The 283089-nt window shown below is 42.5% G+C and overlaps 4 protein-coding genes and 1 long non-coding RNA gene across 14 annotated transcripts; all 5 read right to left on the minus strand.

Moving 5' to 3' along the window:
- Nucleotides 1-3556: 3556 nt before the first annotated feature.
- On the minus strand, nucleotides 3557-11783 carry LOC144668307 (uncharacterized). Of its 2 annotated transcripts, XR_013573473.1 has the most exons (5): nucleotides 11542-11783; nucleotides 9969-10066; nucleotides 9285-9361; nucleotides 7970-8224; nucleotides 3557-4285 (listed from the first exon to the last, which is right to left on the minus strand). It is a non-coding gene; the product is annotated as an uncharacterized LOC144668307 (long non-coding RNA). The 2 variants fall into 2 exon arrangements; XR_013573472.1 differs by lacking the exon at nucleotides 3557-4285 and having other exon boundaries at nucleotides 7226-8224.
- Nucleotides 11784-14042: 2259 nt separating this feature from the next.
- On the minus strand, nucleotides 14043-154199 carry trpm7 (transient receptor potential cation channel, subfamily M, member 7). Of its 6 annotated transcripts, XM_078530186.1 has the most exons (41): nucleotides 154034-154105; nucleotides 147539-147571; nucleotides 123464-123543; nucleotides 120845-120883; nucleotides 111109-111307; nucleotides 108768-108981; nucleotides 107446-107570; nucleotides 107176-107347; nucleotides 106348-106522; nucleotides 105398-105521; nucleotides 103413-103485; nucleotides 102185-102285; nucleotides 101757-101891; nucleotides 101245-101298; nucleotides 99947-100087; nucleotides 98786-98920; nucleotides 97941-98221; nucleotides 95417-95645; nucleotides 93234-93389; nucleotides 90754-90894; nucleotides 88990-89118; nucleotides 87727-87978; nucleotides 86732-86906; nucleotides 84942-85074; nucleotides 79235-79422; nucleotides 73766-73898; nucleotides 67027-67760; nucleotides 65563-65657; nucleotides 65372-65480; nucleotides 63806-63891; nucleotides 57887-57927; nucleotides 50181-50206; nucleotides 45785-45838; nucleotides 45511-45561; nucleotides 45352-45417; nucleotides 39885-40168; nucleotides 36164-36246; nucleotides 33326-33531; nucleotides 28119-28170; nucleotides 17922-18028; nucleotides 14043-15265 (listed from the first exon to the last, which is right to left on the minus strand). In XM_078530186.1, the coding sequence occupies exons 1-41, from the start codon at nucleotides 154034-154036 to the stop codon at nucleotides 15144-15146; spliced, it is 5736 nt and encodes a 1911-aa protein (XP_078386312.1). In that variant the 5' UTR covers nucleotides 154037-154105; the 3' UTR covers nucleotides 14043-15143. The 6 variants fall into 6 exon arrangements, with proteins under 6 accessions (XP_078386312.1, XP_078386314.1, XP_078386313.1 ...); XM_078530188.1 differs by lacking the exon at nucleotides 147539-147571 and having other exon boundaries at nucleotides 154034-154199; XM_078530187.1 differs by lacking the exons at nucleotides 147539-147571; nucleotides 154034-154105 and adding an exon at nucleotides 128040-128158.
- Nucleotides 154200-165954: 11755 nt separating this feature from the next.
- Nucleotides 165955-206963, minus strand: sppl2a (signal peptide peptidase like 2A). 4 transcript variants are annotated; one of them, XM_078530183.1, is made up of 17 exons: nucleotides 206849-206951; nucleotides 205743-205862; nucleotides 204819-205001; nucleotides 202876-202965; nucleotides 201255-201394; nucleotides 199920-200074; nucleotides 198805-198901; nucleotides 197816-197917; nucleotides 194531-194612; nucleotides 191940-192014; nucleotides 189213-189269; nucleotides 189040-189096; nucleotides 179703-179802; nucleotides 178217-178294; nucleotides 169806-169966; nucleotides 168783-168816; nucleotides 165955-166802 (listed from the first exon to the last, which is right to left on the minus strand). In XM_078530183.1, the coding sequence occupies exons 1-17, from the start codon at nucleotides 206912-206914 to the stop codon at nucleotides 166774-166776; spliced, it is 1626 nt and encodes a 541-aa protein (XP_078386309.1). In that variant the 5' UTR covers nucleotides 206915-206951; the 3' UTR covers nucleotides 165955-166773. The 4 variants fall into 4 exon arrangements, with proteins under 4 accessions (XP_078386309.1, XP_078386311.1, XP_078386308.1 ...); XM_078530185.1 differs by lacking the exon at nucleotides 189040-189096; XM_078530182.1 differs by lacking the exon at nucleotides 168783-168816.
- Nucleotides 206964-224620: 17657 nt separating this feature from the next.
- sqor (sulfide quinone oxidoreductase) lies at nucleotides 224621-256299 on the minus strand. The gene is made up of 10 exons (XM_078530210.1): nucleotides 256166-256299; nucleotides 243903-244133; nucleotides 241692-241862; nucleotides 241540-241593; nucleotides 238257-238451; nucleotides 237499-237708; nucleotides 236805-236988; nucleotides 229915-229982; nucleotides 227622-227800; nucleotides 224621-225308 (listed from the first exon to the last, which is right to left on the minus strand). Exons 2-10 carry the CDS (start codon nucleotides 244113-244115, stop codon nucleotides 225251-225253), a joined length of 1332 nt encoding a protein of 443 aa, XP_078386336.1. The 5' UTR covers nucleotides 244116-244133; nucleotides 256166-256299; the 3' UTR covers nucleotides 224621-225250.
- Nucleotides 256300-265005: 8706 nt separating this feature from the next.
- Nucleotides 265006-279562, minus strand: bloc1s6 (biogenesis of lysosomal organelles complex-1, subunit 6, pallidin). Its single transcript, XM_078530211.1, has 6 exons — nucleotides 279384-279562; nucleotides 278491-278577; nucleotides 276457-276601; nucleotides 270174-270261; nucleotides 267642-267728; nucleotides 265006-265947 (listed from the first exon to the last, which is right to left on the minus strand). Exons 2-6 carry the CDS (start codon nucleotides 278543-278545, stop codon nucleotides 265828-265830), a joined length of 495 nt encoding a protein of 164 aa, XP_078386337.1. The 5' UTR covers nucleotides 278546-278577; nucleotides 279384-279562; the 3' UTR covers nucleotides 265006-265827.
- Between the last annotated feature and the right edge of the window lie 3527 nt (nucleotides 279563-283089).

Consider the following 283089-nt stretch of genomic DNA (forward strand, 5'->3'; position numbering starts at 1 on the left):
GCAGACACATGGGAACACCATCACCTGCAAGTTCCCCTCCAAGCCACTCACCATCCTGACTTGGAAATATATCACTGTTCCTTCACTGTCGCTGGGTCAAAATCCTTGAACTCCCTTCCTAACAGCACTGTGGGCGTACCTACACCACATGGACTGCAGTGGTTCAAGAAGGCAGCTCACCACCACCTTCTCCAGGGCAACTAGGGATGGGCAATAAATGCTGGCTCAGCCAGCGAATCCCATATTCTGTGAACAAATAAATAAAAAAAAAAACAAGCAAGGAATTAAACAGCAGCAGAATTCTATCCTGGGAAACACACTCCAATGATGTGTAGGTTTCAGCCATTTTATTGGCCTACAGTAATTTTGGCTGTTTAACGTTGTTAATGTTACTGCCCAGTAATCATATTGGTTCAATAAGTAAACTCACGTTTAATGATTGTAGTCTGTGGGGTTTTATTCCTTGTGTTGCCTTCTGCACATTGTTCTATCAGCTGTGGTATTCCCTTCACTTCCGGACTGTACATTTTAGCCTGTAACTAATTCTTTGGTGACTATTAATAGATCTCAACATTAACCCAGCAAGAGATTTCGAAGTGTTATTTCATGGAAGTTCCCAAATATCAAGTTGAACAGGTCCCACATTCTGCTTCTGGCTCCTTGGATCATGTGCCTTACACTCAGTTTATTTCCACTGTTGAGATCTTCTTGTAAACGCAATAAAACTTTTAAACGTCTAACCCTGTAAACATTTAAAACTTGTAAGATTTAGAATCTACTGAACATAATAATGTGGGATATGTACACCATACTGCGTAAAATAGACATCACTTAAACCATTAGTCAACTTCTACCAATCCTAGTGGCGAAAAAGACGATCATTCTAAAGGTTAGCGTCACTTTTGAATATCAGCATCAAGTGACAACAACTTTTCCATTAACACTGAGAAACAGAAAGTTTAACTAATAGGGGAGCAATGCCAATGGTGCCATAAAGTTTGCTTAAAATGACTCTTGAAGCTTTAATGGTGAACAGGTTTTTGGTGGCAAATTGAGGTCAAGAGCAAGACTCTCTCACTATTGGTGGGGGAGTTTGTAGGAGGAGAGTAAAGGGCTGGATAACCCAGAATGTGCTAACACACTGAAATTCACAATGATCCTTAGTTATGATCAAACTGCCTCTTAAAACATGGTTAGCTTCCAATTAACCTCTTTCAAAGGCAATAAATAGCAAAGCACTCTGACTAAAACTGATAGTTTATTTACAGATTGAAGCAAATTACTGAAAGCAATGAAGGGTTTACAAACTCATCACTTTGATGTATTCATTCTACAACCTCATAAGTGACAGGAATAAAAGTCTTTGCAGACTTTCACAAAGTGAATTTTCATCCTGCGACAGAACCATTGGAGGGAAAAAACAGTAGAAGCAGATATTCCAAGAAAGGAAATAAAAACAGGGAATGCTGGAAAAACTCAGCAGGTCTGGCAGCATCTGTGGAGAGAGAAACAGAGTTAATGTTTCGAGCCCGTATGACTCTTCAATGAAAAGGCAAACGATAACACCTGAACAAACCACCCAAGGGCACCAGAGAGAGTCAGAATTTTCCAGAAGCCCCAGTGATATATCCATATGGGAAGCACGAGACACAATGGCCAAAAGATTCCCATTTTGAAGATGTGGGCATGATTCCAGACTGTACCCTGCAGCTGGTAGTGAACGGCAGGCAGAAAGCAAATCAAGAAAAAGCAGAATTACAATCAGAGAATGTTCGTCTCAAAGCAGAGGCACTGGCAATAATCTTTCAATGTTCCTTGGATTTGGGGGAGGTGCCAGGGGACTGGAGAATTACAAACATTACACCCTTGTTCAAAAAAGGTTGTAAAGATCTGCCTTGCAATTACAGACCAGTCAGTTTAACTTCGGTGGTGGGGAAACTTCTAGAAATAATTATTGGGGATAGAATTAATAGTCACATGGAAAAATTTGGATTGATTCGGAAGAGTCAGCATGGATTTGTTAAAGGAAAATCATGTCTAAGTAACTTGCTGGAGTTTTTTGAAGAGGTAACAGAGATGGTTGATGAGGGCAAACAAAGCCATTGATGTGGTGTATATGGACTTCCAAAAGGCGTTCAATACAGTGCCACACGACAGACTTGTGAGGAAAGTTATAGGTAATGAAAGCTCTCATTGTTTTAGCACAGCTCTGGCCCAATACACAAACAGCTCCTCTCTGGATGGAGTCAATGAGCAGTGCAAGTCCTGGGTGAATCATTTCAAATTCTCTCCCTCACTTCTGCTCAATAGTAAATTGTCTGACCTCAGTTTGACTCCACTCTTTGATGGTCTATGTAGCAGAGATTTGGAGCTATCATACCACAAAAACCAAGTACATTTATATAGCCCTTCATCATTGTAAAATGTCCCAGTGCACATCACAAGACCATTAACCCAGAGAATTAGACATAGAACCACATAAAGAGTACTATGTCAGGTCACCAAAGGTTTAGTCAGAGAGGTAATATTTAAGGGGCATGTTAGGAGAGGTTTAAACAGGGAATTCCAGATTTTTGGGTCCAGGGAGCTGAAGGCAAAGCCAGTGGTGCCGTGGTGGAAATCAGCTCTAAATCCTCCGAAATCTTTGTGTTTCGCCAACTCTGACCTTTTGCACATCCCCAGTTTTCAGTGCTCTTTGACCAGGCTTTTCAACAACTGTCCCATTGTCTCCTTATGTGACTCGGTGTCAAATTTTGTTTGATGACTCTCCTTGGGGAAAGCGCTTTGGACATTTTACTGTTCGAGAGAAGTTATTTACAGCAGAATGTTACGCAGGTAAATATAGAACCGCAGGAACTGCATCACGTTTTTGTATTGGGGAATGTGCTTCATTTGCATGAAAACCTCATTTTTCAGGGACTTATTGAATGTTGTGATAGGGGTTTATTGTCACACAAGTAATTTAAATTCTTAATAATTTAAATGTTGGTTTTACTTTAAATAAATACATTAATGATTCCTAACAGCAACTCACCATGTTGCAGACTTTGCATATTTTTATGTACTATAATTTTCTCATTGTTCCTTATGTGTGGAATATTTTAAATATTGAAATAACCTACATATTGATCCTTTCACAGTTGACGCGAGGTGAAAGTGACAGAGAGCACATTGTTTCTGGAGCCAGCTCGGAACACAAAGCAAGTTCTATTTGCTAACTCCGAAGAAGAGTCAAATGGACCCAAAAGGTTAACTCTGTTCCTCTTGGCACAGACACAGCCAGGACCTGCCGAGTTTTTCCAGCAATTTCTGTTTTTATTCAGATCTCCAGAATCTGCAGTATTTTGCTTCTATTCATTTAGCATTTTTCTTACACTAAACAAAACAATAAAAGGTGTTTCAGGGGTAAAGGAGGGAGGTGGGCAGTCAACAATCAACCACTGAATATCCATAGCATTGTGTGGAGACTGCCAAATCAACAAATGGGGTGTTAAGGTTTTCACAGGCGGAGTTTATATATTTTATTGTTGTCCATGATCAAAGTGTTTTAATGTGTGAGGTTCTTCCCCTCGGATTGATTTGTCCCAATTTAAATGCTTTCCAGCAGCAAGCTTTTGGGAATTTAAAAATAAAGATTATTTATTAGCACGCACTTGTCCAGAGGTTTGAACTGACATCTTGCACACACTATCAAACACACAAAGATCAGATACAGATGGAGAAAAAGTTAATATGATTACAATCTGGAATTATTTCAGACTCTTCCATAGCAGGCATATAGCTGCTTAGATGAATTGCTACTTTAGCTGGAATGGAGGTCTGGTAAAAGTGGAGGATTTTCAGTAAACTGAGAGGCTTTCTGTAGTTGAATTACCAGGAGAGGTTGGTTCTCAGGTGAGCTTGAAATTGGAACAGGTTGGGAGGGGAAGACCCCTTCTCCCACTTTCAAGATATAGCTGTATGCCTTGGCTGTGTAGTTGTCTTGTAGCTGGTTAGATGGTGTTTCTGATGGGATCTGTCTCAGAACAACTTCTGCTGTTATATTTTTAAAAGCAGGTAACAAACATGGCTGCCTTATTCATGTGACCTGTGACAAGTCCAAATCCTTTTCCAAATTAGTTGGTATGTTAGACCGGTCAACATCATATGTTGTGGCTTTTCACATCCTGAGAGTTTCAGGCAACCTCAAGGCCTTTGTGTTTGGGATGAGGAGCCATAACAACACAATGAAAGGTCGATGAGACCCATTTCATGTTTGTCTGGCACCCATTGAGCTTCAATGTCCCTGGTGAAACATACGAACACATGAATTAGGAGCAGGAGGAGGCCACTTGGCCCCTCGACCCTGCTCCGCCAGTCAATAAGATCATGTAACCTCAACGCCAAATTCCTGCCTACCCCCAATAACCTTTCACCCCCTTGTTAATCAAGAATCTATCCAGCTCTGTCTTAAAAATATTCAAAGACTCTGCTTCCACTGCCTTTTGAGGAAGAGAGTTCCAAAGACTCTCAACCCTCCAAGAAAAAAAATTCTCTTCATCTCTGTCTTAAATGGGCGATCCCTTATTTTTAAACAGTGACCCCCTAGTTCTAGATTCTCTCACAAGAGGAAACATCCTCTCCACATCCACCCTGTCAAGACCCCTCAGGATCTTAAAGGTTAAGTTGCCTTTTACTCTTCTAAACTCTGGTGGATACAAACCTAATCTGTCCAACCTTTCCTCATAAGACAACCCACCCATTCCTGGTATTAGTCTGGTAAACCTTCTCTGAACTGCTTCCAATGCATTTACATCCTTTCTTAAATATGGTGACCAGTACTGTACATTGGTCTCACCAATGCCCTGTACAACTGAAGCATAACCTCTCTACTTTTGTAATCAATTCCCCTCACAATAAACGATAACTTTCTATTAGCTTTCCTAATTACCTGCTGTACCTGCATACTAACCTTTTATGATTCATGCACTAGGATACCCAGATCTCTCTGAATCTCAGAGCTCTGCAATCTCTCACCATTTAGATAATATGCTTTCTATCCTTCCTGCCAAAATGGACAATTTCACATTTTGCCACATTATACTCCATTTGCCAGATCTTTGCCCACTCACTTAACCTATCTATATCTTTTTGTAGCCTCCTTATGTCCTCTTCACAACTTGCTTTCCTACCTATCTTTGTGTTATCAGCAAATTTAGCAACCATTCCTTCAATTCCTTCATCCAAGTCATTTATATAAATTGTAAACAGTTGCGATCCCAGCACTGATCCCTGTGGCACACCACTCGTTACATCTTGCCAACCTGAAAAAGACCCATTTATGCCAACTCTCTGCTTCCTGTTAGCCAACCAATCTTTTATCCATGCCAATATGTTACCCTCTATGCCATGAGCTTTTATTTTCTGCAATAACCTTTGATATGGCATTTTATCAAATGCCTTCTGGAAATCTAAGTACAGTACATCCACCGGTTCCCCTTTATCCACAACACATGTGACTCCTTCAAAGAACTCCAATAAATTGGTTAAACATGATTTCCCTCTTACAAAACCATGTTGACTCTGCCTGATTGCCTTGAATTTTTCTATGTGCCCTGCTATAATGTCTTTAATAGTAGCTTTTAACATTTTCCCTATGACAGTTGCTAAGCTAACTGGCCTGTAGTTTCCTGATTTCTGTCTCCCTCCCTTTTTGAATAAGGGAGTTACTTTAGCTATTTCCAATCTAATGGAACCTTCCCTGAATCTAGGGAATTTTGGAAAATTAAAACCAACACATCAACTATCTCACTAGTCACTTCTTTCAAGACCTTGGGGTGAAGTCCACCTGGACCTGGGGATTTGTCAGCCCACAGCCCCAACAATTTGCTCAATACCACTTCCCTGGCAATTGTAATTTTCCCCGAGTTCCTCCCTCCCTTCCATTTCCTGATTTACAGCTATTCCTGGAATATTTCTTGCGTCCTCTATAGTGAAGACCGAAGCAAAATACCTGTTTAATTCATCTGCCATCTCCCTACTTTCCATTATCAATTCCCCAGACGCACCCTCTATAGGCCCAACATGGAGATGAATTGTCTGCAAAGCCTGTAGGTTTGGCCCATTCTTAACCAATGAGGCATGTGAATCGCAAGTGGCTGAGATATTCCTTCACTCGGGTCCATAGTTAATCAGGTCTTGGCCGCAGACTCTACTGTCTAACAATTCAAATGCCAAAGAAGTCACATGGTATGCTGAGGCCATCTTAAATGTTTGTGTGCATTAAAAAAAAATAGCTTTAAAGTTTGTAATATCTTCATGCCTGTATTGGGCATGACAGGGTCTATAGCCAGGACATGCAATATCACAGAAGGAACTTGTGTTGTACAAGGCCACATCTGTCTGTATTTAGAACACAGTGTCCAGGTTGTGAGGATCTTCAGGCCCCAGAGAAGGGTGACCAAAATAAGCCTACAAGCAGCCTTTGGGCTCCAAAATATTGGGATAGGCTTAAGGAAGTGAGGCTTTGTCCAGGGAAAAACATAGGAGATATGATTTGAGATGTAGAAAATAATTAAGGGAATGGATTCTATTCAGATGAACATGTTATCTGAGCTACATGAGGATTGGAGAATTTGGGGCCAACTATAAAATACAAAAGTGAGGAGCAAACCACCAAAGCTTACAATTCACATTGATTTAACACCGATGGGCTGAAGGGCCTTTTTCTGTGCTGCAGACCTCTTTGACTATGATTTTCTGCTGTCCTTCAAACAGGAATTTGACAGGTCTTTTCACTCCTTTATTTTGTCCCCCAAAAGTGGAATGGGGAATGGGGTACAAGGGGCTACTTTGTCTGATAAGGGAAGGTTTTTGACCATTTATTTGTTCATCTGATCAGTGTCAAAACAACTTGCATTTCTATGGTGGGAGAAATCTGTGGACTGTGCTTCAGGAGCGATCAGTTTTGTTTTTAAACTCATAAAACTCAAATATTTAGTTCTGGAGACAAAGTTTACTTCTTACTGTCCAGCTGTGTGAAAAGCCTCGTCGTGCGTTGTACAGATGTAGAAACAAGGCAGTTCCTGGTATCTGCACCAGCTGAGATCTATATGATAAACCTGGGCTACAGCCCTCAGCTTCAAGACTTTTACCCAGTCAGGAATCCATTTCCATAGTGAGTGGTTGAATATTTGCCACAGTCTATTACATCCTATTTTAAGTTTCCTAATCAGAAAGAACAGTCTTTGAAATGAAAGTAACATTTATTTTGTTTGGAGAAGGTCTAATCCAGGAAGAAAAACAAAATTCATCAGATATAAAAGTACTTCGATTCTGCCCCTCATGCTGGATATTACAGGATGTTTAACAGCATACACCATATCAAGAGTAATGCGAAAGGTGGGCCAGCATTTCGAGCCATTGCTTTGTTGGAAATGCTCGTTCACAGGTACATAAACAGGAACCTGACTTTTGGATGAATACATCTGCTCAGTGGCTCCTCAGACATGACATTTTCACCAGCACAGCTCACACAACGTTTGCCATGAGATGGCTAATGAGCAACATTCGTCCACTCAGCTCTCAATCTCAAAGTGATCACATAGACACCGACAAAAAGGCCACACTCTCCTTTGTACATGAGGACAGCTTAAAAGGGAGGCTTTGCATCACAGGCATAACATGCCGGTAACATCATTGAGCACTTCCCCATTACAGCCTCCTGACATCAGTTTTAAGAGCGAGTGCAATTTGACAGATTCACGTCACCACTGAGCTCGAGGGAGCTACTCGGGACTGAGATGGAGCCTGGAACGTCTGTCTCAATAGGCTGAGTGCAACACCTACAGTTTGTTTCTGGAGCTGAAGTGGGCTGGGCTGCTGACTTGTGATATTTTGTGTGGTACTTAACATGGGAACAGGATGAGAAAGATTAGATAAATCCAATTTAATTGTAACAATATTATACCAGTCATTCTCTACGCAACACCTGAAAAATTTGTAGCAGATTCCAAATCAGGGAAGCACATCTTCTGATGTTTCCTCATGTCTTCACCGATAACTTTTGGGGAAAACAGTCATGAACAGACTAATGCTTCATTGGTTGAAAACTGTCAAATTATATCAGGGTTCTTTGCTCATCGTTTGGTTTCCGCTAAATGATGATACAGGCCTTCTTCTGTTCCTGGTAAGTAACCTTCTTCACAAGACCTTCTTCTTTAGCTGACTTTACTGCTTTAATGATCTGATGGAAATTAACCAAGATTTAAAACACAAGCATGAATAAGTAATAAAAGTGCAGGCACCCTGTACAATGGCAGTATTTCAGCATTACTACAGTCACTGCAAGCTCCCCTCCCTTCCCACAATCCAGCCTATATCCCAGCCCTACCACTCCCAGACTGACCCACAATGTACTTATGTTTGACAAGGTAAAGCAAACTCTTCCAGCTCCACCTGAGATACACTGTCTTGTTAATGTTCACCATGGGGGGGACGTCAATTGAAACTATGCTTCAAGCACTCAGGATCATATTAATTTAATCCAGAAAGAATTCTCCAATAGTTACTGACTTTTGTTCAGTGCTATCAATGCTAAAAAGTGATATTTTATTTCTCTAACTGCTCTGGGAGAGATGTTTTTGCCTTAATGTTTCTGATATGTTATTTACACAAAGGGTCTATTCTTTCAAAACAAAAACTGAATTACCTGGAAAAACTCAGCAGGTCTGGCAGCTGCTGCCAGAGCTGTTGAGTTTTTCCAGGTAATTCTGTTTTTGTTTTGGATTTCCAGCATCCGCAGTTTTTTGTTTTTATCTTTATTCTTTCAATGCTGCAGTTTGAAGTGTAGACAGGATCCATGTTCAGGTTTTCCTGATATATACTGACAAAGGAGGAGTTCATCTGACCAGAAACATCTTACACCACTCGGATTCTGGCACCCAAGTTTTTCTTAAATGATTTCTGGGCTTTCGCTTGTACTACCCACAGCTCAAAAACTGACCAATCTTCCCATTTTACTGTCTTTTAAGTTGTTCAATCATCTCATCTCAACATTGAAAAGTTATGGTTTCTCCTGCCTTCTGTCGTGAATTTGTTCTCTGACACAGGGTATCAAGTCTCACATCCCTCTTCAGGAACCCCCAGCAGCAGTTTTATTGTGTGATAGATAATGGAGTATTCCTCAGAGTGGTGAGTGAGCAAGGCATTGGGTCCAAAGATGCTATTGGTGAATATCATGACTGTCCAATCTTATTCTTCTAGTCTTGGTTCTGAATAAAATACATTTTATAGTGTTGACTCACATCTCTATGATAAGGAAACCCATGTGATTCCAACTTCGAGAAAACCAGCTGGTTGTTAATTGAAACCTCAAAACTTCCTGCGACAGAAAGAAAAATAGGATCAGGCATTATACTAACCCCAGCAATACCTGCCGCACACCAATTCAAATGTATTTCAGGGAGCTGTTTAACAGTCAGCTAGCCCGGGGAAGGATGCCACTCCCATTGCCAAACAGAGCCACAGATGTGGAGTTTGAACATGATGGGAATTGATGGGCCCTTTGGAAAAGCTGCTGTTAGAATGACCTCACCTGTAAACATGGGAAAGAAACAATGTGGCAACAGTACAGGTACCAGTGAGAGAGGGAAGCCTCCACTCGGAGCCTCTCAAGGGCTGCCCACTGGGTTAATGAGACAGGAAATTGTCAGCCAATTTTTTGGTGGAAATGTGATAATCACTAAATTTCACAAGGAAGTTAAGATATTGTAGAATATGCCAAACCACTTTGCTGGTTATGGGGTCGGCTGGTGAGAAAGATACATGAATCAGAGGCAGCCAGGCGGAAAGGTTTGCAAAGGAAACAATAACAGTAAAACATTATCACAAAGTTTTGGCCTGGAAGTTTCTGCATCATCACAGCTGCAATCTTCGGCTGAAGTCTGAACAAGTTCTTGTTAAGATGTTTCACGCACTGACTCACTTACCTGTCTGGCCAATGAAACCCGTAACCTTGACACCAGGAACCTGTTCCGTGATTTCTTCTGCTAGGGTCAGGAAATGGGCCAGGAATCCTCATCCAGAACTGGGGAGAGATTCACAAAGATTGTTAAACTTTCACTGTACAGCGCCTCTCCCTCTGGGAAACTGATTGATCGGCTTTGCAGGCTGGGAATCCGCCTCAAGCATTTTAATACTTTTATGTTGAAAAATTAAACCACAAATCCTGGAAACCCTAAATATCAAGAAGTTTGATGTTTGATCTTTCAGCAGGGAATGTTCTACCAAACGGCTTAATCCTTTTTTCTTTGCATATTCCCAACATTTTGTGTTTGTTTCTATTTATTTCTTTTAAAGTTGCTACTGGTTTAGGGATCCTTCGTTGGTGTTTATCGAACCCGGTTCGATCTCCTATCGATCTGCGCTGATCATCTACTGAAATTCTCCTGTGACCCAAACTCGATTTAAATCTGGGGTTTTGCCCCACCTGAAAACTCAAATTCTTGTCAATTTCAGGATTAAAGAAGTTCAATTTCAGCCAGAAATGCCGGCTCCTCTCGCACTGAAGTTGAGTGAAGATTCAGTCATCGCTGTCAAACTAACACAGAAACTGGCTAAACTAAAATGCAGCTGCTGGTCAGTCTCTGAGACACTGACCTGTCCCCGGCTTTGGGTGGACACCGGGACTGAGCAGCTGCTGGTCAGTCTCTGGGACACTGACCTGTCCCCGGCTTTGGGTGGACACCGGGACTGAGCAGCTGCTGGTCAGTCTCTGGGACACTGACCTGTCCTCAGTTTGGGTGGACACCGGGACTGAGCAGCTGCTGGTCAGTCTCTGGGACACTGACCTGTCCCCGGCTTTGGGTGGACACCGGGACTGAGCAGCTGCTGGTCAGTCTCTGGGACACTGACCTGTCCCGTTTGGGTGGACACCGGGACTGAGCAGCTGCTGGTCAGTCTCTGAGACACTGACCTGTCCCCGGCCTTTGGGTGGACACCGGGACTGAGCAGCTGCTGGTCAGTCTCTGAGACACTGACCTGTCCCCGGCCTTTGGGTGGACACCGGGACTGAGCAGCTGCTGGTCAGTCTCTGGGACACTGACCTGTCCCCGGCTTTGGGTGGACACCGGGACTGAGCAGCTGCTGGTCAGTCTCTGGGACACTGACCTGTCCCCGTCTTTGGGTGGACACCGGGACTGAGCAGCTGCTGGTCAGTCTCTGGGACACTGACCTGTCTCCGGCTTTGGGTGGACACCGGGACTGAGCAGCTGCTGGTCAGTCTCTGGGACACTGACCTGTCCCCGGCTTTGGGTGGACACCGGGACTGAGCAGCTGCTGGTCAGTCTCTGGGACACTGACCTGTCCCCGGCTTTGGGTGGACACCGGGACTGAGCAGCTGCTGGTCAGTCTCTGGGACACTGACCTGTCCCCGGCTTTGGGTGGACACCGGGACTGAGCAGCTGCTGGTCAGTCTCTGGGACACTGACCTGTCCCCGGCTTTGGGTGGACACCGGGACTGAGTTCACCCAGAGGCTTGGGCGCTTTAAACACTTTACTTACCAATATTCGATTGTCACTTCCACCGCCATCGGCAAATCGCCCACAGCGCTGCCGCTTTCCGCTAATTCCTCCGCTAACCTTCGCTCGCTCTCCGACTGGAGCAATTCCGGATCGAAGCCGCAGCCGCAGCCTCCGCAGCGAAGACACCGCCCCGAGCACGTCATTCCCAGGGAGGCGGATACAACCAGGGCCGGAGTCACTCGGCCCCTATCCGGTCACTCAGTCCCTGTCCGGTCTCTCTCTCTCTCCTTTGGCCCGGGCACAAACCGGGGCAGCGTCACCGGGACCTCACTTTGTGATTCATTCAACATGAAACAGGAGGCGGTGACCCGGGGACCAGCCTCCGGCCACTGACCCTTTCCCCCGCCGAGCACACACTGGACAATCTTTCGAATTACACTCGGACCACCATGAAAGTGACATAACCACCATCCAAAAATAGGTCGTTTGGTTAAATGTTTTAAAGATTTGCCTTTAACTAGCACCTTCAGGCTTCCCAAAGCAGCAGCAATCAATTTGCACACAGCAAGATCCCATAAACAGCAATGCCATAATGGCCAGATCATGTGTTTTAGGCCACAGCTGAAGTATAAGCTTTGGTCAGGTGAATTTCTAATAGGATAAATAAAAGCAAAATACTGCAGATCCTAGAGATCTGAAATAGAAACAGAAAGTGCTTAAAAAAAACTCGGCAGCTCTGACATTCACAAGAGGTCAAGAGTCAGAGGAATGGGCAGTTTGAGGGGGAGGTTGTAGGAGCGGAAGAGGTTACTGATAATTAAAGATGGCAAAGACTGAAGCCATTGCTTTCAGTCCTTGCTCCAATCTCCAATCCCTAGCTGCCAACTCCATCTCCCTGTCACTGTCTGAGATTAAGTCAGTCTATTCACAATCTTGGTATTAATGCTTGATCCTGAGATGAGTTTCCAACCATCACTAAGACAACCTATTCCCACCTTCCTAACATCACTCAACTTCATCTGTCTCAACTCATCTGCTGCTGAAACCCTCCTCCATCTCCTCTGCACTTGACTATTCCAGCACATTCCTGGCTGCTCTCCCATTCTACCCACCATAAAACAGATCGTCCAAAACTTTGCTGCTCCTGTCTTAACTCTCAGCAATGCCCATTCCCCTATCGTCCCTGTGCTCACTGACCTGTACTGGCTCCCAGTAAAGCAACGTCTTGATTTTAAAATTCTCTCCAACCCCACAATCTGAGATACCTGCACTCTTGTGCATTCCCAATTATAATTACTCCTTCAATGGTAGTCGTGCCTTCAGTTGCCTAGGCCCCAAGCTCTGGAATTCCCTTTGTTAGGGGAAAATTAAAAATGCTAAAAGAGAACACTAAGAATTTACTGAAGAACACTTAAAATCTCCAGGCAGACATGCACATTAAGAGTTGACAATTACCAGATGAACATTGCACAGCCTTGAGAGTCAGGCTGAAGACACAAGCAGGGCATAAAATAGATTACGTGTACTCCCCTCTCACATAGGGAAGGGGCAGATGGTTTTATCTTAGATATGGGAGGACATACAAAAACAAAGAGGGGGCTTTGATGAAACACACGAGTTGTGAGAATCAACGTCTCTGCGTACGTGTTTTAACTTTGATTGGATAATATAATTATGTATACACCCTTTAGAACAATTGGTTAGCAAAATCACATCTTTACTTACGCAGTAGGATAGTTTTAACATGGTACCTGTGTGTCGGTTACCGATTGGATGTATTCAAATGTACTCAAATGTATTGTGATAAGAAAAAATACAAAAGTAATGAAATGTAATCAATCTGGGAACTGGGTCTTCATTCTTAGGAATGATTGCAGCTCCCTTGCTTATGCTTGAATAAAACCGGTTAAAAGAAGCCTGAGTCTCTGTGGTCGCCGTGTGATTGGGGATTGTAACTTCTCCTCTTCAACTGGCCTATGTGGGAGTTGCTGGATTGGAGGGAGTACCCTCTTCACCTTCTTACACCTCTGCCTCTCTATCTTGCTTGCTTCTTTTAAGATACCCCATAGAATCTGCCCCTCTGACCTCATATCTAATGTTTGTGAATGGCGTCACCAAGAGTTATATAGATGAGGAAAAAAAGGTGGTGGTGGATGGGGGAAAGAAGGGTGCCAAAAGGAGGAAGTCATTGCTAGAGATTTTCTGGTTATAATCTGCTCCTTCCACTTACGAATGTTATCCAGCAACTTCAAGTTTAAGAGATTTTCCATTATTTGTGTGGGTACATAATCTCTCTTCTCTTTGGAACGTGACCTACTAACGTACACCTGCTGGTAATTGCTAGTGACATTAACCCAGTAATTTGGTAAATAGGAAGTCACAGTTGGTATTTATACACCAGGAACCATTGATAATGAATTTCATTGGGCTTTGTTCAAATATCATAGGCTATTATATCTGTCCATCAATCATTTATTTGAATAGCTCTTACAAAAGTCCTTCACATGTGAACTAAAGGCTGGGACATAGAGCACACAACATTTATTTCAAAAATCTTTTATTAGATTAAATGTACAAAATTTATGCAGCATGATCCCATTAACTCTCGTCTTTCAACATCCAGCCTATGTAAAACCGCCATCTTATTTTATTACAAGTTGTATTTCGTGCCTTAGGAACAGTATCTATAAGATACATTAGATTAAAAATTATACAGTTCATATAAACACCCTTTTTAAAAATGACAATAGTACCTCTTTTTGTAACATAGAAAAGATGCCTCAATGCCACCATTTACATAAATATTTAAAGGTAGACACGTGGCTTTATCATGTTGACAATTCAACAGATTACGGTCTCATTTATTTGCATAAAGATAGATTGCAATCTGCCCATTACCATATTTACAAGGATTTCAATACTTTTTCTTTTAAGTTCAATCTGCATGTACCACAAATACTAGCATTACACCAAAGTGTCTACACAATTGAAATTCATTAAAAATCAGGTCACCAGAATATTCTTTTGACAGTGCTGGCTAGACAATGATCAGATATTTAGCATATTTATTATTGATAGGCCTTTTAAAACTTGTCTGATTGTCAGAAAAACATAACATGTTATTGGGTATTTTTCTGCAAGGTAACTCTTGGTTTAAATAAACATAATTTGCACCTCATGCAGTTGAGTTTTACCAGTTTACATGGCTTTACTTAATAAATTGATAAAAAAAAGTTTAAAATGTGTGAAGACTTAAAATTGGACATGTGACTTTGTTTAAAATTTTGACACTGTTCAATTAAGTTTGCTTTGCACATAGATTGCTCCTAAGTGTACCTTTTCTTTTCTGCTGTGCATTGCTACAGGTCATTAACATTGTCAGCATCTGCTGCTCATGTCTTTGCTGCAATTCTCAACAGGTCAAGACAAGTACAAAATAGCCAGTTAACATTTAGGTTGTACTGTCAATGCATTACATAAGACTACAGGTAGGTCACAGCATTCTTTACCCCTTCAACGCGATGCACCATCCAAGGTTAGATTTTCCAAGTCCCATCCACAAAATTCCTTCAGATACAGCAACAGAGGCGACTTCAGGCAATTTCAAGCTAGCTTGAGGGAACTTCCCCCGTACCGTTCTCCTAAATCATCAAGCGTATAGAATTTCTTACATCTTTGGTACCACTGCCAGACTGGATTGCAACTTCTACACCCTCTTGAGAAACCATCACTTTGTCTGGTGTATAATCGTTTCGCTTGATATCTAAATCAAGCACAGAAAATGAGACATTACGTTTTCATTGTGTGCCAAGGCAAGGTAAATTAAATAGATTCTCTCATTGTCTTTTTTTTGCTGGTGTTAAAACAATTGAGAGGGGAGGAGATCTGCTACTGTCTGCTGTCCTAGCCAGCCTTTCCCCTTCCAGTTAATATCCATCGAAAGCAACAGAAACTCGATCATTTCTGTGTTTTGTGTAAAACAGCTTGTGTGTTTGTCATCAGAAGCCACTCAACTGGAAAGTAATTCATTGTTTGTGGAAGCAGCTGGAGATGTTCTGTATTGACCATATCAATTCCATTAAACATCTTAAACACCTCAATTTTCTATAGTCAAAGGAATACAAGCCTCGTCGATGCAAATAGTCCCCAAAATTTAACTCTTTTAGCTCTGGGTAATTCAGGTGTATGTTCTCTTGTGGCCTCCTCTAAAGCCAGTATACCCTTCCAGAGGTGCATGTTTAGAACTGAATGCAGTGTTCCAGATGTGGAAGAACCAGAGCATAATTATAGCATAACTTTCACTTTTTGTATTCCACCCAACTTGAGGTGAAGGCTAACATTTCATTAGCTTAATATATTTTTTCTACCAGTCTGTGATTTCTATACTTGGACCCTTAAATCTCTGTTCCTCCATAGTCCTTAGCTCCTGTCATTTAGAAAATATTCTAACCTATCTTTCTTAGATCCAAAGCAGATGACCTGACTTCCCCATGTTAAACTCTCTCTGCCAGTTTTGTTCGATCTATTAGTCTAATGTTCCTTTGCAACCTTTTATTCCTATCTGTACTATTAGTGTGATTTGCAAACTTAGATAAATGTCATTTATTACTTTCCCCAAGTCATTGATAAATACAGTGAGGAGCTGAGGCCTGGGTACAGATTCCTGGGGAATACCAGTCACATCCTGTCAAGTGGAGTACATACCTATTAGCCCTACTGTTTCCTACCTCATGCCCAATTCTGTATTCATGTCAACAGGTGGCCTCTGATTCATTTGTGCTTCCATATTTCCTACAGCAGGCCAAGGATAGAAATGTGGGCTTGAAAGCCGGATGATGAATTAAACTGACAAGAAACAGGAACGTCAGGGTCATGCTTGTGGACGGAGTGATGGTGCTCTGCAAAGGGGCCAACCAGTCTGCGTTAGTCTCCGCAGTGTAGAGGAGACCACATTGAGAGTGCAAACACAGTGGACTAAAACTGAAAGTAGTGCAAGTAAATTGCTGCTTCACCTGGAAGGAGTGTTTTGGGCCTTGGATGGTGAGGACGGAGGAGGTAAAAGGGCAGGTGTTATGCCTATTGCGATTAAATGGGAAGGTGCTGTGGGAAGGAGATGACATGCTAAGGGTGATAAGAGGAGTGGAGCAGGATGTCACAGAGGGAACAGCCCTTCAGAATGCTGACAGACGAGGGGAGAGGAAGATGCGTTTGGTGCTGGAGTTGGCAGAAATGGCAGAGGATAACCCTTTGAATACGGAAGCTGGTGGCATGGAAAGGGAGAACAAGAGGAACCCCATCATGGTTCTGGGAGGGAGAAGGGTGAGGGTAGAAGTGCAGGAAATGGTTGAGGACACTGTCTAGCACAGTGGGGAGGGGGGTAATCCTTGGCCAATGAAAAAGGAAGACATGCCAGAAGTGCCACTGTGGAAGGGAGCATCATTAGAACAGATGTGATGGAGACAGAGAAACTGGGAGAATGGAATGGTGTCGTTACGGGAAGCAGAGTGTGAGGAGGTGTAGTCAAGGTAGCTGAGAGAGTCGGTGGGCTTGTTCGTGGTTTTGCTTTCAGACAGTGCTGACCATTGATTATAATCTTCCAAAACTCCTTAGATTCTGGAAGAATCCCAGTGGATTGGAAAATAGCAAATGTAACACTTTTGTTCAAGAAGAGGGAGACAAAGCAGGAAGTTTTAGGCCAGTTATCCTAACATCTGCCATAGGGAAACTGCTAGAATCCATTATTATGGAAGTGGATACTTAAGGCACCTTACAGCCTTCTGGACTTAACATTGAGAGTTCAACAACTTCAGACCATGAACTCTCTCCTCCATCCTCACCCCCTTTTTATCCCCTTCTTTCAGTGTTCATTTTCATTTTTTTTTAAAATCCATTTATTTTCACTTTTATCCCCACCTTTTTTCCCATCCCTCCACCCCACTCCCACAAGGGCCATCTGTCATTTGTTCATGTTGTTCTTTCCAGAGTGCTTACCCTTGCCCTGCGATTATCACATTCTGCTTTCTGACCTTAATGCCACCATCAGCACCTCCTCTAACCAGTACCACTATCGTTAACACCCCTTTGTCTTTTTGTCCATGACATCTCTGGCAATCTCTCCTTTGCCTCCACCTATCATTGGCCTTCTATCCAGCTTCACCCGCTCCACCCTCCTCTAAACAGTATAAATTTCATTACATTTTTACTTCTTTTTAGTTCTGAAGAGTAAAATGGACTCGAAACGTTAACTCTTTTTTATTCTCCAAAGTTGCTGTTAGGCCTGAGTTTTTCCAGCATTTTCTGTTCTTGTGTTGAACTACTTCTGCTATTTGGGGAGTGTCGGACTAGGGGGGGCATAGTTTAAAAATTGGAGCCAGACCTTTCAAGAGTGAAATTAGGAAACACTCCTACGTAGATCTTACCAGGAAGTTTGAGTCTCCCACAGCAGGAATTACAACGATGTTTAGTCCGAAAATTTTTAACTGCATCTTCTCCCAAATTGGCAGGTCCGAATACCATGTCATGTGACCTGAAAAAGAAACACTATGAAAAAAATCCAGGCACAGCACTCAACTTTATCACACAATGTAGGTAAGGCAGCTGGGAGCTTCAAGTCCGTCTGCAGACTCAAAGAAATTAATATTATGGCTTTTCCCCAGTGGCAAAATATTGAGTTAGATCATTCAGTAATGAACAAACTGAAGAGGGTTTCCCTTTCAACTGTCTCTTGTTGCAGGCACAAAGCAGCACTTCAAGTGGATAAGGCCATAAATCAGCTAATGTAATACTGAGTTTTCGCGCAGCAGGTATTGACCAGATGTGTCAAGATATAATGGTGAATCTGTGTAAAGCCTTAAGATGATATTGGAACATAACACATACCGTCTACAGTTATGTTTTCTACACAATAAGAGGGATTTTGAGGCAACAGGATGTGGTACAGATTCATGAGAATGTTGCTTAGTATGGGGAAATGCAAATATGAAGAAACACTTGGTAAAAAACTAGGGTGGTTTATATTAGAAAAAGTAGATCATGGAGAAATTTGACTGGTGTTTAAAATTATGAAGGAATAGGGCAGAGTCAGGGTAGCAGGTTCATTTGAGACCTCATGGGGTGGTTGTCTTTGTCCTTTTGTGAAACCCCCTGGCTCAGGTAAAGGTCCCATGCTCAGGACTACAAGCCAAGCTCAACAGCAGAACCAGCAAAATTTCAGCAGTGATAGTGGAATGGACATGGGCTGCTTACGGGCGGAGGATCCTTCAGGAAGAGGACTTGTATTTCCTTTAAGTGCGTGAGGAAGGCAACAGGAAACCAACTTGTATTCTTTTCCCTGGTCATAATGCTCATTGAAATTGAAAATGGGAGGCTCTTAGCAGCAACTGAAGAGGAAAACACAGGACAACGAGGTGTGGAGAGATCAGCAGGGGACCTGCCTTTGGGCAGCTCATTACTACAGGACAGAGTAATGAGGAACTTGCATTTTGTAACACCTTTCACAACCTCAGGCAACTCAGTACTTCACGGCCAATGAAATACTATTGGAATGCAGTCATTGTTATAATGAATGAAAACATGACAAGCCAAGTTTTGCACAGCAGGGTCCCACTAACAGCAGTGAAGTAAATGATTAGGTCATCTATTTCAGTGATGTTTGTTTAGAGATAACTGTTGGCCAGGACATAGAGAACTGGCCCTGCCCTTTTTTTAAAAAAAAGTACATGGAATCTTTTACATCCACCTGAGAGAGCATACAGATCTTTATTAATCTCTCATTTAAAAACCTGCACCTATGACAGTGCAGAACACTCTCAGTGCTGCACTGAACTGTTAGCCTAGATTACACACCCAAGCCTTGAAGTGGGGGACTGGCAGCTGAATGCACACACTCTGACTCAATAGCAAGTGTTACTGAGCCATGGCCCTACCCATGTACACAAAGCTTCTAGTGGTTGAGTGGTCTAGATATGAAATTAAATGCAAGTTATTTAGGAGAAAGTAGCAGAAATATTCTTTTTTTTTAAATGCACAGAGGGTTGAGAGACTGGAATTCACTACCAGGAGTTAAGTGAAGGAAAGTGAAATCATGTTAACTTTTAACAATAGTTTAGACTGGGATTTGTAGGAAGGGAGTGGAATAAAGAAAGGGCTGATAGGACAGGATGGGCACGGAGGGATAAACACCAACACTAAGATAAAAGCAAAAAACTGCGGATGCTGGAAATCAAAAACAAAAGTAAAAATACCTGGAAAAACTCAGCACCAACACTGACTGGTTGGGCTGAGCTGTCCATTTCTGTATTGTCATTATAAGCATTTATACATTGCTTCAATATAGAAAAACATTCCAAGGATTTTCACAGGAGGGTGAGGAAAATGATAGTTAAAGAAGTTTGAGAGGTGAGCAAAAACCCAACTGTTTGATCAAGTTTAAGAGGATAGAGAAGTAGGGGGGGGGGGGGGGGGGGGGGGGGGGTTATGGAGGGAATTCCAATGTGCAATAGCTATCAGTTTGGGCATGGGGTTGGGGGTGCCCTTGGGAGACAGGGTTACAGGAAAGATTGAGGTTTAGAATCAGAAGAGATGATGTTGGGTGAGGGCAGTAGTGAAGGAAGTTCTAAAGCTAAAGGAAGTTAGGGACAGGAGGGAAATCTCAAAAGAATCTAAACACATAGATAAGAACATTAAATTTAAGGTTTTGGGGGAAACCAGGAGACATTAGAACTCAGCATAAACATGGTGATGGGTTAACTAACAAGGCAGGATAGCATCTGGACAACATATCTTGAGGATGCAGGACAGAAGGCAAACCAGGAGGGCATTGGAGTTATTGAATTTGGTGGGGCAAACAAAAAAAGGGACTGGATGAGGGCTTCAGCAAGTGGCGAACTGAGGTAGGAGCAAAAGCAGGTGATGTTACGCGGCTGGAATCTGAACTTGGGGTTAAACAGGATGGCAAGCTTTTGAACAGGCCTGGGTTGGGGGGGGTGAGAGTCAATGGCAAATGTGCACAATGTCTAGGGACTAAAGACAAAGGCTTTGGTCTTCCACATGTTTAGCTGGACAGTGCAATTGTTCATCTAGGACTAGATAGCAAACATGCAGATTGGTAGAAGAGATATTCTGGAAGGGTTAAGACTGGCGGTGGATCGCAGCAGCAACCACCTGCACCTTTGGGAGTTGACTCCAACATTTGTTGGGCAGGGGTGGCAAGGCAAGGTCCTTAGAGAACTAGAGGTGATACTGAGGTGTCAAGCGAAGATACCATCGGATAGGCAAGAACTGAACCAAGTAAGCACACAGTCTCAGGAGGCCGGATAAGGGGGGGCGCTGTGTTAAAGGACGGGGTGTCATCAATCTACTTGAAGGTCCATGCCGAGGAAGATGAGATCAGATTACGCACCATCAACAGAAAATGTTGAGACTAGTTAAGGATGTTTTGCTATGGTGGGAGGGGAGGAAGGATTCAGAGTTAAATAAATGGGCACCTGGGAGGGAACATCAAGATGTCAGGAGAGGAAAGGTGGTTGAATATGGAGAAGTAGCTAATGGGAACTGAGAGATGAAGCTTTATTTTAAAAAAAGGATTGATCATATCAGTTTATGAGAGGAAGGGGGCCAGTGCCCAAGGAGGGGGAACTATTTGCAGTATCAGCCAGCATGGGGCTGAGGAGAAAGGTTGGGTGCTCAATGAAGTAATGGGGCAGAAAGTATTAACGAGCTTGAATAGGGACGTGGTACATGGATCAAGAAACTAGAGAGGTGAACAGAGGCTCCCTCAGGGGAGGACTTATTTTTATTATTCACGGGTTCTGGGCCTTGCTGGCTGGGCCAGCATTTATTGCACATCCCTAGTTGCCCCCGAGGAGGTGATGGTGAGTTGCCTTGAACCGTGGCGGTCCATGTGGTGTAGGTACACCCACAGTGCTGTTAGGAAGGGAGTTCCAGGATTTTGACCCAAGGACAGCGAAGGAACAGCGATATATTTCCAAGTCAGGATGGTGAGTGATTTGGAGGGGAACTTCCAGGTGGTGATGTTCCCATCTATCTGCTGCCCTTGTCCTTCTAGGTGGTAATGGTCATGGGTTTGGAAGGTGCTGTCTAAGGAGCTTTGGTGAATTCCTGCAGTGCATCTTGTAGATGGCACACACTGTCCACCACCATTCATGACTGGATGTGGCAGGACTGCAGAGCTTAGATCTGATCAGTTGGTTGTGAGATTGCTTAGCTGTCTATCACTTGCTGCTTATGCTGTTTGGCACACAAGTAGCCCTGTTTTATAGCTTCACCAGGTTGACACCTCATTTTTAGGTATGCCTGGTGCTGCTCCTGGCATGCCCTCCTGCACTCTTCATTGAACCAGGATTGATCCCTGGCTTGATGGTAATGGTAGAGTGGGGGATATGCCAGGCGATGAGGTTACTGATTGTATTTGAGTACAATTCTGCTGCTGCTGGTCCACAGCGCCTCATGGATGATCAGTCTTGAGTCGCTAGATCTGTTTGAAATCTATCCCATTTAGTACAGTGGTAGTGCCACACAAGATGGAGGGTATCCTCAAAGTGAAGGCAGGACTTTGTCTCCACGACTGCGTGGTGGTCACTCCCACCGATATTGTCATGAACAAATGCAACTAAGGCAGACAAGTCGGTGAGGATGAGGTCAAGTATGTTTTTTGCTCGCCACCTGCCGTAGACCCTGACTAGCAGCTATGTCATTTAGGACCTGGCCAGCTCGGTCAGTAGTGGTGCTACCAAGCCACTCTTGGTGATGGACATTGAAGTTCCCCACCCAGAGTACATTCTGCACCTTGCCACCCTCAGTGCTTCCTCCAAGTGGTGTCCGGTGTGGAGGAGTGCTGATTCATCAGCTGAGGGAGGGGGGTACGTGGTAATCAGCAGGAGGTTTCCTTGCCCATGTTTGACCGGATGCCATGAGACTTCATGGGGTCCGGAGTCGTGTTGAGGAATCCCGGAGCAACTCCCTCCCGACCTGTGCCCCCACCTCTGCTGTGCCTGTCCTGCTGATGGGGGAGGGCATACCCAGGGATGGTGATGGTAGTATCTAGGACATTATCTATAAGATATGATTTCGTGAGGATGTTGCTTGAATAGTCTGTGAGACAGCCTGGCAGGACTGAAACGCTTAACACAGAGCAAGGCTGGAGATCTAGAGATGTCTGAAACCACGTGAGAGCAATACAACTTTAACCATCACAAATAAATAAAGGGTAGTAGGCTGATACTATACAGATAAATAACTTAAATCGGGAATTCAGGAGAAACTTCTTTGTCCAGAGAGTGGTGAGAATGTGGAGCTCTCTACCACATGGTGTAGTTTAGGCAAATAGTGTCAATTCATTTTAGGGGATGCTAGATCAAAACATGCAGGAGGGGGGATTAGGATATGTTGATAGGGTTAGGTGAAGAGTGATTGGAGGCGGTTTGTTGAAACAAACATCAGCATAGGCCAATTGGGCTGAATGGCTTGTGTTTCATAGACTTGAGATCATTTAAATGGTTGAAATTATACATTAAGCAATAGACACACAAAATTTCATGGCTTCGCTGCTTTCAGATTACTTCTGACATTTGGAGAAGCAGTATTGATGTTAAGCAGTGATGAGCCACATAATTTATTGATTGACATTGGTTAACCATTATAAATAATCACAATCTGTACAAGTAGTCACAAATCCAGTTGGAGTCAAGACTTCAAAAGTTGACTATTCATTCTATAAGGCAATGCACTGGACTATTCATTCTATAAAGCAATGCACTGGACTATTCATTCTATAAAGCAATGCACTGGACTATTCATTCTATAAAGCAATGCACTGGACTATTCATTCTATAAAGCAATGCACTGGACTATTCATTCTATAAAGCAATGCACTGGACTATTCATTCTATAAAGCAATGCACTGGACTATTCATTCTATAAAGCAATGCACTGGACTTTACCAAAGGGTTACAGGATTTCTTTCAGAAGCATTAATAAAGAGCACAAGCCACAGGTGCCAACAACGTGCAAGTGACAGCAAGGCTCAAAAGAACTCCCATAAATGCAGTTAGTATGATTTCCATTGTAATATTTCTTGAAATGACCAATGTATTTAAATGTGGACAAAGAATGGACTGTGTTTTATAATTTAATAAGCTAAAGATCCCTGCTTCCAATTTAAGGTACTGTAGATTTATTAAAGCAGTTAAAACACGGAACCTTCAGGTCTGACACTTCAAGTTGATTCTTTGGAAATACAATGGAGCTGGCACTTAGTGGCATTAATACTGCTTCAAATCAAAGTATCGAGTGTCCAGGATGCATCATGTGATTTGAGCAATTATATCCTTGGGCAGTGATAATATTGCAAACCATAATTTAATTAATGTTGTAATTTTCAGAATAAGGAATAGAAGCTAATATAAAGCATTGAGGCTGGCACTGATGCCCCTGTTATATCAGCTGCTTGCTTAACATTCCAATTACAAGCCCAGTATATACAATACGCTTACGCAATATATGCTTACTACATAATCAAGCTCTTTTGCTCAGTGAGATCACTAAAATTCAATAATCTAGTGGCAAAGATGTTAGCTACATAAACACGCTCAACTGACTTCGTTATCATTATAATTTCAGTTGAGCACAGGAGGCATGGATTCAGCCCATCATGCTTGCGCTAGCTCTTTGAAAGAGTTATCCAATTAATCCCACTACCCTGCTCTTTTCCCTTGGCTTGTAATTTTGTTCCCCCTCTTGATCGTTACTATTGAATCTGCTTCTACCAGCCTTTCAGGATGTATCCCAATCATGCCAATTTGCTGTGCAAAAAAAGGTGTTTCATGTCATCTCCGGTTCTTTTACTGATTACCCTGAATCTGTGTCCTTTGACTACTGATCCTTATATCACTGGGAATAATTTCTCCTTCTTTACCCTATCAAAGCCATTCATCACTTTAAACAACTTTCAAAGATGTTCTTAATTTTCGCTGCTGACGACAACCTCAGCTTCTCCAGATAAAGTCCGTCACCCTTGGTACCATTCTAGTATGACATCCTTTCCACAGTGTGGTGCTTAGAATTGAAAACAGTATTCCACCTAGTTCTAACCAGTGTTTCATTGAGGCTTGTTGTGCAAATTGCATTCCAACTAGTCTACTTGTTGTGAAGGATAAGAAAACTAAGTTATGCCCAGTGCTGGCAGGTCATATTCTGACCTTCAAACTCATTTTATTTTTTAAAACTGGACACAAAAAGCCTGGAAAAGATGGCCTCCCAAGGTTACCTGACTGTTGTGCATTAGAGCCACTCCCCTGACTCGAGAGAGAAAAAGAACATTCCCGACTGATTTATGCAAGATGGTTTTCTAGAGCAGTGCGTTGAGGAACCAATTATGGAATGGGCTCTTTTAGATCTAGTATTGTGCAATGAAGGGCTAAATAATAATCTTGTTGTAAAGGAGCCTTTAGAAAAAAAGTGACCATATGATGATAGAAATTTCACATTGTTTGAAACTGATGTAGTTCAATCAGAGATGAGGGTCTTAATCTAAACTAAGGAAACAAAGATGATGAGAGGCAAACTGGCTCTGGTAGACTGGGAAACTATGTGAAAAGGTATGACGATAGACAAGCAATGGCCAACAGTTAAACAACTAATATAGTTTACAACAAAAATACATTCCTTTAGTGCACAAAAACCCAGCAAGGAAAGGCCATAGGACGTAGGAGCAGGCATAGGATGTTTGGCCCGAGTCTGCTCCACCATTCAATGAGATCGTGGCTGATCTGATAATCCTCAACTGCGCTTTCCGCCCTTTTCCCCATAACCCTCAATTCCCTTACTGATTAAAGATCTGTCTATCTCCGTTCCAATCATGGCTAATTTGAAAAAAAGTCAAGGTTTGTATCAGGTCAAAGGAAGAGGCACATAAAGTTGGCAAAAAAAATTGGTAAGCCTGAGAATTGGGAACATTTTAGAATTCTGTAAAGGAGGACCAAGAAAAAGATTAAGAAAGGGAAAACAGAATGAGAGTAAACTAAAGAGAAACAAAAACAGACTGTAAAAGCTTCTATAGCTATGTAAAAGAAAAGATGAGCAAAGACAAATGTGGTTCTATTACAAGGGAAGTCAGGGGAATTTATAATGGGGAATAAGAAAATGGCAGAGAAGCTGAACAAATACTGTGTTGACAGTCTTTACAAAGGAAAATGCTAAAAGCCTCTCAGAAATAATGGCGCATCAAGGGACTTGTTTAGACGACGAACTGCAAGATATTATTAGTTAAAAAAAAGTACTAGAGAAATTGATGGGATTTAAAAGTAGATAAATCCCCTGGACCTGATGATCTACATCCCAGAGTACTAAACGAGGTGGCTGCAGAGATAGTGGATGCGTTGGTGGTCATCTTTCAAAATCCTATAGACTCGGAATGGCCCATGCAGATTGGAAGGTGGCAAATGTAACTACAGATGTGTTAGCCTGACATCAGTAGTAGAGAACATGCCAGAATCTATAATAATGGATGTGATAACAGGACACTTAGAAAATAATGGTAGGATTGGACAGAGTGAACATGAATTTATGAAAGGGAAATTATGTTTAACAAACCTGAGGCTTATCTGAAGGTGTACCTCGCAGAATAGGTAATGGGGATTTTCAGAAAGCTTTTGATAAGAGGTTAGTAAAAAAAATTAGAGCACATGGGATTGGGGGTAATATACTGGAATGGATAAAAAAAACTGGTTAATGGACAGAAAACAGTAGGAATAAATTGATAGGCTGTGGCTAGTGGGGTACCTCAAGGACCAGTGCTTGGGCCCCAGCTACTCACAATTTATATGAATGATTGGATGTGGGGATTAAATGTAATATTTCCAAGTTTGCTGATGACAAAACTAGGTGGAAGTCTGAATTGTGAGGAGGTTGCAAAGAAGCTTCATGGGGATTTGGAGAGGCTGAGTGGGCAAAAATTTGGCAGATGGAATATGGTGTGGAGAAATGAGAGGTTATCCACTTTGGTAGTAAAAACAGAAATATAAAGTATTTCTTAAATGGTGAGGCGCTGGAAAGCATTGAACCTCAAAGGGACTTGGGTGTTGTTGTTCATGAATCACTGAAATCTAACATGCAGGTACATCAAGCAGTTAAGAAATCAACTGGTATGTTGGTCTTTATTACAAGAGGATTTAAGTACAGGAGTTAAAATGTCTTACTGCAATTCTATAGAACCTTGAGTGAGACAGCACCTGGAGTATTGTGTGCAGTTTTGGTTTCCTTACCTAAGGAAAGATACACTTGTCATAGTGTACAAAGGTTTGTTAAATTAATTCCTGGAATGGAAGGATTGTCCTATGAGAAAAGATGAAATAAACTGCCTTAATTCTGAGGAGTTTAGAAGAATGAGAGGTGATCTCATTCAAATATAGAAAATTCTTACAGGGCTCAACAGGGTAGATGCAGGAAGGATGTTTCCCTTGGGTGGGGGATTGGAACCAGTGGACAGGGTCTCAGAATAAGGAGCTGAGATGAGAAGAAATTTCTTGATGCAGAGGGTGGTGAATCTCTGAAATTTTCTGCCCTAGAGGGCTGTGGAGGCTCAATCATTGAGTATGTTCAAGACTGAGATCGATAGATTTCTACATATTAAAAACATCAAGGGATATGGGGGATACTGCAGGAAAGTGGTGTTGAATAGAAGATCAGCCATGATGTCACTGAATGGCGGAGCAGACTTGAAGGGCTCAATGGCCTATTCCTGCGCTATTTATGTTCTTATGAGTCAATGTCCTCCTCTGAAACCAATCAAAAGGATATCACCTGATTTGAATTGGTCATTCTAAAACAAAGACACTGTCTCAAACTCTGAGGTGTTAACCCACACCACAGGATGTGAGAGCAACATGAACGCCGCATCTTATTTGAGGAAACACTTCTGAACTTGAGAAAAGCCACATGGAGGCAGCCATGTTGCCTTTGTCTGTTTGAAAGATCAGCCAGGAGCTGTTTGTAGTTAGTTCCACTGAAGCCATCAAACCTTGAATTCAGCCAGTTTGTGAATCAGACTCAAAGTAAACTGCAAGACATCAGACAGCCAGAGTATGTAACCTTTTCCAGTTAAAGTTCACCTGAGAACCAGCCTCCTAGAAATTAGACTACAAGAAACCTCAACCTGCCTTTGCTTTACAAGATCCTCCCTTCAACTTCAAAGCACCCAAGAAACTACAGGCCTGACACATGGGACACCAGAGTATGTAAACCAGATACTGAGATAACTGTTATCTGTGTGCATGACCATTATCTGTATCAAATCTGTGTGTGAGAGAGAGAATGAGTGTCCATTGCGTTTAATTCAGGATATATGTGTGTGTGTGAATAAATAGCTTTCTTCATTTTTAAACTTAAGCTTGCTGCCGAATTATTTAATTGGAACACACACTCCAAGGGTAAGAAGAGGCACAGCTCTTTCCACACAAAAACTGTTCATGGGCAGTAAGAGAACAAATACATTGTCCATAACAACTAACATAGTCAATGATCTTTGATACAGAGTACTGCACTCTATGCCAACTACTAGTTGAGGAAGGCAGGAAGATCACATGTAGACTAATATTTACCGTTTCTCCTCAGACTTTATTACTGAAGGATCAGTCAAGTTTTCCCCGACACCTACAAAAGGAAATGTACAAAGTTATATTATCTTTGAATTATGAAAGAGAAAAAGTATCTGGACTTCTGCAATCAGACTCCAAAGGCTGCTGCAGTCTCTGTGGCCACGACCTGCACATTTGCGCACTTAAGCATATAAAATATTTGAGTAGATATAAGTTCCCTTTTTTGGAACTAAGACATCAGGTTGTGTGATGATCAGCGGAAGAGGAATGATTCTTCAGTCTAAACATTGCTTACTTTTCAGTGTTTAAAACATCAAGAGGAGAGGCGGGAGTTTCAGTGTTTAAAACATCGAGAGGAGAGCGGACCCACACGAGAAGGGAGCAGTGGCGGGAGATAAAAACCGGCGGCAGAGAGCCCCTTCAACCTGTTTCTACCTGTCAGGGCCAAAGTGTGACGTCAAAGGAAAGCAGGTAGGTGATTGGTGGGTATCTCTTCCAGGTCTCTTTTGATTAGCCAAGTGGTTTAAATAAGGGAGATGTTATTGCAGCTGAAGAGTACGGTTAAGAAATTTACTTTTAAAATATTTAACATCCAAATTAATTAATTAAATAGAATAGAGATGGCTGGGCAGGCGATGTGTTGCAGCTGTAATACGTGGGAGCTGGTGGACGCTGGCGCGATCCATGGTGACATCTGCAGCAAGTGTTGGCTGCTCGAGGAACTTTGGCTCAGAGTTAATGAGCTGGGGTCTGAGATGCAAAAACTGAGACACATCAGGGAGGAGGAGAGTTACCTGGACACTGTTTCAGGAGACAGTCATACCCCTTAATTACATCAGATTTGGACCATGGTCAGGGACAGGAGGGTGTGACTGTGAGTGAGGCTGGTCTGGGGATCAGAATTTAGCTTTGGAAGAGCCTCAGCCAGTGTCCTTGTCCAATAGGTACGAGGTTCTTGTTCCCAGTGTGGGCAAGTGCACAGACTGCAGGGAGAATGAGCGAACTGACCACAACACCGTGGTACAGAGTGCCATTCAAGCGGGGCGGGGTGGGGGTGGGTGAGGGGGGCAGAAAAGAGAAATGTAGTAGTAATAGTGGATAGCATAGTTAGGGGAATAGATACTGTTCTCTGCAGCAAAGATGGAGTCCCGAAGGCTGTGTTGCCTACCTGAAGCCAAAGTTTAAGGACATCTCTTCTGGGCTGGAGAGGAACTTGGAGTGGGAGGGGATGGATCCAGTTGCCGTGGTCCACGTAGGTACCAATGACATAAGTAGGACTAGGAAAGAGGATCTGCCGAGAGACTACGAGCAGCTCGGGGCTAAATTAAAAAGCAGAACCACAAATGTGATAATCACTGGATTACTACTGGAGCCATGTGCAAATTGGCATAGGGTAAATAAGATTAGAGAGGTAAATGCGTGGCTTAAAGATTGGTGTGGGAGAAATGGGTTCCAATTCATGGGGCACTGGCATCAGTACTGGGGAAGGAGAGAGCTTTTTCATTGGGACAGGCTTCATTTGAACCATGCTGGGACCAGTGTCCTGGTGAATCATATAACTAGGGCTGGTGATAGGACTTTAAACTAATTAGTGGGGGGTGGGTTCAATTGAAGGGAAGTTTAAATAATCAAAAAGAAACAAGAACACGAGGGAGCAGAGGTGCAGCATATTGAAGAGGCAAATGAAAATCAAATGTGACAAGAAGGGGCAGAAAATATAAGCAGAAGAGTGCAGCAGAAATTAGAACCAGAATGAGTAATAATGGTAAAGTCAAAGCTTAAGGCTCTTTATCTGAATGCACACAACATTTGTAACAAGATAGATGAGTTGATGGCACAAATGCCTGGATGACTGCAGCTCCTATAACACTTAAGAAGCTTGACACCATCCAGGACAAAGCAGCCCACTTGATTGGCACCACATCCACAAACATTCACTCCCTCCACCACTAATGCACAGTAGCAGCAGTGTGTACCCTCTACAAGATGCACAGCAGGAATTCACCAAGGTTCCTTCTACAGCATCTTCCAAAACCACTACCATCTAGAAGGACAAGGGCAGCAGATAGATGGGAACACCACCACCTGTAAGTCCCCCTCTAAGTCACTCACCATCCTGACTTGGAAATATATCACCGTTCCTTCGCTGTTGCTGGGTCAAAACCTTGGAACCCCCTTCCCAACAGCAAAAGGTTACATACCACATGGACTGCAGCAATTCAAGGTGGCAGCGCACCACCACCTTCAAGGGCAATCAGGGTTGGGCAATAAATGCCAGCCTAGCTAGCAAAGTCCACATCCCATGGATGAATAAAAAAATAGAAATAAATGAATATGACTTGATAGCTACTACAGAGACATGGTTACAGGATGTCCAAGACTGGGAACTCAATATTCAAGGGTGTTCGACGTTATAGAAAAATAGGCAAAATGGAAAAGGAGGTGGGATAGCTTTGTTAATAAAGGAAGGTATCAGTGCGGTGGTGAGTAGTGATATAGGCACAATAGATCGTGATATGGAATAAGTTTGGGTGGAAACAAGGAAAAAGGGGAAGAGATATTGTAGTTAAGGATGCTCTAGGGAGTAGCGATCACAACAAGGTAGAATTTCAAACTCGGGTCTCAAGCCAGTGTCCTCAACTTAAATAAGGGCAATTACAGAGGTATGAAGAAAGAGTTGTCTAAAGCAAACAGAGAAAATAGACTAAGGAGAAGGTCAACGGATGAGCAGTGGCAGACATTAAGATATTTCATGACGCTTAGCAAAAATTTATCCCGGTCAAAAAGGGCTCTATGAGAAGGATAAACCCGTGGTTAACAAATGTAGTCAAGTAGAGTATCCAATCAAAAACTAAGGCATACAAAGCGGCGAAAACTAGTGGTAGGCCAGGGGATTGGGAATTTTTTTTTTAAGGAACCAGCAGTGGATGACTTAAAAGCAAAAAGAGAAAGAGAAAATGGATTATGAAAGCAAATTGGAAAGAAATATAAAAACAAACAGCAAGAGCTTCTACGTGTATATAAAAAGAGACTGTGGCTAAAGTGAGCGTGGGATCCTCGGAGGATGCAACTGGAATTGATAACAGGGAACAGGGAAATGGCAGATAATTTAAACCAATATTTTGCATTGGTCTTAATGGTGGAGGACACTATAAACATCCCAAAGATATCAGGGTAAGCATGGAGCTAATGGGAGGAAAGATTTTGTAACAGTCTCTATCGCGAGGGACAAAGTATTTAACAAATTAATGGGACCAAGGGTCGACAAATCGCCAGGACCTGATGGCCTGCATCCAAGAGTTTTAAAGGAAGTGGCTACAGAGATAGTGGAGGCATTGGTCGAAATATTCCAGAACTCACTGGATTCCGGGAGGGTCCCAGTGGATTGGAAAACCACTAATGTGATGCCCCTGTTCAAGAAGGAAGGGAGACAAAAAGCAGGAAACTATAGGCCAGTCAGCCTAACATCTGTTGTTGGGAAAATGCTAGAATCCATTATTAAAGAAGAAATAGCAGGACATTTAGAAAAGCTTAACGCAATCAAACGGAGTCAACATGGTTTTGTGAAAGGGAAATCATGTTTGACAAATTTGCTAGAGTTCTTTGAGGATATAACAAGCAGAGTTGATAAAGGGGAACCGGTAGATGTAGTGTATTTGGATTCCCAGAAGGCATTTGATAAGGTGCCACATAAAAGGATATTGCACAAGCTAGGAGCTCACGGTATTAGGGATAATGTATTAGCGTGGATTGAGGATTGGTTAACACACAGAAGACAGTCGGGATTAATGGGTCTTTTTCAGGTTGGAAAGACGTAACTAGTGGAGTACCACAAGGATCTGTCCTAGGGCCTCAATTATTTATTATCTCTATTAATGACTTGGAGGAAGGAGCAGAGTTTAATGTATCCAACTTTGCTGATGATACAAAAATAGGTGAGAGGGCACGTTGTGATGAGGGCATAAGGAATCTGCACGGGGATATAGATAGGCTGAGTGAGTGGGCAAAAACATGGCAGATGGAATTTAATGTGGGAAAGGTGAGAGGTCATGCACTTTGGTAGGGAGAATCAAAAGGCAGATTATTTAAATGCAGAGAGACTTCAAAAGTGCAGCACAGAGGGATATGGGCGTTTTTGTGCATGAAACAAAAAGTTAGCATGCAGGTGTAGCAAGTAACTAAAGTGGCAAATGGAATTTTGGCCTGTATTGCTAGGGGGTCGGAGTTTAAAAATAAGGAAGTCTTGTTACAACAGTACAGGGTGTTGGTGAGGCCGCACCTGCAGCACTGTGTACAGTTTTGGTCTCCGTATTTAAGAAAGGATATACTGGCATTGGAGGCAGTTCAAGAGAGATTCACTAGGCTGATTCCTGGGATGAAGGAGTTGACTTATCAAGAATGGCTAAACAGGTTAGGCCTTTATTCATTAGAGTTTAAAAGAATGAGGGGTGATTTTATTGAAATGTGCAAGGTTTTAAGAGGGCTCGATAGGGCAGATGTTGAGAAGATGTTTCCACTAGTGGGGGAATCTCAAACTAGGGGACATAGTTACAGAATAAGAGGACACTCTGTTAAAACTGAGATGTGAAGGAATTTCTCCTATCGGAGGGTAGTGAATGTCTGGAATTCTCTATCCCAGAGAGTTGTGGAGGCTAGATCAAAGTATTTAAAGAGGAGGTAGATAGATTTTTTGAAATATCAGGGAGCTGAGGGCTATGAGGAGCTGGCACGAGAGGAGTTGAGGCCTGGGGCAGGTCAGCCATGATCTTATTGAGTGGCGGGGCAGGCTTGAGGGGTTGAATGGCCTAATCCTGCTCCTATTTCTTATACTCTTATGTGCTCCAGGGATCCAAATTTCTGGACAGGATCTATGCAGTATTCTCTCCATATCTCTTGATTTTCTGCCTTTTCTGTCAATAACCCTATAGGTAAGCATTGTCTTAATTCTAGGTGGTTTTCTCAACTGTGGATGTTGGCAATTTAGTGGAATATTCTAATTTCTACATTTTAACATCCATCCCAGCAAAGCGTTTGAAGTTTGCTGCTCCCACTTGCAATGTACCTAGTGCAATTCCCAAATTCAAAGATTAAGCCTTGAGGAACAAATTTAGAATGTACAGTATTTATTTAAAAACAAACATCAAAAGTACACATCTTGCAATGAATTGATACAAGAATGCCTCACTTTAACGGAGGCTACATGTACTCACCCTGCAGGTCCAGAACCAAAAGTTCACCTCTAGTATACTCATAGGTCCAGTGACTAAAGGCAAGCATGGTCTCCTCCAGCATGTTGTTTGGACGGATCTCATCTCCACTGTTATGATTGAATTTCCGGAACTCTCCAGTCATACACTCCTCAATTGCAAACCATTGGCTTGCTGAGTGGCAGTACAGAAGGAACACTTCCAGAAACCTGAGGTTAAAATGGGTGTTCAGTATACGGGTATAGAAACCAGACAATTTCACAATGATTCATGATTTTGCAGCCAAATTCGAAATAAACCGAATTAGAATTTACTTTTGTATCAAAGGCTGAATTATTTTGTGGCAATTTTCTTTTCCTCCCACAAAAGGTAGACATTACGGTTCAGAAACACAGTCTTCGTCATGTTCAGCATCATGCAGAATGCCATTTATTGCCACCCTTGAGCACCTTGGGATGTTTTATAGCATTAAAGGACTATATGAATACAAGTTGTTTGAAATTCTCTTATTCTAGGTGAGTTTGTCCATTCAGCAGAGGGACATTCTTCTGTCAGGAACAAAGTAATAGAGTACGACTAATGTCATTCTTGCAACTTCAGCAATCTCAGAAGAGAGTGCAGTTACATAGATCTTACTTTGGAAATAATACTGGGATTGCAAATAGCTGATGACTGCATTGGATAAGATGATATTTCTGCTGCTGGAGACACGAGGAATCAAGATCAAAAACCATCCATTTGCACTAGTTGAAGATTCAGTTCCGAAATACCAAAGTTAAGACTTTTCACAGTGTTGGGATATTTTTCTCTGAAGATAATTGCAGCCATATTTTAACCATTGAACATATGATGATTAGTGAAAAGCAGTTTTGGTTAATTCAATGCTGTGGTCCTAGCATTTGCTCTAACGTGTCCAACCTGTGCTTCAATTAATTACATGGAAAATAAAAAGCAAACTTTTTATTGGCATTACGATCACTGAATCTCCTATCAATATCCTGGGGGCTACCATTGACCAGAAATTGAACTGGACTAACCATATAAATACTGTGGGCTACAAGAGCAAAAGTCATGGGATGTGGGAGTCACTGGCTAGGCCAGCATTTGTTGCCCATCACCAATTGCCCTTGAGAAGGTGGTAGTGAGCTGCCTTCTTGAACCACTGCAGTGTAGTGTAGGTACATCCACAGTGCTGTTAGGGAAGGTGTTCCAGGATATTGACCCAGCGATAGTGAAGGAACTGCGATATATTTCCAAGTCAGGATGGTGAGTAGCTTGGAGGGGAACTTCCAGGTCGTGTTGTTCCCATGTGTCTGCTGCCCTTGTTCTTCTAGGTGGTAGCAGTTGTGGGTTTGGAAGGTGCTGTTGAAGGAACCCTGGTGAGTTCCTGCAGTGCATCTTGTAGATGGTACACACTGCTGCTACTGTGCATTGGTGGTGGAGGGAGTGAATGTTTGAGGATGGGGTGCTAATCAAGTGGGCTGCTTTGTCCTTGATGGTGTCAAGTTTCTTGAGTGTTGTCGGAGCTGCACTCATCCTGGCAAGTGGGGAGTATTCCATCACACTCCTGACTTTGTGCCTTGTAGACAGTGGACAGGCTTTGGGGAGTCAGGAGGTGAGTTAGTCACCGCAGGATTCCTAGCCTCTGATCTGCTCTTGTAGCCACAGTATTTATATGGTTAGTCCAGTTCAATTTCTGGTCAATGGTAGCCCCCAGGATATTGATAGGAGATTCAGCGATCATAATTCCAATGAATGTGTGGCATCAATGTTACTTGCCACTTGTCAGCCCAAGCCTGGATATTGTCCAGGTCTTGCTGCATTTGGACATGGATTGCTTCAGTATCTGAGAAGTCGCGAATGGTGCTGAACATTGTGCAAGCATCGGCGAACATCCTCACTTCTGACCTTATGATGGAAGGAAGGTCATTGAGGAAGCAGCTGAAGATAGTAGGGCTGAGGTCACTACCCTGAGGAATTGGAATGGAGATGATTAAAGGAATAATGAAAAAAATTAAAACATGTGTTTTGGGAATCTAGATTAGGCATGTATATTTTTAAATTGATTTGTAACTTCAGCAAGCGTGCAAGTTCACTTTACAGCACTAATTGATTCCTAAGGCACAAAGCTATAGGCAATTGACATCAAATGTCATCTTCAGATGAAACAAGGTTAGAGGTCGGGTGGCAATTGGACCAGAGGGCACAGATATCATCAATTAACCATTTCAATTATAAATTCCTATATCCACACTGATTATGACAACTACCTACGCAAACTTTTTACACAGTAATTATGGTCTTCCAATACTAGTACTGTCGTCCTGGACTAGGAGGTCTTGTGGCGCAGTGGGTAGTGTCCCTGGCTCAGAGCCAGAAGCTCCGGGTTCAAGTCCCACTCTAGGAATTGATGATCAAGGAAGGTGGGTTCATAATGTGGCCAAAAAGGCCGAGTATCAACTTGTAAATCCTTCCAGCGTTGTAAAAGTGCACGTTGCTACAGCCTTGGACTCCTGGGGATGCCAGCTGTCTGGGCAGCTGGTGCGGATCAGATTGATGCCCCAGCATGGGGTTTGATCCCTGTTCTGGCTGGGGTTGGTTAAAGACCCACCTCCTTGCCCTGCCCATGGTGGAGATAGTGGTGCTGCAGATCTGCCTTCAGGAAAAGAACTCAAGTAGTAGCAGTCCCAGGCTAGGGAGAAATTTGGATTTATTTATAGTGGTAATTTATAGTTCCCCTTTTTATAAATTATAAATCTTAGAATGGAAAAAGTAGGCAAGAAGTACATGCAAGAGTTTCATATATATTTTATACACAGTGACTCAATTACTTCTCCCTACCTTGGAGAATATGGAATGGTCTTTGGTTTCATTTCATTGAAGGCAAAAGCAAGCTTCTGTGCTGCCCTCTGCTGCTGTATCTCCTGTGAATGAGACACCAGTTAGAACCATGTCTAGTAACTTCCAAACCACAGAGCATCCACTACAAGTTGAAATATACTGGAGCTTACACTCGAATCAACAGTAGTCATTGCTGAATTTTGATATTTGGGTTGGCTCTAGGAATGTAGAGTCTCATGTATTAATACCCACTTTTAGTCAGACAGATGACCAATAACTGAAGATTCTAAATCTGATAGGTAACAAATCGTAAAGCATTCATGACTACTGGGCAGCTACTTTCGCAGTTCTACAACTGACATTCCAATAAATGGCTTAACTCCCAGCCACAGCTACAAGTTAACGGAAAATTGCATTTTAAGACCAAGCAGTCACTATGCACAATTTAAGCCAAACACCTTTAAATGTACAATCCCACAACTGGACATTGAAATAATTTAAATGAAAAAAATAAAATAATTAAGAAACACAATGCAAGACTTTACCACGTCAACAGTTTTTTTAAAAATAGTATGGCAAGCTCTTAATCTCTCTCAAAGTGTTCTTATTATTGTTGATTATATTGTAGCTTTAATTTGGCAGGTGTTGTGATGCTGCTCTGTATCACATTGTCAACAACTCTTAGGTACTCCCAGGTCTTTGGGAAGGTCGGGGGTGGGGGGGGGGGTACGATAATGGTGGGAGAGATGTGGCAGGGGAACAGGTAGATTTTTTGGGTATTTTCAGCTCACACTGGCACACACCACCATTCCAGTAATAAAGCTAAGCCCAAGAGTTACATTGCTATATTGACCCCATCAAGAAAACAATTTTAAATAAAACATGGCATCAGTTCCATTAGTTAATTCTAATTTTCAAACTGTCCAGGTGGGATTTGAACTCATTCAGTTTCTCTCCACTGGTGCTGCCAGACTGGGTTTTTCCAGCATTTTTTGTTTTTATGGAATCATTTCTGTTCGTCATCCTCTTTTCCCAGCAGAGGTTAGCAGAGTCAAGATTCATTGAAGCTGTGCTTCTGGAGCTAGTAAATAGGATTCTGTTTGAAGCAGAGCAAGGCAGCACGCATGGGAGTGCTTAGTTTGTTGCCTTTTTAGCTCTGGGGGTGTGACTACTTCAACACCAAAAATAAGTCAGCATTTATTATTGTAACTGTGCATTTTGTTATGCTGGTTAGAACTGACTATTCTGTTTATTTAAACAGAAAAAGTGTGAAATCTATTCTCTATGCTTGGTCACATGCACACTATAACACTTTCTACACCAAGGTGTAGAATACTATGCATGCTGGCACATCAACATAAAAAGTTTAGAAGCAGCACTGCATATGAAGTGAAAGGACTTATGGGTCTATCCCAAGACAATTCATAACGAAGTCCTTTGTGACATGTAGTCAATGTTGCTATGTACATGCCACTCAATATATGTGCACAGCAGGGTGTCACAAACAGCAATGAGATAAATTATCAGATAATCTGTTTTGCTGATACTGATTGAAGGACAAATGTTGGCCAGGACACCTAACTCCATTTCAAAGAGTGCCATAGGATCTTTTACATTCAGAGGCAGCCTGGGCCCTGTTTTAATGTCACATCTGAAAGACAGTACCTCAAAGTCCAGCACTCCCTCTGTAGTGCACTGAAGTGTCAGCCGAGAAAGATCCTGGAGTGAAGCTTGAACACAGCCCTCTGACTCCAATGTGAAAGGCTACCTCTGGGCCAAGGGCAACACTTGTAACAGCCTCATTGATGGTAGCCTGGTTGGTCTGCCTCAAACCACATCAATAAGTGACATTGTCATCAGCCACAGCCTAAAATGTCTATTTTGCCTTAGTTGCTGATATAAACTCTGTGCACAGATAGTTACTCGCCTGCCACATCATTAAACATTTCAGAAGCATCCATGTCAACAGCAACTTAACAGTTCCACAGGCTGCCTGACAGCTATAAACACCAATGTTTTAATTTGTTCCAGTGACATGTATTCCTTAACAGGTGATTTTTTTTGGATTCTATGCAGGATACTACACTGAACTCAATACAGCCTTAGCAATTTTCTTTAAAAGGATTCTAAACTAGTTGCTACATTGTTACAAAAACAGAAAATGCTGGAAAACTCAGCAAGTCTGACAGCATCTGTGGAGAGAAAAAGACAGTTAATGTTTGGAGTTCAATTAACTAATGGAAACGATGCCATGTTTTATTTAAAATTGTTTTCTTGATAGGATCAATATGGCGACGTAACTCTTGGGCGAAGCTTTATTACTGGAATGATGGCGTGTGCCAGTGTGAGCTGAAAATACCAAAAAAAATCTACTTCTTTCCGTCAACTTTTTTTCTCTCCACAGATGCTGTTAGACCTGCTGAGTTTTTCCAGGTATTTTTGTTTTTGTTTCAGATTTCCAGCATCCGCAGTATTCTGCTTTTATCTTAGTGCTATATTGTTATTTCCTTTCTAATTATTTGCTTACATTGACATTTATTTGTAATTATTTGCATACACAGTCCACCACCTATGTGGAGTTGAGGCTACAATCAAATCAGTCATGATCTTATTTAATGCCAGAGCACGCCAAGTGGCCTACTCCTGCTCCTAATTTGTATGCTCACCTGTGAGCAGTTGCAGGTGAATTCAGTTGACATTATGGTAATCTTCAACCACAAAGGACAAACACATGATAATATGTAGGTTTTGCCATGTTTGGCAGGATCACATTTTCCCTTGGTTGCTATGTCTAAGATTGTGCGGCCAAGTTTTCAACTAACATCTAAAGAAAGTGCGCTCCAAATTCAAAGCGTAATCAGCATGATCCTTATTTTGAATATACCACACAGTTGATCAGGTTCATGATTTAAAAGTCTTTGCCCTCTTCAAATGATTTTTCTGCAAAACTATGCGATAGAAGTAATAATCAATCTTAGCCCAGTTCCCACTGGACTACACAAAACTGTCCCAAACAGCAGTAACTAGCAATCCCATTCCAAACAGCAACAGGGAAAAGAAAGGATCGCGTGGTGAGAGAGAGGGTAATCTTCCAGAGTTGGGCTGAGTGCAAAGAGCTTTGCTCTGTGGATTATGCCTGACTTGTGAATGCTTGATACAATACTAACGTTGTGCACTTGAAAGGAGAGGTTTGATTTCCCAGCACTGATATCCCTTATCAATATCCAAGACTTGCATGTTGTTAGAACTCATTTTATTCAACCATATTTTCCAGTAACAAAATGGAAACTGAATGAAAAGTTAAAACTACATGTTTTAATATATGTTCATTTCCCACCTAGGTACAGAATATGTCAGAAGGAAGCACTAAACACACAATTCCAGAATTTTTTTTTTTTGGTGCCCTTCTTCCAACAAACATTTTCAAACAAACTGAGGTCTGCAACTGCTCCAAATTCCCCAAATGAAAAATTGCAATGATAAAATATTGATCCAAAAAGGTCATTTTCAATTGGTAAAGGATCAGGCCAGCTATTTTTTCTGTAAACAAACTGTCCCTGGGCATTGTAAATCTTATTTACAGCAAGGGGTATAAAATCAGAAGGAAAAATCAGCAGCACTGTTGATAAATGTTAAGAGCTACAACCAACTCCCTGAAGAATTGAGTATTTCAGTGTGAATAAAACATAAATATATACCTTGAAGAGTGTTGAGCATTTACCTTCAAGCACAGATGTAACACAGTATCTTCCTTGTAGATTCTCTTCCATGTGTTCACGACTTCAGGAAGAAAAGACTTCACAATATACAGCTGACCTGGTTTGAGTATATCGAACTCAGACCACGTGCACTCCACTTTTAAGGCTCGTCGCAATCCCCCTCCCATTTCTTCTTTGCTTAAGAACTCAATCTTGGCACATCGCCCTTGTTGTGACCAGGAAGACATGCTATTGTTCAGACTGATTGGTGAGCTCTCCTCTAGCCTATAAATAGTCACAGGTTCACCTTCAACACAAGAAAAACAAAGTACAAGAAAGTTCAAAATAGGTCCACAATGGAACAAAAGGAAAGCAGGTGATACAGCGGTGAAAAGGTTATCTCCTCTATTTTATGTCATCATTTGCCTGAACTTTCTTTATATGTTCCTTCTAAACTGTAAATATATTACACATCATTACTTCCGTGTTGAAAGCAACAAATTCTCAGTAAAATAAAAGCAAAAAATACGGCAGATGCTGGAAATCTGAAACAAAAACTGGAAGTGCTGGAAAAACTCAGCTGGACTGGCAGCATCTGTGGAGAGAGTAACAGTGTTAACACTTCAAAGTCCAATACGAGTGCTTTGGAAGCAGAAACATATTGGGCTCTGAAGCATTAACTCTGTTACTCTCTTGACAGATGCTGCCAGTCCTGCTGAGTTTTTCCAGCATGTCTAATTTTTATTTAGGAATTCTCAGTCTCCTACTAAAACACGTTTTCCCAAGGATCCCAAATCTGAGCATTCCTTACATTCCTTCCAGCAACTTGCTGGCTTTTAAACTCCAGCTTGGCATCAACTAATCTTTGCTCTCTTTCTCCTATTCTTTCTAGCCTTGATGATATAACAACATAAGGACCAGATGCAGGAGTAGACCATATGGCTCCTTCAGCCTGCCCTGCCATCCAAAAAGAGCATGGCTGATATGCCAACTCCACTTTCACATCCTATCTCCATGATCCTCTATTCCCTTAGTGCCCAAAGATCTAATTCAAGTCGAGTAAAGAGGATAATAGCAGGTTAATGTGTAGCTAGACACATGGTGCAGGAGGGAAGGCTTCAGATTCTTAGGACAGACATTGCAACCTGCTCTCTGGCAGGTGGGATTTACTCAAGATGGGTGGGTTGCATCTGAACAGAGCTGGGGCCAGTATTCTTATAGGCAGGTTAATCAGTCCAATGAGGGAAGATTTAAATTAATTCAGCATGGGGTTGGGCAATAAGATGTAGTGCTAAAATGTAGAACCAAGATGTACAAGAGGACTATTAGAAATAATATAGAATTAACCCACTGGGAATATGATATAGTGGTGATAACGAAGGCCTGGCTTAAAAAAAAAGGGGGCTGGATATATTCCTCAGTACAAGGGATTCGGCAAAGACAGGAAAACCGGGAGTAAGGGTAGCAGTTTTGATTCAAAAAATTATTACAGTGCTAAGACGACAGTGTCCTCAAGGGACCAAAGACAGAATCTCTATGGCTGGAATTAAGAAACAATAAAAGTGCCATAACCCTATGGTGTATTTTATAGACCAAATATTGGGCAGGAGATAGAGGAGCAGATTTGCAAAGACTGGTTGACTGATGGTTTAGGAACTGTACTTCAGACATTCCATCCCACTCTTTCTCCTCATAGGGCAACCGTCTAACCCCAGGAATCAACCTAGTGAACCTCTGTTGCACCCCCTTTTCTATTTTTCCTACTAGAGTCGATAATTTCACATTTCCCCACATTACATTCAATTTGTCATCTACTTGCCCACTCACTTAACCTGACTATATTGCTTTGCAGCCTGTGCCCTTACATCTTACTTTCCCACCTAGATTCACATTACCAGTAAACTTGGATAACATTACACTCTTCCCTTCCTGCTCCCCAATCTAGGTTATTAATGCAGATTGTAAATAGCTGAGGCTGAAACACTGTTTCTAGGGACGCTCTACTAACAACAGCTTGCACTTTATTTGTTCATGGGATGTGGGCCAGCATTTGTTGCCCATCCCCAATTGCCCTTGAACTGAGTGGCTTGCCTCACCATCACAGAGGACAGTTAAGAGTCAACCACATTGCTGTAGATCTGGAGTTACATGTAGGCCAGATCAGGTAAGGACAGCAGGTTTCCTTCCCTAAAAGGACATTCGTGAACCAGATGGGCTTTTACAATAATTGGCAATGGTTTCGTGATCAACATTACTGAGACTAACTTTTCAATTCCGGATTATTACTTGAATTCAAATTCCGCCAGCCTTCATGGTGGGATTTGAACCCTTGTCCCCAGAACTTTAGCCTGGGTTTCTGGATTACTAGTCTCGTGACATTACCACTATCTCTCCGCTAACCTGAAAATTATCTGTTTATTCCTACTGCTGTCTGTCCATTAAATGATTTTCATATACTGCATTTTAGGCCTTTGTTCTTCATCTATATTTTTTTTAAAAAAGGATCTACTTGTTGCAAATTCACTGCCATTTTTCTGTATTTGTATGAAGTGGGATGCATAATTCAAACAGATATTACAGACAAAATGTGACATGCAATTAAATTCCAGTAGATGGTGCTCTAATTTGAGTTTGCACACCACTGCCTGAAGAGGCCAATGTATGAAAATACTTTCTCACACTGCAGACAATCCTCACACACTAATCGTGCTTTCACAATATCTGTTTGGAATTCCTTTGCCTTGTACTTAACTAAAATATTGATTTTCATAACATGAAAATATATATTTCCCCGATTCAGAATGCCTCAGTCGGTTCACCCTATGAGCAACACATATCAACCCCCGTGTGCTTTGGTAGCAAAGAGGCAAAGAAGGCACTTCATAAAGAAATGTTTCCCATAGAAACACCTTAAATTGAATAATTTGCTCCATAATTTAAATACTTCTTCATCTTGGCCTCACCTGCGCATTTTACCAAGAATTTTAAAAAGCTTACAATTGTATAGCAACATGCATGACTTCAGGAAAACTAAAACCAAAACAGAGCTAGCGTAGTATAGTTGAAAAGGCAGAATATTGAAAACAGGCAGACACATGGCAGATGCACTTTAATGTAGAGAAATATGAAATGATGGATTTTAATAAGAATGAGGAAACACAGCATAAACTAAATGGTATAATTTTAAAATGAGTGTGCCCCAGTTGAAGTACTGCATCCAATTCTGGATGCAGAAGGGTTTTACGGGAATACCACTAGGGATGATAGACTTCAGTTACTTGGAGAGACTAGAAAAGTTGTGATTCTAAGGGGAGATTTAATAGAGGTGCTCACATTCAAGAAGGGTTTTGATAGAGTGAGGAAGGAAAATTGTTTTTACTGTCAGTACAGTCAGAGGCACATTTCATGTAACTGGCAAAAGAACCAAGGGTGAGATATTTTCGTGCTCAAATTTAAGGAGTGGGTCTAAAATCCACAATATGCTGACTAAGAAATGGCAATGCTACAACTCAGTCAAGGTTGATGTCTTGTATGCTTCCACAGCCTGTGTTGTACTTAGACAACGAATGCAAAACCAATTGTTGTTCTGTTCAAAAAAGCAAAGGTAACCCCTAGTATTACAATGGATAAAATGTAATTTTTTTGATTAAGGGTGGAGGTTGCCAGGAGGACATTACGTTTTTCTGTTCTGAAACTACACAGACCTGCTGAGTGGGTTGACTGGAATAGTCTTTCGGGAAAAAAATCTCTTATCAGCATAACTAAAGCGAACAATACTGGAATTAACAGTTGTTAAAAATACACCCCACAGCAATATTCTGGAGATCTGGTGTGCTCCACCTTGAACTGTGAAGTTAGGGGATTCATATTTACCATTCCCCACATAATGACTGAAGTTTATCCACATTACTGGGAATGAAATCAAATAAGGTTAAGGTACTTCACACAGGCAGGAAAAAAAGACAAGACAGCAAATTCCCACTATCGGCTCGTGCATGTTCTAGCCTTCGGTTACTGAGCTGCAGTGACACAGGTCGGAAAAGAGGTCATCTGTATGTAACCTCTATATATTACCGTGTACACAAAACCTTACAAATAGACAAAAAATAGACAGCACATTTCCATCTGATAGGTAAGTGAGCAAAGAAATTGAAAATGGATTGAAAATGAGATTTTAAAGAAAATAGTAGTAAACTAAGAACAGATTGTGGGAAATAGTTAAGGATGAATTTAGAATTGAAATTTCTTTGGGTAGAAGTCTGAGATTGCAGATGTTGATAGAAGAGAGAGAGTTGGGGTAAGGGGGGCATTTTCAGGATAGCAACCTGTAACTAGTGCTGTGCCACAGGGATCAGTGCTGGGGCCTCAATTATTTACAATATATATTAATGACTTAGATGAGGGAAGTGAATGTACTATCGCCAAATTTGCAGATGATACAAAAATAGGTGGGAAGGCAAGTGGTGAGGATGACATAAGGAGTCTACAGAGGGATATAGACAGGTTACGTGAGTGGGCAAAAACGTGGCAGATGGAATATATTGTGGGGAAATGTGAGGTTATGCGCTTTGGCAGGAAGAAGAGTGAAGCTGAATATTACTTAAATGGAGAAAGACTGCAGAAGGCTGCAGCACAGAAGGATTTGGGAGCCCTTGTGTATGAATCCCAAAAAGCTAACATACAAGTCCAACAGGTAATAGGGAAGGCAAATGGAATGCTGGCCTTTATTTCAAAGGGAATGGAGTATAAAAATAGGGAAGTCTTGCTAAATCTATACAAGGTACTAGTTAGACCAAACCTAGAATGCTGTGAACAGTTTTTGTCCCCTTATCTAAGAAAAGATATACTTGGCATTGGAGGCAGTCCAGAGAAGGCTCACTAGGTTGATCCCGGGTATGGAGGGATTTTATGGAGAGGCTGGGCCTGTACTCACTGGAGTTTAGAAGAATGAAAGGCGGCCTTCTTGAAACATAAGATTCTTAGGGGGCTTAACAGGGTAGATGCTGAGAGGTTGTTTCCCCTTGTGGGAGAGTCTAGGACCAGAGGGCATAATCTCAGAGTGAGGGGTTGCCCATTGAGGACAGAGATGAAGAGGAATTTCTTCTGAGGGTAGTTAATCTGTGGAATTCTTTACTGCAGAGGGTTGTAGAAGCTGGGTTGTTAAATACATTCAAAGCGAAGATAGATTTTTAATCAGTAAGGGAATCAAGAGTCATGGGGAAACAAGCAGGAAAGTGGAGTTGAGGATTATCAGATCAGCCATGATCTCATTGAACGGCGGAGCAGACTAATGGGCCGAATGGCCTACTTCTACTCCTACGTCTTATGGGCTGCCTGGAAGAGATATTTAAGTTTGTACATACCTAACAGATGATGTTGAATGTAGAACGTCGAACAATAGAATGTGCTAGCTGGAATGAATGACTAAACATACTGCATTCTGGTTAAAAAAGATCAGTTCTGTCCAGTTTTGATACTAATTCTACTCACCTCTGTTTGGGAGAGGAGTAAATGGAATGCTCTGAGAAAGCCTCATCAAGTTATTCTTCTCAACAGCTTTAAAAAGAAAGGTACACATCTCAATTAGTCAATGCATTGAGACATTTATCACGAATTGCGTAGTTTTTATATTTATTTCATAATACGGACCTGAATAGTAATAATTTACATCCAGTACAGGCTTGAAAGGAGATCCAATCACTATGAGGTGGAAGAGGAAAAAATAAGGTTTAAACCTTTCGAAATAAAATTTACCCAATTCTCGCAGAAGAAAGGTTTCTTTAAGCACTAGGAACTAGACTATAGTCTCTGAAGAAAGCAACTCTTCTAAAACTTTGCTTAGTTGCAAAAGAAAAAGGCCAGCACATTTTAGTTCAATATTTGGTACTAAAAGGAGCTGTGAGAAAATATCAGTATATCTCACCTCCCATTTTCTTGGGCCTTCCATGAGATTGATGAGCATTGTAAAAGTGTTGTGCTGAAACAGATGGAAATTAAAAACATTAAAACATACACATATATGGAACTGCTGCACTAGACTGGCAGCAAATATAAGGGCTCAAAACATTTCAGAATCCCAAGACAACACTAAAACCATTTACCTTATTATTTAATGATATACATTATGTTGAATTGTCTACAGATCATTTGGTGTTTCAGTATAGATATTGTAAACAAGTTAACACTGATATCAAAGTAACCTGCAATTTCCTTGGAGCAATGAGGCTGGTGTTAAATATTTGGGGGAGGTGACAGCATAGTGGTATTGTGACTGGACTAGTAATCCAGAGACCCAGGGTAATGCTCTGGGGACCCGGGTGCGAGTCTCTCCACAGCAGATGGTGGAATTTGAATTCAATGAAAATCTGGAATTAAAAGTCTAATGAAGACCGTGAAACTATTGTCAATTGTTATAAAATCCCATCTGGTTCATTAATGTCCTTTAGGGAAGGAAATCTGTCATGACTCCAGACCCACAGCAATGTGGTTGATGCTTAGATGCCCTCTGAAATGGCCTAGCAAGCCACTCATTATAACAAACTGCTACAAAGTCACAAAAAAAGGAATGAAACCAGATGGATCACCCGGTAACAACCTAGCACCGGAAACGGCAACGACAACGGCAAGCTCGGCCCTGTCAACCCTGCGAAGTCCTCCTTACTAACATCTGGGGACTAGTGCCAAAATTGGGAGAGCTGTCTCACAGACGAGGCAAGCAACAGCCTGACATAGTCATCCTCACGGAATCATACCTTACAGATAATGCCCCAGACACCACCATCACAATCCCTGGGTATATGTCCTGTCCCACTGGCAGGACAGACCCAGCAGAGGTGGGGGCACAGCGGTATACAGTAGGGAGGGAGTTGCCCTGGGAGTCCTCAACATCGACTCCAGACCCCATGAAGTCTCATGGCATCAGGTCAAACATGGGCAAGAATACCTCCTGCTGATTACCACGTACTGCCCTCCCTCAGCTGATGAATCAGTGCTCCTCCATGTTGAACATCACTTGGAGGAAGTACTGAGGGTGGCAAGGGCACAGAATGTACTCTGGGTGGGGGACTTCAATATCCATCACCAAGAGTGGCTCGGTAGCACCACTACTGACCAAGCTGGCTGAGTCCTAAATGCATCTGCGGCAGGTGGTGAGGGAACCAACATATGGGAAGAACATACTTGACTTCAACCTCACCAACCAACCTGCCGCAGATGCATCTGCCCATGATTGTGCTGTCAGTCATTGTGGAGACGAAGTCCCGCCTTCACACTGAGGATACCCTCTACCGTGCTAAATGGGATAGATTTCAAACAGATCTAGCAACTCAAGACTGGGCATCCATGAGGTGCTGTGGGCCATTAGCAGCAGCAATGTACTCGAACACATTCTGTAACCTCAAGGCCTAGCACATCCCCCACTCTACCATTGCCATCAAGCCAGGGGATCAACTCTGGTTCAATGAAGAGTGTAGGAAAGCATGCCAGGAGCAGCACCAGGCACACCTAAAAATGAGGTGTCAACCTGGTGAAGCTATAACACAGGGTTACTTGCATGCCAAACAGCATAAGCAGCAAGTGATAGATGGAGCTAAGCAATTCCACAACCAACAGATCAGATCTAAGCCCTGTAGTCATGCCACATCAAGTCACAAATGGTGGTGGACAATTAAACAACTCACTGGAGGAGGTGGCTCCACAAATATCCCCGTCCTCAATGATGAAAGAGCACAGTACAGCAGTGCAAAAGATAAGGCTGAAGCATTCACAACAATCTTCAGCCAGAAGTACTGAGTAGATGATCCATCTCAGCCTCCTGCGGAGGTCCCCAGCATCACCGATGCTAGTCTTCAGCCAATTTGATTCTCTCCACGTCATATCAAGAAACAGCTGAAGGCACTGGATATAGAAAAGGCTATGGGCTCTGACAATATTCCGGCAATAGTACTGAAGACTTGTGCTCCAGAACTTGTCTCGCCCTTAACCAAGCTGTTCCAGTACAGCTACAACACTGGCATCTTACCCGGCTATGTGGAAAATTGCCCAGGTATGTCTTGTACACAAAAAACAGGACAAATCCAACCCGGCCAATTACCGTCCCCTCAGTCTTCTCTCCATCATGAGTAAAGTGATGGAAGGGATCATCAACAATGCTAGCAAGCATCATTTGCTTAGCAATAACCTGCTCACTGATGCCCAGTTTGGGTTCTGCCAGGGCCACTCAGCTCCTGACCTCATAACAGCCTTGGTTCAAACATGGACAAAAGAGGTGAATTCCCGAGGTGAAGTGAGAGTCACTGCCCTTGACATCAAAGCAGCCATTGACCGAGTGTGGCATAAAGGAGGCCTAAGAAAACTAGAGTTAATGAGAATCAGGGGTAAACTCTCTGCTGGTTGGAGTCATACCTAGCACAAATGAAGATGGTTGTGGTTGTTTGAGGTTAGTCATCTCAGCTCCAGGACATCACTGCAGGAGTTCCTCAGGGTAGTGTCATCGGCCCAATCATCTTCAGCTGCTTCATCAATGACCTTCCTTCCATCATAAGGTCAGAAGTGGAAATGTTCGCTGATGATTGCACAATGTTCAGCACCATTCACGACTCCTCAGGTACTGAAGCAGTCCATGTCCAAATGCAGCAAGACCTGGACAATATCCAGGTTTGGGCTGACAAGTAACATTCACGCCACACAAGTGCCAGGCAATGACTATCTCCAACAAGAAAGAATCCAACCATCGCCCCTTGATGTTCAATGGCATTACCATCACTGAATCCCCCACTATCAACATCCTGGGTGATTTCCATTGAACAGGAACTGAACTGGACTAGCCATATAAATACTGTGGCGACAAGAGCAGGTCAGAGGCTAGGAATCGTGCGATGAGTAACTCACCTCCTAAATCCCCAAAGCCTGTCCACCATCTACAAGGCACAAGTCAGGAGTGTGATGGAATACTGCCCACTTTCCTGGATGAGTGCAGCTCCCACAAAACTGAAGAAGCTGGACACCGTGCAGGACAAAGCAGTCCGCTTGATTGGCACCACATCCACAAACATACACTCTCTCCACCACCGATGCACAGTAGCAGCAGTACGTACCATCTACAAGATGTACTGCAGGAATTTACCAAGGCTCCTAAGACAGCACCTTCCAAACAAACTACCACTACCATCTAGAAGGACAAGGGCAGCAGATAGATGGGAACACTGCTGCCTGGAAGTTCCCCTCCAAGTCATTCACCATCCTGACTTGGAAATATATCGCCATTCCTTCACCGTCGCTGGGTCAAAATCCTGGAACTTCCTTCCTAACAGCACTGTGGGTGTACCTATACTACACGGACTGCAGCGATTCAAGGCGGCAGCTCCCAACACCTTCTCAAGAGCAACTAGGGATGGGCAATAAATGCTGGCCCAGCCAGCGAAGCCCACATCCTGCTAATGAATTTAAAAAAATATTCTTGCACCTGTGGCTATAAATAAGAGCTCTGATATGGTCTTTCAGCATGAGTGAAGGAGTCTCAGTAGATTTGTTGTAAAGTTAACTTCTGTTGGTTGACCTGCTGGTCCTGTATAAATACTTCAGGTGTTGCTCAATATCCAAAACAGATTTTAGACACGCTATGCACATAATGAGGACAGAATGATTATTTTCTCAAACAACCTGGATATACAGAATGATCTGTGTGAAATGGGTTGTTGATGCTTTGCCTGTATAGGGCAAGTCAGATATGCAGAAAGAGAGCTGCAATATTCGAACAAAGTAAATGAACGAAAAGGATTAAAGTATTTGTAAAGGACATGTTCCAAAATTCACTCCAAAATGAAAGGAATGCAATTATGCCCTTAAAGCAAGGCACATTCACTTAAGATCGAGCAGAAAACAAACAAGGTGCTTAGTTGGAAAAGGCTTATTGGAATTAGGTCTCAGAGGTTTATGCCAGATTCTGAATATTAACAATACACTGTTTCTCTTATATAAATCAACTTGAACTCTTAGCAACAACCAATTTAGTATTCATTAGAATATAGTGCATGAGTACAAAGCAGCTTGGGTATTAAAACAAGGTGTGCCCTACAGGTTGATGAGTCATATCAAAGCATAAAATTCAAATAGGAGCAAGTCAGAAACCAAGGCTTCTGCAACAAATATTAGAATTGATCATTACAATGGAAAGTGTGAGAGAGTTTTCTTTTTTTAAAAAAAAACACTCCATCTAGATGTTTGAGCATGAGATTAAGATAACCTACATTCTTAAAATGCAACATTTCTTGGAAAACAAGTGACATTACTTGCAGTTCCAGTTTGGATTTAAGACTTACCATTTAAGGCATCTTCACCAGCAGCCCTGAAACAGAGAAATAAACAGCTTGTATCTAGCCAAAAACATTTAAACCAATTTAAATTTAATTGATTCTGTAAACAAGTTGTCCTATACAAGTAGTTTTGCTGAAAATCTAAATTTGTGACACACATGCTACAGTTTTAATAATTTCTAGAGTATGTTTGATGCTACACATTAATTTGAATGACATCATTAGCTACTTTTCACTATAGTAAGCTTATGCACTGAACAGATTAGTCCTTGTGTGCTGTAACAACTGACATTCTACTTTACCCAAAGAGCAGATCCTATCCTATTGAAATAATGTTTTGTTATTGCAGCAACTAAACAATGATGCAGAGCGCTACTTCTATCTGAACTAGCCTTTTGAACAGATGCTCCATCAACGAAATCGTAGCCTTGATCCAAGAATTTTTAAAATTTCAGTTCTCCAAGCAGAGAGAGAAAGCATAACATAGAAACTAGGAGCAGGAGTAGGCCATTTGGCCCTTCGAGCCTGCTCCGCCATTCATTATGATCATGGCTGATCATCCAACTCAATAGTCTGCTCCCACTTTCTCCCCATATCCTTTGATCCCTTTCGCCCCAAGAGCTATATCCAACTCCTTCTTGAAAACATACAATGTTTTGGCCTCAACTACTTTGTAGTAGCGAATTCCATAGGCTCACCATTCTCTGGGTGAAGAAATTTCTCATCTGTCCTGTATCCTCAGACTGTGATTTATGAAAGGGAAATCATGCTTGACAAATCTATTGGAATTTTTCAAGGATGTAACTAGAAGAGTTGATGAGGGGGAGCCAGTGGATGTGGTTTATTTGGACTTTCAGAAGGCTTTCGGCAAAGTCCCACATAAGAGATTAGCATGTAAAATTAAAGTGCATGGGATTGGGGGTAGTGTACTGAGATGGATAGAAAACTGGTTGGCAGACAGGAAACAAAGAGTAGGAATAAATGGGTCTTTTTCCGAATGGCATGCAGTGACTAGTGGGGTACCGCAGGGATTGGTGCTGGGACCCCAGTTATTCACAATATATATTAATGATTTAGATAGGGAAATTAAATGTAATATCTCAAAATTTGCATATGAGACAAAGCTGGGTGGGAGGGTGAGCTGTGAGGAGGATGCAGAGACGCTTCAGTGTGATTTGGACAAGCTGAGTGAGTGGGAAAATGCATGGCAGTTGCAGTATAATGTGGATAAATGCGAGGTTATCCATTTTGGTAGCAAAAACAGGAAGGCAGATTATCTGAGTGGCTATAAATTGAAAGAGGGGAATGTGCAACAAGGGTGTCCTTGTACACCGGTCACTGGTACTTTAAGGAAACAGCGTGATGCAATGCTTGAATGCAGCCATTTACCTACAAACATACCAATTAGGAGTAGGCCACTCTGCCCCTCAAGCCTGCTCTGCCATTCAATAAGTTCATGGCTGATCTGATTGTAACCTCAACACTGCTGCCTACCTCCAATACCCTTTCAATCCCTTACTAATCAAGAATCTATTAACCTCTGCCTTACAAACATTCAAAGACTCTGCTTCCACCGCCTGAGGAAGAAAGTTCCAAAGACTCATGGCCCTCAGAAAAACTCTCCTCTGTGTTTTAAATGAACAACCCCTTATTTTTAAGCAGTGATCCCTAGTTCTAGATTCTCCCACAGGAGGAAACATCCTTTCCACATCCACCCTGTTAAGATCCTTCAGGATCTCATATGTTTCAATCAAGTCACCCCTTAACTCTTCTAAACTCCAGCGGATATAAGCCGAGCCTGTCTGACCTTTCCTTGTAAGGCAACCCGTCCAATCATTTAGCCATCTGGGACTAGGGTATTGAACTGAATCATGTTAATATGGGCCATGCTATTCAACACTGGCAAGCAAGGGACATTGAGTTGAGGGAAAAGCAGTTTGCCTACTTCAGATTTACAGTGTTTTTAATTATGTTATACATTCTCTCTGATTGTGCTTGGAGAACCGAAATTAAAAAAACTTCTCTGATCTGCTTTCAATGCATTTACATCCTTCCTTAAATAAGGAGGCCAATATTGTACACAGTACTTCAGATGTGGTCTCACCAGTGCGCTGTATAACTGAAGCATAACCTCCCTACCTTTGTATTCAATCCCCCTCGCAATAAACAATAATATTCTATCAGCTTTCCTAGTTACTTGCTGTACCTGCATTCTACCCTGTTCGATTCACACATTAAGACATCCAGATCCCTCTTCAGCTCAGAGCATTGCAATCTCTCCCCATTTAGGTAATATGGTTCTTCTTGCCAAAATGGACAATTTCACATTTTCTCACATTATGCTCCATTGTCAGATCTTTGCCCGCTCACTTATCTATATCCCTTTGTAGCCTCCTTATGTCCTCTTCACAACTTACTTCCTAATTTAGCAGCCATATCTTTGGTCACGTCATCCAAGTCATTTATATAAATTGTAAAAAGCTGAGGCCTCAGCACTGATTCCTGTGGCACACCATTCGTTACATCCTGCCAACCAGAAAATGACCCATAAATGCCTGTTTTCTGTTAGCTAGCCAATCTTCTATCCATGCCAATATGTTAACCCCTACACCATGAGCTTCTATTTTCCGCAATCATCCTTTATCAAATGCCTTCTGGAATTCTCAGTACAGTACATCCACTAGTTCCCCTTTAGCCACAGCAGAGTTTACTTGTTCAAAGAACTCTAATAAATTGGGTAAACATGGTTCCCCTTTTACAAAACCATGTTCATTTTGTCTGATTACCAAGAATTTTTCGAACTGCCCTGCCATAATGTCTTTAAAAGTGGCTTCCAACATTTTCCCTATGACAGATGTTAAGCTAACTGGCCTGTAGCTTCCCATTTTCCGATTGCCTCCCTTTTTGAATAAAGGGGCTACGTTTGCTAGTTTCCAATTAAATGGAACCCTCCCTGAATCTAGGGAATTTTGGGCAATTAAATCCATAGCATCAACTATCTCACTAGCCACTTCTTTTAAGACCCTGGGATGAAGTCCATCAGGACCCAGGGGCTTGTCAATCTACAGCTCCAACAATATGGTTAATACCACTGCCCTGGTGATTGTAATTTTCTCAAGTTCCTCCCTCTCTTCCATTTCCTGATTTACAGCTATTTGAGATGTTGCATGTATCCTCTATTGTGAAGACCGATGCAAAATTAACATCTAGGTGCTTATGCCAAAACTGGGATAGATGTCTCACTGACTAGTCAAGTAATGGGCTAACATAGTCATCCTCACTGAATCATACATTACAGATAATGTTCCAGACACCACCACCATCCCTGGGTATGCCCTGTCCCACCAGCAGGACAGCCCATCAGAGATGGCAGCATAGTGGTATACAGTCAGGAGGGAGTTGCCTTGGGAGCCCTCAACATGGACTCTGGAACCCATGAAGCATCCCAACGCTGGCAGCCCAGCACTTCAATGCAGAAGATAAAACTGAAGCATTTGCAACAATCTTCAGCCAGAAGTGCCGAGCAAGTGATCCATCTTGGCTTCCTCTGGAGGCCCTCAGCATCACAGATTCCAGTCTTCAGCCAATTCGATTCACTCCACGTGATAACTAAAGAAAGTTACAGACTTAACAAAAAAGCATATAATTGTGCAAAGATGGGAGGCAGGTCAGAAGGTTGGATAGAATATAAAAAACAGCAAAGGATGACTAGGTGGATTAATAAGGAGGGAAAAATTAGAGTACGAGACAAAGCTAGCTAGAACTATAAAGACAGATAGGAGTTTCCATTGATAATTAGTAAGAATAAAGTTAACCAAGTGAGCATTGGTGTTGTAGATACCAATTGTTGTAGAAGCGAAGTCTGGGGAATTAATAATGGAAAATAAGGAGATGCAGATTAAATGAACAGGCATTTTCCATCGATCTTCAAATCGATCTAAAAGTAACATCCCAGAAATAGCTGTAAATCTGGAACTGAAAGGGAGAGGGGAACTCAAGAAAATGACAATCACCAGGGAAGTGGTACTTAGCAAATGGTTGGAACTGTGGGTTGACAAGTTCCCAGGTCCTGATGGGTTTCATCCTGGGGGCCTAAAAGAAGTGGCCAGCAAGATAGTTGATGCATTGGTTTTAATTTCCTAAAATTCTCTAGATTTGGGGAACGTTCCATTAGATTGGAAATAGCTTAAGTAACTCCTTTATTCAAAAAGGGAGGGAGACAGAAAGCAGGAAACTACAGGCCAGTTAGCATAACATCTGTCATAGGGAAAATGTTAGAAGCTATTATTAAAAACGTTATAACAGGGCACTTAGAAAAATTCAAGGTGACCAGGCAGAGTCAACATGGCTTTGTGAAAGGGAGATTATGTTTAATAAATTTATTGGAATTCTTTGAAGTAGTAACAGGTGCTGTGGATAAAGGGGAACCAGTGGATGTACTATGCTTAGGTTTTCAGAAGGCATTTGAAAAGATGCCTCGTCAAAAGGTTACTGGAAAATAAAAGCTCATGGTGTAGGGGGTAACATATTGGCATCATGAGAAGATTGGCTAGCTAGCAGGAAATAGAATAGGCATAAATGGCTCATTTTCAGGTTGACAGGATGTGACAAGTGGTGTGCTACAGGGATCAGTTGCTGGGGCCTTAACTTTTTACAATTTATTTAAATGACTTGGATGAAGGGATCACTGGTATGGTTGCTAAATTTGCTGACACAAAGATAGGTAGGAAAATAAGTTGTGAAGAGGACAAAAGGAGGCTACAAAGTGATAGAGGTAGGTTAAGTGAGTGGACAAAGATCTGGCAAATAGAGTATCATGTAGGAAAATGTGAGGCTGTCCATTTTGGCAGGAGGATTAAACAAGGCATATTATCTAAACAGAAATTACAGAGCTCTGAGATGCAGTGGGATCTGGGCGTCCTACTGCATGAAACACAAAAGGTTACTAAGAAGGCGCAGCCAATGATTAGCAAAGCTAACAATGTTATTTTTTTATTATGAGGGGAATTGAATACAAGAGCGGGGAGGTTATGCTTCAGTTATACAGGGCACTGGTGAGACCACATCTGGAGTACTATATACAGTATTGGTCTCCTTATTTAAGCAAAGATGTAAATGCATTAGCAGTTCAGAGAAGGTTTACTAGGCTAATACCAGGAATGGGTGGGTTGTCTTATGAGGAATGGCTGGACAGGCTAGGCTTATATGTGCTGGAGTTTAGAAGAGTAAGAGTCAACTTGATTGAAGCTAGAGCTTGGGGGTCAGTGTTTCAAAATAAGGGGTCGCCCTTTTTGGACAGAGATGAGGAAATACTTAGTCGCACAGAGAGCTGAGACGCTTTGGAATTCTCTTCCTCAAAAGGTGTTTGAGGCAGAGTCTTTGAATATCTTAAAGGCAGAGGTAGATAGCTTCTTGATAAGTGAGTGAAAGGTTATCGAGGGTAGGCAGGAATCTGAGGTTAAAATCAGATCAGCCATGATCTTATTGAATGGTGCAGCAGGCTCGAGGGGCCAATTGGCCTACTCCTGTGCCTAATTCGTATGTTCGCACATGCTATCAAGAAACGGCTGAAAGCACTGGATACTGCAAAGGTCATGGGCACTGATCATATTCCGACAATAGTACTGAGGACTTGTGCTCCAGAACTTGCTGTGCCCCTAGCCAAGCTGCTCTAGTACAGCTACAACAGTGGCATCTGCCTGGCAACTATGGAAATTTGCCCAGGTATGTCCTGTACATAAAAATCAAGATAAATACAACCCAGCCGATTACAGCCCCATCAGTCTACTCTTGATCATTATTAAAGTGATGAAAAGGGTCATCAACAATGCTATCAAGCGGCATTTGCTTAGCAATAACCTGCTCACTGACGCTCAGTTTGGGTTCTGCCAGGGTCACAGCTTTTGACCTCATTACAGTCTTGGTTCCAACATAGACAAAGGGCTGAACTCGAGAGGTGGTGTGTGAGTGTGAGTGCGACTGCCCTTGACAAAAAGGCAGCATTTGACTAAGTGTGGCATTGAGGAGCCCTAGCAAAACTGGGAGTCATATGGAAACTGGGGGAAAACTCTCCGCTGATTCAAGTCATACCAAGCGCAAAAGGAAAATGGTCGTGGCTGTTAGAGGTTAGTCATCTCAGTTCCAGGACATAACTGCAGGAGTTCCTCAGGGTAGTGCCCTGGGCCCAACCATCTTCAGCTGCTTCAATGACCTTCCTTCCATCTTAAGGTCAGAAGTAAGGATGTTCGCTGATGATTGCACAATGTTCAGCATCATTCGCGACTCCTCAGATACTGAAGCAGTCCGTGTCCAAATGCAGCAAGACCTGGACAATACCCATGCTTGGGGCTGACAAGTGACGAGTAAAATTCATGCCAGATAGTGCCGGGCAATGACCATCTCCAACAAGAGAAAATCAAACATCACCTCTTGGCTTTCAGTGGCATTACCATTGCTGAATCCACCACTATCAACTTCCTGGGAGTTACCATTGACTAGAAACCAAACTGGTCTACCCATATAAATACTGTGGCTACAAGAGGTCAGAGGCGAGGAATCCTGCAGGGAGTAACTCACCTCCTGACTCCCCAAAGCCTGTCTCCCATCTACAAGGCACCAGTCAGGATTGTGATGAAATATTCCCCACTTGCCTGGATGAGTGCAGCTCCAACAACACTCAAGAAGCTTGACACCATCCAGGACAAAGCAGCCCGCTTGACTGGTACCCCTTCCACAACCGACGCACAGTGGCAGCAGTGTGTACCAACACAAGATGCACTACAGGAACTCACCAATTCTCTTTAGAAAGCACCTCCTAAACCCATGACCACTACCATCTAGAGGGAGAAGGGCAACAGATACATGGGAACACCACCACCTGGAAGTTACCCTCCAAGTCACTCACCATCCTGACTTGGAAACATATCGCTGTTCCTTCACTGTCGCTTGGTCAAAATCCAGGAACTCCCTCCCTAACAGCACTGTGGGTGTACCTACACCACACGGACTTTTAGCGGTTCAAGAAGGCAGCTCACCACCACCTTCTCAAGGGCAACTGGAGATGGGCAATAAGTGCTGCCCCAGCCAGCAATGTCCACATTCCATGAATGAACAAAAATAAAACCTGTTCAATTCTTCTGCCATCTCCTCATTTTCCTTTATTAATTCCCCAGACTCACTTCCTATAGGAACGCTTACTTTGTTAACTTTTTAAAAAAAAAGATCTATAGAAACTGTTACTATGTCTTCATATTTCTAGCTAGCTTTCCCTTGTGCTCTTACATTTCTCCCTCGTTATTAATCGTTTAGTCATTCTTTGCTGCTTTTTATATTCTGTCTAATCTTCTGACCTGCCACCCATCTTTGTGCAGTTACATGGTTTTTCTTTATGTTTCATGCTACCTTTAACTTTTTTGGTTAACCACAGATGTTGGGTCCTCCCTTGGAATTTCTCTCTCTTTGGAATGTATCTATTCTGTGGATTCTGAAATATCCCCTTAAATGTTTGCCATTGCATCCCTATTGACCTATCCCTTAACCTAATTTTACCAGTTTCACTTTAGCTAGGTCGGCTTTCATGCCTTCATAATTGCCCTTAAGTTTAAAAAACTAGTCTTAGACCTACTCTTCTATCTCTCAGACTGAGTGTAAAATTCAATGATCACTGCTACCTAACGGTATTTCCACAAATCATTGTTATTCCATCCACTTACATTTGACAACTGGTTGTAATATGCTTGTCTTCAAGACGGTCCTAAAAAAGAGAAAAAGCATGTTCATAATATATATGAATACATTGGTATGTATACAGCACAATGGCTTCAGAACTTCATTCTTGTGGTGACTGACCCAGTGTTGGGTAAAAATTATGTTTGTAGTGCAAAGTTCAAATTACAAAATCCAAAATCTGAATCTCAAAAACATACTTCAAGCCCAGTATGTTTAACATTAGTTAACATTAACCAATCACATAGCTCTTCCTTTTAATCTTTTCCTGCCTCTACTTGCTTAAAAGCTATTTCAGAGCGACCTTTCATCAGAACTGAAAATGAGCGATCTCTCTCTCTCTCTCTCTACCAATGTTGCTTGACCTGCTGACTGTGTTCAGCATTTCGTTTTTAGTCCCTTTAAGGACTTGCTGTTGAAACTTAACTAGCATTACAAGAATGCAGTGTTTTGGGCGTTTGCTTCCTTGCATCAGAGTATAATTTTTGTAAGGCATTGTTACTCAATAGTGAGTTTCAGAGTACTGAATATATTATGTTTCAATTGTTCTTCCCAATTTTCTTGAGCATATCATGCTCACTTATATATAGTAGTTGAACTCTCACAAATGGAGACATCTTTAAAGGAGTTCATATTTTCAACATTGTCACACCATAGGGAAGAAAAGGAATTTTTACAGCAGCTCATGTCTTCAGAATTTCATAAATGTTCCACAACCAAACCTTGTTTTGGAATTACAACTCTATTTTAGAAAAGGTGACAGCAAAGAGAGTTGAAATGAAGCAAAATACATGTCTAAAAATCTTCATGCGTTCCCCAATGATAGAGGAAGTTAGGAATCCATATATGAAAACTGAAATATATTCAAATAACCTAAGTTCTGTACTACCAAATGACTGTTTGAGTATTGCTGAAAAAAGAGACATGCTGTCTAAGGTTTTCATCTTGCACTCATTAGGACAGACCATAAGACATAGGAGCAGAAATTAGGCCATTCGGCCCATCGAGTCTGCTCCGCCATTCAATCATGGCTGATAAGTTTCTCAACCCCATTCTCCCACCTTCTCCCCGTAACCTTTGATCCCCTTACCAATCAAGAACCTATCTATCTCGGTCTTCAATACACTCAATGACCTGGCCGCCACAGCCTTCTGTGACAATGAATTCCATAGATTCACCACTCTCTGGTTAAAGAAGTTTCTCCTCATCTCTGTTCTAAAAGGTCTTCCCTTTACTCTGAGGCTGTGCCCTCGGGTCCTAGTCTCTCCTACTAATGGAAACATCTTCCCCACGTCCACTCTATCCAGGCCTTTCAGTATTCTGTAAGTTTCAATCAGATCCCCCCCCTCATCCTTCTAAACTCCATCGAGTATAGACCCAGAGTCCTCAAACGTTCCAGATCGCAAGATTGCTGACAGTAAAGGGAACAACAATTTGTACTGCATGAGGAGAGAGTGATTGGTTGGCAAGTGGATTCTGATTGGTAGAGGTGTTGCCATGGAGAATGCAGCAGAGAACAGTTAACTGCCAAGCTTTCATTCAAATTCAGGATGACTCATTGGTCCAGACATCATCTTGGGAAAGGAACCAGGGAATGGTTGTCCAATGGTGTTGCAGAGTTAAAAAATGTACAATGCGTGCCTGCAAAGGACAGGGCCCTGTGTGTGTGAATATATGTGGCATCTAGCATGCATATGCGAGCCACGTTGCAAGCTCAATTGATAACTTTCAGCTGGCTTTCAGTGTAATTCTTAGCACAATCATGATTGTTTACCCAGTGTTGTCCAATCACGGAATCACATCTAATGTTGGACACTGTGCTTTGAGTTTTGCAAACACATGGTTTGGCACGGTCAGTGCTTTGCCTGTTGCCAACAGCCAAAGGTACGTGCTCTTTGATACAATGCACCAGCTGTTGGGATGTATAACCTGCATATGTGGCATCACATTCAATTCCCACGTTACTCATTTGAAAATAGGCAGAATACCTTTTTGGCTTGATGGCAGCATCGTTAGTGGCAAATACCACTTGTGTTGCTACTACATAGTAACAGCGTGAAACGGCTAGCTTCACCTGTTGCTTAAATATTTGAGACACCTTTCCCTCCAGGGTAACGAGAGGCAGACGTTTCAGGACCGAAACTGGCAGCCTTCGGCCCGTACATAAGCTTACTCGATAAACAGTGAGCAATGTTCTGATCAGGGTAACCATTATCCTGCAGGACGGCTTTGATGCACCCTATTCCAGCATCAAGCTTACACAGTGAGCAAATGGTTTGGGCCCTATTTACAGGGATGTCAGTAAGGCCAATCTTACTGTGTGGGAAACTAGGAATCCCAATGTGTACACAGGCCAATGAAGGTAGGAATCCCAATGTGTACACTGGCTTTTGGTGGACAGTAGTACAGACTCCAATGGCAGATTTCTCAAGCACATCAAGAAAGGGAGCTCATTTCACTGCTCCATTTCAAAGGTGAATTTGAGCGAAGGATGGAGTCCATTAAGCACTGACCGTACCCAAACAGCCCATGCTTGCAAAACTCAAAACAATGTCCAACATTAGATGTGATTCTGTGATTGGACAATGCTTGCTAAACAATCCTGATTGTGCTAAGAATTACACTGAAAACCAGTTTAGGATCAGCAGTTGGGCTCACAGTGTGGCTCACTTCTGCGTGTTAGAAGCCGCGTATATTCACACGCAGGGCCCTGACCTTTGCATGCACTGCGCCTTTTTCAACTAAAAAGCTTGGGGACAGCCATTCCTTCATTCATTCCCCATGGCAATGCCTGGACCGATAAGAGTCGACCTGCCCAGTTTGAATTCAAACAAAAGCTTGGCAGTTAACTGTTCCCTGTTGCATTCCCCATGACAACACCTCTACCAGAGTCTGCTTGCCAACTAATCAGCATGTAGTATAAATTGTTGTTCCCTGTACTGTTAGTAATCTTGCGGTCAGTCCTGATGGCTGCAAGATAGAAGGCTTAGACAGCATGTCTCTTTTTTTTTTAAAGCAATACAGAAACATTATAGTGCAGAAAAATAACTGGCTACCTTAATCTTCAAATCATCACAGGGATGAATTATATCAAGGTAGCACATAAAAATTATGAGAGAATTCAGACTTAAATTGAGGTCTAGAAGCATTGCCCAGGCCTAAGACAATGTTGCCTCAAAATGTTTTTCTTAAAAAGTAGCTACTTAGCAAAGAATCAAGAAACAATTTGCTGATTAGCCCAAAGTGGTTACTGTAAAAGTAGCATTTTTCTTTTTTATGCAACTGATTAATACGTTTAATTGCAGTTAACTATTGCTGAGAAGAGTGTCTAATCATGGTTTTGTTTTCAAATGAAACAAATAGCTGCTCAACAATCAATATCTTTGCCAAAAAATACAAACTCTACAGCTAACATAAATGAATGGTGCCTCCAGAGAGGAAGTACGAGGCTATAAAAGTTCTAAAAGTTATAAAAATGATCAACTTCACCAAAGCAAGTTCTGAGGACTATCCTATCTGAATGACAAATATAGGTAGACCAATCGATACTGGATAAAGTTCATTTATTCTGCAGAACAGGAAGGGCGAAAGCTTCTAATGATAGGGATCAAAAAAATTGACAAAAATCAGACAAAACTATAAATTGAGATAGAATTCAGAGATAAACAAGTAAAAGCTCCTTTTTGTAAATCTAAATATCATTTCTTGTTCAAGATTTCTTGCTAAATGGGTTGTGCAATGAGTCGCACAGAGTTTTGGGCCTCTTGAGGCTAACCTGGGGGGGGTCACCATTGACCAGGAACTGAGCTGGGCTAGCCAGTTAGGGACATTTTAAAATGGCATTAACAAACAAGTTAGTTGTATTAAACCATGGGCAATTAGGGATGGCAATAAAATACATGTCTTGCCAGCGAGGTCCACACCCTGTGAATGAATTAAATAAGCACAACATGATTTTTATATCCATGTGAAATACTGGGACGCTCAAGACTTTTTAATACAGTGGCTGAAAGGCTGACAAATCACATCTTTCAACTGAAACAGGTTGAGTGAGTAGGGGATGGCCCTAACACGCTACTAGCTTTCCTTTAATCTGGAGCATAATTAGTGTTTTGGTTCATTCTTAGGTTGGCTTTTGTCATCCATATCATTCACACGAACCAAGACATGTGCTATTCTTGAACTTTGCATATGAATTGGACTCAATGGGAATAACCATTTACATCAAATTCCATGGTTTCAGTCACCCACAATAAGCAGTTTATGAATTTGCATTTTAATGCAACATGGGACACTATAGATACTGGGCACCTACATCCAGAAGAAATGCTCAAGTTGGAATTGTTTCCAACTATTATTCAGGCATTAGTTCAAGAGACTGGCCACAAGGCTCTTATTTCTAGAATATACCTGTAGCAGGATTTACAAGTCTCAATTCAACCAACAGCATCTACATTAATGACAGGTTGACCAAGAGAATTTCAATCAAAACTGTTCAGGAACTGGGAAAATCTTAATAGGCTGTGGTGTGAGAAACAGCCCTTGAAACAGTGCAAAAATGTTGAGAAAAGCTTAAAGTCTACTGGCATCAGCTGGAGTCTTTGGGTTTTTGAACTAGACATTCTCTCAAACTCAGCATTGCCAGTCATTCCCATAAGCAAACCTTGTTTGTCCTTTGATTCAGAATACAATTTTTACACAAAACCTGGTGTCCAAGTGTCACAAGGAAGTTATATCAACAGTGTGAAATGTTCGAGAATGTATATAATTACCCAACTGTTGTTTAATCAAATTGCTAAACTAACCTGCCTAGTTGCAGGCTATTAGCTTATTGTTGGAGGTAAAAATGCTGAATTTAACTTTACAGAAATATGATAAGAAATTCAGCTCCAGCAACAGAAGCAAAATCTAATTCACAGCCATAGACAATTCAAAATAACCAGAAAGCGACACTGACTCTTTCTTGTGGCAACACCTCACTACTGGCAAAAGTAGGGGTGCAACTCCAGACTAATACCTTGCATTCACTAACAGATGCGGCTTGCAGGGCTAGAGGAGATTCTAAACATTCAAAATATTATCTTGTGTTTCATAAGAACTAAAATAAGACAATATAACCCAGCACACTACAAGGTTCAAGAAATAAATTCTCTTTCCTTTTGATCATTTTTCTTTAAAATTCAAAACTAGGAGTCATAAATAAGATAGTCACTACTAAAATCCAATAAAGAATTCAGTAGAAACTTCTTCATCCAAACTGCGGCAAGAATGTGAAACTTGCTGCCACAAGTAGTTGAGGCAAATAGGGAAGCTCGATGAGTATATGGAGAAACTAGGGGGACATACTGATAGGGCGAGATGAAGTACGTTTATGTGGAGCATAAATACTGAAACTGGTTGGGCCAAATGGTTTGTTTCCCTGTAGACTCTAGGCAGGGATATCAGCATTCTATATTTCCTTTAAAATGAATGTTCAAAAAATTTACTATTAGTTAAAAAAACAAATTGTTAATGGGCATGGGTATGGGTAGCAGGGTGGTTATGTTATTGCACTAGTGATCCAGGGGCCTGGACTAGTGATCAATGATAGGCGTTCAAATCCTACCACGGCAGTTGGAGAATGTAAATTCGGCGAATTAAATAAATCTAGAATATGATTCAATGTGACTCCCAGACCCACAGCAATGTGCTTGACTCTTAACTATCCTTCAAAGCAAGGTACTCAGATATATCAAAAAATGAATATGAAAAGCTGTAATTCAGATGAACTGCAGCAGTTCAAGTAGGCAGCTCACCACCAACTAGGGGTGAACAATAAATGCTGGCCTAGCCAGCAACACCCAAATTCTATGAATGAAAAACAGTCACAATAACAACATTATTTGATAACAGAAAATCAGACTGACCAGCAGGGAAGCCTTTGAATCCTCCCGGTGGAATGATACATCTTCAGCCGAGGCCCTGATCCAGTCTTTAACACCTCTACCTTGTACTGAAGTAAACAGAAAAAGATTAAAGTTAACACTAAAAGACTGCTCTTTTTGCAAAGGGCTTCAATACAGTCATGAGGATATCCTGATCTTTAAAAGCTGGAGAAAGGAATGGGAAGACCCTAATGTACAAATATGTTGGCATATCTCCAAGCACTTCACACGCTAATAAGCTTCCTAATGTCAAAGCATTTCAGTGACCTTTCTCAACAAATCAAATAGAATTTGCGAGATGCTGGATAAGGTAAACACTGTACATCCTGCAGATGACAGTAATGGGTGTAGATATGCTAACCAAATATTTTAGCAAGTGTACTCAGCCATTCAGACATATATCCATAGTAAAAGCTCTTGGATTCAAAGCTACTTGTATGCAAATCAAACTTTAACTAATTTTCATAAAGGAGACACTTTTTTCTGGCCCTGCTCATTACAACACTACCTATCTGCTATAGTACATTGTTATTTAATAATTTTCAATTTCAAGTTTAATGTACAAAATGGAATATTTCAGGCAAAGTGGAAGGATATGTTTAATTTGAAGTACTCTTTCTGCTCCAAAAAGAAGAACGCTTGCCTCATTCTGAGCTTTGCTGCTGAAAAGAAATGTCCTTCTGGAGTCTACCACATCAGGAACGGATTTGCATATTCAATGGGTCCACCTCCTATCAGCTAGCAACTAGCACAGAACGAGTTCTATGATCAGGTCAACACTCAGGAACAAGAAAATGCACCAACCAATGTTCAGGCTGAACCAGCAGCAGAGAGTGTGACTGTCCCACAGGGAATGTGTGACCATTTCTGATCAGGTTAGGGTTTGGATTTCTTTTTTGAAGGTGACAATTTTTTCTTAATTTAGGGGTGGAAGTTCAAGTAAGTTGCTGCCTTGAAGAATATGCTCAGTTTGCAGCACTGAAATATTAATGAAACAGATTGGTTCAATTCACATCTTGTGGGGAATGGGGAGATGGGTAACTTTAGGAGACTGGCAATTTGGCCCGACATACTCATACATCAATTAAGCAGACTGTATTTGTGTGTTCTTCTGCTTTAAACCAGCACATCATTTCCTATTAGGGAGACTAGAAAAAGGCCTGTTTTTGGAGTGCTACCAATGCATTCTACAACAACGATATCACAAACGTAATATGGGTCAACTTGGCCTTCAATTTTACCATTGCAAATGGTAGGTGGAGATCAAGGACTGATCATTTAGGGAAATTTGTGTTCCATCGCCCTCATGTAACACCAATTTCCACTGCTACTATTAAACAATCTAGTTTGGATCATAGTTATTTAGCTTTTGGTAGTAAAAACTCTAGGTTTGAGAAAGTTGATCCCAATCAACCATACTTCATAATATTTCCGTCTGTTAAAGATTCAGAGTTAAGAGTGCTTCCAACTGCTTGCTGGAAATGTCCATTACAGGGCACCCCGAAGCAGAAATGTACGGCAGTCCATCCTGGAGAGATGAAAACTTACAAGAAACTGCATGGACAGATGCCCCAGAAGTCAAATGATCGCCATGAAGTTCAGCAAATCCAGCGTAAGAATTCACAGCCCTCAAATGATGGTCACCATGATGAACTCCCTAATAAAGACATGATGTATTAATATACGTTTCAAAGAGGCATAATGAAAAAGGGGAAGAAAAAGCATCTCTCAAAATGTACCAAATCATGAATGACTCCAACAGCTGATTTCTGCTCTTTCAACTTCATTGCTTCACTTGTCCCCGATTTTGGGAGCTCCAAGTTGTCTTTGTGACCTAATGTAGACAGAAATTTAGATTAACAAAAATTTTATGGATGCTAACAAACGGACAATACAAAATGTTAGTAAAGTACATGCAATTTTGAAACGTTTCTGATCTGACCTCACATACCATATCCCAATTACTGGCACAAATAGACCGCAATATAATTGAAGCCGTAAACTTCATTTCACAAATGGCACAAAATATTTTTGGCAGAAAATATTTTTGATAAAGAAATGTATTTTACACCAGTTGGTTTACATGTATAATGTTCTAAATATGTACGTTCCAATCAATAAATCCTTGTTAATTAAACAATCATTTTCAGTTCCCATACACAAACAAAACTGAGTTAAATAGAACTTGGCTGCAACTTCCACTGATTGGCAAAGCTCAACTTTCTTGACACTTTTTAGATGTCAAAGCCAAGCCAGGAAAATTTCTCTTTTAAAAAAGCCACTATAAATCAAACAAGGGTATCTCTTTGCTTTCCCTTCACTGAATTTGGTTAAAAAAAAAACATAGCTGACTACTGAAGATGTGAATTTGGATGTTGTTTAACTTCAGCACAAAACAAGTTTCAAATTTAATTTAGTTAAAAGGTTTTCAGAACTTCATCAAAGCTTCTACCCAGCTAGGTTCAACCTCAGCATTTAGATCAATCTATCATGATTTTAGAAAAGCCAGTCGGACAATGACCAAAGTATAGAAATGCTCAAAATTGCTGAAAACCAAGCACAGGTCTGAGGTAAAATCTGAGACATTTGAATAGATATTGTATAATGTTACTAAGCTGGAGAAACAGAAAACAGCTGTGGTGCCTTGTGGCAACCACAATAAAGGAGAAAGAGAAGGGCAAATTAAACCAAGGAGAGGCCCAAGCAATGCACCAACAGTGAAGTCACCTGCAACCAGCAGAAGTCCCGCAAAGTTACAGTGGTACAGGAGCTCAAACCTCTCAATTGGGTAGTGTTCCACAGGTCATTCAGCAGTCCTGCACAGTTCCCAATATTAATATGTTGACCTCGCAATTCGATAGCCTGTATGAAGTAATCGTCCAAATCTCTCTGCCCTTTTCTGTATTGTTCATGGATTTCTTTATTTGATATGGTGGCTGAAGCAAAGTCTCCTGTGCGCAGAGGTCCTCTCTTTTCAAACTGGTTCTCAAAGTCGTGCAAAGCGCTCAGATTATATTCAGTGCTTCGGTCATTACTGTTGTCAGTGTCTGTGCTACTCTCTGTGTCAATGAATGCGTGGTTGAAATATCCTTCGGTCTTAAAGCAAGCTGTGTTGGTAGCGTGGCAACAGAAGCTGCAAGCAGGATGAGAAGGACAGCAGCAAATTTCTTCACGTAAAGCACAAACAACTTCACTATACTTACCAACAAAGGCCCCAAATTCAACAGAACTGCCATCAGCATCTATACCAGTTTTAACTGAGTCGACTGAATCTGGCACAAGCTCCAGCTGGCTTGTGCCACTTGGTTGAGATGGGGTACTAACAAAAAATTTGGCAGAGGGGGAGGAGAGATTTGGTATGCTGTGGAATGACTTTCCTGGTTTCTGATCACTGGTCAGAGATTGGGTCTTCCCCAACCCCATATGGCTTCTATGTCGAAGTTCAGAGGGAGATGCTGCATTTAATAATAAGGCACAGCCTGAGGAACCAGCCTCTTGAACATTCACTTCATTCATCTGGGAACCTGGAAGAAAATCTTGACCAAATTTCCTGTGTAGCACCTCTCTTTGGGAAGTGTTAATGTAGGCTTGAAGAGAACCATCAGCACAGATAGAATCACCAGTGTCTATCCCTCGCTGAGAAAAAGAGGAGCCAAAATAAGTTCCAATGCTGTGCTTCTTTTTAAGTGAAGTTTTGATTGGGGCATCAGAAAGATTATCTCCCAAATTTCTTGAAATGCTCAGCTCACGAGTAATTTCATTGTGCATCTTCGTGGCCTCCGAAGCTTTCTGAGCGGTCAGTGCTTTCAATGTGTCCACTGTAAGGGCAGAGAGGTCCTGCAGATGCCCAATTTGACCATCCAATGTTTGTAACGAACGCTTTATATAATTTACACGGTCACCTACTTCTTTTAATTGAATGGACATATTTTCAACTCTAAAGAGAAAGAGAAAGTATTAACAAATTACTTCATACTGAACTAAATAATTTTTTTTGTGAATATTGCTAATTTCAAACCTAAATACAACTTAGATTTATAGCAGTTTTAGCATAAAAACCCGAGTCTTAATCAGAAAATGGACATCACACCAGAGACGACGTCGGGGGTGGGAGGTGAGCAAAAACTTGTTCAATGAGGTAGGTTCTAAAAAGGCTCTTGAAGAGGAGTTGTAAAAGCTGAAGTTTAGTCAGAAAATTCCTGAGCTTTGGTCTTGGGTGACTGAACGTACAGCCACCAGTGGGGCAAAGGGAGGGGTTACATACAAAGGCAGAGTTGATGGAACAGAAAGATCAGGAATTGTGCTGGAAGAGCTGCAGGACTGAAGGATTTATGGAGATAAGGATGGATGAGACCATTAAGGGGTTTAAACAATGCTGAAAATTTCAAATGGGAAGCATTGGTGTAGCCAGTGAGAGTCAGCAGGGACAGAAGTAATAGGTAAGCCGGACTTGGTACGAGATAAGATGCATGGGGGAAAAGTTTTCAATGAGTTAAGTTTACAGAGGGATAGTGGAGCATTTGAAGCTTGCCAAGAGTGTATTGGTATAGTCAAGCCTGGAGATGATAAAGGCACGGATAAGGGGGGTTTCAACAGATAGGCGCAGATTAGGAAAAGGCAATGTTACAAAGGTATAAGTAGCAGTTATTTATGATGGACAGGATATAAGCTTAATATGTTGCTTAACAGGACATTATAGTTACAGTCTGATTCAAATTGAGACAGTGGCAGGGAGGCATGGAGCTCATGGCTTTGGTCTTCCCAATGTTTAGCTGGACAGTGCCTTTTTATTCTGCAGCAGGCAGAAATGTACACAGTGCTCCAAATGTGGTTTGACTGGGCCTTTGGCACCATCTTTGAAGATCTGAATTCAACTAAGAACCCTACTGGCTTTAATGCTACTTCACATTAAAAACAAATTGTAATATCCAGACAATCTAACCAATTAAACTCAGCTTTATCCCTGCTGCACATACCATAATGTAATGTAGCAAATACAGTAAAATACACACGAACCATATCTGGAATGCACTGCCTGAGAATGTTGTAGATGCAGATTCAATCATGGCAGGGAGATAGAAGCTATCCACTGGCTAGCAGCTGTAGATAGTTAATTAAGGAAACTAGCCTTAACATTTTTTTGTCTGTACCTGGGCTCAGCTAGTTCCTTTGCTCCAGAACATAAATTCAAACATTCTCAGTGTGACCTCAAGAGTGCTAAGAGTTTGATGACTTGAGGGAGTTCATTGAGATGGGGAAGGGAGGTACTCCTTTGCTTTCTAACTTTTTCATCCTATAGGATGCAGTTCTTGCTGTACTACAGGGGAAGCAGCTAGCAGTTTGGTGAGTATCTAGTGAAAGGTTATGGTCTATTCTATTCCTAAAGTTTAAATTAGTACAGGAATTTGTGGTAAGATTAATAAAATACATAAAAGAAAATCGATTGAATAAAATAAGTAATTAAAACAAAAGGATGGTAGAACAGGTGCTGTGTCAAGGCTGCAGCATGTGGGAGCTCCTGGATGCCAGTGTGATCCAGGGCAAACACGTCTGCATAAGTGTCTGCGGGTTGAGGAGTTTGAGCTAGAGTCACTGAGCTGGAGGCTGAGCTGCATATACTGATACATCAGGAAGGGGGAAAGTTACCTGGACGCTTTGTATCAGGAAGTGGTCACACCCCTTGGGATAGGGTCTTCTGATTTGGAAGGTGGTCAGGGACAGGAGGTTGTGGCTGGAGCTGAGGCAGATAATGAGATCCAGAGGGCAGGAATGTCAGCCTCTGCAATTGTCCAATAGGTTTGAGGTTCTTTCAGCTTGTTTGGATGAGTGTGGGGGCTGCAGGGTGGATGAGCTGACCATGGCACCAGCAAGCCATTCAAGTGGGGGGAGCACAAAGGAATGTAGTGGTAGTATGGGGCAGTATAGTGAGGGGGATTGACATTGTTCTCTGTTGCAAAGAGCGAGAGCTCAGACAGCTATGTTGCCTACCTGGTGCCAGGGTTAAGGAGATTTGCTCAAGGCTGGAGAGGAACTTACAGTGGGAGGGGGAGGATCAAGTTGTTATGGTCCATGTAGGTGCCAACAACATAGGCAGGGCAAGGAAGGAGGTTCTGCAAAGTCAGTATGAGAAGCTAGGCACCAAATTATGAAGTAGAATCTCAAAGGTAATAATCTCTGGATTATTACCTAAGCCAAGTGCAAATTGGCAGATGGCAAATAAGATTAGAGAAATGAATGCATTGCTCAAAGACTGGTGTGGGAGAAGTGGGTTGTGGTTTCTGAGGCAGTTGCACCAGTACTGGGGAAAGTGTGGGCTATATTGTTGGGGTGGTCTACACCTGAACCATGCTGGGCTGGTATTCTGGCGAGCTGCATAACTAGAGAAGTAGAGGGGGTTTTAAACTATATAATAGTAGGGGCAAGGGATCAAATTTTGGAAGATACGGTTAACCAAAGAGAAGGGACAAGGCAAGAGAGAAAGGTACTCATAGGAGAAATGATAAACAGACCGTTACTGGAAGGGATGTCAACGTATCAGCAATTACACTGTCAAGGTCAAAAAATCATCTTGTTGACTGGCAATTACATTGTATAACAATTACATTAAGACAATTGCATTGTTAAAACAGGTGATGGGAATTGGCTCACCCATAAATGGGTACAGCTGTAACACTCCAGGGCCAAAAGGAACTGGGAGTCTGTCACTCTGTTGAGCTTGAAGAATAAACCTGCTTGAGGTAAAAGACTAGCTTCAGACTCATGCTTCCCTTGTATACAATTATTGAAGTTTACCAGGGACAGGGAGTACAAATCAACGAATAAATCAGCAGAAACAGCTAATAACAAAATAAACAAAAATAAAAGGACAAAACTAAAGGCTCTGTATCTGAATGCACAAAACATTCAAAGCAAAACAGGAACTGATAGCAAATAAAAAATATGTACAATCTGATAGCCATTACAGAGACATGGCTACACAATTACATAGATTAGGACCTGAATATTGAAGGGCATGTGACATTTAGGAAACACAGGAAGTTAGGAAAAGGTGGAGGGGTGGCTCTGTTAATTAATGATGGTGTTAGCATATTAGAGAGGGATGATCCAAGTTCAGGAAACCAGGATGTAGAAGTGGTTTGGGTTGAAATGAGAAATGATAGGGGCAAGAAGTCACTTGTGGGAGTGATGTACAGGCCCCCTAATTGGAACTATATGGTAGAACAGAATGGTAAAAGATAATAGGAGCTTGTCAGAGGGGTACATCAATAAATATGGGGGATTTTAATCTACATATAGACTGGAAAAATTAGATAGGCAAATGTAGTATGGATGAGGAAATGTTTTCGGGATAGCTTCTTGGAACAACACGTTCTGGAGTCAGTCAGCAGATTGTATTAGACCTGGTATTGTGCAACGAGATAGAATTAATTGATTAATTGATTACCTCGGAGTGAAGGTGCCCCTAGGTAGCAGCAATCATAATATTACTGAATCTCATATTCAGTTTGAGGGAGAGATGAGTGGTCCAAGACTAGTACTTTAAATTTAAATAAGGGCAATTGAGAGCACGAAAGCAGAGCTAGCTAAAGTGAGCTGGAAAATGAGGTTAAGCGGCAAGTCAAATAGAGATGCAGTGAGACATATAAAGAGCTATTTCAGAGTACACAGAATAGATACATTCTAATGAGAAAGAAAAACTCCAAGGGGTGGACCCACCATCCGTGGTTAACTAAAACAGTTAAGACAGTATCAAACTTAAAGAAAAAGCATATAATTGCACAAAGACAGGTGGCAGATCAGAAGATTGGACAGAATATAAAGAACAGCAAAGAATGACAAAAAGATTAATAGGGAAGGAGAAATTAGAGTACAAGAGAAAGCTAGCTAGACACATACAAACATACGAATTAGAAGTTGGCTACTCAGCACATTGAACCTGCTCCACCATTCAAGATGATCACGGCTAATCTGATTATAATCTCAACTCCACATTCCCACAACCCCCCACAGCCTATCACCCCCTTGCTTATCAAGAATCTATCTAGCTCTGCCTTAAAAATATTCAAAGACTCTGCTTCCACAGCCTTTTCGGGAAGAGAGTTCCAAAGACTCATGATCCTCAGAAAAAATCTCTCTTAAATGGGCGACCCCTTATTTTTAAACAGTGACCCCTAGTTCTGGATCCTCCCACAAGAGGAAACATCCTCTCCACATCAACCCTTTCAAGACCCCTCAGGATCTTATATGCTTCAATCAAGTTGCCTCTTACTCTTCTAAACTCCTGCAGATACAAGCCTAACCTGTCCAACCTTTCCTCATAAGACATCCTGCCCATTCCTGGTGTTAGTCCAGTAAACCTTCTCTAAACTACTTACAAAGTATTTACATCTTTCCTTAAATAAGGAGACCAATACTGTACACAATATTCCAGATGTGCTCTCACCAATGCCCTGTATAACTGAAACATAACCACCCTATTTTTGTATTCAATTCCCCTTGCAATAAACGACAACATTCTATTAGCTTTCCTAATTGCTTGCTGTACCTGCATACCAGCTTTTTGAGATTCATGCACTAGGACACCCAGATCCTTCGGCATCTCAAGAGTTCTGCAATCTCTCACAATTTAGATAATAAGCTTCTTTTTTATTTTTTTCTGGCAAATGGATAATTTCACATTTGCCCACATTACACCCCATTTGTCAGATCCTTGCCCACTCACTTAACCTATCTAAATCTCTTTGTGATCTCCTTGCATCCTCTTCAACTTACTTTCCTACCTATCTTTGTCATCAGCAAATTTAGCAACCATACCTTCGGTCCCTTCATCCAAGTCATTCATATAAATTGCTAAACGTTGAGGCCCCAGCATCCCTGTGGCATACCACTTGTCACATCCTGCCAACCAGAAAAAGACCCATTTATGCTAATTTTGCTTCCTGTTAGCTAATCAATCTTCTATCTATGCTAATATTACCCCCTACACCATGAGCTTTTATTTTCTGCAATAACCTTTGACGAGGCATCTTGTCAAATGCCTTCTGGAAATCTAAGTACAGTACATCCACCTGTTCTCCTTCATCCTCAGTACGTGACTCCTTTGAAGAACTCCAATTAATTGGCTAAACGGGGTTTCACTTTCACAAAACCATGTTGACAGAAGGCATGTTTCAAGCGGAAATTAGATAAGCACCTGAACAGAAAAAAATTGCAGGGCTACCAGGAAAAGGCAGGGGGGCGGGGGTAGTCAAATAACTCTTAAGAGAGCCAGCACGGACTCAATAGGATAAAGGGCCTCCTGGTGTACTGTAACCAATCTATGATTCTATAAATGTATCAGTTATGAAACAGTGTTTACATTATAAGCTCCAACGTTTGCATCTTCAATTTCTTATTGAAAAACAACACCTCGAAGAGGTCGTGAAGGTGTTTCATTATACATATTGGGGATGTACAGTTGATCTCAGCAAGGAAGCCATCAAGATTATGTTACAAGTCAAACTTCAATTAAATGCAAATTTTAATGAAGTTACTATTAAACAAACTTTTCAACAATGTTCCATTTCTGTGTTGGAGATTCTGACCATCAGGTGAAATATTAAATTGGAGCCTTCTTCTGCTAGTTCCAAAGACTATTAAAGATCCCGCACAATTTGAAGAGTAGGAAATTCTTTTTAATCTAGTCAACATCCTGTCCTTAGCCAATAAACATCTCAAAACTCACCTTCCATCTCATTGCTGTTTACATCCCTTGCTGTGCAGAAAATGGCAGTCAAATTTGACTACGCAAGCCATTGCTCTATCAAAATAATTTACTGTACATGGAAATTTCATGAGAGTCTGTCTGATAATTATGCACGTGGTAAACGAGTCAAAACTAGGTTTGGGTTTCCCAATAGGGCTCCAAGTGGTACTACGGTTCTATAAAATTAAAAGCTTCACCTTTCAGAGGTCAGTCGAATTCGTTCCTCACTCCCTGAATGAAACCGATCCTCCTTCTCATGGAAATACTTTTCCACACATTGTTCTTCAAAGTCGTGCAATTTTTTCTGGTCATCCTCACTTACAAACAATTCTGAAAGAAACAGCATAGGCAGATGAGATCTGTAAGGTTTCCATCAAAGCTAGACACAAGTTGCAACAAATAGTAGTAGGCTTATTAAATTAGAAACTTTAAAAACCCAATGGTATTTTAATATGACAACCTGTGGACTAATATTAATCTGCATTCTAAATTCAATGAATGCCCAGAATCAATTTTTAAGCCGTTATTGACAAGGGAAGGGCAAAACAAACATATCACAGGAGAAAACCAAAAGTCATTCCGGCCACTCTCATCCAACTTCTAAAAGCTAAAATAAATAATAAACAAGAATTTCTCTCTTTTTGGGGCAGGAAGGAGAGGGGTGGTCGGTAAGGGGTTCTAATTGGTCTGGCAGGCTTAAAAGTAGATAAATCTCCAGGCTCGGATGACATGTATCCCAGGCTGTTGAGTGAAGCAAGGGAGGAGATAGCAGGGACGCTGGCAATAATTTTCAATACCTCTCTGGCCACAGGAGAGGTGCCAGAGGACTGGAGGACAGCCAATGTGGTACCGTTATTCAAGAAGGGAGGAAGGGATAAACCAGGGAACTGCAGGCCAGTCAGTCTAACCTGTGGTTGGGAAACTATTGGAAGCAATTGAGGGACAGAATTAATCTACACTTGGAGAGGCAGGGATTAATCAAGGACAGTCGGCATGGTTTTGTTAAGGGGAGGTCATGTCTGACCAATATGATTGAATTTTGAGGCGGTGACCAGGTGTATAGATGAGGGCAATGCATTTGACGTAGTTGCTTTGGACTTCAGCAAGGCTTTTGATAAGATCCCGCATGGGAAACTGATAACGAAGGTAAGAGCCCATGGGATCCAAGGCAATTTGGCAAATTGGATCCAGAATTGGCTGAGTGGCAGGAAGCAGAAGGCGATGGTCGAGGGGTGTTTTTGTGTCTGGATGCCTGCGTCCAGTGGGGTTCCACAGGGATCGGTGTTGGGTCCCTTGCTGTTTGTGGTATATATAAATAATTTAGACTTGAATGCAGGAGGGTTGATCAGTAAGGTTGTGGATGACAGGAAAATTGGTGGGGTGGTAAGTAGTGAGGAGGATAGCCTTAGATTACAGGAGGTTATAGACGGGCTGGTCAGATGGGCTGATCAGCGGCAAATGGAATTTAATCCGGATAAGTGTGAGATGATGCACTTGGGCAGGACAAACAAGGCGCGGGAATACACAATGAATGGTAGGACCCTGGGAAGAACCGAGGATCAGAGGGACCTTGGTGTGCATGTCCATTGGTCCCTTAAGGTAGGACAGGTAAATAAGATGGTTAAGGCAGCATATGGGATACTTGTATTCTATGCCTCGGCTAATAAGGGCAAGAGCAAGGAGGTTATGCTGGAACTGTATAAAACACTGGTTAGGCCACAGCTAGAGTATTGCGTGCAGTTCTGGAATCCGTGTTATAGGAAGGATATGATTGCACTATAGAGTGAAGATGAGATTTACCAGAACGTTGCCTGGGCTGGAGAGTATTAGTTAGGAGGAGAGATTGGATAGACTGGGGTTATTTTCCCTGGAGCAGAGGAGATTGAGGGGGGGACATGATTGAGGTATATAAAATTATGAGGGGCATAGATAGGGTAGACAGGAAGGAACCTTTTCCCATGGTGGTGGGATCAATAACCAGAATTAAGGTAAGGGGCAGGAGGTTTAGAGGGGATGTGAGGAAGAATTTTTTCACCCAGACAGTGGTGGGAATCTGGAACTCACTGCCTGAAAAGGGTGGTAGAGGCAGAAACCCTCATAACATTTAAGAAGTATTTCGATGTGCACTTGCGATGCCATGGCATACAAGGCTTTGGGCCTAGTGCTGGAAAATGGGATTAGAATAGTTAGGTACTTGTTTGACTGGCGCAGACTCGATGGGTCGAAGGGCCTTTTTCTGTGCTGTAGACCTCTATGACTATGAGGTGGGGAAAAGAGAAAAACATGAAAAATTCTATGAAAACACAAACTAAAAGAAACTTCTGTCTGAAAGCAGATATTGAATAAAAGAGTGTGACCAACTTGTACTATTACAAGGAAAGGGCAGTGAATTAGGCAAGTTAATATTGAAAATGTGCTAAGATGTTACAAGAGATCAACTGTGGAGACTCATGAATGATTGTCTTCCCAGAACAGCAAACATCGCAACGCCAGATGTTTGCAAGTCTAAACCACAAATGGGGGATTGATGGCCTAGTGATATTATCGCTGGATCAGTAATCCAGAGACCCAAGGTAATACTCTGGGGACCAGGGCTCAAATCCCACCAAGGCGGATGGCGCAATCTGAATTTAAAAAAAGTTAAAAGTTTAATGATGAAACCATCTGGCTCACTAATGTCCTTTGCGGAAAGAAATCTGCTGCCCTTATCTGGTCTGGCCTTCATGTGACTCCAGACACATAGCGATGTGGTTGACTCTTAACTGCCCTCTGAAATGGCCCAGCAAGCCACTCAGTTGTATTAAAACCACTGCAAAGTCTCAAAAAAAGGAATGAAACCGGATGACCTAGGCACCAGAAACGACAATCTCAGCCTTGTCGACCCTGCAAAGTCCTCCTTACTAGCAGCATCTGGAGGCTAGTGCGAAAATTGGGAGAGCTGTCTCAGTCTAGTCAAGTCACACTCATGGAATCATAATGTACAGACAATGTCCCAGATGCCATCGCCACCAGAGGTGGCAGCACAGTGGTACTCAGTCTGAAGGGAGTTGTCTGGGAGTCCTCAACAACTACAGGCCCCATGAAGTCTCATGGCATCAGGTCAAACATGGGCATGAAAAACGCCTGATTACCACGTACCACCCTCCCCTCAGCTGATGAATCAGTGCTCTTCCATGTTCAGCCACTTGGGAGGAAGCACTGAGGGTGGCAAAGGCACAGAATGTATTCTGGGTGGGGGACCTCAATGTCCATCACCAAGAGCAGCTCGATAGCACCACTACTGACCGAGCCCTAAGTAACATAGCTGCGAGACTGTGTCTGTGGCAGGTGATGAGGGAAACAACAAGAGGGAAAAACGTATTGGACCTCATCCTCACCAACCTGCCTGCTACAGATGCATCTGTTCATGAGAGTATTGGTAGGAGTGACCACCGCACAGTCCTTGGAGACAAAGTCCTGCCTTCACAGTGAGGATACCCTCCATATTGTGTGGCACTACCATCATGCTAAATGTGATGGATTTCGAACAGATCTAGCAACTCAAGACTGGGCATCCATGAGGCACTGTGGGCCAACAGCAGAACTGTACTCAGCATATCCACCGCTCTATCATTACCATCCCATCTACCCACCACTCCACCATTACAATCAAGCCAAGGGATCAACTCAGGTTCAATGAAGAGTGCAGGAGGGCATGCCAGGAGCAGCACCAGGCAACCCTAAAAATGAAGTGTCAACTTGGTGAAGCTATAACAGGACGACTTGCGTGCCAAACAGCATAAGTAGCAAGTGATAAACCGAGCTAAGCGATCCCACAACCAACGGATCAGGTCAAAGCTCTGCAGTTGTGAACGGCAGAGGACAATTAAACAACTCACTGGAGGAGGCTGCTCCACAAATATCCCCATCCTCAGTAATGGAGGAGCCCAGCACATCAGTGCAAAGCTCAAGCATTTGCTACAACCTTCAGCCAGAAGTGCTTAGAGAACGATCCATCTCAGCCTCCTCCAGAGGTCCCCAGCAACACAGATGCCAGTCTTCAGCCAATCTGATTCACTCCACGTGATATCAAGAAACGGCAGGAGGCACTGGATACTGCAAAGGCTATGGGCCCTGACAATATTCCGGCAACAGTGCTGAAGACTTGTGTTCCAAAACTTGTTGCACTCCTAGCCAAGCTGTTCCAGTACAGCTACAACACTGGCAGCTACCCAGCTATGTGGAAAATTGCCCAGGTATATCCTGTCCACAAAAAGCAGGACAAATTCAAACCAGCCAATCACCGCCCCATCAGTCTACTCTTGTCATTAAAGTATTGTAAGGGGTCATCAACAGTGCAATCAAGTGGCACTTACTTAGCAATCGCCTGCTCACTGATGCCCAGTTTGGGTTCCACCAGGGCCACTCAGCTCCTGACCTCATTACAGCCTTGGTTCCAACACGGACAAAAGAGCTGGCCTCCTGAGGTGAGGTGAGAGAGATTGCCCTTGAGATCAAGGCAACATTTGACCGAGTGTGGCATCAAGGAGCCCTAGCAAAACTGGAGTCAATGGGCATCAGGGGGGAAACTCTCCGCTGGTTGGAATCATGCCTGGCACATAGGAAGATGGCTGTGGTCGTTGGAGGTTAAACATCTCAGCTCCAGGACAACACTGCAGGAGTTCCTCAGGGTAGTGTCCTAGGCCCAACCATCTTCAGCTGCTTCATCAATGACCTTCCTTCCATCATAAGGTCAGAAGTGGGGATGTTCGCTGATGATTGTGCAATGTGCAGCACCATTCACAACGCCTCAGATACTGAAGCATTCCATGTCCAAATGCAGCAAGAGTTGGATCATATCCAGGCTTGGGCTGACAAGTGGCAAGTAACATTCGTGCCACACAAGTGCCAAGGAATGACCATCTCCAACAAGAGAGAATCTAACCATCACCCCTTGATGTTCAATGGCATTACCATCACTGAATCCCCCACTACCAATATCCTGGGGGTTACCACTGACCAGAAACTGAACTGGATTGGCCATATGAATACTGTGGCTACAAGAGCAGGTCAGAAGCTGGGAGTCCTGCGACGAGTAGCTCACCTCCTGACTCCCCAAAGCTTGCCCACCATCTACAAGGCACAAGTCAGGAGTGTGATGGAATATTCCCCATTTGCTTGGATGGGTGCAGCTCCCAAAACACTCTGGAAGCTTGACACCATCCTGGACAGGATTGGCACCCCATCCACAAACATTCATGCCCTGCACCTGACACAGTAGCAGCAGTGTGTACCATCTACAAGATGCACTGCAGGAATTCACCAAAGCTCCTTTGACAGCACCTTCCAAACCCATGACCACTACCACCTAGAAGGACAAGGGCAGCAGACAGATGTGAACACCACCTGGAAGTCCCCCTCCAAGTCACTCACCATCCTGACTTGAAAATATATTGCCACTCCTTCACTGTCACTGGGTCAAAATCCTGGAGCTCCCTTCCTAACAGTACATACACCACATGGACTGCAGCGGTTCAAGGCGGCAACTTCTCAAGGGCAACTAGGGTTGGGCAATAAATGCTGGCCCAGCCAGCAAAGCCTACATTTCATGAATGAATTTAAAAAAATATTGTGGAAAAATACATTCAGCTGCTATGCACAGTCGGCATTTGGAAAGTTTTCCTTACTTGGCCCTCCTTGACCTCGATCGTGCTTCCTTCCTTGTCGGCAAATGCGCGAGATCAATAAAGCAAAGTGGCTGAGGATGATAAGAGGCGGTGGGAGAACAGGCTTTTCATGATATGCCATGATAAAGTGGTACCGCTGATATTTCCATACAATGTTTGAAATGGCCTTCACTTGGAAATACACATTGCTGAAAGATAGGAATTAAGAAAATTATTTCCATAATTTACTGTAATTTTGGATATTAAAGAAGTTATGGCTATTCAAACAACATTTAAGCAGCTTTAGGACATAATCATAAAGCATTTAGGAAAGCTCAATTGAACAGGATGCCAAAAACAGTTCCTTGTATTTTGAAGGATTAAGTATAAGGTAGTGCTCAAATTTTTATCAAACCATATTGTCTACTTCTTTGGTAGTAGAACTTGAGTATCGCTGAGAAAAGGGACATGCTGTTGAAGCTTTTCATCTTGCCCTCATCAGTAAGTCTGGCATTCTTGCGAATATCCTGTTGAGTGCAAGACTAAAAGCTTTGACATTTTTTAAAATTCATTTACAGGATATGGTGTCACTGGTTTGAACAGCATTTATTACCAATCCCTAGTTGCCCTTAAGATGGTGGTGAGCTGCCTTCTTGAACCACTGTAGTCCATGTGGTATGGGGACACCCACAGTGCTGTTAGGGAGGGAGTTTCAGGATTTTGACCCAGTGACAGTGATATATTTCCAAGCCAGGATGATGAGTGACCTTGAGGGGAGCTTCTAGGTGGTGATGCTCTCATGTATCTGCTGCCCTTGTCCTTCTAGATGGTTGCAGTCCTGGGTTTGGAAGGTTCTGTCTAAGGAGCCTTGGTGAGTTTCTGCAGTGCAACTTGTAGTTGGTACAGTGCTGCCATTGTTCGTCAGTGGATTAGGGAGTGAATGCTAGTGGATGGGGTGCCAGTCAAGCGGGCTGCTTTATCCTGGATGGTGTCAAGTTTCTTGCGTTGTTGGAGCAGCACTCATCCAGACAAGTGGGGAGTATTTCATCACACTCTTGACTTGTGCATTGTTGATGATGGACAGGCTTTGGCAGAGTTAGGTGCGAGTTACTCACTGCAGGACTCCGAGTCTCTGACCTGCTCTTGTAGCCACAGTATTTATATGGCTGGTCCAGTTTAGTCTCTGGTCAATGGTAACCCCCAGGATGTTGGTAGTGGGGGATTCAGCAATGGAAATGCCATTGAATGTCAAGGGCCCATGGATCGATTCTCTCTTGCTGCAGATGGTTAATGCCTGGTATTTGCGTGGCGTGAATATTACTTGCCACTTGTCAGCCCAAGCCTGGATATTTTCCAGGTGTTACTGCACTTGGACATAGACTGCTTCAGCATCAGAGTCATCATAAATGGTTAATATTGTGCAGTGAACATCCCCACTTCTGACCTTATGGATGGCAGGAATGTGACTGATGAAGCAGCTGAAGATGGTTGGGCCTAGGTCACTACTCTGAAGAACTCCTTCAGTGATGCCCTGGAGCTGAGATGATTGACCTCCAACAACCACAACCATCTTCCTTTGTGCTCGGTATGGCTCCAACCAGCAGAATTTTCTCCCCTGGTTTCCCATTGATTCCAGTTTTGCTAGGGCTCCTTGATGCCACACTTGTCAAATGCTGCCTTGATGTCAAGGGCAGTCACTCTTGCCTCACCTTGGGAGTTCAACTCTTTTGTCCATGTTTGAATCGAGGCTGTAATGGAGGTCAGGGGCCGAGTGGTCCTGGCAGAACCCAAACTGGGCGTCAGTGAGCAGGTTATAGCTAAGTAAGTGCCGCTTGATGACCCCTTCCATCACTTTATTACTGATCAAGAGTAGACTGATGGGACAGTAATTGTCTGGGCTGGATGTGTCCTTTGTGTATATAGAACATACCTGGGCAATCTTCCACATTGTCGTCAGGTAGATGCCAGTATTGTAGATGTACTGGAACTGCTTGGCTAAGGGTGCAGCAAGTTCTCGAGAATAAGTCTTCACTACTATTGCCGGAATATTGTCAGGGCCCATAGCCTTTGCACTATCCAGCGCCTTCAGCCGTTTCTTGATGTCACATGGAGTGAATCGAATTGGCTGAAGATTGGCATCTGTGATGCTGAAGACCTCCGGTGGAGGCCGAGATGGATCATCCACTTGGCACTACTGGCTGAAGATTGTTACGAGTACTTCAGCCTTATCTTTTGCACTGATGTGCTGGGCTCCCTCATCATGGAGGATGATGATATTGGTAGAGCCTCCTCCTCCAGTGGGTTGTTTAATTGTCCACCATTCATGACTAGATGTGGCAGGACTGCACTGCAGAGCTTAGACTACGATCCGTTGGTTGTGGGATCGCTTAGCTCTGTCTATCACTTGCTGCTTATGCTATTTGGCACACACGTAGTCCTGTGTTGTAGCTTCACCAGGTTGACACCTCATTTTTAGATATGCCTGGTGCAGCTCCTGGCATGCCCTCCTGCACGGGTTGCAGGGTTGATCCCCTGGCTTGATGGTAATTGTAGAATGGGGGATATGCCGGGCCATGAGGTTACAGATTGTGGTTGAGTACAACTCTGCTGCTGATGGCCCACAGCGCCTTGGATGCCCAATCTCGAAATGCTAGAACTTGGAATCTATTCCATTTAGCATCGTTGTTGTGCCACACAAGACGATGGAGGATATCCTCATGTAAAGATGGCACATTGTCTCCACAAGCACCGCATAGTGGTCACTCCTACCGATATAGTCATGGACAGATGCATCTGCAGCAGGCAGGTTGCTCAGGATGAGGTCAATTATGTTTTTCCCTCTTGTTGGTTCCCTCACCACCTGCCGCAGACTCAGCCAGCTCAGTCTGTTTTGGTGCTACCAAGCCACTCCTGGTGATGGACAGAGTACATTCTGCATCCTTACCACCCACTTGCTTCGTCCGAGTGAGTTTTGATCATCAACTGATTTTTTTTTGTTGGCGGGGGTGGGGGGTGGACATGGTGATTAGCAGGAGGTCCTTGCCCATGTTTGACCTGATGCCATGAGACTTCAGAGTTGATGTTGAGGACTCCCAGGGCAACTCCCTCCTGACTGTATACCACTGTGCCGCCACCTCTGCTGGGCCTGCCCTGCCGGTGGAACAGGACATACCCAGGGGTGGTGATGATGGTGTTTGGGTCAGTATCTTTAAGGTATGACTCAGAGTATAATTATGTCAGGCTGTTGCTTGATATGTCTGTGAGACAGCTCTCCTAATTTTGGCACTAGCTAAGGAGGAATTTGCAGTGTTGACAGGGCTGGATTTGCTGCTCGTTTCCAGTGCCTAGGTCAACGCCGGGTGGTCTGTCCAGATTTTTATTGACTTTTTAGCGGTTTGGTATAACCGAGTGGCTTGCTAGGCCATTTCAGAGGGCATTTAAGAATCAACCACATTGCTATGGGTCTGGACTCACATGTAGGCCAGACTGCGTAAAGACGGCAGATTTCCTTCTCTAAAGGACATTAGTGAACCAGATGGGTTTTTACAGCAATTGACAATGGTTTCATGGTCACCATTAGACGTTTAATTCCAGATTTTCATTGAATTCAAATTCCACCATCTGCTGCGACAGGATTTGAACTCGTGTGCCCAGAGCACTAACCCGGGTCTCTGGATCACCAGTCCAGTGATAATACCACTATGGCACCATACCTCTTATGTCTCTTCTCTCCAACGATACTTATTGTTTAATTAAATGTTAGTTTTTAGATTGATGGCTGCTCAAAAATCAGGTATCGTCTTGTGAATTCCTCTCTTCACATCGGCGGCAGTGCCTTCAGCTCCCGAGCTCCCACCATGTGAAATTCCATCACCTTGCTCTCAAAAATCTTATATGCGAACATACTAATTAGGAGTAGGCCATTCAGACCCTCGAGCCTGCTCCGCCATTCAATATCATAGCTGATCTGATAGTAACCTCAAATTTGCATCTTGCATACCCCCGATAACCTATCACCCTCTTGCTTATCAAGAATCTATCCACCTCTGCCTTAAAAATATTCAAAGACTCTGCTTTTACCACCTTTTCCAAAGGCTCAGTACCTTCAGAGAGAAAAAATTTCTCTTGTCTTAAATGGGTGACCCCTTATTTTTAAACAGTGACCCCCAGTTCTAGATTCTCCTATAAGAGGAAACATCCTCTCCACATCAACCCTTTCAAGACTCCTTAGGGTCTTATATGATTCAATCAAGTCGCCTCTTACTCTTCAAAACTCTAGTGGATACGAGCCTCCTAGCCTGTCCAATCTTTCTTCATAAGACAACCCACCCATTCCAGGTATTAGTCTGGTAAACCTCTGAACTGCTTCCAACACATTTATATCCTTCCTTAAATAAGGTGACCAATACGGTATACAGTATTCCAGATGTGGTCTCACTCATGCTCCGTATAGCTGAAGAATAACCTCCTTACTATTCAATTCCCCTCACAATAAATGATAATATTTAATTAGCTTTCCTTATTGCTATGTCTGCATACTAGCCTTTTGTGATTCATGCACTAAGGCACCCACATCCCTCTGCATCTCGGAGCTCTGCAATCGGTCACCATTTAGATATGCTTCTTTTTATTCTTCCTGCCAAAATAGACAATTTTACATTTTCCCACATTATACTCCATTTCCCAGATCTTTGCCCACTCACTTAATCTATGTCACTTTGTAGCCTCTACATCCTCTTCAGTTTACTTTCCTACCTATCTTTGTCTCATCAGCAAATTTAGAAACCATACCAGCAGTCCTTTCATCCTAGTCATTTATATAAATTGTAAACAGTTGAGACCCCAGCACTGATCCCTGTCACACACCACTCATTACATTTTGCCCACCTGAAAAAGACCCATTTACGCCAACTCTCTGCTTCCTGTTCATCAGCCAATCTTCTATCCATGCTAATATGTTACCCCTTCTGAAACTCATCCGTTTAACCGGGCTTTTGGTCATTCCATCTACTCTCATTTATTGGTTTAACATTAATTTTCACTCATGTCTTGGGTTTTCTAGATTAAAAAATGCTATGTAAAATTATTTGTTTACAAAATATGCAGTACACTCAGTTGCTTTCATATACTATCCAAAGCATTTCAGAGGCACATGAAAATTGGACACTGAAGTAGGAGGGGTAACCAAAAGCTTAGTTAAAGAAGGGAGTTTTGAGGGTATTAAAGGAGAAGTGGAAAGGTGAAGGGATTTAGAAAGGGTGTTACAGAGATTAAGACCATGGCAGGCTGGAGAACATAAGACAAAGGAGCTGGAGTTGGCCATCTGGCTCTTTTGAGGGCTCTGCCATTCAACAAAATTATGGCAGTTCTTGTACCCCAAATCCATCTTGCCACACTGATCGCAGATTCCCTAATATCCTTCGTACCCAAAAAGTCTATTGATCTGCCTTGAATATACTTGATGACTGAGTGTCCACAGTGCTCTGGGATAGAGAATTCCAAAGATTCACAACCCTTTGAGCGAAGGAATTTCCAGAACAAATAGCCACGCGCTGTGCATTGGTTGCAGTGCTTCTGCTGGGAGGAGGTAGTAAATGTGGCAGGGTGACACATTTACATTATAATGGAAGCTACCAAGGGTGGATATTCAAATTCATAGTGGAAAAAAATGATGCAAGTATGCATACAGGTTTTTATGTAGTACAGATAGAAGCAAGAGTGTACTCACTTGAAAAATGCAATGAGAAGATTCACCATGAGGATATACTGTACAAAGAGGTAGACTGCTTGTAAAAATGGCGTTATCCATGATCCAATGACACAACGTTGCCTTGCACCATCTTCAGTGTTATTGGCACAGGCTTTGTGAAAAAAGAGAATGATCCATTAAAGTGTCTTACTATTCAGATTCCTAGGAGATTTAACAAGTGCTTTCTTTAAATAAAACTCTCCTGGCAAAGGCAAATGGCTAAACATCAATACAGTATGTATATGGCCATGCACTCAAAATAAATTACAAGGAATGTAGCTTGCTACCCTCATTACATTCTTAATAATCTTTGGTGATGAGATCAATCACAGCTTTAGGTGACAAAATAATTCACTGAACATAAGTCAGCACTCAGCCCTCTAAACTGCATAATCAATCCGATAAAAATTAATTTTTAATCTCCAAAACTTTCCATAGAATTAGGACCAGATAAGATAGCTTGAGCTCTTAGTTCGAAGACTCTGGACTCATCTTTATGTGATAGATTCCCCCCATATCAGGAGGGGGTACGAAGTGCATCCAGTTAAGTCTAAGACTGCCACCAATCCAGGCTTTCCCGGAGTGGCAGTGGTCACCCATGAGCAATCTATTTTATGGTTTGCCATTGGCTGTTGACGTCAGCCTAGACTGGTGTGAATACAGACACCCATCCTGAAGTTTAGGTCCCCAGAGCTGAAGTAGTTCTCAGATCAGCTGCACGATGGGGATACATGTTCAGTGACAGCCAAATGAGCATTACTTGATCTATTATGCTTACCGCGCACATCTATCTTGTTTGAATATCACAGGAAACAAGGTCCAGCCATTCTTTATATGCACATTTCATTAATTCTGAGAAAACTTGACAAGTCATGGTGTATTGAGCTGTCATGCATTTAACTTAACAACTACACTTAAATTTGTTTTGATGCAAGAGATTTCACGGGTTAGTGCCGAAGGTTGTGTATAAACTTCCCATCTGTGCCACAGCTCCTTGAATGCTAATGCTCTTGTTCATTTTTGTTTATTTTCGCTCACTGCATAGGATTATTTTTCACTGCTACCACACACTTAAAAGAACATTGTTTTTCTTCCACTTATATGTTTACCCTGGAAAAGGCACCGGAACATGATTAAGTTGTGGATATTATTCACCTAGTGTTAACATCTTAATTTGCTGAGAAATTTCCACAACCCAGTCAAGCATTGAGTGATACACTAAGCTACACACCTGGGAAGAGATTGAGATTTTGCACCAACCTTTTGGCAACAAGGAGCAAAGAAACTTTAGCTGTGGAAAAACAAGCAGACTCTATCATCTTGGTCAAAAAACAGAAAATGCTGGAAAAACTCAGCAGGTCTAATAGCATCTGTGGGGGAAAAAAAGTTAACGTTTTGAGTCCGTATGACTCTTCAGAGATAAGAGAGTCATATGGACTCGAAACGTTAACTGTTTTTTTCTCCACAGATGCTGTTAGATCTGCTGAGTTTTGCCAGCATTTTCTTTGTGTTTCAGATTTCCAGCATCTGCAGTATTTTGCTTTTATCTATCATCTTGGTTCCTGCGACTTTATAGGATACAAGAATAGGAGTCTACACTTGGCACTAACTGTCTGCGGTATCAAAATATTTTCCATGTGCCAGCTCAGCACGTGCTCTCCATAGAACCTCTGGAACTAAGTGACACTATGGCTGAGTGGAGAATATGGAATGAAGAATGAAATTATTCCTGAACCTTTCCAAATATTCAGTTCCATAAGGTTACTTACGATCAATTTCATATGCGTATACTTCACCATATATCATCCAGTAAGGCTGAAAGACTATATCTTTTGCTAGTTCCCAGGATGCAGACTCTTCTGGGTAAAGGATTGCTTTCCTTGGAACACCAAAGCTCAGTAAGACCACAGCCATAATAACCACAATGTAAAACATGTTTGCCACCTATAATTCAAGAGGTAAAACAAAATATCTGGGTTAAAAATAAGGTAATTTATGTCAGTGGATTGAAAAAACCCTGAGCGATACCATATGCATTATAAAATTCTTTTTAAAGGAAATGCATTTAATCAATTTAATCCACTCTTTTTTTTAATACAAACTTTTCTTCTCCCCTTTTTGACATCCTTGCAGCAGACTCCCAGGACCTCCTTCAGTGCCATTCTCCAATTAGCAGTCACAGGAATAATTCCACTCCGATTTTTCTCTGTCCATTACCTGGCCCGCGGTCAATACCTTCCTATAATGGAAGAGCTGAGGAGGGCAATTTCAGCTTTGGGAAAGACTCACTAGCGGCACGGGCCCCACTAAATCAGATGAAATCCTTAAGATAAAACAATTCATATTTAACTCAATTTAAAGTTCAAATTTCAGAAAGTATTAATTTAATGCTGAGTTCCCGGTCCTCATTCCCACAGTTCAAGATTGCTAATTATGTAATTCGTCTGTAATACTTGTAACTGGTCAAAAAAATTATTAAAAAGCAACTGATGCAATGCTATTAAATATTGCCAAGATTCTTCAGCATTTGGGAAGCTACATTCCAACACATCATTAACGGAACGAGTGATATCCTACAGCAAAAAAGGGCCGTATCAATACTTTATCTCCATAATTAAACAAATCTGACAATTCTATTAAAACTCAATACCACTTAAAATGAACATCTCCCTTGGATTGTAGGGATTAATCACGACAGGACTCCTGCATTTGGAAGTTTCAAACACAAAAACAAATCACTAAAGGTTCCAAGTGATCCACTTACCATTTTACCTATCATTGTGACATAGGGCCCTGCATGCTGGTTGACTGCCAGGAAATCCAAAAGTCGCACATACCAAAATATAATATTGAGGCAATACATTATCCTCCCAGCATTCATCACTTGCCCAGTTCCAAATCTTAGTCCAAAACCAACAAAAAACAAAACAATTGCGAGTGTGTCAGTGATGTTGAAATAGTCACTGAAATAAACTTTGATCTTCTGATTTATCTTTCCAGCTTCTGACATGAAGATCTAGGCACAAACAAAAATAAAAGAAAACTATATAATCTCTGTTGACAGATCAAAAAAAACGATTACCCTGCCAGTCTATAACATAACTGAAGACTTCGACCAAATGCAAACTACACAGTAACTCCTGCAGAGTTTGAAAGGACCAAATATAGCACTGCTCACACTAGGACACTTTATAGGAAGGAGCAGTGGGTGCCAAGTAGACAATTGAAATTGGTGAAGGAATGGAGGGGAAAAAAGGATCAAAGAAGTGGTACATGAAACAAGTTTTTAAAAGAATATTTTAGAAAGCGTGGAAGGCGATTTTGGAAGTGAGTTTCAGAGGATCAAGGAACAGTGAATATTAGATCAGCTCCTCACAGTGATGGGGCAAAAGCAGTAAGCCAGGGGCACAATGATGTGTGTTGGCTCTACAAAACTTTCCCAAAAAGGATAGGGAGAAGCAACATAGAAAGAAATGAAAATTGATCTGATGGGGAAGTGAGCTACAAAATTTGGGGGAGGATAAGGTGATGAGTGCGTAAGACTTGTGCAGGGGAGAGGTTTCAGGCAAGAGTTCTGGGTTAACTGAGGAGGATAATGAATGGAGGAAGTGGGGGTAGTCAGTATAGGGAAAAAGCAATCCAATAGGGCAGTGGCAACGGTGAAGCAGGGCGGTCTTAGTAACAGTGTTTTTTAAAATTCATTTACAGGGTGTGGGTGTCACTGACTGGGCCAGCATTTATTGCCCATCCCTAGTTGCCCTTGAGAAGGTGCTGGTAAGCTGTCTTCTTGAACTGCTGTAGTGGGGTAGAAACTGCAGCTCAGGGCTGAAAAGAGCACCAAGGTGCTAATGATCTTGCTCAGCCTGACTGAACGATCAGTAAGGCTCAGGGAGCTATTGGGAGGATCTGCAGACAAGTAGTCTCCTTTGCTAAACAGCTTAGCAAAACTGGTACAGAACATTTTGTGGATTGTGCACAATATTAAGCTATGGGAAGTGAAGATTTTAAAAAAGCAAACAATCCCCACCTCTCTAATTTTCTCTATGGCCAAAGTGAAAATGAAGGAAATCACAATCCATTCTTGCACTGATGGCAAATCATCCATTCGCACCAGAACAACATAGGTGTACAGCATGAGAAATCCCAAATAGGCCATCTGGAAAGAAAGGAAAGAGATCAACGACTTAGAAGTTTTGAATAGTGGCAGATTCCTCAAACTAGCACTCCACACTTGAGGCACAGTATTACTGAAGTTGTATTTATACCGTTAAGCAGTCACTTTAATCCTAGAAATAATTTTACTTTTAGTTTCATCTTTCAGAGTTTCTTAGCCTTTCTTTGCAAGACATTGGGTGTAGCTTTCCATTGTTAAAGAGAAGAATGCAATAATTTTGTCATGAGTATTTTCATCCTCAATGTCAATAGAAAATTATGGATGAACATCCTTCTTTATGAAAAGTGACTAATAAATAGTAAAAGCAAAATACTGCAGATGCTGGAAATCTGAAAGAAAAACAGAAAATGCTGGAAAACTCAGGTCTAGTAGCATCTGTGGAAAGAGAAACAGTTAAAATTGAGTTCATATGACTATTCTTCAAATGGTGTTTGGTTACAATCACATGCCTCAGGCTACAGTAATGGTCATCTGCTTCCTGGTCAACTCAATATTTCAGGGAGCTTACTTAAATGGAAGTCAGAGGCTCAAATCTTCTGGTATTTGGAACGTTGGGGATGGGACGTAAGTTGGTAGATGTGCACTGAGACCCTGTTTAAGTCCTGATGCGCACACTTGTGCTGAAATTGCTCTGAGGTTTAAACTTCTGATATGCTGACTTCCACTGCTCGGGGCCCACTGAGCTGAGTATCAGATAGACTGGACTTACCAGGATACTTATCCAGGAAATGTTATGGTGGTTAATATCTGGTCTAACTCATCGCTAGTAACTTGGCTAAGCCCCATCCACCAATCTGACCTGACTACCCTCCCATTCATTTGGGGGAGGCGGTGGTATTGACACTGGGCTAGTGCTCCAGGGACCCAGGGTAATGCTCTGGGATCTGGGTTCAAATCCCACCATGGCAAATAAGGAAATGTGAATTCAATAAAAATGTGGAATTAAAAGTCTGATGACAACCATTGCCGATGGCTGTAAAAACCCATCTGGTTCACCAACGTCCTTTCGGGAAAGAAATCTGCTGTCCTTACCTGGTCTGACCTACATGCAACTCCAGGACCACAGTAATGTGGTTGACTCTTAAATGCCCTCTGAACAGGGGTAATTAGGGATGGGCAAAAAATGCTGGCCTAGCCAGTGACACCCATATCCCGTGAACAGATTTTTTTTAAAAAGCTCGGAATAGTTTTTCACTTTGAATTCAAAGTTTGGAACTGAGTCGGTCACCCAGAATAATTTCACTCAGGACAAATGCAGTTGATGGAGATGACTTGCTTGTTTGTCAGGTCTGGATTCATACCCAGGTTCTAAGGCGATGAAGCACATTTCTTACTCATGGCACCAGCCAGCACCAAGCAGTTTTTTTGTGACCACGTGTTCTCTTAAAGCCATTTTTTTCCATTAACAGCTACTTTTTTTCACCTAATAGTCCTGGATCCCAAAACTGGCAGCTGGTTCAGCTTCCCAAGCTCAAAACAACTGTGTTTATACACCCAGACCATCATATTTTCAGATTAAAAGGTGGCCTTTGAAAACAAATTTAACTTTAATTTCTTCAGTGAACTATGCTAAACACAGGAGAGGCATATGCCTTTTGTTTCACTTCACCCACTTACTGTGTTAAACCAAAACTTTGCAATGGGTGCATGGTAGAAAGAGTAGAATTTTCTAGTGAGAGGCAGCCTCCTTGGTTTAGTCACAGTCATATCTTCATGTTTCACCTCATGGTCACAGATTCCTTCTTCTTTGAAGACCTCCTGCACAATACCAGGGAGAAAATAGTTCCAGAATTATTTTACTGTTACATAAGTTGGTCAAGTGTTTGGAGAACATGACACAAGGCTTAAATCTTAGCAGATGTAGAGGGTATTAGGAAAAGATAAGAGGGATGGCAGGAACTTTATTAAATAAATTTCAGTGCTATAGTTCTTACACTTTGGAGTTTTAAATTCCCTATATTTTAATTCAGCTTTTTTGCTCTGAGTGCGATCATACCTACAAGCATGTTCCATTTCTTGAATGTACAATGGCATACATGAAGTGGGGCTGTTGTTTCAGATTTTTAAAAAAGGCTAAGATAAACTGAACAGCTCAACAAGTTTTTTCATTTATATACATTAAAGTAGTCAGGGATTAACCACATGACAGGGTACCAAGCTAGTTTCACAGAACTCTAAGTAACAACTGCGCTATGCTAAAGGTATGAATTAGGCCATTCAACCCCTCAAGTAGCCCCCAATCAAAAGCAAACCTTATACATTATTAACACCCTTCCCCTTCATCCATCCTTTTGCATCAAAGCACTTGCACCTTAGTATGTGTTGATGGGAGTCTACCTACTTTTTCTTGCAGTAGTGTGCAGCTCACAAGGTCATCAATGCTGCACAGATTTCTGCTATATGACCTACCCTCCAGCAGGAACCAAGTTAGATCAGGTTTCCTTGGAGGAAGGCAGAGCTGCTAGCACCCCCCTGCTATTGATGCAGACTTACTCTTCTCATTCGCCAGAAAAGGTAACAGAAGATGCCATCTTGACTTCAACATCCCAAAACTCAGCCGGAGCTTTTAATGTGCTCTTCATGACAAATGAGCCAAATGCTGTCAAGATTTGTTTTTTTAATTTTGGTTTTTTAAGTGGCAAGGAAAGTAAAGCACCATTAGTTCGCATTAGTTGTCCTGTCAACCGTCCAGACAGAATTAGTTTTGTTATTTTTATAAAAGTTCTCCATAATTGCCCACATTATTACAAACATACAGAATACTTTTCTTCTCTTCCCTCCTCCCTTATCTGAAACATGCGCTTTAAAATCACATTTTCTGTTTTCATTTCCTTGTTCATCCAGGCTTTTAGTGCTCTTTGACATCATTTTTATGCTTCCTCAACCTGTTCCCATTGAACATCTTTTTCATTGTCATCCCTTCATAATACAGACTAACTGCAAACACAGATCTCACCATTTCTGAGTGTCCAGTTCTTTGAATGTAGATGCTGGATGAGACAATGGGTTTTTCAAAAAGTCAGTTCAGTTATTCATGGGAAAACAAATTCGTAACTGCATATCCACAATTGCATAAAGTTTACCAAATATCCACCAGAACATTATTCCGCCTCTACCAGTATAGCTTAGAATTACAGCTATGGATCAAAATGGCCAACTGGGTAAGGAAGTATTCCTGAGAGAGCAGAGTGACAGTACTGATTAGTGTGTGGTGATCTACACACTGTAACAGAAAGGGCAAGAAAGTTGCAATGCTGAGCCCATGGAAAACATAACAGACATAACATAGTGCAAAGACCAGAGTGAAAAAGGTTGGACTCTGGATGGAAGGTTTCAAGAGAAGGATGAAACTTGCAGGAGTGGAAAGCCCCCAATAATGGGCATGTGGCATCAATGCCAGCTTACTTATGATGGTTGGCTGAACTGGATAATGCTGTACATACAATTGATATTAACCTCATCGTTCTAAGACATAGTCGCCTTAAGAATTGAGATTAAAAAATGGAATGGAAGGGAAAGAAAGCAATCAAATAAGTCATTTAAATATGATTAAACGAGAAGGAGATCCCAAGGAGAGTACTAGCAATGTCAAACATCAATCACTTCACTATTCTCCCTGTGAAGTCCTGCCAATTTGATTAGGTTTTATTATTTTTTTCCCCAAAAGTGCTCCCCGAAATGAACACTGCACCAAGAAAGGAGTTCCAATGAAAGACCATCCACCTGAAACGTTAACTGTGTCTCTCTACACAGGTGCTACCAGGTCTGCTGAGCATCTTCAGTATTTTGTGCTTTTATTTATTGCTCCCAGGGACCATTTTAACCAATAGCTCGCAGGTTGCAATGTTTTCCAAGTCATTATTATTCTCATTTAGAATTTTACTTGTTTGTAGCAATTGCAAGTATTGAAATTGAAACAGAACGACTGTGCCATGCTCAAACAGATCACTGTGGGGTTTTAATTCTTAGCTGTACAATGGGCACTAGGACAACTTAAGTTTTTAAAAGCTGATCACAACAGTAATAAAATGGTTCAATCTCAAGTTATATTATCAATTATGATCTAGTCTCATGGATTCTTTTTGAAGCTCTCTTACCATTGATATTTGATCAGTTGGGCTCTGAAAATTGTGTTCACTGTCTTCCATGTTCATCTGATGAGCATCCTCAGTTTGAGGAATATGGGACATTTCAGCCTTGGTTTTAAATTCCAGCATGAGAATAGCAGGTGGGAATAGAATACTTAAAATAACCTGTCCAAAAAATAAATACAATGAGCAGATTTCAACACGTTTGAATCCTCCAAATTATTTTCAGTGACCTCTACTGCTTCTAGCCCTAGTCTATGAATTGGTGTTGATAGAAAAAAGTTCAGTACTTCAACAGTTTCCAGATTTCTGCTCCTAATTGTTTCCTCTTCACCATCCAAATTCTCTACACCTCCATTCCCCCACCAGGACGGGTGCTACTTCTTTAAATGGACACTTAACCGGTCCCTATCTACTATCACTTTCCTCCTCCTGGTTGAACTGGTTCTCAATCTGAACAGCTTCTTCTTCAACTCCACTCACTTCCTCCAAATAAAAAGGTGCTATGTGTACCTGCATGAGTCTAAGCTATGTTTGCCTTTTTGTGGGATATATGCAACATTCTGTGTTCTGCATCCTACTCGGACCCCCTCCCTCATCCCCAGCACATTGATGACTGTATCGGTGCTGCCTCCTACTCGCACCCTGAACGGGAAAATTTCATTGACTTTGCTTCCAATTTCCTTCTCTCACCTTCCCCTGGTCCATCTCCAATTCTTTCCTTCCTTGACTTCTGTGTCTCAATTTCTGGGGACAGGTTATCAACCAATATTTGCTACAAGCCCACTGGCTCCCACAAGCTACTATGATTACATTTCCTCTCACTCTGCTTCCTGTAGGAACTCTATTCCATTCTCTCAGTTTCTCTGTCACATCTGTTCAGACAATGCAACCTTCCAAGGTTTCCCCTTTCCACAGTCGACAGGACCCTCGACCGTGTCCGTTCTAGTTCACTGACTTCTTTTCTGACCTCTTCCGCTCATTCCCCTGGAACCATGGTAGGGTTCCTCCTATCCTCACCTTCCACCCACCAGCCTTATTTAACTGAGCATTCACCACCATATCTGGCAGCTCCAGTGTGATGCCAACACCAAATACATCTTCCCCTTCAGCACTCTGGAGGGACTATTCCCTCCGCAACACCCTAGTCCACTCCTCAGTCACTCCAAAACCCCTCCCTTCCCTCCGATGCCTTTCCATGTGAGCAACGATGATGCAACACCTGCCCTTTTGTCTCCTCCCTTATCATACAAAAGGTCTCAAACACTCCTTCCAGGTGAAACAGTGATTTAACTTGTACTTTCAATTTGGTATGCTGTATTCGTTGCTCACGACGTGATCACCTCTACATTGCGGAGAGCAACGCAAACTTGGTGACCATTTTGATGGACACTTACGTTCAGTCTGCAAGCGTGATCCCAAGCTTCCAATTACCAGTCATCATAATTCTCCACCATGCTGCCACTCTGGCCTTGGCCTGCCAGTGTTCACAAGCTCGAGGAACAGCACCTCTTCTGCCAACTGGGCAAGTTACAGCCTTTTTGGACTCGACGCTCAAGTTCAACAATTTTAGATCATAACCACTGCCTATATTTTGATTTTCTTTGGTTTGGTTTATTACCCCTCATTTCCATTACTTTCGGACCACAGCTATTCAGGATCCTGTCATTCACAGCTCCTCCAGACATATCTTTATTTCTTTACTTATCCCATTACCTCACCCTTTGGCCTTGCACCATGAAACCTTTCATCATTTATTTAATCCTTCCTTCCCTCCACTCGTTTTCATACCCTCCCTTTTTTTCCTTCCCATCCTAAATCCCTTTCACTTGTTCAAAGCCTATTAAATTTTTAATTTCTCCAAGTTCTGATGAAAGGTCACAGACCCAAAACATTAACATGAAAGCAAAATACCATGGAAGCTGAAAATCTGAAATAAAACAGAAAATGTTGGAAAAACTCAGCAGGTCTGGCAACATCTGTGGAGGGAGAAACAGAGTTAATGTTTCAAGTCTGTGACCTTTTATCAGAACTGATCTCTCCACAGATGCTGCCAGACCTGCTGAGCATTTCCAGTATTTTCTGTTTTTATTCTGTTCAGCCTGTGCCAATTTTTTTTTTTTAAATAGTTACCCATTTAGTCACTCATTCCTCTTCTCAACATAAAAGAACACAGCACATGGCAATGTTACCTTGTACCATGAATTTTTTCTCATATTTAGCCTTCCCATCCACATGTCTGACAGCAGCATTTGGGTACACGTGTGCGCTACAAATGGGCGAAGCCTCGAGTGAACAGCTAACTTGAGGCAGGTTGAGTTGCTCCAGTTCTTCAGTTCATAAGTCAGCAATTTCATGGCCATAGTTTCATCTTGTCTGAAGGACTGATCCAGTAAATCAACTGCTAATTGTCCAAATTCACTGAAACAAAAAGCAGCAATAAGTTCATTGACAACTGGAAACATGCAGTCGCTACCTTAAAAAGAGACCAGTGATCTTAAGTGGGATATAATTCAATTGGAGAGACTGAGCACTTGGTTAAAACAAAAGGGTGAAAGGCATATGAAAATGATGCACACTGGTAACAGCTGCTCTAGTGAGGTACCAGGAGCACCAATAGGTTGTTAGTATTTGAATATCTTACTGCTAATACTAAATAAAGCTAATTATTTCTAGTGTAAGGAACATATCTTTTTATTTCTGTTGGGACTAGCGATTAAAATTACAATGGCTGCAGGTTGAAAGACTTGTCCATTGGAACAGGATGAGATATATATACAATGTTGCAGCCCTGGAAAAGTGTGTGCCATGAAAGACTGGATGGTGCCAGAAAGGAATCCTGGGCCAAGGGAGCTGCCTGGCAATAATGTTTTAATTGGCTCCTGACCAGGTTTTGTGTGGGGGCAGTGCAGCTGAATAGCTTCTAGCCTGAAAGGAACAAGGCCTAAAACCTCTTTCTCCTGTGTGTGGAAGATTCCAGTAATTCTACGATAATAGCTAGCTGGCTTTTTCTTCTCCTATCATGCTCTCTCTCGGAAAACCCCTGTCAAGAGGCAGAGGAAAATCACTGTTAGGGACATTGAAAGGCAAGTGCTCAATGAACTAAATACCGAACGTTATGGAAGACCATCTCATGTCATCAAAGAACTGAAAGGAATTTGGGAGACATCGATCAAAATCAACCCATCAAATCCTGTACTCTGGAATTGGTGCTATTGAACTGTTATATCCCACCCTTAAAATCCACGTTTTTGTGTGTCTTGTATATGTGTGTATAGGGATTTAAGAAGGGATAGAGTTTAGGTTATAGGGTTAGGAATCAGCAGTTCATATTTCTTTTGCCACTGGTTAGTGACAGTTTGTTCAAGAACCTGGTGCTCGTATTCTGTTCACTAAACCACCTGTTTAATTTAGGTTAACAATCTGGCAGTTTGAAGAAACTTTTTCACATTTGTCACGGCTCAGGGAACAGTGGGGCTTGATATTACAGTGCATTATCCCCAGTGAGTCGTGACACTAAGGTATATAGTAGTTCATTTGCTTTATAAAAAGTACAGTTCAAATTCAAACATGGACTATTTTTAAAAGAATTCAAAGTAAGGTTGCCACAAATCCTCAGGTTGGAACTATATTGGGTCAAAATCCTGGAACTCCCTCTCCAATAGCACTGTGGGTATACCTACATCACATATGGACTGCAGCTGTTCAAGAAGGCAATTCACCATCATCTTCTCAAGGGCAATTAGGGATGGGTAATAAGTGGTGTAGCTAGTGATACTCAGCCCATGAAAGCAAAATAATAAAAAATATGTTAGCTTGGGAAAGGACCCTGCTGTTTGTCCACCTTTCTTGACACCGGATTTGGAGGACCTTACACACTACGCACCTTTTCTTCCAAAGCTCTGCTGCCCATATCCTATACTGCACCAAATTTCATTCATCCATAATCTGTGCTCGCTAACCTACTTTGGCTCTCAGTCCCACAAATTTAAAATTCTCACCCTTATGCTCGAATCCCTTCATGGCCTCTCCCACACTATTTTCTTTAAACTTTCGCTAGCCTTTCAAGAGTATTGCTTTCCTCTAACTTTGGCCTTTTGTGCATCCAAAATCCTTCGGCCCCACCAATGGCAGCTATGCTTTCAGCAACCTAGGCCTTTGGGATTCCCTCTCTAAATCTCCACTTCTCCGTTAAAACTGTTCCTAAAAACTACCTCTGAACATGGTCAGGCATTCCTCCCATTATCTCTTTTTGCTAGATTACACATCTGTGCAGGGCACTTGGGATGTTAAAATATTGGACATTGTGCATTAGAACAATGATGTGCTCTACAATGTATGTGGCTCCATCAATTTCCATTCTCAGCTAGGTCATCATCAAAAGAGGAGGTGACTCTTCCTGAATTGCAGAGACAGTAAAAAGACAGGTAACAAGCTTATGGTTGTCTCACACCTAAGGCAGCAATTCAAGAGCAACATTGGCAGAATGCTGGGATGAGGACCTTGATGGACCTCTAATCTGGAAGTTAAATGCAACATTGTCCAAAAGGAATATTTGCAAAAAATAGGATCTCAATTTGAAGTGACTCTTTGCATGGTAAATACTACATGATTTCATTAATTTGAGGATGGATTGTTCTGATAGAAACCACTATTTAGCACTGAGCACAAAATCCCTTAGATAATTTTTAAACTGAGCACTTCATAACTACTGACCTGGAAGACTGTTTGAGCTCTTCAGAAGTATCATCAACTACATCACTCTGTTTTGCCTCACATGACATGGATCGATTCAGCTTGCATGCAACCAAAGCCTTGGCCATGGACTCTTCTCCATGTTGCCAGAAAAACATGGCCATTTTCTGCCGCTTCATTAGTACAGCCCACACTAGCAGCTCATTGAAAGGATAGGGAAAACGTTTGGTCTCTGGGTCATCGATGTCCACAATTTCATCTTTGGTTCTCTTTTTCTTCCCCTGATCAACAGAGGATTCAGGCTGAAAAAGTAGAAATAGAATGAGCCATTCTGCTAATTACAGGCTGGAAGAGAATAAGGCAACAGCAGCTTCTTCTGTGATGCAAGGTCAAATTAGTTTCAAATTTATCATGTTACATTTTTAAAAGTAGTCCATGGTTTTATGAGCTCAGTCAAGTTCTTGCAAGGCTTCAAAAGGATCTCTGACCAGGGAGAATATGTCAATTAGGTAAACACCTGATCATTTCATTGCAGGACTGAAAACACAAGTGCACAGATTAGAGAGCAGAACCCTAAACTCTTCAATTTCAATAAAACTAAATGGCTGTGTCTATAAAGTACAAAAGTCTTCTTCAGGAGCCGGCAAAGATCAACTTGAAACAATAAAAATTAAATGTTTACATACATTGCAAATTGTTGCTCCCACCCTAGAAACCTCTGAACACCCAGTGAGCCGAACAGCTCAGCCCGTACTTTGGAGTCCTTTTCAAAGGTCTGTGTTCGAGATCCAATAGCACATACACCCCATAAATTATCTGCCTCACTTGAAAAGCATTTACTCATGCATGGTTCTAGTGACCAGTACCTTGGGTTTATAAGGCTGTGCAGTCTTAATGAAGTGATTATGTCGAGTCTTCTCTTTTTTATCTGCTCGATTAGTCAGTGACTCCTGGTGTTTACGCAGCTGAGGTATACCACTTGATGAATGTCGTCCAGACCTCTAGATTAAAAATGTTTAAAAGGTTGTTAGAGAATGTTCGAGAGTCCTATGCTCGTCAAAATTTTAAAATACCAGTGATGCTGCTGCGTTGCTTGGGCTTAGGAGCTGAAGTACCCTCTCCTGTATTTCTTGTCCAGAGTCACAGACTGGGGAAAAGGCATCAGTGAACAAGTGGAGCTTTTTCCTTATAGCCTAACAATTACATGGTCTTTCAGGGCACAAGTTAAAGATCACCAAAAGAACAAAGGAAGTAGGAGAATATTTTTTAAATACTTAGAAGTACAATGGTACATGAAGTGCTCAAACAGAAACAATGTTGGAAGCAGAACCATAATAATGTTTAAAAGGGAATATTAGATAAATATTTAAAAATGAATTAAAACTGTATAGAGAAAGGGAAGGGGGTGAGATTAAGGTGGTGACCAAATGGTCTGTGAAATTCTATGATTTGCTTATACATAAGCATCTGTTGACAAAGCTTTACTTTAATATTTAATACTTAAATTACTACCACCTACCTAATATAAAAATTAGTAGGTGCCTCTCTGTTGGATTGGTTGCTACACTAAGTTCTGCTTAACTTCTTAGAGATGCAATCTCTAACAACTGTTGCTATGGAGGTGACATTTCAGTCTTTGTTAATGGAAGACACAAGCCTACAGTGGGAGACCACCACCTCAACCCTATATCTACTATTTGCTAGAATTAAGGCAGACAGGAATTTCAACACATGGAAGGTATAAGGGGTAACTTGCTTTGCAATTTTCCAAGTTCACCTCCCTGTGGGGTACCAGTTTTTATTAATTACTTCAGTTCTACTGAGAGCAATAACTTCACAGACAATAACTGTCATCCTACTCTGCTGCAGCATAGAACACATCAACTTTACATTTTGTTTAAAAAAATTCTCAAAGCTTTTAAAATTTTAAACTCTCCACCCACCCACCCTTATTTCTTGACCAGGACCTTATAGGATAGCTCACAAAATTTTTGGCACTTTAGTGAGATATTCCAGAAAGAACATACCCTATTGTTCCCGTGGAGATTATTGTAGATAATTCTGAAACGCTTCCTCGTGTACGTACATCGATAAGTTCCACCCATAAGGTATTCGATGACGAGACCCACATCAATTAAAGTGATTTTATAATCTGAAGGGAGGTTCCCCTACGGAATAAAAACAAATAAAAATGATTTACTCGATCAGCAGCAATGATGTTCCATCCAAGTAAAACTGGTAGTGGGCAGAGACCAACCCATCCTTCTTACAAGTCTCAGAGGCTGGACTCCAGGATGAGTTCTATGTAAAATAACTTTCTTGACAAAGCCCGGCAGTAGCTTAAATGGCCCAAGATGGAAAGAAATATATATATATATATATATATTTTTTAAATGCAGCAACTGTACAGCTCTGCCTAAATAACAGTTCACTTGGTCAAAGTTAATCTTGAAGCGCTACAATTCAGCAGAATGAAGGTTCTTTTCAGGTAACACAAAGCAACCCTCTTAGAGATGGCTATAATTGGTTTGAGGTAAAAGCTGTCTTGGTATTCTATATGCAGTTCTCTCAAAGTGCAGCCACAGTGCACAATTTGCAACGAGTGTTTAAAATGTGAACTTTCACTGGTTTAAGGCAAGGAGAGATGCTGATCTATGCTATACCTTACAGCACCAACTAATGTACAAATAGATAAGCTTTTATTAATTTTGACATGCTCACCAAGTCTTTATCAAGGGAGTCTTCTCAACAAGTTTTATTTATTTTAGTTTTTCATGGGATGTGGGTGTCACTGGCTAGGTCAGCATTTGTTGCCCCTCCCTAATTGCTCTCGAGATGCACTAGTAAGAGTCACTTTGCTTTAGCTGTCTTTTGCATAGGATATTGTTTGTTTAGATGACGCATGCAGATGATCCTATTAAGGAAACTAATTGACAGTTAAATTGTCCCCGTTAAACAAATACGACCGAAATAATTTCGCTCTAAATTAATATTGTACAGATGTTACAAAGTGTCGATTACCATTTAACTCCTTCAATGTGAACAATGGGCAACTCACAAAAGATAGAGAAACATAGTTACTCTAAATGCTCGTGAAAATTGCATAATGTCTTCAGCAATAAACTTTACATAGACTAGGATCCTCCTGCGTTCAAACTTATCTATTTTTACAGAACAGCAAGACCCTACCTCACATGACCTTTACAGATAATTTTGAATTTGTAAACAAAGATCATTGTAAAAATCTACAAGTTTGCAATATTCATATTTATAAACTGCTATAAATATCTGACCACATAGCTTGAAGATAAAAGAGAAATATTACCTGTTTAACATCTCTCACTAGATGAAGTAGTGTTGGATTAGTTAGCCCTTGTTTCTGCAATGAAACAGTAGAAAAATAAAATTGAATGAATCATTTCTAAGGAGGGAAGGACAGGCAAGAAGAAAATGTATTGATATAATGTGATCACGTCTGTAGGATGTCACAAAGTTCTTCACAGCCAACAATTTACTTCTGAAGTGTAGTGACTGGTATATGAAACTAGGAGTGTGTCCCAACTAGGAGTGTGTCCCTAAGTTTTTTAGTAACCCTAGTTTTTGTCACACTAAAAGTATAGGTGAAGATCAAGGTTTAGCTACAAAGTCAAAACAAAATACACTTCATATTAACCAATAATTTAAACAGCCCCTTAAATGTGTATTGTTAATACAACTACCAGTGCTTGTCACTCAATAATCTGTGAAATGTTAACACAAATAACAAATATTATCCTCTATAACTAATTTGTGAACTGCATTTGAGACTTCAAAACATAAACCATTCCTCACACTTACTGTGTTGTACAGCTCTTCTAACCGAGGGATTGTGAGAAACTTGTGCATGCTAACTCCATTTTCAATGAGAAGTTTCACAAATTCCACCCGGTCCATGACAAGAGCATCCAGCATTGCTTGCTCCAGTGATCCAACCTGCAACATTCAATAAAAATCAGCAATGAAAGTCTGACTTGCTCTAACCATTGAGATTAATTAATGCAGCATGAGTTAGGCTAAATAGCCACAATTGTTTTTAAAACAGGGCAGCAACATTAAACATTGGAAGGAAAAAATGAGATTAGAATTTTCCAGATCATAATCAAAATAATTAGATTATCTTTACAATGACAGAAAATAATAAATTCACTTGAAGAAATATTAATTCCACTCCTGTGTTGCATTGAGCCCATCCTTAAAAGTTTCCTAGAATGTCGATGCTTACATACCAGCCACTGCTGCCCATAAACAAATGCATGGTTCTTAGCAATATCCACTCTGTCCCAGGCAAGAGTCAAGATCAATTGATCAAATGCAGATGAATTGGTACCTGAATTTAAAGAGTTAAAGCTTCAGTGAGACACATTAACTGACTATTTGGAACAGTGCATGGAGAAGATGCAACATATTATTGTATGCTATATATGCCACAGCTATTGCCAGAATTAATTCTCAGCTTTCTTATTCTAGGTATAACCATTTAAACTGGTTAACTGTTGACAGTTGCTGAGTTCATTTTCAGGCCAGAGGTAATCAAAAAAAAAACACAGGACAATGCCAATTGCAGGCTCAATTTTACCTTGAATTCAGGAACAGCCTTTCTTACACATCGCACAGAATAATAATCCCAATAAAATAAATTATTCCTACCACAAACTGTTGAAATGGTCTTTTTACTCAAATTACTGGTTCTTAGCCATCACATAGCGTTTGGCTGCATAAAGTTATTTTCCCTTATTTGTGTGTACGTACCTATCCAGTCTCATTCTGAACTTGATTTTCCTATGATTTCCCATTTTAGAATCTGTTGTGTAGTGCTCAACACCACAGCTCAGAAAATAGGATTCCAGTTCCTGGCCATATCACCCAACTCTGTTGTTCTGCTGAGCTACAAAGTTCACCATCAACTTTATCATGGTTTAAAATTTAAGTTAATGTAGTATTAAAGCAGACATATTATTCTGTTGGAGCAGATTTCTAGGTTTGCAATCTATGTGGCTCAAAGTCACTTCTGGTTTACAACCAATTTATATTCATGCACTAATTGCTTTTATTGAAACATATTTGACGTACAACTGGCTTTATTTCATGAACCCAGGATATCTTGTTTCTCACGCACATCCTACTCCTTCCATCCTCATCACTATTCTTGGATTTATTTCACTTGTAGAAAACATTGAGCTAATAGAGATGTATTTTGTTGCACTCACTGACCAAAAACATTAGTGAATAACCACTCAGCATCACACTTTGTATCTACAGCGCATCAACCAAGTTAATAGAACATCCAAAATTAAAAAGATCTGAAATTTGATTCTTAAACATCCTTTTGCAAGAATTATTTAATGAATAAATGCATCTATTCATCAATTTGACTGAGCAAAAATCAGCTTTCATTACAGTAAACTGAAGTTAAGAATGATTACCAAAGAAGTGGTTCAAGCCCAGGATACTTACCCTTTAACAATGCTGTTAGAATGGCTACATCTATGTCTTGATGTTCTTCTGCCCCTATGTGATACACAGTGATCTGAAATCATATGCAACATGATCAAAATCCAGACTCAAAGCTCAACACCCACTCTTATCTCCTTTAAGTCCTTGGGAATGTTTTTCTACATGAAAGAAACTATATAAACCCATTATTTTTATTGTAGTAATGGTTTGTGCAGGCAAACTATTCCAATAGACGGATATGTTTTCATCTAAGCCCAGACCTGCCCTTACTCAATATGAGTGATATCACAAATATTGAGTTTATGCAAAATATCAAAAATACAAATGCAGCACAACATGAATATGTTTCCAAAGTAACCACACAAACCAATTCCTGATGATTTCATGTAAGCATCAATTAATCTGAAATTGTGCTTCAAGTCTTCTTCTGAAGATAGACTACCCCAGACTTCTCCCTAGATAATCCACCACCTCACTCAAGAGTCTGGGATCTGGCAGTATGTCTGTGCCAGTTTCTTTTGGAACCAGAGATAGTGTGCTTTACAGGAAAAGAGCAGATGTAGCTCAGGTTACAATTATCTTCCCAATATGTGGCTGTCAATTGGAATCTGTAAAGTGCCCTCCCTATACCCACTGCAAAAACGTGAATACAAAACTCTTCCATTAGGTGGTGTGAGATGAAGGGAAATAGAAATTAAGCCTACATCATTATTACGGTGTTGAGTCATTTGAGTGTCAGCGTTGGCTTAGAGGTAGTATTCACACCTGAGTCAGGAGGTCATGGGATCAAATCCCAAACCACACTTCCTACATTACAATAGTAACTACATTTCAAAGCTACTTGATTGACTTTAGATTGTCCTGAAGTTGTGAAAAATGCTGTATAAACATTTTTTCATATACTTCACTATAACCTTGAAAACGAAGCCTTGTTTTTCTCCCAATTCACAGAATACATACTTCTATACACTCGTAGATACCTCTGGGCTTTGTGTGCAGCTCTATGATGCACTAAGCTGCGTGCAGTGACCAATGGTGCCAATAAACATGCAATAAATCCAGGGAATGTGGACAAGTCAAGGGTCAAAGGCTGATCAGTAGTGGATGAAGTTTATAAAGTCGTCATAAGAATTGGCAGACAGGGGGCAAGTGAGAATGTGGATTATATCTTAAGTGACAATATGTTTGGAGGGATTACAGGAGAGGTTTTGAAGTTGATCATAAAAACCACTGACTCAGTGTTTATAGGCAGTCAAGAAAATGTTAAAAAGTTGGGTCGCGTAGCTAGGAATGTGATCAATAAACCAAAGGAGGTTTTGCTTAAGGTTCTGCTCTGCCTTGGTAATGCTGCACCTGGAGTAGTGTGTTCAGTTTTGCTCTAATACAGGAAGGATGTAGAATTATTGGAGAAAGTTGCCTAGAGACTCACTCCTGATTTATAAGCAAAGATTATTTATCCAAGAACTTTGCTCCCTGGAGGAGGAGGATGGAGGACAGGATTTTAAGTAGGGGACAGTTTAAAGTTTAAGGCTGCGACAAGCAAGGAAACTATGCACTTCTGTAAAAAGGGAAGAGGGTTCAGTAGAATCATGGAATAGATTACCTGCGGTGGCAGAACAAGAAAAAGCCGTGGCACATTTTAAAGGTCAGGAAAGAAAATACATGGCTATGCATTTCAGGATCAGTGTCATTGGAAAGCGTGGGCTAGTTGATGTTCTTTCAAGGTATCCTGAGCACCCATTACCAACAGTGACAGGTTTTCTCCATCTCCAACACTTGATTTGCTTAAAGCTGGAGTAAATCAGATTTTGCCTTGTGTGGGGAAATGGCAGACCTTCACCCAAACTCATTCAAGATCAGAATGTGGACACATTCCGTCCCATTTGTATGGACTGGATTCAAACCCACATTTGAGAAAAAGATACAGTAAGGCAACGCACTAAACCATCCGGCCCACCACAGTATATTATTGCGACAAAACTTACAAGTTCTCTAGCCTTCATACATTCCATCAGAATCTGGAATAGATGGTGTGCCTCACTTTGGCTGAAGTTGAAAGTCTTTTTGATAGTTGTGAGGATTTCCAATTCCAACCCATCTGGAAGTATTCTAAAGGAGAACCAAACAAATCCAATTAACCACAGAAGTGAGTTAAGCATATTCAATCAGTTGTTGAACCAACAAACATTCTTACAAAAATAATGTTGAAAAGCCAGTCATGCTATAAAGAAAAAAATCAATCTTGCTCCAATCGGCTATATGGCAAATCCATTTCTGTTTGTGTTCAATACTGTTAGTCTGACTGGTCTAGAGTTAACCTGTCTTTTACTTTGCGTTTTTATAAAATCCTTTTCTCACCGTCAATATTTCTCCATACTCGTTAACTTGAGCAATTTGGACTTTTTCACTGTAGCTGAGGTGGTTACAAGATGGTCTTCAAGAATATTATGGATTGTATTAGGGTTTTAAAAAAAAAAGGTTCTGAAGTAGAGTTTATAATCTTATTCATAAAGGCATTAGATAGACACTTGGAAGAGGGGAGTTTTGAAGGCTGTGGCAAGCAAGCAGAAGAGTAGTAAGTGGTTAACCTACAGAAATTGCATACTTAAGACTAATGACCTATTTCCTATACTCCAACATTCCGTGAAGCAGTTAAGGATGACTGTAAAGGGTGACAGTAATTTCAAAGCTTCAATTTTACAGTGAGGCTTATAAAGGGGGCGAAAAGGGTTCTGACAAAAAGGTCATTGATCTGAAACCTTATCTACTTTTCTCTTTACAGATGCTGCCCGACCTGAGTATTCTCAGCATTTCCTGTTTTATTTCAGACATATACTTTAATGCTGAACTGCTCTGCTGATTTAATGTGCAAGTTACACCACATTTCTATTTTCCCTACTGCCCTATGCTATGCTAATGCACAGATGTTTCTTACCCTCCCTCCTCAGTCTGCTTGTGCACATAGGCCAAAAGGTCTGCAGCTCGGCCAGTTCCTTCACATACCACGACAGGCACTGGGGGGCTCTCCAGCAGGTATTCCAACACAGTGGGGATTACGTTAGGTCCACCTTCAAATATCAAAGCAACTACAGGTACACCTTGGCCAATTCCTGTAAATTGGAAAGCAAAAAATAGCAAAGCAATATTGTTTTTACTTATGCTTAGAGGTAATAGGGAAATAAAAGTACTTTCACAACAAAATACTAATTTCTATGAATGCTAACAGGGGTAAAAATCTGATGAGGTCAGTCACAAGTGCAAAGAATAACTTTAGAGAATTATCAGTCTGCATCCAGGAGTTGCTTAAAAAAGTCACTAGCAGTTGATGCTGCTGCGCAATAAGATGCACAAGGCAGCATACTGATTCCATTTTGATATTCAAATAAGTTGTTTGGGCTGGAATGGAAGAAAGGGCAAACAGTTGTTTACATCACCTGAATGGAATTTACATAAACAGAAGCAGGTAGGCTACTTGATACATCTGTCCATAATAAAAATCTCTGAAATTGAGCTAATTTCTAAACTGTTTGCCAGCACATGAATGAGAGGTCACTGAACCTGTTTGTTCCAACATGTTAAACGCAATCTGCACAATTGTAGACTCGTTCCTAATATCAAATTCTGAGTGGCTAAAAATTCTAAGTTAAAAAAGTTTCTTCCCTACTCAAATCACAATTGAACAAAACTTCAGTCTGTTAATCTATAACTATGAAACGTTTCAATATCTGCAATTCCTTGGTTTAGAAAAGTCTGCAGAACTCACTTGCGTGAATCTTCTGAAGATTGATATGTTTTTCTAACTCTCTCCGAAGCTTCACTTCAGCACCATACTTTCCAACTGTTCCATCATCAACCAGAATGAAGTGGGAATGCAAACTGTTTAGGACATTCAGCTTACTCAGAGGGTTCAACAAAGTCTGGTATGGGGCAATAACCTGCAAATCAAGAGAGAGCCCCTGGGTTACATTAAAAAATATCTTAAAGAAACTTAGTTCAACAATGTGGAGCTCGAACTGAAACTTAATTTTCTTACATCTCTTCCAATAAGATCATTCCTATTTTCAATCACACCCCAAGGGGCAATTCCAATTGTGCAAATCTTCCGAGATGAACGTGAAATGTGTTCTTTCAGTGCATCACCAACATGTTTCACAACACCTAGTAAGAAATCATGTTTAAACAATAGCAGAATGAGAAGTTCAATCCCACCTTGCACAAAAGACAGATCAAAATTTAAGTGGCCATTTTAACCACTCTTCAAAATAGTGCTTTAAAGTAAGCAACATTTAAAACTTTTATGAATAAATCCCTGTAAAGGGGAGCTCAGTAATTTCTGACCTCCCAGATTCACACCCTACAATATAATCAATACTAACTGTCTATCAAAAAAAAACATGAGAATTACAGGCAAAGAAACAAGAGCTTCATTTATATAGCGACTTTAATGTAGTAAAACTTTCCAAGGCATCACTTGAAGATAGTGTGTTTAGTTATATTAATATATTGCTATATTTTAGGCATCATTGAACAAGCCTGCTCCAATGTCCAGGATGTTTCATCTTGCTGTGGCTAGGATGAAGATGCACATCCAGAAATCAGGAAGCCAGGTCCTGTCCTTACAATACCATGGGTGAATACAAAGGCCAGATTGGGTGTTGACTTTCAGTGCAACATAAGCAGCAAGTTATTCCCAGGCTGGTCTGGCTCACCTAGTTTACAATTACAGCAAAATCGGACCAGCTCTCAACATATTTAATGGGCGTGTTCTCTTTCTCTCCCTGAAGATCATGGGTTTCTATGTAAAGACTACTGGTTATTCTTGGTACCTCTCTTGCAATGAGGTGCGAATACATTAATGCCATCCGACGACCCTCAGCAAACCAAATACAAGTCCTAGCCACATTCATATGTTTGAGTAAACCATAAATCATATGTAGGACATTCAAATTTGATAGTTCTCATGAGGATAAAAAGTAAATTAAATGAAATTAATAATACAATTTAATATTTTTAAAAAGAGTTCACTGTCAGCTTCAAATGTTTCACAGATGCACATATCTCCATGAATTGATTTCATGGTCCATTTTAACTTTTTCCAATTAATTAAATTATTGGCTTCAAACAAAGCTTTAGATTATCAAGATCAGTGATGCTTATTTAACAGAAGCACTGCAAAATTTGTGAATTTACAAGTAGATCACACTGGTCTGATTCTTCAGTCACCCTTTAATTTATATGCATGGATCAGTAACAGGTACCAGACAAGCAGGGAATCTGGTAGGAAGCTGTTGCTGGTCAATGCCTTAGTTAGGATTTGACCACTGCCCAAAACGCCAGCATTTCTCTTTGCAATACCTGCATTCACTCCTCCAGTTAGAATCCAGGCTCCTGTCGTCACCGCTGCTTTGATTAAGCCTTTTCCAACAACCTGCTTAATGCGCGGATGAAGTTCAAAGTTCTGCATTCCTCCATGTACAGAGATGACGAGTTTAGGTAGTTCCATTTGCCACTCTTTCAGCATAAGTCTTAAAACAGCTTCAGGTTTTGTGTCATAGGAAAGTCGTGCATACTATGCCATTTCAATGAAAAAGAACACAGATATTTGTCAGTTGAACATGGTTTCCAAATGGAGAAAATCATTTCCATTTATTGTCACAAATTTAAACATACCAAACATTAACTCCACAAACCTTGGTTACAGTAGGATCGACACACTGGTTTCCCCACCTGGCCAGCCTTAACCTGTGCGTCAGTCATTGCCTTTCAAAGTAATTCATTGCATGTGCAGACCTTTGAATGGGATGAGGCTCTATAAAAACACGTTTTCTTTTCTTTTCTTTTCCAAACTGCCAAAGGGGAAGACCATCTGCAGAGATGGAACTCTTTTCCAACTAGGGGTCAACTAGAGGTAATTACAACTAGGGGCGATTGTTTAAAAATAAGGAGGAGTTGTCCATTTAAGACAGAGATGAGGAAAATTTTTTTCCTCTAAGGGTCATGAGTCTTTGGAACTCTCTTCCTCAAAATACAGTGGAAGCAGAGTCTTTAAATATTTTTAAGGCAGAGGTAGATAGATTCTTGATAAGCAAGGGGGTGAAAGATTGTCAGGGATAGGCAGGAATGTGGAGTTGAGGATACAACCAGATCAGCGAAGATTTTATTGAATGGCAGAGCAGGCTCAAGGGGCCAACTGGCCTACTCCTGCTCCTAGCTCTCAAAATCTCAGCGCAGAAGAGGCCCTTCGGCCCATGAAGTCTGCACCAACATGTGAGAAACACCTGACCTACCTACCTAATCCCATTTACCAGCACTTGGCCCATAGCCTTGAATGTTATGACGTGCCAAGTGCTCATCCAGGTACTTTTTAAAGGATGTGAGGCAACCCACCTCCACCACCCTCCCAGGAACTGCATTCCAGACCGTCACCACCCTCTGGGTAAAAAAGTTTTTCCTCACATCCCCCCTAAACCTCCTGCCCCTCACCTTGAACTTATGTCCCCTTGTGACTGACCCTTCAACTAAGGGGAACAGCTGCTCCCTATCCACCCTGTCCATGCCCCTCAATCTTGTACACCTCGATCAGGTCGCCCCTCAGTCTTCTCTGCCCCAACGAAAACAACCCAAGTCTATCCAACCTCTCTTCATAACTTAAATGTTTCATCCCAGGCAACATCCCGGTGAATCTCCTCTGCACCCCCTCCAATGCAAACACATCCTTCCTATAATGTGGCGACCAGAACTGCACACAGTACTCCAGCTGTGGCCTCACCAAGGTTCTATACAACTGAAATGTGACCTCCCTACTTTTGTAATCTATGCCTCGATTGATAAAGGCAAGTGTCCCATATGTCTTTTATACCACCCCATTAACATGCCCCTACGCCTTCAGAGATCTATGGACACACGCTCGTATGTTCGTAACAAGGAAGATTCACGGAAACAAAATTAAGTGAGCTGCCTTAGGTTGCAATCAGGCATTTTCAAGCAACTTGCAAAGGCTTCCAACGCATCCAGTCTCACACCCTTCAAGACAAAGTAAAGTGTAGAGGGTGCAAACTCAAAATACAAAATTTAAAGAAAAAAGGTATAAAAGTTCCCATTACTTTTAATCAGAATTTTAGACTTCTGCAACATCAGGTACAGTGGATATTATAGAAAAGAAAACATGCAAACCTGAAATCAATGCTTGCTGCTTCTCTTGAAAAACAAAAATGAACCAGCATGCGTTCTGAGGAAAAACCCTCTGATTCAAGCAGGCTGTTGTCTCTTCAATGGTGAACAATTTTATTAAAAACGTCACAAAACACAATATTACTAAAACTTACTACGTTTCTCCTAGAAATTATTTAAATGATTTTGTCTAAGCATAAGATCAAGCACTATATTAGGGGGCATCTATCAGTCATTCTGCATTGGCTAATTGATCGTGACCTTTTCACAAATCAGAACCAAATTCCTTTTGATTGGGAAATAAAACGTTAAGTAATCTTTTGGGACTTTTTATTTTAAAAGGTCGTGAAGAAATCTTTTCATTTTACACATACAACAATTCAGGAACATTGAAACTGGACAGTACCCAAAGTAACATTTTGACTATAAAACAACACATTAGGTAGCTCATCAATACACCCAAAATTAACTCTTGAATACAGAATTACCTGATGAATTTAACACATCTGCAAGAAACAGAACAAACCTTAGCTCTGTAGGAATGTGACCCGCCCTGAAAATTAATAACTCCATAAGCATCTGTTGGACTCTCGTTAGTGTGTTTCTCCACCGACCATTCCTCTTTTTCCAGATTTTCAGACTCACCCAATTTCACATCGGAGTACTTCATTGCCAGGCTTGCAGTGAAGCCAAGATGCTGCCGGACCAATCGTCCGCAGCAACACCTGTCAGAATGCAGCAGATTAGGAATTATGGCTTTGTAATTGCAGCACATAAGTTTGCACGTGGAATAATACAAATATTTTCTGGAAAAGAAGAGGTTGCATTTTCTTCAAAATCTATTTTAAACAATTTAACATTTTTAAAGTGACCTCCGGTAGCTTCATCATGGGCACAAAAAAAGAATGAAATTCACAGCTTAAAATTAACCTACAATTTCCAGTCCTTACTCATGTCCCAGTTGCAGCATATGCACCTCTGATTTAAATGCAGATATTCTAATCATGGTTAAAGGCAAATTCAACAGGAAGTCTAAAAGGTGATACAATCCTATCTTAATTTATTAGTTACATACCAGGATTTTGCAAAGTTTGTAAGGGCCATTAAAACATAAGCAGTTTAAGCCAAGGCTATATACCAAATTCAGTGCACGTGCACCCATCACCACCCTCTCCCCAGTTTCATTGATGAGCTCAAATTTCAGCCACAATCACTTTGTTCAAAGTTATCTTTCATAGTCAACCAAAGAATTTTAGTCACAAAATGCATTTTGGATATAGTCAAAGTGGAATTTGTCAATGTCATATTAGGGTGCATGACAAGCTGAGAGGAAAAATGGGGATGATCATCGACAGGGTAAAGAGCAGGCAGATAGCAACTGCATTTCAAAGCAAAATGTGAAGATATCGCAGGTAAAGAACGGTGAAGTAAAGCATAATATTAAAGGCTAGATTTTTTTAAAAACAGATTGAAACTGAGATCTTGGGGCACACATGCATACACCTTTGAACTGGTGGAAGTGTAAAGGAAAAAGGTCATAAAAATATATAATAGGATTCTAGAATAAGCAGTGGAGATATTATTTGGGACATAGCTGGAGTGCTGCATGGAATTTTGAGTACTCAATTATTTGACATTATAGTCCTGGAAAATGGCTGGTAAAAATCCTCTAGAATGATGCGTTGGAGCCATATAAAAAGACTCTAAAAGTTGTGATATCTTTCATTGGGTCAGAGCCAAGAGGTTATCAAAATTAAGACTGATACCATAGGGAATTATTTCCAACGGTTGAAAGAACAGTAAAAAGGGAGCATAGGCTCTGGATTTTTAAAAATTCATTCATGGGATGTGGGCGTCACTGGCTAGACCAGCATTTATTGCCCATCCCTAATTGCCATTGAGAAGATGGTGGTGAGCTATCTTCCTGAACCGCTGCAGTCCATGTGGTGTAGGTACACCCACAGTGCTGTTAGAAAGGGAGTTCCAGGATACTGGCCCTGCGACAGTGAAGGAACGGTGATATATTTCCAAGTCAGGATGGTATGTGGCTTGGAGGGGAACTTCCAGGCTGTGGTGTTCCCATGTGTCAACTGACCTTGCCCTTCCAAGTGGTAGTGGTCGTGGGTTTGGAAGGTGCTGTCCAAGGAACTTTGGTGAGTTCTTGCAGTACATCTTGTAGATGGTACACACACTGCTGCCACTGTGCGTCAATAGTGGAGGGAGTGAATGTTTGTGTATGGGGTGCCAGTCAAGCGGGCTGCATTGTCCTGGATGGTGTCAAGCTTCCTGAGTGTTGTTGGAGCTACACTCAGAGGCAAGTGGACAGCATTCCATCACACTCCTGGCTTGTGCCTTCTACATGGTGGACAGGCTTTGGGGAGTCGAGGGGGAAGTTACTCGTCGCAGGATTCCTAGCCCGACTTGCTCTTGTAGCCACAGTATTTATATGGCTAGTCCAGTTCAGTTTCTGGTCAATGGTAACCCCCCCAGGATGTTGATAGTGGGAGATTCAGTAATGGTAATGCCATTGAATGTCATGAAGTGATGGCTGATTTCTCTCTTGTTGGACATTTCTGGCACTTGTGTGACACAAATGTTACTTGCCACTTGCCAGCCCAAGCCTGGATGTTGTCCAGGTCTTGCTGCATTTGGATATGGACAGCTTCAGTATCTGAGGAGCCACAAATGCTGCTGAACATTGCAATCATCAGCAAACATCTCTGCATTCTGACCTTATGATGGAAGGAAGGTTATTGATGAAGTAGCTGAAGATGGTTAAGCCTAAAGCAATCCCTGTGGAACCCCTGAAGTGGTGTCCTGGAACTGAGATGACTGACCAACAACCACAACCATCTTCTTTTATGTTAAGTATGACTTCAATCAGTGGAGAGTTTTCCCCAATTTGCATCGACTCCAGTTTTGCTAGGGTTCCTTGATGCCACACTCAGTCAAATGCTGCCTTGATGTCAAGGGCAGTCACTCTCACCTCACTCAGGAGTTCAGCTCTTTTGTCCATGCTTGAACCAAGGCTATAATGAGGTCAGGAGCTGAGTGACCCTGGACAAATCTGAACTGAGCGTCAGTGAGTAGGTTATTGTTAAGCAAGCCCTGCTTGATAGCACTGTTAATGACCCCTTCCATCACTTTACTGATGATTGAGTGTAGACTGATGGGGTGGTAATTGGCTGGGTTGGATCTGTCCTGCTTTTTGTGTACAGGGCATGCCTGGGCAATTTTCCACATAGCTGGGTAGATGCCAGTGTTGTAGCTGTACTGGAACAACTTGGCTAGGGGTGCAGCTAGTTCTGGAGCATAAATCTTCAGTAGTATTGCTAGAATATTATCAGGGCACACAGCCTTTACACTATCTAGTGCCTTTAGCTGTTGCTTGATATCACGTGGAGTTGATCAGGGTTGATCCCCTGGCTTGGTGGTAATGGTAGAGTGGGGGAATATGCCAGGCCATGAGGTTACAGGTTGTGGTTGAATACAATTCTGCTGCTGACGGTCCACATTGCCTCATGGATGGCTAGTCTCAAGTTGCTAGATCTCTGTTTGAAATCTATCCCATTTACCATGATAGTAATGCCACACAACACGATGGAGGCTATCCTCCCAGCCTAGCAGATATGTTCTTTAGGACTCAGGCAGTTCGGGTCTATAGTGGCACTACCGAGCCACCCTTGGTGTTGGGCAATTGAAGTCCCCCACCCAGAATACATTCTGCACCCTTGTCATCGAGAGAGAGAGAGAGAGAGAGAGAGAGAGCGAGAGAGAGAGAGAGAGAGCGAGAGAGAGAGAGAGCGAGAGAGAGCGAGAGAGAGCGAGAGAGAGCGAGAGAGAGAGAGAGAGAGAGAGAGAGAGAGAGAGAGAAGGCAGGCAGTACGTGGTAATTAGCAGGAGATTTCCTTGCCCATGTTTGACCTGGTGCTGTGAGCCTTCATGGGCTCCAGAATCAATGCTGAGGATTCCCAGTGAAACTCCCTCCCACGTCTATACCACGGTGTTGCCACCTCCGCTGGGTCTGCCCTTCTGGTGGCACAGGGCCTACCCAGGGATGGTGATGGTGGTGTCTGGGGCATCATCTGTAAGCTATGATTCAGTGAGGATGACTATGTCAGGCTGTTGCTTGACTAGTCCATGAGACAGCTCTCCCAATTTTGACACTAGCCCCCAGATGTTAGTAAGGAGGACTTTGCAGGGTCGACAGGGCTGAGTTTGCTGTTGTCGTTTCCAGTGCCTAGGTCAATGCTGGGTGGTCCATCCAGTTTCATTCCTTTTAGATTTTTTAGCAGTTTGAGACAACTGAGTGGTTTTCTAGGCCATTTCAGAGGGCATTTAAGAATCACCAAGGAGTAAGTTAACAACCTAAATAGGAATAGAGTAACTAAAGCTAGTGTTGGTCCTGGTGAATCCATAATGGAAAACAAAAATGGCAGAGGCATTGAACAGGTATTTTGTGTCTGTCTTCATGGTAGAAGACTTAAAAAACCTCCCAAAAATAACTGAAAATCAAGAGGTGAACGGGAGAGAATCACCATCACCAGGGGAAAAAGTGCTGGGTAAACGATTAGACCTAAAGGCTGACAAGTCCCCAGGACCAGATGACTTGTATCCTAGGGTCTTAAAAGAAGTGACAGCACAGTTAATGGATGCATTGGTTAAAATCTTCCAATATTCCTCAGATTCTGGAAGGGTCTCAGCAGATTGGAAAATAGCAAATGTAACACCTTTATTCAAGAAAGGAGGAAACTACAGGCCAGTTAGCTGAACATTTGTCACAGAGAAATTGTTAGAATTCATTATTAAGAAGTTATAGCAGGATTCTTAGAAACTCAGGTAATCATTTAGAGTCAACATTGCTTTGTGAAAGAAAAATTATATTTAACTAATTTATTAGAGTTTTTATGCAAGTATCAAGCAATGTGGATAAAGTGGAACTTATAGATGTAGTGTACTTGAATTTCCAAGAGGCATTTGATAAGATGCCACATCAAAGATTACTACACAAGATAAGAGTACATGGTGTAGGGGATAACATATTAGCATGGATAGAAAATTGGTTAGCTCACAGGAAGCATAGATTAGGGATAAATAGATCTTTTTTGGATTAGCAAGCTATAACTGGTGGAGCACCACAGGAATCAGCACTGGGGCCTCATGTATTTTCATCCAAAACATTGATGTAGATTGTAAGGACCAAATGTATGATAGCTAACTTCACCAATGATATCAAGATATGTAGGAAAATGTGTTGCCAAGAGGAAGCAGAGAGTCTGCAAAGGGATATAGACAGGTTAGGTGAGTGGGCAAAAAATTGGCAGATGACATATAATGTGGGTAAATGTGAACTTGTCCATTTTGGCAGCAAGAATAGAAAAGCAGTATACTATTTAAAAGAGAGGTTGCAGAACTCTGTGGTAGAGGGATCTGGGTGTCCTGATACATGAATCACAAAGTTAGTACGCAGGTTCAGCAAATGGATTAGGGAGGCAAATGGAATGTTGGCAATTTTTTTTAAGGGGAATGGAATATAAAAGTAGAGAAGCTTTACTGCAGCTGTACAAGGCCTTGGTGAGACCACGTCTGGAGTATTGTGTACAGTTTTGGTCTCCTTATTTGCAAAAAGATATAATTGCTTTAGAAGCAGTTCAGAAAAGTGTCAAAAACAAAAAATTGTAATACTTTTCGTAAGACCATAAGACTTAGGAGAAGTAGGCCATTCAGCCAATTATCGAGTCTGCTCCGCCATTCATGGCTGATCTGATAATCCTCAACTCCACTTTCCTGTCTTTTCCCCATAACCCTTGATTCCCTTACTGATTAAAAAAAATCTGTCTATCTCTGCCTTGAATACACTTAACGACCCAGCCTCGACAGCCCTCTGCAGTAAAGAATTCCACAGGTTGACTGCCCTCTGACAGAAGAAATTCCTCCTCATCTTGGTTTTAAATGGGCCCCTTACTCTGAGGTTATGCCCTCTGGTCCTAGACTCTCCCACAAGGGGAAAACACCTCTCAGCATCTATGGTAATATTCATCAGGTAATATCAGTGTCACATTTATGTACTGGAAGACAAGCTGTTGGAGGTGGTAAATATGGTAATTGAAGAGCCAAGAGTGACTGCAAGAGTCTAAAACCAACAGTAAGAAGTGGTTTTGATATGTTAATGAACCAAAAGGAACTTCAGAGTTTTACATAAAGCAATAACAGGGGTAGTTTTGAATTGTTTTAGTTCAAAGGGGGATAGATGCATGTTGTAAAAGATGTAAGTAAGGTAAAGATGGAGTAAGTTTGTTTTTTCACAAATCTAAGAGCTAGGGTAAAGAAAGAAGTTTGATCAATTCTGGGGAGGAAGCATTTCTGAAGAGACTAGTTGAGATAAGAGAGATATCAAAGGAAAGGAATGCATTTAAGGAAATACTGAGGCTGAGATGGAGCTAGCTGCAGAGATCTCCCAGAAGACAGCAGGATAGCTGGTCAGAACTCCCAGAGGATAGTGTGAACGAGGCCAGACCAGGAGAACCAGTTGCTGTCAGCCTCAGGAGACACCCGAAAGGAAAAGGCACTGTGTGGTAAAAATTACTGGAATTTTATACATTTTAAAATCTATAAGGATAGTTGCCGAACAGAAAAGGGGCAGGTTAGCTTGGAGGGTAGTTAAGATCTTGTGGAACTGTTTTAAAGTAGTTTGCTGTGTGAAGCCATTCTTGTGTTTAAGTGTACTTTTGGGGTTTTTTTTGCTTTTTTTTTAAATAAATGTTTACTCTACTGTAAAATCATGTCAAATAGTCTGGGACATTTCCTGATTTCAGAACCTCTCCTCATACTAAACAAATTGCAAAAACCATTTTGGCAGCTGGTTCAAGTTTTCCTTTGGGACTTGGACAGCTTGGCATTCATCATCAGCTGTGCCATAACAGAAGGTTTACTTGACACATTCTGGGATGAAGGGCTTATCTTATGAAGAAAGGTTGGGCAGTTTGGGCCTATACCCATTGGAGTTTAGAATATTTTGAGGGGAGATGATCGGGTGGGTACCAGGAGATGTTTCCTCTTGTGGGGGAAATCTAGAGCTTGGGAGGCAGTTTAAGAATAAGGTGCGAATTTTTTCTCTGAAGGTCATTAGTCTGTGGAATTCTCTTCCCCCACAAGGTAGTGGAGGCCGAGTTAAACAGGCTGTTAGACAAGGGAGTCAAGGGTTTTGGCGGGGCAAACAGGGAAGAGTCGTCGAGACTACGACCAGATCAGCTATGATCTTATTGAATGGCGGAGTGGGTTTGAAGGGCCAAATGGCCTACTCCTGCTCTTAAGTCCTATGTAACTTTTATTTATATATCACCTTTAATATAATAAACTATCCCATAGCATTTCACAGGAGCATTATAAAACAAAATATGACATTGATCCACTTCAGGTGATGAGGACAAATGACCAAAAGTTTGGTCAATTAGGTAGGTTTTAAGAAGTGTCTTAAAGGAGGGGAGATAAAGAGGGGGCAAGATTTAGGTAGGGAATTCCAGAGTTTTAGCAGTCTTAAAGAAGTGGATAAATCTGCAGGCCCAGATCAGATGTATCCCAGGCTGTTGTGGGAGGCAAAGGAAGAGATATCAGGGGCCCTGGCAGTAATTTTCAAATCCTCTCTGGCCCCAGGTGGGGTGCCAGAGGACTGCTAACGCTGTCCCATTATTAAAAAAGGAAGGAAGGGATAGACTAGGAAATTACAGGCCAGTCAGTCTAACCTCTGTAGTGGGGAAGTTACTAGAAAGAATTCTGAGGGACAGAATATATCTACACTCAGAGAGGCACGGAGGTTATGCTGGAACTATAGAAAATGCTAGTTAGACCACAACTGGAGTGCTGCATGCAGTTCTGGTCACCACACTATAGGAAGGATGTGAATGCACTGGAGAGGGTGCAGAGGAGAATTCCCAGGATGCTGCCTGGGCTGGAGGGTCTGAGCTATGAAGAAAGATTGGGTAGGCTGGGGTTGTTTTCCTTCAAGCAATGAAAGTTGACAGGAGACCTGATAGACGTGTATAAGATTATGAGGATCATAGATAGGATGGATAGGAAGGCACTTTTTCCATTAGTAGAGAGGTCAATAACCAGGGGACATAGATTTAAGGTAAGAGATAGAATGCAAGAGGGGAGTTGAGGAGAAATCTTTTCACCCAGAGGGTTGTGGGAGTCTGGAACTCACTGCCTGAAAGGGTGGTTGAGTCAGAAACCCTCGTAACATTTGAACAGTATTTAGATATTCACTTGCGTTGCCTCCAAGGCTATGGGTCAAGCGCTGGAAAATGGGATTAGTGTAGTCAGGTCTTGTTGACCGGTGCAGACATGATGGGGGCAAATGGCCTCTTTCTGTGTTGTAAGTGTCTATGAGTCTATGAGTTCAGGGCCTTGGGAGCAGAAGACACAGCCACCAATGGTGGAGTAATTAAAATCAGAGATGCTCAAGAAGTCAGAATTGGATGAGCGCAGAGATGGGAGAGTTGTGGGCCTCAAGGATATTACAGAGATAGGGACGAGGCCACGGAGGGTATTGAAAACAAAGGTTGACAATTTTAAAATTGAGGTGGTGCTGGATCAGAAACCAATGTAGGTTAGTGAGCACAAGAAAATGGATGAATAAGACACTGGCAGCAGAATTTTTATTGAAAGTAGAAAGTGGGAAACCAGCCAGGAGTGCATTGGAATGGTCAAGTTTAGAGGTAACAGAGGCATGGATGACAATTTTCCACCAAGGGTTATTAGAACATGGAATGCCCTGAATATGGAGGAGAGCCCATCATTTAAAGGATATAAGTATTGAAAAAGGGAAAATTATAAAGCGAAATGAGGGAAATGGGATTGGAATAGATAGCTCTAATCAGAGAGCTAATGCCTGTACAGAATCAATAAACTTCAATAATCACCTATTATATTATAACTTCTATTGACTCTACAATTGCTCAGATAACAAAAAAACTACTTAATTGGCTGTGAAGTCCCAACACCCCGAGGTCATGAAAAGCGCTATATATTTGTATGTCTTTCTTTCTAATCAACAGCTGTTTGTTAAGCAGCAAGTTTGATTTGGAATCTTGCTGATACTTTGTTCTGTTTGGCTAACTGCCAGGACTTCAAGCAGCACTCCAAAGTGCCAGTACAAAAAAACACAAACCATACTAAGATACTTGGCACCTTATTGTTTAATCAGGCTGGAATTACACACTCAGCAGAATACTTCAGCATGAAGCAGCAGTCACTCACTTTGGATAAAAGCATATTCTAACAAATCAGCAGCTTTTAAATACTCATGAATTTACTGTCGTTAAGGTTTATTACAAGACATCAACACTGCCATTGGCATTTAAAACACAGTGGAGAGTCAGATGCTCAAAAAAACTAAGCTGCACATGAATGTTGTCCTTCCAAAAGTACAACTGCACATTTAGGCCTAAACAGAGTGCAGTACAGTTGAGGATGGGATCAGTACCACTATCACTGCATTAAAGCATATTAGTTTAAGCGTATTTTTCCTCTACAGCATTTAGACACCAATATGCCTAACAGGGCTGATGATGATATTTATTCTTCTGGAAAATTAGCTTACACCTTTCTAAATTTTATTGTGTAAGACAGGCCAATATTTCAGCGGGGACACGCAATCATAATTACTCAAAAATTTAATCCCCTGGTGTCCTGGTCTTTGTACCACTATTTCTGAGGAACTCAATTTCTACCATTACATAGCCCCATAATCTATGAGTTTTATCATTTAAGATTAGGGTTGCACTTCCTAAAATGTTGCAGAATTAATCTATAAATTGGGAAGTTAAAAGAAGGGGTTGGAGGAGAAAGACATAGTGCTGTGTATTTTATATATATGTCTAATATATATATTTGTTACAGATATAGAACAATTAGTAAATACTGTTCTTGTACATCTTACAGTAATAGGTTGCAGAAAAACAGAGCAACATTTTTTATTTAACGGGATCAAAACTCTAGAAAAATTGTATAATTAGCCAAAAAGTCTAAAAAATTTAAACAGAAATAAATGAAGTTGGACTGGGAAAATAGGAAATTTCGCAGTTGAAACACAAGTTTTTCACATTTATCACACATTTATCTAGAGGCCAAAAATCTGTAATATTACCAGGGTATGGAATGTCCCTCTAGGTATGTAGCTCGAGCAGTGCTCTAGATTTGTTGAGAATCACAGCCATCTTAAACAGCTCCTGAAACACTAAAAAGTGTCATTGAAAACTCACCTGACCAACTGCTGGCATATCTGACATCCTGGAAGGCATCTAGGACCAAACAAAAGTAATAAAAAAAACTTGTGAAACAATCTTCCATACACACATGGCAAATGATGAGATTTCTAGTCAGTAAAACAGTGGCATATCAGGAGCAAATTGGGATCACTGTCAGAATTCTGGTCTCAGTAGACAATATCTTCATGGTTTGGAGCCTTTGTACACAAGACAGATTTCAGCTGCAAAAATGGCTTTAAATTATTTTTAAAACCAAGAAAATGTCACCACCATAAAAAACTGGAATGTAAAAGTAGAAATTGAAGAGACACCATTTGGTCCATCAAACCTTCTTAAAGGATGAGAGATGGAAAGATTTAGGGAGGGAACTCCAGAGATTAGGATCAAAGGGACAGCTGCCAATGATGGGGTGAGCCGCAGGTAGGATGCACAAGATGCCAGAGTTGGTGGTTTCTGGAGTTGAAGCAGATGAGAGATTTTGTTTGGGGGGGGGGGGGTTGACCTGACTGTGGAGGGGTTTTAACATGAGGATGAGAACTTTAAAAACAAGATGTTGGTGGACAGAGAAAAAACATAGGTCAGAGAGCATGGTTGAAGGTAATGGGTGAGCAAGATTTAGTGCTAGTTAGTATATGGGCAGCAGAATTTAGGTTGAGCTCAAGTTTATAGAGGGAGAAGATGGAGACTGGCTAGGAGAGCATTGGAATAGTAAAGCCTGAAGTTAGCAAAAGCATAGGGGAAAGTATCAAAAGCAGATAAGCTGAGGCAGGAGCAGAACAGGTGATGTTGGAGGTGGAAGTAGGCAGTCAGAGAGGACATAGTGCTGAAAGGTTAGCTCAGAGTTAGATAGGTCAACAAAGTTACAATCAGTCTACTTCAGCATGTGATAGTGGTAAGGGAGGGGAGGTGAAATCATTGGCAAGGGAAGCCAATTTGAAACAGTAAAGACAATGGTTTTGGTCTTCCCAATGCCTGGAAGAAATTTAGGCTCTTCCCGGATGTGATGTTGGATAAGCAGTCTGACAACACAAGCAGAGGGATCAAAAGAAGGGGTGAGGTAGAGCTGGGTGTTGTCAGTGTAGATATGAAACTTAACATTGTATAAGTTAATATTTTCCAGAGACAGCATGTACTGAAGATGTGAAATAGGAGGGGTCCAAAGATTGATTCCAATGAAATTTCAGGGATACATTGTGTGGCTGGCAAGCTATTACAGAATCTCTGGGTTGGAGTGAAACCTAGCAAGGACAGCCCCTCTCAGCTGGACAATGATGGAGAGGTGCTGGAAGAGGATGGTGTATGTGGTCAGCAATGTCAAAGGCTTCAGGCAGGTCAGAAAGGATGAGGAGGGATAATGCAACATGATCACAGAATGTTGAGACACTCTGGAACTCTGATTAAACCTCCAAAGTAAAAAGTTCTGTGATCACCAGAAAAAAATAATGAAACTCAAAGGCATCAATCCAATCTTAAGACTCTCATCATTCAATGTTGACAAATTGTAGTGCACAGAGTACACATACATGACTAGGTCATTGTCAGCTGCTGTTACCTTGATACCCTTCAGTTCTATACTTCAACAAATTTCTCTCATTCATTTTCAAAAGGAATAAACCAGTCTTTAACTGGAGTCTATTCTACATTCCCACTATTTTGGGAAAAGTTCTTCACCTCTTGTCTCATTTCAGGGTTGGTAATTTTGATTGACAACTATTTCATATTAAAAGCCCTTAATGTCCATTAACCAAATCAGACACGGGGACAAAGTTCTCAGGATGCTGCCATCATTCATGTCACTATAATATATTAATGGAACTTCTTTGGACATAGCACTATACAATTAATTATCTGACCAAAATCAGTATCAAGACAATCCAGCCAAATGGTCTTAGAAAGGAATCAAAGTAGTTAACTAGGAAATATTACTGAAAAGTGATATTTGTTAAATAACTAAAGTCAAGTTTGCAAAGTAAACATATCCACCAGAATAATAAATGCAAACTGAATAAGCATTCTCCAAAATGGATGAATTTTGACTGCAATTTTGTAAAATTTCCAGGGGAAAATGACATTTAGTATTTGAATTTGTTAAAACAGAACAAAAAGGACATATGAGGAGGAAGATACGTTAAATAAGCGTTGGACAGATTACCAAACAATTTTTTTCTGAGAGCATAGTTGCAAAAGAGAAGATAAACAAATAAATTATAGAATATTAGTAACCCTATTCAATTTCCGCAGCACATGCATTATCCAAGAGAATTCTGAAGTCAGTGAGAGATGGGGTATTTTGACAGGACACAAGAAAGTAAGATTCCTTAGGCTGCTGAATAAGATCAGGAAGGAAATTTCTGACACACTGGATATTGTTATGGAAGAATCAGTAAGCACAGAAGTTCCACAAAACTGAACACAGGCATATAGCGCTGTGCCCATATTTTAAACTAACCCAGGCATTCCAATACCATTTGCCCTTCATTAAGAACAAGTTAAAATAATGCGTTCCAGTTTTGGTCACTAACCCACACAAAAAAAATTACATTAGGAAAAAGTCACATCCAATTTTCAAAACGAAAATTCAAAACAATCACAGTTAAATACAAATTTCTTTACCTGTGTGGGTCTTTTGAGCTTGGAATTATATATACACATTCCCTCTTGGTAAAAGTATTCTCTATCCAGGATTTCTGGGACTATAAAATAAAACAAGGGTAAATGCTTGTTAGTTTCACCATTGAACTAATTTGCAATAGGTCAGCACTGCATTACAAATCAATGTGCCCTGCTCCTAATCTACCATTTACACAAATTAGTGTATTAAAAAAATAACTGAAAGAAAAATAGATTAAAAAATCTACTAGCTTCAAATTTTCTTACAAATATATTTCCACGGTTTATTTCATTTCCTGCTCATCTTTTTCCTCTCCCCTCAATAAACAAGGAAAACTGCTGACCAAGGAGGTATCCATCCACAAAGTGTAACTTCTATCATCAGCAGATGACAATGACTGTCTACGTACTACGTAATTGGCCTACCTTAGGTTTCCAAACAGTTTGAAAAGATACTGTGAATTTTGGGTGTAAGTGAATAAGCTTTATGCAGGAAAATAAATCCAAACAAAATGAGGAACTGTCTCAATTTCAGAATCAAGTTTACTACAATTCCAGAGATGAAACCTTAAACAAAGTTACTGCACTAGTGGCACTCCATGGCATTACCAATTATTTTAAAAGGCTGCTTTTTTTTGGGAAGTTGCAGCATTTCCAATCTTCAGCCACAGAAATAGCTCAACGCTGAGGGACTGTTGAGGGGTAGATGGCTGGGGAGGATGTGTAGAGAGTACAGTAGGATGTAGTACATTGGTGTAGTATCAATTCGGAAGATGCTGCAGAGATGAGGTGGGGTATAGCTCTGCAGGGATTTGAAGATGGAATTAAAATTCAATATAATAGGAGAAAAGTAACCTGTGCAGATCAGTGAGGACAGGACACTGGGGAAGTAGAACATGCATGTCAATAAATCGACTCTGCAAAAGAGGTTTACAGAAGACATGGAATTCAAATGTAACACATTAGGTGCTAAGGGATTTTAGTGATGTAGGAGGGCAACGTTACAAAGGTAGAAATAAGCAGAACGTGGAGTTTAAAGTTTAGCTCAGGATCAAACAGGATACTCTGCTCACTCTGGTTCTGTCTAAATACCACGTTGAGAGGATGAATGGAATCAGTGGTAGGAAGCAGCATTTACAGTGGGCCTAAAAAGATGGTTTTGGTCTTCATGATGTTGAAGTGAAGAATTAGAGTAACTCATTTATGACAATGTTAGACAACATATAGGTAGTTTTGGGCTTCAGAGAGGCGGCACAAAGTATAGCTGGGCATCACTGTGGGAGGTAGCCCCAAGGCCCAAGGATGATCTTGAGGAAGAGCGCAAGTTCCAGAGTGACCAAAGGTTAGAAACCTTACATGACTGCACAGGCAACAGTGCAAAGGTGGGAAGAGAAGCATTTGCTGGAGAAGCACTAGCAGCACATGGATAGATAGGAGTGGAACCACTCATGCTGTCCATGAAACCGAACTAAACAAGTGAGCACAAGCAGAAATGAAGTACTGAATCTACATCACAGTCAGGTGTTTCGAATCTTTAATTGTTTGCCCTGAACATTTGATTTTCATAATCTAGTCCTTTATCCTTCTCTGATGAGATTTCCTCTCGGGGGATGATAAGTTAGTTAAAATGAACTCCAGTAATGAGTGCAATCAATTCCAGAAATGACACTAGTTGAGCAAATGGTGCCATAAAGTTGTGTTTTCAATATTTTTTTTGAAAATACAGATGCAGTTCCAGGAATTCAATGCATTATGACAGTTCTGAGTGCCTCCTGGTTTTAACTTTCAAAGGGCCATTAATTACCAAAAGGAAAATTGTGTTATCATTGTTTTAAATGTTTAATTACCCCACAACAGAAAAGATGTACTATTACTTTAACAAATGCAGGAATATTCACAAATCTGCTAAGTAATAACAACTTGGGAATGCTCTGGGACCCCTTCAGCGGTCCGAGGTTGAAAACATACCAGGAAAGGATGTAACTGGCCACCTTGAAACAGGAAGCTGCATTTTAAATGCATTTTCTATTTATTGTAAGCATATTCAAGTAAAATTGGATTTCTTGTTAACCTAGATCAGTTTCATCTGCTTTTCCACCAACCTACTCGCACTCTCCCAAACATCCAACCATTTACAGAATATAGCCTTTTGATTGAATTTATATTCATAGTTATTTCTGTACATAGACCATTTTTTATGCATCTTTAATAGAAAAAGTTTTGACTTTCTAGTTATTCCAGTTAAGTTCCTCCACTAATGTTAATTTTAAGTTACTAACTTCTCACCATGTGAAGTGTCAACTGTCTGTGGCTTGTGATCATTAGCTTAGACAAATCGCATTCATCTCCCAGGGATGAATTTGAGCCTTACATAGTTACAATCAAACAATTGCAGGTTATATTCAAGGAGTTTATCCTCTGATCAAGTTATGACCACATCCCACATGTCTAAAATTACGACTGACCGGTAGACTTTTATCCTCCACGTGCCACAAAGCAAGGTATGTATTTATATGATCTGCACCTATTCTGCCTCTAAAAGTGCACAAGATCCATAGAAAGAAAATGCCACACTTGGTGTGGTATTAAGTGTCATGTTAGAAAGTTAACTGCAGCAGATGGCTATTGCAGTCATCTCACTTAAACTTCTGGGAGGGTGAGCAGTGAGGAGGATGCAGAGATGCTTCAGTGTGATTTGGACAAGCTGAGTGAGTGGGCAAATGTATGGCAGATGCAGTATAATGTGGATAAATGTGAGGTTATCCACTTTGGTAACAAAAACAGGAAGGCAGATTATCTGAATGGCTATAAATTGAGGGTGGGGGGGGGGGGGGAATGTGCAATGAGACCTGGGTGTCCTCATACACCAGTTGTTGATGGTAAGCATACAGGTGCAGCAGGCAGTAAAGAAGGCAAATGGTATGTTGGCCTTCATAGCGAGAGGATTCGAGTACTGGAGCAGGGATGTCTTGCTGTAATTATACAGGGCCTTGGTGAGACCACACTTGGAACAGTGTGTGCAGTTTTGGTCTCCTTATCTGAGGAAAGATGTTCTTGCTATAGAGGGAGTGCAGCGAAGGTTTATCAGACTGATTCCTGGGATGGCAGGACTGACATATGAGGAGAGATTGAGTCGGTTAGGATTATATTCGCTGGAGTTCAGAAGAATGAGGGGGATCTCATAGAAACCTACAAAATTCTAACAGGACTAGATAGGGTAGATGCAGGAAGGATGCTCCCGATGGTGGGGGAGTCCAGAACCAAGGGTCACAGTCTGATGATACGGGGTAGACCATTTAGGACTGAGATGAGGAGAAATTTCTTCACCCAGAGTGGTGAGCCATGGAATTCGCCACCACAGAAAGTAGTTGAGGCCAAAAGATTGTATGTTTTCAAGGAGTTAGATATAGCTCTTGGGGCGAAAGGGATCAAAGGATATGAGGAGAAAGCAGGAGCAGGCTATTGAGCTGGATGATCAGCCATGATCATGATGAATGGCGGAGCAGGCTCGAAGGGCCGAATGGTCTACTCCTGCTCCTAGTTTCTATGTTAAGCAAGTTGAGATGATGTACTTTTTTTAAAAAGTGTCAAACCTTGTGCTTTAGATTATTGATCTGTAAATACATACTAGGGGTAGTCCTGCAATGAGGCTCAATGTTATAGAATTTGCTATGCAGTAACTTTATGCCAATAACTGTGTTATTCCATCCCCCAAGAATTAAATTTCCTCACGACTTTCCCCACAAGTTTCTGGAACGCATTTTTCAGACCTACGGATGCACAACAAACCCCATTTAAAAAAATTAAACCAGTTTCATGTTGTCCAATGCATTTGCCAGTTGTCACATGTGGCTGTTTGTTTTTCTGATCAGTAAATTAATTGAGCAACAGGCAGTCATTGGGCCTGAGATCTCAATCTCTTCTCTACAGTATATGCATGTGAACTTTAACATTTTTGTGCATTTGTTGGTAAAATCTTAAGACAAAAAGCAGAGTCTGAGAACATTTAATGATAATTGCGAGTACTTCACTTCCTTGGTTATAGAATGGTGACAAATGCTTATGACTGTATATATACTTGCAATGTGTAAGACTAAGTGTATGCAAGGCAGTTTCTACCAGTGCGTTTGGCCAAAATGTCACTAACATTTATAGCTAACCAACAATTACTAATGAGCAACACTAATATACATATTAGCATAGTTAATTGCAACATTCACCATTTTGACAACTGTTCGGTAGGTAGCACAGCAAGCACCATAGCAAGTCTGCTAAGCGATTAGTAGCCCTTCCAGTTCTGTGCATCTAAAAGCAGAATGTACATAAAAATTACAGCTTTCAGTTTTTGGAACTGTTATGGTTGATCAATAAGAAACTGAAATTAAAGAAAAGATGTCTTGCACCTTTCACAACCTCAAGATGCCTTACTGCCAATGATATACTGTTTAAGTGTAGACACTGCTGTAATATCAGAAACGTGGATGCCAATTTGCACACAAGATCCCAAAAACAATGAGACAAATGGCCAGGTAATCTGGTTCAGTGATACTGATTGGCCAGGGTACGAGGTAGAACTCGCCTGCTCTTCAAACAGCGCCATAGGATCTTTTACGTCCAGCTGAGGGCAGACGGGGCCTCGGTTTAACGTCTCATCCGAAAGACGGCACTTCCGACAGTGCAAGCTCCCTCAGTACTGCACTGAAATTAAAGAACAGACTTGCGTTTATATAGCATCTTTATGTCCTCAGAACATTCTGAAGTGCTCCACAGCCAATAACCAGCCATCCTTGCCACATACTTCATTGCAGGATTATCTAAAATGCCTTCCAAGAATACGTTTGCTCAGAAGTAAATACCAGGTCAGTTATTTCTTAAGGGAAACCTAAACCTCGATAAATCTGCAAATAAACAGATCTCTAATGTCATACAGCCACTGCTCATGCTTAGAGTAAACAAGCTTGAAAAAAAAACTGGAAGATTGGTTCCTTAAACAGCGGTTGCCTGGCAATGACAATGAAGTCAGGGGAAACTGAACATAAACCAGGTTTTTATTATAAGAAACACTGTCTCTTTTCTTCACCTTCCCCGAGTCTGAGCTGAACCAAAGCCAATTTCTATTCTCACTTAGAATCAATAATCTAAACAGATTCAAACAAATAGCACTGTCACGTCAAATAACTGGAAACAAAAGGCTTTCCCAGTTATGAGATTTCCCAAGAGACACCAGAAATTATGAAAACACATAAATGATGAGTGAAGCTTTAACCTACTTGATTTAAGCCCTATCTGGAAACATTGCAGTGACATGAAATGCAGTTCACTCCAAGCATTCAGAGAATGTGGTGTCAATAGACCTTGCTGTGCTGCTGCTTACCCATTCAAGTCTTTTTTATTTGAGTTCAGAGGTAATGGCAGGTTTGGTTAGGGGAGAAGAAAGGTGAGAAGAGAGTAGTTTTGAATGAGTTCATGAGCTCATCAGATAGCAGAATCTAAATCAATAGGTGCATGGCCAAAAACTTAAGAGCGCTTCAACATTGACCAAGTATACTTGTGTAAAAGTGGAACTCTGGAGGCCAATTTTTTAGGCCAAAAGCCATGAGGTTGATTTTGAGAGATTTACATTCGTACTTGATTTGGTCCCCAAAAAGAGACAGCCAGAATAGTAGAGTAAAAATCAACAATGCAAAGGAGTTCGTTAATTCCAATAATAATTCATTATTTAAACATTACAAACTATATTCATTTCATCCAACACAATATAAATATATACCATAACGAATTAACTACAACATTTCACAATGAAATCCTTTGAAATCACTCTGATCACTGAACAATTTATCCCAATGGCCTGGTTATTTAATAATAGCCTGGTCAATGGCCTGCTGGTATATCATATGGATCTTCATCACCATCAGTGGTGTGGCTAACTTGGGAATCATTCCACAAGCATTTGACCTTAGTACTTTTCGAGTGCATTTGATATTCACATTTTAGAAATTATTTTGTGACAATATTGGGATCAAGTTCATCCCACATGTCTATGATCCACTGACACAATGTTGCTGGTCCTCTCACATTTCCACCTTTAGTGAATGTTTTCTCAACTTCCAACATCCAATTGTTCCACATCTTTCAGATACTATCCTTCAGAGGTTTATTTATATATACATCCAAAGGTTGAACGACCTGTGTAAAACCACTGGTGTTAGTTGATCTCATCACAGACTATATCCTTCACAAGGTGGCACTTGAACATGTCCTAGACCTAGATGAATATTTTTTTTTCTTTGCATAATGCTCTTGGTCTCAAAATTCCACAGTTCTTTGATCCAGTTCTTGCAATCACCTTCATCAATCCAGACTCTTTTGTCAATATGGAAGGCAATACCTTTCTGAAATTTCTCAGAAAGCTCTGCGCTTGAATATCAACATCGGCTTCAATTTTGTGTCATGTCATACACGATGGAACCACTGTGAGCCCAGTCTTCTCGCGGATGTTTGCTAGCATGTTGAAGTTCATTAGCGTTTCATCATTTTTCAATGCAGACCAAATCAATATGCATCCTTCTCTCGATGTTGGATGACAAAATGGTGGAATTTGATTATTTTATTGTCGAGTTCAGGTGGCAGGTGCTGTGAGTTATGTTACATAGAATCTGAGGGAGTACTAAATCACACCTTTTCATGAACCTTGTGCACCACCTGGCACTGGCCTGGAATTCTGAGATATCATCTTTCTTCACTTTTGAGAGTGTGGAGTCCGGCAGCGCTCTGGGTAATAATATGACCATTTTGCCAATGCTCATTAATCCATCTGCCATTTTTAGTTTAAATTGAGCTATATACTTACTCTTTCTCGAAGACATCGTTACAGATCATGTGGTACACATTAGTCCTATCGATTGGCTTAGGATATTGCCACTAGAATTGGCTGAGGGGAAATCTAAAGGCTCCCATATGTGCCTTTAAATTAATTAAGTGTAGTAATTACAAGTAATTTTTAAAAAATTCATTCATGGGATGTGGGCAATGCTGGCTAGGCCAGCATTTATTACCCATCCAAGGGCAATTAGGGATGGGCAAAAAATGCTGGCCTAGCCAGCATCACCCACATCCCATGAATGAATAAAAAATAATCACAACACTACTATTCCTGAAAAAGCAGGGTCGACCTTTACACGAGGTATATGAAAAATGATGTTTTTTAGGCCAAAGGTCATGCATAGGGTTGACTTTTACACAAAGGTAAAAGGCATGCAAAAGACCTGAATTATCAGATTCCAGGAACTCTTCCATGATCGTATTCTTGTCAAACTTAGGAAGTCATTACCAAATCGAAATTATCCAGGTTTAACAAGAGAGGGAGTACCTATATACTGCTGAGAATTCTTCATAACTGTTTTAATCTCATGGTAATGCTTAATTAGTTAAAAAGGTGAAAAAAATGTGCTTCAATAACCCCCAAAAACTCAAGTCCCTGCCTCTTCACCGATCCCAAACTTCCTCATCTTTCTTCCCTCATTCTCACTCCCATCTTTCTCCACTGTCCTGTTCCTTGCCCTCCACTAAAGATTGGGAAACAAGAAAACTTCAGCCTCAGTTCACCAAACATCACAGGCTGGAGGGCCAAGGTACAAAACAAAAAATACCAGTCCAATCAGGAACTAGACTTTTCTAGCTCTCCAGGCCCAGAAAGCTTATAGCACTGAATTTCAGCTGTAGTTGAAATCAGCTTTGAGCACATAAGGTGAGAACAACAGACAAGAGTCTCATGATGGGTTAAAAGGAGCTTTCAGACTACATTTTGGCATTTCATAATAGCTGCAGTTTCCTTTCATAGCTTTGGGAAAAACCAGGAACAGTTTGGGCTTTGCAGACTTTTGGTTTACAAGTGGCAGCTTTTCCTACCTGTCTACATTTGAATGAATCATCACATTTAGCTCAACAGAATCTTGCAATTTCAGTTCTCCACATAGGCATGACAGATACAAGTATATTTAAAAGTAATGTGTGCTGTACAGAAAAAAAAAGATTCCAGTTTTTGAAATTTAAAAACCAGATATTTTAATCATTTAAAAAGTCTGAGTACCTCTTTCCACTTCCTTTAATTGGGCCTGTAGCTGTAATGTTCTAATTGTAATGTTTGGTCTTTCAGTTTATGTCATCTGCAGCAGAAAGGAAGGGCTGCACCAAGCCCTGTGAGACTGGGTGCTCTGAACCAGCTATCAGCAGAATGCAGAAACAGCAAAGGAATAACTGGCCTTATGGAGTGATACATTGCCATGGGATGATATCATGTAAGTGTAATCAAACTCTCAAAATAAGGGTTCTGACTCAATGCAGAGTTTTTCAAAGGACAGGCAGGCTGATAATGCAGATGTTGTCAACAAGCGATACAGCAACAGAGCTGGGTGTTGTCAGCACATAGCATAAAGTGACACTATTCCCACAGGGCAACATGCAAATGATTAAAAGGGTGGAATATTGAGGCACCAAGGGAGCTGATTCCAAAGAGAGGAACAAAAGCCATTGGTGGAGATATACTAACTGCATTGGGACATGCATGAATGGTGAAATAGGAAGTCCAGTCGAGGTCAACATAATGTTCAAATGTCAATACAAAATGAAGGAGGAAGATTAGTGCACCAAAGAAACTTGCAACTTTGTTCACTGTTTGCCCCCTTTATCCTTTCTGTAATCAACATGGATCCTTCTGAGATGAGGGCAGCGTGTTGAGGACAGGGTGATAAGTTGTTAGGACTAGGACATGAGAAGGATTTAGCTGTAGTCTCAGTTTTCAAGTTGAATACATTTATATACTCCAGGTACTCAGCTTTAAAGATGGTGATAAAGGGCAGTTTGCCATTGAAAAGGCGAGGCTGATACAGCCCCTGTCCCACAGCAATTTCTTGGAATAGCACTCAAAAGTATGTTAAGCAATTCCTTACTTAAGGAGGGATATACTTGCATTGGAAGCAGTTCAGAGAAGGTTCTTTTTTAAAAATCTTTCATGGGATGGCAAGCATTTATTGCCCATCTCTAATTGCCTGTGAGAAGATGGTAGTGAGCCACCTTCTTGAACCGCTGCAGTCCATGTGGTATAGGTACACCCACAATGCTGTATGGAAGGGATTTCAAGGATTTTGACCCAGTGATAGTGAAGGAACGGTGATATAGTTGCAATTCAGGATGGTGTGTGTTTGGAGGGGAACTTGCAGACGATGGTGTTCCCATGCATCTGCTGCCTCGCCCTTCTGGGTGGTAGAAGTCACGGGTTTGGAAGGTGCTGCCTAAGGAGCCTTGGTGAGTTGCTGCAGTGCATCTTGTAGATGGTACACGCTGCTGCTACTGTGCATTGGTGGTGGATGGGGTGCCAATCAAGCGGGCTGCTTTGTCCTGGATGGTTTTGAGCTTCTTGAGTGTTGTGGGAGCTGCACTCATCCAGGCGAGTGGAGAGTATTCCATCACACTCCTAACTTGTGCCTTGTAGATGGTGGACAGGCTTTGGGGAGTTACTCATCACAGGATTCCCAGCCTTGTAGCCACAGCATTTATACAACTGGGCCAGTTCAGTTTCTGGCCAGTGGTAACACCTAGGATGTTGATAACGGGGGAATTCAATGGTAATAATGTCATTGAATGACCAAGGGGAGATGACTGGATTCTCTCTTGCTGGAGATGGTCATTACCAGGCACTTGTGTAGCATGAATGGTCACTTGGCTAATTCCTGAGATAAAGGAAAAGTTGACCAGGTCAGACCTATCCTCATTCGAGTTTAGAAGAATGAGAGGTGATCTTATTGAAACATAGAAGATTCTGAGGGGATTTGACCTCTCATGGCGGGGGGAGGGGGGGGGATCTAGAACTAGGGGTACAGATGGAGATGAGGAAGTATGTCTTCTCCTAGGGGGTCTTTGGAATTCTCTTCCACAGAGAGCAGGGGAGGCTGGGTCATTGAATATATTTAAGGTGGAGTTACAGATTTTTAATCGACAAGAGAGTCAGGAGTTATTGGGGGCAGGCAGGAGAGTGGGGTTAAGGCTACATCAGATCAGACATGACCTTTTTGAACGGCAGAGCAGGTTCAATGGCTGCATGGCCTACTCCTGCTCCTATTTCAAATGATCTTATGTTAGCTATGAAATTGTACAAAAACTCATACACTAGTTTAATTTAAGCAAAATAGGCACTGCACAAAATGAATGCGAAGATATACATGCACCAAGTCCATAAAATCTTCAGGCATCTTTGTTGCTACCAGGATACAAAAAATTGATGTAGTATCAGATTCTCCATGTACCCCGACCACCAATACTTTCACAAGACACTCAGCCCACTGCTTCAAATTGATATCAGACCAGTACTTGCAAAAATAAAATCTGCATCCTCAGTCATCTGCTCTCTCAGGAGAAATGTGAATAGTTGGCAGAGAAAACAAACAGGTAGAGCCACAGATGATGAGCTGTGGGGAGCTGTTCAGTGCATACCACAGAAACAGTGACTTGCTTTTACTTTTCATTGGCCAAAACTGCTAAATAATTAGCCATAGTCCACAATTTAATTCTAGCAAATCAAATTCTACAATAAGTAAAATGCACTTTCAATATAAATTAAATGAGAAGCTAATCAATGGGGTGGAAAGAGCACAGAAAGGTCTTTAAAGATTAGCTGGAGCAGAGAAAGAAAAATGATCAGAGACCAAGATAAACACAATGATAAGCAGTCCTTAGGTTGAGACTTTTAACAACTCAGTCGAGACTAAAAGATAAGTCGTCCCAAGGAAGTTGGTGGTAACGATTAGATAAGCATTCACTCCCTCCACCAGCGACGCACAGTAGCAGCAGTGTGCACGATCTACAAGATGCACTGCAGGAATTCACCAAGTCTCCTTCAACAGTACCTTCCAAACCCACAACCTCTACCATCTAGAAGGACAAGGGCAGCAGACACAAGGGAACACCACCACCACCTGGAAGTTCCCCCCCAAGCCACACACCATCCTGACTTGGAAATATATCGGCGTTCCTTCACTGTCGCTGGGTCAAAATCCTGAACTCCCTCCCTAGCAGCACTGTGGGTGTACCTACACCATATGGACTGCAGCAGTTCAAGAAGGCAGCTCACCACCACCTTCTCAAGGGCAATTAGGGATGGGCAACAACTGGTGGCTTTGCCAGCGATGCTCTCACACTATTAAAGAATAAAAAAGCTTGCCTTCTATATCCCATGCCTTTCCACTGCTGAACACTTGACAAGTGCAGGGGAAATAAGTGATTCTGAACATTTCTAGCAAGTATTCCTATGAGGTGAAAAATATGTTTGGTACTGGAGTTGGAACTGCAACTGAAGTTAAAGAATAAGTTACTTGTGGTTTATCATTTCTTGGAATTACTTAGCACCCACCCATAACTTGGATTATGCAGCGCTACAAGAGCTGCTTAAAAAAATAACTACTCCATGTACCCTGACCACTAATACTGCAACACATTCCAAATTGAAATTGGGAAACCTAGGGTGGCAAGAGATATGTTTAAGAGATACAACACTATAATGAGTACAAGGATACTTAAGTAACAGGCATCAAATACAGTTACAAGACTTCTGCAATGCAAGTAGAGAACAAAGTAGATGGCTCAACAACTATAGTGTGTTCAGTAATGGTGTGATTAACATCAGTATCACTGATCAGTATCAGTCCACTCCAAACTTCAGAGTTTTTAAAATATGGTTCCTCTCTGGAGCAATTTTTGCCATCAACACACCATTGATCTAAAAATATCTGCTTTTAGCCTCAGTTAAGTAGGCCCCTTTACAGATCTTGAAATCACTTGCATACCAATCCTGCCTTTCATAATCCTTTTGCAAACTGCTAAACACAAAGATAAGGGAAGTGGAAACTTCTCATTTTGAAGAACTGCAGGAGTTTTGTTGGCTTAGCTGAAAGCTAATTTTTTTTTAATGATATTTTCAATTAAAAGCAGAAATCCAATATAACTTCACTGCTGGGAAATATGGCAGAATCCCATTACACACAGTGGCTCCCTGCAGAGAAAAGAACTGACCAGAACTGGACCAGCACACACCAAAAAGGCCTAGGTTGAGTCATAAGGCAATAAAGAGACCAATAAAAATTTCAACTAATATTTCCTGACAGCCCAGGGTACCCAATCCTTTGATTACCCATACTTGGAACATTCACTCTTTAACAACCCTATCAGTAGAATTCAACAACGGAGCAAAAATGCTGTTTCTGAATGGCATTGAGGTATTTTTGAATCAATGTCTACAGGTTTCAGTAAACAATGCTTTGCAAAGTTTGGTAAGCCAATCTTGAGGGACTATTATAATAAAAGTTCAAAGCTGGAGCACATTTCTAGCATACGCATCCCTTACCAAGGGACAGTGAGCTTCCCCCAAGGACCTTCAATGGAGAAAACCGTCACAGAAACAGAATCAGACAATTGACACCGAGCCATATAGGCCAAAGAGGCTCCCGAATTGATCCCTGATCTGTACTCAGTCAACTGTTCTGATTTAAGCCAGTGGTCTACTTTTCCAGCTTCAGTATCCCTGGGCTCAGAAGGAAATAGCACGGCTCTCTCTCTCGATAATTGTCCAGTGACTTCAGCTCAAAGTACATGAGTCCAGCTCTTTAGTTTGGAAACTGTGCTCACCTTTTGCTTTCAGCTGGGTCTGGAACTTCAGGAGCTGTTGTCATTACCCAAGCAGTTGATCCTTCTCGTTTTCCCCACCAAAAGCAAAACTATCTTTTAAGCACAGTTTATCGGACATGTTTTTTTCCCAAAGTCATAAATCATCATTTGACCCTTTTGTAAACAGTTCACCAGAGTCAAGAGGTTTCCAGCTTCTTTAAAACTGCTTAATTACCTTTGCTTGTAGAATGCGGTTTTGTGGAGATTGTGGCTGTAAAATCAAATTTCTGCCTAACTGAGCTGATTTCCCTATGCGTTCACTACAAGAACATTACTTTACTGTACACTAATACCTTCTGCAGCAATTGCAAAGTTTTCTTCAGCATAGTTGACATTGCCTTTTGGAAGTTAGGATAGGAGCTTCTGGAGTACCTCAATATTTACAGAGGATCTTAAAAAGAAAGTGACACCAGGTGTGAAGACCAAATAATGGCTTGGCTATGATATACGCCTCGATGGTGAAGAAGTCTACTGACATTCATTCATTTGTCTTTCTGACATGAAGAGCCAATCTGAGCAAGGTACAAGCACACATTCTCAACTGGGCCATAGTTATATATTTGTGGTGCCCTGCTCTTGAGGGAACTTGTGCCGCTCATCCTGATCTTCAGCTTGTACCAAGTACTACTCTATTGATTGAGATTCAAAACAGTATAGAATGTCACCACTGCTCATGGGCAAGAATTGCCTTTTCCATGCAAGCACAGGAGATTTAACACCAGTCCTTTTATGTCCTCCCTTCTCACCATCCAAGGGCCCCAAGCACTCCTTTCCATTGAAATAACCATATACTTCTTCTTTCAACTGAGTATACTGTATTCACTGCTCACAATGTGGTCTCTTTGACATTGGGGAGACTAAGCACAGACCAGGTGACTGCTTTGCAGAACACTATCAGTTCGCAACCATGACCTCGAATTTCCAGTCACCTGTCATTTTTATTCGCCACCTTGCTCCCACTCTGACCAGCCATCGCGTATTTTACAGGATCGTCCCTTTATTTTTAAAAAACCTAATTGTCACAGGTTCCATAGCATTTCTGCCCAGGATGCCATTTGCCCCATATTTCTGATATTCTTGTGTTTCTTGGTGTTTGTTGTGCATGCATGACGTCAACCCATACCTGCTTGGAGTTGGACTGGAGCCAAGTATGGGGGAGGAGCACTGGAATACAGCCTCAGTGCCAGACCTCACTGAATTTTCACTAATGTTGCAGCAGAGTACCTAAAGCAAGGACCTATGACCGAAGAGAGGTTCTGGGTCTGCAACCAGAGCCCAGCAGGCTTGAGCCCGGTGGATGCTGAATGAAGAGCGCAGCCCTGAGGTTTGCTTGGGAGCACCCACGACTTTGTGAGGTGAGGGAGGAAGAGGGGGGAGTAAATCAATCCACTGCCACATCCAATGTGGGAGGAGGATCCAGAGTCCAGAACCCTGCTACCGTCATGGTGTGGACTACACCCCTTGCTCCCAGCATACCCACAACACACACAGACCCCCCCAAACAATAGTATGGACACTCCATCCACCCCCAGCTCCTACATTCTTGCCAGCACCCCTGCAACCCACCCCCCCACCAATCCGGTCTCCCATGCCAGAATTCCTTTTTTTTTGCTTGAGAGTTGGTCGCACTGAATCTGACCTTTCTGTCCACAGCCTGCCAGTGTGCCAATGAAGCTTAAAGAACAGCATCTCATCTCTTGACTCAACACAGGATTCAACAATTTTAGATCATAGTCTCTACCTCTATTTTTGTTTCATCTTTTTTTGCTGGTTCGGTTTTTTCTCTCCTTTCTTTATCCCTTCATTTACATTCGGACAGTTGCTATGCAGCCATTCCCACCTCATTTGGACATCTTTTGTTTCTTTACTTCACCTATTCCCACTCCCTTTGGCTTTTATACCATGAACCTTTTGTCATTTTATCACTCCTGCCCCCACCGCCCCCCCCCGCCCACACTATCAGATCTTCCGTCTTGTTCCTCGTCCATCTCTTCACTTACTCAAAACCTATTACATTTTACCTTTTTTCAGTTCTGAAGGGTCATCAGCCTGAAACGTTAATTCTGTTTCTCTCCATAGATGCTGCCCAACCTGCTGAGTATTTCCAGCAATTTGTTATATTTTTCAAATTTAGAGCATCTGCACTATTTTGTTTTTGTAAACATTACCTTTTGTCTTTCAGCTGTTGACCGGCCAACTGTGTAAAGTACTCTAACATAATTCTATTTATTAAATAAAATCTGGTAAAATTATAAATTACTATTGTCTGTTTTTCTGTATTCTACCATTTGGGGTTTTATATACCATTTCTTCTAAAGTTCAGAAAAATAGAACTTTTTTCAAAATGTTGGAAAACACATGACCTTCCTGAAAACTCAGAATAATTTTTCCTGCTTCAACGTCACCCAATAGCGAGTGAGAGCCTCAAACTCAACTGTTGGGCACAGTTCAGATGTTTATAGGCTGTGATTAAAGTGTTTATCACAGAAAATAGTTCAAGGACTAAGAACATTCTGACACTGTCCCTTAAAGGGTTAATGCGAAGACTCTGGTTGCTGCTGTTCCTGGAAAAGACCGCATTCTACAAGAAAAGGCAATTAAGCAGTTTTAAAGAAGCTGGAAACCTCTTGACCCCAGTGGACTGTTTACAAAAGGGTCACATGATTTATGGCTTTGAAAAAAAATGCCCAGTAAACCGTGCTTAAAAGATGGTTTTGGTTTTGTTTTTGGTGGGTAAAACAAAAAGGATCAACTGCTTGGGTAAAGACAACAGCTCCTGAAGTTCCAGACCCAGCTGAAAGCAAAAAGTGAATGGAAGTTGCTCCAAAGTCGCTCTACATTCAGAAATCAACTGACTGCAAGTTCTCCTTGAAGTCCACCTGAAAAGTAGTGTAAGAGTCATCGACCATTTCACAGACCATTGCTGAGAGAGCAACCATAACCCCCAGACACCATTTCAAGCACTCCATCTATCCACTTTCCTTGAACCATTGACTTTTAACCTTTTGACAGAATTCCTCTATTTTAGTTTAGTGTGCTTGCGAGAGAGAATTGGGGTATTTAGAAACAGTAATTATACTTCATATTTCATACTGTATGTTAATAAGCCTTGCCTTCTACTTGACAAGTCTGGTTTTATAATAAACCAATAATTTTTTGAAAAAGCCTGGGCATCAAGTGGTCATTCTGAGACTCAAAGGTAAAGCACATATTTGGCCATATAGCTAGCTGGAGAAGTCATTTAAGTATATGTTATGATATGTGGAGTTGTGGAGCTAGGGACAGGTGTGCACTCCTCCCATCTTGGTCGTAACAAGGCGTCTTTCATTTAACAGTTTAACATTTCATTATTGCTTCAATTATAGTACACTATTTAACAGCTAATTGAAAATGCATTTGGTTACTGTCCGACTCAGACTACAATAGAGTCACTATTAAAAGGGTCGTTTCTGAGGGACAGAAGATGAACTGACATCTAAACTTTAACAGTACATTTAAGTCTGATTTATGAATGGCTATAGAGTGTATGAGAAATTATGCTATAGTATTTTGATACATGAACATGTTTGATAGATACTTGAATGTTTAAGAGCAACAGATTTGACATGTGTAGTGATCTAGATGAATTTACAATACTTTTTTAAAAAATCTAATGCATGTACAGGCAAGATTCTACAATTTACATAAATAATTTTGCCTTGGCACTACAAGAAAACAAGGGATATGGAGAAGGGGAGATAGCACAGATCATCTTACTGGAGGAAGTAGAAACCTCCAGCGATGAGATAAATAAAATTACACTTATTCTAGAGCTGGACGCCATACAAAAAACCGAAAGGCAAATAAGTAAATTTCTCTACAAAACACAATTTGTAACAATAATTTTTTTTAAAAAAAAGTCCTGCCTCTACCTTCCACTTTTAGTGATTAGGCTGCTAGGGTAATAGTAATATGCTTCTAATTCGATGCAACTAATTGTTTATGCAAATTCAGTTAATTACAGATTTTCCTCAGAAGTAAAACTCAAGTGCAAAATTTCCCAAGTGGGAGCATATAGGTGATGCCAACATTAGGTAATGGTACATTGTAATATATTATGAAAAAATTATTCAGTCCTATAACTTGTTAAATTATACTCCTCACACATGACTCCATCAAAACAGGAAGACTCCTCTTTAAATACCTGTTATGCATGCAAACTACAATCACATAGCTTTGTTAGACATGCAAGAGAATCTCTACATAATTAAAGCATTCAGTTTTGTAACAAGATGAAGTTCACTAAATCAAGAGCCATCGGAATGACTAACTACACTTGGACTATGGAAACCTCTTATTACAAAAGGGAGTTTTCATTTTAACTGTTCATTACCACAGGAGTTTAACTGCATTTAATCTCATTCTGCTTAATTTCCCACTTCGCTTCATCCTTGGAAGTAGAGGGTTGCTTGCCTGTAGATGTGAAGAATTACACCCAACTATCAATGACACTTGAGGATTAAATCTCATGGGCGTTTCTCCATGCCACAAATTGTCCTGAATCATCTACCTTTCCCTCTTGTCTCCCATCAAAGAAAACGGAGAACATTTGTCTGTTTTGATCAGTGATTCCTTTCAAAAGTATTCAACTGGATATGATTTGTTTTGAGATGTCCTGTATGAGATAAGGCACTAAATAAATGCAAGCTCTTTCCTCTACTCCACTGCTACAATGCAAAATTCATTCTCAAACAGCCTGATCAACAGATGGATCAGATACCCAAATGATACTGGAGGCTCAGTTTCCATCCAGGGCTATCTACATAGAAGGTAACTGAACTATTGGAGCAACCTGTATAGTGAACTGCAGGAACAGCAACTTTTACTTACAGTCCCTTTAACATAAAGATGTTCCAAGGTGCTTCACAGAACATTAAGTAGTAAAATTTGACACCAAGATATGAGGCAAAACTAGGGCAAAGGGCAGAATGTTTGGTCAAAGCAGTAGTTTAAAAACTGTCTTAAAAGGAGGAAAGAGAGATAAAGAGGCAGTGGTTTAGGGAGGGAACTCCAGACCTTCTGGTCCAGATGGCTGAAGGCATGGGAGCCAATGGAGGAGTGATTAAAACTGGGGTTGTTCAAGAGACTAGAAATAGAAGAGCAGAGAGATCTCAGGAGGTTGTGGGGCTGGAGATTTTTAAAAAAAATTAATTTACAGGATGAGAGAGTCACTGTCTAGGCCAGCATTTACTGTCTATCCTTAATTGCCCTCGAGAAGGTGGTGGTGAGCTGCCTTCTTGAACCGCTGCAGTTCATGTGGTGTAGGTACACCTACAGTGCTGTTAGGGATGGAGTTCCAGGATTGTGACCCAACAACGGTGGAGGAATGGTGATATAATTCCAAGTCAGGGTGGTGAGTGGCTTGGAGGAAAACTTCCAAGTGGTGGTGTTCCCATGTGTTTGCTGCCCTTGTTCTTCTAGGTGGTAGAGGTCATGGGTTTGGAAGGTGCTGTCGAAGGAGCCTTGGTGAGTTCCTGCAGTGTATCTTGCAGATGGCACACACTGCAGCTACTGTTAGTCAGTGGTGGAGAGAGCAAATGTTTGTGGATGGGTTGCCAATCAAGCAGGCTGATTTGTCCTGGATGGTGTCAAGCCTCGAGTGTTGTTGGAGTTGCACTCACCCAGGCAAGTGGAGAGCATTCCATCGCACTCCTGACTTGTGCCTTGTAGATGCTGGACAGGCTTTGGCAAATGAGAAGTTACTCGCCGCAGGATTCCGAGCCTCTGGCCTACTCCGGTAACCACAGCATTTATATGGCTAGTCCAGCTCAGTTTCTGGTCAATGGTAACCCCCACGATGTTCATAGTTGGGGGTTCAGTGATGGTAATGCCACTGAATGTCATGGGGCAATGGTCAGGTTCTCTCTTGTTAGAGATGGTCATTACCTGATACTTGTGTTATGTTACTTGCCACTTATCAGCCCAAGCCAGGTCTTGCTGCTTTTGGGCACGGACTGCTTCAGTATCTGACGAGTTGCGAATAGCGAACATTATGCAATCATCAGCGAACATCCCCACTTCTGACGTTATGATGAAAGGGAGATTATTGGTGAAACAGCTGAAGATAGTTGGGCCTAGGACAGGGAAAGGGAGGGCAAGGCCATGGAGGGACTTGAAAACAAGAATCCAAAGTTTAAAGTTGAGGCATTGGCTGGCTGGGAGCCAATGTAGATCAGTGAGTACAGGGATGATGGGTGAACAGGGCTTGATGCAAGTAAGGACATGGGCATAGTTTGGATAACCTCAAGTTTATGGAGGGTAGATTGTGGGAGATCTGCCAGGAGTGCATTGGAAGAATCAAGTCTAGAGGTGACAAAGGCATGAATGAGCATTTCAGCAGCAGATGTGCAGAGGCATGGCTGGAGTTTGGTGATGTTAGAGGAAACAGGTGGCCTGAGTGATGATGTGTGTGTTTGGAAGCTCAACAACGGGGTGCAGGAACAGAGGTCTGGTGGTTTGTGCGCATAAGTTGAAGATGGTTGAGAAAGTGGTTAATAAGGCAGACAGGATCCAGGATTTTATAAAAAGAGGGAGGATAAAAACAAGGAAGTTGTAAAAATCCCATTTAAAAGACTGGTTTGGCTGCAACTGAAGTATTGTGCCCAATTCTGGGCACCACGCTTGTTCAGGCTAGAGAGGATGCAGAAAGGATTTATGAGAATGGCTCCAGAGATGAGGGACTTGAATTACATAAAGACTGGTGAAGCTTGGGTTTTGTCCTTGTGGAATAGATGGTTGAGATTTCAGCAAATGTTCAAAATCATGAGTGGTCTAGACAAAGTAGTAGAGAGAAACCTGTTCCCATTGGTCAAAGTATTGAGAGCCAAAGGATACTGACTCAAGGTAAAGAACCGATGGCGACGAGGAAAAACTTTTTAAAAAAAAAACACGCAGCAAGCTGTTTGAATCCAGAACGTATTTCCAGAGTGCGCAGCGAAGGCAGATTCAACCACGGCTTCCAAAAGAGAATTGGATAAGCACCTGAAGAGAGAAAAAAATTACAAGACACCAGAGAAAGAGCAGGGGAATGGGACTTGCCGAGTTATTCTGAGAGAGTGGACACAGACACTACAGGGCAAATAGCCTCATCCTCCTGTGCTATAACCCTTCTACGATTATATGATTTGTGATCAAATATGACACCAAGATTGCAAGCAGTCTGGTAAGGCCTCAGCTCAGTTGCCAGGGAGAGGGGTTGAGTCTGTAGCTAGAGAACAGAGTTTGTAGCAATGACCAAAGACATTTGGTCTTTGGTCTTCGCAATGTTTAGCTGGAGGAAATTTCTGCTCGTCCAGTCAGGCAAGCATGTTGCTAACTTAACAACAGTGGAGCAGTTGAGAAAAGTGATGGTGAGGCAGAGCTGGGTGTTATCAGTGTTAATGTGAATCCTGTGTTTTCAGAAGATATTGCCGAGAGACAGCATGTAGATTAAAAATAGGAGGGGGCCAGCGGAGGTAACAGTGCAAGAGTATTGCTGGCGATGATTAAATAGATAAGATCAGAGCCAGGCAAGTGCAGACCCACCCAACTGGATGACAGTGAAGAAGTGCTAGAGGTGGATGGTGGGGTCAACCATGTCACAGGCTCCAAAACAGGTCAAGAAGAACAAGGTCTAGTTTACCTTTGTCACAGTTACATGGGATATCATTTGTGGCCTTTGTAAGAGCAGTTTTGAGACTGTGGCAGGGTAGAACCTAATCTGGGGAATTCAAACATGGAGTTCTGGAAAAAACAGGCATGGATTTGGGAGGCAATGACATGTTCAAGAATAATTGAAGCCATTGTACCTTCATACATATTGAACTTGGATCAATCCTTTGAGGGTTCATCATCAGTATGCATATACATTGCTCTGTATATATTTATCAATTACACTCATGGTGTCAGGAAAATTATAATGGGAGACATGATTTTTCATACCATGTCCATTAGAATTGCGGAAAAACAACTAATGCTCCAATTATAAGCTTCGTACTGGGATGCTTGTGTTGTGTCAGAGAGCATTTTAACCTATATAACCAGGTTAATGTATTGGTGGTTACAGATCTATCACTGCTGGTAATTGCAGAAGCAATCTGATAATTAATAAGAAACATGGTACAGAAACATATCAACGTGAAAATATATTACGTTGAATGCAATTTTATCTATAATTTAGTGGAATTAATATTCCAAATATATGCCCAGTGAGAGCATTGTAAAAGTGGGAAATCATACTCTGAAGTGTAGCCAAATAAAAAGAGACTCATTGAAAGAAAACTTTACTAGTGACAAACATACAAACGAACATACGAAGAAAGTAGGCCATTCGGCCCCTCGAGCCTGCTCCGCCACTCATTAAGATCATGCCTGATCTGTTTGTGTTTCAAATTCCACATTCCCATCTACCCCTGATAACCTCTGATTCCCTTGCCTAAGAATCTGTCTACCTCCGCCTTCAAAACATTCAATGACCCCGCTTCCACCTCCTCCTGAGGTAAAGAGTTCCAAAGTCACACAACCCTCAGAAAATGTTTCTCCTCATCTCTAACAAGGCTCAATGCTCATTCAGTTATTATTTAAAAGAACCTGCATCAGCCAGATTCATATAACATGCCCCAATTAATAACTAACCTCCTACAGAATCAGAATGGTTACAGCACAGATGGTGTCCATCATGTCAGTGCTGGTTCTCTAAGAGCAGCTCAGCTAATCCCATTTTCTGCCTTTCTCCTTGGCCCTGGAATTTCTCTTCAGGAGAAAATTGAATTATTATCTGAAAACCACAACTGAATCCGCTTCCACCATGCTTTCAGGCTGTGTAATCCAGATCCTAATCACTCACTGCATCTTTCATTCTTTTACAAAATATCTTAAATCATTGTCCTCTGGTTTGTGATCCTTCCACCAGTGGGAACAGTTGCTTCCTATTTACTCTGTACAGTCCCTTCATGATTTTGGATACCTCTTAAATCTCTCAACCTTCTCTTCTCCAAGGAAAACAGTCCCAGCTTCTCCAATCTAGCCACATAACTGAAGTTCCTCATCCCTGGAACCATTCTCGTGAATCTTTTCTGTGCTCTCTCTAAAGCCTTCACATCCTTCCTAAAATGTGGTGCCCAGAGCTGGACGCAATACTCCAGCTGAGGCCGAACCAGTGGTTTTTTTGTCAAAAAACAGGTTTATCATAACTTCAGAGAGCAACAGAGTTAACGTCAAGTCCAATGTGACTCTTCAGAGCTCTGATGAAAAGTCATACAGGCTCAAAACTTTAACCCTGTTTCTCTTTCTACAGATGTTGCCGAACCTGCTGAGTTTTTCCAGCATTTTCTGTTTTTATTTCAGGTTTCCAGCATCCGCAGTATTTTTCTTTTATCATAACTTCCTTGCTTTTGTACTCTTTTGCATGTTTATAAAGCCCTGGATCCCACATGCTTTATTAACCATATTCTCAACCTGCCCTGTGACTTTCAATGATTTGTGCACACATACCACCAGGTCCCTCTGCTTAGTATTGTACCCTTTGTTTTATATTGTTTCTCCGCCTTCTTTCTACCAAATGATTACTCACATTTCTCTGCATTAAATTTCATCTGCTATCTCTCTGTCCATTCCACCAACCTATATCCTTCTGAAAATTAACATTATCCTCCACATAATTCACAATAGTTCCAAGTTTTGTGCCATCTGCGAATTTTAACATTGTGCCCTATATACCCAAGCCTAGGGTCACTAATATATAAAGAAAAGTAGATGTTAATGATGTTGTTAGCTAGAGCCTTAACAAAACAAACTTTACAACAATTAACAACTTTTACAATAATTACTGTATGCGCAAGTTACTAAAGGTAAATTTTAAAATGACTAGGGATCAAAGTCTTAAAACCAAGACAGCCTTTTACAATTAATTTCCAAGCTCGGGTGCATCCATCCCAGCATTCCACTGAGACAGCTTACTAACAAAATACAATCCTATGGCAACCATCTAACAGAGAAAATCAGTGTACGCTGATTTTACAAATCTCTTCCTCCATTCAGCTCTTATCCCCGAAGACAGGCAGGCACTTGTTAAATGGCCTAATGAGTTCTAAGGTGGAGTAAAATTCATTTAATTTAATCCATCATACCTAATCAAAACAAACATATACCAATTAGCAATGATCCAAAGGTCACGACCTTACACACACTTTTAAAACTGAGTTTCAGCTGTAAGGTACCAAAGCTAAAATGAATGACCTTCGTACATTTGCACTAAGCCTTTCAAAGCAGTAATGGTGCTTCCTTTACAATAATGGGTTTTGGGATATATCCCATCACTTCTGTAGACGAGTCCCACACAAGCCACAATTCATCGTCCAATGCCTGAAGCAGCAACATCAACTCTCTCCTTGGATTTGGTACAGGAACATGTGAACAAGGGTCTGTGTGAAGTGCCACTACTAAATTGCAGCAGAATAGCCACGTACTGGCCAACCATACTACGATTTACAAAACGACTCTCTTGTATACTAACTTAAAATTTTCACAACCACACAGGATTATTAGCTAATTAGCATCACATCAAAGCATAAGGAAAAAGCAAAATACTGCAGATGCTGGAAATCTGAAAAAAAAACCAGAAAATGCTAGAAAAACTCAGGTCTAGCAGTGGAGAGAGAAACAGAGTTAAAATCGAGTCCGTATGACCCTTCTTCAGAGCATATAAGGAAAATGACAGGCTACTCATTTGCTACACAGAGCAAAGGACCATTACTTTGAAGCTCAAAGTGCTTACATAATGGCCTATATTATTGCAATTTTTTCTCTAACATTATTTCTAAAGCTAAATATTTATGTTCATCTTAATGTGGAGACAACAAACCAAGTTGATAAACTGTAATATGAAGTAACCTACAATGTTGTACCGAAATCTTAATTCTATGGATCTAAACAAGGCTGTCACTGTTGCTCAAGGAGACATACAACCAAAATGGTCCAACTTCAAAACATAAACAAAATGCTTCACAAACAGAAGTTATCACAATATAAGAAAAGGACACACATTCCCACCATGCAAATGGTCATTCGATCTGCTGATTAGACATCCCACAGCATATATATATATATATATATATATATATATGCTGTGGGATGTCTAATATATATATATATATATATATATATAGCATGACAGCCACAAAATTTATGGAAAACCAGAACTGCTGTATTATTTCTTAGTGGCAATAAGACTGACTACCCTACAACTAACAGTAAAGAAAAAACTGGGACTACTTCAAAATATGCACATATCAGGACATCAAGGAGTCAGCTTCTATTAGGATTGTATAGATGGCAGTTTCACCATACCTCTTCCAGCTCAGTCTGCAAGGGGAACTGGAACTGCAGGTGGGGAAAAATAAATAAGTGTAAATGGGATTAAAAAATAAAGCACCAACAGTTGAGCAAAGTTAGATTAATATCTAAAATTTTAACTTTTGAAATCACATGCAATTGTATTAAGTACCTTCCACCTTTAGTTACAAGTGGATGCAAGAGTTATGAATTTTAAAATTTAAATTACTTTAAAACATTTTTACAACAAGCCTCCAGTAGTCACAATACTTTAACACCCACTGTGGATTCTCCAACAAATTAAAATCTAAAATACTTAAGTGAATCACACCACTGTTAGCCAATGATTCAGTATTAAGCCAGGTAAACTTAAAAACCATTTACATTAAGAACTCAATCCAACACAAGGTTTGCACATAAGTTGGAGTTCTGAGCATCTGCAAAACAACTAAAAATCAGATTACTTTAGTATGTTGCATTCACTTACAATCATGGCCATTTGAAATAAACTCCAAGCTTAAATTACTTCAGTTCAGGTCTTCACTGACTTGTTTCTCCAGAGAAATCACCACTGCTCATTAAAACTGAATTATCCAACGTGTTTTTTTTTTTGAAAACTAACTTCTCATCATTAATGCAGATCTACATTTATCTGATTACCCTTGTGGCTATTCTTAATCAACACGGATTATTTAAAACAAAAGCAGAATGGATGATTTCAAGAGCTCTTCGGATGTCACCCGCTTACCATCTGTCCTGAAACAGGACTTTCTGTGCTATATAAATTCTTAATAGTTTTCAATTCTAAATAAAAGCAAATACGTAAGGCTGCCTCCAAAAATGAGTCACTGGGCTGAGAAAATTATAATCATCCTTAATGTGCCACAATCATGTCAAACTGCACTACAATTACAAATCAAAATAACAAAATTGTCAACCCTGCCCCACAGATAGACTTTATAAACAATAATTTAAAGGGGAAAAAACCTATCATCAGCAAGTTAGCAGATTTACGCAACCCAACTATTTTAACACAAACTGGGAAAAAGGGATGCTGAGTCTGTAAACTCTTTTCACATGAACTTGCTTTGAAGTTTATCCATTTATAGTGCACTCATGTTATACTTTCATTCAAACCAGCTTGAGTGAGCTGAAATTACATAAAATACCACTTCTATATTAAAATATATCAGCAATTGTTTTTGCTAAAGGAAAAAATAAATAGGAGCATGAGCAAGTTGTGTCAACTTATGTAATAAATAGCAAGAAAACTATGTCACAGCATTTCAATATAATATCTCACAAACACCTAGGAACACAGCTGGATTGATCTGTAAACTTTACAAGCCCCAAGTTTTATACCAAAATATGGAAACTAATTATAAAGCAGACCTTGGTGAGACATCAAATCAGATAACAGGAGGAGTTTCTGGATTGTTTGTATGTTGAATTCAGGTTTGTGCTTACCAATTGCTGGACTTGACTTGTGCCCATTGTCCAAAAGCAGACTTTACAAAGAGCAAGAGAAATAGCACAGAACACAAACAATGGCTATCACTCAACCATTCACAATTGCAAGAACAAGCTGAGCAGCAGAGACAGAGGTGAGAATTGCCATCATATTCTTTTTATGTAAGATGAAAAAGAATAATTATTTTTTGTCTTCTTCCAATTCACTGCCTTGTTTATAGGAAAGTTGAAGAGGAAAGTTAATCATAAACTTTGAATTTTTATTAAAAAAGTGAAATTATGGCTCTCATTTCCTCCTCAATCCTTGTTTATTGTTGCTCTTTTATACAAGGCATGTGAACTACTGATGCAGATGAGGTATTGAGTTTGCTGAATTAATTTAAGACAGGCATTCAAACAGACTGGATGACTGACTCACTGTTCTGAGGTTAATCTAGCTTCCTCCCACTGTCTGGCCAATCCCTGGTTGTATGTACTCACTTTAAGTAGTATTTGGTTTCTTCCCTTTGAATCTATGACAACAACATTCCATAACCAAGAAAGGAAATAGATCAGGGAGCATGCCCACCTTTTCCACCAGCCACTAGGAAGTGCACAATAGCAATTCCCCGATTAATATCTGCATTTGCCACTCTGTCAGCATCTCTACATACAAGAGAAACTGCAGGCATGAACCCACATCCTGCTGCGCCCACATCAGAAAGGGATAAGAAAAATATACTGAATTTAAATTAATTCTTTGTACTGTTAATTTTTATTAAAAATGCAATAATTGAAATTATACTAGGACCTAATATTTTAATTCACTTTCACTACTCAAACTTTTTAAGCTATTTTGTACAAGCAGATTCATTATGGAGGAAGGGAACAGTTGAGCCATTGGTGACCATTTTCTACAGCTCAAAGAATTTAACCTGCTTGTAGTGGCAAAAGTTCATTTCCAAACCGCCGAGATTAAACAACTTCTCTATTTACCAGCAATTTACTTTGATTTGTTTCTTTACAGTAGCAGGAGTTTAATATTCAGTAGGAATAATACATGTACCACTGTAATAGGTTAGAAGAGCGCATGCATCTCTTCATTCTCTATCTCCAACCTCCTTCAGTCCCACAGCCACACCAAAAATTCCCATTTATGAGACTGCCTTGTACATCCATCCCACCCTTCAACACACCATTGGAGGCTGTCTAACTTCTGGAATTCCTTGCCTAAATCACTCTTCTCCGCCTCCCTCTTCCTTTTAAAAAACCCGCCTCTGACCAAGCGTTTTGAAATCTTCCCAAACATTTTCTCCTTTGGCTTGAAATCTATTTGTATGTGATTAAGTTTCCATGAAACACCTCAGGACATCCTTCTACATTAAAGGTGCTACATAAATGCAATTTAAGAGGGTAAGGATTTCTTTCCCATCTACCAACTTTACAGTCCCTTCCACATTACGAGTTTAAAGTGTGAGAAACTCTTTAGATTTATCCTTACTCTAATCAGAAATATTGTTCTCCCCTCCTGAAAATTAGATTAAACACTGAAATGAGTAAGGCATCACATTCCCTCATGTGGCTAAATGGGCAACTTTAACAACAGGCATTCTGAGACACCACAGGGTGTCAACTATACAGGTGTAAAGTTAAAACCCTTGAATCAGCGTTTCTCTCAGCATTATAAACTAACCTTCTTCCTTCAAATCCAGCCTCACATAAGACACCATCTTAAATTTTAATAGAGTATTCCTCAGTTCTTCAGTATTGTATTTATGACTTAGTTATATTTCTTAATATTTTTCAGATTAAGCAGTGATTAGTGACATTTCAGACTGCCAGATTAACACCTGCAATTATTCTATTATTCTCAATGGCATTAAGCTTTCACCACTCTGAAGGACAGTAATAATCATTGATTACTCCGTGATTAACCAGTGATAAATACAGGTCAAGTTGTAATTAAAAGCACATGGGAGGCGCAGAAAATTCACAAATTGAACAACAGAAATAAAAAGATATTTAATATTTTGGATGGAGTTCCATTAAATAGGTTATATTATCCTCTCCATCACAAGGACTGACCACTTCTTTCTCTAATAATGTCTGTCACTGCCCATCTACTTTGAAATCACAAAGCCAGGCTTTGTTACCTGAAGATTCCGCCAGTATTTGCCAGTCAGACACTCATCCTGTAGACTTAAATTCATTGTAAAACTCTCCTCCTCGTAATGCTATCTCATACCAAGTTATGATCGCTCACTACTTGCCACCTGTCCTATCCTCACTGACAGGACACCGGTAGCCAGGCTGGCAATGCTACAAATTAAAACATTTCAACCCGTGTTTAACTCTGTTCCCAGACTCGCACCCACCATCTGTAACCTCTAAAATTCATCATTCTTTCCACTGCCTTCACTCCACCACTGGCTGTATAAGTTTCACACCAGGTCCCAATCTCTGGACATTCCTTTCATCAAGATGCAAGACCCTTTTTAAAATCCAATTCTGAAGAAGCTTTCGGTTACCCCCCCACCGCCTAAATCTCTCTCTCTGTTTGATATCTGTTCTGAAACAGTATGGGACATGTTTCTAATTCAAAGCATTAGATAAATGCAAGCTCTAGGTATAATCCTATTTTTCTCTTTCAAATAATGCTAGACCAACCATAAACTTCCAACATTTTTTCTTTTTATTTAAAACTTTGATTATTCATGATCTTATTTTTCCCAAACAAATTTTAGTGGTGACAATAATCATGGTATTGAATAATTCATTCCCAAGAAACTAAAAACACCAATTACAGTTTTTAGTAATAAAGATTCAGCATTAGCTCTCAATTTAATAAACTCCAAGGCAACTAGGCAATAATAACCACTAGAATCATGACATGCACTGTAATAACATAAATAGGAACAGGAGTATGCCATTCAGCCCCTCGAGCCCACTCTGCCATTCAATAAGATCATGGCTGATGATCTTGTATTCCGATTTCCACATTCCCATCTAACCCCGATAACCTTTGATTCCCTTGCCTAACAAGAATCTATCTACCTCTGCCTTAAAAATATTCAAAGGCCCCACTTTTGCTTTTATCACCCTCATTGCCTGCATACTGTGTTTGCGTTTCATGGTACTATACTCCAATAAGCATTACTCAATGTCATCAAGTGGTACAATAAGTAGCACTCAGTGACACTGTGCTCAACCAAGCTCTATGAGATACAGTGATATTACTACAGAGCAATATTTTATCAACCTTTATAATGACCATTACTATTCATTGATGCATTCAGCTTGTACTAACCATATGATCAGCACTTTTACAATGTATTAAGATTATATTTTTTAAAAGTTAGTTTTAAGGTGTGGTCAATTATTGTTCAAGGATCATTGACTCAATCACATAGTCACTGAAGGCAAGACCAAGTCAAAGTGGGAGATTTATTTACCTGTTGGATTTTTATACAATTCAGCAGCTTTCATGGTCAATTTCAGGAAATCGTAAATAACCAGATTTACTGAACTGAATTCCACAACTTTGATTTGAACTCAATGCCTGGGTTACTGGGCCAACACCATAAACCAACCCCACCCTCCCCTGCCCCCACCCCCCCCACTCCCACCCCAGCTACTACACCCTCTACTCAGCTCCTTAATGACTACGACGAGTTTGATACTGAGCTGTGCCACAATTCGTACTCAGCTGTGTTAAGGTAGGATCGTTACTTTTCTGTAAAGTCAGATTATCACTACAACTGAGTGAAGATGTACTGCTTACTTATTGACATGGAATTAAACTCTAGGGTGACCGTTACTATAACAACATAAAGTTATACAACACAATGTAGAAAAATGTTCTGTGATATTACATGGAGCTGGAATGACAGGTTAAGACACTGAGACAAAGGAGACATTCAGAGATAATCAGACGCTTGATCAAAGAGGTGGGTTTTAAATGTGAAGGCAGAAACGCAGAGGTGGAGTGCTAAGTGCAAGGAATTCCAGCATGTGGGGAGTAGATGACCGAAATCGGTCCAAGAGAGTTTCAAACACGCTGAAGTTTGCAGAAGGTGAAGGACAGCCAAAACAGCACTGGAATAGTTCAATGTGGAGATAAAAGGCATAGTTTTTTTTTAATTTGTTGATTCATAGATGTGGGTTACTGGCTGCGCCAGCATTTATTGACCATCCCTAATTGCCCTCGAGAAGGTGGTGGTGAGCTGCCTTCTTGAACCGCTGCAGTCCATGTGGTGTAGGTACACCCACAGTGCTGTTAGGGAGGGTGTTCCAGGATTTAGACCCAGTGACAATGAAGGAACGGCCGATATATTTCCAAGTCTGGATGGTGAGTGACTTGGAGGGGAACTTCCAGGTGATGATGTTCCCATGTGTCTGCTGCCCTTGTCCTTCTAGGTGGGTAGAGGTCACGGGTTTGGAAGGTGCTGTCTAAGGAGCACTGGTGAGTTGCTGCAGTGCATCTTGTCGATAGTACACACACTGCTGCCACTGTGCGTCGGGGGTGGATGCGGTGCCAAACCAGTGGGCTGCTGAGTCCAGGGTAAGAATTTTAGTTGTGGATAGGACCAGCAAAGACAAGGATGAGCGATGTAACAGGGGGGTAATTAGGCTCCCTTGCCAATAGAGGGGTTCTGGGGTACAAGCCAGGCTTGATCAATGGGATTTTAGACCATAGGCAACTGGTTCGACCTAAAACAGTGGCCAGGAGAGAAGTGCAATCAGTTGACAACGATACAAAGATTGGCAGGAGAGGAGTGATCCTCCCGACATTTAGCCGACCCCGGCAGGGGGGGGACAGGCAGTTACCAGGGAGGTGGGACGGGCATCCCCCGGTCAGGATGGAACATGTGGTGGAACAGGGCCCCCCACCCGCCCACCCCCGGAGCGGCTGTGACCGATTCCCAGGGGATTCTCACTGAGGAGACAGTCACCATGGTTACTGAGGAACGTTCGACCCCGGCCTCGCCGGCCGGCCGCCCCGTGTTCGGGTAAGAGGCTGCCCCCGGCGCTGTGACTGGCCGCGGCTCCCCGGACACCTACCATTCTCTTCACGGATGAGGCTGGAGACGCTCCGCGTGGCCCTGAGCCATGGACGTGCAGGCGGAGCGGGCGGCGCTGGGGAGCCGGGGGCGGTGGGCGTGCAGAGAGCCAGTGCCGCGGGGCCAGCACCGGCTGCAGCTTCTCTCATAGCTGGGCCACTCCGACTGAGGCTGCGGCCTACACGCATCATGTGACAGGCGCGTGAGGGGGCGGGGCCAGAGTGGGGGGGTGGTGCCGGAGGGGCGCATTTCCATTGGTGCCAACGCGGGTTGGGTGGAGTCGGAATATTAAGACTCCCCGCCCCCGCAATGAGCGTCATCACGGCAAGGGGCGTGGTCAGCAGCGCGGCGCGGATCACGTGAGGCAAAGTCACTCCCTTATTTGTGCAGCTGCCTGTCACATGGTGTTTGCGCAGGACTGGCACGAGGGGCAGGTTGTCTGTCATTGGCTGAGAGGAGGAATGTTACCAAACTGCTGGCAACAAAGTGTCGGGGGACCCGGGACCCCGCCCCCCGCCCCCCCGCGAACCCCATTCATTCCCCTCCAAACCTTCCCACCCTCTAACCTCAACATGATGAAATGGTTCCATTAGGTGGATGTATTTAGTGTTTGCGCTGACTGAGTGCAGGACCAGGGATAAAAATAGGAGTCACCAACAGAAGAACTGCAGATATTTGGAAGAATAGCTTCACAGCCAGAGTGGTGAGAATGTGGAACCCATGCCACATGGAATGGATGAAGTGGAGATTAGGATAAAGTCCAGGCTAGATTAATGTATAGATGAATGATGGGGAATAGAGAGCGAGGAAGAAGTAACTCGATTGTAACAAAAACAAAAATAGCTGGAAAAACTCAGGTCTGACAGCGTCCACGGAGAGGAACACAGTTAACGTTTCGAGTCCATGTGACTCTTCAACAGAACTAAGGAAAAATAGAAATGAGGTGAAATATAAACTGGTTTAAGGGGGGGTGGGACAGGTAGAGCTGGATAGAGGGTCAGTGATAGGTGGAGGCAAAGAAGAGACTGCCAAAGATGTCACAGACAAAAGGACAAAGGGGTGTTGACGGTGGTGATATTATCCAAGGAATGTGCTAATGGGGACATTAAGGGTAGAAAGCAGGACGAGCAAGGGACAGATAGCCCTAGTGTGGGGTGTGTGGGGGGGGGGGGGGGAGATCAAAATAGGCTAAAAGGTGGAGATAAAACAATGGATGGAAATAAATGTAAAAATAATAGAAATAAGTGGGAAAAGAAAAATATATATAAAAAACATTAAAAATATATAAATTATTGGAAAAAGGGGGATCGGAAAGGGGGTGGGGATGGAGGAGAGAGTTCATGATCTGAAGTTGTTGAACTCCATGTTTAATTCTAGAAGGCTGTAAAGTGCCCATTCGGAAGATGAGGTGCTGTTCCTCCAGTTTGCATTGAGCTTCACTGGAACATTGCAGCAGGCCAAGGACGGACATGTGGGCATGAGAGCAGGGTGGTGTGTTGAAATGGCAAGCGACAGGGAGGTCTGGGTCATGCTTGTGGACAGACCGGAGTCGATTGTATGGTGGTTTGTGTGGAGTATAAATACATCTGGCTCAGCTGGGCCAAATGGCCTCTTTGTGCTGTAAATGTTTTGTAATTATTCCTGCAATATTACAGAATCACAATGGTTACAGCGCAGGAGGCCGCCATTTGGCTCATCATTTCTGCACTTGGAGGAACACATCTCAGCGGGTTGAGCAATTTACAAAGATAGGGAGAGGCAAAGCCATGGAGGGATTTGAACATAAGGATGATGGTCTTAAAAAGTGAGGCTTTGCTGGATTGTGAGCCAATATAGGATATAGGTCAGTAGAAGTGTCAAAAGTTAGGTTTCAGCCATCACAATTTTGCCTGAAGAGATGGTAATTTAAGCATGAACGAGCATTTCAATTTTTTTTTTAACATAAACCAGTGGTTGGGTTACTTGTCTAATTTGGAAATGATGCAGACTATTGGATGGTTTCTAAGTCAATGCTGGACCTCTTAACACTCCCCCGTCCAAACATTCCCCATTTCAAGTGAAGCACTCAACGCCTCTGGAAAACATGAGAAACAAGAGCATAATTTCTAAATGTAAACTTAGTTTTCCTCTCCACCCATAGATGCTGCCAGATCTGCTGTAATATTTACAACATTGTTTTTATTTAAGAGAAGCTCACCAGTGCACTTATTTTGAAACAAGCACAGCATTTTTTCCCACTTAGTTCTGCTCCTGGCATAATGCTGTATTACATTGTTTTCAAAGTTTTTGCATGAGTTTTCAAAGCCATAAAGTCTGATTTTCTACACATAGAAAAGTGAAAAATCACCAAAATCTCCCAAATAAAAATACAATTCCTGCAAACACCAGTGTAATTGTATTTAACAGCAGGTTCCCAAGGATTAAGAGATATCATCATTTACTGTGTTGGTCACAAATCCCTTTCCACTACAGAGTAAAACCTCACTGTATTTCAGTTTTGAAAGTATGAATCCTCCTTTTTCCACCCCATGGCCTGTTTGGGTTATGCACTTACTATATCTCAAGAACCTGACCTCAGCCAATGATGCCAGCTTTGGAGAGGTGAGGAAGCAAGTGCAGTCTGTCTGGGACAACTGAACAGTGATTGCTGGTTTCAGCCACACCAAACAATGAAGGAACTGAGCTCAGCTTTCTAACATTCTCTTCTGTATGTACTGGTGCTTCAATACATGGCACTACAATTCTCTGCTATAACACCTAATTAAAAATGGTTTGCCGTTCCCTTTTCTCCCCAGATATCAGCTTTGCTATGTAGCTAGAGAATGTTGTGCAATTAAGAGAGGAAACAATACTGAAAATTGGAGATAGAAATGTAAATGCTAGAAACAGTGGATTCATGAGCATATGAAAGAAAGATAATTTAATATTTCAGGTGGAAGCTTGCATTCAACTGTTTAAAGAATGGTCCTATTGAAAATGTTTTTTTATTTTACTTTCAGATGCTAACCAGTCTGTGCATTTCCAGTTCTTATTCCAAGTTAATTAGTGTTAATGTGAAGATGATTGAAAATTAAATTAATAATCCACTATTCCCTTTTATACTGAGAAATGAATGGTCAGAATCCAGGTCACCATAAAAAGGAGACAAGATATCAAGTAGCAATTAGATTAAGGATGAGTTTTTTTAAAAGCCTGTAGATTATAGACAAACAGCTAAAGAGAAAATCCCACTCTCCTTTCTAATAGCAGAGCAGAGATTTACATTTCCAACAATACGTAAATCAGTCAACCCATCCCCTTCTTATTGAACCACCATCAAACCACCCCCTCCCTCACCATTAACCCATGCCTAATTATTTTAAATAAATATTCCTCAAAAATAACATTTTAAATGAATTGTTGTAGTGAGCTCAAACAAGTCTCCAAAGAATCTGTTGCCAAGAAAATAAAGAGAAATCGATGATCCCAAGGTGAATTATTTTATATAGAAGAGAACAATCTCAGTTGTAATCTCAATTTGAGGTTCAGATAGATGTAAAACAGAGATACAAGATATAAACCGCTGACCATAATCTGAACACACTGAATAGCCCTACGCTCGCTGATCTATACTGGCTCCTGGTTAAGCAATGCCTCGATTTAAACATTTACATCCTTGTTTTCAATAGCCTCCGTAGTCTCACCCACTTCCAATTTCTGCATCTCCTCCAACCCCATAACCCTCAGATCTCTGCACTCCCCCAATTCTGGCTTCTTGTGCATCCTTGATTTTAATTGCTTGATCATTAGCGGCTGTGTCTTCGGCTTCTGGAATTCCTTCCCTAAACCCCTCTCCCTTGCTTTCCTCCTCAAAGTTATTCTTTCAAACTTCTTGACCAAGGTATTGTCAGCTGCCCTAATATCGGTGAATCAATATCAAAACATTTGTTTTCCAAAACTCTGTGAACCTCCCCTGGATGTTTTAATACAATCAAGAGCTTATACGAGTTATTGTTGACGTCATGTACTTTGTTCACATCAGAACCACTTAATTAGATTACAGCTCAGTAAATACACTTCTAGACATTATGCTGTGTATGAGGAGGCCTCAGAACTCTGTTAGATAATAACCATATTTACTCGGTTGTTATGCTATATGTAAACAATCAGAATTAGGTTATAGTCTTTGTGTGCACTTACCAAATGTGCCATTGGGGGAGCCACATAATACATAGTTTTAATCCCCTCTGGAGGTGAGAGAAGAGATGCATTTAAATCGGGCATGATTTTGTGGCAGCTGTCAGTGCAGGCTAACTGCAAGGGCACTTCATGTCCTTGATGTGAGGGCGTACGCACTTATGGCATTCTATAGGTTTAATCAGGAAACTTCTCTACACTTTGTTTGTATAAACAACATGGCTTATTGCCAACCCCAATACCGTACTTCCACAGTCTGGAGCTCAACGAGCTACAGGCACCAACACAGTGTTGGGGAGTCAGCTCCTCTCTTCCAAAATATACAGCACTCGTTGTTATTCAGAAGGTAGGCCATTTTCTGCTAAAAATTCCAAAGTACATAATTTAAATTTTTCCACCTGCCCATTTTCCCCTTTAGAGTCATAGAGGTCTACAGCACAGAAAAAGGCCCTTCAGCCCATCGAGTCTGCAGTCAAACAACTACCTAACTATTCTAATCCCATTTTCCAGCACTAGGCCCATAGCCTTGTATGCCACGGCAACGCAAGTACACATCCAAATACTTTCTTCCACAGTGGGGTACAGGTCAAGTACCTCGTCATTATTTGTATCAGACTCTGAAAAGATATTCCACAAGTGAGGAACATCCGATCAGACTCTGAACCCAAGCTTGGCAGATATCAGCAAATATGCACTTTCCAGAACCACTGTACACTTTGCTCAACGTGACTAAGAACCCTCCCACACACAAGATGCACATCCCAATCTATTGCCCAATTTTGCTGTGGCTGAAGTCCATGAATTCAACACAGATGCTGGGCAGAGAACAGAGCTGGTTGCTCTGCATAACACAAGTTGCCACACCAGAGAATGTTGAAGTGGGGGCATTCTGTGCCTCAGTTTGCAGACAAAGAATTTACACATTACCTGCTCATTGAATGCAGGGAAATCTTTGCTGTTACAAACTTTAACCAAGTACAGTTTTAGTTAAAAGGTAAATGCAAAATACTGCAGGTGCCGGAAATCTGAAATAAAAACAGAAAAATCTCAGCAGTTCTGGCAGCATTTGCGGAAAGAGAAACAGAGTTGACATTGAGTCCATATGACTCTTCTTTAGAGCTAAAGAGCTCTGAAGAGTCACACGGCCTCAAAACGTTAACCGCTTCTCTCCACAGATGCTGCTAGGCCTGAGTTTTACCACCAGCATTTTCTGTTTTTATTATTTATTAACCACAATTCGGTGTTGCCCACTCACTACCCCCTTTGCCCAAAACAAGCATTTGCATTTGGAGGTGGTAACCAGGATGAGTGTAGTGCATTTGATGCATTCTACATTGGTTTTAGCAAAGCTTTTGACGAGGTTGCACACGGAAGACTGATTAGAGGGGCAACAGCCCATGGGATCCAAAGGAAACCAACAAGTTGGATTCAAAATTGTCTCAGTCGGAGTGAAATAAAGGGAAATGATCAACAGGTGTTTATTTGACTGGAAGGCTGGTTCCACTAGCCTTTCACAGGCTCAATGCCGCATCCCTTGCTTTTTTGTGTGTTAATGTAGGGGGCACGATTAAGAAGTTTTCCAATGAAGCACAAAAATCGGTCATGTGGTTGATAGTGAGGATGAAATCCATAGGCTACCGGGAGATCTCAATGGACTGATCATGTGGGCAGAAAAGTGGCAAATGGAATTCAATCCAAAGAAGCATGGCATAATGCATTTGGGAGAAAAAACAAGATAAGGGAATACACAATAAATGGTAGAATACTGAAGTGTAGAGCAAGTCTATCCTTGGCTGATGTCACAATGGGGACCACAGGTTCTACAATAGTTACAGGTGGAACATCGGTTTGTTGGGTATCTCCTTTCTTCTCAAATGATCCATGTGTTATTGGGTGATCCACTTCTATGTGGTATGACAACGGTCCGGTCACAGAAATTATTACACCAGGTAACCAACTAACCTACCACCGAAGTTTTGTACAAATACTGCTTCACCGACAGTAAATTCTCACCCTCAACTATGCAAATCATGAGTCATTTTTTGATTCCCTTGACTATTCTCCACCTTCTCCTCCAAATTGGGAAGTACCAAGCTTAATCTCGTACGAAGGCGGCACTTCATAGGTAATTCTGAAGGTGTTGAACAGGTAGTAATGGCGGGGGAAGGGTCGTTCTATAGTGAAACAGGAAATGTGAAAGTTTAGTCTCCAATGATCCTCCTGACAAATTTTTCATCCCGATAGAAGTTTGTAATTCTATCACTTTACGTGTTTGATACCATTTAGGCTCACAAAGCTTTGAAATTCAGCGCTAGTAAATGCAGTACCATTGTCTGAGACAATGACTTCTGGCAATCCACATATAGGAAAAACTTGGGCGTAACCTTGATAGTTGCACCTGACATTGGCGATCTAACTTTGTACGCCTCTAACCATTTGGAATGTGCAGTTATTAGTAGAAACATGCGTCTAGAAATAGACCTACATAATCTATATGCAGTTTCACCCAGGGTCGACCATTCCATTCCCACAGGTGCAGTGGGGCTGTAACAGGCAATTTCCATAGTTGCTGGCACTGGAGACAGTGTTTAACCATTTTTTCTATATCATTGTCTATACTGGGCCACCAGATATAACTTCTTGCAAGCATTTTCATTTAGGAAATTCCAGGATGCACACTATGCAACTCAGTTAACAGCGCTTCCCTTCCTTGTGAAGAAACAACAACTTGTGTACCCCATAATAAGATACCATTCTGACCACTCAATTCATTCCTTTAAGTGAAGAATGGCTTCAATTCTTCAGGGACAACTTCCTAGGACCATCCTTTCAATACTTATCTCATACTGTAGACAAGACTGGATCATGGTTTGTTCAGTTTATTTGTTCTTGTGCAGACTGGCAAAGAATCCAGGAAATTCATCACTAATATGATCTGTTGGGGTGTTGGAGCATGTTCAATGTTCTCCTGCAAAGGAAGGTGATTTAGAGCATCTGCATTGGCTATGTGCATTCCTGGTCGGAGCATAAAAGTATATTCATCCGCTGATAAAATCAAGGCCCATCTTTGAATTCTTGCAGAAGCAGTAGCTTTTTCTTCATTAAACAGGCCCAAGAGTGGTTTGCGATCAGATACTACAGTAAAGTGTTGGTCATGTACATACTGACAGAGCTTTATAACTCCGAAAATAATCAAGAATCCTTCTTTTGCGATTTGTGAATAACCCTTCTCAGCCATAGAGGGTGTTCTGGATATATAGCCTATTGGCCTTTCTGAACCTTCGTCCATCTTGTGAGATACTACCGCTCCCACGCCATTTGGGGAGGGGAGAAAATGTGTTGCAGGTTAGCACCAATTCTTCCGTTGGGTTGGTGTACTAACAAGTTCGAAGAGTGCGAGAGCTGTTTAACTTTCGCGAAGGCTTCTTCTTGAGGTGACTTCAAAAGACCAACATTGGTTTTTCTTTAATGAGTGTAGAGGGGAGGGACTGTTGATAAGTTGGGTTGGAATCGACCATAATAAAAAATTTACCATACAAATGCCTGCGCTCAAGTCATTCTTGGGTAGGTGAGGGTGCCTCCTTAATAGCCTTAACTTTTTCTTCTACTGGATGTAACCCTTGGGCATCCAGCTAGTGGCCCAAGTAAACAACTTAACTTGCCTGAAAGGTTCACTTCCTTTTTCAAGCACATCCCTGCTTCCAAGAATCATTTTAAGACTTCTCCCAAGTTAGCCAAGTGTTCTGCTTCTGTTAATCCAGTTATTAGGATGTTGTCCAGGTAGACCACAATCTGAGGTAATGCTTGCAGCAAACTCTCCATCTTCCTCTGGAAAATTGCGCAGGTTGAAGAAACACTGTAAAGCAGGCATGCGTATTGATACAACCCTTTGCATGTTTATGGTTACAAATCGTCTGGATATATCATGTAGTTCCAGCTGCTGATATACATGACTCATATCTAATTTAGTGTAAGCTCCCCTTCCTGCTAATGAGGCATACAGATCCTTGATCCTGGGGATAGGGTATTTGTCGAACTTGGCAGCCTTGTTTACTGTTAGCTTGTAATCCCCACAGATATGGATGGTCTGAACCAGTTTCAGGGCAGAGACTATGGGTGCTGCCCATTCCAAAAATTGAACCAGCTGAATAATACCCAGCTTCTCTAAATGGTTTAATTCGGTGTCAACCTTCTTTCACAGGGCATAAGGCACAGGCCTGGCTTTAAAAAAAAACAAGGACTTGCTTCAGAGTCAACATAGATCTTAGCCTACAGGCCCTTTACTTCTCTCAGCTCCTCTAGAAAGACCTTGTCATATTTCTTTGACAGCTCTGGAAGTCATCCAGTTCTCAGCTAGAAAATTTCAGACCAATTTAGTTTAATTTCTTTTAAATCAATCATGATCTAGAAGGCTTGGTCCTTTACCTTCCACTACAAGCACAGGGAGCTGTCTGGCTTGTAATAAACAGGTACAGTGGTAATATTTTTCACTTCTATGGCTTCATCAGTATACATGTTTTCAATTTGACTGAAGTCTGCTCCATATTCAATTGTTGAGCACTCTTGTTTAAATATTTGAATGCGTGCTCCCCATTACAGTGGTTGATGCACCGGTATCCACTTCCATAATCATAGGCGTCCATTGACCTGCAGGGTAATAGATTGGCTTTTTTCCCTACTTTCACATTAAATAGAGAATAAACATCGGAATTAGTGGTTTCTGCTTCTTCCATATTATGTACTTCGATCAGTTTAGTTTGCTGCCTGGGAGTCTGTCTCAAGTCTTGCTTTACATTGTTTCAGTATGTGCCCTCTTTCATGGCCATAATGACACTCCAGCTCTTTAAAACGGCAAGTTTCAGAGATATGGTTACTTCTACATCGGTAAAAATTCGTTTTCAGATTTGCTGCTGAGCTGTCTCCTGCATATTTTTAAAATTTTTGGGTAGCAGGGATTGTCTCCCGCTTTGCGACTGACCCCCTGGTTTTCACGCCACGCCCGGCAGTCTGTTCCTGCCCCCAACTGGAAAACGGTGCCATTTTGTACACCCTGTAGGGCCTGCGAATTCCGCTCGGCACTTTCCAATGTTCTTTTAAAATTTATATTTACTTCAGCTAATAACAGTTGTTAAATGGCATCATCGTGCACAGCACAGACCAAACAATCCCTTAACTTGTTTAGGATCTCCCCGAAGTCAGAACGTTCAGTTAGCTGTTTCAACTTCGCTACGTATGTTGCTATGGTCTCCCCCGGGGCTCTTGCTCTTGAATTAAATTTGAACGTCTGCGTAATTATGGAGGGTTTGGGTTGAAAACGATCCTTTACAAGATCTACCAATTTGCTGAAAGTCTTTGAATCAGGAGCGTTCGGGGCCATCAAACTATGGATTGAAGTTCAAGTTTTACTCCCAAAGACACTTAGGAAAATTACTTTCCTTTTACCACCATTATTTCATTTGCTTGGAAAAAGAAACCGAGGTGTTCTGTATATTGACTCCAATCCTCTGTGGAGTCGAAGGGGTCGATCCTGCCAAAAAGTGGCATACCCGGTGAGTATATTTTCCCTTTCTGTTTAAAACAAGATAATACACATTCACTGGGTGAGGGACAGCACCGGAACCAATTTATCCTCATTGCCAATTGTTATGGACTTGATTTTCCAGACAGGTTTCTCATAAGAAACATTGAGCTTTATTTACAGGGCTTCAGCAGTGGTTACATGCTTCCATCAAAATTCACAGTTAGACACAAACTCCACCCCTAAGGTTCCCCAGGCTTCCGGCTAATTCGTTCACAGTACAATAAGTCTTAAAGCTACAGTTACTACATTCCTTAAAGCTACAGTTACTACAGGAGTAGAGAGCGAGAGAGAAAATTACCTAGAGGCTGATGGGGACCTGGAACTCTCTGCCTGAAAGGGTCAACCCTCAAATTTAAATAAAAAATACTTGGATATGGACTGGAGTGTTGTAACTTGCAGGACTAAGGACCAAGAGCTGAAATGTGGCAACAGACTGGATAGAAAAGCAAAATACCGTGAATGCCGGAATCTGAAATAAAAATAGTAAATGCTTGGGATACAAGTTAGGCAGCATCTGTGGAGAGAGAAACAGAGTTAATTGTTTCAGGTCACTCACCTGTTAAGATTGGATAGCTCTGATAAGCTAGCACAGACATGATGGACCAAATGGCTTCCTTATGTGCCATAATACAGGGATAGTGAAACTCTCAAACAAGACAGTCCCTTACAGCACCCTCCACCAACATACCCCACACAAATTCTGGCACTTGCCTCCAGTCATTATCCTCTTAAGACAAATCATTGCAAAACTTCTATCCACTAAAATTCTTACCTTCGTAAGTGACTTTCATTCACCAGCATATTTTCTGTGTTTTGTTTTCAACCAGTTGATAGCTTTTTCGCCAGGTAGTCACTGAAGAGATTGTATTTACAAATCCAATTTCGTTTCCCGATACATTTAAACCAGCTTTTGGATGTTAATGCTCCCAGAGACCTCTGCTGGACAAAAGTTTTAAATGCACATCCATTTCCACAAATTGCTTACTTAGGGGAAGGATTGCATCAGAGATCAGCACGTTCCATTCTAACACAGTCCAGGCCCTTTAGGTCCATTTCTAGTTAACTAAAAATGTTTTATTCTTCCTAATCAGAGTAGGTGAACGGAAACTTTGGGTGGCAACTTCCAAATTGCCTTCAAGGGGATATCCACCAGTCAGAGACCTTATTTTGGTTTCCAAGCAAGTTTATATGGGAGTCTTGATACCAAGACAAGCACTGAAATAGGGAAGAGGCTATTATGCCCATCTTGGCTCATTCATCCAACAGGAAGAAAGGTTTATTTACTATACCCTATTCACAAAACCACTCCACGGTCATCATTCTTTGGTGAAGTCCTTCCTGATACTCACCCTAAATGGACCTTTTACTAGTTTTGGTCCTTCTCCTAAATGTTCCAGATTCATATTATTAAATCCATTTAATATTGTGCAGATCTTCTTCAGGTTCAATCTCAATCATTTGAGGCGTCAGCTGTGGCTCAGTTCATAGCACCCTCGCCTTTGAATCAGAGGGTTGTGGGTTCATGTCCCACTCCCGGAAACCAAGAACTGTGATTGTACTCGAAAGAGTTGCAATCTGTGACTGTTGATAACTCGAAAGAGTTTCAATCTCAATCATCTCATTTCAAGGCAAATGACCCGGTTTTCCCCCCTGCAATTCTATCGGTATGTGTGTTCATGATGAAATCAATTACAGCAGGATCTATTTGTGCAATGATTAAGTTGAAATAGTTTTCATTAAAGGAAATTCTTGATATATCTGCAGAATTTCCATATATGGAGTCATGATTTAAATAGCTGGGTAATCAGGAGATATAATCCAAATCAAACCTTGACTAAAAATGGTGTTTTCTGTAGTGTTTATCGCCAATTCTTCACAGGAGGTGCTATCTTGAATGTGAATGACTACATTATCTAGTAGCCAGTAGAAATTAAAACTGCAATTTCTCCCATCTTCACCCAAATCAGCAACTGACTGACTTTTTAAGCGAAAACTTTAAAATACATCCATCCAATTACTGGTATGCAAAAAAAAGCTATTGTACCCAGCCATCCTGTGGGGAACAAGGGAGAATTACAACTAATGGTGCAGCAGCTACTGTGGATCAATGAACGGTTGACAAGATTCCCAACGAGGACAAATTCAAACCAGAGCTCCTTCTAAATATATCTTTAATGAAACAAAAAAGTCATTTTCTGAAAAGTTACATTTTTTCCACTCAGATCATGTGCAAGAGGGCAGGAGATTACAACTCCTTTATAAACATTAGCACACCCTGTTCCACAGAATGTAATTCAATAATCAAAATTAGCTACAAATCACACATTAGAAACTACTGCATCATAGCCTTCACCCTTCAATACACACAAACTAAGTATTCAAAAGGTTTTTAAACGAGTCAAATCTGTCTGGCAGATGTGAAACTGGAGCAAAAATTGAACAATTTCTGCCACTGCAAATTTGCAGAATTTGAGGAACAATTAAATAAAGGGAAAAATAAACAATGTCAGTTTACCCTAAGTTCATTTTCAGAGAGCACAGTTTTAAAAACGACACCTTTCACCCTCTGGATGATCTCCTGATTTTCTTCATAGGGTGGCCTGCAAGGCACTTGGTTCCTCTCAGGGACATGACCGCCCATCAACACCCAGAAAGGGTTATCATACATTTTAGTCAGCTACGTTTTGGACATTAATAACTATTAGATATACTCCATAAAGCAGTGAAAGTGCATGATCAATTCTCAGATTCAGAAAACCTTTGGTAAGTCATTTAGTCATTACAAAAAAGTCAAGTGCAGAAGGTGTTGTGCTGATCAGGACAATTGGCAGGACACAATTTGTCAGCTCAGATGCTGGTGTTAGAATTTTTTTTTATATAATTGTCTGATAATAAAATATGTATAAAAATCTAGAAATAATAAAGCAACTGGCATCTTTTAGGGATATTCAGATGCTGGTTCAGTGAGAGTCTCAACCGTCTCTTCACTCGTTGTACCAACTCGATTCATCATCTGGAGGAGGGAGAAAAAAGGCCATTGAATCAGGGAAGAACGGCTACATTTAGTTCATCTTCCAGCACAACTTTTTCAAAAGCACATTACCTTTCAGAAATTCTGCAAAGCAACTTTCCACAAGATTCAAAATGTAAACCATCCCCCAATTCACAGTAAATTTGGAGCACAAGGTTGGAAACGGATTACCTCCTTGATCTTGATGTAGAAATATTTCTTCAGACTCTCTTCCTCACTGCGGAGCTATGGTATTTGTCGGAGTACCAAAGACCAAGCTGTTCTCTGGTTCCAGAGATGACTCGGATTAAAGTTTGTTTGTAGAAAGGGTATAGCAAGCAGCACCCCTGCTCACAAAACAACCTCCTGAGCTTGTCCAACTTTGACAAAGTAAATGCCACAGTGCCAGACAATTGGCTAAGTTTGATATTACTAGCGGGGATTCTTAAATGAGAGAATGTCAAAATTCAACAACTCTAAGTGTTTAAAAAGCCATTTTCATAGAATCTGGACATTGTAGCCTAATCTGACAAAATATTATTGGGTTAGGTGAACAAGTACTAATACTGACAGAATGACATTGTACATTTTCCATGGCATCCAAACCATGTTCACACAATAATTCAAAACAAGAGTGAAGTAGGATAGGTTTTTAAAATCTTGTCTATGGCATGGTAGCTGATCTCAAACATAGCAAGTTAGGAAACAGAATTCAATAAATCTGATCGTTTATGGACTAACACCATGAACAGTGATTGACAGCACTCCTGGATTGTCAAAACCCAATGTGTTCACTGGTGTCCTTCCAGAATGATCTTGCCCCTATACCTGCTTTCACACAATCCAGTCCCAAGGCCCACACCCCCAGGACAAAGCAGCCCCAGTAACTACCCTTTTACTTGGGGCAAAGGGAGACATGTCTGGCATGACAATTAAATGTGTGGGCCTCCTTCCTTGCCCTTTTAATGACAACGAACTAATGTGTGGAATGAATTTGGTGGAAACAAATGACATGGGTCAATTTATATAGGGAGAGAAAAAACCTCCCCTGACTGGGGATTCAGGCCATCTGTGGGTTTCTCCCAGTGATTCCTATACAACTACCCTGGAAACCTGCCGCCTTGGGGTAGGAGACCACAGAAGCTTATGAACAAAATGTTACATTCCAGAAAGATAAACCAAAATACAATGAAAGCAGGGGAGTATGTGGAACAAAATCCATTCTTTTCCTCTGGAATTAACTTGTCTTGTAGTCTCAAACATTACAAGATTACAGTAGATGAGCAAAACTGTAAAGCTCAATAGGTCAGACAACACATTTATCCAATAAAGCTGCTCTATGCTATTGTCCTAAACCTCCTGGAATCATCTACATGGAATGCTACTGATCCTGCCACAATTAATGCAGGATTACAAACCTGAAGGTTTTATCTGTGGCTATCCACCTGCTTTCCTGTAAAGATGCCCAACTTATTTAAACCCAGGGTGCTAATTATTCATCCTCCTAGAATCCTCAGGCCATCCAGAAGCAGTGGCTTTTATGCAGGTCCATTGCCACATTTTCTTCAGGCAAGCACCACCAGGTTTTACTGCTCCATACAGTACACACTGGATTCATTTTAGGATCCACAGGCTACAAGTTCTCATTTGGCAAATTCCTTAGTTAATTAGAATGATCACCATCTCGGTTTATCCAATTGCACAGATTCTTCCCGCTTCCCCGAGAACCACTTAACTCTTGCATGCAAGATCAGAAATGGAATCCATTACCCTAATCCAAGCAAACATTTTCAGCATTAATTTCAGAGAGGTTTTAGCAGATCCAATTTCCCAAAGTGTCAAATTACAACACAATTTATTAGCCACAATGGAACCTAGGAGGAGGAAGAAGAAATAGCAGAAGGATGTTTGGCAAAAAGCTTAGCAAAGCAGGTTGCTAAAGCAGATAGTGTAATTGCAATAAACTTTAATAGCATACCACACCTTGTAATAAAGGTTCACTGGTGACATCCAAGACCTAGAGAGATCAGTTGCATTAAATTATTTGTAGACATTAACCCCACTCACACAGGCACCATTTCCTGACCATGATGCTGGTCAAATCTTTAACTCTAAGCTGTGGCAATGCAAATATATTTCTGGATGCAGTGGAGTCCACCTAACTTCATATTGGTTGAAAACAGGACTTCATATTGAACAATATGCTGAGCACTTTTACATTTGAAATGAATAGCACCAACCTGCAAGAGTAACACTCCATTCTATTACAAAACAAAAATTGAAAGCCCTCCTTATATTGGTAACAAGACTGCAACTGAATAAACTGTACATTCACACCTACTCAGAAGTAGCCTGTGATTGACAAGGGATAAACTAACTTTTCATGCCAAGTCTAAATTGGGATTCAAAGCATTTTTTAAAATGGGCTAAGGACATTGCTGACAAATTTGTTGCCCATCCTTAATTGCCTTCGAGAAGGTGGGGAGCCAGCTGATATTCCTTTTCAACTTTTCTGCAATGGTTTGGTACAACCGAGTGACTCGCTAGGCTGTTTCAGAGGGCAGTTAAAGAGGGCATGTTGCTGTGGGTCTGGGTTCACATGGACATATTTCCTTTTGTTAGTGATGCAGATGATCAACTATAGTCTCGGTCACCATTACTGAAGTAAAGGCTTCACATGCTCGTCTAATCCATCTTCCTTCAAAAACAACATGCAAATAAATATTGGCCACTGTTGCAACCTGAAAAAAGTGGTCCCCAGTGAAGAAACTTGGGAAGCCTGTGAAGATGAAATTCCTTCAAGTGAAGACAGAAGGGCTAGTCACACAGTAACACACAAAAAATACAGGGTAAAAGTGCAATTTGTGTTTATGTAACAATTTGGAAAATAAAACACAGGACGACGACTGTGGTTAGCACATACACTGACACAGTTGCTTTTGTAATAAAAAGTTTAATTATATTCTATACCGAAATGTATAGAAAGAGTTAAGGAATTCTGCTAACCTCATAGCCATTTCCTGCCCAAAACATTTTCATTTCCTTACGGCTCCAGGCAGTCACAGCACAGGTGATGAGTGTACAGGGCACCAAGTAGAGCAGGGCAGGCTGAGCCATCGAAGTCAGGATCAGAGCTATAAATGTCAAAATCATGCCAACTGCATAAGCTGTAAAATGAAACAAAATTAAACATCGTGCCCCACTTTAACACTCTGCCAATAACATCCAAAAGTAAAGAGGAATTTGTCGATCTTTAAGTGAACTCTAGATTTATATGTATAACTATTTAAAGATCGCAAGTAAGATCCACCTGACCCCTGGACCCCCCAAACACAGGAATCAAGAAATTCCACTCCTTTCATTTTAGGCAATCAATTCTAAGATGAAAAGGGGAAAAAAAATTCCTTTCCAAGTTGATATGTATACAGCAGAAATAAACATAACACATTGGAATTTTTTTCTCTTCCTTGCACAACTGATCTGTTTTCCTTCCTATATTCCTGCCCGCCAGCCCCACACACAAATGGCCTTCAACTATCTTGGAACTGCCAACCATGATTAAATTAATGGTCAGCATGGGACACCCAAAAGCAAGGGTTGTTAATTAGGACCCAAGCCCAGGAAACTCACAGCACTGATGGTGTTTGAGATTTTATCCTTTGGATGAAAAGTTCAATAGCAGCTGGTCCCGCAGACAAAATTCCACAGCACAAACATCTTACCTAATATCTCTCCCTTACCCATTACCAGTGGCAGATTAGCTTGCCATTCATTTCATTGCAGTTTAAAATACATCTGAAATTAGGCAAATGCAACAGCCATTTTATACACAGCCAGATGCCACAAGTTATAAGATCATAAATCGGAGGAGTATGCCATGCCATTTGGTCCATCAAACCTGCTCTGCTATTCAAGATCATGGTTGATTTGATCTTGGCCTTAACTCTACTCTCCTGCCTGTCCCCCATAATCCTCAACTCTTTTGTCGATCAACTCAGCCTTGGACATATTCAATGACCCCGTCTCCACTGCTCTCTGTGGAAGAGAATTCCAAAGGTTAACAATCCTCAGAAGAAATTCCACCGGAAATGGCAAACTCATTTTGAAACTGTGTCCCCTAGTTCTGGATTCTTCCACAAGGAAGCATCCTTTCAGGATCTACCTTGTCAAGTCCCCTCAGAATCTTACATGCTTCAATGAGATCACCTCACTCATCTAAACTCCAATGAGTATAGGCCCAACCTTCCCATCTTTTCCTCAAGGCAACCCCTTCATCCCAGGAATCATTCCACTGAACCTTCTCTGAACTGCTTCCAAAGTATATCCCTCCTCAAATAAGCAGGCCAAAACTGTACACAGTACACCATGTGTAGTCTCACTGATGCCTAGTACAGCTATAGCAAGACTTCCCTAATTTTATACTCCATCCTCCTTGCAATAAAAGGTCAACATTCTATTTGCCTTCCTAATTACTTGCTGTACACACATCCTAACTCAGATTCGTATACAAGGACACCCAGATCCCTCTGGACCGCAGCATTCTGTAGTCTCTCGTCATGTCCCTAAGACATGTAAGAGATCATAAACTGTTTTGCTTATTTAAAAAGTAGACTTTGCTGAACCAAAAAAATGGCTACAGGTCACAAGATGGCTAGTTTCTGGAAATTTCAGAAAAGCTCAACCTTCATCCTTGTGGAATCTCACACCTCTCATTGTGAGGACATTACAATCAACAAAACCAGGGGTCAGCAGACAATCCGTCTCCCCAGCCTGGTCCTATAACAAAGGGGAAGCCATCAAAATAAAAACAAAAAACTACTGCGGATGCTGGAAATCCAAAACAAAAACAGAATTACCTGGAAAAACTCAGCAGGTCTGGCAGCATCGGTGGAGAAGAAAAGAGTCGACGTTTCGAGTCCTCATGACCCTTCAACAGAACTGAGTATAGTTAGGAGAGAGGTGAAATATAAGCTGGTTTAAGGGAGGGGTGGGGGGGAGAGAAGTTGGGGGGCGGGGGTGTGGTTGTAGGGACAAGCAAGCAGTGACAGGAGCAGATAATCAAAAGATGTCACAGACAAAAGGAACAAAGGGGTGTTGAAGGTGGTGATATCTAAGAGAATGTGCTAATTAAGAATGGATGGCAGGACACTCAAGGTACAGCTCTAGTTGGGGTGGGGTGGAAAGGCTGACAAGGTATTACAGTTATAGATTTAAAAATAATGGAAATAGGTGGGAAAAGAAAAATCTATATAAATTATTGAAAAAACAAAAGGGAGCGTTTCTTCCCCCTCCCTTTTGTTTTTTTCAATAATTTATATAGATTTTTCTTTTCCCACCTATTTCCATTATTTTTAAATCTACAACTGTAATACCTTGTCAGCCTTTCCACCCCACCCCAACTAGAGCTGTACCTTGAGTGTCCTGCCATCCATTCATAATTAGCACGTTCTCTTAGATAATATCACCACCTTCAACACCCCTTTGTTCCTTTTGTCTGTGACATCTTTTGATTATCTGCTCCTATCACTGCTTGCTTGTCCCTACAACCACACCCCCCCAACTTCTCTCACCCCACCTTAAACCAGCTTATATTTCACCCCTCTCCTAACTATACTCAGTTCTGCTGAAGGGTCATGAGGACTCGAAACGTCGACTCTTTTCTTCTCCACCAATGCTGCCAGACCTGCTGAGTTTTTCCAGGTAATTCTGTTTTTGTTTGGGAAGCCATCAAAACTTGTTATACCTGCAGAGGCACTCATTTATCTCTTAAGGTGAACAATAGATTTTGACCAGAGGCATACAAGGCACTTGTTAGTCTGCAAGTGACTCATTAATGGGCAGCATCACATGACCTAAGCTTCTGGCCTTTGGAAAGTTTTAATACATTTCCAGACTCACAACTAAGTCTGCTGTTTCAACTCCAGCCTGCAAACATCAAAGCAGACTTAAGACTGACCAACAGTCTACATCTAGTCTAAGCCTCCTTGAATCCTGGTTCTCTGGAAGATTGCTGCCATTGCCTGCTAAGCAGACCAAGTCTCTGTATACCAACCTCATCTCGCTACGTCACCAAAGGAATTCTGCAAAATTCTGCTTCAGGTAGCTAAATGTTGGTCCCCTATGAAGGAACCCTCACTGGTCTTGGACTTTCTGGACTCTGGCAATCACGTGAAATGATATCACACCTGTGGTACTTTTTCTTTAAGTTATTCACAGCTGTAAAAACTCCTCTTTCCCACCTTCTTATTCTGTGTACATGTGAAGTTGCAACCATTCCCCAGGTTTGAATGTGTGAATAAACTATATTTCTGATTAAACCCTAAAGAGTGTTTGCTGTAAGTCACTTTAAGAATTTACCTCTCAAACAGAGTTTGGGTAAACAGGCCACAGCTTATTTCAAAAATTAAAACACCTCTGCTTAAGGACAGACAGCAAACAAAGGAGTTCAGTTTTGCGTCCCTCACCTATCCGTAACAGTCCATTTAAATATTTTGCTTTTCTATTCTTCCTGCTAAAGTGACAATTTCACATTTTCCCACATTATAGTCCATCTGCCAACATTTTGCCCACTCACAACCCACCTATATCCCTTTGCAGACTCTTTGTATCCTCCTCAAAACTTGCTTTCCCACCATCGTATAGTCTGCAAATTTGGCTACCATAGTCCAGTGCCTTCATACAAGTCATTCATATAGATTGTAAATAGCTGAAGCCCCAGCACTGATCCCTGCAGCACTTGTTACAGTTTGACAACCTGAAAATGACATTTATCCCAACTTGGTTTCCTGTTAGTTAGCAACTCCTCCATCGATGCTAATATCACCCCAAACACCATGAGCTCTTTTCTTGTGCAGTAACCTTTTACATAGCACCTTATTGAATGCTTTTTGGAAATACAAATACAGTACATCTACTGGTCCCCCTTTATCCACCCTACTTGTTATATCCTCAAAGAGCTCCAACAAACGTGTCGAACACCATTTCCCTTTCACAAAACTATGTTGGCTCTGCCGAATGTATTTTGATTTTCTAAATGTCCTGCTACTGCTTCCTTAATAATGGATTCTAGCATTTTCCTCAGTGACAGGTGTTAAGACTAACTAGCCTATAGTTTCCTGCTTTGTCTCCTTCCTTCCTTGAATAATGGTGCTAATTTGCAGTTTCCAATCCGCTTTCCAGAATCTAGGGCATTTTGGAAGATTACAATTCATGCATCCACCATCTCTGCAGCCGCTTCCTTTAACACCCTAGAATGCAAGCCATCAGGTCCAAGGGATTTGTTAGCTTTTAGTCACAATAGTTATCCTAGCACTTTTTCCTCTAATGATCGTGATTGTTCCAAGTCCCTCCCTCCCTTTTGCTACCTGTTTTTCTATTATTCTTGTGATGCTTTGTGTCTTCTGTGAAGACAAATACAAAATACTTGCTTAAAGTTTCTGCCATTTCATTTTCCATTAACTCCCTAGTAAGAAACATAGAAAATAGGAGTAGGTCATTTGACCTTTCAAGCCTGCTCCGCCATTCTATATCATGGCTGATCCTCGATCTCAGTGCCATACTCCCATTCTCTCCCCATACCTCCTGACGCCTTTAGAGTCCAGAAATCTATTTTCTTCCTAAATATATTCAGGACTTGGCCTCCACAGCCTTCTGTGATAGAGAATTCCACAGGTTTACCACCTTCTGAGTGAAGAAGTTTCTCCTCTTCAGTCTTAAATGGTCTAGCCCGTATCCTGAGACTATGACCCCTCATTCTGGAACCCCCAGCCAGAAGAAATATCATCCCTGCATCCAGTCTGTCCATCCCTGTCAGAATTTTATATGTTTTAATGAGATCTCCTCTCATTCTTCTAAACTCCAGTGAATACAGGCCTAGTCGACCCAATCTCTCTTCATATGACAATCCTGCCATCCCAGGAATGGCACTGCCCCATGGCAAGTATATCCTTTCTTAGATAAGGAGACCAAAACTGCACACAATACTACAGGTGTGGTCTCTCCAAGGCCCTGTACAGCTGCTGAAAGACATCCTTGCTCCTGTACTCAAGTCCTGTCACAATGAAGGCCAACATACCATTTGCCTTCTTAACTGCTTGCTGCACCTGCATGCTTGCTTTCGGTGATTGGTGTACAAGGACACCCAGGTCCTTTTGTACATCAACATTTCCCAATCTATCACCATTTAAATAATACTCTGCCATTGTTTTTCCTACCAAAGTGGATAACTTCACACTTATCCACATTATACTGCATCTGCCAGGTATTTGCCCATTCACTCAACCTGTCTAAATCACCTTGAAGCCCAACATCCTCCGCTTCACTCACATTCCCAAGTTTCGTGTCGTCAGCAAACTTGGAAATATTACATTTGGTTCCCTCATCCAAATCATTAATATAATAGTTGGGGTCCAAGCACTAATCCCTGCGGTACCCCACTAGTCACTGGCTGCCACTCCGAAAAAGACCCTTTTATTCCTACTCTGTTACCTGTCTGCTAACCAATTTTCAATCCGTGCCAACATATTACCCCAATCCCTTATGCTTTAATTTTACACACTAACCTCTTTTGCGGGGTTTTATCAAAAGCTTTCTGAAAATCCAGATATACCACATCCACTGGTTCTTCCTTATTTATTCTGCTAGTTATGTCCTCAAAATACTCCAGTAGGTTTGTCAAACATGATTTTCTCTTTCATAAATCCATGTTGACTTTGTCTAATCCCACGGATATTTTCTAAGTGTCCTGTTATCACATTGTTGAAAATAGAGAGTCTAGTATTTTCCCTACTACTGATGTTAGGTTAACCGGTCTGTAATTTGCTGCTTTTTCCCTCTTTTTTTTTTTAAAATAGTGGAATTGCATTTCCTACCCTCCAATTTGCCAGGACTGTTCCAAAATTCTGTAGATTCTGGAAGATGAATCTGCAGAAGGATTTGGACAGGTTAGGAGAATGGGCAAAGAAGTGGCAGATAGAAGGGGAAGTGTGAGGTCATGCACTTTGGTAGGAAGAAGAGGCATAGATTATTTTCTAAACGGGGAGAGAATTCAGAAATCTGAAGTGCAAAGGGACTTGGGAGTCCTAGTCCACGATTCTCTTCAGGTTAACTTGCAGGTCGAGTTGGTAGTTAGGAAGGCAAATGCAATGTTGGCATTTATTTCGAGAGGACTAGAACATAAAAGCAGGATGTGCTGCTGAGGCTTTATAAGGCTCTGGTCAGACCACATTTAGAATATTGTGAGCAATTTTGGGCCCCGTATCTCAGGAAGGATGTTCTGGCCCTGGAGAGGGTCCAGAGGAGGTTCACGAGAACGATCCCAGGAATGAAAGGCTTAACATATGAGGAACGTTTGAGGACTCTGGGTCTATACTCGATGGAGTTTAGAAGGATGAGGGGGGTTCTGATTGAAACTTACAGAATACTGAAAGGCCTGGTTAGAGTGGACGTGGGGAAGATGTTTCCATTAGTAGGAGAGACTAGGACCCGAGGGCACAGCCTCAGAGTAAAGGGAAGACTTTTTAGAACAGAGATGAGGAGAAACTTCTTTAGCCAGAGAGTGGCGAATCTATGGAATTCATTGCCACAGAAGGCTGTGGAGGCCAGGTCATTGAGTGTATTTAAAACCAAGATAGATAGGTTCTTGATTGGTAAGGGGATCAAAGGTTACGGGGAGAAGACGGGAGAATGGGGTTGAGAAACTTATCAGCCGTGATTGAATGGCGGAGCAAACTCGATGGGCCAAACGGCCTAATTTCTGCTCCCATGTCTTATGGTCTTATGACAACCAATATACCCACTATTTCCATGGCCACATCCTCTCAGATACCAACACTCACTATTGCTCCTCTTTTCCTTACATTTGTAGAAGCTTTTATTGTTCGTTTTTATATTTCTTGTTAGTTTACTCTCATCCTTCTCAGAGTCTCTTTCAATAAAGATATTCTATTCAGTTATGAAATATCTCCCTAAATGCTTCTCTAGAGTCCTATCTTTTAACCTATTTCCCATTCCACTTTAGCCAGCCCCATCATCACAAACATAAAGGCAATCTGAAGGGCAAGAACTAGTTTCAGACCCAAATTTCTGACCCTCAAACTGAACGTGAAATTCTACCATATTATCACTCTTAACTAGAGATTCATTTACAATGAGGACATTAATCAATCATGCTTTCATTACACATTATCAGGTCCAAAATAGCCTGATCCCTGCCTGGTTCCAGAACGTACTGTTCCAAGAAACTGTTCCGAATACACCCTCAACTCATCCACCAGGTTACTTTTGCCAATTTGATTCATCCAATGATGATTAAAATCTCCCACAAATATTGCAATATCTTCCTTACAAGCTCCAAGTAAATCTCGATTTATACTGTTAAGCAGCCTATAAACTCTCATCGGTGACTTCTCTCCTTTGCTATTTTGTATCTCCACCTACACTGACTCTACATTTTGATCCTCCAAAACAAGATCATTTCCCAGTCCTATGCTGATCTTATCCTTTGTTAACAGAGCCCCCCTTCTTTTCCTTTCTGCCTGTCCTTCCAAAATATCAAATACCCTCGAATATGCTGGGCCCAGCCATGGTCACTTTGCAACTATACCTTTAAGGCCAACATTTCATACTCATTTATTTCCATTTGTTCTATCAATTCATCCAACTTGCTAAGAACGCCACAGGCATCCAGATAAAGAGTTTTAATTCTGTCTTTTTTTAAACCATTTTTGCTAACTCTCACCTTATTTGCTGGAGCACACTTATGTTTGTGCGCTCTGTCCCTTCCTGTAACACTCTGGTTATTATCCACATTGCTACCTTGCACTATTGGCTAGTCCTTTCTCCTTCTAATTCTCCCCTCAAATGCACCCTCCCCCACTATTCTGTTTATGTAACCAGGGCTGTAGAGAGGGCTTTAAATTATTTGCCAGGACACTAATCCCAGCATGGTTCAGGTGAAGGCCACTCCAATGGTACAGCTCCCTCTTTCCCCAATACTGATACCAGTATCCCATGCATCAAAACCCATTTCTCCCACACCAATCCTTAAGCCAAGCATTAAACTTTCTGAACTTATTTACCCCATGCGATTTGTTCATAGCTCATGTAGTAATCCAGAGATTATCTTTGTGGTCCACTTACTTAAATGTGAAGCCAAGATATTTGAGATCTAAACGCAAATGCTTTTTTTCCCTGTCCCTCCGATCCAACTACTCCAGATCCAGATTAGATTAGGCAACAGTAAAGATTCTCTTCATTTTTCTCAGAACATTGAATGAGGGACATCTCAACCATATTTTTCAGACAAGACTTTGGAACATTAATTCACTGCCATCTACTGACCCTTATTCACGAGCATAGATTGAATCAAAACTATTTCCTCGGTATCCTCAATTTGTTTTGCAAATTTTTTTTTTTACCTATAGTGCACAAAATAAAATAGATGTTGAAGGTATTTGTCTGCAAATCAAATCTTCGGCAATAAGCAACCAACAGTCCTGTAAGAGAATAGGGCACCATCAAAACTGGAACAAAAATTACAAATGTTATGTGAATTATATAACAATTTATAACTCAAACTTTCAATTTTTTGCAGTTAAAACACCATAATTTCCTCTTTTACAGTTTGCTCTATGAAGTTAGCATCACGCAGGCCTGCTGAATCTGCAGCACAAAGAGCAGCATTTGATACTGAAGCATTTCAATTTAACCCTTGAAGATATATCTGAACTGTGAAACTTTTATCTCTACTTCAACTTATGCCAATCACCTGGAACTTAAATTCCAGCAATTACCATGCTGCATCCCAAATCTTTAACTTGTTCAGAATTTCACAGCACATCTCCAATCCTGTAGAACCTGGCTCCACCCACTGTACAATCAAACCCTCAGCAATACTTCTATCTTCCTACAACTTTGAATTAATCATCATTTCCCACCTGGCAGCTAATCTTTCAACTAGCTGCTACTTGATCTGAAACCACTCAAATCCCATGCTGCACACGCTCCTTGCCTTCAAAAATTTCCTAAATTTACTATTTAAACCCCCGCCATTCCTCCTTCCTCCTGAAGAATATCCATAAACCACCCCCACGATATTTAAAAGCAGTGAATTTTTTTCCTTTGTTGCAGGCATTATATAAACGAACCTTGTTACAAAAGTTAGTTACCACTGAAAAATACTAAATTCATAGTATACTGGAATTAACTTAACAAAAACAGTCACTTCTATTTTTGGTGTTCATACAGCGGGTCAAGGCAGCAGCTCACCGCCACCTTTTCAGGGCAACTAGGGATGGGCAATAAATGCTGGCCCACCAACGAAGCTCACATCCCATGAATGAAAAAAAAACTTACTGTAATCCATGAATTGATAGAGGCTGAAGTGTGATTAATAGACCTCAAGTTACAAGGCAGCATTTTAGAAATGTAGCACCTTCCCAATGAGACAAGCAGAACCCGGTTCCAATGAGCTGGGTGGGGCAAATACATTGGAAGAAAAGTCTCAGGGCTGGGCTATTGGATGAAATGAGCTCTAGTAGCTTTTTAAAAACCAGTTTACCAACTAGCACAGGAGAAACATTATTTATTCTTCCTTTGTAACACTAGCAACAAATTGAGAGAAAAAAGTAGTTGTGGATTTTTAAAAGTCTGTTGGGGGCAATCCATTTCATTAATTGGCCCATTTTTCATGCTTAGCTGACATATTCAATACAATATTCACCTTGGACCTGTACAGCAGATAGAATTCAAAATTAAAATATTGGTACCTCAAGTTCCCCCACTGCACAGATGAGCCTAACAAACATGGGATTTATATGCAATGATAGGTTGCAGGTTTGCAATGTCCCCAGCTGTCACCAAGTAATTCCAGTGATGGAGAAATGCAGAAATATTTTTACTCACCAGGCACAATAATATCTCCAAATCCCAGCAAAGAAAATGGCATTCCACATATGGTTGCAACAGATGTCACCAATCTCGGCACTCTGATAACCACAGGCAACTATAAGAAACATAACAATGGTCAGTGAGGCACAGGGGTTAATTGACTGCTCTCAAATTGACAAGAGCTGCAGCAAGTAGAGGATTGGCCTGTTAACCGTGACACTTCAATTTTTTTATGCTTTTGCTAAACTAGGTTTTTTAAAGTAAAAAAAACTCACTATTCGTTACACCCAGATAATATGTTTAATCTGTGCACACAGCTGCATGGAATTCTCACCTAGCAAGCTGGAAACCACATCCCAATAATGGTTTATAAAAAGAACACAGGCACTCAGTTCACAGCCACACTAGTTTAGTAAGAACAGGTGATATGAGATTGATTTACCCTCCCCCACCACAATCACCTCACCACTGGAAAGCACTGTTCTGCTAAGCAGTTTGGCACGTTAAATGCTGAGAAAAGTAAGCTTATTAGAACAGATCAGGTTATCGGAGGGAAGTTTACAGCTGATTACACAGGTAAGGTGTCAGGTGTTCAACCAGCAAGATTTCCCCAAAAATTCCAAGTTGTTAAAACACTGCGGAAATGAAAGTCAGCAAGCAGCTAGCAACTTACACACAAAGGCTAGTTTTGCAGTCAGCTGCAAAATGATGGTATTCATGGCTGACCTCAAAAAAAGTGGCCCAATCTATTGTGGATTTCCCCTTCTGAAACGTCAGTTTGAATTTGCTGCCAAGTCACGAGGATTTCTAAACATCCAAGCGACAGTGATGTCATCAAGCAGAGTAAGCAGCCAATCACACTCAAGAATTTACTTCCTGGTTTCTTGGGGTGTGAAGTTTCACTTTTAATTAAACATTTTAAACAGCCAAAATAAACGATTGGGACACACATGGGGCAGAATTTCACCCACGTCAGGTGGGCACAGTCAGGAAGCTGACTATGATCAGGGCCAGAATGCAATTTCACGTTGGTGGGCCGCCCAGCGTGAAACGCAAGAGGCAGCGCTGCCTGTGCAGGCAGGGGGAGGAGGGCAAGTGCAACCTTCGCTCATGCACGCTTCATAATCTCCCCGAGGCACAGCGCTGCCTCAGGGAGATGGAGATATGAAAAGAAAATGTAATGAAACACGTCCCCTCATGTGACTGTCACATGAGCAGGCACATGTTAGTAACGAAAAATTAAAGTTTTGATTTTATTTGCCTTTGGAAACCTTATCCCGCCCGTGGATGGGGTTTCCAAAAAAGTTCAAAGGCCACTTGGCCTTTTCGCCTGCCCGCCAACCATAAGGTTGGACGGGCAGCAAAAAATTTCTTGTAATTAACTTTTTAATGGTCTTAATAGGCCTTTTAATTGTCGGTGGACGTGCTGCCATTCCAGCTCATGCCTGCCAACCAAAACATCGCGCGAGATGACATCGGGACACTCGACCAACGCCATTGCACGCCATTTTACACTCAGTCAGGGCGGGCTTTGACAAAGATATAAAGTTAAGTTTTCCAGGGTCAGGGGTTTTCCAGCAGTAAATGTGAACTTAGTACACTGTTGAAACCCAGTGACACTTCATTCAACAAGCTGCAACCTTTTCAACTCCTTTTACAATGAGGCCAATAGCATAAAAGGCAAATTCTCAGTGATTTTAATTTTTTTTTTTTGTAAAAATATACTTTATTCATAAAATATCTTCAATCACATTCAAAACCATTTCAAAAACAACATTACAAGGGTACAATCCAGGTTAAACTTTTACAAAATGTATCACCAGGTGCATCAGTACAAACAATATTACAATCATTTACAGCCTTTCATTTTGATCTGTACAGCCCGAGGGGCTCTAAACAGTTCCCAGTCTCTCGGTGCGCTGTGGTAGAAAGGTCTTAGACAGCGACCCTTCCCCATTGCGCCTTTGCGGCAGCTGCCCCAAGCTTTAGTGCGTCCCTCAGCACGTAGTCCTGGACTTTGGATTGTGCCAGTCCGCAACAATCGGTCGGGGACAACTCTTTGTGCTGGAAGACCAACAAGTTTCGGGCAGACCAAAGCGCGTCTTTCACCGAGTTGATGATCCTCCAGCTGCAGTCGATGTTTGTCTCGGTGTGTGTCCCTGGGAACAGCCCGTAGAGCACAGAGTCCTGTGTCACAGAACTGCTCGGGATGAACCTCGACAGCAACCACTGCATCTCTCTCCAGACTTTCTTTGCAAAGGCACAATCCACAAGGAGGTGAACAACGGTCTCTTCCCCACCACAGCCACCTCGAGGGCAACGTGCAGAGGGGGTGAGACTCCTGGCGTGTAGGAAGGATCTGACGGGGAGGGCTTTTCTCACCACCAGCCAAGCTACGTCTTGGTGCTTGTTGGAAAGTTCTGGCGATGAGGCATTCTGCCAAATGACTTTGACAGTCTGCTCGGGGAACCATCCCACAGGGTCCACCCTCTCCTTTTCCCTCAGGGCCTCTAGGACGTTACGTGCTGACCACTGCCTGATGGACTTGTGGTCAAAGGTGTTTTTCTGCATAAATTTTTCCACCAGGGACAGGTGGTACGGCACGGTCCAACTACTTGGAGCGTTCCGCGGCAGCGTGGCCAGACCCATCCTTCGCAACACCGGGGACAGGTAGAACCTCAGCACGTAGTGACACTTGGTGTTTGCGTACTGAGGGTCTACGCACCGCTTGATGCAGCCACACACAAAGGTGGCCATCAGTATGAGGGCGATGTTGGGCACGTTTTTTCCCCCTTTATCCAGAGGCTTGTACATCGCGTCCCTGCAGACACGATCCATTTTCGACCTCCAGATAAAGCGGAAGATGGCTCGAGTGATCGCCATCGCGCAGGAGTGTGGAATGGGCCAGACCTGCGCCACGTACAGCAACAGCGAGAGTACCTCACACCTGATGACCAGGTTCTTACCCGCAATGGAGAGGGAGCGTCGCTCCCACATGCCCAGTTTCCTTTTCACCATAGCCACTCGCTCCTTCCAGTTTCTAACGCATGCCCCGGTCCCTCCGAACCATATCCCCAGCACCTTCAGGCCGTCAGCCCTGACAGTGAAGGGGACAAAGGATCGGTCAGCCCAGTTCCCAAAGAACATGGCCTCGCTCTTCCCACGATTTACCTTGGCTCCCGAGGCCAGTTCGAACTGGTCGCAGACGTGCATCAGTCTGCGCACCGACAGCGGATCCGAGCAGAAAACGGCGACGTCGTCCATGTACAGGGAGGCTTTTACCTGAGTGCCTCCACTGCCTGGGATCGTCACTCCTCTTATGCCCGGATCCTTCCTGATGGACTCGGCAAAGGGTTCTATGCAGCACACGAAAAGGACAGGCGAGAGAGGACAGCCCTGCCTGACTCCAGATTTAATCGGAAAGCTATCTGTTTCCCACCCATTGATTGAGACTGCGCTACTGATGTTAGTGTAGAGCAGTTGGATCCAATTTCGAATTCCCTCCCCAAAGCCCATTTTGGAGAGCACATCCCCCATGTAGGTGTGCGATATTCTGTCAAAGGCCTTCTCCTGATCCAAGCTGATGAGGCAGGTATCCACACCCCTGTCCTGTACATAGGCAATCGTATCCCTGAGCAGCGCCAGGCTGTCAGAGATCTTCCTGCCTGGCACAGAGCAGGTCTGGTCAGGGTGAATCACCAATTCCAGAGCGGATTTGACCCGGTTGGCGATGACCTTGGACAGAATCTTATAGTCCACATTCAACAGTGAAATGGGTCGCCAATTTCTAATTTCCTCCCTTTCCCCCTTGTGCTTGTAGATGAGGGTGATGATGCCTTTCCTCATGGATTCTGACATGCTGCCGGCCAGGAGCATACTCTCGTACACTTCTAGCAGGTCTGGGCCGATCAAGTCCCACAGAGCCGAATACAACTCCGCCGGCAGGCCGTCGCTTCCGGGGGTTTTACTCTTCTCGAAGGACTCGAGGGCCTTAGTCAGTTCGTCAGGAGTTAGCGGTTTGTCTAGGCTCTCCCGCGTACTGTGGTCTAAGACCTCCGTGATAGAGGACAGGAAGGACTGGGAGGCCGTGCTGTCCGTGGGCTTAACGTCATACAGTCCGGCATAAAAGGATTTGCTGATCCTCAGAATGTCGGACCGTGATGACTTTACTGAGCCGTCTTCTTCCTTCAGGCTGCTGATCACAGAGCGCTCTCTGTGTACCTTTTGGAAGAAGAAACGTGAGCACGTCTCATCCTGCTCCACGGAGCGGACTCTGGAACGGAAGATGATCTTGGAGGCCTCCGAGGCAAAGTGCGAGGCTTGCTGGCCCTTCACCTCTTGGAGCTCCTCCTTGACATCGACCCCCATCGACTGCAGCCGGAGCAGATTCTGCATCTTTTCCTGGAGTCGGGACATTTCCCTCTGTTCCTTTCTAGCTTTCTGGGTGCCTTTGCGGATGAAAAACCTCTTGATGCTTCCCTTGATCACTTCCCACCAGTGTGTCAGGGACTCAAAGAGGGGTTTCACGGTTCTCCAACCTTTGTAATCCCTCTTGAGCTCCTCAATGTTCTCTGGGGTCAGCAGTTGCACATTTAGCTTCCATGCCCCCCTGCCCACCCTCAGGTCTTCCTCCAAGTGGCAGTCCGCCAGTAGGAGGCAGTGGTCAGAGAAGAACACCGGCTTGACGTCGGTGGATCTGACTGTGAATGCACGGGACACAAACAGGAAGTCTATCCTGGAACGAATGGACCCGTCTGGCCGCGACCAGGTGTATCTACGCTGCGCTCCGTCTGCAGGGTTGCTGAAGACGTCGTGCAGCTTGGCATCCTTAACTGTTTCCATCAGGGATCTGGACGTAGCGTCCAATCTGCTTCCGGCCCTGCCGGATCGTCCAGCCGCATCGATGATGCAGTTGAAGTCCCCGCCCAGAATGACCGGCCTGGAGGTCGCCAGCAGCAGTGGGAGCTGCTGAAAAACCTCCAGCCGCTCAGCCCCTTGTGCCGGGCCATACACGTTAATTAACCGGAGTGGAGCGTTCTTGTACATTACGTCTGCTACGAGGAGTCGCCCGCCCACCACCTCCTTGACCTCGGAGACGGTGAAGTTGCCTCCCCGCAGCAGAATACCCAGGCCGGAGGAACGAGAGTCGTTTCCGCCCGACCAGATCGATGGCCCGTGGGACCACCATCGTGACCATTGCCTGTAGGAGCTGAGGTGCGGTATCGCACACTCCTGCAGAAACAACAGGTCAGCTTTGACCTTGGCTAGGTAGTCCAAGGTCGCAACACATCGCGTAGTAGATTTAATGCTACGCACATTTATGGATACAATCTTTAAACCCATTTTAAAGCATTTATTCTCCTACCAAACCCACTGTCTCTGAGAGTCCCAGACCTTTAGTCTGCTCCTTCATACCCGTAGTGAGCTCAAATTCCTTCACTTTGGATGGGCTGAGGTAGATCTCCTTGGCCGTGTTCTGCTCCAGTGGCATCTGGAGGTTCACGTAGAGAGCGGGTTTTGAGATGACCTTTGCTGGAGAAGCTTCTCCAAAACTCACCCCCTCTGGGGTGTTGCTGTTCCCGGCTTCCTGGAGCTGGGGTGCGATGATTGCCTCACTGCTCCCAGATTCCAGGGGCTGTGGTGCACTGGCCTCCTCAGGTTGCAGGCAAAGTTGGGGTGCGCTGGTCTCCTTGTTGTCTCCAATTTTCTGGAGCTCGGGTGTCTCGTCCTCCAACGCCCTGGAGCTTTGCCGCCTCTTCTGTCGGTGCCGCTCTGGCACTTCATCATCCGAAGAGCTGCTGCCCTTGTCATCTGTGTCGGATGGGAGACGCCTCTTGCCGCTTCTCTGGGAAACGCCTTTGCTTCTTCTTCGCTCCCTCTTACTTTTCTTGTTCTTCACCGTCCGCCACTCCCCCTGCTGCTTTTCCACTGCTGCCTCCTCCTCCATTGATTCGCTGTCCTGAGGACTGGGAGGTCCAGGGGGTAGTGCTGTTGATTGGCTCTCTGTTGCCTCAATCTCTTTCTCCACCTTGTCTCTCTCTGTGTCCTCCTTTGTCCCGTTGAGCTCCCTGGGGGCCTTGGTGGTTGGAGTGACACGGAACCTTTCTTCTGCTTCCCCCTGGTCGGCTTTGGCTGCCTGTGCGTAAGTACGGCAGCGTTTGGGGCAGGTCCTGTAGAGGTGACTTGCCTCGCCACACAGGTTGCAGCACTTGGCCTGTTTGCAGTCTTTTGTCTGGTGCCCTTCCTGTTTGCAGATCTTGCAGAGGGAGGCGCTGCAGTTGGCCGCCACATGACCGGCCTTGCCGCATGAGCGACAATGCTTGGGTTGCCCAGCGTAGACCAGGTAGCCACGGTTTCCCCCGATAGCGAAACTGGAGGGAGGGTGGAAAATGGCTCCCTTACCATCGGTCTTTAGCGTGACCTTAAACAGGCGTTTGCCTGTCCAGATCCCCAAGTCGTCTCGAATCTCGGTGCCGCTCCCCACCTTATCGAAGTACCTGGTGAGGAAGGTGACCACGTCGGCGACAGGGACGAAGGGGTTGTACACATGCACCATCACCTCACGTTCCCGTTGCAACGGCAGAGAAAAGTGCGGCTCCGCCGTCAGGATCTTCATCTCCGGCAGGTCTCTCTTCTCCTCGAACACCCTCAGGAGCCGGACGCAGTCTGCCACTCGCTTGATTGATTGCAGTCTGGGAGATCTTCAACAGCCCACCCTCTGGAGAAGCACAAGAATCACGGACAGCAATTTCTGGATTCCCACATTTAACTGCGTATGTGCAGATTTCAGAAGTCGCTGACCGTGGACCCCGATAGAACTCAAGAACACAAGAAATAGGAGGAGTAGTTTCACCATCAGTGCTATCATAAAATCTCGGCCATCTCGCCGTTTGAGATTAAATACAAATATGCAAATTAGGAGTAGTTCATTCGGCCTCTCAAGCCTGCTTTGCCATTCAATACGATCATGTCTGATTGTGGCCTCAACTCCACATTCTGCCTACCCTGATAATCTTAACCTCATTTGTTAATCAAGAATCTATCTCCCTCTGACATTGCCTCCACTGCTCTTTGGGGGGAATTCCAAAGATTCACAACCCTCAAAAAAATTTCTCCTCATCTCCATCTTAAATGGGAGACCCTTATTTTTAAACTGTGGCCTCTAGTTCTAGTCTATTAAATGGGTACAGACCCAGCCTGTCCAACCTTTCCTCATAAGATAAACCCCACCCCTGCTCCTATCCAACCCAACACCCCTCCCACCAACCCCACGACTCAGTCAAGTGAATCTTCTCCAAACTGCTTCTAACACATTATATCCCAAATAAGGAGGCCAAGACTTACACGGAAAGTTTAGGCTAACTATATTTTGGTTAAAAAATGAGTTGATAATTTTATAGGTCTGAAAGTAAAACTGTCCCCTTTGGTGTCAGGAATACAAGCTGGACTCCTACAAAGTAACTTTCCCCTTTTCCTAATTAGTGTTTGGAATTCTCCTCCCCAGGCAGCAGTGGAGGCTGAGTCATCGATTATATTCAAAGCTGGATTAGACAGATTTTTGATCGACTAGAAAATCAAGGGCAGAATTTTCACCTCAGCGGGCGGACAAGCGACCCACTCAAGCATGAAATGGCGCGTGTTGACATCGGGCGAGCTTCCTGGCATCAACACAGTTCAGTCAGCAGGTGCACACGGGAATTGGCAGCGTGCCCGCCGACAATTAAGAGGCCTGCAAAGGCCGTTAAAGTATCAATTAAGTTAAATTTTTCGCTGCCCGCCCAACCTTACGTTTGTTGGACAGGCGAAAAGGCCAAGCGGCCTTTGGGTTTTTTTGGAACCCTTATCCATGGGCGTGATGGAGTTTCCAACATCCAAAAAAAAATTTTTAAATTTTACTTAAAACATGCCCCTACTCTTGTGACAGTCACATAAGGGGACATGTTTTAAAACATTTTTCTAATTTTTTTTTTGAAGACTCATCTCCGAGGCAGCTCTGTGCTCGCCTCCTCCCTCCACCCCCGCACAGGCAGTGCTGAGCGCTGCTGCTTGTATTTCATGCTGGGCAGGCCTTAATTGGCCCGACAGTGCGAAATCGCGGTCCAGCCCCGCTCGCGGGCAGTGGTCAGCTTCCCAACAAAGGGCTAAATTCTGCCCCAAGGGTTATGAGGGACAGGCAATAAAGTGGAGTTAAGGCCACAATCAGATCAAAGCTATGAGCTTACTGAATGCTGGAACTGGGTTGAGGGACTGAATGGCCCACTCCTACGTTTTATGTTCTTCTACTACTACAAGACCCCATTTATTTTATTAACTTTGTAAAGCATAGATATAGCATAATTAACAGACTGCTGAGTTTAAAGTTTTTATGCAGGCAACTGTCCTTATCATTTCCAAAGGAGACCTCTTATTCCCCCCAACTATGGCATCTTCAGTCTCCCCTCTTCTCCATGCATTTTATAACAAAAGGCATCACAAACTGCTGTGAATTGGAGGATAAGTTTCCAACCAGCGACATCTTTGCACAAAATGGTCCTGTGCCCAATGCTTATCTTTTAAGTGGGAATGGGCACCCAAAAGTGAAAGGATATCAGCCCCTTTATCAGGAGCACTGTTATAATGTGGTTACTAGCAAGTCAGTACTGGTTACTCCAATTGAACCTTACTTGGCCAGCTCAGCTTATCTATCAGCTAGACTCCCAAGGATGAATTATTACAAGAAGGGCATCAATCTGCTGGGGATGGGAGTGGACAAAAAAAAAGAGAAAAAGGAGAAAGCACCAAGTTTAAAAGTTCAAGAAACAAGTTCCAAAGTGGAGAGGCCGCTTAGCACAGGTGAAGAAACTCCAGCACCAGGTGAATCAGGCTCACCTGGATAACCAAACTCACAGGCCCACCCCAGCTACCTGCCATTCATTCTTTGCAGCAGGAATGAGTGGCTCTCCACTCCAGTGTCAATTCCTGCACTCATTGTTAAAGTGCCTTACCAAAAGACTCTCGTTAAAGCGCTAGGACCAAAAGACTCTCTTCTCAACACAAGACTTCAAAAAAAAATAAATAGGAAGATACCATCTGATCTACGCCATTGCTCTGTTTCGCTGAACAGGGATCCGGACTCCAAGATTCCAGAGTACAACAATAGATTGAAAGCAATTTCCTTTTCCCCTGTCCTTTGGAACAAACTTAGGACAGTACACGCATTCAAACAGGTATCTTGTAGTTACACCCCATAGTTCACAAGAGCCTGTAGTTAGGAGGTATGATCTGTGAAGGGCTACAGATGATTGTTAAAATAAAAGCAATTAATTGGTCCCAACATAATTCTAACTTTGATGGATACAAATACAGTTCTTACTTTTTCATTGTGAGCCACTGGTTCAACTGCAAGTCCCATTAGGTAGTTTCCAGTAGTCTAGAATCAAACCCAACATTTAGTACACCAGAGAATCTGGAAACCCAGCATTTCTGCAGTTTGTTAGTAAAGCACCAGCTTTAACCAATGGCTGAAGTGTTTAGTTTCTATTTCACCTTTTCACCAGTAGATCCAGATCCAGCAGCAACTTCAACCATAATGCTCTCATGGTTCTGAAAGGGAACAAATGATTTCATTTAAACTGCATCAAGTAAGATTTACATTTATTTACCAACTCCCTCATAATTCCTACCTGAATGCACACAGGCAGGTAACCTAACCCAAGTCCTCTAAAATTACTTAACTGACGTGTAAAAATTCCATCCTGGTGGAGAAAACAACTGGCATTTGCTTGGCCCCATTCTTCCCTGACACCATCTGCACGCCCAACCTGTTCATACTCGCTCACTTGGGCTCCACATGTAGCATTCTGCCAAGTCACAAGACTGCTTACGGCTAAACCTCGATACATAAGAATTATCAGAAAACAGTCTTCTTAAAGTTACAATTGGATCAATACTTTCATTCAAATATTTTCAATTTAAGAGAATAGGCACTGCAATTTCTGTAGTAACTCCCTTGAAGTTTGGTTACTAGTAGATGCATAGAAAGCAGCCAGGATAATTTGCTTCCAATTCTTCCTTAATGCTTTAACCAAGTATAATTACCACTTCAATTTGTGGAACAAGTAATAAATCTGTAGAAAAGCTAAATTAATCATTCAAATACAGAGAACTTTGGTGGGCTGTGATTTGGAAATTAAGTTGTGAATAAAGTTAATTGTTACACTTTGGCAGAAGGAATAAGGAGAGACAATATAAATTGACTACAAATTTTGTTAGAGGAGTGTAGGAACAGAACATAAGAAATAGGAGAAGTAGGTGATTCAGCCCTTCGAGCTCGCTCCACCATTCAGCGAGATCACTGCTGATCATCTACTTCAACACCATTTTCATGCACTATCCCCGTATCTCTTGTCGCTTATAAGATAGAAACAAGGACAAGTCTAGGCGGCTGTTTAAAAAAAGCATAGGAGAGCCTGGGCTTTACAAAAAGAGAAGAGAGGGTACGAAAGCAACAAGTTATGCTAAACCTTTATAAAACACTGGGTAGTTCCTAGTCGGAGTAGTGGACACAATTCGAAGCACCACACTTCAGGAAGGATGTCAAGACCTTGGAGAGGGTGATTCACGAGATTGTCATTTCTGGAACCAGACTTCAGTTACTGAATAGATTAGAGAAGCTGGGACTGTTCTCCTCAGAGAACGTTAAAAGGGAAATTCAGAGGTGTTTAAAATAATGAAAGAATCTGATAAAGTAGATAAGGCGAATCTCTTTCCAGCAGAAGGGTCAGCACCCAGCAGATGTCAGTCAGTACGTGGCATTCAAGAGCCCTAGCAAAACTGGAGTCAATGGGAATCAGGGGGAAAGCTCTCTGCTGGTTGGAGTCATACCTAGCACAAAGGAAGATGGCTGTGGTTGTTGGAGGTCAATCATCTCAGCTCCAGGACATCACTGCAGAAGTCCCTCAGGGCAGTGCCCTCAGCCCAACCATCTTCAGCTGCTTCAATCATCTTCCCTCCATCATAAGGTCAGAAGTGGGGATGTTTGCTGATGATTGCACAATGTTCAGCATTGTGACTCCTCAGATACTGAAGCAGTCCATATCCAAATGCAGCAAGACCTGGACAATACCCAGGCTTGGGCTGACAAGCGGCTAGGAATCCTGCAGCAAGTAACTCACTTCCCAACTGCCCCCAAAGCCTGTCCACCATCTACAAGGCACAAGTCAGGAGTGTGATGGAATACTCTGCACTTGCCTGAATGAGTGCAGCTACAACAACACTCAAGAAGCTTGACACCATCCAGGACAAAGCAGCCCCGCTTGATTGACACTCCATCCACTAACATTCACTCCCTCCACCAGCGATGCACAGTGGCAGCAGTGTGTACCATCTACAAGGTGCACTGCAGGAACTCACCAAGCCTCCTCAGAGAGCACCTTCCAAACCCACGACCACTACCATCCAGGACAAGGGCAGCAGACACATGGGAACACCACCTCCTGGAAGTTCCCCTCCAAGCCACTCACTAACCTGACTTGGAAATATACCGTTGTTCCTTCACTGTCGCTGGTGTCAAAATCCTGGAACTTCCTCCCTAACAGCACTGTGGGTGTACCTACACCACATGGACTGCAGCGGTTCAAGAAGGCAGCTCTCCACCACCTTCTCAAGGGCAATTAGGGATGGGCAATAAATGCTGGCCCAGCCAGCGAAGCCCGCATCCCGTGGATGAATTTATAAAAATCCAGAGGTCAGTATTCAGGGGACGTTGATTTATGGCAATTGCAAAAGAACCTGAAGTGACCCAAGGAAAAAAACTTTTTCCCACCCTCCCCCCTGCAACCACCACAGCAAGCTGTTGTGATCTGGATGCACTGTCTGAAATGGAAGTAGATTCAATCAATCAAGTTTGAAAAGGGAATTAGATAACTATTTGAAGGGAAAAAAATTTACAAAACAATGTGGGTAAAAAAAGCAGGTACTGGAATTAATTGGCTAGCTGTACCAAAGAGCTGGCCTTGTCACCGGCACTCTGGGCTAAACAGTCTCTGTGCTGTTTCATTCTATGATTGTATACTGTCCACTGGCCCCTTTAATTAAAGGAAGTGAAACAGTGCTAAGCATCAGAAACCAAAGTTAGGCAAGAACTAATAAAGATTTACATTAAAAATTTAGTCAGTTGAACAAATATTCCACAATAGAAGTGTTAAAATTTCAGACAAAATGGCAACAAGATATGTGGGTCTCCACTGTACAAAGCTACAGAAGTAAACTTACCTTTGTGAAAAAAGGAGATATGAAAACAAAGAATACATCATAGATGAGCAGGAGTACCAGCAAAATGACACAGGACTGTAAAACAAGGAAGGAAGATTGACAATGTAGTAAATAGTTTAAGCTTCCATTTTGTGCCTAGAATTATAAAGGCAGACTGAAGTTTGAGAATATGCTGCTGAAAAATGTTGTTTTAAATGTAGCAGATCAATCTCTTAGTCGTTTGGTAGTACAAAACTGGAGTATTGCTGAAAAAAGACATTTTGTCAAAGCTTTTCATCTTGCACTCATCAGGACAACCACAAGAATACCAATGTCAGGGGACGCAACAACTTTATACGGTATGAGAAGAGAATGCTGATTGGTTGGCAAGTGGACACTGATTGGTAGAGGCATTGCCATGGAGAATGCGCCAGTTAATGGTGACTGACAGTTAGCCTTTACACCCTATCTTATCTATGGCTGGTTCTGCACAGCATGAATTGGCCAAATGATTGGACAAATTGTTATAACCAGTTTAGAACAAGTTTTCCAGATATACAGTGAAGGGTTCCTTCATTTACGAAGGCCATACAGGACTTGCAAATCGATAGCAATGTGCTCATGTGCTCATTTGACATTGCTAGCCTATTCACCAATGTTCTATTTAAGGAAGCCATAGATATTTGTGCTGCAACATTATAGTGAGCTGGACCCACCGCCATTGTGAGAATCAGTGCTCAATGAGCTTATGAACTCAGCAATTCATGCTGTTGAGTTCAGCTTTAACAACACCATGTATGCCCAAATAGGCGGTGTTGCCATGGGATCCCCTCTAGGCCCAGCTCTCAAACATCTTTGCTGGGTTCCACCTAATCTAACCTCCTACCCTTCACATATTTCCAATTTGTGGATGATACGTATGCTTTATTTACATCGCAGCAGCACATAATAATTTCCTTGCATGTCTTAATGGGCTCCGTCTTGTGCTCAAATTCAACTTTGCAGCCAGACGAGCAGCCAAACGAACTCCCTTTCCTGGACTTACTAGTTGAGAAATCTGCCAGGGGTTCTCTACCATGGTCTACCACAAGCCTGCCTTCACTGGTCAATACATGCGTTGGGGCTCTTACAGTTCCACATGCTATAATATTGGCCTCAGCAGCAAACTCGTAACTAGCGCCCGAGCCATTTGCTCAATATGCAAGCTCGATGCTGAAATAGGGCGCAAAGGCATCCTGCAGGATAATGGCGATCCTGATCAGTTCATTTCGCGCTGCATATCATGCAAACTCAAATGGGTCTAAGGCCGTCACTTTCAGCCCTGAAAAAAAAAGTGCACAGTCTACCTCAGGTTACCCTGAAAGGGCAAGGTATCTCAAAAATTTGAGCAACAGGTGAAGCTAGCTGTTTCACACTGTTACTATGCAGTAGCAACACAAGTGGTACTTGCCACTAACAGGGTGCTGCCGTCAAGCCAAAAACACCTCCTGTCTATCATACAAATGAGTAATGTGGTATATGAGTTTCAGTGCCAGTGAGATACTAGGTATGTAGGCCGTACATCCCAAAGACTGGCAGATCATGTCAAACAGCTGGGTACAGACCATACCCAACCAGCCCATGCTTGCAAATCTCAAAACAGTGTCCAACATTAGATGTGATTTCGCAATTGAACATTTGCTAAATAATCCTCAGTGTACTAAAAATACGCTGACAACCAATTTAAGATGGTCATTTGCGTGTACTGAAAGGTACATATATTAATACACAGGGCCCTGTTCTTTGCGGACAGAAAGAATATGTGCACACATTGCGCCTGTTTCAGCTAATCAAAATAAGTGGCAGTCATTCACTGGTTTATTCCTCAGGGCAATGCCTTGAGCAGAGTCAAGCTGCCTGGTTTAAATTTTAAACAATGCTTGGCAGTTAACTGTCAGTCACCATTAACTGGTGCATTCTTTATGGCAACACCTCTACCAGAGTCCACTTGCCAACCAATCAGCACTCTCTTCTCATACAGTAAAGTTGCTGCTTGCCCTGACATTGGTATTCTTGCGATTGTCCTGATGAATCCAAGACAAAAAGCTTTGACAGCCTTTTTTTCAGTAACAGACCAATCTCTTCTGAGCACCCCTCAAATAGGCTAAGCTGCAGCCAACAAAGACATCCCCACTGAATTGGTTGAGAAACTACCCTCAAATCTGAACTCCATTTCTGTCTTACTAACCAGTTTAAATTCCTATTTGCTCCCTGCCCACCAATTCCATTCCTCTTAACCAGCAGACTCCAAGGTGGTACCTTAAAAGGTTTCTGAAAGAAAATGAATTCCACAACAGTCGGCACCTCCGTGCCCTTCATTTGCTTCCTTGACCACGATATTGTATTCCAAAATCAATGGCTGCTTCTAACTATTTTCTTCCCCCAAGTGTTTATTAAAATCATAACGGTTTCCTGGTTTGAGAGATTTTTTTTGGGAAATTGTGGGAACTGAAGATTTAAGTTACTTCTCGCTTTGCATTAATGTACATTTGAATGGTCTCATCACACATTTTACAGAAATTCAATTTCATGTCCAAAAACAGGTTATTATTTACCCTATGCCAACAATGTACCTTAAAATGAGGCATTTTCAGGGTCTTCATGAAGTTAAGGCAAAAGGCAACCCCTAGACAGTCATGTAGAATCCAAACCCACCTAAAATGCAAATCAGTAAACTTAGTAACAGTTCTATATTTAACACATTCCTCAATAGGCACAAGACCTTTGGAAAAGGTAAAGGGCATTCATTCTCAGGCAGGCCAGGCTGCTGCGGTTTGCCAGGAGAAACTAAGAATCTTTAATTTTCAAACAGCCAAAGGCAGCAGAGCGATCGCACATCTGGAATGAGAACTGCTGAGAAGTTCATCTTTGGAACTTCGTATATTAGAAAATTAGGACAAATAATAACTAAATAAAAAGCCAGCATGGAAAGTGTTCCAACCCTGGCTAGCAAAAGAAATTAAGGATTGTATTAGATCAAAGGAAGAGGCGTATAAAGTTGCCAAAAAAAAAGGCAAGCATGAGGATTGGGAGCATTTTAGAATTTTGCAGCAGAGGCCCAAGGAAAGGATCAAGAAAGGAAAAACGGAATGAATGAGTGTAAACTAGCAAGAAACAAAAAACAGACTGTAAAAGCTTCCATAGCTATATAAAAGAAAAGGTCAGCAAGAAACAAACGTGGGTCTATTACAAGTGGAGTCAGGAGAATTTTTAAATGGGGAATAAGGAAATGGCAGAGAAACCAAACGAAGACTTTGTGTCTGTCTTTACAGAGGAAAATGCTAAAAAAAAACCTCCCAGAAATAATGGAGAATCGAGGGACCAGTGTAAACGAGGAACTGCAAGATATTAATATCAGTAAAAAAGTACTAGAGAAATTGATGGGACTTGAAAGTAGATAAATCCCCTGGATTTGATGATCTACATCCCAGAGGTGGCTGTGGAAATAGTGGCCGCAATGGTGATCATCTTCCAAAATTCTATAGATTCTGAAATAGTTCCTGTGTTTGGAAGGTGGCAAATGTAAACCCCAATATTTAAGGAAGGAGGGAGAAAGAAAGAAAACCGGAATGACAGACGTGTTAGCCTGACACCAGTAGAAGGGAAAATGCTAGAATCTATAATGAGCTGATAACTGGACACTTGGAAAATAATGGTAGGTTTGGGCAGAGTCAATGTGTACTAAAAGGGAAATCATGTTTAACAAACCTGTTGGAGTTTTTTTGAGGGTGTAACTAGCAGAATAGATAAGGGGGGGTGGGGGCGGAACCAGCAGATGTGGTGTATTTAGATTTTCAGAAAGCTTTTGATAAGACCCCACACGAGAGGTTAGTAAACAAAATTAGAACACAGGATTTGGGGGAATATACTGGCATGGATAGATAACTGGTTAACACACAGAAAACAGTAGGAATAAGTGGGTCATTTTCAGGTTGGCAGGCTGTGACTAGGGGAGGGGGGGGTACTGCAAGGATCAGTGCTTGGGTCCCAGCTATTCATGATCTATATCAATGATTTGGATCCGGGGATTAAATGTAATATTCCCAAGTTTGCAGATGACACAGAGCTAGGTGGAAGTGAGAGTTGTGAGGAGGATGCAAAGAGGTTTTAGGGGGATTTGGAGAGGCTAAGCGAGTGGGCAAAATTCAGGCAGATGGAATACAATGTAGAGAAATGCAAGATTATCCACTTTGGTAGCAAAAACAGAATTACAGAGTATTTCTTAAATGGTGAGAAGCTGGGAAGTGTTGAGCTTCAAATGGACTTGGGTGTCCTTGTTCATGAGTCACTGAAAGCTAACGTGCAGATACATCAAGCAGTTAAGGCGGTAAATGGTATGTTGGTCTTTATTACAAGATGATTTGAGTACAGGAGTTAAAATGTCTTACTGCAATTATATAGAACCTTGGTGAGAATTCACTTGAATTCTTATGTCTTGCGCCATACATCAGTGACAAGAGCAATGAAAGGTCAAGTTGATCCTATCTGATGCTGGCAGGCATCTCAAACCCACAGGCCCCGACACAAACATTGCAAGTTTACACAGCTGCTTTGCCAAGGAAAACAGCAAGTGACAAATCATTTCAGCTGCACAATTGCACAGTATTAACAACACGAAAAGCATGCCAATCAGGCCAATGGTGTTATTTATCCTCCACAGGTGCCTCTCCCCACCCATCACCCCATCCCATCAATTTAGCCTTCTATTCCTTTCTCCACTTGCTTATCCAGCTTCTCCTTAAATGTATCTATGCTATTTACTTCAACTATTCCTCATGGTAGCAAGTTCCACGTTCTGACCACTCTCTGGATGAAAAAGTTTCTCCTGAATTCCCTATAGGACTTATTAATGACTATTTTATGTTTATGACCCCTCACTGAGTGGAAACATCTCTGCATCTAACCTATCAAATCCATTTATAATTTCAAAGATCTTTCTTAGGTTCCCCCTCAGTCTTTTTCCTAGGAGAAAGAACCCCAATCTGTTTGATCTTTCTTGGTAAGTATAACCTCTCAGCTCTATTAGCATTCCAAGGTTTTTTCTTTGCAGATTTACCAGTGCCTCTATATCCCTTTAACTGGCAGTACTCCATGTGTGGTCTAACCAAGGTCTCTACAAGTCTATTGTAATTTCTCTACTTTTCAATTCTCTCTCTAGAAATAAACCTGAATGTTTTGGATAAAGTAGAATTGTGTTTTTCCCCACCCTTAAATAATTAGGGGGAAAATAGATGAAAAATACTTCATCACCACTCTTAGGGATCATTTAGAAAGTTCTCATTCTTAAACTTTAGCATGCAATGAAAAGACTGGAATCCATTATTAGGTTAACCAGCCCCCGAATGTTATGAACACAATAATCAATACATTTAACTTTGACAACCCAACATCAAGGGCAACAGTTAACACTGCACAGCTGATCTGCATCAGTGCCTGGCAGCAACAGTGCAGGATGTAAATATCCCTTAATGTTAAGTATAGTGATCTGGGTCACAGAGGGACAATTTCTATGGTGCTATATGGTCACACTGGTATTGATTGAACAACAGTTTATCTCCCAGTGTTGCTGCTCAAGCTAGCAATATGATTACAGGTCACAGACAGGATTACTACCAAGTCTTAGATAAATCCATGGCAAACTGATGGAAAATCTAAATGGCTATTTAGCATCTGCACAATTACTACAAACAGACTCAAACTTCACTCTATAGATTTTGTCCTGGAGTGTGCTGGATTATATTTTATAGCTTTTGTCCCCTCCCAAAAAGCAATTACCTCCCACTCTATACTGTACTTTGGCACATTCATTTGGTGCCAAGCATACTGAGTTCATGTTAAGTCAGAGTCTTGGTACCCACCTGTCTTCATTCCGAAAAGCTACCCAGGTTGCGGACACTGCTGTACAGATCAAAGCAAGGAGCAGCAAACGAACTTCAATATTTATTTTATCACAAGGTAACCTGAAAGATGAAAACTGTTAATATGTGTGGGTATATTTGTACACAATAAAGGCACTTACAAACTTCACTCTTGTTTTGGGTCATTTGAATATTATGGGAACTTTTTTGAAGCACAAATGTTGGCCCAAGCCTATCTGCTTTTGTTGTTGGCACTACATCTTTACAACACGAGTAACAATTTTTCTTGCAGCTTCAAGTGGAATAATATCATGCACCTGTATAAAAAGAGAAACAGATGGTTCCCTAGGAAACTCTTTCGAGTTATCAACAGTCACAGATTGCAACCCTTTCGAGTACAATCACAGTTCTTGGTTTCCGGGAATGGGACATGAACCCACAATCCTCTGACTCAAAGGCGAGGGTGCTATGAACTGAGCCACAGCGGTTCCCTAGGAACCTGCACACCATTTACTACTTGTATTAAAACAGGAAGAGGCAGCGAATAACCAAATAGGCCAAAAGCCATTCTGCACAAAATATGGTATATAAAAAAGCTTGTCCCAGTTTCTATTTATTTTTCCTTCCCAGCTTGATGTTTAAGCCAACCATGTCTAGCGTGAGCCAGAGGCACTGAAATCCACCACTAACAATTAGGGCAGCTCACTCTCCAAATTTATCATTGAGCCTCTGTTCTTAGAAGATCAATATTCTCCCATTCTATTGTGTAGCACAACACACACCTGGGCCAATACTTCATAGATGCACCAGTTAGTTTTAATACACATCTAGTAACATACTGGCATTACTAACTGACGGTTGTACTTAAACCACAATTTGCACTAATGTAAATGATGCTTCTAACAAAGTGTATTAGGAGAACACAGGCAGGACTATAGGACAATGAAACAAGATAAGCTAAAGCAATAAATTAAAAAGTCATAGCTTACTTGCACTTCCAGTATGGTATCCTTTTCACTAGTGCAACCAAACAATTATAGAGACTAACAGCTGCAGCCAAAGCAAAGATGCCGATAACCAGGTACACTTGGGAAGAAAAGACGAGAAATTGCAGTTAGCTTTCCACATACATGTGGCAGGCCCATTCTGTATTTGTTAGAATTTTAAAGCCACTTCTGTGCTCCAGCTCCTAACTATGGTGGAATTAATAAAAACCTGGTCACTCTTTCCACCAATTAGGTTGGCACAGGGAGTTTTGATCCAGCTGACCATCACCTGTGACTCAGCCTAGAGTTCCTGAATCTCAAGCTGGTGCTTGGTGAAGCGATTTGAGCTATTGCTTTGTCAAACAAAATGATATCAGAAAGAAAAGGATGTTAGTGCTGTACAACTGAAGTGTCAATGTATCTCACCCCCTACAGCACTGAGGTGAGATTTCCAACATCAGCCATCCTATGACAGTTTACTGCAGAATTGGAGGCACTTGTGCTTTGTGCTGATATGGGGACTGTCCAATTCACTTAAAATAGGGCTTTACAGCCAGCAGGCAAAAAGCAACCTCTCTGGAATAAAGAACATATTTGTATTGGCTATGTATCAGTCCAAGTACTTCAACACATTTGAATGGAGTGTTTTCACCCTTTTCCAGTAGAGGTTGGCTGTCATCTCAAATATTCATTAAGGGCAAGTTTGTAATTACAGAACAGCAGCACCCTCCTCGCTCTCACATGCAAGATAACCACCTTTCGCATTGCTCACCAGTGATACTAATCTAGTTACCAAATTACAGCCACCTTTATGATGTGAATCCCCACAGGTCAGGAGCTGAATGGAATCCATCAATAAATTAAGTGGAGTCACCACATTGTTTTGGAGTGGACTGAAATGAAGGTGCACTGATTCACTACAATCCCAACCTTTCCCAAGCTAAATACTCAATTGTCACTGCAATTCATCAATATTCTATAACCTTTAAACACTAACTAAAAGAATATTTAAATCTTACTGTCAGTAAATTACATGGCTCACACTGAAGGGAAATTAACTAAACTTCTCTGTATGGGGTTTTCTTTTATAAGTGGATTGCTGTGCACAATGTTCTCACCTAGCCACTTGTAGAAGAAGTACAACAGAACAATCATTGCAGAACAGATGATAACAAAAATCACAACAGTAATTGGAGTCAGTGTAGCCGCAGATTCCTTGGTCTTGTTCTCTTCGTGTGTCTGTAGTCTGGAGTCAGATGGCGAATAACTTGTACTACATCCCAAAAAGGAAATAAGATTGCAGACTTTAAACAGCAACTGGTTTTAAAATCAGATCCTGTATTCATCATTTAACAAATTGACAGCTCGGGAAATTAACAGATTGGGAAAATACATTAAGAGATTTTACGGTAGACAGACAATGGCTGTTTTTAAAGTAGCATTACAGTCTACAACAAATATACATTCCTCCACAACAAAAACCCAACATAAAAGGTGAATCAACAAAAGAAGTTAAAGATTGCATTAGATCAAAGGAAGTGGCTTAAAAAGGTTGCCAGAAAAAGTGATAAACCTGGAGGATTGGGAGCAATTTAGAATCCAGCAAAGGAGAACCAAGAAACTCCCTCTCTAACAGCACTGTGGGTGTACCTACACATGGACTGCAGCGGTTCAAGAAGGCAGCTAACTGCCAACTTCTCATGGGCAATAAATGCTGGCCTAGCCAGCAACGCCCCCATCCCATAAATTAATTTTTAAAAATTTCTTCACTCAGAGGGTGGTGAATCTTTGGGCTGTGGAAACTCAGTCGTTGAGCATATTCAAGACAGAAATCAATAGATTTCTGGATACTGATGTCATCAAGAGATATGGGGATAGTGGGGAAAAAATGGCATGAGAAGTAGATGATCAGCCGTGATCTGTTTGAATGGCGGAACTGGCCCGAGGGGCTAAATGGCCTACTCCTGCTTCTATTTCCTATGTTCCTAAATAAGCAGATACAGCAGAAAGAGAGCCACAGCCTGTATCATGGTACCCCAGGTCAGAATTTGGAGGTGGTCAGTCAGTCGGTTGGGGGGAGGGGGTAGGTGCCTAGCTGGAAAAGGACCATACCCCTCTCCACAAAACGCAAACATGCAGAACAAGATTAGACACTGGTATGTCAGCTCAGAATAAGAATCATTAAGGCAGCAAACATACCACAAAAAAAAAAGGGATTCAACAAGTCACCCCACACTGGAGGCAACTACTCAATGTAGGAGTCAGGACAGTTGCTCAGAGCTGAGCACCCATAACAAAAATATAAGTCAAGGAAATTGCTGCTTCATTTTGTAAACTGTGGTTCACGTCTCAGGCTCTTAGTAACAAACCTCTTAGCAACAGAACACTGAACACCTGTACAAAGAAACAGTGTCAAGCTTCAAATCATCTGATTTCAGCTGCTACTTCAGTACCTTCCATATTCTTCCATCCCACTCCAGTAACTCCCGAAGGCAACAGTACCAACAGCGACAAGGAAGATGACCAGGATGCTGTAGTCCAAGTTGGGCACAGGAGGGGAATAGAGTGTGGCTGAAATGTGGTCCCCAAGCGTCTAGAAGCAAAAATTACACTGAATGAATACAGGGAGATAACCAGTGAGACACTGCCCAGACTATTCCCTCCAGGGATCAGATATCCATTCACAGCTTTAAGTCACTTGAATTTAAAACATTTAACCAAGCTAGGGTTATTTAGTCTGCGATATTTAGACATAATGAGAGTCCTTTTGTGAAAGAAATCTTCCATTTCTCACTTTTCAGAGAACCTGGTATTTTAAACTGGATGGGACAGGAGAAGATGTTTCACTATCCCCTCTTCCCAACTGGCATCTTGTTTGGGAGAGAGTTGATTAGGTGCCCATTATCTTCATTACGCTACCCAGGCTGTCATATGGCAGGATCCTGGTGTCAGCAGAATCAGAGCCGAATAAAAGGAGCCATGACCAATACTGTCCCCTCTGATCCAGGAGCGCAGGGGTCAACTACATCAGGGGTTTAACTAATTCAGCACAGGGTTCAAACCTCACATTCACACTTTCATGGTTCAACAATTCACTGGTTAAGCTGCATGATCCACCTGGGGAACATTTGTAACATAATATTCCCATTTAATCAAGACAACAACTACTAAAGTGATAAGAAGATTAATAATCAAACACTTGGATTGACCTGGGATATCTGGAATTCCAATTTAAAATAAAAGCAGAAATTGAGAATAGGATCATGATATCCACCTCAGGCAACTGGAAAACGTACTCAATAAACATTATAAAAAACAATTTTTCCAGTGAAGTAGACACACAACAGGGGCAGGGTCACAATTTTAAAAGGACAAGACTTTGTTTGAATTTTGAAGCAACAAGGATAGACATGTTGGGAAACGGACAGGGTACACGTTTGGACAAGTGGATGTTCAATGGAGATGGGGTGGATTAACACACCCCGTGAATCAACCCAGGTCCCACTTTTGATTGTCAGATTGGAATTTGGGCCTGGGGAGCACAATATCAATTTGCTGATGATACAAATTTGTAAACAGGAAGAATCCTGTTCAGGTTAGTGAAACAGGCATGGACAGCAAATGCAATTTAAAGTGGAAATGTGAGAGGAGCAGGAAAAAACAGGAACGGTTGTGCACATGAAAAGATATCAAAGGGTGTGGGTGAACAGAGGGACTTAGGGTTTCAAATAATCCTCTAAAAGGAGTAAGTCCAGGTAAGTAAAGTCCTGAAAAAGCCAACACCATCCTGGTTTCATAAAACAGAGGCAGACAGCATGAGTGAAATAGTAAATGAGAAGTTTGTACAAAACACAGACAAACTCTTCCTCCTCTCCTGGAGGCCGTGCCTGATCCCAGCTCATCAATGCTCCGAAAAGAAGTGTGAGCCCAAGGCTTGTCACTTCATGCCACAGCAAGACAGGCTGGAGGAAGAGTCCACCCTCTCAAGTAGAAAACCAAGCACTTTGTAACAAGGCTGAAAGGATACAACTGAACATCTTCTGATTGTTTCGCGGGTTAATAGCAAAGATTTACCTTTTGCATGAACAGTACATCATCATAGCTAATGAGGGCCACTGGAATGGTTAGCTGCTCAAAATCAGACTGATTACCTGAAGGAGGAAACTGAAACCAGACCATCCATGAGTGCAGCACACAGCAACAAATTAAACAAGCATTAACAATTATGGATACAAACATAAAATTTTAGATTTTCCTTCCTACAAAAAAAAGTGAAAGCTGAAATTAGAGAGATAACACTCCCAGCGTCATGTCCATTACTGCTTTTTCCTGAATCAAGGGTACGGGGAAAAGGCAGGAAAATGGCACTAAGTCATAATGCTCATTTGGAGAGCCAGTGCAGACACGATGGGCCGAATGGCCTTCTTCTGCACCGTAACATTCTGTGATTGATTCTGTGAATCCTTCTCCCACAGTTGAAGCCGAAAAGTGGAAACTCAGCTGCCCAGAGATACTAGTCAAACATGAATTTATGCATCACCTTTAACAGAATAAAACATCCTTCGGCACTTCACAGGAGCATTATAAAACAAAATGACACTGAGTCATGTAAGGAGATATTAGCTCTGATGACCAAAAGATCAAAGAGATAAAGGTTTTTTAAGGATTGTCTTAAAGGTGGAATGCAAGGTAGAGACAGTGGCTTAGGGAGGCAATTCTAGAGCTTAGGATCTAGGCAGCTGAAGGGACAGCCAATGGTGGAGCAATTAAAATTATGGATGGTTAAGAGGCCAGCATTAAAGGAGCAGAGATATCTCGAGGGTTGTGTGGCTGGAAGAGAATACAGAGTTGGGAGGGTGAGGCCATGGAAATACTTGAAAACGGGGATCAGAATTTTAAAGTCAAGATGTTGCTTGCCTGGGAGCCAACACCAGGTCACCAAGTACAGGTGATAGGGGAACAGGACTTGGTGCAAGTTTAAGAAATGGGCAGAGTTCAGGATGACCTCAACTTTATAGAGGGTAGAATGAAAGAAACTGGCCAAGAGTGTGTTGGAATAATAAAGTCCAAAGATAACAAAAGAATGAATGAGGGTTTTAGCAGATGATGAGCTGAGAGGGGGGCAAGTTACAGAGATGGAAACAGGCTCAGTGATGGCACAAATAGGAAGTTGGAAGCTCATCTCAGGATCAGGTGTGACCAAGGTTGTGAACAGACTGGCTTAATCTCGGACTGCTTCCGGGGAGAGGGACGGAGTCAGTAGCTATGGAATGGAGTTTGGAGTAGGGGTGCTGAAAACAATGGCTTCAGCCTTCGCAATATTTAATTAAGCGAAATTTCTACTCATCCAGTACCAGACATCACAGTGTGATAATTTAACAATAGTGGAGGAGTGGAGGTGGTGCTGGTGAGGTAGAGCTGGGTGTCATCAGTGTACATGTGAAAACTAACAGTGTGATTTCAGATAATGTCACCAAAACATTCTAGGCATCAACACTTTTAGTAAAAGCAAAATACTGTGGAAATTTGAGGGAACAAAAAGATGAATCCTTCCAGGTCCAGACAAGAGCATGAAGCGGCACCTAAACAGTCATCGATGTACCGGAAAGAGTTGTGGGAGGGGGCTTGTGTAGGACTGAAACAGAATGTTCCACATACCCCACAAAAAGACAGGTGTAACTGGGGCCCATGCAGGTACCCATAGCAAACTGGAGGAACATCACCTGGCCTTCTGATTAGGCACTTTACTGCCTTCTGGACTTAACATTAAGTTCAGCAACTTTAGACCATGAACTCTGTCCTCCATTTTGATCTTTTCATTTTTTCCCCGCCCTGACAGTAGGTAAGTGAAGTAGAAGGACAGATCGGTCACGATCTAAATCAATAATGGAACAGGCTCGATGGACTGTTCCTCATTTACAAAAAGGAGCCTACAACCAGCTTGTTAGCATAAATTAACTATTTTACATTCATCCAACTTTGACAGGAGTTCGGGCCACCCGCGCATATACACTTACTATTCTATCCACAGTCGCAACCAGCAGCGCTTTAGCAAAATTCATCTGGGCAATCTGTGCCTTCCTTATGAATGTGCAGTCCCCCCTCATCACCACAAGAAGCTTGTCCTTTATACCCTCTGCAGGCACATCTGTCCAGTTACAGAGTTTGGTGCTGGTCAGGATTTTTAGCTGGAACTCAGTCTAAAGAGAAAAAAAATAAAATAAACATGAACAATGGATAAGTCCTCAAGTTCTGAAAGTCACAATGAAGCCTGAAATTCACAGAAGACAATGATAGTATCCTCCGGTTAAGAGGTCCTGTCAGCTAATGCACAGGGATTTATATCTGATTGGTGGGTTAATAGAACAATGAAACTTGACGAATGACAAGATTCTGGTCTGAATGTGAAACAATCTACAGAAGCTAAATTGCTGAGTGTTAAGTTACCACACAACTGCCCTCGTCTGCATCACCAAGAAGCGAAACAAACAGGACAAGTTTTTAAGTTTACTCATCTGTTCCAAAGTGGAGCCAAAAACATCCTCAAATCAGTTCTTTAGGGCTGCAATTCAGCTTTCCTTTTATTTATTTGCTCATGGGATGTGGGAGACACTGATGTCCTCGAGAAGGTCGTGGTGAGCTGCCTTCTTGAACCGCTACAGTCAATGTAGTTCCAGGATTTTACCTTGTAGATTATGGACAGGTTTTGGGGAGTCAGGAGGTGACTTAGTGATGGGCATTGAAGTCTCCCACCAAGAGTACTGGGGAAATTACTTGCGCTTCTATATGTATATAAAGTGAAATTCTGGAGGAGCTTCACCACCTGGCATTCTAGGTTAGAACAGGAGTGGTGGAAAGTAAGAAAAGCTAAACATAATACAAGGGCACCATGCAATTTGCAGCAAGTCTTTTAGAAAACAATATTCCCACCGGTTACTTACAGCATTGTCCAGAGATTTTGGAAATGGCATCCATTTGGAATTGTACATGACACAAAATTGCTTCACACCTCGACTACTGTCATTACTGACCGCACGGAGAATACCTTCCTTTGCCCATACCTGAGGGGAAAAAAGGCAAAACTATTTCAAAGTCAGAGTCAAAGAGCTAATGTTCAGACTAAAAGATGCAGGAATATCTTTACATGAAGAGACCAGGTTTATCTGCAAGAGCAGAACAATACGAATCCTCAGTTATTGCTCCGGAACATTTCAGTCTTTGGGCTCTCACTAACCCGAGTGATCCTGAAAACACTATTACTGACAACCAGGCAGCTTCATAAACCCAGTGGCCGCCCCACCCACCAGACTGCAGACCCCCAGCTCCGGTCCCCCCTCCCCCTCCCGGGCCTCCGGTCCCCCCTCCCCCTCCCGGGCCCCCTGACCCCCTCCCCCTCCCGGGCCCCCTGACCCCCTCCCCCTCCCGGGCCCCCTGACCCCCTCCCCCTCCGGGGCCCCCTGACCCCCTCCCCCTCCGGGGCCCCCGACCCCCTCCGGGGCCCCCTGACCCCCTCCCCCTCCGGGGCCCCCGACCCCCTCCGGGGCCCCCTGACCCCCTCCCCCTCCGGGGCCCCCTGACCCCCTCCGGGGCCCCCTGACCCCTCCCCCTCCCGGGCCCCCTGACCCCTCCCCCTCCCGGGCCCCCTGACCCCTCCCCCTCCCGGGCCCCCTGACCCCTCCCCCTCCCGGGCCCCCTGACCCCTCCCCCTCCCGGGCCCCCTGACCCCTCCCCCTCCCGGGCCCCCTGACCCCTCCCCCTCCCGGGCCCCCTGACCCCTCCCCCTCCCCCTCCCGGGCCCCCTGACCCCTCCCCCTGACCCCTCCCCCTCCCCCTGACCCCTCCCCCTCCCCCTCCGGGCCCCCCGACCCTGCTCCCCCGGAACCCCTGCTCCCCCGGAACCCCGGCTCCCCGGGCCCCGCCCCCCTGACCCTCGGGCCCCGCCCCCCTGACCCTCGGGCCCCGGGGTCTCTCGCCGCCCTCCCGGGTTCAGGAAGCAGCTCAAACCCGCCGCTCTCGTCCTGATTTTGAGAGCCGCCGCTTACTGCACCTGGCACACGCCGAGCAGCAACAACAACCCCAGGGCGACTCCCCGCCAGCCCGAACCCCGGCCCATCGCTCCCAACACCTCGACCCCTCCGCCGACACTGCGCAAGCGCGGTTCCGGCTGTGATTCTGCGCAGGCGCACAGCTCAACTTTAAACGCCGCCACTTCCTGCTCTGTGACGTCAGCGATACCCGGCGATGGGGAGGTGCAATGACAGTGAGTGATCACAGCGCCACCGGGCGATTGGGAAGTGCAATAATAGTGAGCGATCACAGCGCCACTGGGCGATTTGGAGGTGCAATGACAGTGAGTGATCACAGCGCCACCGAGCGATTGGGAGGTGCAATGACAGTGATCACAGCGCCACCGGACGATTGGGAGATGCAATGACAGTGAGTAATCACAGCGCCACCGGGCGGTTAGGATAACAAACGTGGTCGAAGCAGGACAGCATCATATTAAATAAAGGCCACAACAACTTTAAACTGCAGGAAGGTTAATATAATTCTTCGTTTTATCTCGAAGTACAGAATGTAAAAACGATGAGGGCCGTATATAGCCTTAAGATTATTTCATTCAGAACAGTACTCTAATCAGGTTTTATATGCATGTATGTGAATACATGGTAAACAAGATTGGTGAGTTACAGGCACAAATTGACATGTGGAAATATGATGTTGTGGTTCAAAGAGAGACCTGGTTCAAAGCAGGACTGGGTGTTAAATATTCTTGGATACAAGGTGTTGAGGAAAGATAGGAAAGGAAGAAAAGCGGAGGAGTGGTGGGATTGAATAAGGAGAGCATTGTAGTGCTGGAGAGAGGAAACTCCAGATGGGTCAAGGACAGAATCTATTTGGCTAGAGCTAAGGAACAAAAAAGGTGCAATCACATTGCTCGGTGTGGCCTCTGGACCATCAACTAGTGTAAATGATGTAAAGAAACAAATTTGCAAGAAAATTACAGTGAGGTGCAAGAATTGTAGAGTGGTGCTATGCACCAAGATGGGAGGAGTGCACAGTTAATTCTAGCCCCAATTCTTCACAGGTTGGCATCTGGCATGCATGGCACGTTTTACAAAACTGCACCACGTCCTTGTGAAGACCTGGTCAGTAAAAATGTTGATTTATACGTGCTTGGGTCTTTCAGATTGCTACATGTCCTACCATAGGAATCTCATGAGCTATCTGTAATATTTCCTGATGATATTTGGGTGGTGCCACTACCTGAAGAACCACTGTCCCTCTTTGACCGCAGGCCTGTGAGGTGGTCTCCTCTTCCTCATCAGAATCCCACTTTTAATATAGCAGCATTCCGGAACTCCTTCTGCTTCGGTTTGAGCTGATTCTGCCACTTTACTTAACTCTGTTAACTCTTGCTGAGCCTCAATTAGAGACAACTCGGTGAACATTTCCTTCAGATTCTCCAAATCTCCAAAGAAAGTCTCAGATAGCCAAATATCTGTTTGTGGTGCCAAATTTACCTCTGACAATGGAATTTGTTTAGTCACTACCCAAGAAGGAAAAGTTCCTGGAACCTTTTCTTGCAACTGCTCTGTTATTCTTTCTTTTGACAAGAATTCCCTGTAGCTTTCAGTTATCTTGTTCACCTCCCCCTCACTCACAGCAGTGTCCACACTCGGACTCACAGCTACATTACATCTTGATCAGTTGTATTTTTAGTTGGGGCTTTTTTCCCTGAATCGTTCTTACGTTCCCCAATAAGTCCCCTGGATTTCCCACGCAACTTCCAGCAATTTTCCCGAATGTGTCCCACCTTGTTACAATGGAAACACTTAAGCCTTCAGACGTCACTCCCACCCTCAGAACTTTCCTTTCTGGTCTGAGGAGGAGATTTCAGCACATTCCCACTTGTCCCTTCTCTTCCCTGGCCACTTGCCTTCCTTTCACCCTCCCACTTTCTATCCCTCTTGGGTTCATGGGGCTGATGGAAAAAGGGTTTGGATTTATGGACATGTTCGTAATCACCAACCATCTCCGCTGCCTGTCTAGCTGTTGAAACCTTCTGATTCTCTACCTGAGTTCTTACTATTGGAGGGAGTGAATTTTTAAATTCCTCCAGGAGAATTATTTCCCTAAGGGTCTCATATATGGCCTCTAACTTTAGCGCCCATATCCAACGATCAAAGCTAGTTTGCTTTACCCTCTCAGATCCAATGTGGATCTGCCCAGATGTTTCCTTATGTTTGGAAATGTTTTCCTGAACGCTTCAGGGACCAAATCAAATGCACTAAGAATAATCTTCTTTACTGCATCATAATCCATGGACACCTCTTCCAAAAGTGATGCATAAATCTCACGAGCTCTGCCCACTAACCTACACTACACTGACTGCAGGAGCAATGTCCAGTTTCCTTTTGACCACTTCATTTGCTTAACTACCTTCTCAAACAAAATAAATAATGCCTCTACACCCCTTTCCTCAAACTTTGGAAGGACGTTTACAAATTTAAACATCTCCCCACTCAACTCTGGGTTGTGATAAGTTCTTCCATCTGCAAAACATTCCCAACATCGGTGCCTCTGTTTTAAATTCCAGCCTTTTAAGCTGGTATTCCCTTTCTCATTCCTTCTCTCTTGCCTGAAATTCCAATTCTAGCTGCTTAAATGTTCTTTCTCTTTCTGCTCTTTTCTGTTCAAGTTTAAGTTTCTCCATTTCTTTTACGTGTTCATGCTGCTTCAGTTGTAACCAAATCCTAGCGAACTCAATCGGGGAGACCAAATGCAGACTGGGTGACCACTTTGTGGAACACCTTCAGTCTGTCTACAAGCATGACCCAGACCTCCCTGTCGCTTGCCATTTCAACACTCCACCCTGCTCTCATGCCCACATGTCCGTCCTTGGCCTGCTGCAATGTTCCAGTGAAGCCCAACACAAACCGGAGGAACAGCACCTCATCTTCCGATTAGGAACTTTACAGCCTTCCGGGCTTAACATTGAGTTCAACAACTTCAGACCATGAACTCTCTCCCTCTCTCCTCCATTGAAGATGGTACGCTCTCCAATCCCGCAACGACCACAGAGACTCAGGCTTCCTTTTAACCGGTTTTATTCAAGCATATGTAAGGGAGCTGCAATCATTCCTGAGAATGAAGACCCTGCTCCCAGATTGATTACATTTCATTACTTTTTTTCTTATCATAATACATTTGAGTACATTTGTATACATCCAATCGGTAACCAACACACCGGTCCCATGCTAACTCCATCCTATTGAGTACATAAACATGTGATTTTGTTAACCAATTATTCTAAAGGCTGTATACATAATTATATTATCCAATCAAAATTAAAACACGTATGCAAAGACCTTGGTTCTCACAACTCAAGACTGTTTGCGTTTCATCAAAGCCCCCACTTTGTCCATTGTATGTCTTCCCACATCTAAGATAAAACCATCTGCCCCTTCCCTTTGTGAGACGGGAGTACACTTAATCTAATTTATGTCCTACTTTTGTCTCCAGTCTGACTCTCAAGGCTGTGCAATGTTCATCTGGTAATCTTCAACTCTTAATATGTTTAGCAGCCATGTCTGCCTAGAGATTTTAAGGGCTTTTCAGTAAATTCTTACTGTATTCTCTTTTAGCATTTTTAATTTCCCCCTAACAGTCCCCACTTTTGGCCCTTGGCAAAACCCAAGCTGGCCACACCTTAAATTGAGAATTCCTCTTCTGGTCCTTCGGGTGGTCAGTCGTTCAGACCGCCAGAGGAATCCTAAACCGCCTGGTTGTATAACCTAACTTTCCCTTCTCCTGTCTTCTCCCTCGGAGTATGCATAGGTCAGGGAATTGATGCGCACCTTTGGTTTGTTGCTGTCTGTGCCTGGAGAGTCCCTTTCCAGGTTTTACGTTGGTGGCAGCAGAGTCCGATAGCCCATAAGAGCATAATTCCTGTGGCTATCGTCATACCCATTCTAACAATCTCCCACCAATTCATCAATCTTCCGGCCGTAGCATAGGAAGTAGCTGATTGGACTAACCTCCTGGCCGATTGGGTGGCTAAATCCACTTACACACACCCCCTGGCGATTTGCTCTCTAGAAGCTTCTACTTACAATTGAGCTATTCTTGTTGCTTCCTGCATGGCTAGGCGTGCTATTCTGACAGAAGCTTGATCAGTGAACAATGTGTCATCCCACCAAGGGCTAAACAAGTATCCTGTGGTTCTGCCTGGCAAATGGAAGCCTCCTATAGTAAAAGGATCGGTCACCTGTAGCAGAAACTCGAGTTGCTAGCACAAAGTAAGTCCCATAAAGGAACTCAGCCTTGCTGGTCGTGAAGCACCATTGAGATGAGGACACCTGGATTGCCTTAAATGCTCCCTGAATCGGTAATGTGGTGAATGTGACTTTACTGGTGTTTGTAAATACCTCCAGCGTTTGACATGAGCACACAATGTAATTTCTTGATTCTGTACAACAATCTCTAGTACTCATCAGTACCATGTCTTTTACATAGGATATATATCCACTTAGCCCTAAGCGGAATACCATCCCCCCCTTTATCTACTCCTAGGGACTCAAACCCATAGCTGTTCAGGAACGCCCCATTTGGATGATGTTCTTGGGGAACGGCCATGATAAATTTTATGACTCCACTCTCTCCTCCACCTTGAGGTTGTGTAATCACCAATTCCTGCCGCTCCTTGTGTAAATGTATGAGGTTTAATTGGTAAACTGACTTGAACATGTGTTCGGGAATTGTTCCAAACCTGATATCTTCAATGTCGGATTTCACCCCATCAGTTAGATCTCGTGCTGGCATATCGCATACCCTCCCTGTGGCTTGTGATTCAGCTGTGTCTATTATCCCGTCTGTGGTCTGCCTAAGGATCTGTAGCAGACCCTCTCCTTGTAGCTCCCCGGATGTCAGGGTATATCCTGTCCCGCACGCACTGTAGTGCAGTCCTCGGGTAGTCTCAGCAGCCACCCAGGAGACACAATCATTTAAGTCATAGATCTGACCTGAATTAAGCATGGAATTGGCACTCCCAAGTAGCCCTCTGATGTCTCCTAGTATCCTTTTTAACCTAACCTGTGCTTTTGCTTTAATTCCCGGAACAATTCGAAATTTATAGTCATTGACTATCCTCTTCAGTTGGCTTCTAGCCCATTTTATGGAATTCTGGTGGCTGTGACAAAGCGTATGCAATACTGACAGTAATCCGAGATATTATATGTCACTTCCAGGGAGACCATAGATCCTGCAATAATGGTTTTGACTTTCCTATCCTGACTATCCCATCTATGGGGGGTCTTACTACATCTGGACATTGAGTGGGTCTTTGATATCTACACGTCATCAAAGTGAAACATCGTGTATCATAACAATCATGTCTGTCTATTACATATTTACATGTTTCTTGACAATATTGTCCCTCAAGACCCGGTTCCCAAACAAGGGGAGGTAGGTCTGTCCATCCGGTGGTCACATTAATCTCTTGAAACATCCAAATGCTTGTTGATGAAAAACTGGTAGGGGGCGGGTACGTTCTACAGCCCCCATACCACCAACCCAGTCCAGTTCTATTGTCATGAATCCCAATTATCGTTACCCCACCAATCGTGTCTATGCTTATGCTTAGTGAGGTGTTACTGGGTGTGTATTTCCCACTGGGTGTATCCTCAAAAGTGCATTAGTCAGTTCATCATTGTCCTTACCCTTGGGTAAGTCCCACCATCCTGTGAAGTTCCCATTGTCACACTCGAGTGGTGTTAGCTGGACTGGCTGCCCTGGTGCTGTTAAATGTAAAATACTCTTACAACTCTTTGTGTGATCACACGTGGGGGTCCTGTTCCCAATTGTTCGTTTGACGTGTCTGTGTGGTGACTTGATCCGTAATCCAGGTGTTGGGCTTCCTTATCCATTCCCCACTTCCTCCTTGGGGAAGTGGTACGTACTGCCCAGGGTGAAGGCAGGTGTCATTATTGACTTTGACTGTTGGTGCTTCCCGTGCCAGCGCTGACACACTCATAGCCAGGATCACGGACCTGTGGAAACATTAACATTGGCTCCCATTGTCCGGGTTACCGCTTGGTGATTCATCATATATCTTTAACTGTGTGTAATGCTTCCATTTATTTCCCATTTTCCTATCTACAAGTGCGCATGTATCACCTGTCATAATTACCTCGTATGGTCCATGCCATCTGGGTGCAAACCCAGTTCATTCTGGGTTCATCTTGACCATTACCCTGGTCCTCACCTGAAGGGTTCGTTGCTGCTCTTCATACTTATCTGCCTCTGTGTCCCTAAACATCTGTCTGTCTCTAACTTCCTCTCTTAACTCATGGAATTGCTTACTTAATTCCCTTACATTGTCCCGTATTCTTTCTTTCAGGGCCCTACATCTCCTCCTACTATAATGCCTTCAGGTAATTGCATGGCCCTTCCGGTTATCAATTCAATGGGGTGAACCTGGTAATCCTATTTGGTGTAGCCCTAAGGCACATCAGAATTCTGGGCAATACTGTGACCCAGCTGGTCCCTGTCTCCTGAATTGCTTTGGCTATAGATGTTTTTAGAGTTCGATTCATTCTTTCCACCATCCCTGAGCTCTGCGGGTGGTAGGGAAAGTGGAACTTCTGTTTAATCTCCATAAGTTTACATATTCCTGAATGACCCTTCCTGTGAAATGAGCTCCCTGGTCTGAACCCATCTGGGTAGGCACCCCCACTCCTTCCAGTTTACTTTCTCCTCCTGCTGTCTCATGTTAGACCTCAACTCCTTAAGCTGTCTACACAACTCTACAATGCACCTTCTTATCCTATCTTTCAATGGCTCAGTATCTCCACTTCCAGTGGCAGTTCTCTCTGGGAGCCGCTTAACTCTGCCTGTCATCAGGGTGTTAATCCTGTGGTCTTACTCTTTTGTAGCTCGCTGGCACATTAATAATCTATTTAGTAATACATCTATTTAGCCTTTTCCCAGCTTTCTCTTTACCTGTATCCATCTTGTGGTAAATTGTTGTTAAGTATTATTTCTCCTTACCCTTCAATTGCCTCAACTACAGATTCCCAATAGTTTTACCTCTGAGGTTTTTTTTTCTGACCACGATCATCCTGAGATTCTCTTGACGTCAGTTTCTCTATTGTTTTGATCATTTTAAATGTTTCCTTACTCTTTAGGCCGTATTAACTATTCCATGTCAACAGGGATCTCTGTCTCTAGATCTTTGCTTATCTCCCGCTGTGCGGTTCCAATGTCTCAGCTGATGGCCAGATGATCAAATTCAGTTCCCTTTAAAACAGTTTGTATATGGTGTCCTCTTTCCACCATTTGAATACATCCAATCGGTAACCGACACACCGGTCCCATGCTAACTCTATCCTATTGAGTACATAAACATGTGATTTTGCTAACCAATTATTCTAAAGGCTGTATACATAATTATATTATCCAATCAAAATTAAAACACGTATGCAAAGACCTTGGTTCTCACAACTCAAGACTGTTTGTGTTTCATCAAAGCCCCCTCTTTGTCCATTGTATGTCTTCCCACATCTAAGCTAAAACCATCTGTCCCTTCCCTATGTGAGAGGGGAGTACACGTAATCTAATTTATGTCCTACATTTGTCTCCAGTTTGACTCTCAAGGCTGTGCAATGTTCATCTGGTAATCTTCAACTCTTAATATGTTTAGCAGCCATGTCTGCCTAGAGATTTTAAGGGTTTTTCAGTAAATTCTTACTGTATTCTCTTTTAGCGTTTTTAATTTCCCCCTAACATCCATCCTCACCCCCTTTTTTAAAATCCCCTTTTTTCTACATTCATTTTTATTTTTTATCCACTTAATTTTATTTTTATTCATTTATCCCTGGTTTCATCCCTTTTTTATCCCATTTTCTATCCTTTTTTCCCCACCATCGCCCCTCCCCCCACCCCATCCCCTACAGGGCCATCTGTCACTTCTTCCATGTTGTTCTTTCACACAATGCTATCCTTGTTTTGCTACAATCACATTCTGCTTTCTTACCTTTATGCCACTATCAGCAGCTTTTCAAGCACTAACCACTACCATCAACACTCCCTTTGTCCTTTAGTTCATGAATTGTTTGTCAATTTCACCTTTGCCCCCAACTATCGCTGGCCTTCTAACCAGCTCCAGCTGCCCTAACCCCTTAAACAGTATAAATTTCATCACATTTCAACTTCTCTTCAGCTCTGAAGAAGGGTCATAAGGACTAAAAGCGTTAATTTGTTTTTCTCTCTCCACAGATGCTGTCAGACCTGCTGAGTTTTTCCAGCATTTTCTGTTTTTGTTTCATGTCTAGCTAAATTTGTCCTCCCCAACTTATTCCCAGAAATATCTTTGTGTGACTGCAATAGCTTCTCCAAATCACTTTGACACTTGTCTGGAAGGTAACTCAATATTATATTTAAATTTTCAAGTACCCCCTCATTACCCAATTTGATTAGAGGAAAATCAATTTCAGAATCCTGCTTTTCTACCTCTTTCTCATTATCTACCACCACTAATACCTCCTTTTGGTCCTCTTCCCTTTCAAAGTATTTTTTATGCATATTTACATAAGACACCCTATGCTTCTTTCTTCTATCTAGAGTATTTATTAAATAATTTACTTCAGTCAATTTCTTTTCAATCCCGTAAGGCCGACTAAACCTTGCCTTTAATGAGTCACCCAGTACTGGTAACAGAACTAGCACTGTCTCCCCACCAACAAAACTACCAGCTGTAACTTTCCTGTCTGCCTTCACTTTCATCGCTTACTGTGATATCTTTAGATGTTCTCTAGTCAACTCACATGCTCTGTACAACCCCTCTCTGAAATTTGATACAAAATCCAGGAGAGTAGTTTCTGAATTTTGACCCACCAATTTCTCATGGATCAATTTCAGTGGTCCTCTCACCCCATAACCATAAACTAGTTCAAAAGGACTAAAACCATTTGATGCATTAGGAGCGTCCCTAATAGCAAATAACAAGAATGGAATTCTTGTATCCTAATCCTGTGGATAATCCTGACTATACTCCCTCATCACCTGCTTTCCATGTACTCTTTAAATTTACCTTCCACAATGAAATAGTCTTTTTTACCACATCATTGTTCACCGACATTTCTTCTGACAGTGGAGCATAAACCTCATGTGCTCTACCCACCAACCTGGATTGTAACAACAATGTCCAGTTTTCCTGTGGCCATTTAATCTGTTTAGCTATCTCCTCAAATGAAATAAAGAATGCTTCAACATCTCTTTCCTCAAACTTTGGAAGAGCTTATACAAATTTAAACATCTCCCCACTGGGTTCTGATCTGGAATTAAGTCCTTCCTCACCTTCTGGCTTCCCTTTTTTAACTGCCTGCATTTTAAGATGGAATTCTCTCTCTTTTTCTCTTTCCTCCTTTTCTAACCTTGCCATTTCTAATTATCTTTCTTGTTTTCTTTCTCTCTCCTGCCTTTCTGCCTGTTCCCTTTGGATAGCCCTTTCTCTTTCCTTTTTTGCTGCCACTAGTACCATTTTTTTTTTTCATTTGCAACTGAATTTGAGCCCATTCCAATGAACCACCCCTTGGAGAACTCGGTCTCTCAAGTATTTGTTCCAATTTCAAATGCTGTGCTATTCTTTCAATTATGTCTGCTTTCTTTGCCCCTGCAGTTAACCTCAACTGCAACTTCTCTGTGTAACTTGTCCGCCAATTCTATTAACTTAACTTTATTTACCTTTTGTGAACTAGCCAAAGTTATAACTTCAACTCCCAGGCAAGTCTTAGCAACTGCCAAAGCCACATTGCAGTCTCACCATACAAAAAAACCTCACCCTAACTCCTGAATTCAAAGTGCTCTTTGTACTTGTAATCTTAAGGTCCACCCAAGCAAGGAATCTCAAATATAACCCGCAAAGAGCCCCCAACTCTCTTAAGGCACAGACGATGGTAAATGCTGAGTTGCTCAAATCCTAAAGGGAAACTTGAAACAACTGCCACAACTGTTTTGCAATTTGTATAAATTTTGAGATGTGTGCCTTGAATTCAGTAGTAATAAGACCACGGAGTCTTATAGGTTTCTTACAAAACTAAATTAAACCTTTGTTAATAGAAGAAATGATTTTAAGTACACGCATAGATCTACAAATTACTACTATGATAACATCTAAACCCCCTAGTTAATCTAACTCCCAGTTACACTTTTGTTAAGGTAACAGTAAGACACATAGATTTTAAAAGACCCAAACAAAGAAACACGATACTCTGAAAACAATCCCATTCAAAGTGAGTTTTCTTAACTTCAGTTCACTGTAGATAGCAACTTGAGGCATAGATGCTGAAGGCGTTTCACACTCGTTAGATCTTAAAATGCCTTCCCTTACACACAGCCTTCGCTCCTTTATACATATTTTCCCCTTTGAATACAAATTCCCATTCTTTCATTATGTCTTTGGATTTTACCTCTCTAATGCTAAAAATCTCTCATAGTACCAATTTTACCAGTAATCTTTGGGAAAAATAAACACACTGTTTCTTAACTTCTCCTGTCCAAATGAAACATTTCACCCCTCCTTTGGAATCAACCTCGTCTGGTTTATTTAAAAATGCAAATGTTCCCTTTACACCTATGTTTACCTACTTAACATTTCAAACCCAACTTATCTTCTGTTACATCAAAGCCTTCAGACCAGCTGCCTTTAACTCAATTAAGTCACACACATACACACACACAGACAAAGACACAGACCCCACTATTACTCTACTTTATAATAAATTCCAATAACAGTTAAAATTATTATATCTTCCTGACAATGGCTACAACACAGAAGGAGGCTATTCAGCCCATTGTGTCTGTGCTGGCCCTCTGTAGGAACAATTCACCTAGTCCCACTCCCCTGCTGTTTGAGGAGCGTGTTAGGCCTGATCTCTTGCGGAGAGGAACTATAGCCAGACCAGGGTATTTACTTAAAATTAATTTACATTATGTACAATATGTACAGGGTAGGTTACTGAGAAAGACATCTCCTCTAAGAGCTGCCCATCTGCTGTCTCTAGCACATGACTGACTGATGTCAGTGCTACATCATACATTAGCATATCCATTGCTAACCCTTTATACTCCACCCATCTTTTCCCTGTAAATTTTCCTTTTCAGATAGTAATCCAATTCCCTATTGAAAGCCTCAATTGATTGTCTCCACCACACTCTCAGGCAGTGCATTCCAGATCCAAACCACTCGCTGTGTCAAAAAGTTTTTCCTTATGTCACCATTGCTTCTTTTGCCAATTACTTTAAATCTGTGTTATCTCATTCTTAATCCTTCCACCAGTAGGACCAGCTATCTACTCTCTCCAAACCCTTCAGATTTTGAATACCTCTATCAAATCTCCTCTCAGCCTTCTCTTCTCTGGGGAAATCAGTCCCAACTTCTCCAAGCTATCTATATAACTGAAGTTTCTCTCCCATGGATCCATTCTGGAGTTCTTGTATTGACAAATGTGGTTTGTATCAGTGCACTTGGTACATTCTACAGCTTATTGTTTAAAGATTTTCTGAAATAGTAAGTGTCCCATTCAGTAATTTATAGCAATTAATCTTAAACTTAGTGTTAAGTTGCATGAATGTTATGAATACCTAAAGTGGTTTTGACAATTCTATATTGTATCTGTGAACACTGTTTCAGCCCCAGGATCAGACAGAACTTGGTGAAGGTAGCTTTCAACAGTATGATGGTAAGACTGATAAGTACAGTCACATACCAATAGTTTATGAGTGTGTGGTGATACAAGAACTGTGTAAAATGGTTTGTCACAAGTTTGGTAAACTGAATATGCCTGAAAGTATACACCTTCATTATCAAGTTTCTGTATGTCAGTTGCAACTTGACATTTCTGTTTTATTGAAACAAAATTAAACCATTTGGGACTCCAAAAACGTGCAGCACAGAGGGATCTGGGTGTTCTTGTGTATGAAACACAAAAAGGTTAGCACGCAGGTGCAACAAGTAATTAAGAAGGCAAATGGAATTTTGGCCTGTATTGCTAGGGGGTTGGAGTTTAAAAATAGGGAAGCCTTGTTACAACCGTACAAGGTGTTGGTGAGGCCACACCTGGAGGTACTGTGTACAGTTTTGGTCCCCATATTTAAGAAAGGATATATTGGCATTGGAGGCCGTTCAAAAGAGATTCACTAGGCTGATTCCTGGGACGAAGGGGTTGACTTATCGAGATCGGTTAAACAGGTTAGGCCTTTATTCATTAGAGTTTAGAAAAATGAGGGGTGATTTTATTGAAACATACAAGATTCTGAGGGGGCTTCATCAGGTAGATGTTGAGAAGATGTTTCCACTAGTGGGGGAATCTCGAACTAGGGGACATAGTTATAGAATTAGGGGACACTCATTTAAAACTGTGATGCAAAGGAATTTCTTCTGAGGGTAGTGAATGTCTGGAATTCTCTACCCCGGAGAGTTGTGGAGACATTTTTTGGAGTCTCTCTCCACTTAAATAATAGTCTGCCTTTTGATTCTTCCTATCAACGTGCATGACCTCACACTTTCTTACATTAAGCTTCATCTGCCAAGTTTTTGCCCACTCACTCAACCTGTCCATACCCCCTTGCAGATTCCTTATGTCCTCATCACAACATGCCCTCCCACCTATTTTTGTATCGTCAGCAAATTTGGATACATTACCCTCTGCCCCCTCCTCCAAGTCATTAATAGCAATAGCAAATAAATGAGGCCCTAGGACTGATCCTTGTGGTACTCCACTAGTTACGTCTTTCCAGCCTGAAAAAGATCCATTAATCCCGACTCTGTCTTCTATGTGTTAACCAATCCTCAATCCATGCTAAAGCATTACCCCCAATACTGTGAGCTCCTATCTTGTGCAATAACCTTATATGTGGCACGTTATAGAACGCCTTCTAGAAATCCAAATGCACTACATCTACCAGTTCCCCCTCATCAACTCTACTTGTTATATCCTCAAAGAACTCTAGCAAATTTGTCAAACATGATTTCTCTTTCATAAAACCATGTTGACTCTGTTTGATTGCGTTAAGCTTTTCTAAACGTCCTGCCATTTCTTCCTTAATACTAGAAACATAGAAACTAGGAGCAGGAGTGGGTCATTCGGCGCTTTGAGCCTGCTCCGCCATTCAATATGATTATGGCTGATCCTCTCTCTCAATGCCATATTCCCGCTTTCTCTTCATACCCCATGATGCCCCTAATATCCAAAAAATTATCAATTTCTTTCTTGAATATACTCAGTGACCTGGCCTCCACAGCCTTCTGTGGGAGAGAATTCCACAGGTCCACTGAGTGAAGAAATGTTTCCTAATCTCAGTCCTAAATGGCCTACCCCATATCCTGAGACTGTGGCCCCTGGTTCTAGACTCCCCAACCAGGGGAAACATCCACCCTGCATCTAGTCTGTCCAGCCCTGTTAGAATTTCATAAGTTTCAATCAGATCCCCTCTCATTCATCTAAACTCGAGTGAATACAGGCCCAGTCGAACCAATCTCTCCTCATACAACAGTCCTGCCATCCCCAGTATCAGCCTAGTGAACATTTGCTGCACTCCTAATGGACTCTAGTATTTTCCCAACGACAGATGTTAGGCTGACTGGCCTATAGTTCCCTGCTTTTTGTCACTCTCCCTTCTTGAACAGGGGCATCACATTAGTGGTTTTCCAATCCACTGGGAACCTCCTGGAATCCAGTAAATTCTGGAATATTTCGACCAATGCCTCCATTATCTCTGCAGCCACTTCCTTTAAAACCCTTGGATGCAGGTCATCAGGTCCTGGCGATTCGTCTGCCTTTAGTCCCATTAGTTTGTCAAACACTTTGTCCCTCATGATAGAAACTATTACAAGATCTTTCCTCCCATTCGCTCCATGTTTATCTGATATCTTTGGGATATTTATAGTGTTCTCCAACGTGAAGACCGATGCAAAATATTGGTTTAAATTATCTGCCATTTCCCTGTTCTCCGTTATCAATTCTCCAAGGGTCTCACACTCACTTTATCCACTCTCTTTTTATATACCCATAGAAACTCTTGCTGTTTATTTCTATATTTCTTGCCAACTTACTTTCATGACGAATTTTCTCCCTCTTTATTAGCTTTTTACTCATCCGCTGCTGGTTCCTAAAAAATTCCGAATCCTCTGGCCTACCACTAGTTTTTGGCGTTTTGTATGCCTTAGTTTTTGATTGGATACTCTCCTTGACCATCTTTGTTAACCACGGGTAGTTCATCCTTCTCATCCAGTCCTTTTTGACTCAGAGGGTGGTGAATCTTTGGAATTCTCTATCCTGGAGGGCTGTGGAGGCTTAGTCATTGAGTATTTTCAAGACTGAGATTGATAGATTTCGATGTATTAAAAACATCAACAAATACGGGGATAGTGCAAGAAAATGGTGTTGAAGTAGGTCGTCAGTTATGATTGCATTGAATGGTGGAGTGGGTTCGAAGGGCTGAATAGCCTACTCCTGTTCCTATTTCTTATGCTCTTGATCCAAACATGGACAAAAAAGACATGAATTTCAGAGGTGAGGTGAGAGTGACTGCCTTTATGACTGAGTATGGCATCAAGGAGCCCTAGCAAAATTGGAGTCAATGAGAATCTGGGGTAAAACTCTCTACTGGTTGGAGTCATACCGAGCACAAAGGAAGATGGCTGTGGTTGTTGGAGGTCAGTCATCGCAGACCCAGGACATCACTGCAGGAGTTCCTCAGGGTAGTGTCCTCGGCTCATACATCTTCAACAACTTCCTCAATGAACCTCCTTCCATCATAAGTGGAAGGTCAGAAATGGGGGGGGGATGTTTGCAACTCCTCAGATACTGAAGCTGTCCAGGTGCATATGCAGCAAGACCTGGACAATATCCTGGCTTGGGCTGACAAGTGGCAAGTAACATTTGCGCCACACAAGTGCCAGGCAATGGCCATCTCCAACAAGAGAGAATCTAACCATCTCCCCATGACATTCAATGGCATTACCATCACTGAACCCCCCACTATTAACATCCTGGGGGTTACCATTGACCAGAAACTGAACTGGACTAGCCACATAAATACTGTGGCTACGAGGGCAGGCCAAAGGCTGGAAATTCTGAGGGTGAGTAGCTCACCTCCGGACTCCCTAAAGCCTGTCCACCATCTACAAGGCACAAGTCAGGAGTGTGATGGAATACTCTCCACTTGCCTGAATGAGTGCAGCTTCCACAACACTCAAGAAGCTCGACACCATCCAGGACAAAGCAACCTGCTTAACTGGCGCCCCATTCACCACCTTCAAAATCCACTCCCTTGACCACAGATGCACAGTAGCAGCAGTGTGTACCATCTATAAGATGCGCTGCAGGAAACACCAAGGCTTAGTAGCAGCTTCCAAACCCATGACCACTACCCTCTAGAAGGACAAGGGCAGCAGACACATGGGAATACCACTACCTGGAAGTTTCCCTCCAAGCCACTCAACATCCTGACTTGGAAATATATCACCGCTCCTTCACTGTTGCTGGGTCAAAATCCTGGAACTCCCTTCCTAACAGCATTGTGGGTATACCTACACCACATGGACTGTAGCGGTTCAAGAAGGCAGCTCACCACCACCTTCTCAAGGGCAATTAGGTATGGGCAATAAATGCTGGCCCAGCCAGCGCGCGACATATTCTGAGAAAGGGTAAATAAAGATTATAAATCATTAAATACATCTTTTGTTATATAATTGTAGTGTCAGCCACAATGTAATTTCCTCTCACACTATAATGAATGCTTTAATAAGATGGTAAAGGTAATCTGGATTCACATTAAATCCATTATAATTACACATTCCTGTTTTGTGAAGCTTATAAAGCCTAGGTTAAACAAAGTCTTTGATGGAGGTGGTTTGATTGGGGCTTTAATGTACTGTGTGTTATTCCCTAGACTACAGTGTTTAAAATAAAGCTATATGTCACAATGTCTGAAGGCTGCTTTCTGAAGGAATCTTACTCCTAACATTACTTTCAAATACAGTTCATTTGGAATCAAACCAAAGGAGGAGTTATATAACATTGTGTACATTGATATCCAGAATCACATTAGCCAACTTCTCCAAGCACAAATGACCAGTACTGGGAGCGGCTAGTTTGAACCAGCTCCTGTAGATTTAATCGCAATTGTTTTTGAAATGGAAACTAAGTGACTGAAGAGAGGAGTCTGACATTTTCAGGGAAAGCCAGTGGTAATGTGTGTTTTGTTCTTTCACAGGATGTGGGCTTTGCTGGCTGGGCCAGCATAGATTAACCATCCCTAATTGCCCTCGAGAAGGTGGTAGCAAACTGCCTTCTTGAACCGCTGCAGTCCATGTGGTGTTCGTACACCCATAGTGCTGTTAGGGAGAGAGTTCCAGGATTTTGACCCAGTGACAGTGAAGGAACGGAGATATATTTCCAAGTCAGGATGGTGAGTGGCTTGGAGGGGAACTTACAGGTGGTCGTAGTGGTCGTGGGTTTGCAAGGTGCTGACGAAGGAACCTTAGTGAGTTGCTGCAGTGCATCTTGTAGACGGTACACATTGTTGCTACTGTGCGTCGGTGGTGGAGGGAGTGAATGTTGAAGTTGGTGGATGGGGTGTCAATCAAACGGGCTGCTTGTAGGAATCAGCTATCCTTTAACTCATACTGTAAAAAGAACTCTTGAAGATGCTCAATGTAAATAGTTTTATTAGTTACTGTAGGAGTACATTCACCTTTGAAAACCAATTCAGGATTGAATAAAGCTAGATGGAGATTTTGTAAAATCTGCATGAATTCTCCAGCCACACCTGGTTTGAAAGCTTGCATCCTGCTGCCTAATTACTCTCAGCAAACATGTTTGAATTCAGACGTGTCTTTGAGAAATTGCAGCACCAGAAGGTTGGAGGCTTAAAGCTGGACCTGGTGACTCTTACTAAAGATCCAGTTGATTCCCAACATTTCTAGTCTGACTTGCCCAGGTGAGGGAGAAGATAGCCAGCCAAAGAGTATTTTCTAAGCTTTAGGGTTCAAAGACACCAAATGTTAATCAAACTGCCTTTAATAATGGTGCTGAATTTGTACGATTTTCAGCTCCAAAGTTGCAGAAAGAGTTTGTTTCCAGTGAAAAGTCTTGTATTATTTTCCCAGTCAAGCCATTGACACATCACTGGCTCTAAAGCAAACTGACTCCATAATCAGTCACACAACTGCACAAACATCTGGTAATGGCTACAAATACTGTTCATAATGCTACAATAGATGAACTATCACTTCAGGAAAAACAATTTGGAATTTGCTTTGCATTTGAACCTATAAGGAATGACTGTTTCCTTAAATATTCACAAATGCCTTTCAGTAATTGATTGGAGCACATCTTACTGATCCTTCTTGAATAAATGAGCTACATTGGCTTTTCTCCAGTTCCATTTGATAGTTTGCAGATACATAAATCGAGAAATTGTGGCCAGAACCTTTCCTATCTTCTCTAAACTTCTGTCAACAACCTAGGATGAATATACAATTAGGACCCAATGACTTTCACCAAGTTTTGTTCATTTTCCAGAACGAATTAATTGTCTAAAATTGGCCCACAATTGTTCCATGTCCTTCGAGCACAGCCATGTTGTCATTTCCAGGGTCAGGTTTATTCCCTCTGTACTCTCTGCTTTTTCTCCTCCCATCACAGAATAACTTAACTTCCATTCATGTGGTTACTTTGATCCAGTATTAAGTGATTTGGTATATATTTGGGTCTCAAGTATTAATGTGAAATGAATCAGTACTGTTGAGTAATTGGTAGAAAACCAAGTTTACTGTTTTTATTATAGTTAAACCACATTAAATCTTAACAACTCTTAGCTCCATGTGTATTCTCCTTCCCATGAATTTTACAGCTTCTATTTGACATCAGATTAGGTTCCAATCAGAAACCTTCCAAGCAAGGATCTGAAACAGCAGTCAGTGTTTTTAAGTTATTCCTTTTTAAATGAAGAAAGGCACTTAGGAGAAACTTTGGAAGAACATGTGATAGTTTTGTCATGAAAGGATTGTTTGAGTGCTCAGTAATGGTGAATATTGGATCTCATTCTGAGCTGTGAACATGAATTACAATTAAACAGTCAATGTGAGACCTTTTCATTGCTGAAAAAACAGAAGAAACCTTATTGATGAGAAGCACAATTACAAAGTGTCAAGGACTTGCTCCAGTAAGAATGAGTCATGATGATTCACTTGTACATCAATGTAAGGAGGATCAGAGTTTTCCCATTTCATATAATTACCTAGTAATTTCAGTTTGACTTGCTGAAATACATGCAAAATACCCACATAGTGTCATAGTTAAGATTGCAAGGGTCAGAGAGGATCGGTGGTGTGCGCGAGAGTCTGTGATCATCGAGCATCAAGTCCAATTAAGAATATCCTTTACTTCATGCCAAGGTGCATCAACTTTCTGAATGGTCCAGGACCTCCCCAAAATCCCCTTGAAAAAAAAGAAAAACATTGCAGTAAATATCCAACCCTCACCAACCACTAACACCAGACACCTAGATCCTGTTTTCACAGACTCTACATTTTAAAGTTACTTTAAAATAGATTAATTTTGAATGGACATATTGTGTCTAATTTCCATTTATAACTCGTTTTCATAAATCTTAACCCAACTCATTGTCAGGAAATATATCATAATGTTATTGGAATTTATTGTAAATAGAGTAATTATGTGTGTGTGTGTGTGTGTCTCTCTCTCTTAATTGAATTAAAGGCAGCTGGTCTGAAGGCTTTGTTGCATCAGAAGATAAGTTAGGTTTGAAATGTTAAGTAGCTGAACAGGGGAGAAGTTTTAGAATGTCAGGTGCAAAGGGAACATTTGCATTTTTAAATAAACCAGACTAGCTTGAATTCAAAAGAGGGAGTGAAATGTTACACCTAGCCAGGAGAAGTTAAGAAAAAGTGTGTTTATTTTTCCCAAAGATTACTGATAAAATTGGTACTATCATACATTTTATTATTAGAGAGGTAAAAGTCCAAAGATATAGTGAAACAATGGGAATTTACATTCAAAGGAAAAAAATTATATATGTGTAAGGGCAGGAATTCAAAGGTCTAACCCAAGTGTGAAAAGCCTCCAGCGTCTAAGCCTCAAGCTGCTGTCTACAAGGAACTGAAGCTGAGAAAAACTCACTTTGAATTAGATTGTTCAGGATATTGTGTGTTACTTTGCCTGGGTCTTTAAAAATCTGTGTGTCTCACTGTTGCCTTAACGGAGGTATAACTGAGGTTTAGATTAAGTAGGGGATTTAGAAGTTATCATAGTAGTAATTTGTAGATCTATTTATGTGCTTAAAATCATTTCTTCTATTAATGAAGGTTTAATTTAGGTTTCTTATAAAACTATAAGACTTGGTGACCTTTTTACTGAATTAAAAGCTCGCATCTTGAAATAAGTACAAATTGCAAATAGTTGTGGCAGCTGCTTCAAGTTTCCCTCTGGGATTTGGGCAGCTTGGTACTTACCATCTGCCTACCATAACACTCATCCATAAATCACCAACACATATCACAAACTGAACAGTCACAGCACATTCCCTAAAGAGAGTTTCTTGTCTGTTGGGGCAGGTTGATCATGTCTGCCTGAATGCTTCAGTACCTGATCAAAACATTTAAATAACAACAAACCTGTTGTTTGAGCCTGTTTTATGCCCAAATTGTTTGGGGCTCCTCAAGTGACCCCAATCAAAGACACATTACATTTTTACATTAGTCCTTCTGCTCCATAGGAATATCCTTCAAACCCCAGGGGAGTCTGCCTCTCCCATATCCCTCTAATTCTCTGTCCCTCACTCCTAGGGTGCAGGGTGGCAGGAGGGTCAACATTGATCTCCTCAGTTAGGTTAGTGGAGGAGGATCAACACCAGAAGCTGGAACCAAGACTCCTGATGGGTTCTCAGACACGCTTTAATAGCACAGCACAGATCCTGGGCCCAACATCTCCCTGGAGGTACCCATTTCAGTTGGGATGCTGGCTTTATTCAGCACCTCACATTTACAGAAACCCTCACGACGTTTTCAGTAACACTGAAGTTTGTAATGGCCAATGCTTTCTGTAATCAGGATAATTGACTGACAGCCACTCAAGAAACTGAGCTCCTTCAGCTTTGTTCTGGTTATTAGGGGTGAAAATTACAGATTCCCTCGTGTGAATCAGGCCATTCAGTTCAACCAGTCTACCTCAGTACTTCCCCAATTGCAATTCTCCAATCAGCAGCAGTTAAAACACATCAATCAGTAAAACTGACCCTGAAGCAATTATATCTGACTATTTTCTTTTCCTAAAGTGGCCGTTTCTCAATTTACAAATTAAATTTTTTTTAAAAGTGATGGAGTGTACTGAGCCTTCAGGTGAGGATGAAGAGTTGCTGAACCCGAGATGACTGCCCTCAGCCCGTGCACCCCAGAGGGACAGCGCTTCTTAATCCTGACGATAATCAGTGCTTATGACAATCACCAATGTTGAGAGGTATCAGCTGTGGCTCAGTTCATAGCACCCTCGCCTTTGAGTCAGAAGGTTGTGGGTTCATGTCCCACTCCCGGAAACCAAGAACTGTGAATGTACTCGAAAGAGTTACATGCGATCTGTTGATAACTCGAAAGAGTTACAGGAATCAGTCTCTCTGACCCACCAGTGAAGTTCAGGATGAGTAAACATTTCCAGATTATCTACATACGTCGCTAGCATGTCATTATGTTCTCTTTATCTTACGGAAAGCAGGAAGGAAAATATAATGGGACTTACTTGAGGAAAGCGTACCAGTAAAGAAGGGGCATGAGATCAGCCTTCATGTGGAACATGCTCCACCGCTCCTTGCCCTGGTCAAAAGGGAATGTTTCCAGCGGCTGAGCATCATAATCAAACTCCGCTAAAATACATCTGTTGTAGGCAGTAATCAGCGGACAGGAAGTGTAGCCATTGTACTGAAAGCACCACCAGAATGAAACAAATAACATTGTTACAGAGAATCAAATAAAGAAAGAAAGATTCAACCTGAGGAACACAATGAAAGACTTTTTTTGAAGTGTAGTCACTGTAAAGTAGGAAACACTGAAGCCAATCTGTGCACAGCAAGCTCCCACAAACACCAGTGTGATAATGATCAGATCACCTGTTTTTGTGATGTTGATTGAGGAATAAATAAATCGGCCAGGGCACCAGGGAGAACTCCCCTGCTCTTTGAAATGGAGTCATGGGATCTTTTAACTGAGAATATAGACAGGGCCTTAGTTTAACATCTGGTCCAAAAGATAGCAACTCTGACACTGTAGCACACCTTCAGTACAGTACTGTCAGCCTGATTAAAAGCTCGAGTCTCCAAAGTGGGGCTCGAACTCGTAACATCCCAGAGGTGAGAGTGCTGTTCACTGAGTCACAGCTGGTAAGCTTCATCCTTGCTCTAGCTTGAATTGCTTGTTCTTCTGATGTGAAGCTAGAATTCAGTTTCCTATTGCTCACAAAGTTTCATAATCAATTGACCCTGTCCACAAACATGAGGGAGCGCCGCGCTGCCAGAGGGCCGGCGCCAAGGGAGCGCCGCGCTGCCAGAGGGCCGGCGACAAGGGAGCGCCGCGCTGCCAGAGGGCCGGCGACAAGGGAGCGCCGCGCTGCCAGAGGGCCGGCGACAAGGGAGCGCCGCGCTGCCAGAGGGCCGGCGACAAGGGAGCGCCGCGCTGCCAGAGGGCCGGCGACAAGGGAGCGCCGCGCTGCCAGAGGGCCGGCGACAAGGGAGCGCCGCGCTGCCAGAGGGCCGGCGACAAGGGAGCGCCGCGCGGCCAGAGGGCCGGCGACAAGGGAGCGCCGCGCGGCCAGAGGGCCGGCGACAAGGGAGCGCCGCGCTGCCAGAGGGCCGGCGACAAGGGAGCGTTGCGCTGCCAGAGGGCCGGCGACAAGGGAGCGTTGCGCTGCCAGAGGGCCGGCGCCAAGGGAGCGCCGCGCTGCCAGAGGGCCGGCGCCAAGGGAGTGCCGTGCTGTGGCTGAATTCAAAAGTAATTTATTCGATATGAACCTCTTTGGGACATAAAATACAAGTTCTTTCTCGTTTCTCTAAAATGTAACATACAGATAGAACAATGAATTAGGAAGGCAACTCGTATATTGACTTTACTGCAAGGGGACTGGAGTACCAGAATAAGGAATTCTTGCTGCAGTTCAACGAAACTTTGGTAAGACCACACCTGGACTACTATGTGCGGGTCTGGTCTCCTTACAATAGAAAAAACATAGTGGATCTACAAGGGTTGCAACAAAGATAGATGGATTCCTGGATTGACAGGGTTGTCCTTTGTGGAGAGACTGAGTCAAGTGGGCCTTTATTCTCTACAGTTTAGAAGACTGAGAAGTGATCTTATTGAAATGTAGGAGGCTCAGTCATTGAGTATGTTCAGAACAGAGGTCCATAGATTTCTAGATACCAATGACATCAAGAGATGTGGAATAGTGTGGGAAGATGGCGTTCAGTTAGAAGATCAGCCATGATCTGGTTGAATGGTGAAGCAGGCTCCTGTTCCTATCTTCCTCTGTATATATATTTTTGTATCTACCCTGTCAGCCCATTAAAACAAAAAGGTTGTTTCCTCCTGGCTACAATGTCTAGAACTGAAGGTTACAGTGTCAGATAAGGAGCCGACCAATTCAGAACGAGATGGGGGAGGAACGTTTCTCACTGATGGTTGTGAATCTTTGGAATTCTGTAACCCAGAGAGTTGTAGTTGTGCAGACATTGATGAATATATCCAAGGTTGAAGATTTTTGGACTCTTAAGAAAATCAAATATGGGGATTGGGTAGGAATGTGGAGTTGATGCAGAAGATCAGCCATGATTTTACCGAATAGTGGAGCAGGCTCGAGGGGCTCCTGCTCCTCCTCCCATTCCTGATGTTCTGTGATTTGTTGGTTGGTTTTTATTCCATTTTAACTGGTGTAGTATTTTATGACTGAAAGAGCTGTAAGGGACACATTTCCAATTTGTGTAATCAGGGTGAATATCAGTGTGCGAAATTGCCAGTGAGATATGCAGATATGAAGCAGGTCTTACCTTGTGGGTTGGCTTCTGGTTCTTCATGACCAATGAAATGGTCTTACTGAGGATTGCAGATTGTGCAGCTGAAGGAATAAAGAGACATTTAATCTTATTTTAATGGGTAATGGAAATTAAACAGCGACTGCTCCCAGCAAATAAAGCCCCTCCCTGTCCTACCTGATTTCTCGCTTATCAGTTACTAGAGATTACAGCTGGTGAAATCTGTCTGCACATTCAGCTTTACAAGTGCCTTTGCCCCATGTTTCTGTAGTGTAGTGGTGATCACGTTCGCTCACATGTGAGGAGGTGGTGGCATAGTGGTATTGTCCCTGGACTAGCAATCTAGAGACCCAGCGTAATTCTCTGGGGACCAGGGTTCAAATCCCACCACAGTAGATGGTGAAATTTGAATTTAATTAAAAGGAAAAATCCAGAATTAAAAGTATAATGATGACCATGAAACCATTGTCGTTCACTAATGGGAGGAAATCTGCCATCCTCCCCTGGTCTGGCCTACATGTGACTCCAGACCCACAACAATGTGGTTGACTCTTAAAATGACCTCTAAAATGGCCTACCAAGCCACTCAGTTCGCCACTCAGTTCTCAAGAGTAAATAGAGGTGGTATAGCATCAATAGCCACCCATCCCATGAGTGAATAAAAAAAAATATCTAAAATGACTAAAGATACATGATTCTTAAAAAGTGGAAAATTACAAAAATATCTACAGGTTCTCTCAGGATGTGTGTGCAAGGCCCATTCCTACTTTCCTGGTTACAGTCAGCACATTAATGCTCACACTCTAACCAGGGACAGGGAGGAGAGGAACAGAGAGGTAGTCAAAGGCCAGAAGATTCCAGAGATTTAGATCACAACATGATCACAACCTAGAGATTACACAATTATTATTCAGAAGGAACAGCCAATAATGCAAACACTTCACACACTTTTCCTAAACACAGGATCTCTATAGCTACTGGCTCACAGTCACCATTACAACTCAGAAATCCCATGTGAGACACCTAGGCTGGCATCTGCTATCAGCCATATACTGAATTGTACCCCAATGGACATTAAGTCTATAAGCTACAGCAGTTCCCGGGAAACTTGGTATAGCATCAAAGCCCATTCCAGTACCCACAACCCGAGGTGTGGACTGTGAAAACTAAGCTGTGCTTTTAGCAATCAATCAGGTGGTCAACAGTTCAAGATCTTAATCCCCTCACCCACAGCTATTTCCCTGAATTCAGACATTGCAGATGTCATTGACTGCTAGTGTTTATAACATGTGATAAAAAGAGGGAGTGTTGAATCTGTACATGGTGACAGAAAACCTTTGTCCTGTGAGGACATTCAGATTTTAATCAGATTTTATCTCAACAACAAGCTGATAAGAATTGCACAACATGAATTTGTTCCTGCCAAGTGCTCCCACAGCAGGTAAAAACAAAAAGCTAAAAGCTACTGCGGATGCTGGAAATCCAAAACAAAAACAGAATTACCTGGAAAAACTCAGCAGGTCTGGCAGCATCGGTGGAGAAGAAATCAGTTGACGTTTCGAGTCCTCACGACCCTTCGGCAGAACTGAGTATAGTTAGGAGACAGGTGAAATATAAGCTGGTCTAAGGTGGGGGGCGGGGGGAGAGAGAAGTTGAGGGTGGGGTGATTGTGGGGATAAGCAAGCAGTGATAGGAGCAGATAATCAAAAGATGTCACAGACAAAAGGATCAAAGAGGTGTTGAAGGTGGTGACATTATCTGAGAAAAGTGCTAATTAAGAATGGAAGGCAGGATACTCAAGGTACAGCTCTAGTGGGGGTGGGGTGGACAGACTACAAAGTTTTAGTTTTAGATTTTAAAATAATGGAAATAGGTGGGAAAAGAAGAATCTATATAAATTATTGGAAAAAAAAAGGGGGAGGGGGGAGAAACGGGGTGGGGATGGGGGGAGGGGGAGTTTAAGATCTAAAGTTGTTGAATTCAATATTCAGCCCGGAAGGCTGTAAAGTGCCTAGTCGGAAGATGAGATGTTGTTCCTCCAGTTTGCGTTGGGCTTCACTGGAACAATGCAGCAAGTCAAGGACAGACATGTGGGCAAGAGAACAGGGTGGAGTGTTAAAATGGCAAGAGACAGGGAGGTTTGGGTCTTTCTTGCGGACAGACCGCAGGCAAAGCGGTCGCCCAGTTTGCGTTTGGTCTCTCCAATGTAGAGGAGACCGCATTGGGAGCAACGAATGCAGTAGACTAAGTTAGGGGAAATGCAAGTGAAATGCTGCTTCACTTGAAAGGAGTGTTTGGGCCCATGGACGGTGAGGAGAGAGGAAGTGAAGGGGCAGGTGTTGCATCTTCTGCGTGGGCATGGGGAGGTGCCATAGGTGGGGGTTGAGGAGTAGGGGGTGATGGAGGAGTGGACCAGGGTGTCCCGGAGGGAACGATCCCTATGGAATGCCGCCAGGGGGGGTGAAGGGAAGATGTGTTTGGTGGTGGCATCATGCTGGAGTTGGCGGAAATGGCGGAGGATGATCCTTTGAATGCGGAGGCTGGTGGGGTGATAAGTGAGGACAAGGGGGACCCTATCATGTTTCTGGGAAGTAGGAGAAGGCGTGAGGGCGGATGCACGGGATATGAGCCAGACACGGTTGAGGGCCCCGTCAACGACCGTGGGTGGAAAACCTCGGTTAAGGAAGAAGGAGGACATGTCAGAGGAGCTGTTTTTGAAGGTAGCGTCATCAGAACAGATGCGACGGAGGCGAACGAACCGAGAGAATGGGATGGAGTCCTTACAGGAAGCAGGGAAAGCTGTAGTCGAGGTAGCTGTGGGAGTCGGTAGGCTTGTAATGGATATTGGTGGACAGTCTATCATCAGAAATTGAGACAGAGAGGTCAAGGAAGGGAAGAGAAGTGTCAGAGATGGACCATGTGAAAATGATGGAGGGGTGGAGATTGGAAGCAAAATTAATAAATTTTTCCAGGTCCCGACGAGAGCATGAAGCAGCACCAAAGTAATCATCAATGTACTGGAGAAAGAGTTGTGGGAGGGGGCCGGAGTAGGACTGGAACAAGGAATGTTCCACATACCCCATAAAGAGACAGGCATATCTGGGGCCCATGCGGGTACCCATAGCCACATCTTTTATTTGGAGGAAGTGAGAGGAGTTAAAGGAGAAATTGTTCAGTGTGAGAACAAGTTCAGCCAGACGGAGGAAAGCAGTGGTGGATGGGGATTGTTCGGGCCTCTGTTCAAGGAAGAAGCTAAGGGCCCTCAGACCATCCTGGTGGGGGATGGAGGTGTAGAGGGACTGGACATCCATGGTGAAGAGAAAGCGGTTGGGGCCAGGGAACTGGAAATTGTTGATGTGACGTAAGGTGTCAGAGGAATCACGGATGTAGGTGGGAAGGGACTGGACAAGGGAAGAGAGAACTGAGTCAAGATAACGAGAAATGAGTTCCGTGGGGCAGGAACAGGCTGACACGATCGGTCTGCCAGGACAGTTCTGTTTGTGGATTTTGGGTAGGAGGTAGATGCGGGCCGTCCGAGGTTGGGCGACTATCAAGTTGGAAGCTGTGGGAGGAAGATCTCCAGAGGAGATGAGGTCAGTGACAGTCCTGGAAACAATGGCTTGATGTTCTGTGGTGGGGTCATGGTCCAGGGAGAGGTAGGAGGAAGTGTCTGCGACTTGACGCTCAGCCTCCGTGAGGTAGAGGTCAATGCGCCAGACAACAACAGTACCACCCTTGTCAGCGGGTTTGATGACAATGTTGGGGTTGGACCTGAGAGAACGGAGTGCAGTAAGTTCAGAGAGAGACAGATTAGAATGGGTGAGAGGAGCAGAGAAATTGAGACGGCTAATGTCATGCCGACAGTTCTCAATGAAAAGATCAAGAGAAGTTAAGAATCCAGAGGGAGGGGTCCAGGTGGAGGGAGAATATTGGAGGTGAGTAAAAGGATCCGTTGAACGGGGAGAGGACTCCTGCCCAAAGAAGTGAGCATGGAGACGAAGACGGCGGAAGAAGAGTTCAGCATCATGCCGAGCCCGAAATTCATTGAGATGAGGGCGTAAGGGTATGAAGCTAAGTCCTTTGCTGAGCACTGAACGTTCAGCATCGGAGAGGGGAAGGTCAGGGGGTATAGTGAATACGCGGCTGGGGCTGGGATTGGAAGATGGGGTGGGGACGGAGGGACAAGCAGGGGTGGAGGGTCCCAGATGGGTGTTGGTGTCGATGAGTTGTTGGAGCTTGCGTTCCTTAGCACTTGAGAGAAAGAGAAAAAGTTTCTTGTTGAGGCGACGGATGAGGCGAAGAATAAAATGAAACTGGGGGCACGCACAGCTTTGAAAAAGGGTGCGGCGGTGTTGCTGGAGGGAGAGGTCGAGTGTGTTCATATGGCGGCGCATGGCACTGAGTGTGGATCTCAGAATGCGACGGGAACAGCAGTCCGAGAAACGTTTTATGTCCCGGAGATACCTGTAATCCTGGGTGGGTTCGAAACAAGAGGGATGGAATTTCAGTTGAAATTCACGTGGGGTGAGTCGGAGACGGAGACAGTCACTGAGAAAGGAAATATGGCTGTGAAAGCGGGTTTTAGTAAACACCTTGTCAAACACCAGGAGAGAAATGGAAAGCAATGAAGGTGAGCAGGGCAGAAGAGACAGGCGGAAATCCTGTCGGAGAACAGAACAGTACTTCTTCAGAGAGGGCATTTCTTGAAGAGAGGTGGCAGTCAATTAAACACAGAGATAAAAACAAAAAGCTAAAAGCTACTGCGGATGCTGGAAATCCAAAACAAAAACAGAATTACCTGGAAAAACTCAGCAGGTCTGGCAGCATCGGCGGAGAAGAACCAGGTCCAACAGTGCCCACACTCTCACTGGACTGGAAACATACTGCTGCAGAAACTTATGTTGAACGCATTATAGGAACTCTCACCCTCTTGTCCCTTTGCACAATTCCTATCCCAGTCTATATTTGGATAATTGAAGTCCCCCATTATAGTTACTCTATAATTCTTGTACCTCTCTGTAATTTATTTGCAAATTTGTTTCTCTACATTCCTTCCACTAGTTGGTGGCCTATATAATATACTGATCAATGTTATTGCATTTTTTTCATTCCTTATCTCTAGCCAGAGAGATTCTGTCCGTGACCCTTCTGGAACATCCTCTCTCTCCAGTACTGTAATGCCATCTTTAACCAATACTGCCACTACCATTCCCCCCTTTTCTTCCTTTCCTATCTCTCCTAAACACCTTGTACCCAGGAATATTTAACACCCAGTCCTGCCCTTCTTTGAGCCAGGTCTCTGTTATAGCAATAACATCATAACTCCATTTGTCAACGTGTGCCTGTAGTTCACCAATCTTATGAACCACACACCGTGCATTCACATACATGCACATTAACCCTAATCTAGACTTTCTTACCCTCCCACTTATTCTGATCCCATCTAATAACTTTCTATTGCCTACTCTAATTCTATCAAACTCTTCAAGTCTTTTATGTACCTTGATACTACTCTCGGATATATCCCCCTTATCTGTTGATACTACTCTACTTCCCACTGCCAGTTTTTCTCCTCTGCACTCTGAATTTCCCCTCAGGTTCCTACCCCACTGCCAATCTAGTTTAAACCCTGTCCGGCAGCACTAGCAAGCCTTCCCACAAGGACATTAGTCCCTGTCCTGTTAAAGTGTAACCCGTCCTTCTTTTACAGGTCCCACCTGCCTCAGAACTGGTCCCAATGCTCTATAGCCCTCCCTCCTACTCTATTTCTCCAGCCACGTGTTGAACTGCTCAATCTTCTTATTCTTATGCTCACGAGCACATGGCACTGTGAGTAATCCTGAGATTACTGCTCTTGAGGTCCTGCTTTTTAATTCCCTTCCTAAATCCCTAAAATCTGCTTTCAGGACCTCATCCCTTTTCCTACCTATGTCAGTGTGGACCACGACCTCTGGCTGTTCACCCTCCCCCAAAAGAATGTCCTGCAGCTGCTCTGTGCATCCTTGACCCTGGCACCAGGGAGGCAACATACCATCCTGGAGTCATGTCTATGGCCACAGAAACACCTGTCTGCACCCCTCACTATGGAATCCTCTACCACTCTAGCACTTTCACTCTTCATCCTCCCGCACTGTGCAGCTCAGCGACCTGTGGTGCCATGAACTTGGCTCTTGCTCCAGTCCTTTGAGGAACTACCTCGCTCACCAGTATCCAAAATGGAAAAGCAGTTAGAGAGCGAAATAGCCTCAGGGGATTCCTGCACTACCTGCCTGTTTCTCTTAGATACTTGGCTGAGCTGCACTGACGCACCTTAAACTTTATATAAAGAGTTTATTACAATATGGTATAATATAATAACTCGCCTGTCGCCCACTAATCATCTCCTCTGTGCGGATTCTTTAAAGGCCTTTACTTACCAACCAATCAACTAATGAATTCACTTTTAGATTTTCTCTGTAAACTCCCAGCTCTTTCTCTGCTGTTTTATGGGCTCCTATGACATTTAATCAGCTTCTTCCCCTGTAGCAAATTAAGTCAGCTACAGGAAGCTGAGGGAAGGTAGGAAAAGGAGCACCTCCGTCCCCTCTTCACAAAACTCTCTCACTCACCAAACTCCAATTTAAGCACTCTAATGCACCCAAAGCCGTACTCCAGTGCAGACCATGGTCAGGGACTCACTGGTATTCTCCCTTTCCTTTGATTTCTGCATTCTCTCAGCCCCTTCTCTGGTGCCCTGGCTGAAATCACTCGATACGCATGTGCAATCCCTGGTACATCCCAGCACTTTAACAAACCTCACTGACGACCTGTCCCAAAAACATTCTCTTTCCTGAATGACAACCCACTCAGTTGAGAAATGATTCAGAATGCAATCATCAGGACCAGCATGAATATCCCAGGCTTACCAACAGCAGCTGCAGTTTTTGATGTTGGAAGATTGGTGCAGTCTCCAATACCAAATATATTGGAGTATCTCTTGTGCTGTAGATTCTCTTTGTCGACATCAAGCCAGCCTTGTGCATCAGCCAATGGACTTTTCTGAATCGCATCAGGTGCCGCCATTGGAGGAGTGACATGTAGCATCTCGTACTGTGAACATGGCAAAGAAAAGAAATGTTATACACCATGGAAAGACAGGGGGAAGCATTCGCGCAATGAGAACATCAGTTAAAAGCAAACTGTCATTTAGTAAATAGCTTAGAAAATTTGCCCACAATGTCATTCAGGACCAAGAGAGCACGAGCACGAGAGCGCCCACACTGTGACTCAGGGTTCACTCTCAGTGAGCAAGAGAGCCTCAAATTTCAGAAATCATTCCATTGTAAATAAAGTCAAAAGCAAGGTTTAGGATAACATTTCCTGTGCGTTTTATTCATACTGAGATTTTCACTGTTTCACAAGATCAATTTCCTGTCCACAGCTTCCCACCTGGCACCACCCCTGTTACCAGTTACCTGATCTCTTCAGCTGGGAGCATGTAGGGTGGGTGGAGGAGGGGTTGGAGGTGGAAGAGGGGTTGGAGGAGGGGGTAGGGAAAGGAGGGGCCGGGAGTGAGGAGCAGAACAAGAAAGGGGTGAAGATTAAACAAACAATACAAACCTGAAAAGTCTTTGTTTCTCCTGGATGGTCTAACATTTCAAATACGGCCTCTTGTTTGTCTGTACGGACTTCGATAAGGTTAAGTCTGTAATTCACATCAATATTCCTCGCCTTAATAATCTCTAGAAGAGCGTCTGCATATTTCTTCACTCCAAAGATCACTGGCAGTGATGTGTTGTAGATAATATTTGCTTTTGGCCGTTTCCCCGTCTTAAAACCAGAAAAATAAAGAATGCTTCAATTACAAAGTAACTAATATTTAATATCAATGTGTGAATGAAAAGCACTGTGCCCTTTGGAAAGGAATTTAGCCTCAGGTTAACGAGGTCTGATTAGAGAAGGCAGGATATGCCATTGCCAAGGTGTACCCATACTCCTTTCTCTCTCAGGAGAGAATGTTGAGAGAACATTTCACGGTAAGCAGTTTATATTCACTACACCACCTGATCCAGACTGATAACAGCAAAACCACATTGAAAGAGGCACTGTGAACCTTTCAACTCAGACTGGATATTAATCACAGAAAACTTGAGTTTGAGGATTGTATCATCAACACCAAGACAACAACGGGAATTTCAATGCGCTAAACTTCAGCACCGACTGTTTTAATGGCCGGTTGAGCACTTGGTTCCTGGTCAGACTGTCTCGACTGTAATAGTCACACACTACTGTTCATTCATCCCCAAAACTGTGTCAGTAGACAGTGGGAAGGATTTGGAACTTGCACTCTAAGTCAAACTTAAGACAGAGCTAGTTACCTTCCTGAAATAGTGCTCAGAGAGATACATGATCTTCTGTGGAGCCCCAGCACATTTGATAGGCGTGTTGGGAAAGGTGAAGATGGCATTTCCCTCTCTGAAATCCTGTAAGGCTCTCCATGTTTTCTCAACAAAATTTACTGAGTAGTTAGAGCCGATTTTGGTGTCATTGAACCCATCAGGAAGTCCCTTGATCTGAAGAAGAAAATTCAACATGGTGTTCATTAGAGTCACGCACATCACTGTCTGACTGGTATTTTCTAGTCAATTGTCCAGATGAGTGCAAGACAAAAAGCTTCAACAAAAAAAACAACTTTTTTTCAGCAATACAATTGTGAGAAATAATTTTGACTGACTGGAGTTGTAGATTGAATCAAAATTAGGAACAGACTGGCACAGACAGACCCCAGACCAGTGAATCAACATACATTTAAAAAAAAACTTAATTTAAATTGCTGAAAAAGAGACATGTTGAATCTTTTCATCTTGTGCTCATCAGGACACTTTGCAAGATAAGGGGAAAACAACAATTTATACTCTATGTGAAGAGTGCGCTAATTGGTTGGCAAGTGGACTCTGATTGGTAGAGGTGTTGCCATGGGAATTGCAGTGATGGTGCCTGACAGTTAACTGCCAAACATCGATTGAAATTTAAACCAGGCAGCTTGACCCTGATGGAGCAAGGCACTGCCCTGAGAAATAAGTCAGCTCATGGCTGTCACTTATTTTGTTTAGTTGAAACAGGCTAAACAAAATAAGTGACAGCCATTCGCTAACTCATTCCTCAGGGCAATGCCTTGACCAGAGTCAGCGAATGGATGTCACTTATTTTGTTTAGCCTTCCAACAGGCTGCCGCTCCCTCAACCCTGACCCTCCAACAGGGCAGCACTCCCTCCACACTGCTTGGATAGGATTCAGTTAAAAAAGTGGCTAATTATACTCTGACCATGAGTTTCACAGCTTTGTTGTTTTAACATGGTCTACGAAAAGGGTGTCATGAACCCAGGGTTTTGGTTTGGTGAAGGAGAGCTCCCCCCCATCTCTAATCTAAACTGTTTTGGGCATTATTGTCAGGTGATCTCCAACACTGAGGGACCAGCAGAGGGAGCTGGTTTGATTTTTCTATTTGTTTACTACCGAACAATCTGGGCAACAGTGGTGGTGGGGGTGGGGGTGGGAGTGTTGCAATCAGTGATGGCAGTTGGGAGGCCATCATGGTTCTTGGTACTATTTCTGGAGGCTGGGGTGGGAGCTGAGACACTTACCTTGCTCAGGTAGGTGAAGGTGGACCATAATTGCTACCGATGGGTTCGAATCAACTGTCTCCCCTTTTTATGGTGTTGGCATTGTTAAACACTGTGCACTGGAAACACCTTCAAACTTGTCAAATGTACCAACAGCTCAGACAGATGCTCCTTAAGTTTTTTTTTGAACAAGCTGCAGTAAAGGTTTTGGGATTAGATTCTCAGTAACTGCACATTTTCTGTTTATCTGTTTCTCACTAGCGCTCACTCCCACTCACTCCTTACTCAGTTAGCTGCTGAAATTGCCCCTCACAAATACAGAACCTCAAACACCCAGATAGAGAAATGCTGAAAAGTCACAATTCACAGCTTAATATGGAGATTGGGCAACTTCACAAAGCTGTAATTCTATTGACTAATCGATATGCAACCTCAGACACATGGGATACTTGCCTTTATTAGCTGAGGCATAGAATACAAAAGCAAGGAGGTCATGCTGAAACTGTTTAAAATGCTGGTTAGGCCATAACTGGAGTACTGTGTGCAGTTTTGGTCACCACATTATATAGGAAGGATGTGATTGCACTAGAGAGGGAGCAGAGGAGATTTACCAGGATGCTGCCTGGGCTGGAGGGTCTGGGCTGAGGAAAGGTTGCATAGGCTGGGGTTGTTTTCGTTGGAGCAGCGAAGGTCGAGAGGGAACCCGATAGTGGTGCGTAAGATTATGAGGGGCATAGGTAGGGTGGATAGGAAGGCACTTTTTCCACTAGTAGAGGGGGCATAGGTTTAAGTTCAGAGGTAGAAGGCTAAGAGGGAAGTTGAGGAGAAATTTTTTCACCCAGAGGGTGGTGGGAGTTTGGAACTCACTGCCTGAAAGGGTGGTTGAGTCAGAAACCCTCGTAACATTTAAGAAGTATTTAGATATTCACTTGCATTGCCATAGCCTCCAGAGCTATGGGCCAAGCACTGGAAAATGGGATTAGTGTAGTCAGAGCTTTGTTGACCGGCACGGATACGATGTGCCGAATGGCCTCCTTCTGTGCTGTCGACGTTTATGAGTCTATGAGAGTCAAACATTCACAACAGAGAAATCACATGCGAGGAATGACCAATAAAATGGCTTGTAACAGCTGGTGCAGGTTTACTGAATGAAATACCAACAGAACAATGTTGGAGAATGGTGAACTGGCTACTTGGACAGGGGTGGGGGGAAAAAGAGAGAAAGAGAGAGAGAGAGAGAGAGAGGGAGGCAGAGAAAGGAAAGTGGAAAAGAATGGAGACACAGGAATGTACATGAGAGGGACAGGGTTTTTTACATAATGGCCAAGGTTTTATTATACTAGTAAGGACAAGGTTGTCAGCGTTTGCTGTTAGTACAGAGAGTGATCAGTGACAGCAACTTCTGGCATCCACACATATGCAGTTAAACAGAAATCTGGATGTTGCTGTTAGCAATTCCTCCACAAGGTAAATTCCTGCACTATTTACTAACAGACTCGCCACGAGTTTCACTGTAACACAAACTTCGGCCAATTACCCACTCTTCTTGTCTAATAACAGATGAAAAGTTAGGAATTGTGCAATCAGAAGTGATGAGCTTTGAAGAGTGTAACAAATAATAAATACTGCTGAACCACCTCTCTGGCCTGAAAAATTAATTTTATAAATTTGAAGTCTCAGCCTCCAAAGTGAAAATTAATGCTGCCCCTCACCTTGCTCCCAACCTCTCCCTAACTTCCCTTACACCACACCCAACCACCTCCCTTCGCACTCAACCTCCCTCAACACTGTCCATGGAAAGAGGAGGAGGGATGTTTGTTAGCAAGCAGTCAGACACAGCACTCATCAGTTGATGAACATAACACTGGACATTGTGCTATCAGCTACTGAGCTGTGATCACAATCAGTGATTTATTAAATCAAAACGCCAGTAAGAAACTAATGTATAAACCCTGAAAATGGCTTCTGGGATATCCACACACATCAAAGTTTATGGGAGCCCTGAGTCTGGAGAGAAGAGAGTAGGAATGTCAAATACCTTATCATATTGGAGCTGCAATCCCAGAGCAACAATCAGGTATTTGTATGAAACCTAATATAAAATTTAAAGAAAAATAATGGATTAATAGACTGAACCTTCCCGACAGTGAAAACACACGCACGCACACGCAAACTCTTACGGATTCTCACCTCTTTCCCATCATCAGTCCGAACAAGATTCTTGTCTGGATCAAATTCCTGAACGCTGGACTTGATCCATCGGACGCCTGAAGGGATGACACTGGCTGTTGATTGTCCAGATTTGCTCAATGGTTTAGCTCCAGCTCCCACCAAGGTCCATATGGGCTGGTAATAATGCCTCTGAAATGGAAAATTCAAATAAAATACAGAGGAAGCATTTTTTTCCTTTAAGGCCATCGACATGGAGCTCCCTTTACATGACCACTCCCAGTGGAGAGTAAACCACCTTAAATGGTTAGGCAATTATACAGTGCTTTGTTTCCATAAATTCACTATAATATTGAAATGAAGCAGTCAGGTTGTGTTTAAACTTCGTGAAGCAGAAGGCGCTCCAGTGAGTGGATTCCCAGCCCCTGCAGCAACATGATTGGTCTAATCCCCTTCCCTTGACACCCTCCTGCAACTGAAGTTGTTTTGATCGAAGCTGCCAGTAATAAAGGCTTGGTGCCAATGTTTGCAAAACTCCATCACAATGTTTACAGTAAAAGGGGGGAGTCAATTGGTTGAAGCTCTACAGACAGCAGTCAAACCAGTCCTATAACCCTCCACAAATGTTGGCCTTATAACCCGCCAAGAGCTGCATTAAGTAATCCATTTGACAGCTGCTCTCCAAGTAGAAAAGGCTGGTTTTATAAACAGGGGCACAGAATACAACAGCAGTCATGATAAATTTGCACGGGCAATGATCAGGCCACAGTTGCTGAAAGGCCTTTAAAGGCACAAAGAGTGGACAAGATATTCACCAGGCCAGTACCAGAAATGGGAAACTATAGTGATGAGGGGAGATAGGAGAGAGGTGAAAGAGGCGAGTTTTAACAGATGATCTCAAAAGGGGGGGGGGATCAAAAGTGGAGGTGTTAATGGAGCGAGTACCAAAGTGTGGGATTCAGTAGCTGCAGACACAGCCATCACTGGTTGGGGGTGATACATGAGAAGCCAAGACAGAGGAATGGAGTTTGGGGGGGGTGGGGTGGTGACTGTAGGGTGGGGGGAGGTTACAGAGACCGTGAAGGTGGCCGGGGGTGGGCGCGGCGGGTGGGGTGGTGGTCAACGCTATAAAAGGATTTAAACACAAGGATCAAATCTGAGGTATTGCCAGACCAGGAACCAATGTATGTCCGTGAGCACAGGGAAGATGGGAGAGTAAGACAATGTGGGATAAGTTACAGGTAGCAGAGTTTTGGACGAGTGCCAAGTTTACAAAGGGTGGAATTGGGAAACTGGCTAGGAGTTCATTGGAATAGTTGAGGCTGGAAGTCACAAAGCATTGAGTGAGGTATTCAGCAGCAGATGAGGTAAGTCAGCAGTGGAGGCAAGTGACATTACAGGAGGTGGAAATAGGTGGTTTTTGATTTGGAATCGGAAACTCAGCTCGGGGTCAAACAGGACACCAAGGCTGCAAAGAGTCTTGTTCAGCCCCAGGCAGTGGCTAAGGAGGGTGATGGTATCAGTGACAAAGGAGTCACATTTATGGGAACCAAAGACAATAGCTTCTTTTTCCCCAAGTTAATTGGAAGAAAGTTAAACTCACCCAGAACTGGATGTTGAACAAGTAGTCTGACAATTTCCAGGCAATGGAGCTGTTGAGAGAGGTGGGAGGAGCTGGCATAATGCTGCTAAGTGTCAACATGTTGAAGAGGAGGAGGAAGAGGCCAATTTAGATTCTTTGGTGACTGTAGTGGTCATGGTGTGGGGACTAAGAGATATGCTACGGCTGAAGATTCTCTGGCTTTGGCTGGATATAGAAGAATGGAAACCAGGTGAGGGCAGTTGCACTGAGCTGGACAACAGATGAGAGGTGTTAGAAGACGATGGCATAGTCGACTCAACATTAAGAGATATTTGGGAGGGTGGGAGTAGCTGTGTTTTTTTTTGAGGGGGCTGTATATTTAGGGGGTTGGGGGCTGAGGTTTTGGGGGTGGCGGGGGGGTTGCCCCTCCTTATCTCTAATCTCCTCCAACCATACACCCACCAAGATATTTGCACTCATTTGATTCCAGTCTCTTAAGCATGCCCAATTATTAAATGCTGCACCATTGGTCACTGCGCCTTCAACTGCTGAGGCCCTAGACTCTGGACTTCCCTCCCTCCGCCTCACTTTCCTCCTTTAAAACACTTCTTAAAGCTTTCCTCTGACCAATTGAGAAATAAATCTCTTACCTCACTTGGTTCAATGATGGCTACGTTTCCAGCTCCCACTTTTCTCTTCAACCGAGCACTCATGGTGATCCCCCCGGTTCCACCTCCAACCACTAATACATCATAGTGATTTTTGGATGCACAGCTTAGTGAGATAGAGAATTCCCGGACACCAGTGTTCAGGGTCTGTAGCCCGAGTTCGCAGAGCTTTGAGCGAACTTGAAGAGCCGCCATCCTGGTGGTGATGAAATCCTGAAACCAAACAACTGACTCAGAAATGCTGCAAAACTCTTCTACAGAGCTCATATGTAGTAAATCTCCATCTGTAAAGTACTACTCCCCCCCCGCCCATAAACATTGTACAACCCCCCCAATCAGGATTCTATCCAATCCCCCTGATCTCAAGGAGAGAAAACACAAACTACAGATAAACCTTCCAAAAATGTAATCAAGTGAAACTCCAATGTACTAACTTAAAACTGCCCTGTTGCAGTCCACAGGTGACACATTTGTAATCCCAATTTATGCCAGTAAAACTTTCCGATGATTGACTCTTCCAAAAGAATGACCTTTGGTTCTTTTTTCCCTAGTCCCTCCCTTGGTCAAAAAGCCAAATTACAAAATTCACTAAAGGAAGTCACAGGAAGGAATCTTGGTCTTAACAATGAGGAACATCACCAGAACACCAATAACTATGCCCCGGTCAACAGAAACTGCTGGAACGGAAGACAAGCTTCTGAGGTTTATTTTCAAGACAAAAACACAAATTGTATTGCTTCATCTCTGGAATAACAATGTCAGGACCATATATCGAGTGAAAGAATCGCTCTTTCAAAGAGTCGGCACAGGGACAATGGGCCAAATGTGGGTCATCCTCCTCTGTTGCTGTATCGTTCTGTGATTAGCTCAGAAGTTTCACCAATCTGTTCATATGAAGAGCCAATAACAGCAGCACATCAGCCCAGCTTCCTTCAGTAATGATAACAGGTCAACATACATCAGCAAAACTTTGAGTGCCAGTTAATTCTCAACAGTACATTCCTTTTGGTACGAATACTAATTCTTATCCAGTTCAGCCCAAGGCTTTGGAAGAGTTGTGTACATCGTTTCTCACATCGCTCAGAAATACCCACAAGTACTTCAAGCACAATGAATTCCTTTGTATTCCAGGAGTAACATTCCTCACAGCCACAAGACAAATGATCAGCAGTCCGTTCCGAGGAGCATTGACTGAGGCTGAAATGTTGACCAGCACATTTGGCAGAATCCAGATTTACCTTCATAAAGAATATAATCATCTTTAGTATCCACTTGAAAAGGGATTTGGTCTAACATCTCCTCTGAAGAGTGATTACCAGTGGAAACGAGTGCTGTCTCGGTCAGATTAAAGAACCCAAACTCCTGGTACGTGTCTCAAACCATAAACTGAGTCAAGTGGATTCACTCAGTAAAAATCAACAAGATTCTCTCTTGTAACCATCCCTTCCAACAACTGGAGCTAAAGACAGATCCACTTACCACCTTTATCCAAAATAGGAATCTGGTTCTCATCCCCTTCTTGCTGTTTGTGAAGGAAATACCTGTCCTGGGGCGGCATTTTATTTTTGGAAGGGACCTTTTCCTTTCTGTTAGCGGAGAAGACAAGAGTAGCAATGTTTCATTTCGGTTCACGTGATGACCATGTAGAAATGACTAATCTGCTGAAAACTCGCCATAGGTCATTTTCCAAATCAGAACCTCAGTCAAATCACAAACCAACACCGGGAGCAACATTAACAGAAATGATGATACAATTAGGGAAAAATCCTCTGCATCCAGAAACAACAGTTGACATTTCAAAACCATCTCCAATCATCACATTTACTTAAACTGCAGCAAACATAACAAGGTAGAAGTTGTATTCTACATTTTTTCTTTCCCTTGCTATTTTTCATCTCCACCCAACTGATTCCATACCTTGATTTTCTGAATCAAAATTATTTCTCATGATTATACTGCTGAAAAAGAGGCTTTTGTTGTTGAAACTTTGTCTTGTACACATCAGGAAATTCACAAGAAAATGCCTGTGTCAGAGAAACAACAAATTTATATTGTATGAGAAGAGAGTGCTGATTGGTTGGCAAGTGGACTCTGGTAGGGGCATTACCATGGAGAATGCACCAGTGGACGGTGACTGACAGTTAACTGTCAAGCATTGTTTGAAATTTAAACCAGGCAGCTCGACTCTGATCGGTCAAAACATTTCCCTGGGGAATGAACCAGCGAATGGCTGTCACTTATTTTGTTTAGCTGAAACAGGCACAATGTGTGTACATGTTCTTTCTGTCTGCAACAAACAGGGCCCTGTGTATTAATATATGTAGCTTCCAGTACACGCAAATGTGTTACACTGTGAGCCTGAATGACAATGTTAAATTGGATGTCAGCGTAATTCTTAGCACACTGAAGATTATTTAGCAAATGTCCAATCGCAGAATCACATCACATTGGAAGCGTTTGCTATATTTAAACCCACAGCTGCATGTAATAATTTCCTTGCATGTCTTCAAGTTCACCTTTGAAATGACAAAATATCTGTTCATTCATCTGCCATGTCCTTATTTTTCATTATTAATTCCCCATTCTTACTCTTGAGGACCAATGCTCACTTTAGTTACTCTTTTCCTTTCTAAAGTACCTATAGAAACTCTTACTCTGTTAGGCAGCTTTCTCTCTTCTCCAATTTCACCCTTTTAAACATTCTTTGCTGGTTTTTAAAGTCTGTCTAATTTTCTGTCTTATCATCACAGAATTGCACACTTTTTTCCAATTTGATACCACCTTTAACTTATTTAATTAGCCACGGATGGTGTGTCCTTTCCCTAGAGTCTTTCTTTTTCACTGGAATGAACCTTTGCCGAGTGTTGTAATATCTCCTTAAAATCTCCATGATGTAATATCTCCTTAAATGCCTTCCACTGCATCACTACTGACCTATCAACCTCATTTCCCAGTTCACTTTAGTCAGCTCAGTCTTTATACCCGCGTGATCGCTTTTAAGTTTAAAATGATACTGTCCACATGCATGGATGAGCGCAGCTCCAACAGCACTCAAGAAGTTTGGCAACATCCAGGACAAAGCAGCCTGCTTGATTGGCACCACATCCACAAATGTTCATTCCCTCCGCCACCAACAAACAGTAGCAGCTGTGTGTACCATCTACATGATGCACTGCAGGAATTCACCAAGGCTCCTTAGACAGCATCTTCCAAACACACCATCTAGAACAACACGGACAGCAGGCACGAGAACACCACCACCACCTGGAAGTTCCCCTCCAAGCCATTCACCATCCTGACAACCAATTCTGCTGGGTTAAGGGCTCCAGCATGCCCTGTAGTCATTTGCTCCACTGTCTCCTCAATATTACTGAATCCTTCTCCAACAACTCATGTTACTATGAGACATCAAACTTTCAGGGATAGAACATAAGAAATAGGAGAAGGCTATTCGGCCCCTCAAGCCTGCCCCACCATTCAATAAGATCATGACTGATCTGCCCCAGGCCTCAACTCCTCTTTTGTGCCAGCTCCTCATTGCCCTCAACTCCCCGATATTTCAAAAATCTATCTACCTCCTCTTTAAATCCTTTCAGTGATCTAGCCTCCACAACTCTCTGGGGTAGAGAATTCCAGATATTCATTACCCTTTGAGAGAAGAAATTCCTTCGCATCTCAGTTTTAAATGAGTGCCCCCTTATTCTGTAACTATGTCCCCTAGTTCGAGATTCCCCCACAGGTGGAAATATCTTCTCAACATCTACCCTGTCAAGTCCCCTCAGAATCTTGTACATTTCAACAAGATCACCCCTCATTCTTCTGAACTCTAATGAATAAAGGCCTAACCTGTTTAGCCATTCTTGATAAGTCAACCCCTTCATCCCAGGACTCAGCCTAGTGAATCTCTTTTGAACTGTCTCCAATGCCAGTATATCCTTTCTTAAATACGGGGACCAAAACTGTACACAGTACTCCGGGTACTGTACACAGTACTCCAAATCCCTCTGTGCTGCACTTTTTTGGAGTCTCTCTCCATTTAAATAATAATCTGCCTTTTGATTCTTCCTACCAAAGTGCATGACCTCACACTTTCCTACATTAAACTCCATCTGCCAAGTTTTTGCCCACTCACTCAACCTATCTATATCCCCTTGCTGATTCCTTATGTCCTCATCACAACATGCCCTCCCACCTATTTTTGTATCATCAGCAAATCTGGATACATTACACTCTGCCCCCTCCTCCAAGTCATTAATATAGATAGTAAATAATTGAGGCCCCAGGAATGATCCTTGTGGCTCTCCACTAGTTACGTCCTTCCAACCTGAAAAAGGCCCATTGATCCCAACTGTCTTCTGTGTGTTAACTAATCCTCAATCTATGCTAATACATTACTCCTAATACCATGAGCTTGCATCTTGTGCAATAATCTTTTGTGTGGCACGTTATTGAATGCCTTCTGGAAATCTAAATACACAATATCTACTGGTTCCCCTTTATCAACTCTGCTTGTTATATCCTCAAAGAACTCTAGCAAATTTGTCAAACATGATTTCCCTTTCACAAAACCATGTTGACTGTTTGATTGCGTTAAGCTTTGCTAAATGTCCTGCTATTTCTTCCTTAATAATGGACTCTAGAATTTTCCCAACAGATGTTAGGCTGATTAGCCTATAGTTTCCTGCTTTCTGTCTCCTTCCCTTCTTGAACAGGGGCATCACATTAGTGGTTTTCCAATCCACTGGGACCCTCCCGGAATCCAGTGAGTTCTGGAATATTTCAACCAATGCCCCCAATATCTCTGCAGCCACTTCCTTTAAAATCCTTGGATGCAGGTCATCAGGTCCTGGCGACTTGCCTGCCTTTAGTCCCAACAGTTTGTTAAATACTTTGTCCCTCATGATAGAGATTGTTACAAGATACTTCCTCCCATTAGCTCCTTGCTTATCTGATATCTTTGGGATGTTTATTGTGTCCTCCACCATGAAGTGTGATGCAAAATATTGGTTTAAATTATCTGCCATTTCCCTGTTCCCCGTTATCAATTCTCCAGTCGCATCCTCCAAGGGTCCCACACTCACTTTAGCCACACTCTCTCTTTTTATATACCCGTAGAAGCTCTTGCTGTTTGTTTTTACATTTCTTTCCAACTTACTTTCATAATCAATTTTCTCCCTCTTTATTAGCTTTTAAGTCATCCGCTGCTGGTTCCTAAAAAATTCCCAATCCTCTGGCCTACCACTAGTTTTCACCACTTTGTATGCCTTAGTTTTTGATTGGATACTCTCCTTGACCGCCTTTGTTAACCACGGGTGGTTCATCCTTCTCATCGAGTCCTTCTTTTTGAATGAGCCATCAAATTAACCCCACTCCCCTATCCTTTTCCCCATGGTCCTACAATTTCTCCTTTTTAAGTATTTATCCAATTGCTTTTGAAAGTTATTCTTGAATCACCTCCCACCACCCTTTCAGGCAGTACATTCCAGATCATAACTTGCCATGTAAAGAAGTTTATTCTCATCTCACCACTGGTTCTTTTACCAAGTACCTTAAATCTATAACCCTTCTATCAGTGGAAACTGTTTCTCTTTATTTACTCTATCAAAACTGTTCATAATGTTGAACACTTCTATCAAATTTACACTTCCTACAGATCTCCTACAAACTCTTTGGGAAGCTGGTGGCTGCTCACTTCTTCAATCAAATTAAGTTGTTTTTTAAAGCAGTAAACACTTGATTTATTGGACTGTTAAACTTAACATTTTCTGCCACAGTAATTTACAGTTCCAAGCACTGGTCTACAGCAAGTTGAGCTAATTTTTGCAAATAATTTAACATTTTGACTTTTTACCAGCAATAACATTTCCACAGCCTAACCTACTGCACAGATACAGGAGCATCGCCACCTCGCACTTGCTGCTAAAATGCCTTTCAGATCATTAAAAAAATGATTCCACTCGAATAGTTGTTACCAGAGAAATGAGTTCCAAAAGTGGACTTTCATTCTAGAACTCAAATTCTGAATATGAATCAGTTGTGTAGACGAGCCTGCTGGTTACAGTATAGGAAGTAGCATTAACAAATTCAGTGGAAAATACAAAAGAAAATCCTGCAGATGCTGGAATTCTGAAATAAAAACAGAAAATGCTGGAAAAACTCAACGGGTCAGGCAGCATCTGTGGAGAGAGGAATCGAGTTAACGTTTCAGGTCAATTAACTTTCCAGTACTTCTCAGGTTAATAACTTTTCCAATAAAAGGTTGATGATTCCAAACATTAACTTGGTTTATCTCTCTGCAGATGCTGCCAGACCTCCTGTGTATTTACAGCATTTTCTGTTTTAATTCAGTCAGTGGATCCACTCTTGTCTGAAGACAATTTAACACGTGTGTCTATGTCACGGTTCCCTCTCCTGCTGCAGTTTCTACAGCACGAAAACCCACTGATATTAACTAGGGGCATGTAACACAGCTATGAGAACATAAGAAATAGAAGCACGAGTTGGCCACACATCTGCTCCACCATCACTACCCTCATCGATGACCTTCACCTTAATCCACCTACCTGCCTGATCCCCACACCCCCAATACCATAAAATCCAAAAGTCTATCAACCTCTGTCTTGAATATACTTGATGATGGAACACCCACAACCCTCTGGGGTAGAAAATTCCAAATATTCGCCAGCCTCCAACTGAAGAAATTGCTCATCTCCCTCCTAAATGACCGACCTCATACCGTGAGACTCTACCCCCAAGTTCCAGACTCACCAGCCAGGGCAAATGACTCCTCAGTTTCAACCCTATTGAGCCCTCTCATAACCTTATATATTTCAATGAGATCACCTCTCATTCTTCTAAACTACAGAGTATGGGCCACTCTAGTCAATCTCACCTCATAGGACAGCCCAGGAATCAATCTAGTGAACCTTTGCTGCAATCCGTATATTCTTCCTTGGATAAGTATTGAAAGCTGTAAGGAGGATAGTATTAAACTTCAAAAGAACAAGCACAGGCTGGTGGAATGGGTGGACAACTGGTACATGAAATGCAGGGAAGTGTGAAGGGTTGGTAGGATGTTCATGGAGAGACAATATCAAATAAAGGGCCCAATTCTAAAGGGGGTGCAGGAGCAGATGGACCTGGGTGTATATGTTCATAAGTCATTGAAGGCGGCAGGACAGGTTACAAGAGTGATTAATAAAGCATTTAGTATCCTGGGTGTAAAAAAAGAACGGGTTCAGCATCAACCGGTGTATTGTGTCCAGTTCTGGGCTCCATACTTTAGGATGTGAAGGCTTAGCGAGGGTACGGAAAAGATTCACGAGAATGATTCTAGTGATAAGGAACTTCAGTTACATAGAAAGATTGGGGAACCCAGGGTTGTTCTCCTTACAGAAGAGTAGGTTGAGAGGGGATATGATAGATGTATTCAAGATCATGAGAAGGACAGTTAGGAAGCTTTGGTTTATGGATCGAGAACCAGAGGACACTGATTTAAGGGGACTGGCAAAAAAAAAAGCAATAACAATATTAGAAACAACTTTATTTAAAGACAGTGAGTGGTTTGGATCTGGAACACACTGCCTGAGGGTGTGGTGGAGACAGGGTCAATCGTGACTTTCAAAACTGAATTGGATCATTAGCTGAAGAGAAAAAAAATCTGCAGGGCTATGGAGAGAAGGCAGGGGAGTGGCTCTAAGTGAATTGCTCCTTTGGAGAGCCAGCACAGAAACAATGGGCCGAATGGCCTCCTTCTGTAATGTAACAATTCTATAATTCTATGCTGAGATGACCAAAACTGCACACAGTATTTCAGCTACGGTCTCACCAAAGGTCTGTACAATTGTTGCAATTCTTTTTAGTTCTGGTACTCTGATAGAAACAGACAATAGAAGGGGTAAGTCATTCAGCCCCTCGAGCCTGTTTCACATTCAACATGATCATTGGCTGATCCTCCATCTCAACACCATATTCCCGCGCTCTCCCCATACCCTTTGGCTCTTTTAGAGTCGAGAAATCTATTTCCTTCTTAAATATATTCAGTGACTTGGCCTCCACATCTTCCTGTGGTACAGAATTCCATAGATTCACCACCCTCTGAGTGAAGAAGTTTCTCCTCATCTCAGTCCTAAATGATCTATCCCATATCCTGAGACTGTGACCCCTTGTTCTAGACCCACCCCCAGCCAGAGGAAATATCATCCCTGCATCCAGTCTGTCCATCCGTGTCAGAACTTTAAATGTTTCTATGAGATCCCCTCTCATTCTTCTAAACTCCAGTGAATCCAGGCCACTCGGCCTAATCTCTCCTCACATGACAAGCCTGCAATCCCAGGAATCAGTCTGGTGAAACTTCGCTGCACTCCCTCTATGGCAAGTATATCCCTTCTTAGGTCAAAACTACACACAATAATCCAGGTGTGGTCTCACCAAGACCCTGTATAGCTGCAGTAAGACATCCTCGCTCCTGTACTCAAGTCCTCTCGCAATGAAGGTCAACATACCATTTGCCTTCTTAACTGCTTGCTGCACCTGCATGCTTGCTTTCAGTGACTGGTGTACAAGGACACTCAAGTCCCTTTGTACATCAACATTTCCCAATCTATCACCATTTAAATAATACTCTGCCATTCTGTTTTTCCTACCAGAGTGGATAACTTCGTAATTATCCACATTATATTGCATTTGCCATGTATTTGCCCACCCACTCAACCAACCTTTCTAAATCACCTTGAAGCCTCTTAACACTCCCACTTCTTCCTGCTGGGATTGTATTGCATCATTTCAGTTAAAATACACAATTTACACCTTAGTAATCAACAATTCATGTTGTAATTATATAATTGTTGAGATTTAAAGACTTGTGAACTGCTTTTGTATTCTTTTAGGAGCACCAGAAAATTTATGACTTCCTGAGGATTTTTAAAGAAAAAACGAACACTGCTTTGACAAAGATTTTTACATTCCATGTCAAACGTTAACTCTCAATTGGTGGATAATGTTAGGCCAGGCTGCATGTAGAGACAGTCAGTGCAAAAATAGGTAGTGAAAGAGGAAATGGAGGGGTGTTTAATGAAGTCCTTTAACAAGATACAATTACTTCCTATAGCCAGATTCTCTCTCCTAGTCAGAATACTGCCTATTTGATCAGGAAAATTCTACAGCACTGACCACTATGTTTATGTTCACTTCAAATGAGGTCAATGATATAGATAATTCTATCTATTCTAATGAAAGGTCATTGAGCTAAAATGTTAACCATTCCTGTCCCTTTGTTGTCAGACCTGCTGAGTATCTCCAGCATTTGTTTTTAATGATAAATGATTAAATTAACGTCAACGAACAAAATCATCAACAGAAGCAAGACAGAAAACTGCCCTGAAGAGCAAATGTCACTCATTAATTTAGTCCTGCATTTAACTGAGCCAGTTGTTAAGTATGGTTACATCGTAAGTGAAGTTAAGAATACAAATCACCAAATCTGTAAATTTCAAACAAAAAAAAACCTGCACTCCTATGATATCATCTATACATGTACACACATATCAATATCCCAAGACACTTCACAGAATTGTAATAAAATGGATGCCAAACCAAAGGAGATGATGGCAGAAGAGATAACTAAAAGCTCTGTCAAAGAAGTAGGTTCATGGAACATCTAGGAGGTGGTGTTGAAAGGCAGGAAAGGAATCCCTGACCTCAGGGGTTAGGTAGCTGAAGGAACAGCCACCAATGGTGGGGAAAGGAACAGGTGGATGCTCTAGAGGCCAATATTCATGTGGCCGGCAGGGGCGGGGTGGGGGGGAAAGAAGAGTGGGGCAGGCGCAAGGCAATGGAAAGATTTGAAAACGGATGATTATTTAAAAATCAAGGTGTTGGACCAGGACCCAATGTAGGTCAGTGAGCACATGGATAAGGGCAAGCAAAAATGGCACATGGTAGGAAAGGCCCAGAATTTTAGATCAGTTTCCAGAGTATGTGGGATGAGAGGCTGTCCAGGAGTGTATTGGAATAGTTGACTCTGGAGGTGACAAAGGCATTGGTGCAACAGCAGATGTTTGGTGCAGGGGTAGGGTCAGGCAATGTTACAGAGGTGAAAGTAGGAGGTCTGTGTCGTGGAGGTGACAGCGGGTTGGAACCAAAGCATAGTGTTGCAAGTTTGGGAAAAGTCTGATTCAACATGGAATCAGTGTCGAAGGAATTGGAGCTTGTCCAGAAAAGAGATAATTGCAGGAGCTGGGCTGGGCTTCGAGGGCCAGACTGACAGGGCATGGGGGACACAAGCTCAACACTCCTGCACTCACTTCACCAGTGTGTATTCCCTCAGCAACTCTTTTGTCATGTTCACAGAAATTAAAAAACAAACAGGCAATAAAAGCCACAGACTGACCGCTGCATACAAGTGTTGAAGATTGAAGCAAAGCTTTGCATCCAATTTCAATCTATACAGATTCATGTAACATGCTCAGAGTAGCCCTTGATTTCACTGCAAGCAATTAAGTGCTTTGTTTTGCTTCACTCTGTGGTTTACACATTTACCAGGAGCTCTATATTGTTAGAACCAGAAGCACATCTCCCAGCTTCTAGTTCACAAGATAAGCTGCACCTGAACCTAAACTATAAACTGGAACTCGATTGGTTTCCCTCAAGTCCTAGAAGCCACACATGACCTCAACATGGCCAAGTGGAGAAATCAAATTTGTCCGTGAAGCTGCTCCCAAATTCTCATCCCTTACACTATTGATCAATAGTTGGGAACGTGAGATTTCAAGGAGTCTCTTTTGATTTTCCTTCCCATTTATTCCCCTTTGTTAGTCCTACCTGTACCTTGCTCCACTCTCCATTCTACCCTGTAACTGGCCTTGAAGTGACCAGTGTACTGTTTACTCCCTCAACCTTTGTGGAAGCATACAGCACTCTCTGAAGCAAATACAAATCCAACCTAGGCATGATGAAGTTAAGGATAAGAACTTCAATAGCACAGAAGTCACAAGGACTGAGATGACCATGTTCAGTGGGAGGGCATAGTTTGGGATAGGAATTAGATATAGGGGGATTCCCAGAACTTCACATTTAAATCCCTCCAATCAGGCTTCTGTCCCACAACAGTAAAGTCACAAATGTCATCCTACATGACTGACAAAAGTAAACATCCCCTCCTTCTTGACCTGCAGCCTTTGCCATGGATGACCATATCATCTTCCTCTAACCCCGCCCCACTGTCGTTCAGCTGGGTGGCAATGCTCTCACCTGCTTCCATTATCTACCTAATCGTAGCCAGGGAACCACTTGTAATGGCTTCTCTTCATGCTCCCACAACGGTACCTCAGGATTCCCTCAAGATCTATCCTTGGTCCCTCCTATTTCTCATCTACACGCTGCCCCTCAGTGACATCATCTGAAAGTACAGCTTCAGTCTTCACACAGACACTGACGACACTCAGCTCTACCTCACCACTGCCTCTCTGCACTCCTCCACTGTCCCTAACTGGTTATCTGACATCCAGTACTCAATGAGCAGAAATTTCCTCCGGTTAAAGGCCAAAACCATTCTTTTCACTCTCAATTCCCTTGCCACTGACTCCATCCCCCTCTCCCCAGCAACAGTCTGAGCTTCAGCCAGTCTGTAATCTTGGGTGTCACATTTAACCCCAAGGTGAGCTTCCAATCTGATATAGCATCACCCAAGATCACCTATTGATCTACCACCTTGGTAACATCGCCCAAATTCAGCTGTGGCTCAGTTCATAGCACCCTCGCCTTTGAATCAGAGGGTTGTGGGTTCATGTCCCACTCCCGGAAACCAAGAACTGTGATTGTACTCGAAAGAGATGCAATCTGTGACTGTTGGTAACTCGAAAGAGTTTCCCCCTGCCCCCAGCTCATCGGCTACTGAATCCCTCATCCAAGCCTTCCTCACCTGTGGAATGGGCCATTCCGACACACCCCTGGCCGCTCTCCCACATTCTCCCTCCGTCAACTTGAGGTCATCCAAAACTCTGCTGCCAACAGCGAGTGCGGTCCGGGGTCAGCCCCTGTCCCACCCGCCCAGTCAGGGAATGTGTCCGGGGGCACGGGTCAGGGGCCGGCCGGGTCGGGGGCCGGAGCCCGGGGGCACTGGTCAGGGGCCGGAGCCGGAATATTGAAAGCCGGAGTCCGGATCCTGGGCGGATTTTAACCGCCAGCTCCAGAATGTTCATTCGCAAAGAGACCAGCTCCCCCCCCCAAACCCCCACCCCCTTTACCTGGACAGTAACTCCGCTCCCGCACACGATCACAGCCGGACTCTCCCTCCCATTTCGCCGTTAACTCGGGTCTCAGTTAGAAAAAGCCCCTTTCCCGACTCGCCCCCGCCCCGTCCTGGCCCCGCCTCCGCCCCGTCCTGGCCCCGCCTCCGCTCCGTCCTGGCCCCGCCCCGTCCTGGCCCCGCCTCCGCCCCATTCCCGACCCCGACCCTTTCCCGACCGGCCCCGCCCCCTTCCCTGCCCGGCCCCGCCCCTTTCCCGCATCTGCCGTTCCACCACTCTGCCCCCTTCCTGCCCCCTTACCGGGCCCGCCCCTTTCCCTGAAGACCCACAACAATGTAATTGACTTTTAAATGCCCTCTGAACAAGGGCAATTAGGAATGGGCAAGAAACGTTGGCCCGGCGACACCCATGAACTAAAAAAAAGAAATCTAGGAACAGCTGAAGGCACTGGATACCGCAAAGGCTATGGGCCCTGACAATATTCCATCAACAGTATTGAAGACTTGTGCTCCAGAACTTGCCGCACCCCTAGCCAAGCTGTTCCAGTACAACTATAACACTGACATCTACACGGCTATGTGGAAAATTGCCCAGCTATGTCCTGTACACAAAAAGCTGGACAAATCCAACCTGGCCAATTACCACCCCATCAGTCTAGTCTCCATCATCAGTAAAGTGATGGAAGGGGTCATCAACTGTACTATCATGCGGCATTTCCTTAGCAATAACCTGCTCACTGATGCCCAGTTTGGGTTCCACCAGGGCCACTCAGGTCCTGACCCCATTAAAGCCTTGGTTCAAACATGGACAAAAGGGCTGAACTCCCAAGGTAGGCGAGAGTGACTGCCCTTCACGTCAAGGCAGCATTTGATCGAATGTGGCATCAAGGAGCCATAGCAAAATGGGTCAACGGGAATCAGGGGGAAAACTCTCTGCTGGTTGGAGTCATACTGGTTGTTGGAGGTCAATCATCTCAGCTCCAGGACATCACTGCAGGAGTTCCTCTGGTCCAACCATCTTCAGCTGCTTCTTCAAGGATGTAAGGTCAGAAGTGAGAACGTTCGATGATTATCACACAATTCCCATTCGCGATTCCTCAGACACTGAAGCAACCCATGCCCAAATACAGCAAGACCTGGACAAGTGGCTTGGGCTGACAAGTGGCAAGTAACATTCATGCCACATAAGTGCCAGGCAAGTCTCCAGCAAGAGGGAATATCACCATTGCCCCTTGACGTTCAATGGCATTACCATCACTGAATCCTCCACTATCAACATCCTGGGGGTTACCATTGACCAGAAACTGAACTGGACTAGCCATATAAATACTGTGGTTACAAGAGCAGGTCAGAGGTAAGGAATCTTGTGACGATTAACTCACCTCCTGACTCCCCAAAGCCTGTCCACCATCTACAAGGCACAAGTCAGGAGTGTGATGGTATACTCCCCACTTGCCTGGATGGGTGCAGCTCCCACAACACTCAAGAAGCTTGACACCATCCAGGGCAAAGCAGCCCACTTGATTGGCACCCCATCCACAAACATTCACTCCCTCCACCACCGACGCACAGTAGCAGCAGTGTGCACCATCTACAAGATGCACTGCAGGAATTCACCAAGGCTCCTGAGACAACACCTTCCAAACCCACGACCACTACCATCTAGAAGGACAAGGGCAGCAGACACATGGGAAAACCTGGAAATTCCCCTCCAAGCTACTAACCATCCTGATTTGGAAATATATTGTCGTTCCTTCATTGTCACTGGGTCAAAATCCTGGAACTCCCTCTCTAACAGCACTGTGGGTGTACCAATGCCACATGGACTGCAGCGGTTCAAGAAGGCAGCTCACCACCACCTTCTCAAGGACAACGAGGGATGGGCAATAAATGCTGGCCCAGCCAGCGAAGCCCACATCCCGTGAATGAGTAAAAAAAAGAATGGGGGAGGGGCAGAGGCGGAATGGGCAAGAGGGGAATGGGGGAGTAGGAGGGAGAGAAAGTGAATGGGGGAGGGAGGGGAATGGAGAAGGGGAGAAGGGGAAAGGAGGAATGATGAGTGGCAGGGACAGAATGGGGAAGGGAAAAGGGTGGGGGGGTGGAATGGGGCAGTGGACATAGAGAAGGGGAGAGGTTGTACATGGAGGGGGATAAGGGCAGAGGGTAAATTAGAAGAATGGATATGTGGAGGGGAGGGGGAAATGGTGAGAGACATGGAGAGGGGGAGATGGGGAATTGGGCAGGGGAGGAGGCAGTGGGGAGGGGGAGAGGGGAATGGGGAAGTAGGGGAATGGAGAGGGCGAATGGGGAGAGGGAGAGAGAATGGGGAATGGGAGATGGGGAAGGGGAGAGGGGTTATGTGGAGAGGGGAATGGGGGAGTGGGAGGGGCTGAGGGGTAAGGTCAGAGAATAAATGGGGAGGGGAAATGTAAAGGGGGGACAAATGGTGAGAGGCAGGGGAATGGGGAGGGGGGAGAGGGGTATTGGGCAGGGGAGGGAGCAGTGGAGAGGGGAATGGGGAAGTAGGGGAATGGAGAGGGGGAATGGGGAGAGGGAGAGAGAATGGGGAATGGGAGATGGGGAAGGGGAGAGGGGTTATGTGGAGAGTGGGGGGGGAATTGGGGAGTGGGAGGGGCTGAGGGGTAAGGTCAGAGGAAAAATGGGGAGGGGAAATGTAGAGGGGGGCAAATGGTGAGAGGCAGGGGAATGGGGAGAGGGGGATTGGAAAGGGGGAATAGGAAGGGGGAGGGGGAGATGTTGAGGGGCAGGAAGAATAGGGAGGGTGAGAGGAGAATGAAGAGGGGGAATGGGGAGGGAGAATGAGGTGGGGGAATGTGGTGTAGGGAATAGGGAGGGGGAAATGGGAAGGGGGGAATTGGGAGATAACTTGGGAGGTGGAGGGGGTAGGTGGGGAACTTTTGGGAGTGGGTGAGGTGGAAAAGCACGCACCTACTCCCCAACTCAGCCATGGGCTTCAGCCGGACTCAGAGTGGAGAATCGAATGTCAGCTGAGCCGCCTTCACTGCTTTGCCCTCCTTTCATTGGCAGGATGGAGGGTCTGATGGTTCTATGATATGTGTTTGTTGAATAGTTTGGCTTGGTAACCTAGCTGAGTGCATATCTTTGACAACAGTATGCTAATCTCAAACTGAAACACATCCTGGTGCCTCCCAGATTGGGGAACTATTCCCCTGGACAGTTTATGGGCACCGCTTGTTAAATAAAGAACTTTATTACAGGCCTTCTCTCACTGTGTGAATTTTGTACTGAGTGAATAATAATCCCTGGATAATCCCTTACACAATAATTGAGTTGTTATTTCGTGAATTTTATTGCCGTGGAGTGAACATTTCAAAATAAAACTCGGACTAAACATAGAAACAGAAAAATTATGTCACAGCCAATTGTGTGGAATTCCTCCATTGGGAGTTTAAAAAGATGGAAGTGGGTCTTTGAATTAGTTTAACAGGATGAAGATTAATATTACATTCAGCTTCATAAAGAACATTTGGTTAATTCAGGAATCGGAAATGAATGTGAAGCCTTTGAGTACCAAGCAGCCCTCTAAGGGGATGGGGGTGGCTTTATCTTACAAGGAAAGATTGGACAGCCTGGGCTTGTACCCGTTGGAGTTTAGAAAATTGAGAGGTGATCTTATTGAAACATTTAAGATCCTTAGGGGATTTGACAGGGTGGCTGCTGAAAGGATGTTTCCCTATGTGGGAGAGACTAGAACCAGGGGACACAGTTTAAAAATAAGGGGTCTGCCATTTAAGATAGAGATGAGAGAAATGTTTTTTCTCAGAGGATCGTGAATCTCTTCCCCAGAAAGCGGTGCAGGCAGGGTCAATGAGTATTTTTAAGGCAGAGGTAGATAGATTCTTGACTAACAAGGGGGTCAAAGATTATCGGGGATAGGCAGAACGTGGAGTTGAGACCACAATCAGATCAGCCATGATCTTATTGACTGGCGGAGCAGGCTCGAGGGGCCGAGTGGCCTACTCCTGCTCCTAATTCGTATGTTCATATGGGGTCATTTTCAGTTCTGTACTTTAGTCAGACTGAGATTGTGAATGTAGAATTTGAAATTGGTATAGTGTCATTTGAATTACAGGGTGTATGTGGGCGGGGACTGAATGAAAAGGGATAGTAGAACATGGAAATGAGAGAAGATTAATTGGGAGATTGAGGAGCAAGCTGAAACAATCAGTCATCCAAGAACTGTCCCAAAGTGTCCTGGATAGTAGGTAGAAATGGGTAGGACAAGGTGAAGATGTTCACTGAGAGGAGTTGGTCACAGTCCTTGGATTAATGTTTGGTGCTGTGATTGAGAATGAGCACAAACACAGTGTACCTAGGGCACAGAATGAAGTGCAGCCATCATAGCCAGAACCACACAAAAGGAGCTAATCATTAACAAAGCCACCAATGCTTTAGTATATGAAAGTTAACTCTGTTTCTCTTCAGGAACCATACCCTAAGAGTGTGTTGGCGACCAGGGACCTCCACGTTAATCTTGCTCTGGAGGCATGGATCATCTTCATTGCTGGTACTTTCATCCAGTTAGTGAGGCTCTTTAAAAAGATCACTCTTTGTCTATCTCGATCTCTTTTACCATCGATCTTTCCCATCAGCATCAGACTTTCTAAATCACAATTTCTTATTTCATGCCCAAGAAATTCCAGCTGCCTCCTTCTGATCTTGGTCAGCAGAGTTCTTTTGGTCTCAGATTTTACTTACACCTCTTCATTGGTAGTGTGACTTGTCTAAGATATCTTCATTATTCACCTCAAAAATCACAACTCCGCAGCCTCAATTCTTCTTTACATTGATTCACTGATCGTCCAACACTCACTTCCCTCTGTCAAAATTGGAGTGATGTTGCATTCCAGGATTCTCAGCTTTGTTTTCATGGCTAATTCTGAGTTGATCATAATCTTTTTCATTTTTTGAAAAGCATCTTTGGCCTTTCCAATCCTTCATCTTATTTCTTGGTTGCACTTTCCATCTGATGTTAACATACTTCCCAGGTAACAAAATTTGTTTACCTGTGTGACATTTTCATTCTTCACTGTGATCTTACATTCTGTTCTGACTTTTTCTTCTTGAACACTACAAGACATTTTGTTTTCCTAGAATTTATGTTCAGCCCTTTCTTTTAACTTTCATTCACTATTCTATCCAAAATCTTTTGCAGTTTCTCTTCAGAGTTAACTACAGTTTGTAAAAAATAGATAACTAAAAAGACTTGCTCTAAATCCAATAAACCCAAGGAGCTTCAAATCCTGAAATTTTATTCTCAGGAAGCAGATGGCCTGATTAATCATGCATCATTCTTCTGTTATTGTTTAGCAAACAAGTGAGAACAGAGTATAAACATGGCATCAAACAATGAACAACAAACCTACACTAAACAGCAGTAGCACATGGACACTCAAAACCACAGGACAGGTCAAGATAGAACTTAGGATCAAAGCTCAAAAAGCACAAAACCAGCACAGGAATCGAAGTTCAATCTAAACATCCTCCATGATTGTGAAGGGAAATAAAATCTAAGTCTGATGCTCAGCGAATGTGTCCAGTGAATACAATAGCTGCACAGACCTGGAATCCTGACCCAGAGCAGATCCTCAGCCTGCAATGAATGATGATTTCACTGATGCTACAAGTACCACTGTGACCCCTGGAAAATCAGCCAGAGTTCCAATTCCTATTGCTGTCTAAGGAACCCTTCGTTGAAGTTCACCTTGCTAAACATTGGCTATGCTCAGGATCGCCCGCCAAACCGTTGAAGGATTGGATGCAGAGCAACAAAAATGCAAAAGATTTTATTGACATTTTCCATGTAGACAATACATAGTCATGATGTACTTGGGCTCAGTGTCATGTCTCTGATATAATGTCAGTGTCTGACCCAATTGTAGCACGAGACCCAGGACTCCTCCATCAGCTCTCATTTATCAATCTCCTGATTTTAACCAGGCAAATGGTCAGGACAGCTGACTGTTAGTACAGTACTGAGGCTCAGACATCTGTAAACAAGATGCAAAGCGGTTTCTTCGTTTAAAAGATGGTGAGATTTTGGTCATAAATGAGTTAATAGTGTAAGTACAACACGGCCAATATTTCTCCAAGTTCCCCTGACCTTCGGTAGCTTAGACAGTATTGAGCCACAAAGGACATGAAGGCAGTTTTGGACTGTTACCATGATCGGTATAGTCTTGGTGTGGTTCCTGGCTGTTGGTATGTGTGATCTATCTTCCCTAGGCAGACTATAGTCTTACTCTGGTACTTACTTTAAACTGGTTTATTAACACTAGATATAAGATGATAACAGAGTAGGTATGTCTCTCCTGAGTACAGTGTGTTCCATCCACTCTCCAGAGAGAGTCTAGCACATGACTGTTGATATCACTGATACATCATCATCTACATCTCTCATTGGCATGTCTATTGCATTAACTCATCATACTACAGAGGCCTTCTTTAAATTCCAGTCTGTGCTGAGCGTATTAATCTCTGGGTCATGGAACTGTCATTGATCCTCCCAACATCAGGTGGGGCAGGTTCACGTTGGCCGTCCTCCCATTATCCAACAAACTGTACCTGAAATGCATGTGAATGTTGGGTGAAGGAATGTGACAATCATGTGGTCAATAAAGCTGTGCGCTGACAATTTCCAAGGGATGCGCAGCAACAAAATATTGTTGTGCACTTGCTATCCAAACAGAGAAATTCATTCCAGTATCACGGTAAAAATGAGTAAAACCCAGCAGTTGAGTATTTTGCTAACGGTCGTGGTCACAACTCGGAAAGGTGCCAAAGGTGACCTGGGACAGGATGACCAGGGCCAGAGGTGACCAAGAATGAGGTGGCCAGGGCCAGAGGTGACCAGGACTTGTGGAACCAGATGTCAGGAGGGAGTTAAAAGTTTCCCAGGAGAAATGGTGGGGAAAATATACTATAATTTCTTTAGTAGAAATTTTATAAACAATTAATGTGGTAAAACTATTTTATTAGATGCAAATCGGATTAGTGAAAACTTAACTTCCATCAAAATAATTATGGATTATAAGGCGCTCAGTGCTTGAATGAGGGACCCACATCAGGAAAGTGAGGGCGCGGTGAGAGCCACCCTTTGCCCTTGCCCTTTGACCTCCATCCCACCCTCACTCACCTGTGGCCTGGGTCTCTTGGTGATCCTCCAAGGCTCTTAATGGGTGCATTGGCAGCAGCTCCCATAGCCCCTCTGCCATTGCCTGCAACGGGCAGCTACGAGCCTCTGACTGGCCGGCAGATCTCAGGGGCAGGATTTCTGCCCTGGGGGTCCTTGATCCTGGGGAAAGCCCGCTGGCTACTTAAATGCCTGTTCAGTACTTAATCCCGGCGGACCTTCCCCAAAGGAGGCAACGTGGGGCTCCTGCCAGTGGACTAGACCCACGTCGCCTCAATTATTTGCATCTTGGTTGTGTGCCCGGTCAAAGTGGGGGTATGCATGAGATAAAATTAAATGGTTGTAAGGTTATATGAAGGTTTTACATAGGCAAATAGTAAACGTGGATCAGATTGGCAAGCTACACAATATTATCCACCCAACACCTGGTACAATTGATTAGTCTTACGTTGCCACAATGATTAAAGTTTGTTCAAGCATTCCATCCACATTACACCTCCTGGCAAGCAATGTGTTCTAGAATCTTTTGGCGTGATGCAGTGGTCAAGCCTCTATGTTTGTACTTTGAAAGGGGCTCCAACATTTTCCTCCAGGGCTGTGTCAGATTGTAGCTTCTTTTTAAGTTAAACAGAGCAGGTGGGGAAAGAGATCTGGGCCTCAGTAAATCTTTTCAGCCCACTGGTAAGACTAGCTGAGGGAAAGTCAGGCCCTTACACCCTAGTTGCTGGCACCAACACCATTAGCCCAGGAACTATGCCATCCGATCCAGACACATGACATGTCTGAAGACACCTATCGTCATTGTCTCTGCTCATCAGACAGATTGTCATTGAGCGGTACAATCCATGAGAGGCTGAACTACAGGCAAGGTCAAGTCCTTTATGTTAGTTATATTACACTAACATGAAACAAAAATTGAGAAGTAATTTCAAAAAATTTTCAAATTATCTTACATTACGCTTTACCTTGACCCACAGAAACATGAGTATGAAACTTGAGCCCCGAGCTTCACACAGAGCAGCACAGCTTCACCTATTCAAAGAAAATTGAGAAAATGGTGAAATTCACCCTTTTTCTTGGTTAGAGTACTGCGTGCAGTTCCGGTTGTCATATTGTACGAAGGGTATCTTTGCACTGGAGAGGGTGCAGAGATGATTTACAAGCATGATGTCAGAAAGGTGTGGGTATACAGTTCAGGAAACCATCAGCATGCTGGGTCTTTTTTCTCTTGAAGAGAGGAGACAGAGGGATCACTGAATAGAGAATAGAGGAATGGAGATGATGAAAGGTTTTGATAGAGTGGATACAGAGAGAATGTTTCCTCTTGTGGGGAAGACTACAACTAGAGGCCATCAATATAAGATAGTCACCAAGAATTCCAGTGGGGAATTCAGAGGAAACGTCTTTACCCAGAGAGTGGTGAGAACGTGGAACTCACCATCATGGGGAGTGGTTGAAGTGAACAGTATAGATGTGTTTGTTTAAGGGGAGGCTAGACAAACATACGAGGGAGAAAGGAATGGATGGTTAGGATGATAGATTTAGATGAGGAAAGATGGGAGGAAGATCTAGTGGAGCATAAACACCAACATGGACTGGTTGGGCCAAATGGCCTGTTTGTGTTGTATATCCTATGTAATAATTAAAAGCCAAACGCACAGAAATGGAGTGAGAAGTTACAATTTTATTGGTTTGCAGGAAGTTGTGACAATGTCCAGAGTACATAACTCAATGTGAAACTATTTGTCCAAATTGTTGCTAATAATGACCACAGCCTTCATATTGACATACATCCACACGCAGGATCTCAGAATGTATTCAGTGGATCACCAGCATAAATCTAAAAACAGAACTGATGTTAACAAAGAACAAAAACTTCCAAAGAGAAACACCTGAACACATTCCCAAATTTAATTTTCTATTTTAAATATTCTCATGCTGCATTACATTTTCTAGAAAGTCACGCTGATCTCCTGGGAGACTGTGAAGCTGTAACAGGCTCATCCACAGAATCACCACTTACAGTCAACGTACAAACAGCAAATTTGCCCAGGCTTCAATCATCGGTTTCAATTTCAACCGGTGTGAGTCAAGGAGACTCTGTGCACCGAGTGAGCTCTTAACTCACGTGGGATGAACATAGAATTTCAGTTGATAATCATTTCAGGGATTGCACTATTTAAGAAAATAAGTAGCCTGGAGAAATACTTTTCTGGCATCTTGTGACAGGATAGCACTAGTGCTCCAAAAAAACCTGAAGAGGCAGTTTCACATTCCACAGCAGGAAGGTAGGTTACAATGACATTGTATGAAAAGGTTACTTAGCAACTCCAATGAAAATCCAACTGTAAACCTCCACTTTACATAAAGTGTTTCAATTTTATACAATCTCTATTTCGAATTAATCATAATATAGAAACAAACAAAAGATTAGTCGTCATAATTTCCTGCTCCAAGTCATTGGAAGGAACCACAAGATAGCTGGGCTAGGAGAGTTTCGCTGGCTTGGCAATGAGTTGTCGTTCACGCTCTAGCTCCTTCTCCCTCCGCTGTTCTCGCTCTAACTCATCCTTCCGTCTCTGCTGCTGAAGCTTTAAAGCTCGTCTCTGCAAATGATGAAGTGAAAGACAGGAACGTTTTAAAGGTTTAACAATAAGTCACAAAAGGGCAAAGGCCGTTCCCCACAGAAGGAGAGATTGAGTTGACATTGGTACAAGCAAAGGGACAAATACTGGGCTACACACTTTCCATAGATTCTCAACAGACCTAAATCATTAGCTGAAGATCAGGACAGAACTGAAACCAGAGAAAGGGGCCTAAACTTCCAAATCAAGGAAGTTGTACACTTCAGAAGAATGAGAAATTACTGAGTGAATAAAATAATCAGGAAAGTCAGGATGGACTTCAAACTCAGGATGGAGATGTTCTCGAACACAGATGTTACATCACCTATCAGGGAATACAAAACGCAGCAATGATGTGCCATTGGGAAGCTATTCCATTTGTCGGTGGGGGGGAACGTGGGGGTCCTGGTCATGTTGGCCTATGCACTAGTCATCTGCTCCATAGTTGTGTGGTCAGCACATTGCTAAGTATATACGCTGTGGTCATCTGGCAAGGGGAGGATAAATCACCGACAGAGGTGATCTTTGTTGTCAAACTCCCTCAGTACTGACCCTACGACAGTGCAGCACACCTTCAGTGCTGACCCTCCGACAGCGCAGCGCTCCCTCAATACTGACCCTCTGACAGTGCAGCACTCCCTCAGTACTGACCCTCGAACAGTGCAGTATCCCTCTGTGCCGCACTGGATTTTACACACAATTGGTGTATTGAAGTCCTGTTGCTAAATAATCCAAACTAACATTCTGATTCTGTTATATCTATGCTTTCCTTTCACATCTCCTCTTTTTACCGTCCTGCCTTATCTGCTAAAGTCTTGGAAATTAGTCACTCAAATATTTAACACAAATGCTAAAAAAAAAGTAGCAGGAACCAGTAATGTCAACGCACTGTAACTGGAATTAAATCAAGGCCTAAAAAGCCTAAAATCTGCTAACATTTTACAGCCCAGCACTTGCCCTAACTGGGCAAAAAGAGTGCAGAGTCCTAAATGGGTGCAGACTCAGCATAACTTCATGCAATTCTACTTAAACAAAGGCGAGGTTTCTTTTCTGAGCCCGTAGGGCTGGTCTCAGATGGAAAGTCATTCTCAACACTGGAATGGCAGATCCAAATATCCACAGGCCCACATGTCGGTCCCATCGTTGCAATACCAGCCTCTGAACAAGAAACTCCCCCCTCAGATGCGTTGATATATGCTCACAATCACCTCAATGGGTAAACTGACGAACAACATCATTAAGGAAATGTCAAAGCGTCAGCCATCAACGCTCCCAAAATAAAGGTTCCTCACGGTGAGTCCATGCACTGAAGATGCAAAACTCTAAACCATCACTCCTTGCACTGAGATGGCAGCCAACTGAAACAAGGGCACAAATGGCCAAGAATAAATGGGGAAAAAGCTAGCAGAAAGGATCCACAAGGAAGCGGACATCACCTGGGAAGAAACACAACAACCAAGGACAACGTGGATTCAGGAGCCTCGGAACAACATTTGCAGCCTCACTCCAGCTTAAACCATTTCTTGAAATCCACTTCCGCAAACATTTCTCCCGGAAGAAAGTTAGTTAATGAACAGAAAGCTAGGAGTTATTCAGCGGGTTGGAAATGACACTCTCCAGGGGGGAACCGCGTGACCTTTCCCGCCAGTGGGGGTTGGGTCACTGTTGTCACTCACCTTTAGCTTAGTTGTCTTTTCATGCAATGTTACCATTTCCTTTCGAATGTTAACTAGTTTATTGTAATAACATTTCGCTTCTGTGAACTAAAGGGAAAGAATGAACAAAACTTACTATTAACCATATTTAGAAAAGTTTCCATCTAAAATATGTTAACTAACATAACTGTACAATCCATGAGTTTCAATTCCTGCCAGGATTCAAATTACAGAAATGAGGAGAACAATATATGTCAAGATACAGCAGAATCTCACACAATAAAACAATAGGCAATTGCTGCCACTAAGACGACCCAATCTCTCTGGTTTCTAATAATTTATTTTAAGGACAACAGCCAAACAGTCACGTTGGGGGATGTGGAGCCACCTCATCACATTTAACAATTTATCAAAGAACAGGGCCGCGTATTAGTATATGCAACACGTATTAATACACAGACAAAAAGAACATATACAAATATTGTGCCTGTTTCAGCTAAACAAAGTAAGCGACAGCCATTCGCTGACTCATTCCTCAGAGCAATGCCTTGACCAATCAGGGTTAAGCTGCCTGGTTTAAATTTCAAACAATGCTTGGCAGTTAACTGTCAGTCACCATCACTGGTGTATTCTCCATGGCAACACCACTTGCCAACCATTCAGCACTCTCTTCACATACAGTATAAATTGTTGTTTTCCCCTTATATTGGTATTCTTGTGAATATCCTGATGAGTGCAAGATGAAAAGCTTCGACATGTTTTTTTTTTCAGCAATACACCAGCATATCTTCCAGCAGAATTTTAAGCTGGATCTGTCCCTCCCACTCACTCATGTCCTTCATGAATGGCTAGATCATAATCTGAGGACGTCAGGATTAATTTTCTTGGGTAAATTATCAGATTTATCAAATTCAGTTTCATATTTTTCCTTGCTGGGATTTGAACTTCTGACCTCTGGTTAGAACAAGAACAGATCTGCTGCCATCAACATCCTGGGGGTTACCACTGACTGGAAACTGAACTGGACTAGCCATACTGTGGCTACAAGAGCAGGTGAGAGGCTGGGAATCCTGTGGTGAGTAACTCACCTCCTGACTCCCCAGCGCCTGTCCACCATCTACAAGGCACAAGTCTGGAGCGTGATGAAATACCCACCACTAGCTTGGATTAGTGTAGCTCCCACAACACTCAAGGAACTCAACACCATCCAGGACAAAGCAGTCCACTTGGCTGGCATCCCATTCACCACATTCAGCATCTGCTCCCTCCACCACTGACACACAGTAGCAGCAGTGTGTACCATCTACAAGATGCACTGCAGTAACTCGCAAAGACTGCTTAGGCAGCACCTTCCAAACCCATGACTGCTACCATCTAGAAGGACAAGGGCAGTAGACACATGGAACACCACCACTTGCAAGTTCTCCTCCAAGCCACTCACCATCCTGACCTGGAAATATATCACCGTTCCCGCACTGTCACTGGGTCAACATCTTGGATCTCCCTTCCTAACAGCACTGTGGGTGTACCTACACCACATGGACTGCAGCGGTTCAAGAAGGCAGCTCACCACCACCTTCTCAAGGGCAACTAGGGATGGGCAACAAATGCTGGTCTTGACACTGAAGCTCGCATGTTGTGAATAAATAAATAAAAAACATAGCCACATATATTTATACATGGAATATATATAAACATTGAATATATATAGAATATTGAAGTTTTTTGTGTTTTATCAGTTAAAATGCCAGAGTCTAATTATATTCAAAAGCTCCAAAATTCCCATTTCACAGTCAGTAAAATATTTTATCAGACCAACCCCTCCCCTATGAATCATTTCCCCGCTTGTAAATGAGATATGGACAAGGAAGATCCAGTTTGCACTGGAAGCTGGTTTATTTCCCAGTCCAAGGCAGTGACACCCACTGGGATTCCGGCAACATTAACAAGCCTTTCAAATTCTGCAATTGTGGTTTATGCAGATCTATGGGAAAAGTGCAGGCAAGAGGACTAGTAGTTGGATAGGTCTTTCAGAGGCAGCACAAACACAATGGGAAAAATGGCCTCTTGCTGTGCTGTACGATTCTATTATTTGTTTTTATTTATGAAACATATTACTTTCCTCTGAAATAGTTGTCAACGACATCCTTGGCTTGTGAGTCTTTGCCATTATCCTTGACAACAACACAACTGCAGCCTACAACCTTGCGAAGTTTCCCTTGCACAGGCCTACCCATGTGCCAAGTTTCTTGTTGTCATCAACCTTAATCAGGTTGATCTGATGCTCGACACAGAGTGCCTCTACCAACTTAACGTACCGTGCCTCATCACAATTGCCTGCTAGGACATACAAGTGATCTGTCTTTTGTCCAGCAGCTTGACCGCTTCCCAGGGATACAACACAAGCCATCGTGGATGCATGCAGTTTTCAGCACTTCCTGAAGCGTAGTGTTAACATCCATGACACCACTGGCAGTTATTATGGAGCAATCTCAGTCCCTCTGTGCTGCAACCTAAGTTTATCCTACACACTCTGTACAGCATGGTACTTACAAGCACATTGATATCCAGCACTAAGTGACACTCCCGGAACTTGGCAATCTCTTGCTCCAGGGTATCCAATAGGACCACTTGATTCTGTCTAAAATAATTGAAATACAAACTGATTTAAACAGTAACAAAATCTATGACTATTGTCAGTTCTATTTTAGGCTTTGATGGTTCCACAGCTAACTGTGCTGCCCCCACAGTTCAGCAGCTGCTTTTAGCGGTTTTGTTCACAGACTGGGAGGTGCAGAGTGGGAATGGTGACATACTGCTACAGCAAACTCTGCAGTTGGGAGAAATCATTCAGGATATCCCAGCATCTACAGCAAGCAATATCCCATCCATACACCCTCCGTTAATGTTAAATTTGTGTTGCAATGAAATGCATGCTTTTCATGCACAGTCATTAAGCACAGCTGTTTCCAGTTGGGGAAGGATTATGGAATCATTTTAAGAGTTTATGCACCAATTTGCTCTGAGTGTCTGGGAAGAATTGGGAGATTCTGTGGCTTTGCTGTGTTGGAAGTAAACTTGTTTTAAGGTACAGGCTAGCTTCAGACTCATTCTTCCTCAACATATGATTATTGGAATTAACATGGTAGCGGAGGATGATGAGCTTTGGTAATTGGTTACTGAATAAGAAGCTTTTTGTCTCTATCCTCAGAGCCAAAAAAGAGGCATACTGCTGCTGATAAACTCTGTTACAGAATGGCAGGGGGACATCACAAAATCTCCAGTTCTGACTCTCCGCTGATTTTTGTTTTTGGCAACTGAACAATATCAGCATTGGGAAAATGAAGTCGAGGTGTGGACATGGGTTACTTTGTTACCCCGAAAGAAGCAAGGGTATGGCTTTGGCATTACCAGCAAAAAGTAAGATTAGGAGTAAGGTGTTTTTAGAATTGGATGTGGATGATTTGGACACTTCTATTACAGTTTTATAAAAACGATGCTTTTCTGGAAGTGTATGAAGCGTAATCAACCTTTGATAGATTGGAAAAAGCAGATGATCAATCCATGGAGGAATATATTATGGACTTTGATAAAGCTTAATCTAGAAATCCTGGAGTTTGTATTGGCGTTTAAGTTATTTGATTGTGCATGCATTTCTCATATCGATAGACTTTTGGTATTGACAGGGGTTCAATTTCATGGGAAAGACTCTCTCCCAGACCAAATGGCTGCTACCCTTAAAATATTTTTGGGAAAACTGTGTCATTTACAGCTATTTTCCTATCAAATACAGACAACTCTGCAGTAAAACAAAGGATTGAGATTCAATGGTGGCAGAATTTTGAGATCAACAATTTTTAATAAAATGCAGATTTTAGTACAAAGATGGGATTCGCTGATAAGTGGTCGGAAAGCGGTTGTACTTTTATCCAATTTGACAGTAGAGACAAAAAGTGGGTCTGGGACAGTGACTGGAGGTGCTTGAACATGAGAAATCCACGGGGAACGGTTAATCAGTGTTATTGGCGTGATTCTAAATATCATTACGCAATGAACTTCCCTCAGTGAAACAATCACGTTTTTGAACTAACGCACGAGACTGAAAATGGTGATGGTGACTATCATGAAGGAATTGTGTTGGTCACTGGGAGTTTGAATCCGGTTGAGTATTTTGATAGCTGATTCATTCAACTGTGCAGTTTATATAGTGATTACTCTTCCACAGCATGTGGGTGGATTGGCTTAACTGCTATCTGGAGTCTCTCTGAGGCAGATCAGTGGAAGGCTGAGGAGTATGGAAACTACATCTGCTTCAAGTTTGGGGATGATAATATGCTAACGTCTTCCAAAAAAATTAGTCCTCCCTTGCAAGATAGCTGGAATCAGTCTCTTCATCAGTACTAATGTGGTCTCTAGCAAGATACCTCTATAGTTGAGCAGATTTTCGATTGGGGGGGGTGGGGGAATAGCTCAAATAAAGCTAGACAAGGAGAATGACAGAGCGATTGTGTTCGGGAAAACAGTGGATTTCTGTTTTACTCGGTCGGGCTATTACTGCCTGCCATTAAGATATTGCTCGAAGAGTTCAAGCAGTCTTGTTAACTTCTGGGGATAAAAGTTTGGTGGAAACGAAGATGATTATTTGGAAGTTGCATAGCCAAATTGCACATCCAGCGCCACAAAAACGGAAAACTCTACCGTGGGAAGCTGGAATGGTTGACAACAAATACGACAACCTTTACTGAGCAAGTCACAGCTCAATGTGACATTTGTGTTTAAATATCGAAAGACATCGCCACACCCTGCTGTGAGTCTACCATGGGCCAGGAAATTTAATGGTGTAGTGGTGGTGGACTTAAAAGTATGGGACAAGGATCGGGTTTTTTTTTGTTGTTGCTACACTTTGTAGGTATGGTGACCAAGTTTAGCCTATCTATGGTAATACATGGTAAGCACAAACAGACCATTGTCGATTCAAGGCCAGGGAGAAATGGGTGGGTAATAGATTGGGAACACCAACAAAATTCTTGACAGATAATGGAGGGAAATTTGCAAATGAGGAGTTTCAGGATGTGTGAAAATTTGAACAGCAAAGTTACACAGACTGCAGCTGAGAGCCTGTTCAGCAATGGTTTGTCCGAGAGGAATCGTGCGGCGATAGACGACATGTTGCATAAGATACTGGCTGAACAACGGATTGCAGATTACAAATGGTGTTGGCATGGACAGTACAAGCAAAGAATTCTTTACAAATGGCTGGGGGTTATAGTCAGTACCCTTTGGTGTACAGGAGGAATCCAAAGTTGCCTTCAGTGCTATCAGACGCTCCCCCTGCTCTTACCATTAGCTCTGGGGTTTTTTTCTGCCACTTGAATACGTTGCATGCAGGCAGGAAAGAGGTTTCCGAAAGAATTAGGAGGGCATTGCAACACCGCATAAAACTGTCCTGAGGTAGAATTTAGTTCAGGTTGATCTGGCTCATTGAGAGAGAGGGGCAAAGGGAATGGAAAGTTATAGGATGTGAAGGGAAGACTTATGATTCAACATGGGAATCAGACAATGAAAGCCCATTCTTCTGGGGTCATTGTCAGTATTTGCGAATTCATAATTCATTCCAATGTGGTAGAAGATGACGAAGCACCACGTGTATCACATACTCCTATATTTGGTAGGGTAGAGCCAGAGGGACAAGATATAACAGATCAGGAGTTAGATATCAGTGGAAAATCAGATTGTGATAAACAGGAAGGGGCTATTTTGTCCAGAGGTCAACTGCCCAATGCGGGTTCCCGGGTATTGTATTGTCCAGAAGGATCAGATAACTGGAGGGATGCAACAATAATGGGGCGGGCAGGAAAATCTATTGGAAAATATAAGAATTGGTTGAATGTCCTGGATGATGGACAAGCAGTGAAGGCCATGGACTGGGAAAATGGAGTATGAGAATGGAAAATAAGGAAGCATAGCCCAAGTTGCAGTAATGGTTCAGGTGATGAATCCTGGGTGAGGAAACATTCACGTATAGTGATAGGGCCTCTGACCGGGTATGCAGACAGTAGGAGCACAAAGACTTAAACAGGCAACTAGGGGTCGCATCCTGACTAGATGACATAGTAGAGTGGAGGAATTATTACAATAAAGAAGCAGAAGCAGAAGTCCCCAGGAGACCAAGAGGGTTTTGTAACAGCTGACAAATGAGGGGAGAAAGCAATACGCGAGGCTAAACGGACAGAGTTAGACAGTTGGAGGGAGTTTATTGTGTATTCAGAATTCCCTGAATAGGGGTCAGCCAGCATTATCACATAGGTGGGTCTGCATGGAAAAGGTCCTACCAGATGGAACTTAAGGCCAAAGCTAGGTTAGTGGCCTGGGGATTTGAAGAGTGCCTAACAGAAATCAGAGTGGACTCGCCCACAGCAGAGAAGGTAATTTTGTAAATTTTTATGGCCCTTTTGGTGATGTTTCTGAGAGTGGAAGTCGATGGATATCAAAGCAGCATTTCTGCAGGGGATCACCTCCAGACGGAAGTGTTTCTCAAACCTCCTAAGGGGCAGGCAGAGGGGAAGCTTTGGAAATTGAATGTGTGTGTATATGGTTTAAATGATGCTTCTAGAGTGATCGAACTGAAAAGTACCACAATGTTGTTAAAACTGGGTTTTTGCCAACTGAAGGCAGATCCTGCCATGTTTTACTGGTACCATGGCTGGAAACTGGCAGGCACTTTGATGCACGTTGATGACTTCCTGTTGGGGCGGGGGGGGGGTAGGGCAGTAGTGAATTTCAAAATGGTTATTGACAAGATTAGGACAGACTTCAAGGTTGGGAGTTGGGCTAATGGGGCCTTTAAATATATTGGATTAGAAATAAAACAGTATGGGTCTGAGGTTACTTGGCACCAGTGTGCAGAAAGTGTTAGTCCTATTAGTCAGTCAGGTTAGGCCTTCACAAAAACATGCTGATGCTTCCAAGGATGAGACTGAGGAGCTGTGGAGTCTGGTTAGGCAATTAAACTGGCTGGGTGCACAGATGAGGCTGGATGTAAGTTTTGATGTTTTTGAACTAAGTATTATAATGAAACATCCCAAGGTTCTGGATATCTTGCAAGGAAACAAAACATTAAAGTTAAAGATGGAGAAATGTGTACTCCAGTTTCCATCTTTGGGTGATTCTAAGAATATAAAATTGATTGTGTTCAGTGACGCCTCTCTCTCTCTCAAACCTTGTTGATGGGCTTTAAGTGCAGTGGTTTTATAATATTTCTTGTGATTGAAAATGGGAAGTGTTGTCCCTTGACTTGGGAAACCAAGAAAATAAGGTGGGGAGTAAAGAGCATCCTGGCTGCAGAGACACTTGGATTAGTGACAAGTGGCTGACATGGCATTCTCTTTATCTAAAACGTTAGGGAAAATACTAAATGGGGTAAATGATGAAGGAAATGTCCCAGTACAGTGTTATACTGACAATCACTCACTTTGGGATAACATACACTCCACAAAGAATGGTAAGTGAAAGAAGATTACGAATTAATATTGTAAGTCTAAAACAAATGGTGGAGAGAAAGGAAATCTGAGCTCCAGTGAGTTGATACAAGTCATCAGTTATCAAACTGTTTCACCAAAAAGACTGCTTGTAGTGAAAAATTGCTGGGAGGTATTCAAAAAAGGAAGACTCAGGATGTGATTTTTTTGGGAAATGGGGGACTTATTTTTCTATCTTCAGTTTTTTGTTTTATTTCTCTGAAAAGGAAATTCACTTGTTTTTTTCTTTAAAAAACAGAATCTGTTCATGTCGAATGTGTTGCAATGAAATGCTTTTGGGGAAGGATTATGGATTATCATAAACCAGTTCACTGAGCGTCTGGGAGGAACTGGGAGAGTCTGTGACTTTGCTATCTTGGAAATAAACCTGTTTTAAAGTTCAGGCTAACTTCAGACTCATTCTTCCTCGACATACGATTATTGGAATTAACACCTCCGATACTACCCCCCTTCTGAGACTTCCCCTCCCCTCGACACTCCCCCTTAGACACTCCTTCAATCCCACGTCTGCCCTTTAACTTCTCTGCTGTCTTATTCTTACAGCTGTGCGTACCTCCTTTTGCTCCCTAATGTCACAACTCCTAACCTGTTCAGTATAGCCTCTCTCCATTTATACAACCTTTGCCTCAGTGCCCTTGTTTGCTCACTGCTCCAGGTATCCTCCTCTGACAGGGGGATTCTCAGCTGTAACTAGCAAAGAGAATGTGGGAACAGCAACCAGGAGGAAGGTAGAGATCGGCATTATACTGGGGTGAGTCCTCTTGAGAATATCTCGAGACGCTCCAGGAAGCTAAAAGAGCAGTTTAACCCTGTACATGTGCAGAGGTTTTATTCTGGAGGTGGTTTGTATTTTTTGTGGGAACACTGCTGTGGAGAACTGTAACTGTCAGGCCATTGGAAGAAGCAAGTCTGTGTCTTTCACCTTTCTGATAAGCCTTGCAGATTCATCATTCCCAGTCGAATGAGGATCTTTTATATATTAAAAAAAATACCTAGATTAATGTCTTCCATAATTTTATTCTAATGATTTTGTCTCAATATAATATCTTGCTCATTTAAATACAGACTTATTCAAATGAAATGAGTTCGGATAATTGGTGACAGGTAACTGGAAGTTGGAGGTACCAGGATAACACATACACATAACCATACCAGCTGTGCACTTCCAGTTTAACATTTTGTCACTACACCAGATTGCCGCTTAGTTCATAGCTGAGCTCATGTACAGTAACATTTGCTCAACACATAATGAGAAACAGTCAATAATTAATCAAAGGTAAACACTTCTAGAAACATACGTCAGTTCCTGGAGGGCAGTTTTCGATTGCTGTAGGTCAGGGAGGTAGTGAGAGATCAGTCCCTCTGTTAATTTCTCCACAGTTGCCTGATTCAGAAGGATTAACTCATCAGGACTCTCGCAATCCATTCTGGGTTCATTGAGATCTGAACCATAGGAACAAAAAAATAGGAGATCATTAAAGTTATGAGACTATCATTGAGAATTTGAATATCACAATCATCAATTCATGCACCACACAAATCTCTAAACAAATGTCCTTTCTTGTTTGGGATGAAGAATGTATTTCTATATTTTTTAATGTTTTAAGTTAATTGTAATGTACTTAAAGAGGGGCGGGGGGGAGAAACAACCTTTACAGTTTTAGAACTTTGTATCAGTGCCAAGCATTTCCAGATGAGGCAAAGTAAAGCTCTCTCTCCTCTGAGCCAATCTATCCTCAATGAGACAAACATGCCCACCCCCTTACAACTGATTGGAGAATGACTCCAAATTATTTCACTCAGGAATTCAAAGATCGGAGACTTTGAATCAATCAGTTTGTCAACTGGATTAGATTTGGACCCAAGACCAATAATGGTGCCTTTCTCGTGTTCTTTTTTTAATGTACCTTTCTTTACTGTTTCAAGTTTTTAAGATGTCTATACTGCCACTATCGACCAATTCTACAGTATTCCTCTCACTGTGAGGCCTCTCTCAGTGGACACTTTGCAAATAGGAAATTCAAAAGTTTGACCATGAAGAGGAGCAAAGCACGATGACCTTTTACATGTCAACCATGTGACCCACCTGGCAATTATACAACCAGCCACTATCCAAGAGTTTGGCGGTGTCCGGTAACACACTGGACCGGCTTGATGCTCTCCCCTGTGACAACATGTTAAAACTTCAATTTGCACAAAAAGGTCAGCAGATTGAAATGTGCCTGTCTCTAGCTGGGAAAACTGGAAGATTCATGCACTGCCCAATCATTCAGGAATACTGGTTACTGTGCACTGGAACATTCTATTAGCAATTTTACTGGATTATTCCTCAGGCACAGTAAGTTGCTTAGAAATAAAGAAAAAAAGAGAGGGAGACTGTGCCTAAGGGGAGAGGAGCAAGAGCAGGTGTGAAAAAGACAGACAGGGATTGGGGGGTGGGGGGGAAAGAGAAAGAACAAGAGGGAGGGAGACACACATACATCCCTTTCATGAATATTGTGCTAGATAATATGCCACGAGTTTGCGTCATCTGACACCAGCAGGGAAATGACAGGAGTGGGGAACACAGACACCAACAAGGTGTGTCAATGAGCAGTAGCAGGGCTGTAATCTAACCCATTCTGTGATGTGAATCTGACAGGTCATAGCCCACATCTGTGCACAGTCTGTTTACAGCCTTTATTTAACTTGTACAGTTCACTAATAAACATATTGCAAATCTAAATATTAAAGCAAAAACCACTTGCCCCATATAACCTCAGTATCTACCTTCCCCAAACAGATACCAACCTTTGTAAATTATTTGCAATAATATTTGAATGAAACACCTTACACTGCATACATATCCCCATAATACTCACTAAGAGTGTCACAAAATGGAGATAAAACAGTCAAGAAACACGTTTGTATAACTTTTATTACAATAATCTTACAACAATGATTGAAGTATCAGCTACACTGCACCAGTGCTGACTTCAGTCGGTATCAGTCCACATATCAGCCTCAATCCAGGGCACAAACCAAGTAACCAAGATGGATATTGGATGCACTGGGCTCCCATCTCAGTAGGAATTTTCTCCCATGTTCCACCTTCATCTTACTGCTCTGAATTCTAGACATCACCCTCACCCTTTCCCCCAAGAAAACAAACATCAGCTGCCCAGGGAGATTCTGTCTGAATTTCCCAATCTCCCCAAGGAAGAGGGCACATTAACCATTCCCATGGCCTAGGTAAACCTGGGGAGCAGAGAGATGAGAGATTATACTCGAAACTGATGAGGACATTTGGCACATCTTGCTTGATGCATCAAGGACCAAACTGTTAATCTTACCTGCTGATTGATCGACTTGTGGAGATGTATGTGGATTGGTTTCCCCTGGCTCCATGGCTTCCTCAGTCTGAAACTTGCTGCTTTTTGCTAAACCGATAGTGAAACAAAGAGTGAGTGAACAGAAACTGGGCTCAACGGCTATTCCACCTGTTGCAAATTCTTTCCCAATTCCTACAATTTATACGGCCTCTCCCACTCCCTAGCAACCGTCTGAAACTAAACCAGACAATTCACAGCCTTGGTGTCACAGCTGACCACATACTCAGGCCATCACTTGGAGACCGCCAACTTCTGCATCCTTAACACTGCCCCTGTCTCAGCTCATCTACTGCTGAAACCCTCATCTGGTGCCTTTGTTTGTGGGGAACTGGACTATTCCAGCGCCTGCCTGGCTGCTCTCCCATATCCCACCTTCTGTAGACTTGAGATGATCCAAAGCTCTGTCTGTCCCCCCCTTGTCTTCACTGACCTACATTGGCTCCCTGGTCAAGCAAATGCTCCTCAATTCCTCCAGGGCCTTGTCTCCCTCTCCAGTCCCATCACCGAGGTCCCCTTCATCCCGGCCTTTCCATGGCTCCCACCTGATGTCCCGGAGCTGAGACTCTGGGATTCTCTCCCTGTCCGGCTGAGCTTTGCTTCTTCTGGTCTCTGGGTTTATATATATTTTTTTTGTTTAATGTTCCTGTGAAGCGCCTGCATTCAGGGCGCTATATAAATGCAGCTGTTGTTTCTCTGCAACAACAGAAGCCCCGGCACCGGGTGATGATCCCGGGAGGGACAGCCCGAGCCCCCCATCCAGCTCCAGGAAAGGCCGAGGCTGCGGCCTGCGGAGCCGCCGAGGCCCCGGTGTCGGCCCGGCCCGATCCCCCGCGCCCCCCCGGGGGCCAGGGTACCTGCCGCAGCCCCGACTCCCGGCTCCCGGTCCCAGCTTCGCGATCCGGCCGGTGCGAGAATCCCGATCTCCCTCCCCCGGAACTGCAGAGAGGCGGCGGCTCCCCGAGCGCGGAGCCCGGCCCTTCCGCAGGCCCAGCCCCAGCCCCCGAGACCGGCCTCACCCCGACCCCGGCTCCGGCTCCTCAACCCTGCCCTTCCGCAGGGCCTGAACCCCGAATTCCCGCTCCCGCCCGCCCCCGAACCCCAACCCCAACCCCTGCCCCGGGCCCCGAACCCCCAAATCCCCGGGTCCCGAACCCCCTAAACCCAAACCCCGGGCCCCGAACCCCCTAAACCCAAACCCCGGGCCCCGAACCCCCAAATCCCCGGGCCCCGAACCCCCTAAACCCAAACCCCGGGCCCCGAACCCCCTAAACCCAAACCCCGGGCCCCGAACCCCCAAATCCCCGGGCCCCGAACCCCCTAAACCCAAACCCCGGGCCCCGAACCCCCAAATCCCCGGGTCCCGAACCCCCTAAACCCAAACCCCGGGCCCCGAACCCCCTAAACCCAAACCCCGGGCCCCGAACCCCCAAATCCCCGGGCCCCGAACCCCCTAAACCCAAACCCCGGGCCCCGAACCCCCTAAACCCAAACCCCGGGCCCCGAACCCCCTAAACCCAAACCCCGGGCCCAGAACCCCCTAAACCCAAACCCCGGGCCCCGAACCCCCTAAACCCAAACCCCCGGGACCTGAACCCCCAAACCCCCTAAACCCAAACCCCCTGGGCCCCGAACCCCCTAAACCCCTGGGGCCCAAACCCCCTAAACACAAACCCCGGGGCCCGAACCCCCTAAATCCAACCCCCGGGTACCGAATCCCCAAACCCCGGAACCACAGCCCGAAACCCTAAACCCAAACCCTGGCCCCAAACCCCAGGCCCATCCACAGGCCGTATCCCTGGGCCCCGAGCAAAATCTGTTCCAAATTCCCCAAACCTGAACCGGACCCTGAACTTCCTCCAGAGCCCCAACCTGAACCCAAAAACCTTCCCCTGAGCACCCCAAAATCTAATCCCAAACCTTGAACACCCCCCACAGACACCCAAACACAGCCCCTGAACCCCAAAAACCTGACCCCGTATCCTTGAACCTTCAAAACCTGCAAATCCACCCTTGGACCCACCAAACACCTCAAATCCTCCTTGAACGCCCCCAAATCCTCAAAACCCAACCTGGGCTCTAAAACTGACACGAACCCCCAGGGAGCCAGATTGTCATAGACTTTACAGCACAGAAAGAGGCCCTTTAGCCCATTGTGTCCACACCGGTCATTGAGCCCCTCTCTACTCTAATCCCAATTTCTAGCTCTTGGCCCCGTAGCCCTGTTTCCTATGGCATTTCAAATGTTCATTTAAATACTTCTTAAATGTTATGAAGGTTCCTGCCTTTCAGGCAGTGGGTTCCAGATACCCTCCACCCTCTGGGTGAAATTTGTTTTTCTCAAATTACTTCTAAACCTCAAATCTATGCCCCCTGGTTATTGATTCCTCCACCAAGGGGAAATCTATGCCCCTCATAATTTTATACACCTCAATCATGACCCCCTCAATCTCCTCTGCTCCATGAAAAATAACCCCATCCTATCCAAGCTCTCCTCATAACTAAAACTCTCCAGCCCAGGCAACATCCTGGTAAATCTCCTCTGCGCTCTCTCTAGTGCAATCACATCCTTCCTATAATGTGGATTCCAGAACTGCACGCAATACTCTTAACTGTGGCTTAACCAGCGTTTTATACAGTTCCAGCATAACCTCCCTGCTCTTATATTCTATGCCTCGGCTAATAAAGGCAAGTATCCCATATGCCTTCTCAACCACCTTATCTACCTGTCCCGCTACCTTAAGGGACCGGTGGACATGCACACCAAGGTCCTTCTGATCCTCGGTACTTCCCAGGGTCCTACCATTCATCGTGTATTCCTGTGCTTTGTTTGTGTTGCCATCTCCTCACACTTATCCGGATTAAATTCCATTTGCCACTGATCATCCAATCTGACCTGCTTGTCTATATCCTCCTGTAATCTAAGGCTATCCTCCTTACTATTTACCACCCCATTCATTTTGGTGTCATCCGCTAACTTACTGATCAACCCTCCTACATTCAAGTCTAAATTGTTTATATATACCACAAACAGCAAGGGACCCAACACCGATCCCTGTGGAATCCTGCTGGACACAGCATCCAGTCACAAAAACACCCCTTCACCATCACCCTCTGCTTCCTGCCATTCAGCCAATTCTGGATCCAATTTGCCAAATTGCGTTGGATCCTTCGTTATCAGTCTCCCATGCAGGACTTTATCAAAAGCCTTGCTGAAGTCCAAATAGACTACGTCAAATGCATTGCCCTCATCTACACACCTGGTCACCTCTTCGAAAAATTCATTCAAATTGGTCAGACATGACCTCCCCTTAACAAAACCATGCTGACTGACCTTGATTAATCCCTGCCTCTCCAAGTGTAGATTAATTCTGTCCCTTAGAATTGCTTCCAATAGTTTCCCCACCACTGAGGTTAGACTGACTGGCCTGCAGTTCCCTGGTTTATCCCTTCTTCCCTTCTTGAATAATGGTACCACATTGGCTGTCCTCCAGTCCTCTGGCACCTCTCCTGTGGCCAGGGAGGTATTGAAAATTATTGCCAGCACCCCTGCTATCTCCTCCCTTGCCTCACTCATAAGCCTGGGATACATTTCATCCAGGCCTGGAGATTTATCTACTTTTAAGCCTGCCAGACCACTTAGAACTTCCTCCCTTTCTATGCTAATTTTAAAAATTATATCCCAGTCCTTCTGCCTGATTTCCATACCCACGTCATCCCTCTCACTTGTGATCACCGACAGAGAGTAATATTTTATACAGCTCCATCATAACCTCTCTGCCCCTCAAACCAGTCCCTGGCCACCCCAAAAACTGACACTAAACACAGCCCAATCGCTCAAAAGCAGGACCGAGCCCCCAAAAACTAAAACTCACCACAAGCCCCCAAACCCTGGCCTCTAAACCCCAAACCAGTCCCAAACCCACTCCAACCTGCCTCCCAAACCCCACAACCCTGACCCCAAATCCTCAAAACATAGTCTGAACCTGGTCCCTGAATGGCATGACCTCTCAGCCCCCAAAGCTTAGCTCTTGAACCCCAAAACCCACCATGAACCCTAAACCCTGCCTTTGAACCCTTAAACCTGGGCCCCATCCCAGACCCTGAATCCCAAACCCTGAGCCCGAAAACCTAGTCTCCCAACTCAGATACCCCTGGCTGTAAACTTGAGCTGATCCAAAATTCACCTAAAGTATCCTTCACCATCCAAATCCCCCATCGTTGTTGACTAACATTGGCTCCTGGCTCCTCAACAACACCAATTAAATATTACCATCCCTCTATTTAGATTTCCCCATTGTCCCTCTCTAACTCTGTAACCTGCTCCAGCCCTCCTCCCCTCAAACTTCCTGATTTAACCTTGCACAAATCCTTTTCCTTTCACTCCATCATTACTGGCCCTATCTCCAGCTGCCTGGGCCCTAAGCTCTGGAATTTACTCCCTAAACCTCTCCACCTTGCTCACCCTTTTCCTTTCAGACATTCCTTAAAATCAAGGCTCTTTGACCAAACCTTTGCTCGCTTGTCCTAATGTGACACTCTTGTTTGATTATACCTCTGTGA

Source organism: Cetorhinus maximus, chromosome 26 (assembly GCF_964194155.1).
Source record: "Cetorhinus maximus chromosome 26, sCetMax3.hap1.1, whole genome shotgun sequence".
Taxonomy (NCBI): Eukaryota; Metazoa; Chordata; class Chondrichthyes; order Lamniformes; family Cetorhinidae; genus Cetorhinus; species Cetorhinus maximus.

Bases quoted from the DNA above. Each gene is read 5' to 3' on its own strand.
- sppl2a (XM_078530182.1), bottom strand. From the start codon at position 206,914: ATGGGCCGGGGTTCGGGCTGGCGGGGAGTCGCCCTGGGGTTGTTGTTG. The intron at 200,075-201,254 runs GTACTGAAGTAG...TTTGGGATGTAG, and splicing joins GGGATGGAAGAATATGGAAG to TACAAGTTATTCGCCATCTG. The intron at 189,270-191,939 runs GTAAGTTTACTT...GTTCCCTTTCAG, and splicing joins TATCTCCTTTTTTCACAAAG to AACCATGAGAGCATTATGGT.
- sqor (XM_078530210.1), bottom strand. From the start codon at position 244,115: ATGGCGGCTCTTCAAGTTCGCTCAAAGCTCTGCGAACTCGGGCTACAG. The intron at 236,989-237,498 runs GTTTGTATTGTT...CCATGTTCACAG, and splicing joins GAGAAACAAAGACTTTTCAG to TACGAGATGCTACATGTCAC. The intron at 227,801-229,914 runs GTAAGACCTGCT...TGGTGCTTTCAG, and splicing joins ACCAGAAGCCAACCCACAAG to TACAATGGCTACACTTCCTG.
- bloc1s6 (XM_078530211.1), bottom strand. From the start codon at position 278,545: ATGGAGCCAGGGGAAACCAATCCACATACATCTCCACAAGTCGATCAA. The intron at 276,602-278,490 runs GTAAGATTAACA...CCTATGGTTCAG, and splicing joins ACAAGTCGATCAATCAGCAG to ATCTCAATGAACCCAGAATG. The intron at 267,729-270,173 runs GTAAGTACCATG...CTTTCCCTTTAG, and splicing joins TGCTGGATATCAATGTGCTT to TTCACAGAAGCGAAATGTTA.
- trpm7 (XM_078530186.1), bottom strand. The intron at 95,646-97,940 runs GTCAGTAGTTAT...TTTTTGTTTCAG, and splicing joins GAGCTCAAACAGTCTTCCAG to TGAATTTGGACAATTAGCAG. The intron at 93,390-95,416 runs GTAACATTGCCA...TTTTTTGGACAG, and splicing joins GAAAAAATTCATGGTACAAG to GTTATTTTAAGTATTCTATT.